This window comes from Crinia signifera, chromosome 1 (genome assembly GCF_055691185.1).
Source record: "Crinia signifera chromosome 1, ASM5569118v1, whole genome shotgun sequence".
NCBI lineage: Eukaryota > Metazoa > Chordata > Amphibia > Anura > Myobatrachidae > Crinia > Crinia signifera.
The window spans coordinates 172,146,188-172,434,545 of NC_139217.1; the positions used below are offsets into that span (position 1 = coordinate 172,146,188).

Genomic DNA, 288,358 nt, shown 5'->3' on the forward strand with positions numbered 1-288,358 from the left:
GGGAACACCTGCGTTTTCTGTGGTACTCAAATAAAATGCTGGGTTACAGACCAAAATGGTTGCAGGCAGTCAATCACCCTGCGAACAGCCAGTGATGGCTAGACATTGCTGGCTGCTTTCACATGGATGGCTTGTGCTTGCACACAGTGTACCATGCTCATGCGTGGTCATCCAGTAATTGGCAAGGCTAATTTTTGCGTGCAGGTCTGAACTGGATGTACATGTACAGGTGACACATGGAGAGTGAAGAGACAGGTGCTCTACATAGAACTATACAGTCAAAGTGAGTACTCTGGGGCGCGGGATGCAGGAGTCCGTTTAACTGATCATGGGTGAGGGGGGGGGGGGTGAGGGTGAGGGTGCCAGAGCTGGCATAACCTTATTGCGTGGAATGTAACCCCTGAGGCAATAGCATAAAAACCCTGACAAGGTGCCATGTAACCCCTGTCAACGAGCTTGTAGGTGTGTGATATAATATGTAATAGGCATTATGGTGCGTGTTATTATTATTATTTTTAATCTCTCTCTCCCACCCTGCGTTTCTCTCTCTTACCCTGCATTCCTATCTCTCACCCTGCCTCCCTCTCTCCCATCCTGCCTCCCTCTCTCCCTGTGTCCCTCTCACCCTGCGTTCCCCCTCTAACCCTGCGTCCTCTCCCACCCTGCGTCCCCCCCTCTCAGCCTGTGTCCTCTCCCAGCCTGCACCCTCTCTCACCTTGCATCCCTCTCTCAACCTACATCCTCATCCCTCTCACCCTGCACCCTCCTCTCTGCCTGCACCCTCCCCTCTCTGCCTGCATCCTCCCCTCTCCCCCTGCATCCTCTCTAAACCTACACCCCCTTCTCAGCCTGCTTGCTCGTCTCTCACCCTGCGTCTCTCTCTATCACCTTGCAACCCCCATCTCACCCAGTGCAACTGCCCCCCTCAGTCTTTCCTCCACTATGTGCCCTCCCTCTCATCCATAGTTGCCTACCCTCCTGCATTCTGCAGGAGACTCCCTGAAATAGGAGCAATCTCCCTCTCTCCCTGAAAAGTCTAGAGATCTCCCTCATTTCTTCTAACCCACCTTATGCAGCTGTTACCTTTTTGAGGACAAAAAGAAATCAGAGTTATATACAATCAAGTGGGATTTACACTTGGAATTTATTACATATGTTTCACATTTATTATCACGTATGTTGTGCTGAGAGAGAAGAAACTAAATATAATAGCAAATATTCGCAAACAAATAATCCAATATTGCAGGCAGCACTGTTATTATTAGAGACAGGATTATATGCAACAAAAAAAGCTTGAAATATGCATGCAAATATGCATGAAAAATACTTAAAATATGCATGAAAATCTTCAAAATCTTCAAAATAAAAAATACAAAATATATAGTAATTTATGGTTTTTTATTTAAATCAGCATACAATTAGTAAGCAGTATATGACCAGCAGTAAAATATATATTTATAATGCCCCCAGCAGTAAAATGGATATAATACCCCCAGCAGTAAAATGGATATAATGCCCCCAGCAGAAAAATGGATATAATGCCCCCAGCAGTAAAATGGATATAATGCCCCCAGCAGATACATTTATATAATGCCCCCAGCAGATAAATGGATATAATGCCCCAGCAGATAAAAGGATATAATGCCCCCAGCAGATAAATTGATATAATGCCCCCAGCAGATAAATTGATATCATGCCCTCAGCAGATAAATTGATATAATGCCCCCAGCAGATAAACGGATATAATGCCCCCAGCAGATAAATTGATATAATGCCCCCAGCAGATAAATGGATATAATGCCCCCAGCAGATAAAGGGATATAATGCCCCTAGCAGATAAATTGATTTAATGCCCCCAGCAGATAAATTGATATAATGCCCCCAGCAGATAAATTGATATAATGCCCCCAGCAGATAAATTGATATAATGCCCCCAGCAGATAAATTGATATAATGCCCCCAGCAGATAAATTGATATAATGCCCCCAGCAGATAAATTGATATAATACCCCCAGCAGATAAATTGATATAATGCCCCAGCAGATAAATTGATATAATGCCCCCAGCAGATAAAGGGATATAATGCCCCCAGCAGATAAATTGATATAATGCCCCCAGCAGATAAATTGATATAATGCCCCCAGCAGATAAACGGATATAATGCCCCCAGCAGATAAATGGATATAATGCCCCCAGCAGATAAAGGGATATAATGCCCCCAGCAGATAAATGGATATAATGCCCCCAGCAGATAAATGGATATAATGCCCCCAGCAGATAAAGGGATATAATGCCCCCAGCAGATAAAGGGATATAATGCCCCCAGCAGATAAATTGATATAATGCCCCCAGCAGATAAATTGATATAATGCCCCCAGCAGATAAATTGATATAATAACCCCAGCAGATAAATTGATATAATGCCCCAGCAGATAAATTGATATACAGTAATGCCCCAGCAGATAAATTGATATAATGCCCCCAGCAGTGACACAAATACTCTACTGCACTGTAAGTGCCAGTAACACTCACCGTTGGCCCACTCTCACTCTTGTGTGGTTGAGAACACTGAGAACACTAGTGTACACGGCTCCGGCTTCCAGCACCCGGCTTCCAGCACCCGCACGGCGCGCAATGCTTTCCTGCATGTCAGCAGAGGCGGGCAGCCTGTCAGCGCGGCGGGTGTGGGATGTAGCTGGAAGAGCTTACACACTGCACTGTTTAGCAGCTTATCAGCTCTTCCACCCACATCCCACCCCCCGCCGCGCTGACATGCCGCTCGCTCAATCCTTTCCTCTGATGGGCGCTTCTGTCAGCCTATCAGAGGACTCGGCTTACAGATAGCAGAAAAACGGGCAGGAAGCTAGGGTAAATGCTAGGGGAATGGAGCCGACGCTCAGCGTTCCACCGGCAAACCTGTCAAAATATGCACAATCAGGACATTTAGGTGAAATATGCAATTACTACAGAAAATCAGACAAATATGCAAATGCATATGCTAGGGTTACCACCTTTGTGTTGAGAGATTCCCGGACAGTGACTCGCCCCTTGACACCCCCCCAGCCCACCCATTGACCCGCCCCCAGCCCCGCCCCTTGACCCGCCTTATTATTATTTTTTACATTTGCTTCAAATCTATTCTTGATTTCACACACAGTAATACCACATACACGTTACGTCACACACACTGTAATGCCCATTACATGTTATGCCACACACTGATGCCCATTATATATTATGGCACACACTGTGAGGCCCATTACACGTTATGCCATGAGTGGACAATTTTTTTAAAAAACAGGGAGAAGATGGACAGTGCGCGCCGAAGGCGCGCACCAAAAATTTGCCCCATAATGCCTATTACACGTCACACATCCATATTATACCACATGCCATAGTGCCTATTACACATTATGCCAGGGCTCAACAATTTTTCCATAAAAGAAGGACAACAGTGACCGTGCGCACCAGAGGCCATGATGACCATTACAAGTTATGCCAGGGCTTAACAATTTTTTAAACCTATGGATAACACCGTAATGCTTGTTACAAGTCCCACACCCATTACATATTATACCACATGCCATGATACCCATTACATGTTATGCGACACACCGCAATGCCCAATTTATATTATGCAACATGCCATAATGCCCATTACACGTTATACCAAACACTGTAATTCCCATTCCACATTATGCCACACACTGTAATGCCCATTACATATAATACCACATGCCGTAATGCCTATTACATATTATGCCACATAAGTGCCGCTTACCTACATGCTTGCTGCTACGGGTTTCATGCTCTATGCCAGGGGTTGCATGCTCTATCAGTCAGGTCAGCAGGAGCAGAAGAGAGGGTCCCTGTTGAGGGCAAGAGGGGACCCTAGGGCCTGCTAAGGCAGGGGGGCAGCCTCAGCCACAGGCAGCCCACACAGGGCTGGAGACAGCACTGGCCTGCAATACACAGTGGTTGGGCTGGGGTGTGCAGTGGAGGGTGCCTCAGTAGTCTGTCAGACAGACACTGACTGGGACTTGGGTCTCTGGGACAGCTGGTATGGTGTCAGTGCCACTCAGTCTGGACAACAGGCCAAGCATTAAAGCAGCAGGGGGCAACTTAGGGCTCCTCAGATAGCCAGTGCCAGTGTGCCACACAGCAGCAGCCATGGGGGGGGGGGGTGTCACTTTTACTGTTATTGATGGTAGGCAGTGGAAGCACACTAGAATGGCTGGACATGCAGCATCCAGCCTGATGTCAGCCAACCTTATAATTAAAATGTCGTCGGAATCCTTGACACTGACCGTGACAACTCTCTGGCACAGCTCACTGACAATGCTCCCTGACACATCTCTCTAACATTGACACTGCTCCCTGACGCTGACTGACACTGCTCCCTGACGCTGACTGACACTGCTCCCTGACGCTGACTGACACTGCTCCCTGATGCTGACTGACACTGCTCCCTGACGCTGACTGACACTGCTCCCTGACGCTGACTGACACTGCTCCCTGACACATCTCTCTAACATTGACACTGCTCCCTGACGTTGACTGACACTGCTCCCTGACGCTGACTGACACTGCTCCCTGACGCTGACTGACACTGCTCCCTGACACATCTCTCTAACATTGACACTGCTCCCTGACGCTGACTGACACTGCTCCTTGACGCTGACTGACACTGCTCCCTGACGCTGACTGACACTGCTCCCTGACGCTGACTGACACTGCTCCCTGATGCTGACTGACACTGCTCCCTGACGCTGACTGACACTGCTCCCTGACACATCTCTCTAACATTGACACTGCTCCCTGACGCTGACTGACACTGCTCCCTGACACATCTCTCTAACATTGACACTGCTCCCTGACGCTGACTGACACTGCTCCCTGATGCTGACTGACACTGCTCCCTGACGCTGACTGACAGTGCTCCCTGACACATCTCTCTAACATTGACACTGCTCCCTGACGCTGACTGACACTGCTCCCTGACGCTGACTGACACTGCTCCCTGACGCTGACTGACACTGCTCCCTGACGTTGACTGACACTGCTACCTGACGCTGACTGACACTGCTCCCTGACGCTGACTGACACTGCTACCTGACACTGACTGACACTGCACCCTGACGCTGACTAACACTGCTACCTGACGCTGACTGACACTGCTCCCTGACGCTGACTGACACTGCTACCTGACACTGACTGACACTGCTCCCTGACGCTGACTGACACTGCTACCTGACACTGACTGACACTGCTCCCTGACGCTGACTGACACTGCTACCTGACGCTGACTGACACTGCTCCCTGACACAGCTTTCTGACACTGACACTGCTCCCTGACGCTGACTGACACTGCTACCTGACGCTGACTGACACTGCTCCCTGACACAGCTTTCTGACACTGACACTGACTGATTTAAAAAAAAAAAAAAACAGAAAACTGCTTGAAAGGTAGCGGAGGCTCGAGGTCCCAGGGATGAGGTGCTGCCCCGTCAGGAGCACTGACATGGCGCTTCTTACGCAGCAGCAGCCGCAGTTACACTTACTGTTCTGTCTCATGTAACTAGCAGCGCGTCTGCTCCCACAGGCACCACACATGTCCCGCACATCTGCCTGCTACAACGCCACCCCCGCCCGGCTATTTCAAATCTCACTGTCTAGCAGCCAATCAGGATCCACCACTCCTGATTGGCTGCTGAACCGCGAGATTTGAAATAGCCGACGAGCAGACTGTCAGACAGGTCTGCACAGCGGCTATCTCTCCCCGTGTCAACACCCGGCGCATCTCCTCACCTCGGCTCGCGCGTCGCGCTCTAGTGAGTCACTAGTAGTGGCAGCGCTGTTCCCGGACATTGTATAGTCCGGGAACGCCACCCGTCCGGATTCCGGACATCTGGCTTAATTACCGGACTGTCCGGAGTAATCCCGGACGGGTGGTAACCCTAGCATATGCAAATATGCAAATGCATATAATCCGGTAATCCGGTCTCTAATTATTATCAATACTTGCTACATTTCCCAAAGTATATAGTTACTAATGTTATCTAGAAATATCTCGCAACAAGCATTTAAACACATATATGCCCATATATGGAACTGACCCCTTGGGTGGAGCATGACACACACCCTTAAAAGGGCGCTGTGCAAAATTCTACTTGCAGTCTTGCACACTTTGGAATCCATTGCTTAGGGTGTATAATACAGGTGAGAAACCTGTAAGCTAAGATGTACAGTATTTGTCATTTATAGACTACACTAGCAGATGCAGTGTAAATGCAGATTATAGCAGAAATACTACAGAGACAGCCTTTACATCACATCAAATATACCGGAGACCTCTGACTCTGAGTGTATGACGGGGAGGGACCCGTAAGAATGAGTAGGAGTGTTGCCGGCCTCCTCTCCCCTCCCAGAGGCCATGATGATTACACACAGCCGGGGGAAGTAGCTCGGGCGCGGCTTGTGTGCTTGTGCTACACTTTCTTTCCTCCTGTCCCGGCCGCTATTGCAGACACAGACGGCTGCTGCCCTCCCGCTGGTGAGTGATACACAGAGGATGCTGCAGCCCGGGTACTTGCCATCTTCTCCCTATGATGGGGCAATAACACTGTAGTAACCGCTATATACTGTATATGGATAAGCTGTAGTGGCGGGTGGTGAGAGAGGGGCATTACCCGGTACTGTTACTGTTCTGACGAAGACTTTCATTAGATGTATATTAGGTGGTTATTGATAGCTGACAGGCAGCCAAGGTGTTCTGCAGCAGCTGTGGTGTTTTAATATCAATGTCTATTCAGAAACGAATTTTCCTGACTGATTTGCTGATGAATTCCTGCCGTCACCCCATGGATTGCATTAATGTTACAGATTACACAGATGTGGGTGTCACTTAACATCCTGTTGGCTCATTGCTAGTTACAACCCAACACTTGCATCCTTGTGACAAACTCTGGTCTCTGTAAAACAACTTTCTTTTCTGTTTCAGATGATGTACTGTATGTAAGGACCCTCCCCAGGTTTTGGCTGTCTAGAATACATGCTATGTCTTCTCCCCATAAAAGTTTTCTAGTGGAATTTGTGTGATGCTACATAAGTAAATGTCTACAAATAACAGAAACCTTAGCTTGGCATTTGGGGAGACGGGATATCCGATAGGAAAACCTTTTTCATTGCTCACGTTCCATAGTGGTGTAATCACACTTTTCAGTTTTCTCCAGAGATAACCTGCAGTGTGGGAGCACAGATATTTCTGGCATAACTTGGTGATGATCAGTTTAATTTTTATTAAACCACAGCGTGAACAGCGCTGGACAGTGGGGGATACAGAGCGCACATAAAACCTACGGGCCCTGCTTATGGGCGCTTACATTCTAGTGTGAAAAGGCAGAGCTAAGCAAAGTGACTCATACTGTAGCTGAGATTGCCTTGCCAGTTAGGGTGTAGTGCAGGGGCATTCAACATGTGGCCCTCCAGCTGCTTTGGAACTATACATCCCAGAATGCCCTTCCTCAGTTTTGCTACCATGCAGGGATGCCTAGATACACTGCAGCTTAATGGGCATACAGTATGTTGAATATTTGTGGAGTAGTGTGAAGGGCAGTGGTTCCCAAACTGTGTGCCGTGGCACCCTGCGGTGCCTCAGGAGACTTGCAGGGGTGCCCTGGGCAGGTAGTCTAGGACAAATTCAAATTATTTGTGATCAATGTAACAGGCAAAACCAGTGCTTGTGGCTGCCAATCATAACATATGTGGACAAACAGTAGCAAGTCCTGTCCCTCACAGCATTACTGACCCTAAGCATCACACATAAAAAACTATTTACTTTATTTAATATTGTTTTGGGAATTACTCAATAAGAAAACATTCAGCCTCGGGGTGCCGTGAGCATTTTTTTGATGCTCTAGGGCGCCTTGATTCAAAAAAGTTTAGGAACCACTGGGATAGGGTGTGGATCATTGGATAAACCGCAACTAGGTCGACAGGGTCATTAGGTCGACATGGGTAAGGTTGACAGTCAAAAGGTCGACATGGGGTTTTTCACTTTTTTTTGGTGTCGCATTTTGACACAGTCAACATGGACACTGAAACGTATAACTGCGTCCCCTCGCATGGCTTGCTACTTTCGCCATGCTTCGGGCACACTATTGTATTCTCCCACCACACCCTAGTGCAGGGCTGGGCAACACCGGCACTCCAGATGTTGATGAACTACACATCCCAGCATGCCTTGCATCAGTTTCAGCATGGCCACATAGCAAAACTAATGCAAAGCATCCTGGGATGTGTAGTTCACTAACATCTGGAGGGCCGGTGTTGCCCAGCCCTGCCCTAGTGGATGGTAGGGCATTAAATAATGCCTGACGGCACATGTCGGTTTAAAAAAAAAAAAAAATGAAAAACCCATGTCTACTTTCTGACTGTCAACCTTCCCCAAGGGTGGCTGGCCTGGTAGAAAGTCAGCTGATAGGCCATAGCTGCCTACAAATGTAATATACCTATACCTACCCTTAGGCAGTGGTATCTATTGAAGGTGTTGCCTATTGGGTCCAAGCTCCAGAAATATTCACTGTCCAGAGCTTAGCAAATGGGAATTGTGATAAACTCTGAAACAGCATTTTTTATGTTGCTGCCCAGAGTGAGTTCTGATTAAAGTGCGGTTATGGGGCCCATAGACCAGCAAAGTTCGGGACAATTCCCTGGTCGTCCAATGCCAGATTTTGATTGGGAAAATCCGGCATTTTAGTAATCCAACAAATTATCAGGATTGGTTTATCGGCTGGATTTTGCCATTACCCCATAAATCAACTCATCAGTGCAGCAGACAATGTGTGCATCTCTGAGGTGGTAGTGTCAGTGGCAACATCATTAAAAATACCTACTTTAATATTTTACCCCATTTTTTTTTTTTTATCATACTGTCAAATAAGAAAGGCACAAAGGACCACTTACTATGTAATGTTAGATCATTTTATGAAGAGGGGTTTTTGTGTTGCACAATTAGCAGCAGCTGGCACAGTGTAGTCACTCTCAGCGTGCCAGCGCTTGCTGAATAATAACCTCATTTAAAAGGTTTTTTAATCAATAAAAAATAGACAATATAAACCTCATTTAAAAGGTTTTTTAATCAATAAAAAATAGACAATATAAACACTATTAGTGTGTACCACAAATAATTAAGAATAAACATTGAAACACAAAAAAAAAAAAAAAAAACTATTAAAATAGAGCTGCATTTGCTATGGAGTAATACAGTTTCAATTGGATAATTGTTAGTTCTGCTGATATTACCAATCCATGTGTGCACTGGCTGATGGAGTTTGGAGAGGATGGGAAGAGATGTATGTCCCACATACTGTATATTGCCTCTGTTATACTCCTTTTTCCTGAAGCTTGATGGTATCTGAAGCTTTAGAATCCTAGAGATTTGTAATCCACTTGTGCTGGTTAACTAGCGACAGGGCAGTAGTCCCACATGCAAGGTCCAGTGAATTGTGGTTCTTTTCAGGATGAACAGCCAATGGAAGGTTATATCAGATAAAAATTGCCAGTTGATGGTATATAATAGCGCTCAACGCGTTTCCCTGGATCTAGTACTTTGGCTTCCTCAGAGTTTATGTATCCAACAAATAGTATTTGTTACCGGTATGTCTACCTCTTTATTTTCAAAGTCCATGGGCCTTAGCTAGCTGATTGAGCATTCATTCTGACATGGTGCCCTGTGACGTGTTGGTGAGGGCTAGTTCTTCTGATACAGTGAACATTGAGACTCTATTGACAACTTTATAGTAAATAGTTTCAGGTGTACACTGATGATCATTAACAAAGATATAAATGTTGCTAAGAATGGGATGTATAAAGGAAAGGTAATTATCCGATATGATGGGAAATATATTTATTAAAACGGATATAAAAAAGATAACAAACGTAGTTACCCGGGATATGGGAGTGATAACAGATGAATAAGCCCCCCCCCCCCAAAAAAAAAAATTGAAGACAGTGGATGGGATATAAATAATAGTTTTTACCAAATGGAAGTTGTTGCGGTGGGCATTTTCAGTAAAATATGCGGCGGTCCTGGGCTGGACAGCTCGGCACCGCTGCAACAGGCTTGGTCCAGTAAAGGTGAAGGATTAGTGTCCCATCTGTAGTCAATGTGTTTCGGAAGATTAGGAGTTATTCAGACTTGATGACTGGTGGGCGATTTGCAGGGACCTGCGATCAGGTAGGCACCACCCAGGCACAGTAAAAATCCACCCTGTGCAAGTCTGTGTATGACTTTTGAAAATATTGCTGATCACCAGCCAGCTGCAAATCCGTACGCAACTCACTCACCATGTAAATGATTTTTTCAGTCTGTGCAAGCTCAATACTCTGAGCCAGTTACAGGTGGATCAAGTAACAATATCGTAATTAGAAGGGAAAGTTTGATCAAGGCCGGAGCTGACCTCACACGCCCTCCCTGAAAACACTTGGGCACTCCTGCGTTTTATGACGCTTCCTGAAAAATTTTGGTTTCCACCCACAAAGGGTTTCCACCTTACAGGAGTAAGTCAGGTTTCAAGGGTATTGTGACAAAAGTAATTTTTGTTGCTGTTTGGCCTCGCACATGCGTACTACAATAAATACATGTGCAATCATTCAATAATCAATCTGTTCTGATTTAACCCTCACAGATTTACATTTTATATACTGCGGTTTTTGCTGTTGCATTTTTTGTGACTCAATGTAATTAAATTTTTATCTTTTTCATAGATTCTCGCTAAAGCAGCATGGCACTTGTATGGGTAAGTATAACTGCAAACTGAAACAGGAATGGGTACTTATGTATTATCTGGGCTCCCATGTTAAATGCACCCCATTTTTTCATACCCCTACTATCCAAATACGCATGGAGTTGATTTTATATAGTGTGGCGAGCGCAGCGAGCCACCGTGCCCGAAGCGTGGCGAGCGCATGCGGTCTCATAAGAAAAACGGGAGCCCAGATATTACATAAGTACCCAGGAATGTTCTCTTGTTCTTAGGCACATTGGCAAAATTTTGGTTTTAATGAGTGAGTCGTCCCCCCCCCCCCAGTAAATGTTTTTCTTTGTTGATTAGTCGTGCTTGAGATCTCTGTCCCTAAGGCTGTAGACACTAATTGTAAAACGGTTAGCATTACCGCACCCACAAAATACAAAATATAGGCCATGATTCAATAGTGGGTGGAAGGGGGCAAATTCAGCCCTGTTCCAATGTCTGGGGGTCCAATGTCTGGGGGTCTGCACATGTGCAAACCTCAGCAACAAATGATTTCTGTGAGTTACACACTCCTTAGGCTGTTTGTTGCAGGGAGGGAGGGGCAAACAGGAGCGGTGACGTCGCTGGACAATGGAAACACCCAGCATTTTACTTGAGGTCTCTGGTGCTCGGTAAGCAGTGGTTCAGCAAACCTGGATCAGAGCCATGGGGTCTGTTACTCGTCCACATGCAATGCTGCGAATTTCGCACGTTGCGTGTGGATAAAACGCCACCTGCCCCCTTTTGCTCGCCAACTTCCCCACGTGGCTGGAAATGGATGTTTTGCATTAACATAGTGTAATGGTTAGCATTACTGCCTTACAGAGCTGAGGTCATGGGTTTGATTCCCACCATGGCTCTAACTGTGCGATCGTTTGTGCTGGGTACACACTAGTATTGGTTTTTGAAGAGGAGCAATTTTTATTTATTTATTCTTTCTGTGGCACACCTTAAGTATATTTAATAAATAAAATCTTTTATTATAATTTTATAACAACCAAGGACATAAGTAGTGTACTCACAACTATCATATACTGTAAATTTTCTAATGTTGGATTAAATGTTTGCCAGCCAACCTAGCATATGTCATGAAAAAGATGCTGTACTTCCAAGGAATCGCGCATCACTGAGCTGATTGCATAGTAAATACTGTCCTTCAAGGGAATTGCACATCAGTAAGATGATTAGACAGATAAATGGTTATCATAAATTTATAAACAACATGTACTTAATCACAGTGCTGGATTGAGTGCTTCTCATCCAGTGTTAGATATTGCTGTGAAGTCACTAGTCATGTCTTGTAGGTAGATCGTGAATAAGTAAACTAGTTAGGCAATATATACAAGTAAAGATAATGGTATAAGCCAGTCATTGGTATAATTTTTATATTGCCAGCGAAAGAATATTTTCTGAAATATTGTGTGGTTTCAACAACTGTAGCACTGTATAGTTTCAAAAGTATGAACGCATATATCACATCATTACAGATGGTGTATTCAGTATATGTGCAGTGAGCGGGGTTTGTACGGCGAGGATGTCTTCTTTTTGGTGAGGAAAAAGTATCCTTGCCGTATTCAATGTTTGGGAAAAATACTCGCTGTCAGAGGATGGCGAGGATCCCCTTAAACGGCGAGGTTTGCTGTAAATGCAGCGAGCCTTGCCGCTTTGACCACACTCGCTGTTTCCATCTCGCCTCAGGGAACAGGCGAAGTGGAAACGTCAAGTGAAGGGGAGGTCCGTATTGCTCGCCGTCAGGATCTTGCCGACTGCATTAAATATACCTACATAGTGGCATTTTCTAAATCCTAATTGACACCGTTGCAGCCTCTATCAATAATATTTATACACAATGGGTAGATGAATTGTCTGGTAAAGTGGAAGGTGATAACGCACCAACCAATCAACTCCTACCAACCAATCAAGTCTTTCACCAATCACACCAACCTATCACCTTCCACTTTATCACTTTACCAGGCTAAATACCTCTGCACCAATGTGACCAATAATGTAGCATATCTAAAGGAAAAGCATGAAATTAAAGTTTGAATATATCTGCTGTGTGGGTGGTGGATTGCTGCTGTGCAAATATCTGAAAATGTTCAGCGAATATAAGTATGAGCACATTAACTCACCGAATCCGACAGATTTAGTACTGTAGTGAGATATAGTCAGAGAAATGTCTAAAAACTGCTATTTCACCTCATGCATCGTCCAGTGCAGAGGAGGAGTAAATTAATGAATTCGGGGTGTGGACATTGTATAAGGACACAGCAGCGGCTTCTGCTGACGGCACTGGCAGATGAGTACAATCTTGCAGTACAGCCAAGAATGGGGGGTTAAAAGGAGAAGGCTTATACTTTGAGTGTCAAGGTTAAGATCCAGTTGCTACTGAGGAATCCAGAGGTCCCACTGTGTGCACAACAGGGGCCACAGCTACCTGACTGTACCATTTTGCCCAGCTATGGCTTTTTCAAGGGTGACGGTTGGCGGGAATGCAGGGTTCAAATGCCCAGTGTGTCAAATCATAAGATATCAGTCTTGTATTAGGGGTAAAGGTTACTCACGGTGTCATATGGTGAATTTACATTTACTGCAGGTGCCATTTAGCCTACGGAAATGAACTCTTATTGAAGTTTAATATCTGCGACGTTCAGAGGAAGGAGATATATTCAAAACTGTGGTTGCTGAGATGCAAATCTTTAGGAGCATGTGATGGATAGAATCATACACTGCTCAAAAAAAAAAAAAAAAAAAAGGGAACACTACAGTAACCTAACACATCCTAGATCTGAATGAATGAAATATTATCATTAAATACTTTGTTCTTTACATAGTTGAATGTGCTGACAACAAAATCACACAAAAATGATCAATGGAAATCAAATTTATTAACCCATGGAGGTCTGAATTTGGAGTCATCCTCAAAATGAAAGTGAAAAAACACACTACAGGCTGATCCAACTTTGATGTAATGTCCTTTAAAACACGTCAAAATGAGGCTCAGTAGTGTGTGTGGGTTCCACGTGCCTGTATGACCTCCCTACAATGCCCGGGCATGCTCCTGATGAGGTGGCGGGTGGTCTCCTGAGGGATCTCCTCCCAGACCTGGACTAAAACATCACCCAACTCCTGGACAGTCTGTGGTGAAATGTGGCGTTAGTGGATGAAGCGAGACATGATGTCCCAGATGTGCTCAATTAGATTCAGGTCTGTGGAACGGGTGGGCCAGTCCATAGCATCAATGCCTTGGTCTTGCAGGAACTGCTGACACACTCCAGCCACATGAGGTCTATCATTGTCTTGCATTAGGAGGAACCCAGGGTCAACCGCACCAGCATATGGTCTCACAAGGGTTCTGAAGATCACATCTCAGTACCTAATGGCAGTCAGGCTACCTCTGGTGAGCACATGGAGGGCTGTGCGGCCCCCCAAAGAAATGCCATTATTGACCCACTACCAAACCAGTCATGCTGGAGGATGTTGCAGGCAGCAATACATTCTCCTTGGCGTATCCAGACACTGTCATGTGCTCAGTGCGAATCTGCTTTCATCTGTGAAGAGCACAGGGCGCCAGTCGCAAATTTGGCAATCTTGGTGTTCTCTGGCGAATGCCAAACTTCCTGCACGGTGTTGGGCTGTAAGCACATCCCCCACCTGTGGATATTGGGCCCTCATACCACCCTCATAAAATGTGTTTGAGTAGACACATGCACATTTGTGGCCTGCTGGAGGTCATTTTGCAGGGCTCTGGCAGTTCTCCCCCTTTTCCTCCTTGCACAAAGGCGGAGGTAGCGGTCCTGCTGCTGGGCTGTTGGCCTCCTCAACGTCTTCTGATGTACTGGCCTGTCTCATGGTAGAACCTCCATGCTCTGGACACTACGCTAACAGACACAGCTGACTTTATTGCCCACTCGCATTGATGTGCCATCCTGTATGAGTTGCACTACCTAAACCACTTGTGTGGGTTTTAGACTGTCTCATGCTACCCTAGAGTGAAAGCACCACCAGCTTTCAAAAGTGACAAAAACATCAGCCAGAAAGCATAGGAGCTGAGAAGTGGTCTGTGGTTACCACCTGCAGAACAACTCCTTTATTGGGGTGGTCTTGCAAATTGCCTATCATTTCCACCTGTTGTCTATTCCATTTGCACAACAGGATGTGAAATTGATTGTCAATCAGTGTTGCTTCCTAAGTGGACAGTTTGATTTCACAGAAGTGTGATTGACTTGGAGTTACATTGTGTTGTTTAAGTGTTCCCTTTATGGGGCCCTTCATATCTCGGAGTCCCGTCACACTTGACCTCCGCCCCTTTCGCCGGCCCTGAGAAACCTAATGTGAGTTGTTAGGCTGCTCTAAAAGCCAAGGTTCCAGATCTAAAATGTAATACAGGCTGATACAATCTAACAAAAGGTTTGCACGATATATGACCACTGCTCATAGACAATTATTCAGCCTTCCAGTTTTACAAAGGTAATAATGTCATAATACTGCAATGACCTGGAGATCACATGTGGCCTGCATCCAATGGTGATAATAAACAGAAAAAGATTGTCATTTCTCTTATGCCTGTATACAATAATAAATCTGGAAACATTGTAGGGGTTTTTCCTACCACCCTCTCAAAGTCTGAAAATAAAAAAGGTTTGTCATGCATTAATCGAGATTTCTATTCAATGGCACAGGCCGTAATTTAAATAGCCATAAGTTATGGGTTTTATGGGAATAGACCTATTCCATTGCAGTGATCCTAGCTATACTGTGTATGGATTGATGGTATTTTTTAGGGATGGGGTTTATGCCCGAATGAAGGCCGAAAACATGACTAGTGAGGACTATAGGTAACCGAATCACTTGGGGATCGTTTCTCTGGTTCAGCCATCATGTGGTTCATTTGCTATGTGGCCATGCTGAAACTGATGCAAGGCATGCTGGGATGTGTAGTTCATCAACATCTGGAGGGCCGCAATTGCCCAGCCCTGTGTTAGAGGGATGTCCTACGATCTCTCCAAGAATACACCATAGCCTATAAACTTGTTAAGGTCTTTAGGTGTCAAAAGTTTTCTATTCAGATCTCTTCCTCTAATGCCCAATTGGATTTTCTCACGGCCATATGCTCTGAGATTATGGTGTCCACCTTGATGTGTGATATAAAAATATTTGGCCACTGAAGTCAGTTTCTTCAACCTGAATATATCCTTTGCCGTATTCCTGATGTTCCCAATTGCTACAGTATGCAGTTTTTAAGAGGTCTAGCTGTCATACCCACATATATTTTACCACAGTTGCATTCAAGGCAATAAATAACTCCTGAAGTGTTGCAGATGAAGTACTGTTGTAGTTCTGATTGTACACTATATCGATGCGTGACTGTTTTTTTTTTTCTTCTCATATGTGTACAGACTTTACAAGGACAACATGGGAAGGTGGCCTTTGCCTTCGGCATGTTTTATTAAACACTTGCAACCTTTTATACAAAAATATATAAATATATACACATACATATAAATAACAGAAAATTAACTGAAACATACATAAGAATATAAACCATAAATTGCCTTGGGTACTTACATAGAGGCTTTGTACCAACATTTTTCTTATGTTAAGGGCCATACACACTGGACAGCGATGATCCCGTTTATCGCTGCGGGGAAAGCCGCTCAGTGCATACACACTGAGCGGCTTTCCCCCTGCCCGGCGCCGACGGAGGGGGGGGAGGATGGCGTTGCATAGCGGAGCGCTATGCAAAGCCACTCATCTGCTGGTATAACCTCCTGTTTTGAGCGACTTTCAGCTCAAAGTTGCCCAGTGTGTATCGGCCTTTAGTTTTACTTTCTACAGTTCATGGATATTTTTTTTTGCAAACTCTGTCCAAGGTCCTCAGTATACTTCTGTAGCTCTATTTCCACTGACTGCAGTAGTTATTACAAACCTAATGATGTTGGAGGTACCATACCACCTGTTGATCTTTAGAATGTGTTTAAGAATACTGCAGCACACGTTTGAAACTGACAGTTATTAATGAGTTCACCTGTGCACCAGCTAGGTGATGTGGAAAACGTGAGCTGTTAGTAGGATAAGTTTGACCAGCACTGGTCTAGTGTTGCAGACAATGCGCACTTCTAAGTGTCATCAGCAACCTCTTCCCTCCTCCCTGTCGCTAGCAAGAGCCATGCAGCCGAAGGCAAGTATGTATGCAATTGCAGATCCCAGATCCCATTGCCCTCAGTGTTGTGCTGAGTACACATGGGCTAATGTTGATAGTTTTTACTGGTTAAGTACAATTGGATTGTCTGACAAAATGTACAGTATGGCCGGCTTAAGTAATGGTGCTTTTGGTTACTTCATGGTCCTGTCACCTCTTTCACCGTGGTCATCTTCTAACTGCTTTTACCAATCAGAAACCACTGTTTAGGAGGTTTAAAACTGAGTGAGGAACAGCCAAGCTCTGCTACAAAGGCGAGGTTGTGGAAGACCATTTCATGTCACAAGCCATACCATGGCAAGACTGAGCACAGCAACAAGACACAAGGTACTTGTACTGCATCACCAAGGGTTCTCCCAGGCAACAATTTCAAAGAATACTGGTGTTTTTAAATTGTGCGGTTCAAGCGCTTTTGAAGAAGCTGAAAGAAACAGGCAAAGTTGGGAACTGTAGATGGAGTGGGCATCGAAAAAGACTTCAGATGAAAAACAACACATGCTTACTGCCTTTCTAAGTCAGAAGATGTCCAGCAATGCCATCAGCCCAAAACTGGCAGCAACCAGTGGTATCCAGGTACACCCATCTACTGTTTGGAGAAGTCTGTCCAGAAGTGGTCTTCATGGAAGATTTTCAGCCAAAAAGCATTATCTTTGACATGGAAGCAAGGCCAAACTATGTGCAAAAATATAGGATCTGGGGGGTAGAAAAATGGCAGCAGATGTTCTGGACAGATGAGTCAAATTTTGAAATATTTGGCTTTAAACAGGAAGCACTTTGCATAGCAAAGGGCTAGAAAGTGATAAAGTAATGAGTGTCTGCAGGCAGCAGTGAAGCATGGTGAAGGTTTATTGAAAGTTTGGGGCTGTATTTCAGCAGATAGAGTTGGAGATTTGGTCAGAATTAATGGTGTTCTTTATGCTGATAATTACAGGCAGGTACCTATTTTTTTTTAAATTCGGTAATTTTTATTGTGATTTTTTTGAATAAACAAACAGAACACCCAAGACACAGTAAACATAGGGAGTAATAGACACAGACAAATTCCTCATATACCGAAATAAAGAAACGGTGCGTATAAAACATATGATACACAGAGTGTCAATAATAATAAAAATTAGTGTTTGAAGATCACAGTAGATCAAAGGTTATTATGTGTGGAGACAATTAAATGAAGTCGTTTCATCACAGGATATAGAAATTCCCGTTACCCAAAGGCGCCATTTGGGCTCCAGGAATAGCAGGTGTATACGTATGCGTCCACAGTAAAATACCACACTAGAGTGTAGCCAAATATCAACCTTGCGACTAACGTAGTTTGGCTTGGCAATATAGCACCCATTAAGAAGGATCAGTATACTATATGTGATATTATATAGTCAAATGTCTGGTCTAGCAGGAGAAATAGAAAATTAACATAACCCATCCAAAAACCCAAAGCAAACCACCCCTATAACCTCCCACCCCCAACTAGGCGTACCTGGATCCCTGAAAACGACCCCCCAACTAACTAAACTAAAGCAAAAATCCAAAACAAACCTCCCCATAATCCCCCACCCTGTATGACCTACCCCCAACCTAGGTATACCCAGATCCCATTAACATAACCCCTACCCTCCTAACTATGTTTCTAAAAGTATTCCATCCCACCCATCTAATAAAGAGGATATTGACCGAATGGCTAGCAGGGGCAAAGAAAATAGGATACTTTTTTTGAATATAGAGGCAACTTAAGTAAACTAAACTAAGTATACACACCCCCATGCCCCCCGCAGCGAAAGACATAGAAATGTAATCGAATATAAGCTTACGTCCCTAAAAAAAAAAAAAAAAAATGAGGAGGATATCATCTGGCAAATAACAAAAAATTACGAAATATGTAGTAAACAGCAAGAGATATCTCAGGTTATAATGTGGTGTGTATTATCAATCTGGCCATTTTTCAAAACCAGGGGAAGAGAGGTTCATAGGATCCGGGTCTTCGTCAGCAGCAACTGGAAAAGTAGGATATGTTCCACCAAAGGAGTACAAGCAATTCCAGAATGGTGTCGGATACAGTTTAGGAGAGTGGGACGGTCCCAGGCAGGCATCCATAGGGTCCGGGTCTTCGTCAGCGGCAGGTGCAAAAAGTAGGATAAGTACCACAATAGGAGTACAAGCAATGCCAAGAGGATGTCTGATACATTATAGGAGAGTGGGACGATCCCGGGCGGGCATCAGTGAATATAGAGCAGTGAAGCAGAACCAGAGCCAGGATCTTGTGGTTGCATATCACGGATTTCTAGAGAAGTAGAAGTCATATAAGATGCGCTGTCACAGCGCGTGGAAATAGTGACCTCTGGTGCTTCAGCAGGTGCTGCATTATTGTAGGGAGTAGAGACCATAGCCTGCTGCAAAGTATTGAGTTGGTTGATAAGCCTATCTGTAGAAGAGGCAATAGCTTGCAGGATCCGACACAGCGCCATCTCCGTTTCGACCAAATAGTTAATTGGAGGACAAAAGGTCTGCACCAAGGTCTCAAACAGGGCAGCACACACCACACAGTAGGCAGTAGAAGTGTAATCTACAATAAAGTCGACCCTTAGCTGTAGAAAGGCGACGGATAGCACGTCACCAGGATTATGAAGGGCAACAACTTAAGGGGAAATCAGTGTCACTGGTAACACATTAGCGTAGTACAGTCCAGATGGTGTGAGACTTACAGGTTCCAGCAGGTATAGGTGAGAGGTAATCGCCAAGCCCAGCACAGGATCAGATCTATATATGTACAGCAGCTCTGGGGACAGACAAGCAGGATGGTTCCTGCCTCTCCGTGCGGCCGAGCGGCGTGCCTCGAAGGAGATAGCTCCCACTCTCTCCCGCTTATCCTCCGGAGAGTCACCGGCCGCCCCCACCCGCCTTTTCACCCAGCCAGCGGCAGCAGCGCAGTCGGGCACTGGAGCAGCACACCAAAGGCTCCCACGTGTAGTCGGAGCTGCCGGAGGATCCAAGATGGCGCCGACGCCTAAGTAGATGCGCGAGGCACAGCAGGCCCCACCGATCGGAGACTCCACAAGCCGTCGAGGAGAGCTGCGGGGAGCACAGATGGCAGAGAAGCATCTATGGAGACAGTGGGGGCATGCATACACCATCCGCAGGTCCCGGGGCAGGATATTTAAGTAGGATGTTCACGGAGCTCACGCTCCCCGCGCCCGCTCTCAGTGCCGGCCACAGGCAGGTACCTATTAATCATGTGGTACCATCAGGGAGGCATCTGATTTGGATCAAAATTATATTCTAGAGCAGGCAGGGCCCAATAAAGCCTTCCAGGGGCCCAGGGTCACTTTAGACAGAGGGGCCTCTCCTACTTGTCATTACTGTCCACAAACTGCACGGGAGTGTATTACACTGTCCAAAACAGAGTAAAGGCAGTATAAACTTGGTCAATGGGTAAGCTCAGCGCTGCATCTAATTCAAAACCCTCCCATGACAAGGCCGCTGCTGCTGTCCTCCATGGGCCTGAGAAAAATATGATGAGCTCCACCAAGCAGAGCTCAGCACAAGCCTCTCAGCCTCTGACCTCTTGTGCAAAGTCTCATGGGACTTAGTCAACTCTCAGTAATGCACTGCACACTTGTGCAGTCAGTGTGCCTTGGCTCCTGATGCTTAGCACCATTAATCATTGTCATATTGTCAGATAGGTGAAGTCCCATGCACAAAACCTTTAGCTAAAAAAAATACATGCCAAATACATTTTTAGATACATGCCAACCACAGGGGGGCCCAGGGGTACTGAGCCTCTGTGCTCCCCCTTTAATCCGGCCCTGAGAGCAGGACAACGACCCCAAACATACGGGTGGTGACATTAAGAACTGTCTACATTGTAAAGAAGAACAGGGGGTCCTTGAAGTGATAGTATGACCCCCACAGAGCCCTGATTGAGTCTGTCTGGGATTACATAAAGAGACGGAAGGATTTTAGAAAGCATTCATCGACAGAAGATCTGCGGTGAGTTCTCCAAGATGTTTGGAACAACTTCACTCCCCAGTACTGTGTGCAAGTGTACCTAGAAGAATTGATGCTGTTTTGAAGGCAAAGGGCAGTCATGCCAAATAATGATTTGATTTGATCTCTTATCTGTTCATTCACTTTGCATTTTGCTAAAAATAAACTATCAACTATTTTAAAATCATTCTTTGCAGTATTTTTCCCACACCTGTAAAACTATTGCACAGTAATGTGGACTGTAAAGTCCAGTGGGGCAGGGACCGAAGTGAATGATCAAATATTCTCTGTAAAGTGCTGCGGAATGTGTGTGCGCGCTAGATCAATAACTGATAAGAATATCAGTCTAAAATCTAAGCCCCTAAATACTTTCCCGGATGTTATATTGTCTCCTCTGCTTATTTTGGCTCTTGTATTACGGGTGGTGAAAAGTTGTGGTTTCTAATTATTTTTGTCAATATTTAATTTCTTTTTTAAATGTAACCATAAAGCACAATGGATCTCTAAACAGTAACAGGCAGTAAAAGCCTTTATAAGATTTTACTTCCCAGCTACCCTGTAATAGAACCAGGTGGGCAGGTTAATCAGATAATTGGCATTCATTGCATTTGGCGGTAGTTCTGTCCAAACACACATTGTCACCAGATAGGGATGTTAATGTTGTATGTTATTATAAACTAGCTGCAGTTACTCTGGGCTTTGAGTCAGTTAAAATTAAGTGTAAAAATGCCATTTTTATTTAGGTATTTGAACAAATATAAAACAATTGTGTGATCTGTAATGTCAGTCTTGTTCTTTTTATGTTCCAAATAAGCGGGGTTATGTTGGACAATAGATCAGTGAAGAGTATACTGTAATATTCTGGCTGACTGCCTTTGTAGGAAGATGCTGGAATGTGACAGCACTGAGAATCTTTTGTGAAAGCATTTATCAGTACTTCCTGGTACATGTTTAGGGCGGAGGGGAGTGAGGATGTGCGCTGGCTATTTTTTTTTCCGCTTCCTCTAACATTTATTCAAGATAAGAATTTCTGCTGGAAAATATGTCTGACGTTATGAATTGTTATTGTAAAGCTTTACTCTCTCCTTTTAGAATGTAAGCTCTCACAAGCAGGACCCTCTCCCTCATGTGCTTTTTCTTTTCTTACTTAAACCTTCTTTGATGGCACCAAATCCTGCAGTTTTCTGCCATGCTGATACCTATTCCAGTGTCCTCTGCTGATGCAGCGATGGTTCTGTACCCTGTACTTGTCCTCGATTTGTATTCAACTGTAAAGCCCTTTCTGAAAGATATCTTTTACTTTATCTTCTAGTGTGTGCACTAAATATTATTAATAATATGTGCTCCCATGCATCGTTAACGACCCCCTTCCTCGTCCAGCATGTTCAGGTGAGGGAGGTCCTCGTAAACACTGCCCATGCTGAAGGGCAGCATGGCCATAGCTTCCTCTACAGTAGTTTACTTCGGAGCCGGCATCGGCAAGTGTTTCTGTATTTGCCAACGCCGGCACACCACACTGGGTTCCCGCTGACATCCATATTGGCGTTGGTGGGGTCTCCTAGTCATCATTTCCTGTTTTGTTTATGTACTTTGTAATTAAGTGCTGTGGATACCTTGTGGTGCCATATAACTAGATGATGATTGATATCAGTAAACCAATATTATATTATAGCAATGATGATGCAAATCGGTGACAAGCAGCACAAGCATCTTCAGCCCCCAGCTCCACTTTCCTTTGTCAGATTTGTTTGTAACGTGTCCTGGGGCAGATTTGGAAAATAAAATGACCCTGGGTAAAATTCTGAAAGGTAGACGGGACCACATAAAATGTAGGATTGGCACACTTGTAACTAATAAGGATTAGCCTCTAACAGTCTCTCCCCCCATGACCCCAAACTGTAATGATACAGTTGTTCTGTATATACAGAACAAACAAAAGTGGTGTTAGAAGGTAGCACTCCCTACAGAGCCAGATTAAGGTCTAAAAGGGCCTGGAGCTGAAAATGATCAAGGGCCTATTATGTGCAATAATGGGGGTTGTGGCCAGCACCTAATAATGTGGGGGGCGTGGCTAGTGTTCTGGTTGGGTGGTCTGCTCATGGGTGTGTCTATGTAAATACTTTCAACTAATTATATATGCCTGGAAAAGGCAGGGGGCTGGCATAAGAAAAATGCAGGGAGATATATTGGCGGGTGCCCTCCAAAGGTGCACTCGCAGGATGCCGATGTCCTGAGATACTTGCGGGGTGAGGCGGCACTGCAGTCATAAAAAAAAATACTGAAAGCCGAAACTTGGTAGCCAACATTTTAGCACCATTTATGTGGTCACCTAAGTTTACCGCACCATATACCCCTTATACAAATCATGCAACACAATAGTAACCCCCTTATACTGTACTTGCCTCTTACACATTATGCCACATAGAATGAGCCAAAATTCACACTATGGCACACAGATTGAGTCACAATTCACGTTATGCCACACCGATTAAGGCAAAAATCACTTTGTGCCACATGGATTGAGCCAAAATACACACTACACCAGGCATATCCAAACAGTGGCCCTCCAGCTGTTGTGAAACTACACATCCCAGCATGCCTTGACATAGTTTTAGCATTCCCTAATAGCCAAACTGTGGCAATGCATGATGGGACTTGTAGTTTCACAACAGCTGGAGGGCCATAGTTTGGACATGCCTGCACTATACCAAACAGATTGATCGATAATGCACAATATGCTTCATAAATAGGGGCATTGGCGCGCATTAAAAATTTACACCATAATGTCCATTACATGTTAAGACACACACAATAATCTCCATTAAGTATTACGCCAAACACCATAATGCCTATTAAAATGTATGCTACATAAGGGTTGCTTACCTACATGCTCATTGCCAGGGGTTCCATGCTCATTGCCAGGGGTTCCATGCTCATTGCCATGTGAGAACATGCTCATTGCCATGTGGGATTACATGCTCATTGCCAAAGGGGAATACATGCTCGTGGTAACTGGGGGACAGCTGCCAGGCAGAAATGACAGCCATTGACAGCCGGGCAGAGAGCAGGGGGCTTCCCAGCTGTATTCAGAGCACTGCTTTTTGAAATAATACCCCTTTCACACCAGAAAATGCAGGGATTTACCCGGGAATATGGTCTCAGGATCATGTAGGGACATTCCTGGACTGGCCCCTTTTACACCAGCCTAGTCCCTGCATTTTCTGGTGTGAGGGGGAGAGAAAACCACCCCCGCCCCCTTTAAACAACCAGCTATATCTTCGGAACCAACTGACCCATTTACATGTAGGCTTCGAATGATTTTGGTCCTGTGAAACTGGGCCGTTTGGTTCCAGAGAAATCTGTCCTCAAACAACATGAACAGCCATGAAATTACATTTCAGAAATGAAAAAAAATTGGTTTAACCGCAATATCTCTAGAACCAATGAACCCATATGGACCATGTATCAGATTGAAGGCCCAGCGATTTGAGTTCGATTGAGATCAACCTCGAGCTTCTGTGATGCCGGAGGGGGAACTGGCAGCTGTTGGAACCGGGTGGAGCTCGAAATTAGCGGGTCCCATGTGAAGAGTGGGCCTGGAGCTATAGCTCCATCAGGCCCATTGTTAATCCGGCCCTGACTCCCTATATTACATAAATATTAATGGGAGATGAGTACACTATGGTATTTGATACTCCTACCTTATGTGGAGAGGACAACCGTTTTTTTCTGTATAGATGTATCCTCATTCATCATAAAGTGCTACAGATGCAAAAAAGGTTACCTCGGTAAACCGGGCACCTTAATGGAGGATGTAGTCAAGCAGCTAACTCAAGGAAAGGTCAGTTCCCAAACAGTGGGGCAGATGTATTAAGCCTTAACAAGATAAATCCAAGGGTGATAAGGAGAGATAAACGTCCAGCCAATCACTTGCCAACTTTCATGTTACAGCCTGTGTTTGAAAAAAGTCAGTAGGGAGCTGATTGGCTGGACGTTTATTTCTCCTTATCACCCTTGCATTTATCTCTTGTTAAGGCTGAATACATCTGCCCCATTGGTACATACAAAGAAAAGAGTAGCGCTCAGGGCCGGACTGGCCATCTGGCACTTCTGGCATATGCCAAAAGGGCCGATTGCCTTGTGGGCCTATTTTGTGCAGCCAGATTTAGCTGCATCCAGAAAAAACACTTAAAACAAACCCTGAGCCGACAGCTGCACAAAAATAGCCACGCAGCTCAAGTCACCTAGAGCAGAGCACACAGATGACCAGAAAGGGAGGGGGGAGGACGCTGAGGACGTATCACCCCCCACCCCCGTCAGTAGCCGCACATCCTGCTTCCCGCAGCAGCACCACCACCTGCAGACACCCTGTATGTGAGCAGCGGCAACCCCAGCTCCTGACACACCGCACATCTGCAGGAGCCGCACGCCCCGGAGATGCTGCTGGACGCCAGCCCGCAGTTCCCCGCCCTGGGTGTGGGCACCTTTAGCCCAGCACCACCATCGCCACCATCACACAGCGGCGCAGGTAGGGCGACCTCCTTGGAGGATAGACCCCCCCCCCCCCTCCGGCAGAGAGCTGGGCTTGGGGTGGTGCCCCATAGGGAGGCTGCTAAATATTAACACCTTGTCTGGCAGGTGGGGGAGAGGGGTGAGTGCAGGGGTACAACTATATAAGGTGGCAGGCAGTACTCTAGTGGGTATACTCTGACTGGCAGCAGGGGTGATATAGTTATATCCACTTCTATAACAGCATTGTAATTACTATTTGACACTTATTATTATTTTACTTGATTAGTCGATGGTCAAATATTTTTGTGCATACTGCTGCTGCAGAACATCTTCCAGCTGCTATATAGTCCTCTATGTTAGTTACGGTCTTCTCCAGTGGTTTATTATATAAATCGTAACTGGACAAAAATGAATTGCCGCTGTTTATTTTTATATATATATATATATATATATATATATATATATATATATATATATATATATATATATATATATATATATATATATATATATATATATATAGCATATTGTGTAATGGGCATTACGGTGTGTTCCATAATGTGTAATGGGCAGTGTAATGTCTCCTTTTTGTGATGCCAAGCCTTCTTTCCTTGAGGCCACGCCACCTTTCCGATGTGCGGCTTTGCTGCGCAAGGGTCCCTCCTACTGCAGGTGGGCATGTGTGATCAAAATGCCAGGGCCTATTTCTGGTCCCAGTCCGACCCTGGTAGCGCTAATAATCAATCTTAAACGACTGGATCAATAAAAAGTAACACTAATATAAATACATATTAATATAATGAACCTCTGTTTCTAAAAAATGGGACACTTAGAGGATACAGAATTAGTGATAAATGAATGGCTTGTTCCTATAATCAAGGCCGCTGGAAGGTATGCCGGGCCACCTCCCACGGTTAGGCCACACCCCCAAAATGTTAAGCGGGGGGGGGTGTGAAAAAACACTCTAAAGTAGAGGGTGTGTTCTTGTGTCCCCCCCTCTTGGAGAACCACAAGTTCCAGCATGCGGGGCATTAAAGGGCCCGCTGGCACTTGTAGTTCCACAGTATTATAAATAGTAAAATTACATCCAAAGCCCACACATACTGATACTTACCTATCTTGAGACCGTAGGTAGGTCCTTGGGTCCAGGGCTCTGTGGTCCAGGGGTTCACTGAAATCCATAGGGGACCTGTGGAAGGAAATTCTACTCACAGGTCTCCTCAGGCATAGATCCGTCCTCTTCTCTCCGGTACTTTGAAAAAAAAATCGAGGTACTTGTTTCCTAGCACGACCACAATCGCGGGCATCGGGTGTCATTTTTAGTGGTATACGACGCGACCGACGCGATGCCCCCGATTTTCCCATTGAAATGCATTGTAAAAAGTAAATATCACGTCGGTCGCGTCGTATGCGGCTTAAATGGTCCAGACGCGATGCCCCCGATTTCTCCATAGGGATCAATGTTAAATGCCTCAATTTACTCGCGATGCCCCGGATTTCCCATAGGAATCAATGTTAAATGGCTCAATTGACCCAAATCATCATAGGGAACAATGGTAAATGGGCCAGAAAACCCCAAAAACATCCCTGAACAGTGAAATGTCCCCCCAAAAGTAGTTGATGCCACCCCACGATCAACGCGAACCCGAAGCGTGGCGAGCGCGGCGGTACGCGTCCTCCGACCTTTTCATACCCCCACTATCCATGTCGGCGTGGAGTTGAGAATAGAATAGTGTGGCGAGCGCAGCGAGCCACCGAGCCCGAAGCTTGGCAAGCGGACGCGGATACCTTCACAGGTAAACGCGTCCCTTCGCGGCCTTCACAGGTATCCGCGTCCCCTCGCGGGGCTCGCCACGCTTCGGGCTCGGTGGCTCGCTGCGCTCGCCACACTATTCTATTCTCAACTCCACGCCGACGTGGATAGTGGGGGTATGAAAAGGTCGGAGGACGCGTACCACCGCCCCTCGCGGGCTCGCTGCGCTCGCCACGCTTCGGGTTCGCGTTGATCGTGGGGTGGCGTAAACTACTTTTGGGGGGACATTTCACTATGGAAAATCGGGGGCATCGCGGGTAAATTGATGCATTTAACATTGTTCCCTATGGGGAAATCGCGGGCATCGCGTCGGTACCATCGCACCCGATTTTTTTAGTGCATGCGATGGCCGCGATGCCCCCGATTTTTCCTCACGATGCCCACGATCATGATCGTTGTGGCCGTGCTAGGAAAAAAGTACCAAAATCGATAACCCGGCAACAGCGAACAGGAGAAGCACTGAAGTTTCATCTTCAGCGCTTCTCCTCCGAATGATTCTATTGGCCGCCTAGCGGGCAATCAGGAGCCGCAAAATTCTGTCGTATTCTATCGATGGTGTACGTATACAAATACGAATGTCCCATCAATACGAAAACTCTTATTTTTGGCATAGTCAATGACAAAAATACGAATACGGGCAAAAAAAAAATCGTATTTTCGTATGCAAATAAAGATTTTTTTCCCCACGAATTTAGCTTAGTAAATTTCCCCCTATATGTCACCACTGTGATCTTTGGTCCAGACTTGATTAATAATTACCGCAGGGTTTTTTTTTAAGCTCCAATTGAGCAGGCAGTCCTCACAAGGGTGCAGATTTAAAAGTCCAGTGGGAAGGTGGTGGAAGCAAGAGGTGGTATCCAAATCTCCTTTAATATGAAAGATTGGTATTGGCTGAGCTGGTTCAAGCTGGGATGAAAGTACTGTAGTTGTCTGAAGTACTGTAGTAATACGTCAGTAATGGATCATGTACAGATGGAGCAGGTCTTATTATTGCCACCTATGGCGATGTTTCCGACACACGCCATGGCGCATACATGTAGCGAATCGCCGTGGCGCTTCACGACGAGTGCAATATCACAGACCAACCACCAGATGTCACTTTTAAAAACCTCATTTGCGCATGCGTAAGATTTGTGCTTCAGCGCGTGCATGATGCGCAGGAATTACATGAACTTTATTATACGATGAGCACCTCTCTAATGCCGCTGGCACGAGCGTGATCCAGTCTCTTCAGCCGAGAGTGCATCATGCTGATGCGGACAGAGAGTGTCGTACATGTACTGTACGTCATGGTCGGGAGGTACTTCCCGACACATGACGTACATGAACGTCATGGCTTCTAACTGTCACTGCGTCTATAGACGCAGTGACAGTTAGGAGATGTAGCCGCACAGACGCTAATGCGTAACATCAAACACCGTACTGTAGTTCTAAAGGTTGTACGACACGGACGCTATGCGTCTCAGTATACAGTACAGTATTGTTCTAAAGGCGGTCACAATATTGGAAACTTGGTCACAATATGGTTTTGCAGCATTACATTCACAGTATTGTGCGGTAAGTTACTGATGGGTAGATTTACAGTATGAAGCGGTGATAGGGGAGGAGAAGTGGAAAATGCCGTCCAATCAGCTCCTGACTGTTAAGCTACAGGCTGGGTGTAGAATCAGTCATGGTAGTATAGTAGTCATTACACTGTACAGTTCTTGGCTGTAGTGTAGTGGTTATCTGCATGGTGTTTCACGCCGGAGACCCGTGTTCGATTACGGCGTTAAACCTTTAATATTATAGTATCAAATTTTACAGTTTTAACTAAGATATAATTATTGACAATATACTGTGTGATTAAAATATAATTATTTATATATATTATATATATTTACAGTATAGTATTACATTTTACAGTATATTGTATAAGTAATGTATTACAGTATATAAAAACTACTGATAAACTACTGATAAACTACTGTACCCACTACTCAGCGGGGGGCGCACAGAATGGGACGCTGTTCCGCACAGGACGCACGGCGCATAGGACGCACGGCGCATAGGACGCACGGCGCACACGCTATTGCAGTATACTGTAGGCGCCATTATCAGTATCGCTAGTACTGTTCCTGGACCTGTTCAGTATGTCGGACACTGGCAGAGTCAGGAGGGCAAGGCCCTTTGGCAGAGGGGAGCTCCTCACCCTGGTGGCTTGGCGGGACAGGCTCCTGGTCTCTAATCGGGAGATTGTGGAGGCCTACCAGGGGGCCCGTCAAGCCATCAGGGTGAGGTTCCATAGAGACAGGCCAGTTAGGAGCCTCCAGAGGAGATGGTCCGACCTGGTCCGTCGGGACCCTCAACTGCTGGACTCCCTCAGGCAAAGTAAGTACTGTACATACCTGTACAATGTTGAGTGCTATTGTATACAGTATTTTTTTACTTGTTGCCATGGGGGATTTTACAGTATACTGTACCTGTATTTTTTTTTAATGTGCTGATTGCTGTACAACTGTTCAGGTAGATTTTACAGAACTTGCTATTAGAATTAGAATTTAGAATTAGGGGGTGTGTCATTCTCCACCTGAAGGGTGTGTCTACAGTACTTCCATACAGTACACTACTGTACTGTACATGGAGATACTGTATTGTGTGTGGGGGGGGCGCTGACCTGGACAGAGAGGTTTTTTGGACCGGGTCTGAGAGCGCCAGAGTCAGCTGTTCAGCAGTGGTATTGATACAGATTTGGGGGGAGCAGTATTAGACAGGTCCTTCTGAGCATTGTTCCGCTCTCCAACTCCAGGGCCTGGACCCCACTTCTTACATTCCCATTCCTGCAGCCACCAGACCTGGTTTCCAGCCCATGGTTGGGGTGATGTCAACATGTTAACCCCCGGAATCCATGGCAGATCATGTACTGTACAGTAAATTCTTTGCAATGAGCATGTTAATCCCTTCCAGAGTGTGCAACACCTGGAAGACCAGGTTCATCCCATGGCAACGAGCATGTTAACCCCCTAATATGCAATGAGCATTATAGTGTGTGTAGTAATGGACATTATGGAATGTGGTAAAATACTGTACATACTGTACTGTAATACAGTAGGTACAGTATTTTGGTGTACAGTATGGCATAATGTGTAGGACTAATGAGAGAGAGATGGAGATTGCTGCTACAGTACTGTGCAGTATTTCAGGGAGTCTCCTGCTGAAGAGGGAAGGCAACTACTGTATGCTGTACAGTACATGCTTGTTGCCATGGGTGATTTCCTACAGCATTGGTTTTCATGACATACTGTACAGTACTGTACAGTAAATTGTGGGCCCTTACAAACTTTTGATATGGGGCCTACAAATACTGTATCTGCAGTAATTACAGTATGCCTTACGCACTGTATTTCTTATTTTTCCAGGTATCAGCAGGATGACGCTGCGGGAGAGACAGCACCACCACTGTAAGTACAGTACAGTATACTGTATACAGTACAGAGCGGAACATTGCATATTGACTTTCAAACATGTGGGATACTGTACAGGACCACAGCATTTCATCCCTCCTGGAATGGGTCATTTTGGCAGGTACTGTACTGTACTGTACTGTTATGTACTGCACAGTACAGTATGTACTGTAGTGTTGATACAGTACCTTAACACATTGTACTTTATAGTACAGTATGTTCGTGTTAGAGAATATACAGTACTGTACAGCACAGTAGTTTTTTTGTGTGCTTTTCCGCAGTCCCAGTGGATGTCGCAGCTCCAGAAAGCCTCCCTGCCGCCACCCAGGAGGAGAGGGCCACCTCTGCCCCCACCCAGCTGGAGGAGGAGTCTCTGAGCGCGGTTGGTAAGTATTGTACAGTATAACACCAGGGCTCTCACCATCTGTACCGGAAAAGTATTTTTGAACAGGCTCCAGCATGTACTGAGGCCCTTGTTCTTCTTCACTCTCTGACAAAATCCTTCTTGGATGGACACATTTGACATTGTGGTGTCGACATTTTGACATTCGACATTATGTCATTCGACATTATGACCGCATGCCGTACTGTGAAAGTGCGCCGTTGATATGGTCTGCTGCCCAGGGCCCACACAGACCATATCGACGGTGCTCTCTAGAGCCGCCAACCCCCCCTCCCTGTACCCCCCTCGGTACAGTACTGTGCTTACAGCGCCTGATGGCCTGAAGTCTCTCAGGATCCCTCCTGACCAGGTCACTCCAGCGCCGCTCTAAGGAGCGGATAGACCGCTGACGGCCAGTGTCCCTAAGGATAGCCCTGCGGGTCTTTCTGTAGGCCTTCATTTTCTCCTTGTTGCTGGAGAGAGTCCTGTCTCTCCAGCGCACAAGGTGCCTCAGCTCCCGGGTGCTGTACGGGCCCTCTCTGCGCTCCGCCATTGTACTGTACAATGCAGTGGTGCACAGCATACAGTACAATAAAGCACAGGTGACGCAAAATTTCGGCGCGGGGGTCCTAGACACATGACTTTCATCATGCGCCCAAAACTTTATTTAAAAGAGTTTGGAGATACTAAATCGCTAGGACATACTGTACTGTATAGTTTTATTAAATATCATTCTACAAAATACTGTACACACTGTATTCCAATAGAAAAAACCCTGAGGATGGCCCGCCAGCTCTGGAAGCACGTCTGGCACGGCCCGCCCCTTCGTGGATTCTTTGCTCTGCAGGAGATGTTGAAGTGTAATGACCTGTATTAGCCGACCCCCTCCACCCCTGGGGGGAGGGGAGGAGGCGCTTGACTTCATTACTCCTTGCAAGAGACAATACAGTATTGCAGCGTGTGAAATACTGTAGGGCTTTCTTAAACCAGTCACCCCCGGCAAACCTCGCACTGGACGCTTCAACTCATACTGTAACTCTTGGTCCTCGCGGAGGTTCAGTCGCATTAGCGGCTAAATCTCCCGAGTGTACTATCTAGATTCGGCCGCAGATGCGCCTGAACCTCCGTGAAGTCTGGTCTGTCAGGACTCGGCTTGTGAATCCTTCAGTACACATTTAGTGGTCTACGCTAGCTTTATTGATTACTGTGCATTTATAAATAAATAAATAAACATCAAAATTATCTTACAACCCCCTCCCCTCCGTAATCGAACTCTGGCCTCCTGCTTGGATTGCCGCGCAGCTAACCACTAGACTACTGTACGGTCATGTAACCCGTGGCAGGATGTGATGGCAAAACCAGTACCCCTGCAGCCTCTGAGACGCCCCCCTGGCGAGAACCCCGAGGACGGCACGGCCCGCCCCTTCGTGGATTCTTTGCTCTGCAGGAGATGTTGAAGTGTAATGACCTGTATTAGCCGACCCCCTCCACCCCTGGGGGGAGGGGAGGAGGCGCTTGACTTCATTACTCCTTGCAAGAGACAATACAGTATTGCAGCGTGTGAAATAGGGCTTTCTTAAACCAGTCACCCCCGGCAAACCTCGCACTGGACGCTTCAACTCATACTGTAACTCTTGGTCCTCGCGGAGGTTCAGTCGCATTAGCGGCTAAATCTCCCGAGTGTACTATCTAGATTCGGCCGCAGATGCGCCTGAACCTCCGTGAAGTCTGGTCTGTCAGGACTCGGCTTGTGAATCCTTCAGTACACATTTAGTGGTCTACGCTAGCTTTATTGATTACTGTGCATTTATAAATAAATAAATAAATAAATAAACATCAAAATTATCTTACAACCCCCTCCCCTCCGTAATCGAACTCGGGCCTCCTGCTTGGATTGCCGCGCAGCTAACCACTAGACTACTGTACGGTCATGTAACCCGTGGCAGGATGTGATGGCAAAACCAGTACCCCTGCAGCCTCTGAGACGCCCCCCTGGCGAGAACCCCGAGGACGGCACGGCCCGCCCCTTCGTGGATTCTTTGCTCTGCAGGAGATGTTGAAGTGTAATGACCTGTATTAGCCGACCCCCTCCACCCCTGGGGGGAGGGGAGGAGGCGCTTGACTTCATTACTCCTTGCAAGAGACAATACAGTATTGCAGCGTGTGAAATAGGGCTTTCTTAAACCAGTCACCCCCGGCAAACCTCGCACTGGACGCTTCAACTCATACTGTAACTCTTGGTCCTCGCGGAGGTTCAGTCGCATTAGCGGCTAAATCTCCCGAGTGTACTATCTAGATTCGGCCGCAGATGCGCCTGAACCTCCGTGAAGTCTGGTCTGTCAGGACTCGGCTTGTGAATCCTTCAGTACACATTTAGTGGTCTACGCTAGCTTTATTGATTACTGTGCATTTATAAATAAATAAATAAATAAACATCAAAATTATCTTACAACCCCCTCCCCTCCGTAATCGAACTCGGGCCTCCTGCTTGGATTGCCGCGCAGCTAACCACTAGACTACTGTATGGTCATGTAACCCGTGGCAGGATGTGATGGCAAAACCAGTACCCCTGCAGCCTCTGAGACGCCCCCCTGGCGAGAACCCCGAGGACGGCCCGCCAGCGTCTGATACCTGTAGTTCTTTCATGGATTGTCTGAGTTTGTCCTTTCATAGATTAGTGCTGTCATGTACTGTAGTACTGTACTTTATTTTAGCGCAAGTCGATACCGTCCAACTCTGGAAAGGCAGGAGGCACTTTGACTTCAGCGCCTCCTCCATTTGCTCACTTGTACTGTATTGTACGTTCACTAGTGTCTCATTTTAATTTACTTTACTGTACTGTACTTTATCATTTCCCACGAGCACCTCATCGTGCATGAGCGTCTAATCGCGCACGAGCTTCTCATACAGTATAGTAATACGGCGAATGGAGGAATCACTCCGACTGTATCTTGATGGAGCATTAGCCACCCAGTGGTGGCAGATTGTATTACATGGCGAGCAACCATGTAGCTTGGCGGACGCCAGCGCCATAAAAATATCGATGCGCCAGAACCTCCGCCATGGCGTCCAGGCGGCAATAATAAGGCCGGCGCTATCTGTACTGCTGACGCGTTTCGTTGTGCTAAGACAACTTTTTCAAAGGTGTACTGATGAGTTCTCAAGAGGAGACCAGAAGTTCCATGAAAACAATTGTGCAATTAGTCATCAGTTAGTGTAAAACAATATAAAATGTACAATATAATTATATATAGGAGGCAGACATACAGATAGCGCCGGCCTTATTATTGCCGCCTGGACGCCATGGCGGAGGTTCTGGCGCATCGATATTTTTATGGCGCTGGCGTCCGCCAAGCTACATGGTTGCTCGCCATGTAATACAATCTGCCACCACTGGGTGGCTAATGCTCCATCAAGATACAGTCGGAGTGATTCCTCCATTCGCCGTATTACTATACTGTATGAGAAGCTCGTGCGCGATTAGACGCTCATGCACGATGAGGTGCTCGTGGGAAATGATAAAGTACAGTAAAGTAAATTAAAATGAGACACTAGTGAACGTACAATACAGTACAAGTGAGCAAATGGAGGAGGCGCTGAAGTCAAAGTGCCTCCTGCCTTTCCAGAGTTGGACGGTATCGACTTGCGCTAAAATAAAGTACAGTACTACAGTACATGACAGCACTAATCTATGAAAGGACAAACTCAGACAATCCATGAAAGAACTACAGGTATCAGACGCTGGCGGGCCGTCCTCGGGGTTCTCGCCAGGGGGGCGTCTCAGAGGCTGCAGGGGTACTGGTTTTGCCATCACATCCTGCCACGGGTTACATGACCGTACAGTAGTCTAGTGGTTAGCTGCGCGGCAATCCAAGCAGGAGGCCCGAGTTCGATTACGGAGGGGAGGGGGTTGTAAGATAATTTTGATGTTTATTTATTTATTTATTTATAAATGCACAGTAATCAATAAAGCTAGCGTAGACCACTAAATGTGTACTGAAGGATTCACAAGCCGAGTCCTGACAGACCAGACTTCACGGAGGTTCAGGCGCATCTGCGGCCGAATCTAGATAGTACACTCGGGAGATTTAGCCGCTAATGCGACTGAACCTCCGCGAGGACCAAGAGTTACAGTATGAGTTGAAGCGTCCAGTGCGAGGTTTGCCGGGGGTGACTGGTTTAAGAAAGCCCTATTTCACACGCTGCAATACTGTATTGTCTCTTGCAAGGAGTAATGAAGTCAAGCGCCTCCTCCCCTCCCCCCAGGGGTGGAGGGGGTCGGCTAATACAGGTCATTACACTTCAACATCTCCTGCAGAGCAAAGAATCCACGAAGGGGCGGGCCGTGCCGTCCTCGGGGTTCTCGCCAGGGGGGCGTCTCAGAGGCTGCAGGGGTACTGGTTTTGCCATCACATCCTGCCACGGGTTACATGACCGTACAGTAGTCTAGTGGTTAGCTGCGCGGCAATCCAAGCAGGAGGCCCGAGTTCGATTACGGAGGGGAGGGGGTTGTAAGATAATTTTGATGTTTATTTATTTATTTATTTATTTATTTATAAATGCACAGTAATCAATAAAGCTAGCGTAGACCACTAAATGTGTACTGAAGGATTCACAAGCCGAGTCCTGACAGACCAGACTTCACGGAGGTTCAGGCGCATCTGCGGCCGAATCTAGATAGTACACTCGGGAGATTTAGCCGCTAATGCGACTGAACCTCCGCGAGGACCAAGAGTTACAGTATGAGTTGAAGCGTCCAGTGCGAGGTTTGCCGGGGGTGACTGGTTTAAGAAAGCCCTATTTCACACGCTGCAATACTGTATTGTCTCTTGCAAGGAGTAATGAAGTCAAGCGCCTCCTCCCCTCCCCCCAGGGGTGGAGGGGGTCGGCTAATACAGGTCATTACACTTCAACATCTCCTGCAGAGCAAAGAATCCACGAAGGGGCGGGCCGTGCCGTCCTCGGGGTTCTCGCCAGGGGGGCGTCTCAGAGGCTGCAGGGGTACTGGTTTTGCCATCACATCCTGCCACGGGTTACATGACCGTACAGTAGTCTAGTGGTTAGCTGCGCGGCAATCCAAGCAGGAGGCCCGAGTTCGATTACGGAGGGGAGGGGGTTGTAAGATAATTTTGATGTTTATTTATTTATTTATTTATTTATTTATAAATGCACAGTAATCAATAAAGCTAGCGTAGACCACTAAATGTGTACTGAAGGATTCACAAGCCGAGTCCTGACAGACCAGACTTCACGGAGGTTCAGGCGCATCTGCGGCCGAATCTAGATAGTACACTCGGGAGATTTAGCCGCTAATGCGACTGAACCTCCGCGAGGACCAAGAGTTACAGTATGAGTTGAAGCGTCCAGTGCGAGGTTTGCCGGGGGTGACTGGTTTAAGAAAGCCCTATTTCACACGCTGCAATACTGTATTGTCTCTTGCAAGGAGTAATGAAGTCAAGCGCCTCCTCCCCTCCCCCCAGGGGTGGAGGGGGTCGGCTAATACAGGTCATTACACTTCAACATCTCCTGCAGAGCAAAGAATCCACGAAGGGGCGGGCCGTGCCGTCCTCGGGGTTCTCGCCAGGGGGGCGTCTCAGAGGCTGCAGGGGTACTGGTTTTGCCATCACATCCTGCCACGGGTTACATGACCGTACAGTAGTCTAGTGGTTAGCTGCGCGGCAATCCAAGCAGGAGGCCCGAGTTCGATTACGGAGGGGAGGGGGTTGTAAGATAATTTTGATGTTTATTTATTTATTTATTTATTTATAAATGCACAGTAATCAATAAAGCTAGCGTAGACCACTAAATGTGTACTGAAGGATTCACAAGCCGAGTCCTGACAGACCAGACTTCACGGAGGTTCAGGCGCATCTGCGGCCGAATCTAGATAGTACACTCGGGAGATTTAGCCGCTAATGCGACTGAACCTCCGCGAGGACCAAGAGTTACAGTATGAGTTGAAGCGTCCAGTGCGAGGTTTGCCGGGGGTGACTGGTTTAAGAAAGCCCTACAGTATTTCACACGCTGCAATACTGTATTGTCTCTTGCAAGGAGTAATGAAGTCAAGCGCCTCCTCCCCTCCCCCCAGGGGTGGAGGGGGTCGGCTAATACAGGTCATTACGCTTCAACATCTCCTGCAGAGCAAAGAATCCACGAAGGGGCGGGCCGTGCCAGACGTGCTTCCAGAGCTGGCGGGCCATCCTCAGGGTTTTTTCTATTGGAATACAGTGTGTACAGTATTTTGTAGAATGATATTTAATAAAACTATACAGTACAGTATGTCCTAGCGATTTAGTATCTCCAAACTCTTTTAAATAAAGTTTTGGGCGCATGATGAAAGTCATGTGTCTAGGACCCCCGCGCCGAAATTTTGCGTCACCTGTGCTTTATTGTACTGTATGCTGTGCACCACTGCATTGTACAGTACAATGGCGGAGCGCAGAGAGGGCCCGTACAGCACCCGGGAGCTGAGGCACCTTGTGCGCTGGAGAGACAGGACTCTCTCCAGCAACAAGGAGAAAATGAAGGCCTACAGAAAGACCCGCAGGGCTATCCTTAGGGACACTGGCCGTCAGCGGTCTATCCGCTCCTTAGAGCGGCGCTGGAGTGACCTGGTCAGGAGGGATCCTGAGAGACTTCAGGCCATCAGGCGCTGTAAGCACAGTACTGTACCGAGGGGGGTACAGGGAGGGGGGGTTGGCGGCTCTAGAGAGCACCGTCGATATGGTCTGTGTGGGCCCTGGGCAGCAGACCATATCAACGGCGCACTTTCACAGTACGGCATGCGGTCATAATGTCGAATGACATAATGTCGAATGTCAAAATGTCGACACCACAATGTCAAATGTGTCCATCCAAGAAGGATTTGGTCAGAGAGTGAAGAAGAACAAGGGCCTCAGTACATGCTGGAGCCTGTTCAAAAATACTTTTCCGGTACAGATGGTGAGAGCCCTGGTGTTATACTGTACAATACTTACCAACCGCGCTCAGAGACTCCTCCTCCAGCTGGGTGGGGGCAGAGGTGGCCCTCTCCTCCTGGGTGGCGGCAGGGAGGCTTTCTGGAGCTGCGACATCCACTGGGACTGCGGAAAAGCACACAAAAAAACTACTGTGCTGTACAGTACTGTATATTCTCTAACACGAACATACTGTACTATAAAGTACAATGTGTTAAGGTACTGTATCAACACTACAGTACATACTGTACTGTGCAGTACATAACAGTACAGTACAGTACAGTACCTGCCAAAATGACCCATTCCAGGAGGGATGAAATGCTGTGGTCCTGTACAGTATCCCACATGTTTGAAAGTCAATATGCAATGTTCCGCTCTGTACTGTATACAGTATACTGTACTGTACTTACAGTGGCGGTGCTGTCTCTCCCGCAGCGTCATCCTGCTGATACCTGGAAAAATAAGAAATACAGTGCGTAAGGCATACTGTAATTACTGCAGATACAGTATTTGTAGGCCCCATATCAAAAGTTTGTAAGGGCCCACAATTTACTGTACAGTACTGTACAGTATGTCATGAAAACCAATGCTGTAGGAAATCACCCATGGCAACAAGCATGTACTGTACAGCATACAGTAGTTGCCTTCCCTCTTCAGCAGGAGACTCCCTGAAATACTGCACAGTACTGTAGCAGCAATCTCCATCTCTCTCTCATTAGTCCTACACATTATGCCATACTGTACACCAAAATACTGTACCTACTGTATTACAGTACAGTATGTACAGTATTTTACCACATTCCATAATGTCCATTACTACACACACTATAATGCTCATTGCATATTAGGGGGTTAACATGCTCGTTGCCATGGGATGAACCTGGTCTTCCAGGTGTTGCACACTCTGGAAGGGATTAACATGCTCATTGCAAAGAATTTACTGTACAGTACATGATCTGCCATGGATTCCGGGGGTTAACATGTTGACATCACCCCAACCATGGGCTGGAAACCAGGTCTGGTGGCTGCAGGAATGGGAATGTAAGAAGTGGGGTCCAGGCCCTGGAGTTGGAGAGCGGAACAATGCTCAGAAGGACCTGTCTAATACTGCTCCCCCCAAATCTGTATCAATACCACTGCTGAACAGCTGACTCTGGCGCTCTCAGACCCGGTCCAAAAAACCTCTCTGTCCAGGTCAGCGCCCCCCCCACACACAATACAGTATCTCCATGTACAGTACAGTAGTGTACTGTATGGAAGTACTGTAGACACACCCTTCAGGTGGAGAATGACACACCCCCTAATTCTAAATTCTAATTCTAATAGCAAGTTCTGTAAAATCTACCTGAACAGTTGTACAGCAATCAGCACATTAAAAAAAAATACAGGTACAGTATACTGTAAAATCCCCCATGGCAACAAGTAAAAAAATACTGTATACAATAGCACTCAACATTGTACAGGTATGTACAGTACTTACTTTGCCTGAGGGAGTCCAGCAGTTGAGGGTCCCGACGGACCAGGTCGGACCATCTCCTCTGGAGGCTCCTAACTGGCCTGTCTCTATGGAACCTCACCCTGATGGCTTGACGGGCCCCCTGGTAGGCCTCCACAATCTCCCGATTAGAGACCAGGAGCCTGTCCCGCCAAGCCACCAGGGTGAGGAGCTCCCCTCTGCCAAAGGGCCTTGCCCTCCTGACTCTGCCAGTGTCCGACATACTGAACAGGTCCAGGAACAGTACTAGCGATACTGATAATGGCGCCTACAGTATACTGCAATAGCGTGTGCGCCGTGCGTCCTATGCGCCGTGCGTCCTATGCGCCGTGCGTCCTGTGCGGAACAGCGTCCCATTCTGTGCGCCCCCCGCTGAGTAGTGGGTACAGTAGTTTATCAGTAGTTTATCAGTAGTTTTTATATACTGTAATACATTACTTATACAATATACTGTAAAATGTAATACTATACTGTAAATATATATAATATATATAAATAATTATATTTTAATCACACAGTATATTGTCAATAATTATATCTTAGTTAAAACTGTAAAATTTGATACTATAATATTAAAGGTTTAACGCCGTAATCGAACACGGGTCTCCGGCGTGAAACACCATGCAGATAACCACTACACTACAGCCAAGAACTGTACAGTGTAATGACTACTATACTACCATGACTGATTCTACACCCAGCCTGTAGCTTAACAGTCAGGAGCTGATTGGACGGCATTTTCCACTTCTCCTCCCCTATCACCGCTTCATACTGTAAATCTACCCATCAGTAACTTACCGCACAATACTGTGAATGTAATGCTGCAAAACCATATTGTGACCAAGTTTCCAATATTGTGACCGCCTTTAGAACAATACTGTACTGTATACTGAGACGCATAGCGTCCGTGTCGTACAACCTTTAGAACTACAGTACGGTGTTTGATGTTACGCATTAGCGTCTGTGCGGCTACATCTCCTAACTGTCACTGCGTCTATAGACGCAGTGACAGTTAGAAGCCATGACGTTCATGTACGTCATGTGTCGGGAAGTACCTCCCGACCATGACGTACAGTACATGTACGACACTCTCTGTCCGCATCAGCATGATGCACTCTCGGCTGAAGAGACTGGATCACGCTCGTGCCAGCGGCATTAGAGAGGTGCTCATCGTATAATAAAGTTCATGTAATTCCTGCGCATCATGCACGCGCTGAAGCACAAATCTTACGCATGCGCAAATGAGGTTTTTAAAAGTGACATCTGGTGGTTGGTCTGTGATATTGCACTCGTCGTGAAGCGCCACGGCGATTCGCTACATGTATGCGCCATGGCGTGTGTCGGAAACATCGCCATAGGTGGCAATAATAAGACCTGCTCCATCTGTATTGGATATGAAAAAAATTTGATGGTGCAATGCTGCCAGAAAAATACACGTGTCCTGTCCTTCCATACATCCATATTTGTTTTGTGTTCTCTTATATGTCAGTATGTGCCCCTCTATGTCCCTTTATTCTCATGAAGTATGATTTGTTTGCATTTTCATTAAAGTGCTCCCTGGTCTGACTTTTGTTGTTATGCTCCATCTGTATATATACAGATAGATAGATAAATAGATATACATATATATACACACACACATATATACACACATACAGATGGAGCATAACAAAAAAAGGGTGCGACATGTTTTTAAGACTGAATATTCCTGCCAGGGTAGTAATGATCTTCCACTGGAGACTGACATGTGGCCCATGCAAAGGGGACTATGTGGTGGGGGACCATCTCCGACACTTTTGGCAAGCCACTGGTACTCATACAGAACTTGATGTCTGGTTATTTATGAATTTCTAATCCACAGAATTGGTCGACATGGTCTAGTGCCACGGTTCTCAACCTTTTTTATTCTCTCCCTTACCACTTGATTATGCTTTTCATTTAGGAGTACCCCCTCCTTTCAATTTTAAATATCCACAGTACTTACAAGTGGAGTGGTATGCATGTCCTTATATTAAGGAGTAGCGTAGGAGTGGTGTGCGGTCAGGAATCCGGCCATCTGTGTCTGGCTGCTGTGTCTCTGGGTTTCCCGCTAATGCCTGTAGAATTAATGCCGCTGCTTTCCCCACCGGTGTCAGCATTGTGCATATGATCGCTGTTGTCCGAGGGCAGTGCGGGTAGCTCCCAGTGGATTGCTGGTCGGGCAAAAGCACGAGGAGATGCTGATGACTCGACTCTGCAGACAGGACTGGAAGTGACGCAACATGGTTTGTCTCCATGGCAATGAGAGACTTCTTCTTTCCACCTTCAGAAGACTTCTTCTGCTATTACCAATATTATTTTCAAGTGCCCCCAACTGGTCTGAACTGTACCTCCAGGAATACATGTACCCCAGTTTGTGAACCACTGGTCTAGTGTTTACCTAGTTTTTTACAAATTGCTGCAGAAAAGACTATTTTATGTTTACGGAACAGAACCCAATATCAGCAATTCAACCAGCTTTAATGATAAGAAACTTGTGTTGCAGTTATATATTGACACTGTCTTCCTTAAAATCCAATTGCAGATATTAAGGAAATTACTGATTTGCATCTCTTCACCAGTTAGGAAATTGTATTGTGTGGTGTGTAGTGAATAACAATCCCATTATGGATAACCGTGACATTGCTGGTTGCAGGAAAGCATTGTAACCATCAGTGAATGGTGTGTTAATTAGTACAATTAAAGCCCATCTCTATCGGAGTTGTCTAACGGCATGTTCTATATGTTCCCACAGGTTGGAAGCAGAGGGACAGTTAAAGATTCCCCAGGATTCAGTGCAGGCAGAGATGCTGATGCAGTCAGGAAAGCAATCCAAGGCGTTGGTAGGTTTATTAATCTTTTCTGCTTAATGATTTTAATTGTGCCTTATTGTTAGTTGTAGATCAATGGAATTGATGTGGCAGTGGAGTCCTTGTAGCAAGTGGGATATTTTCATCACTTGTGCCTTCCTGTACTTTACCTTCTACACTAAAGCCTGTAAGTTTATAGAGCAAGAATAAGATGGGGTTAACAATAGATTAAAGGCAAAGAGGGGAGAATATGGGGGGGGGGGGGTGGTGGCAGAGAGATCAGAAGAAGAAGAGGCGTGGGAGAGGGGGTAGTGGTAGGAAGAAGATGATTACAGAGAGAGGAGAGGCATAGGCTAGAGAAGGAGATTGGAGGAAGATGTAGGGGAAGAGATAAGAGGTCAATTCCTAGAAGGTTTGAGGTAGGAGAGGGGAAGGCAGACAAGTGCTACTGTAAGCATTTCCCATGGTCCAGGGCTAGGGCTGTAAACCTGATTCGTTGATGGTATTGTGGACACTAGTGACTGCACAGTCCACCTCTACATTACCCAGATTTATTGCACAGTGGAAGCCTTACAATTTTCCTGACAGAATTTTCATCCATTATCTTTTTATTTTAATTTTTGTTATTGTATTGTATGAAGAGGCTCAGGCAAGTGTGTAATCCACTCAGGGATATTTCATTGTATTATAATTAACCAGTAATAAGAAGCTCACATGATTTTTAAAGAAATTAAAATATAGTGAAAATCTTTCGAAAAGGTCATTCATGCCTGAAACATTGTTTTAACTGTTCTCAAAAATTGTATCCATTCTGTGCTGCTTCCAGCTGGTATGTAGCAAACTCCCTGGAGGGCCCCTGCTTTGGCATTTGTAAAAGAATGCAGAGTTCTCTAGGTGATACATAAACATTGGGAGTTGCTTCATATAAATATTGCTTTGAAATGGAACCAGCCCTGTTTGCATGGTGCACAGTTCTAACTATACTATATTCAAGCTCTGCCTTTGCTTGTCAGTCTGTGGAGTAAGAGCCTATGTTGTATGGTAATTTGCATGTAGTGTAATGCAGAAAAGTGCTTATTTTCTATGTGAGAGGTGCACATTTTATTGATTGGCCAGATAGTATTTTGAAACATTTACAGTGTAGAAATGATGCAATAATGCAAATAAACATCAATTGGTTATAAAAAAGAAAAAAAAATCTGATTCTGCCGGAATATAGGGCCTGATCACAGGGCCCTGCAAACATTTATTTAATCATTTTGTGTTTAGATAATGGGCACCTGCAAAGATTTAGCTGCCGCCCTGCCAGAGTGAAATCCAGCCCATGTGCAAGTCTGCGAATGGCACTGCAGCCTTGTGAAAATATGCACACCCATCACCATGGAATGATTGCTCCAGTGTGTGCAGTGGCTGAGTAGCTTGTGACTTGGCAGCTGTGCTCAACTGGCTAAATGGGGGTGGAGCTGATGTCACAGGGCCTCCCTGATATCTCTTGGACCTTCCTGCATATTTTAATGTCACTCCAAGGAAACCACCGGGTGCCTCCCCCAAATGCTGGCCACCTGTCAATTTTGCAGTGAGAGCTTGAGCGAATTTGCAGCCCGGTGATGAGATATGAATCAGGGAAGAAAATGTTGAAGTCATAAATGTATCTATACTGAGCAGTGTTTGCAGTGCACTAAGGCCCTTGGGTCCAGGGGCCCACACTGCACACCCTACACCCATATTTAAAAATGTACCTCTCCATCCTGTGCTGGCACTGGAGAATGGCATTTTCCCTGTGATTTGCACATATACAGGAAAGATTTGTTATCGGGAACATAGCAGGCACCTTGTTTCATTAGACTTGCACATTTGCAATAGAGGTTAGTCATTGAAAACCATGTTTCTCGAGCACTGTGTATTCACAGAGTTAAAAGTATCGCAGAGACGAGGGGCACACACGGAGTATGCACAAAGGCCCCCTCCTTTCTTAAACTGCTCCTGAGTGAAATGGTTGTATAAAGAAGTATAATAATGCAACTATATTAAATGCCACAAATAAATTATGATTAATCATAGCAATAAAAGTGCTCTATAGTTTTACAAGGAAGAATAGAAACATGCAGCTTACACTGACATGTACTACCAGGGAGCGCTGTGGTGTGCAGCACAATAATTACCACTGTTTCTTATAACAATGTAAAAATTTTTATTAAAAATAAATAAAATATCAACAATAATAATACATATATGTGCACTTCAGGTATTTCATTTTGCAATTGCAAGACAGAAACAAACAAGACTCACAACATTTAACATAAAGAGGCTTTTCTATAGCTTAATTTGCTGATATGAGGCTGGATTGGAAAGTCATTCAAAGCAACAATTTTGTGCAAGCAAAGCTTTTTATAGTTACCAGTCCCGCATAGTTGGAAGAGACAAATCTCCAAATGGTGTGTCCGGCTTAATTAGTGTCTGTGCTGTTAGGTACACAATTTACCTCTGTAGAATGAGAGGAGCTCTCCTATTTAGTACGGAGAGGAGATAAAAAAGCTCTGCATCACCAATGAGTCCAACAGCTGCTCTGATCAGTGTGGCAGCGATAATCTGCGGAGGTTGTATCTGGTTACCAGTGGTCAGCAACAAAACGCGTTTCTCCGCCTTAGGATCAGCGGCTTCCTCAGTTGTGCTGCCATCAATGTACCAACGGAACTGGGAGGAGGGAGCAAACGGGACCCAAAAAAGACCAAGGGACCACGATTTAGGGGAAAGCGGGGAGGATGGAAACTCGCTAGAAAAAAACTCAAAAAGACGGTAAAAGGGAAGGGAATATTTAATCTTTCCAAAAAAGTGCTGACGGAGGAGGAGGTCAGCCTATTGGAGAGAGGGCTGAACTTCGCTCCCGCCAGCAAACCAAATCTGTTTGACTTATTTATAGACTTAAATAGGTTTGTAAGAGGTCTTAGTCAAAAAAGATACTTCGCCATTAGAAATCAACAAACAAATTCAAATGAGAGAAAAGAGGACATGATAGAAATTGAACCCAGCGATATGTTAGCCCTAGAGATACTGGAATCTTTAAATATTGAAGGGAATAATGACAATATCCCCATCTTTGATATAAAAGAACACTCCACAGAAAAGAAAATATTCAAGAAAAAATCGGAGTTTTATCCCTTACAGTACAGAGGCCCCTTTATAGAAAGCTTCTATAAGGTCACTATGGAGCAATTTAGAGAACTATGTAACAAATCAGAGAAAGTCCCCTTGAGAGATAATTTATAAAAAAAAAAAAAAAAAAAAAAAAAAAAGAAAGGACAGCTTTGAAATTGATCTGTAAAGACACTAGCTTGACTATTAAGCAAGCGGATAAAGGGGGGGGGGGGTCGTAATTATGGAAACTACTGAATATCTTAAAGAGGCTCATAGACAATTATCAAATCCAAATTATTATAAAAAATTGTCAGGTGACCCCACCCCAAAATTCCAAAGGGAGCTGAGCCACCTATTGGATGATGGCATGGCCGTGGGGGCAATATCCAAAGAAACTCACGATTTTCTTTTTTCTTCTTATCCTATCACACCCACTTTTTATTTTCTCCCAAAAATACATAAAACACTCACAAATCCACCAGGTCGCCCGATTATCTCGGGAATAGGATCTATGACAAATAACTTGTCCTACTTTGTAGACAGTTATCTTCAAAAATATGTAAATGGATTACAGTCCCATATTAAAGACACCACGCATTTTTTGCAAAAAATAAATAAAGTAAAGTGGAAGGAGAGCTTCTATTTCATAACCAGCGATGTCGAAGCCCTGTATTCAAATATAGACCATGAATTAGGGATCCTCGCTATTGAGAAATATTTAAAAGACTATCCCGAGATATCGGGCGACCTGATCACTTTTATTTTACAGTCAATTCGTTTCATTCTAACCCACAATTATTTATATTTGATTCCACTTTTTATTTACAGTCACTGGGCACAGCTATGGGGACCAGGTTCGCCCCGAGTTTTGCTAACCTATTCATGGGTAGGTTTGAGGAGGAACATGTGTGGGGGCGTGACCTCGGGGAGAACCTGGTCCTCTATGGTAGATTTATTGACGATTTATTTTTCATTTGGGATGGGGATTACGATTCTGTCACTCACTTCACCAACAGTCTTAACAACAATTCTTTTGGTTTAAAATTCACCAGTAATTTTCACAAGGGTGGTATTAATTTCTTGGATATTGCCCTCACGGTCGAGGAAGGTCAGATACAAACCAAAACATATGTTAAGGATGTCGACCAAAATCGATACCTTAATTATCAGAGCAGCCATTTTGTCAAGTGGAAGAACAACATCCCCAAGAGCCAATTCTTGCGAATTAAGAGGAATTGCTCTACTAGCTCAGCATTCGAGGAACAGAGTGGGATTATTTACAAATCTTTTCAAGAGCAGGGATACCCTAAAAGTATTCTAAACGGGGCATTGGATACTGTAAAAGAAATGAAAAGGGAGGAGTTACTACAGGAGAAAGGTGGAGATAACGAAGGAGGAACCAACATTAAAAAACAACAGGAGAGGGGGAAAAAAACGGTGTTTGTAACAAAATATAATACCCAAGCAATGAAAATAAAAAGTATAATAAAAAAGAATTTGCACCTCCTTAGAGCTGACGAGATCTTGAATAAAGAAATAGATTTAGGCCAGACTGTAGTATTCAGAAAATCTAGGAATCTGAAGAACAAAATTGCACCCAGTTTCTATAAGAAAGAGGGAGTGGGCAACCAATCATCTTGGTTGCCTGAAAAACCTGTAGGGTACCATGTCTGTGGGGGGGTGGGAGGGGGGAGGGGGGGGTTGCTCATCATGTGTAATCTGTGAGAAGAAGACTGTGAAATTCTCTTCCTATGTCTCAGGAGAGGTTTTTTTTATCAATGAGTTCATAAATTGTAAAACAAAGTACATTATTTACCTCCTGACCTGTGGGTGCGGCTTGCAGTATGTAGGCCGCACCATTAGGAACCTCCACATTAGATTTATGGAGCATAAACGAAATATAACAAAAATGAATAAGAGCAACAGTCTGTATAGACATATGGCGGGTTGCCAACATGGAGATATCAATGGGATACGAATGATAGGGATAGAACATATCAAAAATACCCCAAGGGGTGGGGATAGATATGTCCAGTTGTGCAGAAGGGAGGCATACTGGATTTTCTGCCTTAGAACTCTGAGTCCGTTGGGCCTCAACGATAGCATTGAGCTAAATAATGTATAGAGGAGAATAAGATTGGGAGTGCGTACTCTGTCCATCTTGTTTATCTTCTGGATTACATATATATTTCTTTGGGTCCCATGATTAAATGATCTTGTATAAATTTGTGAATCTATGAAATATTAATTAGTTTTTTCGATAAAATGAAATAAAACAAAATAAAATAATATGAACCATTTATATCCTGTGGATAGACATAGAAAGAATTATTGTTATTCAGAATTATTGGTATTTATAATTTAGTTCCATATAGATTTGGGGAGAATATGGTAGTCTCTTTATTAAAGTGTAATTAATTATATGTATCCTGTGAATAGATATAGAAAATATTGTCGCCATCTAGTGGAGAGATCTGGATAAGTAAATAATCACTGTTTCTAAAACAAAATAAGAATAGTAATGAAATAGATACATGGGGACATTTAATTTAATTTATTTTATTATATATATATTATTTATTATATGTATACTTTTTTATATATATACATTTTTTTTATATATTTGTTTCTTTATATAATTATGCTTAATTTACTCTATATACGCTGGTTGGTCCGGCACTCCAAATAACGATATTAGCTGGCTCCGGTGCCCTCACTTGGGGGATAATACAGCAGACAGGGGTGCGGCACTCGGATGAGAACAATAATATGGAGACGTTTTTGACAACGTTTCAGTTTTATTTAAAAACTGTTTTCAAGTCTGACAAACATTAGTGCAATACATGAATTTATAGAGACTGACAAACATACCTCTAGTGCAGTGTTCCGTGCGCACGGGGAGAGCCCGGCACCCCGCCCGGCGTCGGCATTGAGTGATGACGTCATGCCGCTGGACGGCTCCGATACACGGAGTCATAGCAACGGGGGACGCTTACCCACCAACCTGGGAGCGGAGCATACAAAAATGTAAAAATATGGAAATGAACAGTTTGCATAATACACATTAAAATATGCTAATATGTGCTGCTTATCAGAGAAACATTAATTTACTATATATGTATATATGTTGTATGTTAAGTGTTGTTTGTGCGTGTATTGAGGCCATATTGATATGAGGCATGGAATACAAGTTCTATATAAACAGCAGGCTTTTCAGTGGAAAACAGAGCATAGAGGGAAAAAACAGCTCCCTAAATGAGGCTTGGAGCTGGATATATGGCCAGCATACTGATGAAGAGGCTTGGAATACAAAAGAAAGATGGCCGCGAGTGAGTGATGTCACGCATTACATCTAAAATGAGGCTTGGAATGCAGTCAACGATAGCCGCGAGAGACCATAAATAGATCCGCCTGAAAGCGAGGCGTGGAGCGCAAACCTGGAAGTGCGGCTGTAACAACCCCGCGAACGGGACTGCTATAAATAAGTGCATTGTACATTGATGGCAGCACAACTGAGGAAGCCGCTGATCCTAAGGCGGAGAAACGCGTTTTGTTGCTGACCACTGGTAACCAGATACAACCTCCGCAGATTATCGCTGCCACACTGATCAGAGCAGCTGTTGGACTCATTGGTGATGCAGAGCTTTTTTATCTCCTCTCCGTACTAAATAGGAGAGCTCCTCTCATTCTACAGAGGTAAATTGTGTACCTAACAGCACAGACACTAATTAAGCCGGACACACCATTTGGAGATTTGTCTCTTCCAACTATGCGGGACTGGTAACTATAAAAAGCTTTGCTTGCACAAAATTGTTGCTTTGAATGACTTTCCAATCCAGCCTCATATCAGCAAATTAAGCTATAGAAAAGCCTCTTTATGTTAAATGTTGTGAGTCTTGTTTGTTTCTGTCTTGCAATTGCAAAATGAAATACCTGAAGTGCACATATATGTATTATTATTGTTGATATTTTATTTATTTTTAATAAAAATTTTTTACATTGTTATAAGAAATAGTGGTAATTATTGTGCTGCACACCACAGCACTCCCTGGTAGTACATGTCAGTGTAAGCTGCATGTTTCTATTCTTCCTTGTTCTGCTTGAGTTACACAAACTCTGACAGGGAGCAGCAGCGGTGTGCATTGGTGTGATCTCTCAGGTGCATAAAAACCAGCGCTTCTATATAGCCCTTCTGGGCTTCCTCTCCTCTCTATAGTTTTAATTAGAAAAATTAAGCAGAATGTTGCCCTTACAGAAAGCTTGTGACCTCTCTCCACATTTTAATTTACAGCGTCTACCTTTTGATATTAAATTGAAAAGAAAAAAAAAATGGAGTCCACTTTTTTTGCAGTCAAAATCATGCGGGAGGAAAAATTATAGTAAATAAACTGGCACGCTGCTTGCCCTAAGGCTGCCAATTCCGTATGAAAGGAGACTGCAGGGTGAGGAGTAGTGTTAGAGCGCTGTGTGCGGAGAGGGTGTGCAAGTAGTGCCTGTGCCAAGTTGTTGGAAGTCCTGCTGCCTGTGACGCTGAGAAGAGACAACTATAGGAAGTGCTGTAATCATTGGACTAATTAATCTAATTGGTAAATTCCAGTTGCTTAATTAGTCATAAAGCCAGCCATACATCTACAGATCGATTGTCAGATTGGGCTGGTTGGAACAAAATCCTGGTAATGGATGAGAGCAAACAGTTGACCGTTTGCTTTGAAATGCTGGAAAACTGCCAAAAGCTGTCATTCAGATATTCCTTGAAAAAGCCACATTTAGCGGTGAAACTCGTAGGACATGGGTCCTCAAACTGCGGCCCTCCAGATGTTGTGAAACTACAAATCCCAGCATGCCTTGCCACAGTTTTAACACTCCCTTATAGCAAAACTGTGGCAAGGCATGATGGGATTTGTAGTTTCACAACATCTGGAGGGCTGCAGTTTGAGGACCCATGGCGTAGGCTCTTGCACCCTGATTGAAATTTTACTTGGACAAGTCACCCCACCATACTGAAGTGTTTGCCACTTATTCAAATCCAGCGGACATTATCCTCAGCACCACCACTACAATAGTGGCACTTTCTCTCCTCCACTCACCGCAGCTCAGAAGATATCTGGAGGAACGCCACCTCCTAAGGACCCGGTTCCAATCTATAAAGAAGTGGGAGAGGCTCTATTCCGCAAATTAATGGAAACTGCACATACACATCCACACCAATGTGGATGGACTTCCCCAGTACTGGTGGACAAAAAGGGTGACTATCCATGTGTTCGGGTCACTAAACCGAATATATTTTATTAATATATCTACCTCATCACCATTATTAATTTTATGTGTATTGTTTTCATTTTATGTCCTATATATGTTTTATTAAATTAGGTATTTTGAACATTACAATGTTGTCATACATAGCGCAGTTACCATCCTTCCTGTACTTGCCATTCAGATATTACCAGCCCAATCTGACAATCAATCTGTAGATGTATGGCCAGCTTTAGGTTGGTTGTCTAGGGGGTTTCAAAGGAAGTCTCGCCAAATTTTTTCCTGTTAAAACTTGAATTTTAGATAAAAAATAGACTTGCTTTTTAGGTGCTCAAAAACTGTCCTTATTTACTGTATGTGTATTATAGCTGTTGCAAATTTCACATATGTTTGCAATGCTGTAAGAAAAAGTTTTGTAATTATACTTATTTTTTTTGTTAATGTTTTGCCTGATATTTTGAATTCTGCAATTTCATGGATTATCAGGGCAACTACAATCACATGTTACCTGAACTAGTATCCAGAAATACCCTGATACCCCACTGCCCATAATGATCTCTGCACTGTAAATCCTCCCCTACCTTCTAATCCCTCTGCCATCACATTCCATTCTGAGAGCTGTCTGTCTGTGTGGCTGGCTGGCAGCCATACTCCATTCCACAGCAGTTTTGTGAAGGTGAAAATGATATGTAGGAGGAATGCTAAGAAAAATTACTATTTATAATAAAAAAATTGCTAAAAGGAGACTCTTCAATTTCTGATTGCTGCTGGCTTATAAATTAATTAACAAAAGTTTTTTTTAAAGATTTAAGAGATAAGAGTACATCACAACACAGCATGTGATCAAAGTTGCTGCATACTGTAATTATTTGTGCTGGGTGTATACTATATGTAGTATATTTTATGAATGACTGTACTAAACACCTTCTTCATGGTTCAATATGCTGTTAGTACTCATGTTGTACAGTTACTTTTGTTTTAATGGAGGGATTCAATTGTTCAGTAGTTTAAATGGAAAATGCTACTTTATGCTTCTAATCACAATGCATTTGTCCATGAAAATGAAGTAGTCATGGCCAGTGCAAGGCTGGGCATCCAACAATTTAATAGCTCCCATCACTAAACTGAAGCTGTTGGCCTGAGAAAACAATTCATTTCTCTCTTTTTATGTGTGTGTGCGTGTGTGTGTGTGTGTGTGTGTGTGTGTGTATGTATATGTATGTGTATATATGTATATATATATATATATATATATATATATATATATATATATATATATATATATATATATATATATATATATATACATACATACATAATTGGGAGTTTGACTCTGAATTGCGCTAAATGTTATATGCAGCACCACCAAAATCCTCCTGTTAGTGAGGAACAACAGACAAATACAACAGAAAGAGTGATTGGGGTGCGCAACCTAATACATAAAATGTACCTCCCAGTTGGTATTAAATTAAAATCAGAAATACTTTCTGGAGATCATTTCCATGTGTCCAATGTTGGGTGTATTCGCAATGATTATGCACAGTCCGTTTTAAGAGGAATAATCTTTTTATTGCACGAAATACCCGACGCGTTTCGTCACTTCGACCTCATCAAAGGTAAAACCGATATGAACAGTGATCCTAACAAGTATCCTTGCTGATCAATATGATTTTTTGTTCCACATTTTAAATAAACATCAATATGGTATTGTGGATTTAGTCAACCAGTTTGGGATAATTCTGATTGTTATGGGTAATCTTCTGAGGTATATTACCTATGTTGGTCAGGACACTCTCAAAAAAGCAACCTCCTCATCCAACATTCCATGAATCGAAGGCCTGTTAAGGCTGGCGTAGTGCAGCTCCGGAGCTGGATCTGTGGCTCAGCGCCGGTACTGGCGGGCAGCGCTTGGTGTCCCCGGGCGCGAGTCGCGGCCTAGGCTGGATCTGGACATGCTGGTGGCATCTGACATCATCTTCCAGTGCCCAGAGTACCCCCCGGGGTATAGGCCGGACGTCTGGCATCGGCGGCGTCTTGGGTCACAATCCGGTGCCGCAGGCTTCAGGCACGCCAGGACACGCTGGGACGCCGGCATAAAGTGTGGGCAACCTCTTCGGGAAGCTCCTGCATTTTGGATCAGTATGTGCTAAATGCAAGGGGTCTCGGCAGATGGGAACATCTCAGATGAATGAGCTAGTAGGCTTGCTGAAAACGGTTCTTGCAGACACCTTTGTAACCAAAGATGACTTAACAAAAATGTCCATGAAAAGATCCAGAGCTCTTTTGTCTGAGGATTCTGCAGTAGGTCCAGTTATGGGGACCGATGAAGAAATAGAAGAGGGAGAAGTTTTTCAGGAAAGGGCTGAAGTGGACTTTAACCCAGACCTACTTAATAACCTGCTTACGTTGATTAATAAATGTTTGAATATTTGACACAACATAGTTCGCCTGGCTTCCAGGGCAAATGCTACTACTGTGGTTGTCAGAAGGGCCTTATGGCTCAGGCCATGGGCGGCAGACATGCAGTCGAAAAATAAGCTAATTTCCCTGCCATTCTCTTTGGCAAACAATTGAATGATATTATTACGAAAAATTCTGGCAAAAAAAGTCAGTGTGGCTCCTGCAGGATAAAGGACAGAAAAGAGGGCAAAATGGAGTCAATCAGGGCAATTCTGCCGGACGTCAAGAAAGGAGCATTCCTGAGGACTATAGACTTAAAAGATGCCTACTTACACATACCTATATTCCAAGGGCATCAAAAATATCTAAGATTCAGAATAAACAAAACCTCCTACCAGTTCACCTCGCTGCCATTCAGACTGTCCACATAACCAAGAACTTTCACAAAAGTTTTAGTAGTGTTGATAGCCAATCTCAGACAAAGAGGAATATCAATCTGGCCATACCTGGAGGATCTGTTGGCTATGGCACAGACAGAGGGCATGGCACGACAGCACATGTGCCAGGTAATAGACTATCTAGGCCATCACGGGTGGCTGATAAATGCAAAAAAGAGCCATTTGGAACCCTCATTGGTGGTAAAATACTTAGGGGTGCTTTTAGACACACGATTACTGTCGATAAGCCTAACTCAGGAAAGAAGAGTGAAATTGAGGAACGAGATCCTAAGGCTTCCAGGGAAGAGAATAGTCTCTTCAGGAGACTGTATGAAGATATTGGGCTTCATGTCGGCAGCCCTGGATACAATACAGTGGTCAAGGTTCCACGTGAGAAACCCGCAAAATTGCTTCCTAACCCAATGGGATGGGGATGGAAAAAACATGATGCAAAGGATATACCTCTCGAAAGGGGCTGTGGCGGATCTGGAGTTGTGGTCAGACGCAAGATGACTCTGTCAAGGCAGGTCTTTTGCAGTAGGTGTGCAGACGGTGGTTACGACAGATGCCGACCAAACAGGTTGGGGCGTGGTATGCAAGGGTGCAGCTGTGCAAGGAACATGGGAGAAAGATACGGATCAGAACCACTCGAATATCAGGGAGATGCGAGCGGTATACATGGCATGTCAAGCCTTACAAGGCCAGTTATGAAAGAAAGATGTTGTCATCAGGTCAGACAACCAGGTGGTAGTAGCCTATTTGAACAAGCAAGGCGGATGATGTTGCAGGTGACAGCAGTCCTGAGATGGGCTGAGCAATGTGTACGAAGTCTGTCGGCTGTGTAAGTGGCTGGCAAAATTAATCAACAGGCAGATGCATTGAGCAGAGCCAGGATAATGCCGGGCAAATGGGAACTTTCTTCAGAGATATTTTCCGAAATCGTACAGAAATGGGGACTACCGCAGGTGGACCTCATGGTGCCAGTCTTCATCTCCAGGCACTGGGAACAAGGGGCATGGCAGGTGGATGCCTTAACAGCAACGTGGGGCACAGACTTGGCATATGTGTTCCCACCATTCCCGGTTATTTCCAGATTGTTGAGCAAAATACAAAGGGAGAGATCGATGGTAATAGCAATTTTACCATTCTGGCCGAGAAGATCTTGGTTCCCCAGGCTGATGAGGATGGTGGTGGACGGACCATGGAGCCTACCTGATCACAGCAATCTTAACCAACAAGGGAGGTACTACCAGCATCAACCGGGCAATTGGAACCTGATGGCATTGTTACTGAAACCAGAACCTTGGTAGGCTAGGAAAAAGTCAAATTCTGCCACATCTCATAGGATCTGAAAAACGTATGTGGGCTTTTGCAAGATGCATGCTAGAAACCCTAGGGCGATACCAACGATTCTTGACTTTCTACAGCCTGGGTTGGAGAAGGGTTTATCTGCTAGTACATTTAAAGTGCAGGTTTCAGCCCTTGGGGCTATGCTGGATATGAAAGTGGTGGAGGATAAATATGTACAAAGATTTGTTCAAGCCATCAAGAAGATCAGACCAGCTTTCCACAACCCATTGGCCCCGTGGGACTTTAATATGGTCCTGAATGTTTTAACGGAAGCTCCGTTTGAACCGCTGGAAGAGATTCTGGTTATGTGGCTGACCATCAAGGTGGCATTTCTAGTCGCTATCACTTCTGCCAGAAGAGATGTCAGAGATGCAAGCTCTCTGGGCTGAAGAGCTATTCCTTAATTTTTACAAAGACAAGGTAGTGTTAAGGACAAATCCCCAATTCCTGCCAAAGGTGGTCTCAAATTTCCACATGAACCAGGAGATACAGTAGTGCTACCGTCTTTCTGTGAACGCGAAGGAGGCAAAGCTTCATAACTTAGACGTGATGAGAGCCATCAAGATATACCTACAAAGAGTGGAATCATGGCGAAGAACCAAGTGGCTGTTCATGGTAACGGAGGGCAAAAATAAAGGCCTGGGAGCCATGAAAACAACCATAGCAAGGTGGATAAAGAATTGTATAATAGAGGTGTATAAGATCAGAAACCTGGAGCCACCAAAAGGGCTTAAGGCCCACTCAACTAGAGCCATGGCGACATCTTGGGCCGAAAAAGAGGCAGTCTCTAGATGAACTATGCAAAGCGGCTTGCTGGGCATCAGTGCATACATTCACTAGGCATTATAGAGTGGATGTACTGTCTTCCAAGTGATGCGAAATTCTGAAGGAAAATCCTTAGTGCCGTTTTATATTAAAAAAAAATTGAGAGCGAATGAGAAGCTTCTTCAGCTACAAGAGTCTAGCGGAAGAGATGAAAGTGAACATAACTGAGTATCCTTTTATTTATATATTACCCGCCCAGTGAAGTAACTGCTAGGGTATATGTTGGCTGCCATGGGGAGGTAAAGGAAAGTGCCGATTCTTACCTGTTAATACACTTTCCTCTACTCCATCATGGCAGCATTATTCCCAGCCCAGTTTTGGTTGCATTATGTTATGTATATATTGTTGATGGAAGCTTTAAAATTGAAAGACACAGCCTAGAGAGGGCAGTCCTTATATAGGGGAGGTGTCTTTTCTTTCTTTTCCAGATATCTACCTATTGGGAGAAAACACATACGTTTGCTGCCATGGTGGAGTAGAGGAAAGAGTATTAACAGGCAAGAATCCGCACTTTCCTTTACCTCCTAATGGCAGCCAATGTATACCCTAGCAGTTACTTCACTGGGTGGTTAATAAATAAATAAAAGTATACTCTGTTATGTTCAGAGGCCTCTTCAGCTACAAGAGTCTAGCGGAAGAGATGACTTCCGCTAGACTCTTGTAGCTGAAGAGGCTTCTCATTCTCTCTTTTTTTTTTTTTATATAGCGGCACTAAGGATTTTCCTATAGATTATTCACTAACGGGCATCGGGGTGCTTGAAGCAGTATAGTAATATATAGACATTGTAGGGGCTCTGCACACACTAAATTAACTGATAATAAATAGTGGTGATTTGGTTCATGAATTGATCAATGCATTTAAGCCTGCAGCCCCCTTCACGGGACCCCACTTTTCTGCAGGTCCTAACACTATCGCTACAATACACGTAGCTATCACATCAATGTTTGATTCCAGGCATGCTATCTGGTCTGAAGCTCACAGCACACTTTGCTTTTATAGGTGAGCAGCTACCAACACACCTGTCACTAATCATCTAGAGAAATGGTTAACATAAGCTATGGAATCTTAGTTAAAGCAGGGTGCATGAGAGAATGTGACCACAATAAGACTAATTTAAAAAATTAATCTAATAAACAATATATGCACTTAACATCGGCACTCACATTTCCTAGTTTTGGGGTGCCCTATGGCTTGTGACCACATTGTTTAAACAGACATTGTAGGGGCCCTGCACACACTAAATCAACTGATAATAAATAGTGGAGATTTGGTTCATGAATTGATCAAGGCATTTAAGCCTGCAGCCCCCTTCAATGTCTGTTTAAACAATGTGGTCACAAGCCATAGGGCACCCCAAAACTAGGAAAGGTGAGTGCCAATGTTAAGTGTATATATTGTTTATTAGATTATTTTTTTTAAATTAGTCTTATTGTGGTCACATTCTCTCATGCACCCTGCTTTAACTAAGATTCCATAGCTTATGTTAACCATTTCTCTAGATGATTAGTGACAGGTGTGTTGGTAGCTGCTCACCTCTAAAAGCAAAGTGTGCTGTGAGCTTCAGACCAGATAGCATGCCTGGAATCAAACATTGATGTGATAGCTATGTGTATTGTAGCCATTTTCAGCGATAGTGTTAAGACCTGCAGAAAAGTGGGGTCCCGTGAAGGGGGCTGCAGGCTTAAATGCATTGATCAATTCATGAACCAAATCTCCACTATTTATTATAAGTTAATTTAGTGTGTGCAGAGCCCCTACAAGGTCTGTTTAAAGAATGTGGTCACAAGCCAGGGTAGCACTTCCCATAGCTTGTATGCTCTTGTGCACTTCCTAACGATTGTGTAGTCCAATATGCAAGGATTTGTAGAGGACAGCACCCAGAGACAAAATAATTCTAAGTAAATAAAGCAGCTGGTATCAAACGTTTTCGATGCTTTATTGCATCTTCATCAGGATATCTTCATCAGGATATCTTCATCAGCATATCCTGATGAAGATGCAATAAAGGATCGAAAACGTTTGATACCAGCTGCTTTACTCTGAATTATTTTGTCTCTTGGTGCTGTCCTCTACAAATCCTTGTGTGTGTGTGTGTGTCTATATATCTGTATGTATGTATGTATGTATGTATGTATGTATGTAGGTTTATCGGGTTGGCACTCTGGTCTTAGAATAATAAAAGTTCCGGTGCCAGGTACAGTACATAATAGAACAATAGACAGCACTTACCCCCTCATGGAAAGGATGGAACCGGCACACTGATGTAGGTAAAGAAAACTTGGTTTATTTAGGAGTGCAACATTGCACAAGGTGACAGCTGCTGACCTGACAGCCGTTTCAACTGCTGGACGCAGTTTTCATCAGAGGTGAGGCACAGCAGAACAAAGCAGGTTTAAATAGCATGGCATTGCGCCAAAATCTATGCAAATGGGGTCAACCAAGCCCTCACTTCCAAAGTTCTATCGCGCCTTCAGCAGACCCAAACAGAGCAGAGAGCGGCACTCAACGGATTTGACAAAAAGATTATTTAATTTCAAGGTGGTACAGGCGGCACCATACTGGCATCATCGTCGACGTTTCAAGGCTTGTCACCTTTTCATCAGGATGCGCCCAAAGTGGATAAATATGTATGTATATGTGTTTGTGTTTGTGTGTGTGTGTGTGTGTATATGTATGTCGATCTCGGTGAAGGATATTTCTTACTAATTAAATAATTATCACGATACATCTTAACTTGTTACAGTACATTCTTATTTCTTATTTTGTTAGAGTTTACCTGTAACCCATAAACTGCTGTGAGCTTATAATACAGCATCTATGTAAAATATCTTTATTGGTATGTGCTTATACATGTAAACTATTTTCTGAGTACAATACAAACTTTTTTTTTTTTAACTTTCATCCAGGAACTGATGAAGATTCATTGATTAATATCCTGACACAACGGTCAAGTTCACAAAGACAGCTTATTGCAAAAGAATACGAGGCAGCCTGTGGCAAGGTATCAACCTGCGTTTTTACACTAGGGAAAGGTGTCCGTAATAATTGACATGGGAGTATATAATAAAAATAGATTGTATTAAGGGCCCCATGTCTCAGAAGGTCTTTCACCAATTCAACTGAATCAGCTGATTGGACACGCAGATCGTCAATCCATAGGAAAAATTCTTCAATTTAGAAATACCAAATTTTCCAGTCCCAATTCTTTTAGAGTAGGGATTAGGGAATCTTTTGAACATGTTGAATATCCCCAGTTCCCTGAGGCAGACTTTGGGGGATCAAGTTATTGCGCAATGATCCTACGAAGTTTCTGTTAGAATATTTTTTTTTTTTACACTAACAATAATGTCTGCTACAAGATGTTTGGTATATAGCTAGAGATGTCTTTTCTTATTTTGGATTGTACATTTTCTAATCGGTGGCATGATGCCATCAGTATAACCTACAATGTATTCTTGTTCTATGCTTAGGAACTTAAGGATGACTTGAAAGGTGATCTTTCTGGAAACTTTGAGCATCTTCTGGTATCGCTCACATTGCCTCCGGCTTATTTTGATGCAAAACAACTAAAGAAGGCCATGAAGGTATGTATTAGGTTGCAGACTATCTTCTGTTCTTTCATTTCCGTTTCTTTTCTCTCTTCTCTCATTGCCCAAAGTTTGAAACCTTTCCCCCTGTATATCCAAAGTATAGTTACATCTGCTCCAACAAATATTTTGATTTAACCCTTTGGAATTACCTGGACTTCTGCTCACGTTGCTTACGAAATGTGATATGATGTTCCTCTAAGTCACAATAACAGATAAACAGTCTTTTTAAACTAACAACACACAAATGACAGTACTTTTATACATTCAAATTATTGGTTGGGAAAAGCATGTGAACACCATGGCTAATCACAGCTAAAAAAAACCAGCTGATTAAATTTGTTTGGAAGGAAAACACCTCTCTTTGGGGGCTATGTAATAGGCTCCAAGATTTCAGAAGTGACATTAATTTTGCACTCTTCTCTAGATTTAAAGTTGCAATAATTTAAATAACGGGTACTTATGTATTATCTGGGCTCCCATGTTAAATGCACCCCATTTTTTCATACCCCTACTATCCAACTACGCATGGAGTTGATTTTATATAGTGTGGCGAGCGCAGCGAGCCACCGTGCCCGAAGCGTGGTGAGCGCAGCGAACCCCGCGAGGGGACGCGGTCTCATAAGAAAAACGGGAGCCCAGATATTACATAAGTACCAATAACAAAGTCACCCAAGATCATATAAATGTATGTACCTGTTTCTGACTACTCTATTACATAACCCATTTTGAGTGGGGTTGGCGGGTTGGGGAAGCCACAGCGCACAAGCATCAAAACCTCACCCCAACTGTAATATATAGTGGACGGAGCATCATTGTTTTGGAGCTGTTTTGTTGCTACAGTGCCTGTTTCGCTTGTTCTTATTGACTGAAATATTATTTTTAAAGTTTATCAAGACATTTGACTGGAGACCGTAAGGCTAGCTGTCCCCCAACTAAAGCTTAACAGGCATTTGATCACCCAACAAGACATTGACTCACAAATTTGAACAACTGAAGAAAATATTACGAGAAAGTTTCAGAATCACAGATAGTGCGCTCCCAAATCTGTTGGTGAGATAAATGGAGGTAATTCCACACCCCTCCTGGAACACAGTGGAAAATAATATTATCTCCCAACACTTTTTCGCCTCAGCCCTTCCACATGTATATTTAAACAATAAGAATGTACAAAAAACTCTTATCTTTAGATCCAATTGATCGTGCACTGTTCCTTGTTCAAATATCTCCAATGTATATCATGAGATAGAAAGATATAGAAATACCATCATAGCGTAAACAGGTTTTAATACATACAATATACAGTGACACAAGATAAAATCCTCACAAATGGGATAACATCACAATTACCATAAAACTCAGAACTTAAATTAAGAAGTTCCCAAATAAGCAAATACAGAAAAGGAATCCACTCCGGATGCGTCATAAACAGGAGAGAGAAGTCGTCAGCAAATTACCAGATGTTGTGGAGAACTAGTGATCCACTAGATTCTTAAACGGGCAAAGAGCGCGACTCGGTGCTGGTCCTGGACTCCTGCAGCAAGTCTCCAGGCAGCGTCACCTCCTTACTTCTGCATCAAAGGTGGGTTCCTTCCTGTCCTCTTAGTGGTGGGCCGACGCGTTTCGACCACGTCCGTGGTCTTTATCAAGGCTTTGAATAGCCTTGAACACTTCAAAGCCTTGATAAAGACCACGGAGGTGATACTTCAGAAGGTTCCTTAATCCTTCACCCAACCAACATGCATTCACAAAAATGGAGTATATAACCTATCCAGCACTTATGAGAGGGTCCACGGCCTGTAATTATTCCATCCCGTGGGTCGTCATGTCATGTAAATACAAGATATGCATCTCGTGGTGTAGTACAACATAAAGGATTTAATTGGCATAGAACACAACATATAAAAACATTTAATAGAACAATGTCAGTGGCAAAGCAGGTAATTACCAGAAAGAGAGAACTGCAGGGTACAGTTCAAAATGAGTACAGTTCACCTGGGTGGAGCCTGCATTGTTTAGAAGCTGACAGAGTTGGACTGTTACCAGGCCAGGGAACACACCATCTTGCGAAGGTAGAATGGGTTACCGGGATCCATATCCCTTGATACATGCTCATGTTAAACTGTACCCTGCAGTTCTCTTTCTGGTAATTACCTGCTTTGACACTGACATTATTGTATTAAATGTTTTTATATGTTGTGTTCTATGCCAATTAAATTGTTTATGTTGTACTACACCACGAGATGCATATCTTGTATTTACATGTCATGATGTAATAATTACAGCACGTGGACCCTCTCATACGAGCCGGAAAGGTTATATACTCCATTCTTGTGAATGCAAGCCTTCTGCAGTAGTCCAGTCCAGTCCTGACCTTTTACTGACTGAGATGCTGCGGCATGACCTGAAGAAAGTGTTTTATACCAGTCATCAAAATATTGTTGGACCACTTGTACGGAGAATCTTCCTTTGGTCTGATTTGGAGCTAAAGGAAAAATTAGGTTGATGTTATTCCTGCCAAAGGACCAGTTAATAAATCCATATTTTTTCCATGGTAGATGGTATTTTCATAAAAACTTAAAACATAATCCTATATAATAAAAGGCGAATGCTGCTCCTTGCCTCTATGGGAGGAATTCAAGTGTTTTGATCGCTGCCAGACACTAGACAGTGCCTAACTGAGCAATTCAAGTGTTTGAGCACACACACAGCTGACATTATTGTTATACTAGCTGACCCACCCGGCGTTGCCCGGGAAAACCTTGGTTTTTTTTTTATTTCCAATATTGCTGAAAAATGTCATTTTACAGAATGCTGTGCCAAAGACCTAAGATTGTAATTTGTTAAAGATTCCACCATAATGTTAGAATCTGTTTGCATTGATACTCAATGACGGCAATAAAATCAGGTGTGGTGGTGTTGTTTGAAACACAATGCTCCTGAGTTGATAACTTGTATGTGTTGATGAATTCCATATCCACTCCTGAGATTTAGCACCTATGACATACCCTCCAACATCTGAGGGTCAGAAATCGGTACAAAATCAGAAAGGGACGTGGCCACACCTCCATTTCTATACTTTCAATGGTACAGTTTCTAGGGTGTGTAATGAAAGGCGTTGAGTCCGTGGAGACTGGGGTGGTCGTTACTTACCGCGCCATAATTAATTAAAAATTCACGGCTCCCTGCCACTGCCTGCACCAGTCTCTGAGGTCTGGGGATCTGTAAAGCACATGCACCGGGCATCTCTACCAAACAGTGGGGCAGCCCCTGAGTGTGGGAGCAGGTCCGCGGGCCTGGCCACATGACCTCATGACGCGGCGCACGCTACCCGCACCACTGCAATGCACCACTGGGAACGGGTGCAATGGGCCAAATTCTTTCCTACACCCGCCAGGCCAATCCACCGATCCAGTCATCGCAATCATAAATGGGTGCATTGATAAGGTTTGGAGTGTAAGAAGCTGTAGAATAAGACTGAGATAAAGATTTGCCAAGTGTACACTTTACTCAATAAATCATTAAAAAAATATAAGTGTACACCCAATACAATCAAGAAATTAAAGTAGGATTAAAAAATAAGTTCTGATTCAAACTGATAATTTTTTGAATGGGGGTGGGTTGCGAAACAAATCTATAGGTGGGGGGTATGGATATTGTGGGCATAATTGGTGTTTGGTACACCTAAAGGGGGTCCTCAATTGATGGGATTTTCACTACAGTATCACGGTCACAGTGTAACCATAGGGGGATTCCCAATTGGGGTCCAGGTGGTCTTTTAGGAAACCTTTAAAATCCCATAGGTCTCTTCTCCTTGAGCCTACGGTCTCCCTCAATGATAGTCAATCACTGAGGGAGACCGTAGGCTCCAGGAGAAGAGACCAACGGGATTGTAAAGGGGTCCCTAAAAGACCACCTAAACCCCAATTGGAAATCCCCCTACAGTGACACTGTAGTGAAAATTTCTCATCAACTGGGGACCCCCTGTAGGTGTACCAAACACCAATTATGCCCACAATATTCATACCCCCTCGACCTATAGATTTGTTTTGCAACCCACCCCCTTCCAAACAATTATCTGTTTGAATCAGAATTTATTTTTTAATCCTCTTTCATTTCTTGATTGTACTTCTATGTACACATATTTATTGAGTAAATTGTACACTATAACGTGATCAATCTTAATCTGTCTTATTCTTCAACTTCTTACACTCATAACATTCAAACAAATACATGCAGCGCTCATGTCCATCGACCAAACATTATCTATGAAGCAAAAGAGTCTGGGAAACCCTTAAGGCAGAGCAGTGCCTAACATCAAACTGGCTAACAGGGTGAGTGCAGTGTACCCACTTTGTATTGATCAACGGGTGCATTGGTCAGGACAAAGATTTCTCCGTACAACTGGCCGGGGAGCGCAGAGACGGATATGGGAAAAAAAGAAAAAACGGTACATTAGGTAGTTTTTATTTGCTGTTAAATAATTGGCAAATTCTTTTTTTATGTGTTTGTGTGTGTGTTGTACTGTTTTTGTGTGTGTTGTGTTGTTTGTATCTGTCCAATGAGTAAGTGTGTGAGGTGGGCTATGTATATACAGTATGTGTATGTGTGTGTTGTGCCTTTGTGTACCTGTGCAGTGTTTAAGTGTGTGTTTTGTATGTTATACTGTTTTTTGGGGTGTGTGTGGTGAATGTGGGTGTGAGTTGTGCTGTTAGAGGTATGTTATGTGTGTGTGTTGTGTGTATCTGCCCAATGTGTAAGTGCGTAAGGTGTACTACGTATAAATGTGTGTGTGTAGTGTGCTGTGTGTATCTGTGCAATGTTTGTTTGTGTGTTCTGTGTATTGTACTTTTTTTGGATGCGTGTTGTAGTGAATGTGGGTGTGTGTTGTACCGTGAGTGGTGTGTGTAGTGTGTGTTGTGTTATCTGCCGAATGTGAGGTGCGCTACACATATATGTGTGTGTAGTGTGCTGTGCGTATCCTGGCAATGTTTAAGTGTGTGTGTTCTGTGTGTTTCTATATCTGCACAATGTTTAAGTGTGTGTGTTCTGTGTGTGTTGTACTGTTTGGGGTGTGTGTTGTAGTGTATATGGGTTTGTGTTGTACTGCATGTGGTGTGTTATGTGTGTTTTGTTGTGTGTGTCTGTCCAATGTGTAAGTGTATGTTGTGTGCTATGTGTGCATATGTGGTGTACTGTGTGTGCGTGATATGTGGTTTATGTTGTATATACTCAATTATTCCTAATTGTTTAAAGCCATCATCATAATGTTAGAATGTGCCATTCATACTCAATGACAACAATGAAATCAGGTGTGGAGTTGTTCCTTCGCCAACGGTTTCTCAGATCGTCAATATTTTCCCCAGATCATCAATGAAGGCAAATTAAATCTTGGTGTTTTTTTTAATTTCTAAGTGAAATTTCCAAAAAACGTCTTCGAGGTGCAAGCCCCTGGGTCCAGAGGTATCTTGACGCTGAATTTGGTGGCTCTGAGTGCCACGGTGTGTCTGCAATGCGACAGACACACACACGCACACACACTCTTCAACTTATTATATAGATTACTGTATGTCACTTTGAGGGACTGGTAACTAGTTGTTTTAGAAGTGTGTTAATAAACAAACTGAAATGTACCAAGCTTTAAAAGGAATAGAGTGGCGAGTGATAACCAGCGGATCAGTTCCTAACTGCCATCTTTCAACCCAGTTGGTAGCATGCCAGTCGGGGGCTGGTTGTTTATCACTCACCACTTTATCACATTGTGAAACTTGGTGAATCTGGCCCTCTGTGACTTAGATAAACATCAGATAACATACTGTAAGACCAATTTATGCAATTTCAAGGGGTTCACATAGTTAAGGTAAGTCATAATAATAGCAACAGTAACAATTGTTCCATGCATAATTAAATCATTTACAGTATTTAATATATAAATACACTTGTTTGTATATATCATGTTGTTTGTTATATAACAAGGCATGTCCTTTAACTGACATTGATTTATTTTATTCCCAAGGGCACAGGGACATCTGAAAATATTTTAATAGAAATTTTAGCATCAAGAACCAGCAAACAAATGAAAGAAGTAGGGGATGCTTACTACACAGGTAGATATTTAAAATCTAAAATACAGGTTGCCTTATGAAAAAAAATGATCTTAAAACTAATGTAAGGGTGTTTAAAATTTCACTTACATTTACTGTGAAGCTGATTACAAAATATATAATATATTGTTGTTTGTTCAGCACTCTTGTTGAAGATGTAGCGCACCTTGGTGTCTTCTCAGTCAATTGTATGGTGCAAATATCCTGAGACCTATGGCAGGGTCCACATGAAGAAGGCGGCACTCAGCAGGCTTAGCTATTTAAACCATCTTTATAGTGTGCAGTAATTCATACATACAGCGTGTCATAGGTCGACATTTCAAGACTGGTATAGTCTTTTCATCAGGACGTGAGCTGAAAAGTGCAATAGTGCTGTGCAGAAGAAGAGGAAGGTTTTGCACAGCACTATTGCACTATATATATATATATATATATATATATATATATATATATATATATATATATATATATATAATTTCATTTGGGGGTCGAGCTTTCTTTCAGCCACAGATTTCTATGGATTCTATGCAATTTCCAGAACAGTTTGTGAGTCCCTCACTCTAGAATCCTTCAAAAAGACTCAATATTTCCTCAAGTATTGTTTATGAAAAGCTTTTATGTATAGGTAGTCTCTCCCATATCCGGAGATCTCTTATCCGAAATATTCCAAAAACCGTGTGTTTTTTTTTTTAGAATATTTCAGATAATTTTTTGTTTTCTTTTCCTCTGACCCTTTTTTTCATGCTTACCGAGTACACCGATGTCCACGGAGGCCTTCAGGATCTTCTTCAGCTGTCACAGGAGTGCATTGCGTGGGCGCACCAGTGATGTCACCGGCGCACCTGCAAACTCGCGCAATGCACCACTGGGATTGCTAAAGAAGATCCTGAAGTCCGCTGTGGAACCAGGTAAGTATGTAAGAAATAATCCAAAAACCATAAAAATCCCTTATCCAATATGCTCATGGTCCTGAGCATTTCGGATAAGGTATATTCAACCTGTACTTTATGGTTCCTGTACTGTATTACATGTATTCTATCTGTTAAGCGCCTTGAGTATTTTTGGAAAAAGAGCGCTATATAGATAAAAATATTATTATACACACACATACCATATACATTAGTTAATTACATTAGAAAAACACCACTCAGACTCCACCAGGGCTCACCAATGCATTAATTCATTGTAAATAAAGACATTCTGTATTGACCAACAGGTCAGATACCTTTTTTCTCCTTTTGTCTGAAATACTATTGGAACAGATCCTAACCCTGTCAGCTGTTTCGGTGTGTAAACTTAAACCTTGCGTTTCCCCTTGTACATCTGACCATGCCCTATCCCAATTATACCAGCTTCTCCTTGACAGCTCTGATGCACACAGGTGTCTCAGCTATACAGTATGTTGGAGGTGTTCATCTCATGTTGGCTCCCCATTCCACATTTGTTGGCACTGGGTCGCAGTTCTCAAACTCTCAGCTAAAATTTTAGGTGAGGCAGTTCTCCTCGATCCCAGTTTTGGGCTTTTTCACATATCTTCTTTCCCCATTGCAAACTACTGTATAAGAAGTCCCTTTTAAAACCTCTAAATAATGCTTCAAAAAACATACCGATATGCTGGACCATGTGATTTTAAGGGTTTTTTACAGGAATCTCCACCTGACCACTCCCACCTGTTGACTCTATCTTTAGCCTCCTTTTTGGGGCCCTGTGCTCAGACAGCCACCCACAGGCTTTGGGATTGGGACTCTGCTGGTACTGGGATCACTGTTTCTCCTTTCTGTATGTGGCTATATTACTTCGTTCATCTCCCAGTACTGGTTCTTCTATTCTTCTCTTGTTCCCTTCATTCACTATCCTTTTCCCCTCTGTATTTCTGCTTTCACTTTTGATTCTGTTCTCTTTTCCTATGACTTTTGTACCTTGTATTTTGTGTTTTTGCAAATGTACTATTGATAGGTCTTTGTAGATATAACTTAATAAAAATAATTTGCATTCAATGACACGGTAATCATAATTATTTGTAAATGTATCCAGTCTTTGAAAAGGATATTGTGCCTTATGCTCATTTATTTGAAGTAAATTAGTATGTCTTAGGCTGCACAAACACCAGAAGTTTTGGATCCTTTTCTTTAAATGTAATGTACATCATACATAACTATCAATATGTTGCCTTCTCTTCTAGTGTATGGGAAAAGTCTGGGTGACAACATCAGTTCAGAGACCTCAGGTGACTTCAGAAAAGCCTTGCTGTTCTTGGCTAATGTAAGGCTTTGTTTGAACACATATTTGTTTGACATATTTTATGTTGTATACTAATATTTGCTTTATTTTTATATGGCAGCCGGATTGTAGGAATATAACCAGTAATTGGCCAGTGGTATTTCTTCTGCCCAATTATAACGAAGTTATAGAGGGGTCCAAACCTAGGTATTGCCTTTGCCTAAAGCCAGGAGCCACCAAGAGCAAATTCACTCTTTGATCTTCTATTTGGGAGATCTCTGCAAATGCATTCAGTTCTGGTGCAATGTTAGCTTACGGCATGGTTCTCTAAGCGGACAATTTATCATAGTATATTTGCAGCAATATCCCCGAAAACACCTGTTTTTGGGGGTTAGCCACAAATATCAAGTAACACCTGAATTTAAGAAGGAGGAATTGCAGCAGGTATCGCTAAGTGGGTAAGATCCCCGTTAGATATGCAATCCATTATAAGTGGGCCCCTGACTCAGATAAAACTACATGGGGGAGAGCTCCGTATTTACATGAGGAGAGTTACTGTCCAAAAGAGGACAACATTTCAGAAACTAGTTATGCCTGTTGTACTTTTTTGGGGCTAAATGAGTAGGAACAGTATTACGCTAGTAGCTAGAAAACTGAGATTGAAGTAGGAAAACATTATTGACTAGGTGCTGCTCTTTCTAAACTATTTTTTTTGTGTTATGTGTGCGTGAGGGGTATATTTATTTTGTAGAGAAAAAAAATCATTCACAACTGTACCATGTGTTCTGTGTGTTTTATATTAGATTGCATCTAGTTCAAAGGAATGTAATACGTTAAAACACAGTGGGCGGTATTCAATGTGAATACCGGCGACGTGCAGCGAATCCTGTTTAGGATTCGCTGCACATTCGCCACTGCTCGCTGCGTTCCGGAGCCTCGCCGGCTCCGGTATTCAACAAGTCAGGGGCTCGCTGCCCCTGACTGGTGAATTTGAGCTCCTGCGGCAGACGCCGCAGGGAGCCTGAGGACGGTGGCAGGCAGGGAGATGGAAGTATCCCTGCCTGCCCCAGAACGTTTGTGGGGGGGAGGTGAGCTCCCCCGGTGCCAGGCAGCACAGGCTGCCCCCCGGGGGTGCCAGCAGGGGACCGGGCATATTCAATACACCCGATCATGAATATGTAATGATCGGGTGAAGTGAATATATGAATATCTAATGAGTGGCTTGGCTCCGGCCCCCTGCTGGCTGGTCTGTGTACAGCACATGAATAAAAATAGCATGCCCCTCCTCAGAATAAAATTCCAGATTTTGTGACACCAATTGTAAAAAACAAAACACTTTATTTTAAAAGTTCACCTTCCACTTCACCATAAAAAGATAGCGATTGCTACTCGGTGAATCATGGCGAAAAAAACCTTGAAATGTATTCGCCATCTGGTCATTGAATAGGGTGATTCACCGTTTTAGTCAGAAATTCGCCTTACAGCACAAAATCGCCATAAAAACCTGGCGAATCAGCCTCATTGAATACCGCCCAGTGTGATTTGAACTAGATGCCATGTGATCTAGTGCAGTGGTTCATAACCTCGGTCCTCCAGTACCCCCAACAGTGCATGTTTTCCAGGTCTCCACACAGAATCCCAAGTGACATAATTTGCTCCACCTGTGAATCGTTTGAAATGTGTCAGTGAGTAATGAGTGCACCTGTGCACCTGTGCACCTGCTGGGCGACCTAGAAAACGTGAACTGTTGGGGGGGGGACTACTTGAGGACCAAGGTTGAGAACCACTGATCTAGTACAATACTTTTTGTACATTGCGATATGAAGTGCATGAGAGCAAAAACCGCACTGTGTATGGGCTTAACAGCACCTTTTCCATTTGCCCTTTGCTACCATATTTTGCAATTCATTTTTTCTTTCTCCTCAGAAATGTGGGCGTAGATTTAGGTATTGAATATGTTATTAAAGACCAGACTGCAATGATGATTAGTGTGAATTTCAAAATACATTTAGTGAATTCTGTGCTAAATTTGTCATGGTAGATGGATTATGCGGCCTTTAGCATTGCTTACAAAAACACAATCAATCTCCATATACTTAATCTATAAAAATTGATTCTCTTTTATTTTTTTCCTGCAGGCCAGACGTGATGAAAGCTCAAAAGTGGATGAACATCTTGCTAAAAAGGATGCAGAGGTAAATGAAGCTAGACATAGTTCCCCTGCAGCTCTGAGGCATTGACATGTGATAATGATATATACAGCCTGCTCTCCTCACTTAGCATGCTAATCGCCTGTCACTGATTCCTCTCATAATAATCCTATTTATCAAACGTTAGTCTGATACAGGGGGACTAATATTAGGAAACACATATTTATATCTATTATAGTAACCAAGCAAACATGTACACGTATATTATATACTAGTAAACCCGCTCAAAGCAAATGCTTCGAAAGCTAGTCTGCTACAGATGGGTCACGGTCCATCTTTGCTGGGGATGGCGCTGGCGTCGCCAGCCGCCATCCCCCGCCAGCGCCATGGCGATCGTGAGAAGGGGGCGCGCGCGCACGCCCCCTTCCGACGGCGCTTCCAAACGTTTCCCCGGGTCCCCGCCGGCTTGCCGGCGGTAACCCGGGGTCCCCGCCGCCTGCCCGCATCCCCCCTAACCCCCCCCTAACCCCGTCCGTCTCCCTGAGGCGGAGACGGACAGGGTTTCCGCCACGCTAGCGACGGAGACTGAGACGCGCGTGCGCGTGAGACGCACGCGCGTCTCAGTCTCCTCGCTGGCGAGGCTGCTGGCGGGTCGCCAGCGCGTACGTTCTGGCGACCCGCCAGCAAGGATGTACAATGACCCATCTGTACCTTGAGATTGCCTTTGTGTTTATGCATGTGTGAAAGAGAAAGAAATGTAGTTTCACTCGCTGCCAGTAGATGGCAGTGTTTTGGAGGCACACAATCAGACACCAGACATTTGCATAGATGATCGGGCAGTGTTTTAACATAGGATGAACTATCTCTCCACCTTCTATCCAGTGTAACACATGTAATACAAACTGAGGATTGAAACTGATCAAACAATGGTCAGGAAGCAGCAAGCTTTAATATGTGGCCAAACCTCCAAAAAGAACGACTGCTGGGTCATAAACCCTGATGTCCTATCATCGCAAAGGACAGCAAGAGATGTCCTTTAGGATCCTCTTCAAGCATATGGGATTACTAATGCATGTATCTGGCATGACTGAATGGGGCAGTGCAGTGGGCAGGAGTTAAACCCTGCATGTGACTTACCTACCAGTACTCATAAAACAGGGTGCAACCCAGCAGTGCAAGCCCCATAGGTGGGGTTGCAGTGCAATCCAAAATTCAGTTAAGAGAGCCGTACCGGTACCAGTGAGTTCTGAACAGCGATGTTTGGCAGTGTTTGGGCTGGCAGATTATGTGGCTCTCTATTTAGTATTTGGATTGCACTGCAGCCACCACCTCTAGATACATCATATGGGCCCTGTCACTGCCTAGCTGACACACCCCCGTGTATCTGCACTAGTTGTGCTACTAATACATTAATGAAGTTATGCAACTTTTACATTGGAAAAAAAAAGTTACTGTTATAAACATCTTTTATTTTAATATAGATTTTGTACAATGCTGGGGAGAAAAAATGGGGGACGGATGAAGACAAATTTATTGAAGTCCTTTGTTTGAGAAGTTTTCCACAGCTTAGGCTAAGTATGCCATATTTTTCTTACTTAAAAATACATATGGTTTCAAATGTAGTGCGCGAATGTTAAATTCTGGGTTGTAGTACACTTTATTAACTCCATTTTTTTATTAACATCTTTGTAGTGCCCCATCGTCCATATTGTGATCATTTTGTCAGTTGGGCCCAGGTAGAACAGCTATAATCCACCTTCACTGTGATTTCCATGATAGCTTTTTTTTTGCTATCTTGGGTAACTGGACACCATGCTCTCACCCTGTTTTGGGTGCAGTTAAGTCTATTATGCTTATGACCTTATATCATGATAGACCAGCAATTTTTCCTTGCATTGAAGTCTGGAGTTACATCTTTGGTACTTGTGTAGTTTCACGGCGCCACCGCGCGCACAGTCTGTGTTTGAAACTTGGCAGCTTGCCAGACTCTGTGTTTAACTCTGCGCGTGCCGCTCTAGCTGTTCTCAGCGCAGCACGTGGCTGCTTTACATATGTAATCTACGTTATCAGCATAGCGCTGGGCAGCAGCAGCGCGCGCTGCCCAGCGCTGACAGGTCACTGTGGTACTTGTAGTTCCAAAGTGAAATAGATAGTCCTGCACACCGCTGACAACGGGGGCATGTAAACTGGACACCCCGGCACCCCGCTAACGTACGGAGATTCTAAACTAGACACCCCGGCACACGCTAAAATTTAGACGCTAAAGCGTCTAAATCCAGACTCCCTGCACCCGGCACACACTAAAATTTAGACGCTAAAGCGTCTAAATCCAGACTCCATGGAAACCGATAAGAAGGGGGCATCTAAATTTAGACGCTAAAGCGTCTGAATTTAGTTGGATCTATGTGTGCACTGTGCAAAACACTCTTAAACCTGTTCGCAATGACACTAGTCGACGTAACAGCTGTCGACCTTGTTAATTCCACTATCCACGCCACCCCGAAGCGTGGCAAGCGGATGCGGTACGCGTCCGACCGACCTTTTCATACCCCCACTATCCACGTTGGCGTGGAGTTGAATTTATAAAGTGTGGCGAGCGCAGCGAGCCACCGTGCCCGAAGCGTGACGAGCGGACGCGTATACCTGTGAAGTATCTGGGGGGCTCGGCACGCTTCGGGCTCGGTGGCTCGCAGCGCTCGCCACACTTTATAAAATCAACTCCACGCCAACGTGGATAGTGGGGGTATGAAAAGGTCGGTCGGACGCGTACCGCGTGCGCTCGCCACGCTTCGGGGTTACGTCGACTAGTGTCATTGTGAACAGGTTTAAGAGTGTTTTGCAAAGTGCACCCCTAGATCCAACTAAATTCAGACGCTTTAGCGTCTAAATTTAGATGCCCCCTTCTTATCGGTTTCCAGGGAGTCTGGATTTAGACGCTTTAGCGTCTAAATGTTAGCGTGTGCCGGGGTGTCTAGTTTAGAAGCCCTGTACGTTAGCGGTGTGCCGGGGTGTCCAGTTTACTTGCCCCCGTTGTCAGCGGTGTGCAGGACTGTCTATTTCCTGTCAGCTAAAAAAAGAGAAGGATAGTAGCGCTAAACAGTATTTTGATAAAAATTACAGGGTTTATTACACACAGAATTAAAAGATTGCACAACAACAATAATAGACATATGCAAAGGATTTGGCACCTATTTAGCTACTTGGTAGGGTGGTCCATTCCTAGTACACCGCCATAGGTGTTTTCCAGATAAATGTCCGGAGGTAAGGTAGGTATATATTTACCGCAGGGAAGTGTCCAATTGAAGATAATTGATCCTTGGCAAGGAAAGCAGTAACTGCAGGAGACTTCAGATGGTTTGTATGGAGTTCCCAAATATTATTGCGGAGCAAGATGTAAGCAAAGTAAGCTCCGGTGGCGGCTGGTCTGGGCCAGGTGGTGATGGTAGTAGCAATGTGGATGCCAAAATGCCTTATCCTGACGCGTTTCGCTGTCTAAAAGTACAGCTTTATCAGAGGAAACATTTCCTGTCAGCGCTGGGCAGCGCGCGCTGCTGCTGCCCAGCGCTACGCTGATAACGTAGATTACATATGTAAAGCAGGCACGCGCTGCGCTGAGAACAGCTAGAGCGGCACGCGCACAGAGTCTGGCAAGCTGCCAAGTTTCAAACAGACTGTGCGCGTGGTGACGCCGTGAAACTGCACAAGTACCACATCTTTTTATAGGAAATGAGGCACATGATACAGATCCTGAAGATGTCCTGTAGACAGTGGTCTTACTAAGTATGGGCTCTTCTATAGGACTTATCCTTGACAAGCATTGATCCTAGTTCACCTAGTCAGATTTGTGCTCCTAGACCTGATTTGGCTCTTGGTCCAGTGATGACTGACTGCCCTTTTATATCTCCTACTATAATGCAGCCCCCCCCCCCCCCCCCCCCTGTTCAGTGCCGAATTTCCCATTAGGCACTTGGATGCATGTGATAGTACTGTCAGCCTGAAATGTACCAGTAACTGCAAAATGTTTCCACTGTACTGCACCAGGTTCCATCTTGAATTGAGTGTAAATACAGTAGATAGGACATGCAGATACTGCCCCTGTAAGTTGTCCTACTTAGCAAATCATCAAATGAGGGCTTATAACTAATCAATAAAAAATTAGGCAGGAGGGCGGACATTCTTTTTGTGCCTACGGGCGCCCTCACCCCTAAATCCGTCCCTGCCCTTGTTACTTTACTTTAATTACTTTAATTTCATGTCTGAAACATTCCATAACCATCGTTCTCTTTGGGAATGTGTTTCTGTTGTTGTTATATTCCTTCAAATGTATATTATTTTCTTTTTATTATGGACTTTTATTATTGTATTATTTTCAGTAACTCAGTTCTATACTAAAATGAACAGATCCTTAAAAAAAATACATTGTTTTGCAGGACCTTTTAAAAAAAAAAAAAAAAAAAAAAACTAATAAAATGATGTGGTCTATCTGTGTATGTATAAATAGACCACACACCCATACTTTGTGGTCATATGCGATCAATGGCGTCTTGATCAACAATTATGTGGTCAACCACTCATGGTAAAATGCATCTAGATAGACGCCTAAAGATAGATCTAACGGAAGATAGATGCAAGTGTAAGGTTGAAGGAAACGTGATCGACGGTCACAAGGTTGACATGAGTTTTCTAGTTTTTTTTTGCTTTAGACTGACTTGGTTCATACTATACTATCCAAGTGGGCATAGAGTTAGATTATAATAGTGTGCCTGAAGCATGGTGAGCAAAGCGTTACACTAATTGATGGTACATGTCGACCGGTATCAGCATTGACACTAATGTGAAATACTCATGTAGACCTTTTGTTTGTCGACCCTCTGACCATATCGACCTTTTAAGTGTCGACTTTTTTGAGCCTGCCCACCCATTGCTTGTTGACTTTTATTGTTGTCCTACTGACTGTCTATCTAGACCAGGGGTAGCCAACTCCAGTCCTTGAGAGCTACCAACAATTATCTCTACCTGTGGATCTTTGTAATTTGCCAGTGAGTAAAGGGTGCACCTGCTAAGTGGTCTGGAAAACATGAACTCTTGGTAGCTCTCAAGGACTGGAGTTGGCTACCCCAGATCTAGACACGGTAGATCTATCAATCCATCACCGGTTATTGTTACTGTAATGCAGTGGTCAAGGAACTCGATCCTCATTACCCCACACAGTGCATGTTTTGCTGGTAACCCAGCAGGTGCACAGGTGTACTAATTACTCAGACACATTTTATAAGGTCCGCAGGTGGAGTTAATTATTTCACTTGTGGTTCTGTGAGGAGACCTGCAAAACATGCACTGTGTGGGGTAATGAGGACCGAGTTCCCTGACCACTGCTGTAGCGGGACTACTTGTTAAATGAATACAGGCTTTAGGCCAGGGCTGGGCAACACCGGCCCTTCAGATGTTGATGAACTACACATCCCAGGATGCTTTGCATTAGTTTTGCTATGTGGCCATGCTGAAACTGATGCAAGGCATGCTGGGATGTATAGTTCATAAACATCTGGAGGGCCGGTGTTGCCCAGCCCTGCTTTAGGCAATACATGCTGAGTGGCATTCTGCATTTACTTAGTTTAATGGGTTGTCTTGGTAAATAATAAACCCTCTTTTCTTAGTCTATTTTCACTCATTTAAATGTATGGATTGAATAGTGGGAGATGCATTATTGAAAAAAAAATGTAGCAAAGAAATTGATAAAGGATACATGTAAGGAACAATAGAACCAATTCAAAAAGTGCTGATTTTGTGAAAGAAAACAAAGCAGGAAACATAAGTCTTTAGGTGGCATAGTAAGGTGAAAACTGTAATATTTTCATTCAAGCCAATGCTTGCTTTTGTATCTGCAGCGTTTGATCACTACAAAACCATCTGCAATAAAAACATAGAAGAGAGCATAGAAGGGGAAATCTCTGGTCACCTGGAGGACTTGCTGATTGCCATAGGTAAGACTTTAGATGTAAAGGAAGAAAAACCTGGCCGGCATAATTGCATAAATGCAGGCATTGAGAAACCAGAGACCACCTAATGCAGTACTGCTGAATTATAGGGACAGATGTAATAGCCGCCAAGTTTGAATTTGGAGGTTTTATTTAAAGGGGCAATCCTTTACAAAGCAAAACCATGCTTTGTAAATGATTGCCCCTTTGAAAAAAAAACAACAACTCAATTTGGCCAGCATCCCGCACAGCCACCAAACTCAGAGGCTATTACTGTATGTCTGGGCCATAGAATGGTTGGATGAAGATGTTGTGGCATAGTAAATAGACTACAACACCTAAAATAACACTGTTAATATTTTTTCTATTTCGTGGATTAAAGTTTTCTGTCCAATTTTGAAGTCAGTTTTTGGCAAATTCTTGTCAGTTTCATCTAAGCATAACACCTTCATCCACTCTGCAGTTACATTTAGATTGGATAAAAACACACCACCTTATTGTTTGGAGATTTTCTTTTACATAGTGTAATTTTCTTACTTACAGTAATATCAGCATAAATAATACTAAATGAATCTGGTATAGCGTATTCTCTCACCAATAGCACAATCTGTACATAGTCAGCCTCTCATGCGTATTGCAGTGGTGCAATAGATAAAGCCGTATCTGCAATGGGTAGAGCAGTTCTGAAGATCCTGTATAAAATAAGGTCACCTAGATTTGGGGCTAGTGCTATGAATACAGGACCCATATCCTAATGGGGGAATGACATTTTTCCCCATTGCAAATTACAAAAAAGAAAGCCGATCTCTACATGAGATGGGCATCCACTTACATTTTTCTGTGCACTACCCAGGGCCAGATTAAACCTTCTGATTGCCCAGGGCACTTAACAGAGGGACGCCCTGCCCCTCTTGTCAGCACCCCCCCCCCCCATGGTATGGTCGTACACACTATGGTTGTACCTATTCTCCCTACACATAAGGAAGCAGCGCAGGTCCTTCCTGCAATCCAGGAATTTTAGCCATACCAATTCCAAAAAAATTAAATAAAAATATTCACAGTGCTACAAAGCACTGTGAAGGGGGATACGGACTACTCTGGTATCTAAAATAAACATAACCTAATTCTCAAATAGATATTTTACAAACCAATTAAACATCTTTACTTTTACAATTGTGGACTGGTGAAACCATCTTCTGAGCGCACCTCTACACCTTCCCTCTTTATATATATATATATATATATATATATATATATATATATATATATATAGCAAAGTCCAATAGACCGGCACCCTCCTCAACACAGCAACTGCCGCGGTGCTTCCAGCAATAATAACTTACAGCAACTCCAGATGCGAGCACCCACGGTCTTAGAAATAACGGCAACCACAGACAAGGTATCTGCAAGCTTTCGGGCCTTTATTAGCCCTTCGTCAGGCAACACAAGATATATATATATATAATCTCATCCCCCTATGCGCGCCCCCCACCATTGATTCCGGCTGATACCTTTCATATATGTCCCTTTTTTCTCCTTCATACTTCATGGCAGCCATTACATTGGGTTTATCCCCCTCTCTCTCCCAATTAGACAGGTAGTTTTTTTCTCCCCTAGGATCCAGCTCCTCCTCTTCCTCTGCTATATAACTGAGCACCTCCCCTTACACCATAGTCTTTTTTCCTGTCTCCTCTATCTGTAAGCAGGTAGTTAGATTAGTGTAGTAAAGAGTATGGTTTAAGGACCTGGCAGCGAGGGGTGGCGGTGCCTTACCCTATATGTGTGATCCGGAGCCGGTGGCATGGGTCTGTGCTCACTTGATGGGTTGGCGGAGCCTATAACCCGGTGTCAAGAAGGAGGTATGTGGACTCACCTAGAGCCTTAGGGCGGGAGCCATGGCGCAGTTAGGGTGAGTCCAGAGCACTAGGAGAGGTGTGCAGCGGCGTCAGCGTGTTCTCCCAGGACGGGCGTCTGTTTCCGGGTATGGCGAAGTCCTGAGACAAGGAGAGCGGACGCCGGAGGGAGTGATGCGAGCTTCCGGCGCGCGGTCTGCGTTGCATGGGCAGACCGCGTGCGTTCCAGTGACAGGAAGCTTATGGCGCTTCCTTATTCAGCGTCCTATGTGGTAGGCGCCGGGGAGGACGTGACGCATATGCGACGCGTCAGCACGCGGCCTGCGTTCCATTGCGGGTCGCGTGCGTTCCACAAGGTGGCCGGTGTAACAGGCGCTCCTGCTTCTTTCTGCGTGGGTACTTCTGTGGACAAACTCTGCTGCAGTATGGAAGCCTCTCCTAATGTGAATACACCGCTGCCCAGGTAAGTCCTCAGTGAGGACTGGTTATGGTCTGCTTTTTATGCTGGTTAGTCAGTTAGTTAGTCCATCTTTTCTTCTGTTTTAGTGTGCCTGTTGTGGCAAAAAAGAAGACAGCAAAAAAGAGATTGGATAAGATTTGCCCTGAGTGTGACAAGTCATTTGTTGGAGAGGATGTATTGTGCAAAGGTTGTCTTCAGAAGAAGGAAACTGCTTCAGTGTCTAGCCAGATCTCAGAACTGTGGATGGAGAAGAATTTTGTCTCTAAGAAGGAATACTCTGGCAATAAGAGGTCTAGGTCTCAGACCAGTTTAGATGTGGACGATGATGTTGGATCAGTAGGGGCCGGTTCTGATGACGGTACAGGTGGTTCCACGGCCGAATCTGGAGAAGTGATTGAAGACGAGCGTTTGTTTGATTTAGGTCTAGTAGAGGTGGTGTTGAAAAACCTATATAAGACCTTGAATTATAAACAACCGGTTAAAACGGAGTTGGACACTCTTTTTGAAGACAGGTCAAGGAAAGGCAGGTGCTTTCCGGTCCACAAGGTGGTCAAGGACATACTGATAAAAGAGTGGAATAATGTGGACAAACGTGTGGGGTCCTTTAAAAGGGTTGAGAAAATGTTTCCCTTGGAAGATGAGGATTTTTTTAAATGGAGCAATGTGCCCAAAATTGATGCATCTGTGTCTGAGGTTACTACCCGCACGACTATTCCGTTAGAGGACGGTGCTTCTCTAAAGGACCCTATGGAAAAGAGGATGGAGAGTGCTCTGAAACGTTTGCATATATCTACCTCTGTGTCCATGAAGGCAGGCGTAGCCATAGCCTCTCTGTCACGAGCATTACGCATATGGTGTGCGGCACTGCAGGATGATATGCAGGATAAAACCTCCCGAGATCATATGAGCAAGAGCCTGGCTCAGATACAAATGGCCATAGATTATGTCTGTGAGGCATCGCTAGACATGTTGGATTTTTCAGCCAAGTCTTTGACTTCGGGAGTAGTAGCCAGAAGGGCGCTCTGGCTGAAGTCATGGTCGGCGGATTCACACTCCAAAAATAAACTGGCTACACTTCCGTATGAGGGGGCTTTTCTCTTTGGGAGTAAGCTTGACCAAATGATTCAGAGGATGTCGGGGGGTAAATCGGTCAGGTTACCCCAGGACAGGAGGGGTAGATTTAATGCCTACTCCAACAGGCAATCATTTAGACAGGCCAGGTCATATAGACCAGGCAGGCCTTTTCGTGAAAAATATGCGTCAGGTACGTCACGGGCGTTTTTTCGCCAGTACATTAAAAAGAGAGGCGAAAGCTCTGGTACAACCCAGAAGCAGTGACGCCAGAGGCGACATGGAGCGGATTCCAGTAGCAGGAAGACTGTTGGAATTTGCTCACGTCTGGGAGCAGAACGTCTCGGACAAATGGGTCCTAGAGATAGTATCTCAAGGATACCGGTTAGAATTTCTGTTAAAGCCGAAATGGGCAAAGTTTTTAAGTTCCAATCTTCCCCTATCAGAAACGGAAAAAGAGGTGTTGAAATTAAGCGTGCAGGATCTGATCGACACAAATGCAGTCGAAGAAGTTCCGTTAAAAGAAAGAGGACTGGGGTACTACTCCCGGTTGTTTGTTATAAACAAGGCCTCAGGCGGGTTCAGAACCATCCTCGACTTGAGGAGTCTGAACGAGCGTCTAAGAAAAAAGAAGTTTCATATAGAAACAACCAAGTCAATCTTGATGGGAATCAGGAAGGGCGATTATCTGGTGGCAATCGACCTGAAGGATGCGTACTTTCATATTCCCATCTTTCCGGCCGACAGAAAGTATCTAAGGTTTGCCATAAAAGAAAGACATTTCCAGTTTACATGCCTGCCATTCGGGCTAACCTCATCACCCCGGGTCTTCACGAAGGTTCTGGTGGTGTTAATAGAAAGCCTAAGAAGGAAAAAAGTGATGGTGTGGGCATATCTAGACGACATCCTGATAGCAGCGCAGTCCGAAGAAGAGAGTGTACTAGCAAGAGACTACACCATCGAGTTTCTTCAAAGACACGGCTGGATGATCAACTGGGAAAAAAGTCGTCTCACTCCGTCAAGAAAGATTCAATTCTTAGGCATCCTGGTAGACACCGTCTCTTTCCAAATAGCGCTCTCAGAGAAAAGGTGCGAGAAAGTCCAGCAGCTGATTTCTCTTATTCACAGCGAACCCCGCGTGCCCTTAAGAACAGCAATGAGCTTGCTCGGTATGATGGCTTCAGCAGTAGAAGTTACGCCTTGGGCAAGATGGAGAATGAGGCCACTGCAATGGTTTCTCCTGAGGTTCTCACGAGATCATACGCCACTAGATCAAGCAATAAGGATTCCAAACGCAGTAAAGGTCTCCCTGAATTGGTGGGGATACGATCTGTTAAGAGAAAGAAGGTGGTCCCTCCAAAGTCCGTCATTCGTGGTGAGAACTACAGATGCCAGCGCCTCAGGCTGGGGGGCGCATGGGATAGGAAGATCGTGCCAAGGACGGTGGCCAATGCAAGAAAAAAACTGGTCCTCAAACCACAGAGAGTTGAGGGCAGTGTGGCAAGCGATAAAATTCTTCGCGGACGAGATAAAGGGGTCACATGTGCGGGTGTTCTCAGACAATGTCACGACAGTCTCTTACATCAACTGTCAAGGAGGCACAAGAAGTCGGGTGTTGTTGGAGGAAGTAGAGAACATAATGTCGTGGGCCGAAGTAAATCTTCTGTCTATTACAGCCTTGCACATTCCAGGAGAAGAAAATCAAGCTGCAGACTTCTTGAGTCGCAATACATTAATTCCAGGCGAATGGGAACTAAAGCAGTCAGTCTTCCAGCTCATAGTAGAAAACTTCGGCATGCCAGAGATCGACCTAATGGCAACATCGGTCAACAAAAAGGTTCCCCGGTTCTTCTCACGGTACCCAGCACGCGGGTCGTGCGGAGTCGACGCCCTATCTCAGGAGTGGAGCTATTCCCTGGCCTATGTGTTCCCACCATTTTCTCTCATCCACAGAGTGTTATGGAAAATCAGGTCGGAGAGATGTCAGGTGTTGATAGTTCTTCCATATTGGGCCAGAAGGGCTTGGTTCCCGATGCTAGAGAGCATGGCGGTAGCCGGACCTCTGTTTCTGCCAGTATCGTCAGACCTTCTGTCTCAGGGACCAATCAAATGCCAAGACCCGCAGAACTTGTCGTTGACGGTGTGGAAATTGAGAGGCAGCAACTAAGGGAGAAGCACCTATCCCCAGAAGTGATAGAAATACTTCTTCAGGCTAGAAAAAAGGTTTCGTCAGCCATCTATTACAGAGTCTGGAGGATATTTGCTAAATGGTCTAAAGGCAAATTTCAGTTTCCAAATGCATCCATCTCTCATGTTCTACAGTTTTTGTGTGACGGTTTCAACAAGGGCGTAGCAGTTTCTACCCTGAAAGTGCACATCTCAGCATTAAGTGTATTGTTAGACCAGAGGCTGGCAGATCATACCCTAGTAAAAAGGTTCTGTCAGGCCATCAAGAGGATCCGGCCAAGGATTCGCTCTTTGGTTCCTCAATGGGATCTTAACTTGGTGCTAAACGGACTTATGGAGGCTCCATTTGAGCCGTTGGACAGAACAAACCTTACGTTTTTGACATGGAAAGTGGCGTTCCTGGTAGCGATCACTTCAGCCAGACGGGTTAGTGAGCTCCAGGCGCTGTGCATTCAGGAGCAATATCTGAAGATATTCCCGGATAAAGTAGTTTTGAAGACTAAAGATTCTTTTTTGCCAAAAGTGGTGTCATTTTTTCATTTAAATCAAGAAATTATATTACCTTGTTTTTTTCCCAATCCTTCAAGTAAAAAGGAAGAGAATTTGCATTCATTAGATGTGGTCAGAGCCATTAGAATTTATTTGGATAGATCTGCTTCATTCAGACAGACAGAGAACTTGTTTGTGATTCCGCAAGGTGCGAAGAAGGGATTCGTTCCAGCGAAACAGACAATTTCACGATGGCTTAAAGAAGTTATTTCCTTTACCTACAAGAAAGTAGGACGTCCAGTCCCGGAGGGTATCAAGGCACACTCAACAAGGGCAATGGCGGTTTCATGGGCGAGAGAGGCGAACGTATCGGCCAGAGAGATATGTCAAGCGGCTACTTGGAAGTCTCTGCATACGTTTTCCAAGCATTATGCCCTGGATGTGGCAGGGGCACGTTTTGGAAGCGAAGTCCTGAGACAAGCGTTAGCTTGAGGTATTGTATATCCCGCCCTACTGCTTTGGTACATCCCAATGTAATGGCTGCCATGAAGTATGAAGGAGAAAGCAAGGATTATACTCACGATAATACCTTTTCTTCGGAATACTTCATGGCAGCCCATATTTTTTTAGCCCTCCCTGTTTCTGTTTTTTCCCTAGGATCGGGTCGGAGACATTCAAAAGACTATGGTGTAAGGGGAGGTGCTCAGTTATATAGCAGAGGAAGAGGAGGAGCTGGATCCTAGGGGAGAAAAAAACTACCTGTCTAATTGGGAGAGAGAGGGGGATAAACCCAATGTAATGGCTGCCATGAAGTATTCCGAAGAAAAGGTATTATCGTGAGTATAATCCTTGCTTTTGTTTTCAGAAATATGTTTTGTGTTTTTTTTGGCAGGGGTTCTGTGACCATTAGCCTATTAAGCCATAAATAGCAATGCGGTCACTACCAATTTATTCCATTTCTGTTTATGCTGCCTTGTGAATTCTATGAATATTGTGATCTTTTATTAAGTAACCATTGTACACAGTCAATGTAATCTAATAATAGTGGGTAATAGAAGGATATGCGTGACTAGTTTTATGTGTATTTTATAAGGGGGTTAATGGTGTAGATGTGTAAAGAATTTTCAGAGTAGTACAGTGTAAAGGTAAAAAATGAATCTTTATTAAAGATACTATGTGTGAGCCAGACTCTGTTAAAGGGGGGGGGGGGGGGGGGGGTGGCGGTGGTAAGGCCTCATTACCCTAGGGGTAATGGGTTACCTTGTTAGGTATAAATGGTTTTTCTGTACACCTAAATGGGGTCCCCAATGTGTGGGAATCTTCCTGCACAAGTGTCGCCAGGGGAGAATTCCCAATGGGTTTTCAGAAAGTCTATCCTAGACTTCTTTAACTACCGTGGGTCCTGAGCCCAGGACCTACGGCCTCTCCTGGAGATTTGTGTGGGAATTAGAAAGTCTGAGTGTGACAGTCTGGCCTGGTGGAGTGTGCAGAGAGGTGCCTCTAGGACGGCTTCAGGAGATTCCTGCAGGAACCCCCTTACAATCACATAGGTGGGACACCTATGCCCTCTCTGCTGCTTCACTTTGTTCAATGTCCGTAGTGTGCCTCACAGGTTACTGCTTAGCGGCGTCCCGCATCGCAGTGTGTGTGCATTGTCACTCACAGTTTGTTGGGGCGTCTGTGGTAGCCGAGACCCGGAAGTCACGCACACACAGAAGGAGCAAGGAGAGCTCCGGGACCCACTCACAGTTTGTTGGGGGTCTGTGGTAGATGTCCGGCTGGGGTTTCTCCGTTTGGAGTGGGTCCCGGAGCTCTCCTTGCTCCTTCTGTGTGTGCGTGACTTCCGGGTCTCGGCTACCACAGACGCCCCAACAAACTGTGAGTGACAATGCACACACACTGCGATGCGGGACGCCGCTAGCAGTAACCTGTGAGGCACACTATTGACATTGAACAAAGTGAAGCAGCAGAGAGGGCATAGGTGTCCCACCTATGTGATTGTAAGGGGGTTCCTGCAGGAATTGCCTGAAGCCGTCCTAGAGGCACCTCTCTGCACACTCCACCAGGCCAGACTGTCACACTCAGACTTTCTACTTCCCACACAAATCGCCAGGAGAGGCCGTAGGTCCTGGGCTCAGGACCTACGGTAGCTAAAGAAGTCTAGGATAGACTTTCTGAAAACCCATTGGGAATTCTCCCCTGGCGACACTTGTGCAGGAAGATTCCCACACATTGGGGACCCCATTTAGGTATACAGAAACACCATTTATACCTAAAAAGATAACACATTACCCCTAGGGTAATAAGGCCTTACCATTGCCCAGAACCACCGCCCCCCCCCCCCCCCCTTCCCTTTAACAGAGTCTGGCTCACACATAGTATCTTTAATAAAGATTGATTTTTTACCTTTACACTGTACTACTCTGAAAATTCTTTACACATCTACACCATAAACCCCCTTCAACATCAGCAGGATAGCGCTTTCCCATTCCAAACTTTTTTACTATAACCAACAAGGGACCGGGATATCCTTAGGGAAAAGCAGCACCTGAGTTTAGTTTAGGACATCACACAGGCAGAGCGCAGTGTTTATAAATACTTTATGTGTATTTTATACCAAATGCACCATTTTCTCTTTCTTGCAGTGAAATGTGCAAGGAATACGCCTGCTTTCTTTGCTGAAAGGTTACAAAAAGCCATTAAGGTACTAAGTGATTTATTGTAACTGGTTTATTTTGATTAGCTGTAGCTACATGAGCCTGATTTAGTGACATATTTTTGGCTAATATCTAACATGTCCAACATACAATTATAAGAATTGTATTTATAATAAATTAGATACTGTATATCCATCTTTTTTGGCCTGACACACAGTTATGCACCACATCAAGACCTCTATATTGTCCTACACTACTGCTGTACATAACAGGCATTCTGACCCAATAGAGTTATAAACTGCCTTTGGAACGCATAACTATAATCTCTATTTACTACAGTATAAAGAGTGCAGCCCCCTAATCCAGGACACTACATTATCATACTTTAGGAAACTCAATCGAAGAACAACATTAGTGTCTTCACAAGCAAGCAGAGATTCCAGCTCAGATGGACATACAAGATTCTGCAAATATGTAATAAATAGACCTAGCCTCTCAATATATTTATACTCCATCTGCCTGGTGTGAAAGGAGACTCTGGCTACACCAATCTCTTATATATTTAGAAAAAGGATAAGGACATGCAGTTTACACTATCATGTACTTTCAGGGGGCGCAGTGGTGTGCAGCACAATAATGAACAGTATTTTTTATATCAATATAAAAAATTTATTTAAAACAATAAAAAACACAATAATAATAATACATATATGTGCACTTCAGAAATTTTTCATTGCAATTGCATAACAGACATACATGACATACAACATTTAACACAGAGGCTTTTTCAGGCATATTTGGCTGGTATGAGGCTGGATGAATTGAGAGTCATTAGAGGCATCAATTGATTACTTTGTTTAAGCAAGGCTTTATATTTACCAGTCCCGCACAATTGTGAGAGATGAATCTCAAAGATGGTGTGTCCGGCTCAATTAGTGTCCATATTCTTGGATACACTGTTTCCTCTGCATAATTAGAGGTGCTCTCCTGCTGAGTATGGAGAAGTGATGAGGGCTCTGCAACACCAATATGTACAGCGGCTGCTCTGGCTTGTAGTAGCAGCGATGAATTGCGGTATCTGGATCAGGTAATCAGTGGTCAGCAACAAAACGCGTTTCTCCGCCTTGTTATCAGCGGCTTCCTCAGTTGTGCTGACATTAATATCTGATGCGCTATTTATAGCAGTCCCGTTCGCGGGGGTTGTTTTAGCCGCACTTCCGGGTTTGCGCTCCACGACTCGCTTTCAGATGGGCATATTTATGGTCTCTCGCGGCCATCTTTAAATGTATTCCAAGCCTCGTTTTCAGTTAACACATATCATCAGTCTCTCGCGGCCATCTTTATTTTATATTCCAAGCCTCATTTTCAATATACTGGCCGTCTATGTATCCAGCTCCAAGCCTCACTTTGGGAGCTGTTTTTTTCTCTCTCTTTTTGTTTCCACTTAGAAGCCTGCTATTTAAGTGATGCCGATATCCTGTGCCTCATATACCAGTGTAGCCTCAACATATACAACATAAGACAACATTTAACATATAACGACAACATACATTTATAGTATTATTTATACATGATTTATGAAAAAATATTCTTTATATTTTTGTTTTGCTTATAGACAGTGATATATTTCTTTATAGTGATTCAGGTTCCCCCCACTAGGTGGCGATGATCCATACTACGTCCATCCACAGGATACAGATAATTCATTTATAGCAAATTTGTAAACTGTAATCCCCATAAATTCTTATAGGTCAATAATTAATCATTCAATCTATATAATTTATCTACTTGTTGCATAATTAATTTAATTTGATTTCAATTAATTCAATCCACACAGGACACAAAGAATATAATTCATTGAATTAAAAAAATGCACAGAACGAGAACCTATGGTGTCTATCTCTCCTATACATTGTTCAATTCAATGCTGTCATTGAGGCCCAACGGATTCAAAGTTCTGAGGCAAAAAATCCAGTATGCCTCCCTCCTGCATAGCTGGACATACCTATCTCCCCCCCTTGGAGTGTTTTTGATATGCTCTATACCTATCATGCGAATCCCATTTAGATCCCCACGTTGGCAACCCGCCATATGTCTATACAAACTGTTGCTCTTGTTCATTTTTGTTATATTACGCTTATGCTCCATAAATCTGATATGAAGATTTCTAATGGTGCGGCCCACATACTGCAGGTTTACAGTTTATAGTTATTAAACTGTACTGGTTTTACAGTTTATAATTCATTAATATTAAATACTTCTCCCGAGACATATGAAGAGAATTTTATGGTATTTTTTTTCACAAATTGCGCATGAGGAACAGCCCCCCCCCTCCCCCCCTCCGCATACATGGAACCCTACAGGTTTTTCGGGCAACCATGATGATGGGTTACCCAATCCTTCCTTCCTATAGAAACTCGGTGCTATTTTGTTCTTCAAATTCTTAGATTTACGGAATACTACAGTCTGGCCTATATCTACTACTTTATTCAAGATCTCATCGGCTTTTAGAAGATATAAGTTCTTTTTTACTATATTTTTTATTTTCATTGCTTGGGTATTATATTTTGTTACAAATACCGTTCTTTTCCCCCTTTCCTGATGTCTTTTTGTTGTTATTCCTCCTTTCCTCTCTCCTTCTTTATCCTGCAGTAGCTCCTCCCTTTTCATCTCTTTTACTGTTTCTAGTGCTCCATTCAGAATTTCTTTGGGGTATCCCTGTTCTTGAAACGATTTGTAAATTGCACTGCTCTGTTCTTCAAAAGCTATATTAGTAGAGCAATTTCTCTTTATTCGCAGGAATTGACTTTTAGGGATGTTGTTCTTCCACTTATTATAGTGGCTACTTTGATAATTGAGGTATCGATTTTGATCAACATCTTTTACATAGGTTTTTGTTTGTATCTGGCCTTCCTCGACCGTGAGGGCAATATCCCAAATTTTTTTTCACCCTTGTGAAAATTACTAGTGAATTTTAAACCAAAAGAATTATTGTTTAGACTGTTGGTAAAGTGAATAACAGAATCGTGATCCCCATCCCAAATAAAGAATAAATCATCAATAAATCTACCATAGAGGACCAGGTTCTCCCCGAGATCGCGCCCCCATACATGTTCCTCCTCAAACCTACCCATAAATAGGTTAGCGAAACTCGGGGCGAACCTGGTCCCCATGGCTGTGCCCAGTGACTGTAAATAAAATATGGAATCAAAAATAAAATAATTGTGAGTTAAAATAAACCGAATTGACTGTAACCGTGCCCCTGTCCCGTTCTCGTTTTGCTCACCTGGAGCTCGGCAGTCGGGATTCAATGTCCTGGCCGCCGAGCGGCGAGAAGGGGGCGTGGCCGTGAGTTGATGAAGAAAATAGACGAGCTCCGGCCGGGAGCTCGCCTATTTCCGGGTTTTCTCTGTCGGGCTTGTTCTGCGCAAAACCCCTGTTCAGTGTTGTCGGGGAAGACAGCATTGAATAGGGCCCCGCAGCCATCTTCCCCGTCGGGAGATGGCTGCGGGTGAACAACAAAGATTGAATACCCCTCATAACCATTTGTAAGAGTAGCATGTTCAGAGTGTGGTATTGATTGAAAGATTGATACAATTTTACCACCTTACATGTACAATCATACAAAGTCCAACAAGGGCACTATACACAGTTTCTTTATATAGGGATAATTGGACACAAGGAGAATCTGATTGAGGCAGATATTTTATAGTGTATATATGTAAATATAGATTGGTGTAAATACTTTGTCTGTTTTTTGTTACTTTCTTTGACCATTGATTAGACCCTTATCACTTATCTAAGTGACACCCACAATATCAATGGTGTACGATTGATGGGGTATATGATGGTCATCTTTTGCAAGAAATTTGACAGAGGCGGGGTATTAATTATACCAGTATGTACTCTGTAGAAAATATTTTCGCAGGAAATGTGTATAAAAGCACACAGCAGTGTTAGTTTATAAAAATCATTATTTATTTTCTCACAATTTTGTATAGTAATATACATATAATTTATGCACAAGCAGACAAAATCATAAAAATACAAATTCCTTAGAGTGCACCCCACCCGAGTTTCTTTCTCTCCCCCCGTGTCCTACATCATAAAGAACAAAGAGGGAATCAGACTTGCGCAAAGAATTCGTCCTGTCCACATAGATGCGCAGAGCGCGTAAATCCAGGGAGCTGGAATCCCTTGCCAACAATGGGTTGGTTGACGTGGAACGCAGATACCACCTTCTATAGTTCTCCTCCTGAAAGCCCAGGTAAGGGGAATGGCAGGAAGAACATGGAGTTCAGAAAACCTTCTGACCGAAGCGCAAATCCACCGACTAATGGCTCAAACGTATACAACTGAAGGAAGGTTAGAACCAAGGACTAATCCCATGGTTTCGTTGGAGCCATAAGTGGTGGCAGAAGTCATAAGACACCATTCAGAAACGTTTGGACTTCATGAAGTAGAGCCTGATGTCGGTAAAAGAAGACTAACAGGTCCGAAACCTGGACCTTCAGCAAAGCCGACCTAAGCCCTGCTGAAAACTCAGCTTGAAGAAAGCATAAAAGTCGAGACACAAACAGAGCCGTAGGTAGCCTGTGCTTCTCACTCCAGGAGACATAGGATTTCCAGATCCTATGGTAATTGGCTGAAGTAACTGCCTTCCTTTCCCTAAGCATGGTAGGGCTGACTGATGTTGGTATATGCGGCTTACTCAGCAATGTAAATTCAACAGCCACGCCATCAAACAAAGAAGCTGTAAGTCGGTGTAAATTAATGGACCCTGTTGTAACAGGTACTCCCTTACAGGAAGATGCCAGGGGTCATCCACCAGAAGGAGACGCAGTACCAGTAATGCGAGTAGCTGTGGCTGGTCAATGATGCGGAGGCACCGGTGGCTGGGTCAGAGAGGCACAATGCAGGCAGTGACAACCTGACCCTCCCCAGGGGTTCCCACACCGCGTGCAGACAGTTGGCTTTCTCTGTCTGCATTTCATTGTAAAATGTAAATGTACATAAAGAAAAGTATTAAATACTTAGTTGCCTTATGAGACCAAGCCCATGGATCAGAGTCCTCTGGGCATTTTTCAAAGACTGAGGTCTGGGAGTGGGATATAGGAGATGCCTACCACATTGATGATAGCAGTCGGCACTTTAAAATTCTTACACGCTATCCCAATGTATGAAGACTGCAGTGTCCCCTGGTGGATGAAGGAGAAATTACGAATGCATCGTAAAGCCAATGCTTTTGCTTATCCTGCAGTTTAGATGGCACATACGAGAGCATATGGGATCTATGTACTAAGCCTTTTGAGAGAGATAAAGTGGATGAAGAAAGAGTACCAGCCAACCAGCTCCTGTCATTTCTCAAACGCTGCCTGTCACATGGTGCTTAGACACGGATTTGCTGCTGCTTTATCTCCATCCACTTTGTCTTCAAGGATAAATACAGAATTGTTAATAGACATAACATATTTTTAAGGACTTCTGTTAGTTGCATTTAGTTATAATGTGATATCTGTCTTTTTAACCATTGTTATCTTCTATGTACTGTATTGTGAAGTCTAATAAAACACTATTTGCTATCCTCATTGCACAGTGTACATGTCTGCTGATAGCCTGTGGCAGTTTCTAAAACTCTTAAAGCATGTAGCTGGGTTATTGTGTCTGTGATTAGCTGTGCTTTGATGTGAAGAGCAGCCCTAAATGTGTTCTGCAAATTGAGTGCTACTGTATTCCCATTTATTTGTTAAAATGTAAAGGCATTCTCTTTTATCTATTGCGGGGTTCTAATTCCCTCCACCTAGCACCTTCCAGACTGTGATTATGCAATTTTATACAACTGTAAGCATCCGTCACACCACCCCCTGTGCATACTGTATGACTAGATATACACACACTACCACACATGAGGACAAGTGCATTATTACTTTGTTGTGTCTTATTTTGTTTTGTTTCAAAACTAAATGTGTGTGTGGGGTTACATTACAGGGTGCTGGCACAGATGAATACACTCTGACAAGAATTATGGTCTCCAGATCAGAAATTGATATTCTGGATATCCGAGCAGAGTATAAGAAGCTTGCTGGGGAATCCTTGTATTCAGCAATCAAGGCAAGTGCCCACCAAGATTTTCTTTCTGGTATATTCAATGTTAATGCAAATATCAATGGTTCCAAAGCTTTTTTAAATCACTGAACACTATAGTATCAGCATTTTAATTACATAACCCTTAGGATAAAACTTTTATTAATACAGTTAAAAAATATAAAATTAAGTAAACCGTGCCTAACTGTCATCCTTACACACCTTTACATATTTCTGATTGCCATCAACTGGTCTGAAACACCTTTCTTATCAATTAATTAGTTCAACATTGGCTATGGCAAAGAGGAACCATTTTGAGAGCAATTCCTCCAGCATTGAGAGTTGGAAAAGGTAAACATTTTAACCCTGAGGTCCGCGCCACAAAAAAAGCAAAGGAAATTTTTTTTTCTTTGTATTTGTATTTTTTATTCACAACCAACAACAATCAATAGTTTTTTAAAATGAGACCCCACAGTTTTTGAGATATAGGCCTCTACCAAACGGTTGAGAAATCTGTTTATAATAAACTTTTATTTTTGGTGCGGACCTCAAAGGGTTAAGCATACCTCCCAAAATGACCCTCTCTAGGAGGTACACAATTCTCTGTTCCTGGACTTCCCTCTTAATTTGCGATTACCATCACATGACACACCTTTCTGAGCAATTAACCTGTTTAAAACAGGTGATGGTAATACTAAATTAAAAAAAGTCCAGAAACAGAGCATTGTGTCCCTCCTGGAGAGGGTCATGTTGGGAGTTATGGCTTAACCCCTTCAGTGGCACTCCCGAGAATTTTCCGGGTAGGGCCGCAGGGCGTAGACTGACACTGCCTGTGCTCCCTCCTGCTGGGCTCCTTCAGCAGCTGCCTCGCTCGGCCTCCTTCCCCCGACTGTGTGCAGCATGACCTTCAGAAGTCACGCCGCACACAGCTGGGTTGCCGGGGGGCAGGGCCAGGCAACGGCTCATGGAGTGCTCAGCGGCGCTGTCCGGACCCAGGAGATGCAGTGAGGGTTTTTTAAGAGTGTGTTCCCCAGAAAAACCCACCACTGGGTTAATGCCTATCTGGAATTAGAGACCATATTTTAGACTTTTACCTTAATCAAAGTGAAAATCAAGCTACATCCCTGCTTACTCCTTCACACAATCTTCAATAGAAGAGATGTCCGATCGTTCCCATGCAAGAGATTAGCATCAGGAAAGGAGGGCCTTGATGACCTATTTCTGCTGACAATGGGGGTTATTCTAGTCCATTCTTTCTGACAAAATCCTTTTTAGATGGACAAAACCATGTGCACTGCGGGTGGGACAGATGTAACTTGTGCAGAGAGAATTAGATTTGGGTGGGGTTTTTCTTCAAAGTGAGATCTATATTGCAGTGTAAAATCATGCAGTCAGTATTATCCCTGCACAGAAACAAAATAACTCACCCAAATCTAATTCTCTCTGCACATGTTACATCTGCCCCCCTGCAGTGCACATGGTTTTTTCCATCTAAGAAGGATTTTGTCAGAAAGAGTGAACTAGAATAAACCCCAATATGTGATCGTTGCACACCTTCACAACATTTTTCTGACCCCTTTCCCAAACCGTGGAACCGTACCTTTTGCTAAAGGTAGCAGCATCTCTGTCCTCGCAGGAAGATAATTAGGGTATGTGGTTCACAGATGCCTGCCTAAAGTTTACCAACTATTCCAAATACACTAAGATTGGATAGTATTACAGGCCATTACTTTCGGGGAAAAGCCTGCTCTTCATTAAAACAGTATCAAATAGAAAGATGTCCCTAGCCAAACACACTTATTAGCAATAAGTTAGAGTTCATTTATAAAGAAAGAAGGTATTTTCCTGTAACCTGACACTTGTCAATTATAAATTTTCTAGCAAGGCCGCTGGAAGCAAATGCTTTGAAAGCTAGTCTGCAACCTTGAGATTACTTCTGTGTTTGTGCATGTGTGAGAGATGTAGTTTCGGAGACACACAAACAGACACTAGACATATTCTATATATAGATGATAATGTTCTTGGCATTTTATGAATTGGTTTTCTTTTCTTTCCTGCAGTCTGATACATCAGGGGACTATGAAGCAGCCCTGCTAAAACTCTGTGGAGGTGATGACTAAAGGAAGTAATGTGGTAGTTAACATCACATTTTTATACTGTTTTGGTTGCTGCTAAAAGTGAATGCAGTAACTGCATAACAGCTGCTAATAAAAATATATGAACATTAGATATTTGTTGCTGGTCTGCCTTTTTTAGTTAGTGTAGTGCAATGTCGTAATTCCTCGGTAATTACCTTTTATAGCGTATGCTACAGTGAGTGAACCATTACTTGCAAGAATAATAAGGTGGTGCAGAAATGGAATAAAATTGTCAGAGCCATATATTATACTTTCTTGGGGACAAAAATGTGGCCTTACTGGCAAAAGCAGGTAAATGGTGCTCGCTGCAGTTTGCCTCAATGAAACATCATTATTAAAAATGTTAAAACCTAAAAGTTAAAGATCTATGTATTGCCCATAATCTCCTTGATGTCCCCCCACTCACACTTAAGTTGAAACTCATTTGCCAAAAAAAATGTCAATTATATATTATTTTTTTACTTCATTGTTTGAACATTAAGTGTCCTTTTGTTAAAAGAATCGGCTAACTTGTTATCAAGGGGTGACTGATTATTCGCAGTATGGTTTTCATAATTGCTACCTTCATATTAGACAAATAGGTGCTTCTGTATTCTGAAGAAAAAAAAACTGATCAGGCCCAGGTCTATGAACTGACATTGAAAACAATCACTTGATAAAGTCAAGTAAGTTTCTATTAAAAATGGTATTTTAAGATCTGATGGGTACCGGAGATGTCATGCTAAGTGCCCCAAATTTGGGGGGGGGGTGGTGGTGTGTGTGTGTGTGTGTGTGTGTGTGTGTGAGGGGCGTGTCTTTTCAAATGTTTGCCACCTGTTTCGCAAATGGCACTTTTCTCATTGCAGCCATTAGTTTGGTTGGGTTTAGCTACTTTCACTTTGTAAAACTTTTTCCATTGATCATGGCATGCAAATTAAATTGAGCCTTTATGACCCTTAAATGTATTACATAGACTGTATTATGATGACTAACATTGGGATTTGAATGACAACTATTTGAATGTTTAAAAATACTGTGATACTCTAGCAACTGCCAGAAAGTGTTCAAACGATCAATTGGAACAGATTGCAATGTTAGTAATGACCACAGCTGTGCACCAGCTAGGTGATTTTGGAAAATATGGTCCATTGGTAGAGCTCAAGGACTGGTTTGGTCAGTCCTGAATTAGGGCCTCAATCTTCTACTTTTACTGGAGTCATAAATGGGATACAAGAAACATGCAATGGGTCAAAAAGGGTTAAACTATTCTGGTCATCCATAAGGGGACAGGCAATAACACTGGATATACAGTAGGTGGCTGAGCTAGACACCAAATAGTTAATATCTTCTAGAAGAGCAGACTAAGGGGGGTATCCAATGTTGGGCTGGCCCAACAGCCGTGACCCTTTCCCATTCTCGGTCTGCTCGACTGGGAATTTGCAGGCAGGATTCAATGTCCCGCCTGCCCCGGATCGAGGTGGCAGCATAGCCGGGAGCTCATAAATTCCCAGCAGAATGAGCCCGACTGCTTGTGAAGGCAAGCTCGTTCTGCAGAGATCCCCTGTTCAATGCTGTCTGGGAAGACAGCATTGAATAGGGCTCCGCAGCCATCTCCCTCATCAGGAATGGTTGTGGGAGGATTGACTATCCCCCTAAATCTTCCATATACCCCACCACCTGCCCAAACACCCAGTTTTGTCTGGTGCCTGCACAGAACAGGGCACTGTTTCCAGGGGCTACTCTTAAGCAGCTTCAATTTTATTTTCTTTCATTTCCCAAGGATGATGCAATGGAATAAAGGAGGCTTTAATACAAGGAACCCAGTGTAAAAATGTTTAGAAAGCAGGCGAGTTTAGTTTTAACTAGATTTACTTGGTTGCAAAACAGGATCTTATTGGCTGTCACATGTTTTGAATAGCCAATACGATTCTGCTTTGAGAAATTAGTAAATCCAGATAAAACCAAATTCACATCTCTACTAAATAGGTGTGGAAAAAGGAATAAAAATACAGGTACTTATGTAGTATCTGGGCGTCCGATTTTGTGATTGTATGCCTTACCTTATAAGGCATACAATCAGATGCGATGCGATTTTGCATAGGATTCAATTTTAAGAAGGTCCTGTTCATTTCCCCACTATCCAAGTGGGCATAGAGGTGATTTTATATAGCGTGGCGAGCACAGCGAGCCCGAAGCGTGGCGAGCGAACGCATATTTCTTAAAGTATTCTGTGTCCCCTCGCGGGGCTCGCTATGCTTCGGGCTCGCCACAGGTTTATATCCAATTCCGTGCAAACTTGGATAGTGGAGAAAGGAAAAGGACCCCTTTTTCCCATTGAATTCTATGTTAAAATGGACTCAGACCATTTTAACATTGAATCCTATGGAAAAATCTTGACCATCGCATACGATTTGGTCGCATGCGATGCGATTTCTAAATCGGACGCCCAGATACTACATAAGTACCAAAATACAGCTTGTTAATAATTTGCTTTCCACTGCTTCCTACATGTGCTGGCATATGCCAGTCCAGTCCCTGTTTTCCACATTTTGTAACTACTTTTATATTATATAAAGTGAGAAAATGCATCACAATAAATCCTCTTATAATTGCAATTCTCAAAGGATTACTCCTTCTGAAATCGGTTACATATTCTGGATTCAAGTGATATATTTATGCCACCTGCCATTTCTATTAATTAGAAGAAAAGATCATTAACCTGCTCTTATTGTATCATTATAGAAAAGGAGTACATCAACATTTGTTAAAATAAAAACTACATTCAAAATGTTAAAATTAGCTTCAAGTATCATAGAAAACTAAATTTTGTTTATTTTGCAGTGTAGTATACACACAATGAAATATCTTCCTAAAACAAATTAATTGCACAATGAATCTGCTGCGCTATATAAGAAACTAAATAAATAAGCTAAAAATATTCCTCTGCAAGTGGCCTGGTAAGAACTGTACAAACGAACATCCTCTCATCCTGGTCTATCTGACACTCATCATTTTAGCCCATAAACCTGTAGTTGGTTGTAATAGTAAATAAAATGCTTGTGTAGACTAATGCATACATATACTTTAGTAATCTTTATACTATACTAAACTTCAAATTAGTTTTCAAACTTGGACAGATTTCAACCTGAAATATCTATTTACCTTGGGTAAGCAATTACCCCTACTACAAGTTCTCAAGTGCAATGTTCTTCATGGAGGAAAACATACTGTACTGTATGCCAGTGTTTACTAATCTTGATGACAGAAAAAGAAAAAAAAAAAATACTTGAATTTCTTCCAGTACTTGCATTTTCTGTAAAATCTCTTGTGAACAGAATTGCTTAGCAGAAAATATTGCATTGCGTTTAATCAGGTTTACAGAAATATTGTGTTTATTACCTACTGAATTTTGGCAGAAAACCAGATGAGGAATAGATAAGGGCTACAAAACAGTAGAGACAAGAAACCATTGGAGAGGCAGGTAGCTGATGGAGTGGTTTTTACTTTTTGCAGAACAGCATAGCCCGACTACTGATGTGGAAGGTGGTGCGCAAAGTGAGTTCCTTTGCTAGAGTGGAGTTTTTAACATCTATACAAAACATGAGAATCACTGATTATACAAAAGTTGTAAGAATCAAACTTTTTGCAAAGAGACAATAATATATATGATATTCCAAGGAAAATGTATCCTCAAGCTAAAAATGCAGATATTTTACTGGGCAAATAAAAGCTTTATATTAATTTTTCACAAGTCCCAAATACCGTGTATACCTACCTGTATTTACACCACAGACGTGCTTTTCTGTGAAAATCAAAGCTCCCATCTAATTTGCTTAAGATAGAGTAGTATCACAGTATAAGCCTTGGGGAACATTATCATGCAAATTCTCACATTTGTTTTATTTATTGCACAACTAATTATACCACTGTATAACATCCACATAATTCAATATGTACCCTCAACTGCTGGTGACCTTGTGGCAACTTCTGTACAGCTGTGCAGCACAGATGATATCGCATGTAGTACAATGCAAAATCATGGAGGACATAAAAGTGATTGGTCCGTTGTTTATTGAATCTTCCCGACATGTACCTACAATCTCGTATGGTAGGATAAGGTAAAACGCCCAGACCACCGGCAAGCATCCCGGTTGTATAAATATGCACCCAGTCTTACAGAGTGGTATAGAGAAACAGTGTCAGCTAGTTTACATTATCATCATCAAAACAATTCTTCACCTGTATGAGCAGAAGAATCCACTTTAAGTAATATTAAATTTGTTTTTAGCTCAATTTGCAAAAAAAAAAAAAGAATTCACCAGAATGAGACAAAAAATGTGTTATGTGAAATGACCAGAGTGAATAAGTTCTAACAAGTTATCCAGCCATAGGTAAAAAAGCAGTTTACAACATATGATGGTGGTGGAAGCCAGTGCAAAACTTAACCCTTTCTATAGGTTCAGACCACAATCCTCATGCTAGTATTAGTAACTACTGCCTTCAGTGAAAATTACTGGCAATAAAACTCTATTATTATTGACCCATTGTGTTTGCAAGTCTATTGGAAACGGGACTTATCAAAAGATTATTACTGCAAAATTGTAGGCCTTTAAACAAAAAATACTGTATATAGATATTTAAAGCCTTTACTCATCTTTGCCAAATACATTTTATTGGAGTGCTTCTCTATCTTGACAAACTTTCAAAACCTAATTAGAGATGTAAAGCAGAGGTGAATCATGGGATACATGACAAAATATGCCTTTTGCGCAACAAAACTTAGTTAAAAAAATTATGCAACAGGAGGGGGGGAGGGATTTGAAGCAATTCTTCCTATACAAAAAAAACAAACCCACAAGATCATGAAAAAATTTCTACAATAAAACATTGAAAATTCAAATTTTTGTGCAAAATAAATTAATGAACAAAGCATAGTACACTTTCCTGTTATAAGTCCATTGTTCCCTACGCCATACATCTTAAGATTTCTTGTCCAATTTGGCTGATAATTGACCATTTTGCGCCAAAATGCCATAAAACTGACAAAAAAGGTAATTCAAACAAATCAGATGGATTTACCCAATTTATCAGATTGACCACTTCTATCGGTTTTTCAGTGTTTAGGAGACAATTAGAAATGGTAATTGCACCATATATAACCAGATTTTCATTCCAAACAGCCAGACTGGACAACAAATCTTTAGGTGTATGGCCAGCTTAAGATAGATGGCAAATGTGAGAAATATAACCTGTTCTTAAATAAGGACCAAAAAATCGGTCTTGCTAGACCCATAAAACATAACTTGATATGTATGTAATTGGTGTGTATAAGAAAATAGTAGAGACTGCAGATTTCTTTAATATCAAACCAGTCACATTATATATTAGATATGTTTATATGTGTTACCCATCTATTAGTAGCTATCCTGCAACAGTTTAATATTTTTATAGTTCTTCACCCTTTAAGTGCCAACATCTGAGAGAGATGCAGCGACGTAACTATAGCACCGCAGCCACCGCGGGGGGGCGCTGTGCATGTGGGGGCGCCGGTGCTATAGTTACACCCCCCCCCCCATCTTACCTATCTCGCTGGTCCCGGCGGCTCCGTTCTTCTGATGAGGACCACCGCAAAATGGCCGCCGCCATATAGCACATTGTTCTCTGAAACTGTCTGCTGTATGGGGGCGGCCATTTTGTGGTGGTCCTCAGCAGAAGAACGACGGAGCCGCCGGGACCAGCGCGATAGGTAAGGCTGCAGGGGATTGGGGGGGTTTGCATGGGCGGCGGGGGATTGGGGGTGTGCGGGGGGGGGGGGCGCCCAAAACTTAGTTACGCCACTGGAGAGATGCGTAAAAATATCTGCAAAATATCAGCTAAAAAGCAAACGTCTCACATTTGTTATATAAATCCAAATAAATAATGTGTAAAAAAAGATTATATTTCCTTAATAAAGTAAACATTACAGGTCATAAGAATTAAAATGGTTTGCTTGCCAATTTTCACACCAATTTTGACAAATTCACTTGGCACTCGACGGGTTAAATATATAAAATACAAAGTTAAGAATACAAAAAAAAATATGTAGATAAGACCCAGTAAATAGATAAGACCCAGTATTAAAAAAGTCAATTAAGTCTTAAATTCCAATTAACATAAACACAAGCAGAAGTGCTTGCATTTAATATATGTTATAGTTTCATTTTGTGTCCATCTCTTAAACTGGCCATACACCTTAACCCCTTCCTGACAGAGCCAGTTTTTGCGTTCCTGACAGAGCCCTTTTTTTCAAATCTGACATGTATCACTTAAGTGGGGATAACTTTTTTTTGCTTTTACTTATCCCAGTGATTTTGAGATTGTTTTTTCGTGACACATTGTACTTCAAATTAGTGGTAAATTTGGGTCGATACAGTCTGTGTTTTTTTGTGAAAAATACCAAAATGTCGTAAAAAAATGGAAAATTTAGCAATTTGCAAAATGTTAAATTTTCTGCTTGTGAGACAAATAATCATACTACTCAAAATAGTTAATAACTAACATAGACCATATGTCTACTTTGTTTCCATCATTATTTCAACTTCCTTTTAATTTTTTTGGACACTAGGAGGCTTACAATATGAATAGCAAATTCTCAAATTTTCAAGAAAATTTCAAACACTGATTTTTTTAGGGACCAGTTCAGTTCTGATGTGACTTTGAGGGACTTGTATGTGAGACACCCCCATAAATGATACCATTTCAAAAACTGCACCCCTCACAGTATTCAAAACAGCATTTTGGAAGTTTGTTAACCCTTTAGGTGTTTCACAGGAATTAAAACAAAGTGTAGGTGAAATTTCAAAATTTCATTTTTTTTGCAGATTTGCAATTTTAATACATTTTTCTAAGGAACACAGTACATTTTACTAGAGAAATGTGACTAAAAATTGATTCCCCCAATTCTTTTGTTTTCATAAATATCCTATATGTGGCCCTAGTGTGCACGTTGACCAAACCACAGGCTTCATAATAGAAGGAGCACCTACTTGATTTTGGAGCCTCCTTTTTATGTGATTATTTTTTTAGGCACCATGTAGGTTTCTAGGCACCATAAGATGCTAAAATTTAGGAACCCCCCCCACAAGTGACCCCATTTTGCAAACTACACCCCTCAGGGAATTCATCTAGGGGTATAGTGTACATTTCAAACCCCCAGGGGTTTCACCAATTGTGGTACAACTGGGCAGTGAAAATGAAAAATTACATTTTTTACACAAAAATGCAGTTCTGGCTCAAAATTTTTCATTTTCAGAAGGTATGAAGGAGAAAAAGCACCCCAAAATCTGTGCCCCAATTTCTCCCGAGTACGGTAATGCCTCACATGTGACCAAAAAATACCATTTGGGTGCATGGCAGGACTCAGAAAGGAAGGAGTGATTTTTGGATTTTGCAGCTCAGATTCTGGTGGAATGTTGGTGGGTGCTATGTTGCATTAGCAAGACCCCCAAAGCACCAATACAGTGGAACCCCCCCACAAGTGACCCCATTTTGCAAACTACACCCCTCAGGGAATTTATCTAGGGGTATAGTGTACATTTCAAACCCCCAGGGGTTTCACCAATTTTGATACAACTGGGCAGTGAAAATGAAAAATTACATTTTTTTACACAAAAATGCAGTTCTGGCTCAAAATTTTTCATTTTCAGAAGGTATGAAGAAGAAAAAGCACCCCAAAATCTGTGCCCCAATTTCTCCCGAGTACGGCAATGCCTCATGTGTGACCAAAAAGTGGCAGGACTCAGAAGGGAAGGAGTGATATTTGGATTTTGCAGCACAAATTCTGGTGGAATGTTGGTGGGTGCTATGTCGCATTAGCAAGACCCCCAAAGCACCAATACAGTGGAACCACCCCACAAGTGACCCCATTTTGCAAACTACACCCCTCAGGGAATTCATCTAGGGGTATAGTGTACATTTCAAACCCCCAGGGGTTTCACCAATTGTGGTACAACTGGGCAGTGAAAATGAAAAATTACATTTTTTACACAAAAATGCAGTTCTGGCTCAAAATTTTTCATTTTCAGAAGGTATGAAGGAGAAAAAGCACCCCAAAATCTGTGCCCCAATTTCTCCCGAGTACGGCAATGCCTCACATGTGACCAAAAAATACCAGTTGGGTGCATGGCAGGACTCAGAAGGGAAGGAGTGATTTTTGGATTTTGCGGCTCTGATTCTGGTGAAATGAATGGTGGGTGCTATGTGGCATTAGCAAGACCCCCGAAGCACGGTGAAATTATGAACCTAATAATCCATAGATGTGTGGTATAATTTAAAACACTCCTTTATACATAGGCCGGGTTTGTCGGGGCAAGTGTCACACTGGAAAATAGTTTGCTTTCTTATTCCCTTTTTATAGCAAACTTTGCACCTTTTTTGTGTCCTGCCCTTTTTTCCAGTGGAGGGGATTTCATCAGGAAAATGCTGCCCTGGTACAATACGGGGGCCAGTACTAGAAGTACTGGGGCCCTCTGCCTGCTGGTTCCCAAATATTAGGCCCTTTATGACTTCCTCTTGAAAGTGCATAAATGTCCCCCTCTGGCCGGTAGAACGGAATAGCACGTAAGCGTTATACAGTGCCATCTGGATGATCTACACGGCCAGCTTCTTGTACCAGATTTTTGTTTTCCGCAGGGCACTGTACGGCTTCAGTACCTGATCTGAAAGATCCACTCCGCCCATGTACCTATTGTAATCCAGGATACAATTAGGTTTTGAGGTGTGGGTACTGGTACCTCGTACAGGGACGGAGGTGGTACTGTCTCCGTGAATTGTTGTCAGTATAAGGACATCCCTCTTGTCCTTATATTTGACCAACAACATATTTTCGGTGCATATTCCCCTGCTTTCACCCCTTCTCATTACTTGGGCAATGTGCGTTTTTGGGAGGCCTCTTTGGTTCTTGCGCACAGTACCGCAAGCTGCTGTACCTCTTGAACCAAGGGCCCTAAACAGGGGGATGCTAGTGTAAAAGTTATCCACATAGAGGTGATAACCTTTATCCAGGAAGGGGTGCACTAAATCCCAGACAATTTTTCCACTAACACCTACGAGGGAGGGGGGGCATTCTGGCCGTTCAATTCTTGAATCCTTCCCTTCATATACCCTAAACCTGTGAGTGTACCCTGAGGTGCTTTCACACAGCTTATACATTTTTATGCCATACCTTGCCCTCTTACTGGGAAGGTACTGGCGGAATTTAACCCTTCCTTTAAAATGTATAACGGACTCGTCTATGCAAATGAATTTATCTGGGATGTACATCTCTTCAAATTTGGCACTGAAATGATCAATGACCGGCCTGACTTTGAATAGCCGGTCAAAGGTGGGATCATCTCTGGGTGGGCACTGTGCATTATCGTTGTAATGCAAAAATTTAAGGATCGTCTCAAATCGAGCCCGGGGCATGGCCATACGGTAAAATGGGGTGCTGTACAGAACATCTGTACTCCAATATTGCCTAATTTCTGGCTTTTTTACTATGCCCATATGAAACACCAGACCCCAAAACGTCATCATCTCTACTGCATCTACAGGGGTCCACCTAGCAAATGATGACGTGGGGTTTTGAGCAATAAACTGCTGGGCATATAAATTAGTTTGGTCCACCATTAAATTTATAAAATCATCAGAGAAAAATAATTTGAAAAAGTCAATTTCTCTGAGACCTGTGGAATCAAATTGGATTCCTGGCATGGCCAAAAACTCAGGAACCTGGGGCTCAAAATTGTCTGGTGGTGGGGACCATACGAGATCAATTATTGGGGGGTGGGTCTCAGCTGCTCTACGGGGGCGTCTTTGAGGGGGTCCCTCATCACCAGAGGAGGAAGAGGAGCTTAAGACGAATCCTTCAAATTCCCCGCTTGCATCACTGGCTGTGTCAGAGTCAGAGGCAAGCATGGCTTATGCCTCCTCCGCTGAATACATTCTTCTGGATGACTGGGATGACATTTGGGATGACATTTTTATTTTTGTGTTACTGGTAGTGAAATGTTTCATCACGTGTATAGTGTAGGGGGGGTACAAACTTTATTTCAACCTGGGGGGTATGTAGTGTGTAGTGTGTATGTAGTGCAGAAAAAAAAAATACTTTATACAAAAAAAAAAATTGAAGGGGTTAAAAAAAAAAAATTGAAGGGGTTAAAAAAAAAAAAAAAACGTCCTGCGCCAAAAATTGAGCACAGATGTTGGTCAGTAACGTCCGTCACTGAACAGCGCTCAAAGGCAACAGGAATTTGATAAAAAATAAATAAATAAATAAATAGATCAACCCTGTGCCGAAAAAGATGATCAGTGATGTACGTCACTGATCAGCGCACAGTGGCCACAGGACACCCACAAAATCACAGTGTGTGTAAAAAAAAAATTAAAAAAAGACCCCACAGCACCCACAAAAAAAAAAAAGGTGATCAGTGATGCAACACTGATTACCAGTGAGGGGCAGCAGGTGCACAACCTTTGGTGCAACTGACAGTGCAACTGGCAGCAACTGACAGGTATATATATAAAAAAAAAACCTCTGCACCCCCAAAAAGTTGCTGATCACCTCAGATATAGTGATCAGCACAAAAGGCGGGGGCAGCAGACACAAAATTTAGCACTCTCTATCACTCTCTGTCACTATCTCTCTCTATCTCTCACTATCTATCACTCTATGACACTGCAGCAGCAGCACTGACAGGTATATATATATATATTAAAAAAAACCTGCGCCCCCAAAAAGTTGCTGATCAGTTAATTTATACTGATCAGCACAAAAGGGGGGCAGCAGTCAGTTATATAAAAAATATATAGCACAATCTGTCACTATCTCTCTCTATCTATAACTATATCACACTGCAGCAGCACAAAATATAGCACTCTCTGACACTATCTCTCTCTATCTCTCTCTATCTAACGCTATTACACTGCAGCAGCACAAGTTCACAACACAGGAAGTCACAAGTAGTAACAGGATCCAGGAAGCATCCAGCACACTACAAGCAGTGATGAAGCAGTGATCAGGTAAGTATTTTGCTCGGTTCAGGTCAGTAAATGGCGGCAGCTGGGCACGGTGACCGCACTGCACGCAATTCCAGACCGGAATGGCGTCTGCAGTGCAGTCACCGTTAGTTTAAATCCCCCTCCTTGGCTGTGATTGGTCCGTCGGTCCGACGAACCAATCACGGCCTTTGGGGGCGGGCGGGGTGAGGTGGGGTGACACCAGTGTCACCCTTACACCCCACGGTGATTGGTACTGTACTTTACAGCACCAATCACCTCCGATCGCGTGTCACCGGCGAACGTTATTCGCCGGTGACACAGAAAACGCTGTGAATGGCTGTTCACACTGAACAGCCAATCACAGCGATCGCCGACGGGGGGGCGGCATCGCAGCCCCCCCTGGGCATGCAGGGACATGTCTGCTGTCAGGGACAGTTACAAGCCATGACGTACATTTACGCCATGTGTCGGGAAGTACTTCCCGACCATGACGTAAATGTACGTCAAATGTCGGGAAGGGGTTAGGATAATGGTGGATTATCCAATTACCCGTTAAAACATCTGGAGCTAATTAGATGGCCCTAAACGAGCGTATTACTGGCAATCGCAGGTTTTAGGATATTGGCCTATATGCCAAACCATAACATTTTTGGTTATATGCATGGGAGAAAATTAAAAATTAAAAATCAACCATTTGCTAAACACTGGAAAAGTGCTAAAAACAATTTGATACGTTCTGTTTAATTTAATCAATGTGTCCATTTTCCCAGCTTTTTGGAGCAAATTACTGATAATCATTCACTCTCATTACCAGATATTTCTTCCGAGCAGCAAACTGGTTGGACAGACAATTTTAAGGTGCATGGCCAGCTTTAGTAAATAAGAATACAACAAACGGGGCAGTCGATTCAAGAAAGAAAAGAAGGATTCTGAGACCATATGAAGAGATGTGGAAAGCAAAGCAGGCACACACAACTCTTCAAACGTGTCCATCCATAAGCCGGCACTCAAACACACAGGTGTACAATTATACATATATTTGAAATTGATCTTGGAGCAAGATTCTAAAAGTACAAATACAGGAATAGCCTGTTTTCACATGTATTCTATTTGTGCAGTGGCTTTTAAGTGAAGCCAATGGAAACACTTTGCAAACACAGGTCAACACTACAGTAAGTACATGCTTGGTCTTGAGCATTTTAATTAGTGAACAAATAATGTAGTGGTACACAAAAGTAGCACATTTAATTTAAAGTACGGCAAACTAGCGTTTAAATGCACTATTAAATGCATGTATTGCACTGCACTCTGATTAGATGCACATTGTGGGAGTGTGTAAAATATAAAGATGATTCTCAAGACTCACAACTTTTTCACCCTTATTACACTGCAAATCTGTCAAGTCCTATATGTACACACACATTTGCATTCCATAGAATACATTATGATCAGACAGGTCTTAGTGGAAGAGAAATATAGAAGCTTTATGATTACATTTTGAACATATCTTATTCGAAATGATAGTCTATCAGTCCAACATACGGAGGCCAATAAATTGAATTGCACCATGTGACCTGTATGTGCATCACACCTTGGTAACAAAATACATTCATATATTTATCCATGTGTATATAAATATATTCACATTTAAGAAAAAAAGCAAAACAGCAAAAGCTAAAGAAATATTTAATCTGAAATACAAGTTCATTCTAGAAGCTATGTATTTGCCAATCTCGTACCAACAGATCCTACAATTTGAAATATGGCAAGGACATAAATGCATTTTATTTGGCAATCCCAAAGCATATATAAACATTTACAATGATTAAGTAGGTTTATAAACACAGTGGCTAGATTCATATTTTATGTTGCCACTGTCTTGTAGTCGTACCAAAAAAAAATAATAATACTGTTTAACAAAATTATAAATAAATTGGAGTGGGGGGAGGGTAGAGAGGCTAACAACTGATAAATGTAGAAAAATAAAAAAAAGACAAAAAAAAAGTTAAGAATTCTGTACTCCAGTATATGGGAGGGAGAGGTGGAGGGAATATGCCACTCCTTCCCTAATAAACATTGGAAATTAGAGGCCCCTGAGAATATAAATGCAGGCATTTGTCTATTTAATTTGGATAAATTAGGACTTGTGCTACACATACAATAAAAAGGCACATCAATGCAGGCAGTGTTATATCGTACGCAAAACCTTACACTACGTATAGTGTCTGGTAAGAAAAGAAAAAACAGCTTTTCATAATCCACCCATCTCCTCGCAACATACAAAAAAAACACATAGCTTAAGGCTTCTGTCTCAACTCTTTAACAGTTAAAAGAATTAAGATAAATTAGTAATAATTTGCATAACACTTAAACAGTAATTCAGGATGGAACTGAATGCACTTTTCAATGCATACTCCCAACTGTGAAACTTGTATCAGGTTTAAACAGTTAGCTGTACAGAAATATACATAGTGCCAAAGTGACCAGGCATGTGGACCTCTCTACTTGGTGACATTGGTTGAATGTTACAGACTTTGAAGCGATCCTTGGAGAACACATTACAATCTACATAAGATTCATAAAAAGGACTAAATAAATCTACAAGAAACTACACACTTTACAAAGGAATCAGACACATTTTATATACTTAAATCTCTCTGCGCACAGAAGAAAAAAAATAAGATAAAAAAAGTACAGTTAAGTTCAAGTCTAGAAAATGGTGTGCAAGTTATTCAGTTGCATTCATGCTACAATAAATTATGACACTTTCCAGTGCATTAATAGCTCAAATCAGTGGTGTCCTGAAGGGGCCTGCACTTCACTGCATGGCAGCATGGGGGCAGAGCCTTGCAGCACTACCCAGTTTAGACTGGATCGGCTATGGTCTTGGATGTGCCCACATAACATTTTAGTACCATGGGGAGGGAACAATCACTCGCTATCTGTCTCAAATTCAGTGTCGGACCATTCCACAGAGGCAAGAAGACCTTTTCTTTGTGCGTATTCGATAATTGCCATGTAACAAAAGTAATATTGATCCCATGTTTGAATGCTGAAAGCACGCTGAGTTCTCATTCTCTTCACTGTTTGTAGTACATCCACGGTCCCAATGTTTTCCAGCCTGGACAGGCAGATGTCCAAAGTACAAAATGTACCTTGTAGAAAAACACAGAAAACATTAAGCAAGGAACTATAACAACAACTTGTGTATTATGTCAGATAGTGCCCTAGAACATCTTATCTGCAAGTAAAATACATTTCTACGTTTTATATAGTGAGTAACTATCACAGCAACACAAGATGAAAATCGTTCAAATCACAAAAACTTTGTTATAAGACATATATTCAGATTAGGAGCCTGCGTAGTGTTTTTATGCTGAACGCGAAGGCCTTCAAACTTAAAAATGACCTTCTCGGGGGCGTGGCCTAGCGACCTAACGAGGCAGACGCGCTAAACCGAAGCTCCTGCCCTAACTACCCCGAAAACACACTTATCCCCCCCAACTCTCAACCTTGACCACCCTACCCTCACCCCATCTCCTTACCCTCGTGCCCCGAACGCCCCTGACCTTTTTCCGCGGAGCCGGGGAGCTCTTTTCAGGGCTCCTGCGGGTTGCGGCCTGGTCGTGGGGTCGGGACCGGGACCTCGAGTTCCCTGGAACGATCCTCCGGAGGTCACCGAGGAGCCGCAGAAAGAACTCTCTACCACGACGAGCGGCGGGACCGGGATCTCCCCCCGCACGTCACCCGCCCGAGCAGGTACATCAAAGGACCAGGAGCTCTCCCCGCCGCCTCCGACGCGCCGTGGTCCCGGACTCCACCGGCGCGAGTGACGCCCCGCTAACCCATCACCCGCCGCACACCCTGCAGGTAACTAGCCGGCGGGAACTCAGTAGGGCGGCAAGTGACAGCTGACGAGCGCCCGGAGGCTCGCGATGCGCCTGAGGGGTCCCGGCCACTATACCACCACCGCCATCTTGGATGGGGCACAGCCCCCAGATAGGCACACATCAAGGTCCCTAGACCTACCTAAGTTAACCCTCACACCAGCGCAGCCCCATCAACCATACCTGCAACCACTTCCCCATCCACCAGCTCTGCTCACCAGAAAGTCTGGGCAGCAGCAGTGGTGCCCACTTCCTCTGGTGGGTGACCCCTGTCCTGCTCTGGTGCAGGCTAAACTCCACCACCTCACCTGGTGCCGACCGGTGGGTTAAACAAAGAAAAAGAAAAAAAAAAAAAAAGAGCCCACGCTGGTTGGAACTGACATCCTGCCTAGCAAGTCTGGCAGCAGTCAGCCTCTCACCGCCTGCCCAACATCCTGCACCGCATAACAATCTGCGACGCCCAAACTGGGCTGTGCTCAGTCCCTTCTGAAACCCGTTCCCCCTCCACGGTTACAGCTGGCCTTTGCGCTGGGTGGGGACCCTCACTCTACAGGAGTTTCCATCCAGCTCCTTCCCAAACTAGCAGTGCTGAGGTGCTCAGCTGACTCTCCCTGCAATAGGGGGACGCTTCCCACCATCACATATACTCCTGCTGCTCCAGATGTCTGCCTTGCACCGGCCCGAGATACAATGGCGTACTCCACTCTGATGTGATTCTACGCTTCAACATGTCACCGCCCATGTGACCCTCAACCGCATACCTATTGCTCTATCCTAATAATCTAGTGCGTGTAGTCCTGACCAACACCGTCTCCAACCCCAATTGCAAAAAAAAAAAAAAAAAAAGAGAAATAAATATATATATATAAAAAAGAAAAAAAAAAAATTAAAAAAAAAAGAGAATCGAAAAATAAAAAGGGGAAAAAAAAATATATATATAGGCTTGAGATGGCCCCTAAGAAAGCCAAGGGGGTCCCCACTCCCCGAGTCTCCTTCCCTGCACAAAGGGCCACGCAGGCCCAGGGGACATCCCCGAGCACCTCCATGGCAGTGCTGGCAGCCGATACCCCTGTGCACGGCCCAGGCCTATCCTTCTCAACAGCAGGCGTCGAATGCGCCCCTGACACCCCGCTCACAGCTGGACTACTATGTCAAATACTGTCTACCTTCAAATCGGACCTGACTAGAGACCTAACAACTGCGATCCGTGAAGTCAAAACCGACTTGATTGCTGTGGGGAACCGAACAGATCATCTCGAGAGAAAAATGGAGGAACTGGTGGCATCCCATAATGACCTCCTCTCCTCCCATGACCAACAACAGGCTGAAATCGAAGCAGTTCAAAACAAGATGGCCGACCTCGAGGATCGATCCAGGAGGAACAACTTAAAATCAGAGGGATCCCAGACTCGGTATCCAACCCTGAACTGGAGGGTTATGTCATCGCGCTGTTCCGAAAACTACTACCCTCCGTGGAAGACAGAGACCTCTTAATTGACCGTATCCACCGGCTCCCAAGACCCCGACAAATCTCCTCTGCCCTTCCCAGAGATACCCTCCTACGTGTACACTTTTTCACTATCAAGGAGCGAATCCTGAGGGCCGCAAGATCAGCTGGAGAAGCAAATACCTTGGGAGGCCTACAGATTTTTCCAGACCTCTCCGCTGTGACACTTGCCAAAAGAAGAGCGTTAGTCCCGATAACAGCAGCCCTTCGAGCCAACGACATTCCCTACCGTTGGGGTTTCCCCGTGAAGCTTTTGATTACCCACGAAGACTCCACGCACACCATCTCGTCCCTTGACGCAGGAACCGCACTCCTTTCAGAATGGGACATCACAGTAAAGCACCCACCCTCCTCTAAACAGGCCCCTGCTCCAAGAACAGAATGGGTGGACACTTGAGAGACTATTCCGCTGCCCTCTTCGTGGCATAGGACCCATAAGTCCCGTTCCTGGTCATCTTCTCTCCGTACCCCGAAGTTTGACCCCGTGGCTAAGTATCACAGCCGTTAGTTCCTTAGTCTTACTGTTTGTTTAAATATTCCATGCTCTTTGCCTTGCTTTTAAGATAACACTGTTTTATGTTAGCTGGGATGTTTGATAGATACGTTGATAGTCTATATTGTTCTTCAATTTTCGCACAGGTTTTGCAGATATGTGTTTTAGTTAGTAATTCCTGTGTGGTCTACATGGGCGGTGGCGCTAGGCCACCTTTAAACCCCCGCCTTCTCCTATACTACTGCACTTGTTCCCCCTTCCTTCTACCTGCAGTAGTCATGTCGGTCCGATATAATGGACCGTTTTGGTTTGTTCTTTTCCCTCTCCCTGTCAACCTTTCCTTCTCTTTCCCTCTAAGTCAAAACCCCCTCCCACCCACTAGACTCTGTCTTGTACCCCATAGTATACGCACCTTATATACCAGGTTAACACGCCACTATATGTGGACCACTACACCCATCATCCTATCCGTGTGGCACTATGGCGACTAAGATTTTATCTTTAAATGTTAAGGGATTGAACTCCCCCAATAAACGTAAACTTGCCCTCACCTTTTTCCATAAACAGAGAGGAGACGTGATCGCCCTACAGGAGACTCACTTCAATTCTGTCAACCCCCCTACCTTTAGAGACAATAGATATCCTCTAGGTTTTTTCGCCAATGGTCAGTCTAAGCATAATGGTGTTGCCATCCTTTTCAGCAATAAAGTGACTTTTACCCAACACTCTCTCACTGCAGATAAGAACGGGCGCTATTTGATTCTGACTGGACAGCTAGATGACAAACTTGTTACCCTAGTCTCAGTGTATGCCCCTAACTCCAATCAGATTCCCTTTTTGCGTAAATTACTTATTTTAATTCGCAAAATTGCCAAGGGGTCACTGCTGATAATGGGAGATTTCAACTTAGTATTAAACCCTTATCTCGACAAATCTTCCAAATCTTCCACATCTCGACTCCCTCCCACTTCAGGCCCTTCCTTGGCGTTCCGAAATATGTTGACAGAATTTGACCTATACGACATCTGGAGAACACACAATCCATCGGGCCGAGAATACACCTTCTTTTCAAACGTTCACAACTCATATTCCAGAATTGACATGCTCCTGTGTGACAAATGGACTCTACAACATTCCAAGGACATAGATATCCTCCCCATCACCTGGTCCGACCATGCCCCGATCCTGTGGAAATGGTCGTTAAACAACTTCCACATGCCGCCTAGACCCTGGCGTTTAGCTCCCCATCTTCTAACCGACCCGCTGCCCAATAAAATTATATCTGACAGCATCTCCTCGTACTTTACCAACAACACCCCCCAAGACACATCTATATTCACACATTGGTGTGCCTTTAAGGCGGTTACCAGGGGTGCCGCTATTCAGGCCGGGGCTGCCCTCAAGAAACAAAATACCCAAAGACAAACCGACTTAGAAAACAAAATCAAAGACTTAGACTGTAGAAACCAATCTTCCCCTTCAGCTGCCCTAAGGAAAGAGCTTTCCGAAACTCGCAGTCAATTGCAGAAAATGCTCTTGGCCCGAACTCAAATAGCCTTGAACAGACTCCGTACAAAATTCTACTTATCAGGGAATAAGTCTGGGAAAATGTTAGCACGCAAACTGAGAATGCAATATGCTAAAAATAGAATTAAACTCATACACTCCCCCTCAAAGGAGAAACTTCTGAACCCAAAGGATATTTCTAACCAGTTTGCTAAATACTACTCACAGCTATATAACCTATTCCTAGACCCAGACTCCCCCCAACCCTCCAACGCCACCATCTCCTCCTTTTTAGATGGAGTTAACTTGCCTTCCCTGACCAATGAGCAATTAGAAGTCCTTAACGCCCCTTGGTCCCAATCTGAAGTGGACGCCGCTATCAGATCCCTACCCAGAGGTAAAGCCCCGGGACCTGACGGATTCATCAATAACTTTTACACTACTTACCGTGAAACCCTCACGCCCTACTTGACTAATCTTTTCAACACCATCACCTCTATGGGATCTTTCCCTAAAGAAATGCTAGAAGCACAAATAATAACCATTCCCAAACCGGGGAAGGACCCGGCCCACTGCCAGAATTACCGTCGGATAGCCCTGTTAAACGGCGACACTAAATTGTTTGCAAAACTCATAGCCACCAGAATTAAAAACTATCTCCCCATGCTTGTACACCCGGACCAGACGGGGTTTGTCCCGGGGAGACAATCCTCTGACAACACCCGTCGAGTGTTCAACTTGATTGACTCCCTTATGGATGATCAGGGCCTTCTGCTGCTGTCCTTAGATGCGGAGAAGGCCTTTGATCGCTTAAACTGGGAATATATGCAGGCCGTCCTCTCAAAATTTGGATTTCAGAATCAGATTATGTCATCTATTCTGGCATTATATAGTACCCCCTCGGCCCGGGTGTTCAGTAATGGCTTTCTCTCGGACCAGTTTCCCATATCCAATGGAACGAGACAGGGTTGCCCCCTCTCACCGTTGATATTTGTACTATCTATCGAACCCCTCGCCTCCAGAATACGGGCCGACCCTGATTTCCCTGGACTCCGATCTGGCCCTTCTTCACACAAACTGAGCCTCTTTGCAGATGACATTTTACTTTTCGTCTCTGACCCCCTGCGTACTTTACCCCACCTTCACAATATTCTTGATAGTTTCAGCAAAGCCTCATACTACAGATTAAACACCACAAAAACAGACGCCCTACCCATTAATTTAGCGGACTCATACTCAACCCTATCTTCTAAATTTCCATATAATTGGCAGAAAATATCTATACGCTACCTGGGCATAAACATCCCATCAGATACTAGGAAAGTCTTTGAAGTTAACTTACCTCCCCTCCTTAGCTCACTGGTAACCCTCACTAAATCCTGGCTTGCGTTTGACATATCTTGGATGGGACGCATGGCTGCCTTTAAAATGTCCCTCCTACCCAAACTCATGTATCTCTTCCGCACGATCCCCTATACTTTCCCCAAGAAAGAGCTCGCCGCATGCAACTCAATTATGCTCAAATACATTTGGCCCTCAGGTCCCCCCAAACTAGCTCGGTCTAGAATGACTCTCCCTAGAGCCAAAGGTGGAATGACCCTCCCAGACCTGACACTATACCATGAAGCCTGTAAACTAGCCCAGCTAAAATCTTTCTTCGAACCACAATCAGAATCTAGGTGGGTAGACCTTGAGAAATCGCATGCCCCGACTCCAATAGACGACCTACTTAGATTGCCCAAACAGCTCCGCCCGGATCCCTCCTCGCTTCTCCCAACTACTAAGGCTTCCATCTCAACCTGGGACTCCCTGAACTCTAGACTCCCACATCCCATATCTCAACTCCCACTAATTTCATTAAAATCAATTTCAAAACTAATACCCAATCTACACCTGGCTGGATGGATTACTTTAGGTATAACTAAGTTGGGAGACATCTTGGAAGGCCAGTGCGTTCTCCCCTTCTCTACTCTCCAGCAGAGATTCTCTCTTCCTAAATCCGAACTACTGCATTACTTTCAAATCTGTCATTGGTGGAATACTGCCCCTACTCTCACTAATACACCTGGTTGACTCACGTATCTACTCCCGCCTTAACCTACCAAACACCAAAGGGGATGTTACATTTTGGTACAAATTATTGCAAGACATTCCGAATCCCCCTAAATCAAATGCACAGACTAAGTGGGAAGCTGACCTGGGTATAGCCCTGTCAGATGCTCAATGGAGCAAAATTTTTCTTTCTTCCTATACCATGTCAAAGTGTATGAACCATACCGAGATGCACATTAAGCTGATATACAGATTATACTTAACCCCAACTAGACTAAACTCCTTCTGGACCTCATGTCCCAAATTTTGCTGGAGACAATGTGGTAACATAGGCCATATATATCACATATTCTGGTCCTGCCCCCTCCTTACCGTGTTTTGGAAGGAAGTATTTGACTTAGCAAATCAGGTCCTAGATACAGCACTAATGCCCGCTCCTCAAATAGCTTTATTCAATATCTTCCCTGACATGGTTGCACCCAATAAACGCTATGTTCTAGGCCACATATTCATTGCGGCTCGCGCAGCCCTGGCCCAGTGTTGGAAACAACCCACCCCTCCCCCACTTTCAAAAGTGATCCAGAAACTCAATTTTAACTACACCATGGAAACGCAATATTCCTCTGACTCCAGCACTACACCTTCTTCCATAACTCGCTGGTCACCATGGCATGTATATATCACTGTTGGAGTGGGTACATCATTTGCTCCCAAATCACCCCAAAGCGACCCCCTTCAATTTAGTCTTAACGAGACGCAGGACGTATCTACAAACTCTCCATGATCCCTTATTCCCTTTACTGGGACCTACTTGTGTTTATTGCAATAGTGTTACTTACCTAACTACCCCGTTAAAATTGTTTAGACCTGATAGATCTAATCTACATCATTACTATGGTCGATATTTTACCTGTTGTACCTGTTTAGGTTTACTAAATTCTCAATATATGCTGTTGACGATAATTACTGTCTATGTATGTACAGAGTCTATGTATCCAGCACCCCCCCTGTATCCCCCCCCCCTCCTTTCCCCCCCTTTTCTGCTTTGTGTAACCCCCCCACCTAAAATTTAAATATTTCTCAATAAAATATTGATGTTAAAAAAAAAAAAATGACCTTCTCAATCAATCTAGCACAGGTCTTGAACCAACAAGGAGAAAACCATCCATGCAGTGGTGGGGAATAGAACTACTCATAAATGCTGATTTTTTTTTTTTTTTTTCAACAAACATTTTTGAACATGTTTAGAATCACTTTTGGCAGTAACTTGGAAGCAAATTATGGAAGGGTTTATGATGATACTATTACAAAGATAATATTGGTAGCAGTTTAATGCCACTTTTTGATTGCTGCACCTTTTGAGAATATGCCACTTAATAATGGAATAAAGAGTTTAGTTTACTAGAGCTCTACAAAGCAAAAATAGTTCACAAGCTACTTATTCTAGTATTGCCACCTTCACTGATTAAAAAGAACAAACCACTGTGGGTAGTTATAATTGATTCGGGACCCAGCATAACAGCAGAGCATGGTACAAAGTATAAATGTTTAGTACTTAGCACATGTGCCGGCCCCCTATTGTGCTTCTGTACTACGCAGGCAGACTGTCCATGCAATTGCCTCAGTTTTCAAAATGGAGGCGTGATTGTGGGGGACAGATAAGGCCAGGATCTTCAGTACACTGAGATTTCCTGTCCTCTTGGTAGGACATGTGGTAGCCGGTTTGCTGAACCCTATGGTTCACATAGCGCCATAGGTGATTTAGTGATGTGTCCAAGAATTTGAAGCTTCCATGTAGCTTCCAGAAGCAATAGTAACTCTGTTCAAATCTGAATCAGGCCCAAAATGAGATGGTAACTCCCAACAAAGGCTACATAAGATATGTCCTCATACAACTAACCACAATAGGCTAGACGACACGAAACACCTAGCGTTAGTGAACCACCAGGTCTTCTGCAACTGTGCTAGCGCCAGGCATCTCTTTAACCAAAAACAAGTCTTCAAAGCAAAACAATGTTACTAGGACGCACTAGAAAACTCTGCTGATTATTATGCGACACATGTGACCTAGTCTATATATGAAGCACAACGGCACTTGGCATGGAAAAAATCCACTGCCTTGTAGCACGTTATCAGAGACAGTCGCACACAGTTATAAAAGTGTTGCAAATCACATCAATGAGCAGTGTGTCCTGGTGGCTTCCTAGTTGTATCGTCTTGCAAATAAGACGCCTTTTGTAGACATTAGCACAACTGTAGCAATGATGTATGAGAACAAACAATGATAAGAACGATGATAATTATAAACCTGTACTCATTGCCATTTAAATTGCCAAGTTCATCTAAATGGCCATGAAGGTAAAAATAATTTTACAAAATTACAGATCAAAAAGAGTTTCATTTATTGTGCTTAATTAGCATTGTGCAGCAGTGTACTTTTGAATGGGGAATCGTGGTCAGTGTGACGTGCAATCATTTTTACATTCATTTAATTGGGAAAATAATGTAAAAAGTAATATCTTACTGGTTTTTTTTGCAGATGCATGTTTGAAAAAATAAAACTGCTACCACACTTGTAATGTATATCAAGCACATCCATGAAATGAAAACAATGATGTTTTCATGTATTTGATACATCATACTGCAACTTCCATAGTATATTGCACCTTACCCCCATTACCAAACTGATATTATTTGATAAAATTTGGTATGTCAAGGCAGAACAGACTGAAATTTGGACAAGTTGCTCCAGCTTATACCCCTTTCACACCTCCACAAAAACCCGGGTCAACGGCGGTGTAAATGGGTCACCCCTTGTCCCTTTACACGGGACTTCTACCCAGGTCCTGACCTGGGTTGAACACGGCTAGGTCCTGGATAGAGGGCAGTGTAAACGGCTCCTATTTACATCAATGGGGGAAGTCCAACCTCTGGACCGCAGGTTGCACACACAGCCTCTGCTGCTGTCTGTTGTACTCTGCAGGCAGAAGTGGCGGCAGGAGGGAGGTGAATGGATGCCTGTGTGCGGCATCCATTCACCTTGCGGACGGGGGCTGGAGGCAGCCCAGCAGCTTATCTTGGTTTCTGGGCTTGCCCCCAGAGCGGCGATCGGCGGTCCCAGCGGGAGTGATCGCGGTCCCGGCACTTGGAGATGATGTCATATCCAAGCACCGCCTCCGTCTACACAGTGGGTAGGCACCGCAGTGTAAATAGTGAAACCCCAGATCCGACCTGGCTTGGATCCCTGTTCCAAATGCCAGGTCGGATCCGGGATTTTTGGTGTAAAAGGTGTGCAAGTCTTATTATTTTGTCCAGTTATGTACCTTGACTTGACATTTTAATGCTATATAAACATTTACAAATTTAGAAACCAGTCAATGAGAAAGGAAGCTTAGTACTTCAGACAATATACGTTGCCTATCTTCTTAGGCGCATCCTAGGAACACAAGAGTACTTGATACCATGTACACAAACACTGCCATGAAAGCCATGCACACTGAAGTACTATATGTGGTCACCACCTCAAACCTATCTTACTCTTCTATCCTTACAGTGGGGCAAAAAAGTATTTGGACAGCCACCGGTTGTGCAAGTTGATCCACTTTAAAGATGAGAGAGGTCTGTCATTTCCATCATAGGTACACTTCTACTGTGAGAGATAGAATGTGGAAGGAAAAAACCCCAAGAAATCACATTGTATGATTTTTAAACAATTTATTTGAATATTCTTGTGGAAAGTTTTTAAACAATTTATTTGAATATTCTTGTGGAAAGTTAATCTTTGGACACTTACCAACCAGCAAGATTTCTGGCTCTCAGAAGCTCTTCTATCCTCCACTGTATTAATGGCATTTGTTTGAACTGGTTATCTGTTTGTGGGTGTGGACAGGTGTCTTTTATAGTCAGACTACAACCTCTTCACCATGGCCAAGACCAGAGAGCTGTCTAAGGACACCAGGGACAAAAATTGTAGAGCTGCACAAGTCTGGGATAAGCTACTCAACAATATGCAAGCAGCTTGGTGAGAAGATATCAACTGCTGGTGCAATTATTTAAAAAAAATGGAAGAAATACAAGATCACTGACAATCTCCCTTGACCTGGGGCTCAATGCAAGATCTCACAATGATCTTGACAACAGTGAGGAATCAGCCCAGAACTACACAGGGGAACCTGGTCAATGGACTCGAGAGCTGGGACCACAGTCACAAAGGTTACCATTAGTAACACACTACGTAATCATTGATTCAAATCCTGCAGCATCCAAAAGGACCCCCTACTTAAGGCAGCACATGTCTAGGGCCCATCTAAAGTTTGCAAGTGACCATCTTGATGATACATAGGACGATTGGGAGAATGTCATGTGGTCAGTTTAGAGCAAAAGAGAACTTTTTGGAATAAACTCCACTTGCCGTGTTTGGAGGGGGAAGAATGATGAGTGGCATCCCAAAAACACTATACCCACTGTGAAGCATGGGGGTGGAAACATCATGCTTTGGGGCTGCTTTCTGCAAAGGGGTCAGGACAACTGATCTGTATTAAGGAGGAGATGAATGGAGTCATGCATCGTGAGATTTTGGCCAAAAAACTCCTCTCAATAAGAGCATTGAAGATGGAATGTGTCTGGGTCCTTCAACAGGACAATGACCCCAACCACCACCCGGGAAAGTAAGGAGTGGCTCCGTAAGAAGCATTTCAAGGTCCTGGAGTGGCCTAGCCAGTCTCCAGGCCTCAACCCAATAAAATAAATCTGTGGAGGGAGAGAAAGTCCGTATTGCCTGGCGACAGCCCTAAAACATAACAGTTCTAGAGAAGATCTGCCTGGAAGAGTGGGCCAAAATACCTGCTACAATGTGTGCAAACCTCATCAAGAACTACAGGAAATGTTTGACCTCTGTAATTACCAGCCGATGTTATATTACATAGTATTATGTTTAACTTTTTGGGTACTTATGTATTATCTGGACTCCCATGTTAAATGCACCCCATTTTTTCATACCCCTACTATCCAACGACGCATGGAGTTGATTTTATATAGTGTGGCGAGCGCAGCGAGCCACCGTGCCCGAAGCGTGGCGAGCGGACGCGGTCTCATAAGAAAAACGGGAGCCCAGATATTACATAAGTACCACTTTTTGATTGTCCAAATATTTATTTTCCGCAAGAATATAGAAAAAAAATGTTTAAAAATCAAACAATGATTTCCTGTTTTTTTTCTCTCCACATTCTGTCTCTCACAGTTGAAGTGTACCTATGATGGAAATTACAGTTCTCGCTTTTTTTTCTTTTGAAGTGGGTCAACTTGCACAATCGAGGCTGTCCAAATACTTTTTTGCCCCACTGTATGTCAAATATGTAATCTATATCTTCCTTGCAGAATTCCTCAACATGAGCTGGGGCAATGCATATTTACCTGTTCTCCCAATGCCTGCACTGCAGTGAATCACTATCGGTGGACCTGCAGGATGTCCAGCCCACTCTGATCCCAATGCTTGGACAGCCATTGCCTGATGCTGCTTTACTTGGGATCTGAAGTCCAACATGGCGGAAGCAGATTTAGGTACACCAAAGTCCGGCCAGCTCATGTACTGATAGTGAGCCACACTTCGACTTTCATTGGTCTAGGAAAATAACAGCTGTAAACTTGTGGGAAATCATATTTAACAGTCAACAGCATCTATGCACATTCTAGGATGGAAACTTGTTCTTGCTCCATATTAACAGTTGTCACCAGCATAAATGAGATCATCCATGTACTTAAATGAAGAAAGGCGCCTTTTCATCTTCTTGGAGAATGCAAATATCAAGAACTGGACTACTACACATTTTTCTTTAAAGATTTAGGGGTCCATTTACTATTAAATATTTGTGGCTAATTACCCCAAAACACCCATTAGGGGGGTTAGCCGTAAATATTAAGTACCCCGGATGTATCACAGAGGGACCATAGCAGGAATATGTGATCCCTCCTCCCCACCAGCAGCCGCACCCTCACAGGTTTCTATGGGGGATGGAATGCTCTCTTATTTATAAAAATCTGGCAGCATCACAGTGGGTCCCCAGGGGGCCCTTCTGGAGCCCCTCCCCAGTCCCTGTCCCATACATTGGCCTGAAAGGATTGCATATTGCAATGTGATCCTGGACGGTAGATTCCACCTAGATCGCATTACATATGCTATCCAATAGTAAATGGGCCTTTAAGTGCTGAATTTAATAAGCCCTATAAAGTTATGAGGGGTGAAAAAGGGTGGTAGCCACGGGCTTTATTGCCTAAGGGCGCATAGACATGGGGCGATTTTAGACTGGTTTAAAATCTTTCAGTGATTACGGACAATATATGCCACAGCCCCCGTTGGCTTGTTCATATGGGGCTTTAGTAAAAGCATGGGAGCTGTATTTGACTTAATATTCTCTTTAACCCTTTGAGTGACTATCTCGGTGAGAGATGTGCAAAATATCCGCTAAAAATGCCAGCATATAAATTCAAATAAAAAATGTTGTATTAAAAAAAAAAAAAAAAAAAAAAAAAGATTTCATTCCCTATATAAAAAGGTAAACATTACAGGTCATTATGGTGAATAAAAATGTTTGCTTGGCAATTTTCACAAATTCACTTGGCACTTAAATGTATAATACTATATACGCTTTATGGTATACAAGTATGTCCACATATCTATACTCCGTGCGTTACAAGTGACATGTGAGCTCTGTTTGACTAACGCAGAGGGCCTTGGTTTTTTATTGGACGCACAAGCAATTATGCTGATTGAAATGATATGCAGCTTGTCTATATTCTGTGTGTGACTGAGTGGATCTGCGTACTAAGTGGTATGTTACAGTGTTTAAATGGACAGTGTCTTCACTCTACAGTGCCACAGTCGCACTAACAGAAAAAGTCTCTTTTCAGCGTTACAAGTCACACCGTGGCATGACTAGAAGGATTGTTTAATGTTCAAGGAGACTAGATGTATGTGAACACATCTGTAGGATCACAATAGTAGTAATAATACTGGGAACAAAATGATTTACTTGATAGAATCACAACAAACCCCACGGTGGATACCCAGAAGTCAAGCTATTTACAGAGTTAGCATTTTAAAACATTTACCAAGCAATGTTGCTTCTGTACATGCAAATCCAAGTGACAGGCTAACATGTCAAATATTGTGTATGAGAAAGAATGGATTATATACCTCTTTATTATATAGATCCAAGTGAGTTAGCTTGAAGTCTTGGAAAAGATCTATGTGAATGTTCCTTATAATAAAGTGTCCAGAATCTTCACTTCTCCCGACTTCAAGGGGCCAATATTGTCCACATTTTATTCGCCCTCTTTCAATCACTCTTGGTATAAAAAAAAAGAATAAAAATAGTTAATAAAACTATATAAAAAAGACCCACCTGTTCAAAAAAAGATTGCTATTTTTACAACTTCGGTAAAAAATAAAAAGCCTCTACACGGAGATCAAGCTGCTACACTTGGCCTAAAAGGCATGTGACTAGGCACACACACACACACACACACACACACACACACCTCAAAGAAACATACATACAGTACATCTGTACAGAGACTAATGGTGTGTACACACGGTGAGATTCCTTTGCTATCCGACCTGCTATGCAATCTTTGCTAACTCATGTTTACAGTATCCGGACTGATCATAGACAGACTCATGATAGACAGTCATATGGTCGACCGGGTCAAAAGGTAGACAGTCAAAAGGTTTACAGGGTTTAAAGGTCGACACACAATAGGTCGACTGGGTCTAATGGTCGACATGAAAAAAGGTAGACATGGCATTTTTTACAAAATTTTCAGCCGACATGTGCGACAGGCGGTATTTTATGCCCTACCATCCACTAGGGCAAGGAGGGAGAAAAAAAATAGTGTGCCGAGCGCAGCGAGGCACCAAGCCCGAAGCATGGCGAGTGCAGCGAGCCATGAGAGGGGACGCGGTACACTTAGACCAGGCATGTCCAAACTATGGCCCTTCAGCTGGGACTTGTAGTTTCACAACAGCTGGAGGGCCATAGTTTGGAAATGCCTGGCTTAGACCGTGTCCATGTTGACCTATGTCGACATAGACACCCTAAAAACATTAAAACATCATGTCGACCCTTTTCCATGTCGACCTTTTGGCCATGTTGATGCTTTTCATGTCGACTCTTAGACTCTGTCAACCTTGTGACTGTCTACCATTAGTGGTCGACCATATGACTGTATCATGTGTCATGGTGTGTACACACGGTACAATTCAGCATGAGATTTTGACTATATAGTCAAAATCGCATGCAGATCGCACAGGTTTTTTACCTTACGATCCCGATGCACGCTTCTGTGGCAGCACAAGTCAGAACCCAGATAGATAGGGCAGCAATGACTATATAGTGCAGATAGCATGAATTGTATGTAAAAGGGACATGAGCTAGCAAAGATTGTATAGCAAATCGAATAGCAAAGGAATCTCACCGTGTGTACACACCATCAGTCTGTTTTATACCAAAACCGCAATTTACATACAATTCATACAAACTACATTAGAGTTGCACTATACAGTCCTTGCTGCCCTGTCTGGATTTGTGCTGTCCCGGGAGCGCGCATCGGGATCGCAAGGTAAAAAACCTGTGCGATCTGTATGCGATCCTGATGTGATTTTGACTATATAATCTCATGCGTGTGTACACAGCATTAGTCTGTACAAAAAGTGCTACAATATAGAAGCCACAGCTTTTTTCCCAAAAAATTCTGTAGAGACTTTTTTTACACACAGGTATACAAATTTCATATCAAATTAATCAGCAAAGCCTCCTTGTGCATCCCAGCCACTTTGCATTGTGATGAAGACACATTTTTAGGGGGGGATGCAGTTACAATCCCTGCGGTCGGAATTCCGGTGTTCAAAATCCCGAAGCCGGAATCCCGACCGCCGAAATCCCGAAACTTTCTCCATCTATGGGTGTCCACGACACCGGGCTCGCTGTGTGGTGAGCACAGCGAGCCTGCAAGGGGGTGGGGGCTGACACTATCCACATCCCCCCTGGTTGGGATTATGGCGGTCTGGATTCAGGCATCGGGATCTTGAAAGCCGGGATTCCGACCGCCGGGATTTAGTGCCAATCCCTTTTGGGGGACTAAAAATAAATATCTATAATCTATATCTTCCATGAGTGAGCCACTAGGTCCTGTGCAACTATGCATGGATTTATTGAGGCTCGATCAGTGGCTCCCAAACATTTTTGAATCAAGGCACCCTAGAGCAGTGGTGTCAAACTCATGGCACGACAGCTGTTGTGGAACTACACATCCCAGAATGCCCTGCCACAGTTTTAGCAATCCATTATATAAAATCTGTGGTAGCCGGAGGGCCATGAGTTTGACACCACTGCCCTAGAGTATCAGATTATTATTCAGGGCACTCCTAGGCCAAAAGTTTGTTACAGAGAATTAAAAAAATTAAATAAATTGAATAAGTTAAATGATCTCCCATCTCGGCAACTCCGCTCTGTTCAAGATCTGCGTCTCTCTTCTGCACAGATCACTAGCTCCCATTCACTTACATTGGGCTGCTCCCACCCTATGGAATGCCCTTCTACGCACAATAAGACTCTCCACTAGCCTTCAAACTTTCAAGCGTTCCCTGAAAACTCACCTCTTCAGGCAAGCCTATCATATTTAAGTTCCATATGCATAACCAGGGCCGGCTTTACCATTAGGCAGCTTTAGGCAACTGTCTAGGACGTCAGGATCTAGGGGGGCGCATCAAGTCTGCATATCAAAAAATCAAGGATGTCTATGCTTTGTTGCACTTAATGCAGGTGTCTGCTGTGGAACTTCTAAGACTTCACCTCCATACTTTCCCTTGAGGCATACTGTAGTTCTCTACTTTGTTGCCCACTTCTACTTGTACTGTAATGTGGATGGCAACTGGGTATTGGTCGCAGTATCGGGTTGGGGGGACAGTAGGGTGAAGTTTTGCCTAGGGTGCGGATAAGCCTTACACCAGCCCTGTGCATAACCCTCTGAGGCACTTATGTATCTTACTTATCACTGTCTACAATTGTAAAGTGCAACAGAATCTGCTGCACTATATAAGAAACTAAGTAAATAAATAATAAAATAAGTTGCGCTTAAAAGTCATCCCTAGGTCCAGTTATGTGGTGAAGAACATGATTCACTTCTGTTTACCCACATATTTTATAACTGAAAGCCACAAGCACTGATTTTGCCCATTACATTAACCATAAATAATCTGAATTGGTCCTGGACCACCATCCTGAGGCACATCAGGAGCCACTGGGCTAGATGAATGAGGACACATCTGTATCTGTCTCTAGAAGGTGTGGGCAACCTTTAAATATATTTAAAATGTGTTTTAAGTACTCCAGGAGAGTGTACAACTATAGTGTTTGACATTATCATAAAATAGCAACTACATTTCAATCTGACAGAAAATTCGGGTCTCCCATTAATTTTGGCCTTCAAATTGGTACTAACACCAATAATTATGAAAGAAATCTAGCAGCTTTTTCGTATATGTCTCACATGTTGGGGTTGTGTTATGACACAATTACTCCTCACTAATTAGGTACCAGACAGATATCAGACTAAAGGGTACATATAGGGCAGTATTCAATGATTTCTGTGAGCTGTGACCCCATAGTCAGGCAGAGGCGGAATATCTTCTGCCAGTTTGCTCCTTTACATCAGCTCGCCTGGCGGAATATATTCAGAATGCTATTTTGGTGGAATATCAAACAGGCATTCCGCCTGACTGATAGCACCCTGCCCACCACTCTCACAGGCCGGGCAGCGGCGCTGACAGCAGTGGTAATCAGCAGGGACCTGGCTAGCAGTGACTATTGATGAGCAGGTCCCTGCTTTGGTGCTGCTGGGGATAGTGGTGCTGGCAGCAGCATAAGTAATGAGCTGAGACCCACTCATTCCTATTCACAGAGAGCTGGGTCATTAGCTGTCAACACCCCTGGAGGCCCCCTCCCCGTGCAGTGTCAGCGCCGCTGATCGCCTGGTGAGAATAAATGACCTTGAATAGACAAAAAAAAATCAATTAAACTTTTTATTTTTTTTGGGTGGAAAATATGGTTGGTGGTGGTTATTTTTTATCTCAGACTTGACTTTTAAAGCACAAGATCTATATGGCTTGAGCCCTTTATAAAAAAAAATAAAAAAAAACCACACAACTAGTATAAATTAATTGTGAATAGTTACCTTGTCGTCATCACAATTATTAAGACTTTCTGTTCCCACACCATCCGCCAGAAATCATCAAATGTTTTTGGCAAGGGTCCTAGTTAAAATAAAAAAAAAGCAAGCAAATAAATGGATTTGGCAAGAGATGATGCCGCGCTGAGCTTCAGCTGAGTTACTGGCTTTAGTATTTAGGCTACATTGTTATTTGTTTTTCAGTAAACTAGTGAGCAATAGTTGTTTCCGCTTAGCCTTTCACATCCATTTTTTTTTTGTTCTGGTTTCAAACCTATAAAAGAATCCTAAACTGAGAAACTGGTTTGGTACTTATGTAATATCTGGACTCCCGTTTTTCTTATGAGACCGCGTCCCCTCGCGGGGCTCGCTGCGCTCACCACGCTTCGGGCACGGTGGCTCGCTGCGCTCGCCACACTATATAAAATCAACTCCATGCGTAGTTGGATAGTAGGGGTATGAAAAAATGGGGTGCATTTAACCTGGGAGTCCAGATAATACATAAGTACCACTGGTTTGTACAATATGTAAATTGGGCCTAATGGGATGTATATGATCATTGAGCAATATGCGGTGTTTTGCTTTTGTTCTCCATTTGTCCTGCTACCCTTTCCACAAGTTATGATTCCCAATAGATGCTCATGTGTACAGTAAACTAAGCAAATATTGGTAAAAACATGAAAAACCCTAAAAATATGCGAGAATCATTTGTGTCAGTCAACCTATTGACTGTCTACCTAGAACTACAATGTCAATCATCCCGATAAGCCTGCTTTAGCAATAATGTCATTGAATATTTTGCTTCCATCACTGTTCTAAGAAAACCGATCCCCCTCCTCCCCCAATTTGAGGTCATTATGATGAGTGTTTTCCTCATTCACAGTACAAAATACCCAAATGCATGTTCTCACGTATCAATTTCATACCAAATTACAAGCTGGGGGGGGGGGGAGAGATCTTGATCTAATAGGACACCACAGTGCAAATAATAGTGCATTTTATGTGATGTTCAAAACTTCCAATTTGGACAAGCCTTCATTCAGGTTTTACTGCGGATGCAGACATAGTGAAATCCTACCTTGTGTAGCAATATAGGCATATTTCCTTTTATATCCATCCATAAAACTGGCATTAACATAGTCTGTGGTCTAGAAAAGTACAAAATTTAAGAAGTTTAATGCTACAAATATGGACAAAACCTTTCATCTTATTTTCTGCAACAAAATGTCACCATGCACATAGCATTGGGTAAATCCACACCAAATAAACCTGCTTTACAGTTAACAAAAAATACAACTGTCTCTCACAGTTAAATAAATGGCAATCATTTACATTGGTGTTAACATTAATTAATATAGATGTAATTAATTTGCTCTTAGGGCCTTAAGGGCCCCAAACACAGATATTTGTGCCAGAGATTCATATTGGGAGATCCAGCATGAGAGATTTCAAATCTCTCACAGAAAGTGTTTTCAGGGGAATAAAAAAAAAGTCTTCAAATTTAAATAATGGGTTGCAATAAAGCCTGGGAAGTGTCATCTTAATTTGTCTATTAGAAAAATAAATAATGTAAAAAAAAATGAAATGGGGTCCCCCCCATGAGCATGACCAGCCCTGGGCTATCTGAGCCAGTCCTGATTTCTCAAATACAAGGAGAAAAATTAAATAAAGGTCCCTCTATATTCAAGAAACCAGCACATCCTGGGTCCCAAAATACAGGGGACAAAAGGCGAAGGGGTTCCCCCTGTATTTTGGAAACCAGCATCAGGCTTAAATAGCCATCAGGGTAATGAAACAGCAGGGGGGTCACTTATTATATAAGGTCCCGCGGCCAAAGCATTACCTCTGTGGCTGATCAGCCCAGGCCGGGTCCCGGGGGAGTGGGGATCAACCTAATAAATGGGCCCCCCTCCTCCAGGGTGCCACTGGCACAGAATGAAGCCCGAGGCTATCCCTGGCACCCCAGGGCAGTGGGCGCCAGGCCGATAATAAAATCATTGGTGGCCAGTGGCCTTATAAATAAAACGTTGGTGTTTAATCATTGGTGGCTAGTGGCCCCCACAAAATAACAGTTAACTTAAAATTGTTGGTGGCACAGTGGGGACAAAAAAAAAAACACTTTTTTTTTCCAGAGTCCTGCGTCGTGTCCTCTCAGCTTCCACCGAGTGAAGAGGGCGTGCATGGCGGAGCGGGTGCAGGAGGCATCTGCCTTAAGGTCCGCATCAGCGGGGCTTCTGGGTGTCGTCAGCAGGGCTTCATGGTGGTGTTTCTGAGTCTTCAGTCGCTCAGAAGGCCCTGCTCATTCCCGCACCACACACAAATTAATTATCTGGCGTGGCCATTCTGAATCTTGGGCAGATTCAGAATGGCAGGGTCGCGCAATTAAATCACTGTGTGGGCAGCACACACTGATTTACAGTACATGCGGTTTCAGGAATTTTCTGAGTGATTTATTAAAATCTCTCAGAAATGCATAAATGTCGCCCAGTGTGTGGGGCCCTCTAGACACGGAGAGATTTGTGCCAGAGATTCATAATGGGAGATACAGCATGAGAGATTTTAAATCTCTCACAGAAAATGTTTAGGCGACTTCAGGGGAATAAAAAAAAGTATTCAAATTTAAATAATGGGTTGGAATAAAGCCTGGAGGAGTGTCATCTTCTTTGTCTATGTCTATGATAATAATGTAAAAAATGGCATGAGGTCCCACCCATGTGCATGACCAGCCCTGGGCTCTCTGAGCCAGTCCTGGTTTCTCGAATACCAGGGAAAAATAAAAATAAAGTCCCCCTATATTCAAAAAAACAGCACCGGCTTTTGGACATACCTTTTAGCATTACCCACCCTAACTAGTCAGCCAAGGATGGGAGTTTTTGGGGAGGTGGGAATTAAACTAGTGTGGAAACACCCGCAACTGAATACACAGGAATAAAAAAAAACATCCCAGGACTAAACTGAATACTGCCCTTACACTGCATCAAAAAGGAACATCAGGCATCAATCACTTCAAACAAATCTGTACCACGCAATGTTTGCCAGATGAATTCTAAAAACTAGCATTGAGCTGAAAATAATAATGGAAAAGAGATTACTCTATAAAGAGCCATTTCAAAATTATACATTATATTAAAACTCTGAATATAAGTTCCAGAAAACCTGTATTCAACTGTTGAATGGTACAGAGAACTTTTCAATATGCAGAAACTAACGGTTATTAGACGGAACAGTCCTTTTCGGTATACGTTTTACATATAATAATGAGACACAACATATTGAGTTTACCCTCGAGAGGATTCAGATAAAGCAAAACCACTCATACTAGGCTTCAAATACAAATCGTGTCTCTAACAAAACACGCGGCAGTGCAAAGAAGAGTATTTTCTTATCCCAAGGTTAATGTCCAGTTAATAGATTGTAAATATAGATAGAATAGTGATAAATGAAAAATCTGATCAGTGACAACCATCACATGGATAATATAAGATGATATTACGGATAAAATAACGTGCAAACAATGGGGCAGATGTATTATAGCAGCGCTTATCGCGCCGCTATAAAATACTTCCTGCTTCGCCTCATTAGCGAGGAGAAGCAGGAGGGGAGACCGACAAGATGTATTAACTCCCCCCTCCGGCGATGTCCCCTCCTGGAGATAGTGCATCAGTTTACACTGATGCGCTGTCTCCTGTCCCCCGGCCGGCTGCACTGGGCATGCGCGGGATCTCGCTACTCACGCGAGATCCCCAGCGCAGCCCACAGCTGACAGCAGGGACAGCGCTGTCCCTGCTGTTTAGATAGGGCTTCGCCAGCCTGATGCTGGTGAAGCCAAAAACGAAAAAAAAAAGCGATGCTGACCGTTCATACATTCGGCCTGCTATGGGGCAGATGTATGAAGGGTCGTTATGGGGTGAAGGGGTATCATCGCACGTTATGTGCACTGATACCGCTTCTCCCCCATGTATGAAGCAGTCCCTGCTGTCAGCTGTGGGCTGCGCTGAGGATCTCGCGTGAGTAGCGAGATCCCGCGCATGCCCAGTGCAGCCGGCCGGGGGACAGGAGACAGCGCATCACTGATGCGATATCTCCAGGAGGGGACATCGCCGGAGGGGGGAGTTAGCGCTCCCCCGCTTCGGCAGACAAGATGTTAATACATCTTGTCGGTCTCCCCTCCTGCTTCTCCTCGCTAATGAGGCGAAGCAGGAAGTATTATAGCGGCGAGATAAGTGCCGCTATAATACATCTGCCCCATTGTGAGTAATTGTATTTAACATGCATTCTGGTTAATATAATTAGCTATATCTATAAAGATATTTATAATTTCATATCGGGTTCTCGTGTTTCATGCATCTTAATTGTGTATATAAGAAGACACAGAAGCTGTAGAAGGTGTAAATATTACTTAACTGTCAGACCATCTAGCAGGAGGCAAGTATCAAACAATTAAGGGGATATTAAAGATTCTTTATGATCAATGTGATATTTTAATCTCCTCTTATACATTACAAACATGGACATTCTAATTAGAAGTCATATAGTAATGAAGATGGACAATGGGAAATTCATGGACTTCCTAAACGCATGTTCTCCATAATCCATTTACGAACACGTGTGGATCGGGAGCAAGTACAAGGAGCTGCAGATTTTACTGCTTCTATATAACAGGATGCCTCTGCAGCCTTTAAGCAAGATGTCTTTCGAATCAAAGCGCAACTTCAGCATGCAGACGTGTTCTTGTATCTTGCTCCATCTTGTGGCCAGCTAGCTTAATTCATTTTTGTTTCAGAAATAGATTTCAGTGTGGTATCCTCATTTCTTAAAACAAAAAACGGGGAAGTAGGATTATCTATATGCACCCCTTCTTTGAGATGCAAATCATGGGAGCAGATGGCCCTTCCAACCAAGTGAAGAATGTGCCTTTCAATGGTAATCAATATGTTCAATACATCAAAGGAAGATTATGACAAACGCTGTCAGTACAAGCTTGTAAAAGTATCAAGAGGACTTACGGCCCACACTGGGCGACGTTCTGCTGAAAGACGCTCAGTTTACCCGTTTGAGCGACTTTCAGATTGAAAGGGGCAGCAATGAGTGGCATAGTGGATGGTTTTCCATAGCGTCCTGCTATAGGAAAGTCATCCACCCAGGGGGGAAAAAAAAAAATCGCTAAAAAACGGGAGAAAAATGCATGTTGACCTTTTGACTGTAGACTGTCTGTCTCATCGATGACCTAATGCTTGTGTCGACATTTTGACCCTATCAACCTTCGTCATGTCAACCTAAGCCCTGTGAACTCGATGCACGTCAACCTTAAGTGTCGACCTAATGGCCGTATACCGCTCAACTACTCACCCTCAAGAATTTTCTTAAGGGATCCACCAATAATGCCCCATCAGTACTTCATTTTCAGAAATCCCACTTAAGATTGCTTGATGCTTACCTCATCTATGCCAACAAGACCCAGCTTGACCCTGGACTGGTCCAAGCACAGAACATCACTATATCTATTCTTTGCTTGATTGTAAGGCTTCCTGTGGAAGGAGAATACACAATGAAAACAAAATACTGTAGGCAGTAATAGATTAGAGGAAGATGCACTAAACTTTCTATACAGGACAGGTAAAGACGACCAATCAGCTTTAGCTATCATGTAAAAGAACATATACGCAATGAAAAAAAAAAAAAAAACAGTTCCTCGCCACTTGCCCTATTTAGAAGGTTTAATACTGCTCACTGTAGATCCCATATGACTCCTCCAATATCACTGGGACTAGAACCTTATTCCATGTGGCTCTGCCAATATCACTGGGACTAGACATATCCACAGTATGCAATAAAATTATATGTTAAAAAAGACCGAATACATATGGCTAAAGTGGAGACACAACATCTGACGACAGCCTTCTAGGCAGATTTGTTCATGTCTACTAAAAAAAAAAAAAGATCAATCCATTATCATCCCAATAAATATTATACTGTGCGGCTATATTTGGTTTCCCATTTACAAGTGATTAGATAAAGTTATTGGTAACTACATGGGGTTGGCATTAATGAAGTGAACAGATATTTTTAGCAGAGTGAAAAATAGACCGGTTTCTCATATGGTCTTTTTAAATAAACACCCTGCAGTTATCTGAGGATCGGCAGTGAACAGAAGCCCCTTGGGAGCTATGACCTTTTCTGACCATATACCCTATGAAGAGCACTGTGCATGTGTCTGGTTCTTTGTTATGAACAATTTAGCACAAACATACGAGGCCAATTTGCAGAGCATTCACTTGGCCAGGCTCCATGTACAGCAATAGATCACAATGCATGCTATGCAAATCTAAGTAAAACAAATGCACTTGTATACTGTAATCGGCTTTTGAAGATTATGGTTTATGCACCCAATATATTTAAAATAATCATTATTATTATATTTATTATTATTATTATTATTATTATTAGGAGACTGCCTCATGTCACAGTTCTTATGACCTACCAAAACTTGCAAAGCAGGAAAATGGTCTGAAATCAGTAACATGCAAATTACAATGCAGGCTGATGCGCACAGTGTGTATATCCCCTTTCACCCATTTTCATAGTTTTCAGTGACATTTTGGTTTCTCTCCAGAGTAAAGACAACATTTCTGTACACGAACATATAACATAAGCCACTAATACATAAAAAATGACTCAAAGTTAACCTTATCGCTTCACAAAATCCACTGCAAAGAGATTCCAAATAAACTTGGAAAGGTTTTGGATTGAATGTGCAGGGAGCTTGCCTTTACAAATAAAATATCAATCCCACTGAATGACACATGAAATCATAAACATCTACAGCAGGGATGGGGAACCTTTGGCCCTCCTGAACTACACATCCCAGCATGCGCTGCTACAGTTTTGCTATTTGGCCATGCTAAAACTTTATATGTAGTTCAACAACAGCTGGAGAGCCAAAGGTTCCCCATCCCAGATCTACAGGGACATGGACTCTGATAGGCGCTCATTCCTGTCATTTGAACCACTAATGCTAAAACTTTACTACTGGATTCAGACCAGTAAGCTTACCACAAATGTGTGGTAACTGAACCACACATGTGAAAGCAGATGTAAAACAGGCAGAGATCCCTCAGATCAGTGGTTCCCAAACTGTGTGCCTAGGCTCCCTGGGGTGCCTCGGGACATTTGCAGGGGTGCCATGGGTTGGTGGTGCAGGACCAATTGTAGTAGTGCACGCAGGGGGGGTTTCTGAGTACCCAGAAACCCCCCTGAGGAGTCTATGGGCCCTAGGCTGAAAGCTGAGGATCCCCTCTTTCCATAGGTACAAGAATTTTACAAATCGGCTCTTGGGAACCGGAGATATCTGACTTCAAAGCAGTGGTCCCCATCCAAGGCTGTTAATTGCTCTTCCCAGTCAGATATTTCAGGTTCTGTCTGATTTAGAGTTTTTCTGAGGGTATATTCCAAAAGCTGGGACTTTCCCCCTATGAAGGATACTAGTAGCTTGTCTCTACTGTTCCCAGAACCAGAGATATCAGCCTTCCAGCAGCTGGTTACTGCTCCAGCTCCACACACCTGGTATGTAGTTTTATATACTTGTTGGCAGATTGCTCTGATTGCTCTGATACCCTAGTCCCCAATACAATTTGGTAGGTGGTATTCTCTAGTTTTTTAATTCCATTAAAATCTTAGAAATATATTTCTGGGAACTGGAGATATCTGCAGTCAAGCAAGCTGTCCTCCCACCAGAAAATTATGAATAATAAGCCCACTCCACTATACATATAAAATATCCTCTACCACCCTGGAAGTTATGTATCAGAGCCCCTTCATTCAGCCCAATGCCCCCATCTCCCACCATCTGTGCAGTAAAGAGGTAATTAGTGGAAATTACTGATCCAGGCCCTACATGCTGAGTGGTTGATATAATACCCCCTACCACCCGCGGGACATCAAACCCTCCCCCACCCCTACCATTGCTATGCCCAGGGGTCTACACTGCTGTTGACGCCCCTGTATGTATATATATGTATGTATGTATGTATGTATGTATGTATGTATGTATGTATGTATGTATGTGTGTGTGAAAATTATATATATATATATATATATATATATATATATATATATATATATATATATATATATATATATATATATATATATATATATATATATTATTATTTATATACATTTGGTCTATCTATAATACTGGGTCACTTAAGTGTCCATCTCCGTCCCTCTGGAAACCCCCTTCTGAAAATCCTCGTTTGCCCCTAAATTCAAACTATTTACGATCAATTATTTATGGACAAAACCAGTGCTGGTGGCTGCCAATCATAAAATATGTGTACAATCAGAAGCAAATCCTGCTCTTTACCACATAACTGAACCTAATAATCACATATAAACACAATCTATTTAATTTTACATATTTTTGGGGGGCCTAGGGGTGCCGTGGAAGAATTCTGATACTCTAGGGTGCCGTGATTTGAAAAAGATTGGGAACCCCTGCCTCAGATCCTTCTTCTGAAAAATATGTAGTAAACCAAACTTCTTTGTTACATATGATACCTTTCACAAGACTTTTCTGAACAAAAATGAAGGGACAGCAGCAAACTTCTGTTGCAGTCCCTCCCTTCATACATATAGTTAATTCTTGCATTATTGATACAAACATAGCTGTTTTTGGTGATTTCTGCAAACAATGTTGTAAATGTCCTTTAATATTTTTACAGTTTTGTGTCTAAAGGGTCTCATTCAGAAGCCGGGGTGATACTCTGATTCCATGGACCACATGCGCCTATCACTGGGCAGCAATGATTAGTGATCCATTGGGGGATTGGGGTTATGAAGCGTGCTAACTCCCGATTCCATGATCCCCACTGGGATGGGTGGATCAGGATTTCTACACGATTAATATCCCAGATTCTCCAGCGCAACAATGATGGGATCAGTACGAGTACCACTAGTGTATGGGCACCATTAAATTATTAACAACGCCTCTAATGCCCCATGCACATGGGGTGACAGAATCTTCATGCTGGATGATGTGTGCTGAGCGATTTGTGCAGGGTTTGCCTATGCTTATAGGCAAAACCCTGCATACTATGTAGGGTCTTTATCTGTGGGTGACGGTGAATAGCGCCATCACTATATGGTGTACGCAAGGAGCGATTTATGCTTCATTTTTAAGCGATTTGGTCAGATCGCTTAGAAATGGAGATTAACATTGCCCCGTGTATATGCCCTTCAATACTAATAAAATAGTTTTTAGCTAGAAAATAGTAAGAATATTTATATATGGAAGATATTCTAATAAATACATATGTTCTTGCTGTTGCATGTAAATACATGTATATAAATCCCAGCATTACATGCAACATAAAATATTCTAACTTACTTTGACACATCGAAAGTACCAACTGGTGGCTCCTTCCTAATTTCTTCATATTCTTGATAAATACCCCTCTTTTTCATCCTCTTGACATGTTGAACCAAACCAAGTACCGTCATACCTCCTTCTTCAGGCATGTGTATGGATAGCTCCATGTCTGCAGGCAGTGGTCGAGCTTTCTGGGGTAAAGGCGGGATGGAAGGATTATCAGCAGGTTGTTTATACAATGGAGTGTCAGGAGGAGTCTCTGACTGAGGAGGTGGCCTCCTGCAATTTGTATTTGCAGCAGAGCTCTTGTCACAACAATCGTAGTTTCCACCAACAGCAGAACCATTCCAGTGCACACAGCCACTTACCCTGTGTGCCTCTGCATAATTCTTAGTCCTGTTCTCATGGTAATGATTGTGCATAAGTCTGGTATTATCAGTCACATTCTGCTGGGTGCAATTAGAATTTAGCCTATCACTCACAGGGTTTTGCTCAGGTGTGTATATAACAAAGAGATGGTCCATGCAGTCCCCATTTTCTTGTCCTTGTCTAGAATTGACACATGCCTGAATCCATGCAACATGGCTGATTTTTGATGTACCTCCCAAATGCTCTGGTAAAGATTCCTTCGGTATATGGTTAACCAACTCATGAGCTCTCACTGTGCGCACCTGTGGTAGAAATATTAAAAAAAAAAAAACATTAGAAGGAAAAAAATTAAAAAAAAAAACACCACAAAAGAAATGCACAGTTTGAATATTCTTCTCAAAAGTTTTGTTATGCTGTCATTTGGTGGTTCAAATTAAATACCCCATATATTTGAAAATTGGCCATTCAACAAGTTAGATTTCCCCAATTTACCAATACCAACCAAAAAATTACCAAATTTGGACATTTTAAATATGCAGAATTTTACAGACTCCCTACAGATCACCAATCATTTTTGTTTGGTGAATCGAGGAATTTGAGAAATTTGTGGTAGATGTCTGGCCCACGTTAGTCACTACAATGTTCCTAATTAGCAATCAAATGTCATTTGGGCTCGGGCATGACTGCCATTCAAAGTAAAAAATGTAAGGTAAATTGTAGACAGCTAGTGAGCACTCCTACAACAAACCTTACAAGATGTAAACACTGGGGGAGAAGATTACTAAACAGAGGTGAATAACAGAAACAAGTACCGAGGTTGCAAATAAAATTTGTGAACACGCAGCAGGTGACTTATTGGTCATATTACACTGCATGGATAGACTGAATGTAACAGGAGCAGCAAGAGTGTTGCAGGAGCCCGTAACACACTTTCTTGCTTAGCTGGTGCACCAGCTTACTCCTGATAGATTAAAAAGAAGTGATCTTTAGATGGAAATACCTTTTATTGGCTAGGTCCCTTGAAGCAGTTTACTCCCCAATGAGAAAAATAATAAATCCTCCTACAAAAGGTCACACAAATGATGAACCATCATTCTTTTGAAAAGGGTGTCGTAACACAAGCAACATATTATGAGCACACTGAGCACATTAACACATTGTGCATTTTCGCAGTTCACGTTAACTAAAAAGGACTACTATCTGCATTAGCTGGTGTCTCCATTTGCTGTAATGGTTCCAGGACACTTTCTTGCAAGAGTGAGAGCCTACTTTATTTCCCAGAATACATCACACACATGCAAATGTGAAATTCACAGTGAAGAAACAGCACCCCTAAAATAGATACAGAGGATCAGAGGAGAGGCGAGTGACTGTTACAACCATAGAGGACCTATGTGCAGCTTTTATATTTTAAAATTAATAAAAGCCAAAAAAGGATGAAGACTTGAAAATAGAACAATGCAAAAAATTAAAAATTCAGACAGACAATTTATATAAAATAGCTAAGTGTTCAGAAAACAAATGCCTGATTTTAGTGTTAGTCATGTTACAATAGGAAGCACTTTTGACATAAGTAAAATAATATACAATACCCGCTCTCGAAGCTTTTCTCTGACGAAAAGACGCAAAACAGCAAATGGGGCTCGAAACCAAAGTGGTGAAGATACAATGAAGACACATTTTAACCGCGCAGGAAAAGCACCCTGGATAGAAAAATGGAAGGTTACAGTAATCATGTATGTATTGGGACATCCTTTATACCTTGAACAGTGAGAGCTCAACACTCTGTAACTTCACCTCGTCATAAACCAGTCTTTCAAGCAAGACGGATATACTTTGCAGTTAATTTAATAATATACTAGGCAGGCACAATGCAATGTGAATCATTTACATTTTCCTATGAAATCATAAGGTCTGGATTTTTTTCTAATTGGCTATCATTGCCCTTAGGCTGAATTTAACAGCTAGTGTGACCAACTGCACCACCTTCTCTGAAAAGCAGATGTAAAATAAGGTCAACAACTAGTCACAATTACATCTCTCTGCATAAAACAAACACACACACACACACACACACACATATATATATCTATCAAGGAGACATAAGAATACAACAGTTACTACGGGTTGAGTATCCCTTATCCACACACCAGAAGAATTTTGGATAACGGATTATTCCTTATTTCAGAATATTTTTATATTTCAGTAATGTATCTTGAGGTATCTTGCATTTATGTTGTATAAACACAAACACACACATTTTATTTGTGCATAAAACAAGGTTTCAAAACATGAAAAAAAGCGTGTGTACAATTTCAGATCCTGAGATTGAATGGCAAGCAATCATTGTCTTGCACATATATAGTGGCAGTAACATATCATGTCCCCAGTAGTGCTTTTGGCTACTTTCTGGAACGTATGGTTTTTGGAATAATTTAGATATTTGGATAAGGGATACTCAACCTTTATTGCAATTTCCTATCAACCAAACACCTTTTGGGGAAATACAGACCAATTTGCATATGGACAGCTTTGCCAAATCCAATGTACATCGAGATTTTCATAAGCATGAAAAACAAGTTCTCAGTAATGCACAAGACACGCGCATTACTGATAACTTGTTATACACATGGTCAGTGTTCCACTGTATAAAAAAAGGTAAATGGCTTTCCTATAGTAATCACCCCACTTGTCCAGTAAACACACCAGGTTATATTAACAAATTGACCAACATTTATATAGTATGATGTTCCAAATACTGGAACAATACTAATCAGAGGAGATTTTCATTCGCACGAGTAGGTGCACATGTGTGATGATGGGGGAGAGCATTTACAAAATCCAGACAGTTACTAGTAGCAGTTTCCACACCAACTGCATATAAAAGTTTAGCACTGTATTTACATTTGAGATGTAACCAAAAGCAATAGGAGATGTTCTGCAAGTCCTATTCCAAACCTTGCTGCTTGAATTACAGAAGTTTCCAGGCACACTTCTGCTGCCCAAGAAACATTCTGCTCAATCACCATATGCCCATAGTTCTATGTAGAGAAAGAAGTCTGGTAATAAATAGAGAAATTGAGCAAAAAGATCTACATGACTCAGGATACAGTATATGAAATCCTCACAGTCAGGACGCTGGCAGCCAAAAGGGGTTCGGGATGACTTGACGACGTTTGGGATCCCGACAGAAAGTATACTGACACCGGTATGCCTACAGGGGGAGGGGCATGCAAGAAAGCCTTGCGGGCTCGTTGCACTTGACACCGCAGGCTTGGTGACTCACCACAGGTTCTATTTTCACTTTATGGGGGTTGTGGACCTAACTATAGACCCTATTGGTCAGGATCCCGACTGTCGGGCAGTTGAACAGTCGGTATTTCGGCATCAGCATTGTTACCACCGGTATCCCGGCTGTCAGCGAGTCATCCTGCACCCGGCAAAATACTGGCCCCCAGCATCCGGATATGGAGAATCCAATGGTTAAAGCATCTTAAACCCTCCTATTCAGCCCCGAGCCTGCTGCTCCCAGTTAGTGCCTACACCTAAACACCACACCACACAATAAGCCTTCAGTGTACATTTTTTACAGCCTGCTTAAAATGTGAATTCAAATAAGAAACTATAAGCAGTTTACAGCATGGGAAATACTATAGGAATTTACTCTTAAATTCCGCTATGTACACACAGAAAAACAATACTAGTTAAGCATAAGGTAATTTTGCAGTTACTAGACTAGCAATATCCCGGCGCTATGCAATAATAAAATAAAAACATAAATAAATAATAAATAAAAAAACGACATACCTTTAAAAGGTTTAATATCTTAACACACAATTCATAATCAAAATTTCCATAAGTGGAATTAATCATGTCATAAATGAATATAAGTCCATTTCGCTGAGTCTCCACCCTATAAAACCAAAAACAAACATTTAAAAAAATAAAATGCAGCAAATAATATTTACAAAACAAACCAACTGTAGGCGTGCAAATATTTTACAGATTGTTATTTGGAATAACTTATTGAGTGTACATTATTAGCCATTCAACCAGAGCAATGATGCAAAGGCTCAATAAAAAAAAAGAACCTTCCAGTAAATGTTAAGAGCATTCACTATACCAGCTGTATCTATACTCAAACCATAGAAGGATCTATGCATGAAGCATTGAGATGTTGAATCAGTGGAGAAGTCGCAGATGGCAACCAATCAGCTGCTATTTATACATTTGTCTTCCCTGAATTCCCTCCAAATTCGTAACAGGTCTCCCTCTGCACATCGGCATTATATCTCCTATGACAATGTGGCACAAATAAGATTTCTGTGCAGACATGTCGCTGTTGTAACTGAACCAAGGGTGTAACTACCATAGTTGTTAAGGGTGCCACTGCTATGGGGCCCTGCGCTGAGGGGGGCCCATCTTTACTGTGTAAGTAATATGTTTTACATACATGTATCACCATCAGTTGGTAAATGGGGGGCCCTTACAGACATTTGCTATGGGGCCTACTGACATCTAGTTACGCCCCTGAATCGAACAGTGCATTATGGTGGGATACATACAGATCATCGCGGCCAGAATACAGATGTCTGTATCCCAATAGGGGGGGGGGGGAATCAAGATAGGGGTTAGGTAAGTACACTTACATCACCCACAAGCCCTAAAACAACCCCATCTCCATTGCAGCCTAACCTCACTGGTTAGTGTCTAACCGTAAAACTCACAAGCCCAGCCCCCCTAATGTCTAAACCTAACCCCTCCCATTTGGCATCCTGGAAGTTGGGTATCCAGTGCCGGTCCCCTGATGGTGCTTGGAGTGCCAATGGTGATATTGTGAACACCCGCATTTCCAATGCTGGGATGACAAAAGCATCCTCTTATGGTATGTGTTTGGCACACATTGTTGAATGGTATGTGTGTGTGCGAGGAAAACAAGGGAACACTGTTGGAACTTTACTATTAATGCAAAAGGTACAATTAGGACAGAGGGGTAGATGTATGAAGTAGTGATAAGGGAGGAGAAGTGATAAAGTGCCTGGTACTTTATCACTGGCCAATCGGCGCCTGACCGTTAAGTTACAGGCTGGGTTTAAAAGGGACAGTTAGGAGCTGACTGGCCGGTGATAAAGTACAAGGCACGTTATCACTTCTCGTTCTTTATAACTGCTTCATACATCTACCCCAGAGTTCTTGTCGGTGTCTGTTCATTTGCATTTAAACTGCTATGCCAATAACTACATACACCCGGACAGCTAATTTGTCATACTTAAATTATTATAGTTAATAATCATCATCATCAGGTGGATTATCTTGTTGGGTGGTGGTTGATGACTAGCATGGCTTCTGTCATCAGAGAGCGTGTCACCAACACCAGCACAGGGAGATTTTTTTTTTTTTATAGTAAGGTAAAATAAATTGTTGGGATAAATCAGAATACATTTAAAAACACATTACATTTATTTTTGTACTGCCTACAATGAATTCTATTAATTTAATTTTGTATTGTTACTAGTGTTAAAAGAAATAGGTGAGAGGCCATTAAATATGAAGAAAATAAACATGACCATTATTTAAATCTTCCAAAGCTATAGCAGAGGTTACATGGTGACATAGGCAGGCTTAAAGGGAAAAGGATTCCCATTGCTGTGTTGTGCAAAATACATTTTAAGAAAAAACAAACCATTTGTTAGCGGTGCCTTAAAGGAGAGCTTTTCAGTAACAATACTCAATTACCCACAGTGCAATGTTGATTTAGCTTTTAAGGTGCACACACAATAGTCTATTTTGAGCTAAAAAATAGCTCTCTGATCTCAAAGTACCTCAAAATGGGAAAAGTCGACTAGTGTGTATGGGCAGGCGGTGAGCGCTGAGGCGTGCTCCCGCATCATCACCGGCCACTGGCCTGTTTTACATGCTGATTGAACCACTTTCCATAGTCTTCAACTATGGAAAGTGGTTCACCCCATGAAAATTGCTGAGCCGGGGGAACATTTATTGGGCAGCAATTTCCATTACATCATTCGGCGCACACACACACTGGGTAAAAATGCGCCGTGTGTATGCACCTCTAGAGTTATGCCGGCCATACATCAGACCAACTTTCCTCCAACTTGTTGGTTGGATGAAATAAAAATCTGGTATTGGATGGGAGCAAATGGAATCTGTAATTCTGTAATTTGCTCCCAAAATCTGGAAACTGACAGAAAAGGATGTTCAGGCAAGGTACTGCAGCTGAATCTGTTTGAGTTAAACAATTTGACAATGTTTTTTGTACATTTTTCTGGGTTTGTAAAAAAAATTGGTGACTGTAATTTGCTCCCATACAGTAACAGATTATCAGTCCAACCAACTATTTGGATGGTTGGATGAAAGTTGGTCTAGTGTATGGCCAGCATTAGCAATACTTTTACATCGCTACATCCAGGAGCCTCTTCCAACAAGCCAAAGGACAAAATATATCAGCAGCTAAATAGAAGGACAGTAACCTAGACATCAGCACAAACCAGCCCATGGAGCCCACAATGCAGTATACTGTAGGTCACATCCTCCAGCGAGGGTGTTGACAACCCTATTAACCTAAGCAGCAGACACCGCCCATAAATAAGATTTTGAATAATATAAGTAAGCATGAAAACTTACAACATTTAAAAAAACAAACACACATATTACTAAGTATTAAGGAATGATAAGAATTAAAACTGAATGAAAAAAGCACCTCCCCTGATGGACAAAAATGTTGGCACATTCTGGGCCAATGAGAACAACATTCTTTTCTCTGAAATATCCGTATTGCAAATCAAAAATAGCTGAAACTGCACTATGGTGTGTGTGTGGAAATAACTTGTTTCATAAAATAGATAGATAAAGATCCCATTGTCCGTGTTTCACACTGCTACGATTCAGAGTATCTTATGCTCATTGGAAGGAAATGTTTTAAGTGATCACGCATCAATAAATTACCTCTCAATGGCTTTATCTAGCTGGTAGATAATAGCCTGTAGCACCGCCTTATGCGTGGTAACATCCGACCGATGAAGTCTAGCAGTAAACAGAGCTAAGGCTGCTCCATTTGCATCTCTTCCAGGCTGTAATTGAGAAGTGTAAACACTGCCATAATGATACACTGGGAATAAAATAAAACAAATATTCCAACCTTCTACAGTGGAAATGTCATTTTACAGAGTGCTCAACACTATTACATAGCAATAATACCGTGCAAAAGCTTTAGCTGTTTAAGAGCCCTAACTGCACTGTCATGCAGTGTTATATAGATACAGACATACATACAGTACACAATATTTATAATAAGGGGAACATTTTCCTGGAAATTGCTACCTTGAATCTGATTGATTGCCCTGGGCAACATCACCTATTCATTTTTCAAATATTTTTATTTGGTCTTCAATAAAAAAAAAAAAAAAGAAAACATAGTATAGTGACAAACACTGTAAAGAAGCAAACAATTCAGGTGATGCATCATGTAAGTTTAGTAATGGGTAATGTGTATATATAAAATAAACAAATATAATAGGGTGCTGCCTACAACCTCTTACTCCAAATAAGTTAAGCTACTTTAGCCTCTCTGGCTTGCTTTTTTACTTTTAGTATAACCTTGTGGTACATGTATATTTCTTGCTTATATATCTTTTGTTTATTTCCCTATCTTAAACTAAAATAACTTTATTTTATTACTTTTACATAGTTAAATACAGGTTGAGTATCCCTTATCCAAAATGCTTGGGACCAGAATTTTGGATAACGAATTATTCTGTATTTTAGAATATTTTTATCAATTATATATCTTGAGGTATCTTCCATGTATGTTGTATAAACACATCAACCAAATGAAACACACAAATATATTTTATTTGTGCATAAAACAAGGTTTCAAAACATGAAACAAAGTTTACTAGTGTACTATCTTAGATACTGAATTTGAATGCTACACAATCATTTTCTTGCACATATTTAGTGCCAGGTACTCAGTCCTCATTAGTACTCTTACAGATGTCCCCAGTAGTGCTTTTAGCAAAAAAAAAAAAACTTTTTATTTTATTTCCTGAAATGTAAAGGTTTTCAGAATAATTTGGATAACGATATTTGGATAAGGAATACTCAACATGTATCTTGTTTTCTAATATAACATAGTTTTCCATGTGTGGCACATTAGTCGCTAAACTCCTATTCTTTCTTCCTATACCTCTACCTTGACTGTAATACTTAGGGGGTAGCTGACTCCATATCCTTTTACCGATTTCTACATCAACCCCAAACCGAGCATATACCAGTGGATACTAATAGCCCACCAACAAAAAAGCCCATTTATGGACTTTGGAAGTAAATTCCTTGCAAGTGGCGCACATTGTTTTAATATTTATATTTATGTTGGGGGTGTGGGTTGTTAGGTCTACAACAACTAGGTCAACAGGCATTGGGTCGACACCACTAAGTAGACAGGCAGCAAAGTCGACATGGGTCAAGGTTGAAAGGACATTAGGCCGACACAAGCATTAGGTCGACCTGGGCAAGGTCGACAGTCATAGGGATTTTCACTGTTTTTTTACCCGAATGTCAACATGGGACACAGTTTGAAGTGCACCACATGCCCTGGCGGGGCATGGTGTCTCGCTACACTATTTTATTCTCCCACCACATCCTAGTGGATGGTAGGGCAGGAAATAACGCCTGTCGGCACATGTCAGCTAAAAAACTGTGAAAAATCCCATGTTGACCTTGTTGCCTGTCGGCCTAGTGGTGTCTAGTTTCTGTAGACCTAATGACTGTATAATTCATTCATACACATACATACAAAACTTTACGCAAAAGCATTTCCAAAAATTACATTAAAAAAGCATAAGGTACTGTAGTTGTCAACTTCTTATATTCTAAAAACATTGTTAATTATGCAGGTTTGGCAGTAAGAGTTGTTAACCCTTTTGGTGCCAACATCTGTGTGAGATGTTGAAAATATAAAATAGAAATGTTTTGTAAGAAAAACTAAAATATATATATTTATTTATTAAGGCGTCACTCAGACAGTGAATTTAATAAACAGGCAACGTGCGCCACTCAACTAAGCCGCTCATTGCTGTGTGACGGCAGAAGCCCAGTGAGAGTGGGCTGAGACACAGCGGGGGAGCGCCATCGGCACGTCGGGCATGCTGGACGGGAGAAGGAGGAGGCACACACTGTTTTTAAGGTATTTTTACACGGTTTGCGGTTTTATTTTCACTTGTTGTGGCTTGAGAAAGAGGCGCAGCCCTGAAACTTTGCCAGTTTATTAAATCCATGTTTGTTTTTTCACCTATCAAACTGTCTCAGAGTGCCGCCTTAATATATCCTATACACATGAGCTGACCTCTGGCAGACTCCAGGAGAGCACCTGAGCAAGTATTACACCCAAGGCAATTTAGACACACACACACACACACACACACACACATAGACAATAAATATGGATACGGCGACTAATTGTATAATTCATATATATTAAAAAATAGACTGGATAAATAAATTTAAGATGTATACATGAAAATAGATTAAAAAAAGGGGGATAACATTTATTTAGACAATATAAAAAAATATATAATTTTTTTTGAGCAGAATAGTTTTAAAAACAATTAAAATCGAGGTAGAAAACAATGTATCAAAAAAAAAAAACCCCATAAAAAACATGAATGAGAAAGGAGAGATAAAGCTATATGCTTATTTTATATGGTAGGCTTATTTTGATGAACACAATCTTCTCCACATTTTGCGGAAGCAACCTCCTACTATTAATATAGCGCATATAATATATATATATATATATATATATATATATATATATATATATATATATATATATATATATATATATATATATATATATATATATTATATGCGCTGTATTAATAGTAGGAGGTTGCTCACGCAAAATGTGGAGAAGATTGTGTTCATTGAAATGAATGATCAATTCTTCAATGAAGACCAGCAATTGACTACAGAGACTACAGAGGGACCTGAGATTGTGGGGTCCAGCGGGGACGAATTGATAAGCTATGAGGATGAGGAAGTACACACTGAAGGGGATAAGGAATCGAAGGATGAAGACGACATCTCACCTCTGTAGAGCAGTTTTGTACAGGGAGAGCTGAATTTTTTTTTGTGGGGGCCCCAAAAAAACAAACATTTCAGCAACAGACGTGTGTCACACCCATTGACAGGGGTCATTGTAAAATTGTTTGGTAAAAATTGTGTAGCAGCACTTGATAAAATAATTTTAGTAAACACTATATACCAAATGGACTGATTTTACAAATCTAAAGACAATTTATTAGACATGAATATGACCAATACTGATGAAAAAAATGAAAAATACAACCTATAATAATACAAGATAAAAAAATGCATATGCTAGTGCACTGAACTATATCTAAAAATGTCCTGCACAATTCCTTGTACAAGAATGGATACTGTTGGTTCCTAGTAAGCCCTTGGTATTAATCCAAAAAGTAAAGATGGCTATTATATCACTGTCCACCATGAATATTGTCCCGCACATGTGTTTGCCTTTTGGGCAGGTGTTTCAAGCTGGTCTGGGAAAGGTCCAGTCCACCATGGAGGATAGCTGGCGGTGTTGAGGCCGGGTGGGTAGGGCTCCTGGGTGTAGATGGAGAAAGGAGCAACTAGGGCTGGTTTGGATCAGTCCAAAAGCGTGGAAAGTAAAATGACTTGTAATAACCAGGATTGTGTAAGGATATAGGGACTTCTGACGCGTATGGCCGTGTCAAACGGCTATATCAAAGTTGGCATCAGAGAAATCTACCAGCCTGACTGCATTATGACAACTGAAGCTTACTGGCGGGAGAGATAATAGTATGGGGCTGTTTTTGAGTGTTTGGGCTAGGCCCTTTACCTCCAGTAAAGGGAATCTTAATGTCCACACACACACACACACACACACACACACACACACACACTTATATAAATTTATAAGCATTTTTATCTATAGAACCTTTTTATATATATATTTTTATGGAAAAGCCATTCGGACAATGCTATTTCTATTTTGAGGTACTAAATTCAAGAAACAGACGGGGGTATGCAATGTGCCACCGCTATTTCCGATGTGGGAAGCTGTCGGGCCCGTTCTGCCAATAACGGCCGTGGATTGTCATTATCAGGACTGCAGATCGACAATCCACGGGCGTTCGAGGCCACGCCCCCTTTGTGCCCATCGGCAGACGGGATATTGAATCCCGTATGTCGTTATGCGGTCGATATGACCGCAAACGGGCCAGGATCACGGCTGTCGGCGGGGATCGACAGCCATGATCCAAGATTGCATACCCCCCCCCCCCCCCCCAGAATATCCAAAAAGATCATCGCCTCACAAGCCAAGCAAGACATGTGGGAGAGGGCATTGCCACAACTTTCGCTGTTCGATGACGACATCTGCCGGATGAACTTCCGGCAAAGTGGTGGGCGGGAACCAGGAACTCCTACTGGTATGGCGGAACGCTATGTGTGACTGTTGTGGGACATGGAGGAGGATGATGTTAGCCACTATAAGCTCTATTGTAGAGAATATATGTTGACTTTTTGCGTCTTCTCCGATCATGATCACCTTCGGGGGGGATTACCGGAACCGGAAGGGACGTATGAGACTGACCAGCATAAAACCCTGACGCATGGAGCATAATCTCTATAGGCCCTGAGGAAGAAACACACCTTGTTTTGAAACATGTTGGCCCTACAGAGATTCAGAATTGTTAACATGAAGACTAAGGTAAACTCGTGACCTTTTTTGTGGTATTGCTGGTTATCCGGATTTGCTGGCTTTTCTGCTTGGAGGCACACCGAGTTGTTAGAACCTATTCTTTATTTTTGCCATTTTAGCTTTCTTATATATTGGTACTTTAGAAAAAGATCCTGCCCAGGGGAAGGAAAAAAAATGATGATTTCTACTACATAAGACTACGTGAGTACTGGTATGACCAGTTTACATGAAAGATGTTTCTCTGACTGATTACCGGGAGATGTAGACACGTTAATATACAAGAAGGGAGAGATAAAATAAACTTTTATAGATGTCATAAAGCATTTGCCCATTCTTAAGTTCTGGTATGATGTTGTTCCTGGATTAAAGACGTCTAGAAATAATTCCTTCACCATGTGTTAAAGTGATTTGGGACACAGACATTGGAGATAAGAAGAGTGTATATTTATGATCCACACAATTCCATAGAGTAGTGCCACAAGAAATGCAATACATTTTACCACAATGCTATGCTTCCAACTTTGTGGCAAGTCACAGGCACAATTTGGGGTAGCATTGGATTGCATACTTAGTGCAAAGCTTACTGAGTGACAGGTCCAATGTCAACTCACCAAATCACCATAATGTATGGGGCTTTAACTTTCATATTTTGAAATTATATTTACTATAATAAAAAAAATTACACATTGAACTCCTTCTGTTATTCAAAAACAAAATTAAAAAAACCCCACACAAACCGAAAATATTTTCTAGGACCCGATTATACTCACCAAAACCGTAAATTTACCACTCAGTAGCTCAGAGCGTAAAGGCTCTTCATCTGGATTTATATTGTAGATCCCTTCTTTAAGTCTTGTGTTCTGTAAATAATAAAATGAAGAAATAGTCCATCACTTTTTTTTTTCTTAATCTAAACTAGATATTTTAAGAGTAATAAAGTAGCAACAATGATCAGCTGTACACGGGCAAATAGGGAATCCTAGGATGGCTCCAATTCAAAACTCATGGTTAAGCGCGGAAGGACTAGAGCGGGAAATAATGTATAGTCTTCTTACACCTACCATCAACAACCAATTCCCTGTCACATAAGGACTTTTGAATTTCGTTGCACATTAATTGGAAAAGCTGCATTAGCTATGCAATTGGTGCTCTATATGCACAGGGCAAAATCCCACAATTCTGTCCTCCAATAAAAAAAATCTTGGGGCAGGTATACCAGGAACACTGTTTCTTACAAAGTCCTGCTGTCTTGTTGGAGTGGACCTACAGTAAGGATTTCCTTAAAATAACTAAACGGCAAAATGTCCGTTTTAAAAAAAGTATAGTTTTTCCCTTCCCACTTGATTACAGACAATTGCTGTTCCTGAACTAACAGTTCTAATAATTCAGTTGCAGTGGCTACACTGGCCCTGACTCTATATGAATGAACCCATAAACACTCTGTTCAATTCTGCAAAACCGGTCTGCCAGCAGTCACTCACTGCCTACTTGTTTAGTTGGAGAAGCACATCCTTCCTAACATGGCAGCCAGCTGCATAGGAAAAAAGGCCTCATGGATATATTTGGATAATTTGGCATGAAAAAAAGCTGTACCGCTGCAAAAAGCTGTAGCACTTCATATACAGAATTCAGACTTTATTTGCACACAGATAGAAGAATCAAATTGATTAGTGTAATCTATCAAAGCAGTTTTACCATTTAAGCCAGGTATACACCAAAACAATGTGTTCCCGACTGACAACAGATTTTGCATACACTAAAATGATTTAATAAAAATGACAGCAGTGGCGGGGAGGCGCTTGGAAGGTGAGGGCACCGGGGGGGCTTGCGGGGCTATTGTTACCCGCTGCGTCTGCCCACGGGACCTTTCGCCGGCTCTCCGTATCCATGCTCCGTCTGCAATAAAAAATGTGAAACACAGAAAATGACTGCCCCCTTAATGTAGACCGTTTTTGAGGATGCTAGAGGAGGCCTCCTCTAGCATCCTTAAAAACGGTCTGCTGTACGGGGCCAGCCATTTTCTGAGTGACATGTTTTTTATGACAGCAGGAGCCAGGAGAGCAGGGAGACTGAGAGCTGCAGCGCAGACTGATTCACCGGCGGAAGGTCCCGGGGCAGACGCAGGGGCACTACGTGGAGGGGTTGTGCAAAAGAGTTGTGGCGGGGGGAAAGATTTTTTCATAGTTACGCCACTGAATGACAGGATGATCTCTCTTTCCATCCTGCATTAAACTGTAGAGGGTTACATGCAATATCTTCTAATTGGCTGCAGCACACGGCAAACCAGAAGATATTTTATGGGACCAGCGGAGAGCAATCAGACATACTCCATGCACAATATGTTGTTCAGATTTGAGCAGAAATTACATATTGTGTCAAAAAACATAGTTTTTGCTAGACTATTACATATGAAAATGGCATTGCCAATATAGTTCTGCCATAGCTAAAGCAGGGTGCACACTGGAGGGATGTCGGCGCAATGTGTCAGATCTAGCAGAACCGTAACAACATATTCGCTGGATCATGTGTATGCCTGATTTGCGGATACAATATTTCGCTCTGACCTTTATTACATCCCCCAATGTGTATCAAGCTTAAGGAAGAATACGTTTACTTACTCTGTATGCTTGAAATAAATCAATTGCTCTAAATACATCAAACTTCCGAGCCATTAAAAACTTCACAGCAGTGTTTGGAGGCACTGTAACCATTTGTGGTTGTTCCCGGTTCTTCAACTCGGCAAGAAATTCCTCAATTGCCTGTCAAAACAAGAAAATAAAGGTAATTCATTCATTCTCTTAAAATGTTCTTTCCTTTTTTATTTAAACTATTGCTTATTTTTTAGTGAACTATTGAGTGTTTAAGTTAAGCCAAAGGATTAGTAAGATACAGGGTATAATACAGAGTACACAACACAGAGTATACAAATAAAAAAAAAAATAAAAAAAAGTAAAAAAATAAAAAAAATAGACAATGAACAGACTGAACCATAAATCTTGCAATAACAGTCAATGCAGCAAAATAACCGTTAATTGCTCATGTAAGTACAGGTCATTCAATGAACAACTATTCTGTTCCTCTTACAAAAGGATTAAGGCCCCCATACATTAGTCCGACTTGAAAAAAAAGGGATTTTTGTAAGAACTTACCGTTCGAATCCCTTTCTCTGATATGGTCCTGGTGACACAGCTCAACACTGGGATGTAGGAGGGTCCGAAGGAGCCAGGCACCTATCCTAAAGTTTTAGAGGGTAGGCTCCTCCCCTACTGCATCCCTGGACTCTTCAGTTCATCTTTCAAAGCCACTGGAATACATTAACTCAGTACAAACGCCTGCACATATTATATGCACATTTTATAACAGAAAACTGTTAACTTTTAACCATTTTAACATGAACATCATGAAACTTCTGGCATACTTACTGAGCGTAAGGGAGGGATCGCTGTGTCACCAGGACCATATCAGAGAAAGGGATTCGAACGGTAAGTTCTTACAAAAATCCCTTTTTCTCTTTCAATGGTCCTGGTGACACAGCTCAACACTGGGACGTTCCAGAGCCGGTCCTTTGGGAGGGTACGCTCAGGTCTGCAGCTCTCAGCACTGCTCGCCCGAATGATGCGTCCTCCGACGCGAACTCATGGAATCTATAGAATTTGGCAAATGTGTGAACAGATGACCAAGTGGCAGCTCTGCAAACCTGCTCAGCTGTGGCCCCATGTCGAACCGCCCAAGAGGTGGCAACTGACCTGGTGGTATGCGCATTTATTTTGGCCGGTACTGGTCTACCCACTTTGGTGTATGCAAAGGCTATCACAGAACGCAACCACCTAGCAATAGTCTGCTTAGATGCAGGCCAACCAATTTTGTGTACGTCATACAATACCAACAATGTGTCAGTCTTCCTGACACTCTTCACTCTGTCCACATATATGCGTAAGGCACGCACAACATCCAAAGTTCTCAACTTGTCCCTTTTCTTAGAACCCTCTGGGGGTTGAAACACAGGTAGAACTATCTCCTGATTTAAATGGAAGGTAGATACCACCTTCGGTAAAAACTGAGGCACTGTTCTTAAAACAGCCCTGTCATCATGAAAAATTAAGAAGGGAGATTTACATGACAAAGCTCCCAATTCTGAAACTCTTTTAGCAGATGCTACTGCTAACAAAAACACTAGCTTCCACGTGAGAAACTTAAAGTCAGCCGACCTTAAAGGTTCAAAAGGTGCCTTTTGAAGGCATTCCAAAACCAGTGATAGATCCCAAGGTGCTACTGGTTGCTTGTATGGAGGTTTCAACCTGGATACTCCTTGTAAAAAGGTTTGAATCTCCGGCAAAATGGCTATCTTTTTCTGGAAATAGATGGACAAGGCCGAAATCTGCACCTTCAGTGACTGAAGGCTTAGGCCCGATGAAAAACCATCTTGTAAGAATTCCATCATTCTTGATAGCTTAAAATGAGATGTATGAGCCTTTCTTCTCTCACACCATCGAATGTAAGTCTTCCAGACTCTATAATAATTTGCCGAAGATACAGCTTTTCTGGCTTTTATCATAGTCTGTACTACTGCCTCAGAAAACCCTTTTCTTTTCAAAATGGTGGTTTCAATAGCAAGGCCGTCAAAATCAATCGATCTGAATCCAGGTGATTGAATGGGCCTTGTCTTAGAAGGTCTGGTCTCAGAGGTAGACGCCATGAGTCCACAGACAACCTCTGAAGCCTCGAGTACCAGGATCTCCTTGGCCAATCTGGGGCCACTAAGATCACTGGAACCTTCTGCCCCTGTATTTTCTTCAGAAGTCTCGGTAACATTGGTACTGGTGGGAATGCATAAAGGAGATCTCCCTGCCAGTGAATAGTCATGGCATCCACTGCCTCCGCTAGTGGATCCCTTGTTCTGGCATAGAACCTGGGCACTTGACGGTTGATCCTGGATGCCATCAGGTCCACATCCGGAGTTCCCCACATCGAAGTGATTTGGTGAAACACCTGAGGGTGTAAGCTCCATTCCCCTTCCTTGAGCTCCTCCCTGCTCAGGAAGTCGGCTTCTATATTCTCTATTCCTGGGATGAATATAGCCGATACAGCTGGAACATTCTGTTCCGCCCATAGGAAGATTCTGGATACCTCCCACATGGCCAATCTGCTGCGTGTACCTCCCTGGTGATTCAGATACGCCACAGCTGTGGCATTGTCGGTCTGAATCCTCAAAGGGAGGTTCTGTAACCTGTCTCCCGCCAAGGAAATGACTTTCCAGACAGCTCTCAGCTCCAAGATGTTGATTGGTAACGCTGATTCCTCTGCCGTCCACAGGCCCTGAAGCCTGAGATCCAGGACTATTGCCCCCCAGCCCCTGAGACTGGCGTCGGTAGTTACTATCAACCAGTCCCAGGTCTGTAATGACCGACCCCACTGAAGGGAATCTACTTCTGTCCACCATTTCAAGGATTCTCGGGTGTCCGAAGACAGCACTATCAACTCGGATTTCATGGTCAAAGTCAAAGTGTTTCCTGACCAAGCTGACAAAATGTTCCATTGGAACCTCCGAGAGTGGAACCTGGCAAATTGAAGCGTCTCGAATGACGCCACCATCTTCCCCAGGAGCTTGAGGCACCTCCATACTGAAATGCTCTGAGCCCTGAGAATCTCCTGGACTAGGGTGACCAGATCCCTGGCCTTTACCTCCGGGAGGAATACCCGATGAAGATGGGTGTCCAGTATGACTCCCAAGAATTGGAGCCTTTGTGACGGTACCAACTGAGATTTTTGCAAATTTAAAATCCAGCCGTGAGCCTGCAAAAAACTGATGGCCTCTGTCAAGTGACTCTGCAGCATGGCCGCCATTACTGACATTATCTTTGTGAATACCCTTGGCGCGGTTGCTAGCCCAAAGGGTAACGCCCGGAATTGTAAATGCAGGTCTCCTATGGCAAACCTCAACAAGGTCTGATGCTCCGGGTGTATAGGAACGTGCAAATATGCGTCCTGGACATCCATGGACGCCAAAAATTCTCCCTGGTCCAGACTCAGGAGTACTGACCGTAGAGACTCCATTTTGAAATGGTCTACCCATAAATGTACATTTAGAGACTTCAAATTTAGTATTGGTCTGAAAGACCCGTCTGGTTTGGGCACCAGGAACAGCGTGGAGTAAAAGCCTTTCTTCCACTCTGTCTTGGGGACTAGTGTAACCACCCCTTTTTTCAAAAGGGAGTGCGCTGCTCTCACAAGAGCTGTACGCAGCCGTGCCTCCTTTGGTAAGGATGTGGGAATGAACCTCTTCGGAGGTGGCCCTCTGAAAGGGATTTTGTAACCCTGTGTTATGATGTCTAGCACCCAGGCATCCTGGCCTAGAGAAGCCCAAGCGTCCCTGAAGAGTGTGAGACGCCCGCCCACTTTTGTCACTGTCGGGCAAAGCCCCTGACAGTCATGCAGAGGGTTTATCCTCTCCTTTATTGGCAGGCTTCTTGTGAAAAGAGCCAAATTTTGACTTTTGTGTCTTGCCTCTAGAGGGCTGAAACCTTCCCCTGAAAGACTGTCCTCGAAAGGACGCACCACCTCTAGGGGAGGGCCGAAAGGACGGCTTAAAAGCAGAAAATCTGGACGTCTGCTTTGCTGAGGAGGCCGGCAGGAATGTACTTTTGCCGCCTGTGGCCTGTTTTATAATCTCCTCTAATTCGGTACCAAAGAGTACCTTTCCTTTGAAGGCTAATGTTTCCAGAGCCTTCTTGGACTCATTGTCTGCTTCCCAGGCTTTAAGCCAAAGCACTCTCCTGGCATTAATGGAGACTGTGGACACTCTGGTTGCCATTTTAATAGCTTCCTCCTCTGCTTCAACTGCATACTCTGCTGCTGCCTTAATCTTTTCTGCAAGCAGTAATGCACCCGGGTCAGCCTGCAGCATGGTGCATAATTCACCAGCCCACTCTATCATGGCCTTAGAGACCCAGGCTGAAGCAATAAGGGGTCGTAAGGTAAACCCCACCCCTTCAAAGATAGCCCTGAGGTTTCCCTCCAGCTTTTTATCCACAGAATCTTTAAAAGCTGCACCGCCTTGTACTGGTAATACAGTAGCCTTGGACAAACGTGCCACTGAAGCGTCCACAACTGGGACCCTTTCCCAGAGCTCCGCATGAGACTCTGGCATGGGGTACAGATTAAGGAATCGTTTTGGCATCTGAAGCCTCTTATCAGGAGTTTTCCAAGCCCCTTCTAACAATTCCTGTAACCCCTCATCTGAAGGAAAAGTAACAGCCTCCTTCCGCTGTCGCTTAAAAACACCTTTAACAGGAGTCTTATCCTCCACAGTCAGCTTTAAAGCCTGCTTCACAGCTACAATGAGATCCTCTATACCAGCAGCAGAGTTCTCTTCCAAATCATCACCCTGATCCCAGGGGATGTCAGTATACTCTCCTTCCTCTTCATCTACCACAGTAGTTAAAGCATAAGACCTTCTAGGGGTCCCTGCCACATCATCCATTTTGTCCAGCATTTCACTGAACCTGTTAATCCCTTTTGCAGTATCCTGCATCACCTGGATAAGTGCAGGATCTGCCTGGGTAAGAGGCAAGGAGCCAGACGACTGCTGAGATGATGGCATAGGTCTCTGTGATTCTACCAGCCCATCACTCTGCCTGTCCAAAAGCTGCACCAAAGCGTTTACTGACCTGCCTAGGGCCCTGGCCCACGCAGGTTCCATCTGCTCTGCCCTATGGGGATCACTGCCCATGGGTCTCACATCAGCGCAAGTAATACATAAGCCCCCCTTGGCCATCTGCTCAGGGACAAACTTTTGTGTGCAAACATTGCACGCGCTCAGTGCATTAAGGGCTCCCTCCCCCAAAACCACAGCCTGATGCTCAGACATGATGCAAGTGATAAATGTATATCTATCAGTATACACAGTGCAAACAATGTACAAGCGTTTATACAGAGGCAATGCACCCAATCACTTATCTGTCTGTTGGTTTCAACTGCGGGGAAGCGATGCCCAGGAAATCCAAGTCACTCTGCCAGGATCAGTAAGCCAGCTCAGCTCCGCTGCAAGCGTTCTGAAAGGCGCCAAAGTCAGAGTGAAGGAAGAGACCACAGGTCCCTGCTGCTGCGGGGTCCGTGACCTTTTGGCGCCAACCACCCCCAGCAAGCCGCTCCTTAGGTAGGATTTCCTAGTTCCAGTGTCTCCCCCTCAAATGGGGATCACTTGGAACATGCCTGTCACAACGCTGCTGTCCTCTCATCTAGGAGCTCAGCGTGTAAGCTCCGCATAAAATGGCCGCCGCCATCACGGAGCGCCTGTCCCCCATGATCCCCACCTAAACGTGGAGCCGGTTTCAGGGTACTCCGGAGCCCAGGCAGCCTTTTAGAAAAGGCTATAAGCGCTGCACAGGGGGACCAGACAGTGTCTCCCCTGTGCACAGTGAGCTGACAGGACGCGCTTCTGTCAGCTCCTGCTGCGCAAGCAGTGTGAGGATTCACTATGAGAATCCTCACACTGTGCCTACCTAGCTAGGGTAAAAGTTAATAAAATAATAAAAATCCCCTAACTACTCTAATTCTTCGGCTGCTCCTGCAGCCCTTTAGAATAGCACCCACTTCAGTGGGCACCTAACACGAACTGAAGAGTCCAGGGATGCAGTAGGGGAGGAGCCTACCCTCTAAAACTTTAGGATAGGTGCCTGGCTCCTTCGGACCCTCCTACATCCCAGTGTTGAGCTGTGTCACCAGGACCATTGAAAGAGAAAAAGCCCATACTATGAATGGGCAGCCTGTGATTGGCTGAGCGCTCTCTCAGCCAATCACAGGCTGCCCATTCATTGTATGGGCTTTTTTTCCCAGCGCTGACAGCTCCCGGCTCCCCCTGCCCGCCTCCTTCGCCGGGGTCCCCCGCCCCCCTGCCCAGCTTCACATAAGATTTAGCATATCTTATGTGCAGCCGGTCTGACCTCCCGACTCTAACTGTTGCGCACTAACCGGTCTAAACCTGCTATTTGGCCCAATTTCACTGCCCGATCCATCTGAATCGGGTGAAATCGGGACCAAATCGGATAGTGTATGGGGCCTTAATAATACAAGGTTAATTTTCTTGTGATTACAAACGGCTCATTTAGGTTGACAGTGTCTAGGTCGATCCCAAAAGGTAGACACGCTTAAGGTACATATCTACCTTTTGCTGACACATGGAAAGGTCGCCTTGAAAATAGTCAACATGCTGTTTTAGTTTTTAGGATTTTGGGTGTCAATTTTTATCTTGTAGCACATGGACCCTCAAATTAGTAAACAGCTTCGCACACAGTGCTTCGGAAGAGGTACCATGCCTTAATTTGCTCGGGAAACAAATCACTGTTACCAATCACGGTCCACGTGAATTATAAACTATGAAAAAGTTAAATGTAAAACAATATAAAATATTTTTGCAAAAAAGTGCGGATACCCTAGAAACATTTCCATTTCCAAAGAAGGAATATAAAAATCACAGTATATTGGTACAAAAGAATACCCAGTACGTATAAAATACTAATAAATATGCCAGTGTGCATGCCACACCTCCAATGGGCTAGAAAAAAAAAATAATTAGATAAAGAATTCAAGTACAATGTTGATTATAATCCACATGCCAAAGGCACAAACACTCCCACTATCTTTGCCATTTTGCAAATGGAAAAAAATGTGAAAAAAAAAAAAATGCAAGCAATGGATAATAAACAATGATTATCATTGTATTTATATAGTGCACTTTGCTCAACAGAACTCAAGGTGTTTAACAGGAAGCGTATGCAAGAACACAAAATCCATTTATCAGGGTCATTTGGGTGCCCAAGAGAGTAATGTGGATTATTTCAATAAGCAGACACAGAGAGACAGATGAGAGCTGTCAATAGCTATAGGAAGTCAGTTTTAAATTGTAAAAGCCTGAATGTGGCAGAAAAATCAATATCAAAAGGTTCACTATTTCTTTCCATTACTATGTGAAACACAGTGAAACAGCAGATTTTGGTGGAAAATAAAGCATATTTCATTATGCCCACAAGTATAGGAGATATTTCTTATGCAGTTCTTGGGACTCTGGGTTTTCAGGGCAGATACTTAGGGCACAATACATGCATACAGCAATCTGCACATGTAAAGATCAATACATATTGATCTTTAATTTGAGCACTGCTCGATCTTCCTGTGTTCCTCCACAAAAATCTGGGGTATTATTACAACTTTAACAGGAAATGAATGATGACTGAAACTACAAAATATTTATCCATTATATACACCTAGAACAGGATACATACACAAGCCTGGCTGTGTATGTAACAAAGGAAAAGGTTCCAGATATATAAATTGAACAGGACATATCAAAGCTGGTGAAGATGCAAATATGCAGAAAAGTGTTGTAATCCAAAGATTCTGTTATTTAACAGGCAAGTTTAATACAATTTGTACTATACCCAAGTGCCTGCTACGCACCACAACACCACCTGTTTCCCAGTTACCTGTGCTTTGTTACATGTTCTAAATGTCCTCTTATAACATGCAAGTCACAAAGGAATACTACTAGCCACACTACATTTTAAGTGTACCACTTAAGGTAATAAAAATAATATGCAGTCGAACTTTTTCTAGACATGCTGTATCTGACAGTAATGTTTAAAATATTGGGATATTGGAGCCTGTAACTGAAGATATGATATGATAATACGTCACAGTAGCTAAACAGGCAATTGTCTACGGCAGTGGTTCCCAAACTGTGTGCCGTGGCTCCCTGGGGTGCCTCGGGACACTTACAGGGGTGCCACGGGTTGGTGGTCCAGGACCAATTCAAATTATTTATGATCAATTATTTGTGGACAAAACCAGTGCTGGTGGCTGCCAATCATAAACTATGTACAATCAGAAGCAAATCCTGCCCTTTACCACATAACTGAACCTAAGAAACACATATAAACACAATCTACTTCATTTTATATATTTTTGGGGGGGCCTAGGGGTGCCGTGGAAAAATTCTGCTACCATAGGGTGCCGTGATTCTAAAAAGATTGGGAACCCCTGGTCTACGGACACTTCTACCATATCCTAATCATCAGCGTCGTCTTGTGGACATTGGAATATTGCTGTGTATAACCTTTAGTCCACATTAATTCTTCTATAGTACTGAATGTCAACTCATTTGGACTTTTCTGGTTATACATGGCTCAAAGATTTTTACTCAGATCAACATCGACCTGGCAGGGAACCACACACACACACACACACACACACACACACACGTATTTACTGTGACTTCATGTGCTTGTTATTGGTTCCCATCTTATCACCTTGACCATTGTACTGCATTGCATATACATATAATTTTTCGACATTAAAAGGACTAAACCTTACTGGAAAGTTCTACTGTAGACATACTAATACAAAAGCCTTCTAAACGCATTATGACTTGATGGGCTGGTTCATTTAACTTACATTTGATGTACAGAGTGCATGCTCATGTTTTGTTTTTTTAAGTTACTATTTCAGATTAACGTCCCCAGTTTTAACAGGTTTAAAGGCTAAGGCTGATATCCTATTAGCAGTGGTAATTTACCGCTACTAATAGGATTTCCAGGGACTCTCCTATTAGCCCTGATAACCAACACTGAACAGGGATTATGCTTCGGGTACCCCACCATAAGCATAATCTGCGAAACGCAGACTGAGCCACCATTCCATGTGTTATTGCGCCATCATTTTTCAGGCAACAAAAAAAAAAAAACAACCTTAAAAATTGGATAGACTTTAAATAGCCCATTTAATGCGCATGTTGCAAGGAAAGAGCAACAGATTATACTTACGATAATGCCCATTCTTCGGAGTACTTCATGGCAGCCATAACATTGGATTGATTCCTCTATCTAGGGAAAAAACATAGACAGGGAGGGCTAAAAAATATGGGCTGCCATGAAGTACTCCGAAGAAAAGGCATTATTGTAAGTATAATCCGTTGCTTTCTTCTTCCTACTTCATGGCAGCCATTACATTGGGATGTACCAAAGCAGTAGGGAGAGTTATACAATACCTCAAGTCAAAGCTTGTCTCAATACTTCACTTCCAAACCGAGCCTCGGAAACATCCAGAGCATAATGTTTGGAGAAGGTGTGCAGAGATGACCAAGTGGCCGCCTGGCATATCTCTTTAGCCGAAACTTTTGCCTCTCGCGCCCATGAAACTGCCATTGCCCTAGTTGAGTGTGCTTTAATACCTTCTGGGACCACACGTCCTACTTTCTTGTAGGTAAATTAAATTATTTCCTTAAACCATCTTGCAATGGTTTGTTTTGACGGAACAAATCCCTTATTTGCTCCTTGTGGAATCACAAATAAAGCTTCAGTCTGCCTAAAAATGGCAGACCTTTCCAGATAAATTTTAACGGCCCTGACAACATCTAGAGTATGCAAGTTCTCCTCCTTTTTGTTTGAAGGAGTCGGTCAGAAACAAGGTAACAGAATCTCTTGATTTAAATGAAATGAGGATACTACTTTGGGTAGAAATGACAGCTTGGTCTTAAGAACCACTCTATCCGGGAAGATCTTCAGATATTGATCCTTCATGCACAAGGCCTGCAGTTCACCCACTCTTCTGGCTGACGTAATTGCTATCAGGAAGGCCATTTTCCATGTTAGAAACTTCAGACTGACTATCCAATGGCTCAAAAGGAACCAACATTAAACCATTTAAAACTAAATTAAGGTCCCACTGAGGAACCATAGACCGAATCCTCGGTCAAATTCTTTTAATAGCCTGGCAAAACCTCTTTACCAGAATATGTTCCGCAAGTTTTCTATCTAGTAATGCACTCAGCTGAAATATGTATATTTAGCGTGGATACTGCCAACCCTTTGTTGAAACCATCACAAAGGAATTGTAACACATGCGATATATTTGCTCGTAAAACAAGAGAATTAACTGTTGGACCTTCTCGCACCTCTTTTCGGACAACGATATCTGGAAGGAAAAAAAAGATGGAAGGTAGCGCTGAAACCAATGAGGAATTTTTAAATAAAAAATATATGTTTAATGGTACACATACAATAATAATTCATATAATAAAAAATGATCATGTGGGTAAAAATCATGTGCACTCTGCCCTTGAAGCCAACTGGCAAGGAATTTTTTGGGGGGGATCCGCTCCTATTTGTGCCGCCCAGATGATAACAAGAAAAGGACCAGTCAGATCACAGATAATTGTGCGCTTCCAAAGATGAATTGAGGTATGTATATATTTACCGGTATGGTACACCAAAGATTTCCTCTGGGAGAGCTTTATATCCTTTTAGGATTGCATGTCAGCTGTGTCATCCCTTGTTGTAGAGGTGTGATGTAAGAAGTTCACTGTGAGACTAGATGCTGTAAATACACGGTCCACTGGTAGAGGCGACTGGTTGGATCCCAAAAGTGCGGATGCATTGGGTGGCAGTTAGGGTCAGGTGAATGGAGCAGTCTGACGCATTTTGCTGTCACCAAATGACAGCTTTTTCAAAGGTATACCTTTGAAAAAGCTGTCTGACTCGCTTTCTGACTGCCGAAATTAAGAGGTTGTCCAAGTATACCAGATAGTCGCTCCTTCTGAGCCTCATCAGGAAAGACTTGGTAGGAACTTTCTTATTCGGTCGTTCAGACCTCTTAAATCTAGTATGGTCCTGAAACCCCCAGAAATGTTGCTTACAATGAACAGACAGGAATAAAAACCTAATCCCTTTTCTGTATCTGGGACATTCTCAATTGCCTCCGAGTCAATTAGCCCCTTTAAACTTAATTGTAGAGCCTCTCTTTCTATCCTCGAAAGAGAAAGCTTGGAATTTAATTTTTTTGCCATTCTTGGCTTTGAAAGAAATTCCAGCCGGTACCCCATGGTAGAGCACCCATTTGTCCCAGATGTGAGCAAATTTTAACAGTCTTCCTGCCACTGGGACTTGTTCCACGGGATATGCACTGTCAATGATTTTGACCAGATCCAGAATTTTCACCTCTTTTTGATAGATTGGCGAAAAATGCCCTGGCTGTACCCGAAGCGTACCTCTCTCAAAATGAAATATATATATATATATCAAAGTCCTTTAGAGAGTCCAGGAGGGACGCACAAAGAAACAGGCGGCACTCAATCAGCTGTAGGAAAAGTATGCAATTTTTATATATATATTGTATCAGAAATATACAAGCATTGCCGACGTCTCAAAGCCGGTGCGGCTTTTATCTTCAGGGCTTGTGCTGCATGAAGGTGCAAATAGTGCTGTCCTTCACAACTCGAAAAATAAGACAGGACAGCAGGCAAATATGGTGCCAACGTTTCAAAGCCCGCAGGCTTTTTTTTATCAAGACTCTGTTCACCTCACTTTAGGAAGGCACCAGATTCTCTCTGACATTGGGTGGATACCCAACATCAAACAGGAGTGCCACCCCAAGGATCTTATGTGTGTGTGTGGTGGGGGGGGGGGCAGTAGTGACCCATGTGTGTAGGGACTGGTTGTGACTCCTGTGTGTGTGGGGCTGGTAGCAAGCCCTGTGTGTGTAGGCTGGTAATAAGCTTGCCGATACTCCCGCATTTTGCGGAGGCTTGTTTTACCAGCCAATTCCCCAATGCCCCACAAAGCCCACCTAATACCCCGGTATACTAAATCGACATCTAGAAATTCGGACCACGCAGTGCGGGTCCAGCCGTGATGGGAGCACAATCATGTTTTAACCATGCACATGATGGGAGCTATGGAATCCCCCTGAAATCAGTTTACAAAAGTAGGCAAGTATGTCCTGCAGCTTTCCTTGTTCCTCTATACAAACAACTGTAATAACTGTATTTGTATTGAAGATGCCATCTCCATTTCATTCATTCTTTTAGTGAACAATTAGGCTGCATGATTTTCTAGTCATGCAGTATAAATGAGAGGTGTGTTTGGCTGGACAATCTTCCTGAATTGGCTTGTAAGGTAACTGGCATTGCTACTCAGACATGCTATAGCCATTATCCAGTGATCTCATGCTCTATTGCTTCCTGTCTGACTTCCCTTCTTCCTGCTCCTCACACATATAGTCCCTGGCCTCACTTAATTACACAAGTAAAGAGGCCAAACCTGCACTAATCCTGCACTAATCAGAACACAGTCACACAGAATTTAACAAATACTGCATACTTGGTTAGTAAATCTCGTGTGTGTGTGTGTGTGTGTGTGTGTGTGTGTGTGTGTGTGTGTGTGTGTGTGTGTGTGTGTGTGTGTGTGTGTGTGTGTGTGTGTGTGTGTGTGTGTGTTTATTTTAGAAGAACTCATCCAATAAGATATTTTATACAATACATTTTTCAAACTGCCACATTTGAAAACTGCCACATTTTGAAAAAGCAATAGGAAAACATCTGAGACACAGATACAGGGAACTCTCTCAAAGTAGGTATTAGGATATTTTGACAAAGCTGTTCTGACCGTGAATATAAAATATACATACTCGAGTATAAGCCTACTTTTTCAGAACATTTTTTATGCTTAAAAAGCCCCCCTCGGCTTATACTCGAGAGAGGGTCCCACTTGAGTCAATAAGTTTTCCCAGTTTTTTGTTATTAAAATTAGGTGCCTCGGCTTATATTCGGGTCGACTTATACTCGAGTATATACGGTAGTTTCTTTACATGGCACCACAAAAGTTCTGCAGTGCCTAAAATGTACACAAGGTAGGCAAAAAAAACAACAACTGTGACTAAGGGTGTTATTCAATCCTCTGTCATGACTGTCAGGCTGGCTCGACAGCCTTAACCCTGTCCTGTTCTCGGCCGGCTCGACTGGCAATCCACCTATCGAATGCCGAAAACTGGGCGTGGCCACAAGATACAGACTTGGATCGTCGAGCTGAGGCCGGGAGCGCAACAATTCATGGCCGTTCTCAGCAGAACGGGCCCGACTGCCGAGATCCCTGTTCAATGCTGTCGGGAATAGCGGCGGGAGATTCGCCAGCTTTAGGGGGGTATTCATACACCAGTGCAATTTGTCACTTTACATCTGATTCTGACAGATCGTGATAATAAATTGGGTGGAAAAGTCGCATGTGTTTGACATTAGATTTGATGCGTGGTCCCATGTACGTTGGATCGGAGAACGTACCTACATGCAGGTCCCACCTCCAACTGTGACAGCCTCACGCATGCGATTTTGCCAACAGAAAGGCTGCAACTTCTCCCCTCAGAGAAGTTGCAGTAAAGTAATGTTTGGGAGCCCAATGTAGGTCAAGTACCTGGTATATAAACATTGCTGTATCAGGGGAAGTGACAATGAAATAAGTATCAGAGTGAGAGAAACAAAGGGTTATGTACCGTCGTAAGAATTATGGAATAGAAGATAGTCTAATTAAGCAAAAGAAAAGCACATGAGGAGAAAGGGCAGAGGAGAAAGGGCAGTGGCGTAACAATGGAGGGTGCAGGGGGTGCAACTGCTATGGGGCCCTTTGGCTTGGGGGGCCTTGGGGGCCCAGCAGGCACTCCCCTGCACCCTCTTTTTTTTTTTTTTTAATTATCACTGTGCCGCCGCAGTAATTTTAGTGGGAGGGAGGGATGGAGGCCAGGATGAGTCTCAGAAGGAAAGGCAGTCTGCATAGAGCACCACACTAGAGGGCGCTGCAGCTGCCATTCACAACTGCCGGGCACTCGCTGAGAATATGTGACCAGCGGCAGTGGTGCCCGGCAGCTCCTTGCAGTGCAGCTTCTTCTGCTGTGCGCGGAGGGAGGGTGAGTCAGCGCTCCTCCTCAGCACCTTTTACCAAGTAGCGCAGCATGGGCTCAGATGGCCGCTGGCTGCACATACTGTACTTGGAGCAGTGACCACAAACAGGTAACCAAGTGTCAGCCTGCAACCCTCCCTCACCCCCGCTTGTGACAGCCTATATGCCCCCTTCCTCCACCTTCCTGCCCCTGCAAGTGAAAGCCTTCCACCTGCTCTGTCTTGTGCCTGCGGACCCTTCCCACCTGCGGGTGATACTAGTCTACCCCCCTTCTCCCAACTGTGCCACCACCTCCTCCCCTGCTCCCTTCTATGCCTGCGGACCCCTGCCCCCCACCCCTACAAGTGACATTCTACCACCATGCTCCCTCCTGTGTAACCACCCCCTCCCATGCCCCTGCAGGTTACAGCCTATTATAGTGACAATGGTGGTGGTGGTGGGGGGGGGTGGGGCTATAAACCTTTTGCTATGGGGCCCACAAGGTTTTAGTTATGCCCCTGAGGAAGGGGCCTGCTCGTGAGAGCTTACATTCTGAAGGGAAGGGCAGACAGACAGGGGTGACACAGATGGAGTAGAAATAAGCATGGATGTGAGGGTTAATATGAGATGGCTGACTAATAAAGATGTGGGCCTTGAGAGAGATTGAAGTTTTGTAGAGGTTGAGCCTTTCAGAGGGAAGAGGCACTAAGGACAGGTTGGAACGAGTGGAAGCCATCAGTTGGCGGTAGAAGTGTAAAGGGAAATAAAATCAGATATGTAAATGGAGAGGAATGTGTGAGGGCTTTGCGAGTGCTAGATGCTTGAATTAGATTATGAAGGGGAGCCAGTTTAGGGCTTGTAAAAGGGAGGTGGATACAGTATGTTTGGAGAGGAAGATCAATTGAGCAGCAGCATTGTGAATAGATTGTAGTGAACAAAGACCGTAAAACAGAGAGCTAGAATGGAGGACCATACAGTATTCCAATTTGGAGAGGACTAGTGAGTGGACGAGGGTCATCGTAGCTTCCTGGGTTATAAAGGGTCTGGATCCTGGAAATATTTTTTAGATGGAAACAGCAGGGCTGTAATAGGTACTGAATGTGTGTTTGAGTTTATTCTTGATTCCTTAACTCTCCTTCAAAATCTGCATACTTGGGGGCTAGAGGGGATAGTTGTGCAGTAAATAGAAAATTAAATTGTCGGAGGCGAGCTATGTGGGAGAGTGGGAAGAGGATCAACTCAGTCTTAAGCTGGTCATACATGCACAAATTCAATGGATCGTACGATCGATTGTGGACACATTGGGCCTCTAGTTCACTCTTAGAGGCACATTCCTTCTCAGAAGGACAAAACCATGTGCACTGCAGGTGGGGCAGATATAACATGTGCAGATAGAATTAGATTTGCCTGGGGATTTCTTCAAAGTGAGATCTATATTGCAGTGTAGAAATAAAGCAGTCAGTATTTTCCCTGCACAGAAACAAAATAACTCACCCAAATCTCCTATCTGCACATTTTACATCTGCCCCCTCTGCAGTGCACATGGTTTTGTCCTTCTGAGAAGGAATGTGCCTCTAAGAGTGAACTAGAATAAGGCCCATTGTGTGCACATTGTGAGATATTTCAGTACGATGATGATACGATGCGCAGTCCCTCAGTCCGAGAGGTCGCTTCACTGATCATATGTGCTGCACATACAATCAGTCGAGAAGGCTTGCGGTCTTCATGCAGATCTTACGTGTTTTACGCACATACGATCTAGGGTATACGGTCAGTAGGACGACAAGAGGAAGGTCGACTGTCATTAGGTAGACCACTGACGGTCGACATGCATGAAGATTGACATGAGATTAGGTTGACAGGGTCATTAGGGCGACATGCATAAGGTCGACCCTACGATCCATACGAACTATATAAGATCTGCATCATATGAAAGTCATTCAAGGTATGGTCAGCTATAGATATTTGAGGTTTAAAATTACGCTGGGGCAACTTGAAAGAGGTCAAGCAAAGAAAGGTAGATAATACTGGAAGTTAAAAGAGCTAATGAGGACAATTAGGGTGGCTGTGGCAGCATAGTCTCACTATCCTCATTCTCAAAAATATATTGCACAGTCTTGACTCTCACAGGGTTCTCCATATCATCCTCTGGTTTATTTAGGGCGAGATGTACTAAGCGATAAAATGGAGATTGATAAACCACCAATCAGCTCCTACCTGTCAGTTTTCAAATACAACTTGTAACATGGCAGTTAGGATCTGATTTGCTGGTGGCATAGCACTCTACATGTCATCACTTTTCAAGCTTAGTACATCTGGCTCTTAAAGAATATGAATTACTTTGATTCCTACAGCTCTTTGTTACATAATGGTAATAAGGATACGGGGTGGTTTTACATCAGGGGACTTGTCCTTTTTTTCTGTAGTATTGCACCATCTTTGGGATTAAATGCATATAATTAGAACATGCTAAGTTCCTTCCCAGTGTTAGGGGGGTATTCAATCTCCTGCCCATATTCCCGACAGGGGAAATAGCAGTGGGCCCTATTCAATGCTGTCTTCCCCGACAGCATTGAACAGGGATCTCGGCAGAATGGGTCCGACTTTAGAAGCAGTCGGGCCCATTCTGCCGAGAACGGCCGTGGATTGTAGAGCTCCTAGCCGCAGCTCGATGATCCACGGCCACATCCCTTTTTCAACATTCAGTAGGTGGGACATTGAATCCAGCCTGCCGATTTCACGACGAGCCGGCCGACAACAGGACAGGGTCACGGGTGAATATCCCCCTTAATCTGAGGCCATGCTTCCAGAAGCATGACTGCAAAGTACCACAGACATTGAAAGAAAAATTAATTACTAACAATCATGATCATGAAATACCATCAGGGAGGAATCTGACTGGCTCCACATTTATTCTGCAGCAGGACAACTACCCTAAACATAAAGCCTAGTTTACTAAAAATTATCTTTAGTGTAAAGAAAAAAGGAGTCCTGCAAATGCTCATATGGCCCCCACAGAGCCCTAAGGACGGATGTAATGCCGTTCAAGTCTGGTGGTCATGCAGGATGCCGGCCAAATGCAAAAGTATTTTTTAAAGGGGCAGTCATTTACAAGGCATGGTCTTGCCTTTTAAAAGATTGCCCCTATAAGAAAAAAAAAAAAAAAAATCAGAGTTCGGCTAGCATCTTGCACAACCGCTGGACTCAGACTGCATTACATACGGTCCCTGATCTCATCATCATCAAGTCTGTCTGGAATTAAATGGAGACAGAAGGATATAAGCAAGCCTACATCCACAGACGATCTGTGGTTAGTACTGCAAGAACAACCTTCCTGTAGCGTTCCTTCAAAAACTGTGTGCAAGTGTACCTAGAAGAATTGATGATGTTTAGAAGGCAAAGGGTTATTATAATACCAAATTTTGATTTGCATTTTTGTTCTGTTCATTCACTTTGTATTTTGTTAATTATTAATGCATCTGGTTTCGAAAGCATACATACGTAAAACTTTTGCACAGCATTGTGGATCACTATTAAGACCACATTTTTGTACCTGTTTTTGAGCACTTCAGTTTAAATTTAAATGTTGGCAATCCATTAATAAAAATCGAGTGAAGGGTTCTATTATACAAAAGGGTCCAAAATGTTATTTGTATTTTTTTTTTACAGTAGAGCAGAGTTCATATTTATATGGACATTTCAACCTGCCCCACCCTAATTGATGGCTGTCCCATATCTCTAGCCGTTGTGCCTCCGTTTTTCATGTCTTATCTGCACTACCCTTAATATGTTTAATTCCTCATTTCCTATACTTGTTACCTACCTTATTCCTTCATTACTTCCCATGTACTTGTGTCATTTCCTTCACCACCATCAATTTTACCCTTCTTTGTTCTCGGGCCTTTCCAACTTGACCTCATCCTTTGCCTGCTGCATTGTATTCTGTGTACAAACCTTCCCCCTTGGTCAGTTCTGGCTTGTCTCACACTCACAGGTTCCCAACTTTAATTCCAAGCCTAGCCTCAGGTATCCGGATGGCATGAAGGGGTAGATTTATTAACCTCGGTGAAGTGATAAAATGTCTGGTCTTTATCACCAGCGAATCAGCTCCTACCTTTGATTTTTCAGTACCAGACACATTATCACTTCACCAAGCTTAATATCTAGGTCTACATGTTAAAGGCAAGTGCATGAAAAGGTTGCCATGAGTTTTCCGGGGATTTCTTTTGGGGGTTTTTCAGCGTTTGACCTTTTTCATATTCATAACCAGGATTTTGCCTGGGCTTTGAAAACAGTTGGGAAATAAGTATCCCATTGTACTACTACTAATTGGAACATACTTTAATTGTCACAAGGCAATTTTTTCCCATTCCTTCCCTTTAAGGCCCAGAATACGACCCACAGAAGAACAAGACTTTAAACATAAAATGGATTAACTGGTTATGTAATGAAATCTCATTTATTCTACTTGTATAGCATATTCAGTTATATGAACATTTTAAATTATATTACACTGTTGAAACTATGTATTAGTTGAAGGTGTGATAGTTCCATAACAAGGGATTCCTATAACTAGTACAGAAGAAACATATTTAGATCATTCTGCAGTATATATCTTAAGTCATTTGACTTACTTGATCAATCTAATTCTAACAGATTGCAGTATTACATGGCCCAAATGGTCATCTCTATTTAATCAACATTAATTCTTAAATATCATTGGTAAGTCAGCCAGAAACTGGAAAAGCCAGCGGATCTTCCATTAGACAGTCAATCCTCAATCCCTTTTCCTCTCATTTCTTGCTAAACACATACTCCAATACATAATTACTCTTACTAGTGTTTAAGGAACAGAATTATATTAAATCGAAAGAAGAAAAAAATCTAGTTGTAAAAACACATGCCATGTAATAGAAAAATACCACAAGGTCTAACACACAGATGTACATAGCCTGGTACACTTACAGATACCTACTGTTACAGTGCCCTCCTAAATGGTTAATTCCAATGTTGCTTACAAAAGGTTGCAGTGCACAGATGGGGGGGGGGGGAGCAGTTTAAAGACAATTATACCTTTTAGTATATATTAATTTTAATCAGACTAATACCCACAGACACACAACTAGAATGGCTCATGATGGACCCACAGACAGTAGAAACCTTATGCGGCGGTACCTATGAAAAATGAGCACATTATATAGTGAGACAAATCCAACGAGTCTGAGAGTCAGTTTAGTCGCCTATCAGGTGCTTCCTTCAAAAGCAACCACCCCGAAATGGGAAGGACAGCTGTCTTAGAGAGCTTTGACACAGAGGAATCGGTTAGAGGTGTCGTTTCCCATTTCACCCTTGACTTGCCAAAAAGGGATAGGAAATCTTAAACCGTCTGGACAACTGCAGAGGTTGCTCTAGTTCCGCTGAATCCGGGTAGATAACGATGGTTTTCATGGAACGGCCAAAGGAGACTGGTTCTGGATCAGAAACATTAAGAGTGAGCCGAGCTGCCCGAATCAGGGCCTCCACGCCCTGCACACCCTCTTCTAATGGCTTGACGGTATCATCCTGAAATTCTCCTTCGTCAGGAAGATCGCCCGGATCCTCATCAAAGGAATAAGTCTGTAGTACTAAGGGGAGACCCACTGCGGCTTGCAAGAGGATATAACCGACCAGACCTGGGAATCAACTGACTATCAAATCTCTGGCCAAGGAAGGGTCAGCAGAACTCAGACGAGAGTTGGGAATGCAAAATCTCCCTGTCGCTGCGGGACACTGCAAGCTCAGGTGCCAGAGTGGATAATACATTTACTTCCTTGCTCTTATTTCCATATTTTCCATTGATAATGGTTTTCCTATTATAAATCCTACTGAGCGCCCTCTGATCACTTTAATTTCGTTTTGATCCCAAAACACACTGGTAAAGCCCTCCGTATTCAAAAGAGTAGAAGGTGGGTCAAGAATGTTAACAATTTTCACACAGGGACACACCTTTAATGTGTTGTGTGAATTTACACCATTTACAGGTAAGGCTGGGAGGCTTTTGAACTAGTACCCTTCGCGGCCATGTTAAAAACAATACAAATGACTACAACACACAAAAACACTCCTTTCATACCCAGATATACAGTAAGGGGAAAGGAGGAGAGGAGCCCGCTATTTCCCGAATTATAGCTTACCGTGTAAAAAAAAAAAAAAAACAGGGAAACCCGAGGGTATCCCCCACCACTCACCCAGTGCAGTTACTCACTTTTCTGAGGAGTGGAAGTGCTCCGACTGTCCTGTGCCATCAGTCTTATGGAGGCACAGCCAGGAATGGAGAAGCACTGCACGCATGGAGGACACCAGAGGAAGAGGAGGAAGGTGCTCCTCCCCTTCTGTCCTCCCGCTGCAATGCGTGCTGAGAAAGCGGTGCAGGAGCTGACAGGCCGCTTCTCCCTGCTGTACCAGTGCACAACGCTGGCCCAGTCATCACCTGGCACCAAACCGCTGTACCTTCAGCAGATGACGCAATCATGAACCTGTAACACCGGCTGTGGTGGGTCCCAGACACGCTGGTGGCCAGGGTCAGAAGCAAATACCACGCCACTCTGACCCTCTGAAGGGGGTCTCACGGTGCAGGCAGTCAGCAGGGTCCAGTGACTGTCTGTGCTGCACTGAAAAACAAAACTGAGCCCCTTAAATGCAAGGAGACCCAGACCCAGAGATCAGACTCCTCTGGGCACGTACAGTGAGCTGGGGAACCAATGTCTTGTTTTACTTACTCAGTATTAACCCCTCCCTTGCATGCACCTGAATGGTATTACTGAACTAATTTGAGCATCTACCACTATCTGTATGTATGTTGTGAGAGGCAGAGAGGAGCTTGTATTAGGAGTAGATGCAGGTCCTGATATGCCACATGGAGTAGTCTGGGGTTGCTCCAAGGTAGGTAGCTCTTCATTCAGATATATCAAGTAAGGAGCGCCATTATCATGTGGCTCCTTGCTGGTTAATCGTAGACCCAATTTAGGGTTGTGGGGTGCAGTGCCCCTGGACCGGTTGGGCTGGGTGGCTTCAGTGCGGCATGCCCTTACATTCTATTAACACTTTTCCCTCACTAACACCATCTCTCTCATTTTAATTACAGCTGTGGAGGGACCCCGACACGCCGGTGGCCAGGGTCAGAAGCAAACACCACGCCACCCTGACCCTCTGAAGGGGGTCTCACGGTGCATGTAGTTAGCCGGGTACCAGTGACTGCCTGTGCTGCACTGAAAAACAAAACTGAGCCCCTTAAATGCAATGAGACCCAGAGATCAGACTCCTCCTGACACTTTATTAAGACTGAAGTTATAGGGGGGGGAGCCATAGACTCCAAGACACCACTTTATCCCCAGCGTAGTAACATTATAAAGAATAGGGATCTATGGTTATTTGTTTTTTTCAGCTCATTTCCAGCAGCATTACCAACCAACTGTACCAAGAACAAAACTCTGTATGTGAATGCTATGTACCTACTGTATGTTCAAGTATCAACAGTTTTATGTTGGTGTACAAGTATAGTTAGTATGCAGTATGAATGGAATAAATGTAGAAAGGACAAATTGCTTCTGAAAGCACTGTCTTTATTTTTGCTGGCACAATAAGGACTTGGCTCTCACAAAAAAAAAAAGAAAAAAGAAGACTAGGTCAAGGGCTGTTCCATATGTTTTTTTTTGCTTTTAAATGCTGAAATCTGAGGAAACAGCACTACAGAGACGAATACATCTTTAGCATGGCACATATACATCTGCTGTCCTCCTACACTGCTAACTGAGGAAAGGGGCTACAACCAATAGCAACTAGGTTTTCTATGGTGTGCTAGAAGGGAAAAGAAAAGATAATTGGTTGCTATGGGTTACAACAACTTAACAATTCTAACAGGAATTTTGCCAGTACAGATTATAGGGGATGCATTCAATTTCCCGGCGGTAGGAATCCTAGCGTTCAGAATCGCAAAACTTTCTCCCTCCGTGGGTGTTCACGACACCCATAGAGGGAGAATAAATTAGCGTGCCGAGCGTAGCAAGGCACCGGGCCCACTGCGTGGCGAGCGCAGCGAGCCCGCAAGGGGGGGCGCTACACGTTCCCTCCCATGTCGGGTTTTCGGCAGTCGGGATTTTGAACGCCGGGATTCCATACCGAATCAGATTATAAGCAATTTAAAACTCTACATTAGGAAATTATACTTAAAAAGGATACTTCTGTATCTAATGCATGTTTAAATACATTTACAATACAAATAAAATTAAGTTCATAGGTTTGGATGGTTTGTTCTTGAACTACTGGCATGCTTCCACCGTTCACAGTAATATTTTGTAGTATTCAGCCCTTACATGACCCAGGCCACTTGGTATCAGATTTGTTGTTTTCCAGGGATTTTCAAATGAATACCACACAGGTTGTAGAAAGGGATTATTGATCCCCAAATTATAGCATTTGTCTCAAGTGCCAGATTCATGCAAACCTGCAAAAAGCCTGGTGAAAAGTACACCTATATGAGGGTAAACTTACTAAGATGGGAGTTCTATTGAAGTTGGGATGTTGCCTATAGATATAAATCAGATTCTACTTATTTCTTTAGCACCATCTAGAAGATAATAGAAACAATCTGATGGGTTGCTTTGGACAACATCCCATCCTCAATAGAACTCTCATCTTATACCCCATTCACACCACAAAAATTACCGGGTTAAAGCTTTTCAACTGGGTAATTTGCTGGGAAACCAGGGTTTTTTGGTGGTGTGAAAGGGTCAACACGGATCTTAAATCCCAGCACCCCGACCCTGCTCTTGACCAGGGTTGGAGTACCGGGATTTAAGACCCGTGTTTTGCAGCAAATTACCGGGTTAAAAAGCTTTAACCCGGTAGTTTGCGGGTGGTGTGAATGGGGTCCTGCTGCACCCGGCAAAATTACCCGGCACTTAAAAATGCTGGGTAATTGCCAGGTGGCTGGTGTGAAAGGGGTAATAGTACATTTACTGGTTGTCCATTTCTGAATTTTAGATCTGCTCTGTTTGCCATCTGTTTGTAAAGCAAAGGATAAACTACAGTGGAGAACATTTTTGAAGAATACCTGAGAGCAAACCAAAGAACTAAAAGGAGATAATAATCTGAAGAGAAATTGTTCTAGTGAGAGCCCTGAGCTGAATACACCCTACACCAAACAGACCTGTTGGTGAACCAGCAGTCACAACAACAGAGCAGCCAATTCAGGTAAGTATACACTCGTATTTATCTGCAGCGAGATGCGTCTGTTAGAAAACCCAGCATTTGAATTTACAACCCCCCCCCCCCCCCCATTAATTTCCTTTCTCCAAATCCATAGGGGGCACTGCAGTCACTATGCTGGGGTATAGAGTGTGTCTTGGAGGAGTTGGCATTTTCGGAGGTCTCGACAGGGGCACCGAACGAGTAGAATGAGCCGAGACCCTGGATGGCGGCACCCTTGAAAAATGAGCATAAGCTTGTTTAATAATCAAACAAATCCAACGGGCCAGAGTCTCCTTGGACGCCGTACAGCCTCTTTTAACCGCGTCAAAGAATAAATAGAGAATCTAACTTCCAATAGTCTTTAGACCGTTCTACACAAGTTTGTAAGGCACGAACGACATCCAAAGCAGCTAATCCCCTGTTCAACCACTATTGGCGGGTTGATATGGAATGCCGAAACAACCTTTGGGAGATAATCCAACTGTGTCCACAGTTCTGCCCTATCCTTAAGAAAAACCAGATATGGAGATCGGCACGAAAGCGCACTAAGGTCCGAGACCTTCCTGGCTGAGGCCAGTGCCAACAACATTACCATCTTCCAAGTCAAAATATATAATTCTATAGACTCCAATGGTTCAAACACATCCGACTTTTAAGATAGTCCAGATTTAAGGAAATATCCCAAGGCTCCACTGGGGCCCAAACCGTTGGTTGAAGCCGAATACTGCTTTCAAATCGAAAACCTGCTTAGACCCGGTATTTGAAAGGTTTCTTGAAACGGGTCGGAGCAAGTTAAACCCCTTTCACATCACCAGCTGTAACCAGTATATTACCGACTCATTACTGGGTTTGTACCTTTCACACTGAACCCGTTTCACCCATAGAAAACAGCGGATGTCATCTGTAATGGACTTTTATGGCTCACATTTTTTAATTATAGCTAAAAATTAAGCCTGTTTGCGGATGATTATGTACTGGACCAATTACAAATGCCTTTAGTTATATATTAGAGAATCCTTTGCAGTGTCAGTGATTTGTCTGGCAATGTCTGTCTGTCTCCCTCCACTCCTCATCAGTCCATCTTGCTACAGTATAACTGTATGTTCTGTAGTGTAGTAATATGCCAGCAATGCTTCCCCACTACTTCATATGCTATTTCTCTTGTTTCCTGTTTCAGAATAGTGTCATCAGGCAGGGAGACAGCCTATAACCTCCTTTTGCAGAGTAATGTGTCCAAAATACCGGGTCTGAGGTTTTAACACTGCAAATGGATTGGTTTTCAAACATACGTTTTGGACTAGATTGCATCGCAACTATGTCAAAATGCATGCAATGTGCTAAAGCAGCATGCATTTTGAATTAGATGCGATCTAGACTAAAAAGTACGTGCCGCACATACTTTTTGCATGCATCACCTTGCTAGCCCAAATTGTTTGTGGGCACCTTAAATCTAAAGTATGTCTAAAGTGCAGAATCAAAGCGAATTGAACCTGTAACTTACTCAGACTTTAAAACCTGGGGCTATTCCATTCTCAAGGCCTCCGTACACTATGCAATTCACCTGCAATTTGGGATATTTTCCTGCCACTGCGGCGATCAATGCCAGGAAGATAAAAACAAAGAAATTCCAGGTGCATGACATCAGGTCCGATGCCCGTTCCCGTACGCATCACATAGGAGCCTGCAAGTCACACCGGCTGCAGAAGTGACCCCTGTCGGGAAATATCTGCACATATTAAATACCCCCAATGACGCACAGTGATCCTCTGGGAATGATTTGCAGAGGCACAGTAACAGAGCTTAGTGCCAGTACTGTAAAACATTTAACTAGAACCTAGCCTTAAGGTGCATATACACTAGACTTTTTTTTTTAATAACCAATGTTATAAAAATCGCTGGCCGATAAATTGCTCAGTGCATACATACTGTATGATCTTACCCGGCCCAGTGAGTTTCACGGGTTGGGTGGGGGAAACCATTTTCCAGAGTAGGACACTATAGAAAGTGGTTCAATCATCCTATACAGAGTGATGTCAGGCAATGATGCGGGAGCACGCATGAGAAATCACCGCCTGCTTATTCACAGTAGTCGATTTTGAGCTTAAAGTAGCTCAAAAAGGGAAATGTGAGCTACTTGAGCTCAAAATCGCTTAGGGTGTATGGGCCTATAGCGATGGATTATGGGCAGGCTGAACTCTGCGAGTCCTGGCCCTAAGCCCTTTGGGACCCTAGGCAGTCATCTAGGTTGGCTTGCAGAAAATGTGGGCCTGCTTACTCTGCCCATTAAAACAATTGTATGTATGATAAACAATGAAAAAAATTTAAAGAAAATCATGATAATGTTTTAAATTTGAAGAATGACTGAATTAAAGTAGTGTTCATGGGTCAATTGTAACGTTGATCCTTACTATGTCTATGCATGTAACAGTAGAGATATAGATATATATCTATATATATATATCTATATCTATATATCTATATCTATATATCTATATATATATATATATATACATACATACATACATATACATACATATATACACACACATACATACATACATACATACATACATACACACACACACACACGTTCACGGGGTGTTCCTTAAAATGCGGAATCTAAAGGCAAACACCTTTTATGATATCTAATTTGTGTCCCTGAATATGATTGGTAATGTTCACAATTTGTTATGTTATATTATTGTGTTTATGTGTAATGTTGTACCTATGGATGAGTTGTAGGACACATTTATTTTACTTCAAGAAAAAAAAAAAGTAAAAGGGTGGGGGAGAAAAATAAATAAATAAGAATTACATTTATTTTTAATGAACTCAAAAAGATTCACTGTTTTACTCCTAGTGTTGAAAAATAATCCTAAATCTAAAAAGTATTTGAAATACAATGACAATCTTCAAAGCGGTCATTTGCAACAGGGCTCCTACACAGAGCAGTCTTGCAGCATTGTATGGATTTTACTCTGCCAAGTCAAGGATCACGGTTGGTACATGGGCCAAAGATTACCTCCCACATAGCATTTTGTGAGAAATAAAGAAATAATGGGGGAAGATTTTCAAAAACATTTTTTCTGCAGTATTTGTGTCTCATGAATGCAAGGTCATGCTGGCACTTCTAAAGTGCCTGCACTTGCAGGTGTGCTGGCACTTGTAGTTCTAAAAGCACCATGTGTCCTTACACTCTAAGCATTATAGAAATTCCTGGGACCTGTAGTTCACACAAAAGCTATAATTACCCTTCAGCCAACAGGTGTTCGGGAAATGCTCTCAGTGCCAAACTTCTGAAGCATTAAACTTGTGAAGTCACGAAAGGGGATGCTGGCAGAAGTGCCAGGATGTTCACAGCAGCACCAACACTGCCCACTTGGGCTGGTTTCTGTCAGGCAGCTAACTTATACCCCTTTTCCACTAGCAAATTCTACCTGGGATTTTGTGCGGGGACGTGCACGGACCTGGGTTTTTAGTACTGTGAACGGGTCCTTGGAAAAAAAAAATTTTTTATCCTGGCAGCTACCAGGGTCGGACACAGGAATGACACGTGTCTGAGTGCTGTGTAAACGCACATTACCCGGGTTTTTATATCCGGGTAACGCTCAGAGGCTGTTTATTGGTTCTTCGGGGGCACCTGATGGAAAAAAAAGCCATTTCTTGTTTACATTCATTGGTTTTTACAAAGCTTACACAGGTTTATTGGAAATGGCTCGGACATGGGTATAACAAGGGTCTATGGGCCTTATTCTAGTTCACTCTTTCTGACAAAATCTTTCTTACATGGACAAAACCATGGGCACTGCAGGTGGGGCAGATGTAACTTGCGCAGAGAGAATTAGATTTGGGTGGGGTTTTACTTCAAAGTGAGATCTATATTGCAGTGTAAAAATAAAACAGCCATTATTTACCCTGCACAGAAACAAAATAACTCACCCAAATCTAATTCTCTCTGCACATTTTACATCTGCCCCCCTGCAGTGCACATGGTTTTGTCCACTTAAGAAGGATTTTGTCAGAAAGAGTGAACTAGAATAAGGCCCTTTGTGTAGTGTAAAAGGTGTTTAAACCTGTGTCTGACACAGGTAAGATCTGTGTTCAACACGGGATTCAGATTAAAAAGGGGTATTACTCACTCCATTCATCAGCTTGTTTTAGTCAATTTTTAACTGAGTTATTATACCCAGCACTTTAATGCTCTTCAAATTAATAAAAATAAAAATCTGCATGGCAACTTGTGGTGACTCATGTTTGAAATGTCAAAATTTTTGCAATTTATCTTCTATTACATATAGCAATTTCCAGCTCGACAGTAAGCAGAGGCTATTAAATTCCACCCTGTGGAGGAGGGGGGTTTAAACCTGTATTAGAACATTTTTTTTAAATAAGGATCATATATAGAAACCAATGAACTGTTCAACATAAATTAATTTACTGCCTTTTCATTTTAATGTCCTGCAAATGTCACAGCAGCATTGCCAAGAAATGGAACAATTTATAATATTTAAACTTCAAGGTTGAATAGGCAATTAAAACACGCCTACATGCAGAGTATTCCTAATATTAGGTACCCTGTGATGATGCATGCATCAGTGTGACGAATGTTGCAAACACCTACAGTAGGCAAAAGGTACCACAAGCCACACTGTCACATATAAATCAATGATATTGCGGTTTCAACTAGAGCATTTCCAAAAGCCATCAATATCTCATCATGCAACACTCACACACAAAAACCTTCAACAATCCATACATTGTAAAGTGCAAGCAGAAAGGTCAATTCAATATCTACTGACCAAAGAAAGAAAGATAGGACTAGCTTAGGTGACTAAAACAGAGATACATTTTAATAATATAAGCCCACCAGACTGGGAGGGGTCACCAAAGAAAATGGCAAAGTTAAAAATAACAGATCAATCACTTCCAGGGAATGAGAAATACAATACTGTGCAATCAATAGAGGAGATATACTCGTGTGTGTGCACACTGCTGCTGCTGCTCCATTAGGTGTGTACGTGTGTTAACTAAAAAGAATACATACATATATAATATCATGCTTACAGAAAGTCATAAGAAGGAACCCTGCTCTCCCAATAAACATTGTGTAAGTTGCATAGCACTGGGGTGTATGGCTGTGCACAGGCAGCCTTGCAGAACGGACGCGCATCTCCCTATGCAATCTCATATATACATATAGGCACTTAAAGGACTTCACAGTCTCCCCGTCCTGCCTCACCCGTTCCTCTTGGGCCGTTAGCTGTTTCTCCGCCATCTTGCTTCGCGGCTCCGGTTCTCCGGCACATCCGGGCTCCTCCCGTGGCCCCGAGGTCGGTGCAGTGACTGCGTGAACTGCGGCTCCTGCTGTGTTCCCTCCGGCCCTGTAGCTCAGCAGCAGCACACCGAGCACTAAAGCGACGTCACAGCGACCGCCGCGCCGCTTTCCAGCCTCTCGCCTCTCCTCCTCCCTTTGGACCAGGAGAGAGGCGAGGCCGTGACGAGGTGCTAGGGATGGAGCTGCCCACGGAGCAAGGGAGGGGCCGCCGCGGCCATCTTTGATCCGGGAAGACGAATTCCTGGTCTGAGTATGCAGCGGCAGCGCCGCAGGACGGAGCCTGTTGCATTTCTTTTCTGCTACATGGGGGATATTTTGCACCGTGAAGCTACACACTGTAGATCTTGTGGTTACTGTCGCGTAATCGCCGGCTGTGTTTGCTATGTGTTTACGCATCGGCAATACACATGTAACCAGTATATATGGTATATAGAACACAGCGCAGTATATATATGGTAATTAGTACAATAAATTGTGATACTTTCTCAGCTTTGCGGCCACAGCTTATGCTACGGAATTTACATAGTGTAACCAGCACCACCCTGGGTCCACACCACCCACCTGTGTCCACGCCACAAGTAAAGTTGTGGCGAGTGAAGCGGAGCGAGACACCAAGCCCGTAGCGTGGTAAGCGAATCGAGCCCGCGAGGGGACAATGGTGCTTTCCTGAAAGCGGCTAGCATAACAGGCGTCAGCTGGGGCCGCAAAAGTTGGGGAAGTACCTAAATAGTATTTATACTATGTATGCATTATATATATGGTACAAAGCACAGTATATGATATACAGTATATGGTGTAAATACAAGATGCCATACAAAGCATATCATATGTGTGTGTCTATTTATAACCTGTCCACAGCAAACCTCAATATTTGTGCTGCAACTGAGGGCGGGATGTATCAACATTCATCGCCGCCCTTCGCACGGCAGCCGCCGCGATGCTACCGCATATGTACTAACATATGCGGCCAGCATCGGGCTGCGGTAACGGAGACCCCCGCGATACCTGTGATGTGGGCTGCGGGGGTCTCCGTCACCTCCCGGCGGCTGCCAGCGACCCCCTGCGTCTCCTCCTCCCCCCTGAAGCCGGATGTCCTCCCGGCTGTGACACCAGGGGGAGGAGGAGGTTAAAGGAGGGGGGGGCGGCGCGCGGGCGGCGAAAGAAGCCCATAGGCTGGCCAGCGAAAACGGGGCGAACCGGTGATGATACATAGGAAAATGTGGTAAAACGGGGGGTTTACCGCATTTTCCCTTTAGTACATCCCGCCCTGTGGGTTTGGTACGGTATTCTGATGCTTAGAAGACCGTCACCAGCATCTCGACAGCCAGGATATGATCATTTTTAAAGTAAGTATTTTAACCTTTCCCCTTCCCCCCTTCAGCCACCTCCTAAAGGTGCCCATACTCTAGTGTGATTTGAGTAGTTCATCCAATTCAGAAGGCTTGGTCTAATAAATCAGATGGAAAATGTCAAATTACATGGGTTTCACCTCCAAGCTGATACACAGATCTATTGGATCCCGCAGTCAATGCCGGTGCAAGGGTGTTCAGCGCCCTCTTTCAAACTATCAATTTGCGCCCTCCCAAACTTTACAAAGAGACAGTGCACAACAAAAGGAAGACATGTGGTTTCATACGGAAGGGCCATGGCCACACATTAGTATTCCCATTCCAAATTACACCACACAGTAGCACAACAGAACCAGTGCCGTAATTAGCCATTTTGGTACCCTGTGCCAGAAAGGGAATTGGTGATTGCCCCACCATCACAGTCAAAACAGTGCACTGAAGGTGCGTGGCTTCATGGCCTTATAAAAGTACTAATGCCCATAACACATTATATCACACACAGTAATGCCCATCATGTATTATGCCACACATAATGATGCCCTTGCACAATATGCAGCAAACCGCAAGGCTTCATGGCCATATAAAAGTACTAGTGCCCATAACACATTATGGTATTTGTGTAGTTTCACGGCGGCAGCCTAAGCTACGTTGTCAGCGTAGCCCATGCATCCTCTGTTGAGCCCATGCATCCTCTGCCCGTTGCCCTTGCTGGGATTGCATGCGATATAGTCTATGCAAGAGGACTGCATATTATATATCGTATGTAACCCTGCTGTCCGGGAAGCTGCCAGGCAGCTCAAGGGGGATCCTATGCGACTTCTCCCCTCTGAGAAGTTGCATAGTGTATGGGAATCTTAACCCTATCCTTCCCCTGTTGCATGATGACGTTTTCAACCGCACATCCCAGTGCCAGCTGCATGTCACATTGTTTCTGTTGCCAACCACACTGCATTGATTTTGTTGCCAGCCACACCTTGCATTGATCCTATAGTGGTCCACACACAGTACTAATCCCATTACCATCCATATTCTATAGACAGTCTCACAATCCCATTACCATCCATACCCTGGGCTAATCCCATTGCCTGCCACTCATTGTATTCATCCCATTTGCTGGCACACACTGCACACATCCTGTTAATAGACATACTCTGCACGTCTCCATTTGTTATACATAGCATGACTTATTTTTCTTGCCACATATTGCATTTATCTTGTCCCCATGACACATTGCAATGCCATACATTGCTCTGATCTTGAAGAACTCTGTTCCTGTTGCTAGTTATATGTATATTGTATTGCACTGATCCTATTACCATTCACAATCTTGAATGTGCTGATTCAATTGTCAATCATAATATATTCTATCACAGCCATATTCTGCAGTTAACCATTCCCATACACCCATGGTATTTACCTTGCTGCCAGCAATTCATCACACTTCTCTCACTGTCAGTCACATATTGTTTTGATTCCCTTTGCACTGTTTGTTTCCCAGAGTGCACTCATCTCATTGTCACATGCACGCTGAACCCAACCCGTCCCCATTGCTATTCCATTCCCATACCATACAAGTTCTATAGACAGTCTCGCAATTCATTGTTTCCATCCCTATCTCTAATGTCATTGGTTACCAGTCCCTCCAGTGTTCCCATCGCAAGACTGACACTGCACTAATCAAAATGCCAATTCTTTAACATAAACACTGCATTGCCCACATTCATTCATACCAGGTATGTCCAAACTGTGGCCCTCCAGCTGTTGTGAAACTACTGTACACATCCAAGCATGCCTTGCCACAGTTTTAGCATTCCCTAATAGCAAAACTGTGGCAAGGCATGATGGGACTTGTAGTTTTACAACAGCTGGAGGACCATACGTATATATCATGCCTGATATATACTGTTAGCACTGTCTGTCACAAACTTAATTTAAATAAGCTTAATATATATTACTAGGTGTATATGACTGAAGTTACACTTTATTTCAACTTTTGGCTTCATTTTATTTTATTTGGAAGATTAAATTTATTTCCAAATGTACTGACCCTGGCTGACCCTCTGGAAACTTCTTCACTGAATCCAACCAGGTGGAGCCACTGTGTTAGAGAAGGCATCATGGTCATGGTCTCATACTTTCCAATGCACAAGTGGAGAAACCAAGCTGAAACATTGTAAGATGTTCTCCAGGTTATTAAAACAAATCTCTGTCACTGTTTTACGACATCCTTTCACTGTAAGGAAGAGAAAGTCATGAATCATAACCCATGTCAGGTAAAAAGTGAACACAGGATTTCCTCATACATCACATTCTCCTGTTTAAAACAAGTGCCTGGAAAAGGCCATTCAAACAGGCAGCAACTTATATGTGGTGGCAGTGCCAGATTAAGCCTTCGGGGGGCCCGGGGCACTTTAGACAGGGGGGCCCCCTTGCACTTGTCATTACTGGCCGCAAACTGCATGGGGGAATATTACACTGTCAAAACACAGAGTAAAGGCAGTATAAACTTGGTCAATGGGTAACTTCAGGGGATATATATATATATATATATATACATACACATACATACATACATACATACATACCACATGAAAAGCCTGTGTTTGTCCCTCTGCACCTTACTCTGTAGGAGACCTCACAGTCCCAGTGCTGACTCTGATTAAAAACCCTCCCATGACTAGGCTGCTGCTGCTGTTCTCCATGGGCCTGAGAAGCATGTAATGAGCTCCAAAAATCAGAGCTCAGCACTAACGTCTCAGCCTCTACCCTCTGGTGCAAAGTGTCATGTGACTTAGTCAACTCCCAGTAATGCACTGCACACTTGGCTCCCAATGCTCAGCACCATTAATCATTGTCACATTGGCAGATAGGTGAAGCTGCAGCACTACCCCACTCCCATGCACAAAACCTTTAGTTAAAAATAAAAATATATATATTTTTTTTAAATACATGCCAACCACAGGGGGCCCCTAGCTAGAGGGGGGCCCAGGGGCACTGACCCCTTGTGCCTCCATTATAATCCGGCCCTGTGTGGTGGTGAGAAGAGGGGGGGTTATTCTAGTCCATTCTTTCTGACAAAATCCTTCTTAGATGGACAAAACCATGTGCACTGCGGGTGGGGCAGATGTAACTTGTGCAGAGAGAATTAGATTTGGGTGGGGTTTTACTTCAAAGTGAGATCTACAGATGAGTCAGGTCCCATCCTTGCTGGCGGGTCGCCAGAACGTCTGCGCTGGCGACCCGCCAGCAGCCACGCCAGCGAATGCACTGAGACGCGCGTGCGTCTCACGCGCACGCGCGTCTCAGTCTCCGTCGCCAGCGCGACGGAAACCCTGTCCGTCTCCGCCTCAGGGAGACGGACAGGGTTAGGGGGGGATGCGGGCAGGCGGCGGGGACCCCGGGTTACCGCCGGCAAGCCGGCGGGGACCCGGGGGAACGGATGGAAGCGCCGTCGGAAGGGGACGCGCGCGCCTCTCGTGCGCGCGCGTCCCCTTCTCACCATCGCCATGGCGCTGGTGGGGGATGGCGGCTGGCAACGCCAGCGCCATCCCCTGCCAAGATGGGACAAGACCCATCTGTATATTGCAGTGTAAAAATAAAGCAGCCAGTATTTACCCTGCAAAGAAACAAAATAATTCTCTCTGCACATGTTACATCTGTCCCCCTGCAGTGCACATGGTTTTGTTCATCTAAGAAGGATTTTGTCAGAAAGAATGAACTAGAATAAACCCCAGGTTGTAGATAATTACAAAGTACTAGAAAGCCCATTTGAAGCAAAAGCTTAGAAAGCTAGTCTGTTACCTTTTGTGTGTGTGCATGTGTGAAAAAGAGATGTAGTTTCACTCTCTGCCAGCAGATGGCAGAGTTTCAGAGACTCATGTACATAGCTGATGTGTTGTGTATCGTATTGTGTAGATCTGGGGTAGCCAACCCTAGTCCTCGAGAGCTACCAACAGTGCATGTTTTGCAGGTCTCCTCACAGAATCACAAGTGAGCTAATTAGCTCCATCTGTGTATCTTTTAAAATGTGTCAGTGATTAATGAGTGCAGCTGTGCAGCAGCTAGGTTGTCTGGAAAATGTGAACTGTTGGTAGCTCTCGAGGGCTAGGGTTGGCTACCACTGGTGTAGATAGTCACAGAGTATGCAGTGTGCAAATCAAAGGCAATTTATATCACACGGTGGTCAATTCAGTTTTCCTGCAGGTCGCCCTGCATGGGTGCACTAATATAGGCAGGTATTCAATGGTTGTACTGGGGGGAGGCAGCGAATCCTGTGTAGGATTCACTGCACTTTCGCCCCAATTCTCCCTGTAGGGAGACTCGCTGGGCAGCCTCCTGTCCGCCCTATTCAACTCGCCAGGGGCTCCCTGCCCCTGGCGGCGAATTTTACCCCCCCCCCCCCCCGGCGAATGCCACCGGGGGAGCTGGGGGATGGCTGCAGGCAGGGAGATGGAAGCCTCCGTGCCTGCGCCGGACACTGTGGGGGTGAAGGTGGGCTGTGGGGGACACAGGGAGAGCCCCCCAGAGCTGGCAGGGGGCTGTGCTAGGGAGCCGCTACACACTGGTCCCGATCGTGCATATGTAATGATCGGGATCAGTGTGCAGTGAATATATGAATATTAATGAGCGGCTCCCGGCTCGGCCCCCTGCTGGTGAATGTGTAAAAAAATATATATATTGTTTAAAAAAATATATATATTAAAATATATTCATGTGCTGCAAGCACATGAATAAAAATGGCATGCCCCTTCACAGAAAAAAAATCTGATTTTTTTGACACCAAAATAAAAATAAAAAACGCTTTATTTTCAAAGAACACATTCCAGTTCACCAAAAAAAGATGACGAATGTAAAATGGAGAATCTGGGGGAAAATCACTGGAGAAAGCAGTTCTCCACTTCAGCATTGAATACACTCTCGGCAAATTCCACTAAAAAACCCCATTGAAAACTACTGGCGAATCGCGGAGAATCACAAACAGAGAATCGCCAGACATTCGCTCTTCATTTGCAGGGAATTGTGACCATGGAATAGGGCGAATTGTTTTTTCTGAGAGAAAATTTGCTGTAAACCCGGCGAATTGCCTGATTCCCCAGAAAATATGGAGAATCAGAGGCATGGAATACTGGCCATAATGTGAAATAATCAGATACACAATATACAAATGAAGCAGGTAGTCAAATAACAATAATCAATATTCAATAATTAATCAAATTGTTCAGATGAGAAGAATATAGTAAATGTCACAGCAACATTACTTGATACAGTGTTTTATAATACAGTTCACAGCACATACTTTGTGATAATCTACACCCTGTATGGAGAATTATTCCACAAAATAACAAAGCAAGACACACCAAGACAATATAACGCCTATGGGTCATTAGCGCTGTTCACCAAGCCCTGATACCTATTAACCCTAGGAGAACAAACCTTGTCCTAACCAGCAGCATACTCAGATACAACGATTACGACCTAACTGCACAGGTTACCCTATATTGTTTATACACTAATTACAAAGGAAAGGGCCATTTTAACTTAAAACATATTGGCCCTTATTCTGATCCGTTCGGTCCTCCGTGCATTCGCACGGAGGACCGATGTTGTGCGTCTGCGCATGCACGTTTCTGGTTCGCCGGGTGCACACACACTACATGCAAGGGGCGGAGAAGGGCGGGGGGCGCCGGGCAGCCCCATTACCATATGGGAACGCCCAGTGTTTCGTGGGTGTTCCAATGAGAACGCTGGGCGTTCTCATGGTAATGAGACCGTGATGCGGGTGCAGGAGGCAGGCAGCTGACATTACCAGATGTCAGCTGCCTGCCCATATCCGTTCCAGTGTGCACGCATATGTAAGTGACTTGAAAGTCACTTTTATATGCATGCACATTCCACATTCGCAAGGCGGGGTATGGTGGAATCAACCAGAATAACCCTTGCGAATCAACCAGAATAACCCCAACTGTATTCTTAAACATCCCAAAAAATCGGACAGTGTACTTAAATGTACATTAATCCATAGCAACCAGTTATTTTTTACTTAACTAGTAGCCTACCGAGTAGGGCAAAGAGCTTACTTGCCACCAAAGACAAATTTGCCAAAATCACTTCTATAGAGCAAGTCTGTTCACAATTCCCACGTTTACTGAATATTTTGAGTTCAAAATAGAACCCATTGCAAAATGGATAGCATACAATAAGGAGACTGTTTCCTGGTGGCTAGCATACAAAGATCAAATGAGTAGTGCACAATACAAAATCTGCTGCCCTCTTTGCAAAGCCAAATTACCTGATAACTAGAGTATAATACAATCAGATAGCCTAGTGCTTCTACTGAGTCACACAGTTGATACTTATTGGCTTGTAGCAGCTCGGTTTTATCTCCACCAAACCCAGTTTGAAAACATTGATAGTTTTAAAGGTGCCCACACACTAGAACGATTTTTTTGGCCGATTGGACGATTTCCGATAAATCGGCCGATATATCGACCAATGTTTACCGATAATCGGTCTAAAATCGACCGATTTAGGTCCGATGCGCGCTCCCGTGGAACTTTTGCTAAATCTTCTGATCTTGGGGCAGATGTATTAAGCCTTAACAAGAGATAAATGAAAGGGTGATAATTGAGAGATAAACGTCCAGCCAATCAGCTCCTTGCTGACTTTTTTCAAACACAGCCTGTAACATGGCAGTTAGCAGGTGATTGGCTGGACGTTTATCTCTCCTTATCACCCTTGCATTTATCTCTTGTTAAGGCTTAATACATCTGCCCCATTACGTGCTGCATGAAAGATCAGAAGATATAACAAAAGATCCATAGGAACGCACACGGGATCTTAAGAAAAATCTTTGGTAAAGATGTGCGCTTGCCTGAAATCTTTTGTCCAGGACGGACAAAGATTTCAAGGCTAATTTATGTGCACATCTTACGATCGCAGATCTTTCTAGTGTTAATATAGAATATGTTAAGTTACAGTAGCTAAATTTTGGGAATTTATATATGCAGAACCAAGATAGCAAATACCCATTTGGTATTTTTTCAAAAAAAGCTGTTCTTAATTTATTAGAGCAAATTATATATACTCTTAAGTTTTAAGCATCTACTCAGATTTTACTTGCTATGTTTGCCAACAGCTGCTCTAACAAAGATTGTAGATGGCTTTCAATGGATTTCATAACCTTTTTTTTGGATCACCTTAGAGCAGGAGTCTTCAACCTGTGGCCCGCTGACTTGTAGTGAGTGGCCCGCTGCTTGCTGCCAGCCCTGTAAAAAAAAAAATCCTTCCGCATTAGTACACTCTGCTGTGGGACATGGCGGAAGTTAGATGTGCAGTGTGTGGGGGGGGGACACCATGCGCGGACATGCGCATTGTATATTTATGGATGCCGCGTACCCGGCCCGCCTCCGTCCATTCACTGTGTTAAGCGGGAGTGACAGCCGAGAGGGGTTTGGGGGGGCTGTCTGCAATGTGGTGCTGTCTATGGGGGAGGGGCGGGTAGTTCAATGTGGTGCTGACTATGGGGAGGGAGCTGGCTAGCTGCTGCAATGTGGTGCTGACTATGGGAGGGGGGGGGGGCTACCTGGCTGTGTGGTGCTGACTATGGGAGGGCTGGCAGGCTGTGCAATGCGGTGCTGACTATGGGGGGGGGGCAATACTGGGGCATTTTGTGAGGGACACTACTGATGGCAATTTATGAGGGACACTACTGGTGGCATTTTGTGAGTGGCACTGCTGGGGGCATCTTATGTATAAGCAGGAGTATTGGCGGCATTATATTGCAATGGGCATCATGGTGTGAGGCATAATGTGCAATTGGCATCATGTTGTGTGGATTAATGTGTAATGGGCATCACAGTGTGTGGCATAATGTGTAATGGCCATCATGGTGTGTGGCATAATGTGTAATGGGCATTACGGTGTGTGGCATAATGTGTAATAGGCATCACAGTGTGTGGCATAATATGTAATGGGCATTACGGATAATTGTTCTACTGTGGAATAATTGTTCTACTGTGGGACTACAAGTCCCAGCGGGCCCTTTATTGCCCCATATGCTGGGATTTGTGGTTCTCCATGTCCCTGCATGCGGTGCAGGCTTGCTGGGACTCATAGTTCCACAGCAATACACAATAGTTTTTCTATTTTTTTACACAATAATCAGCTCGTTGCCCACCGCACAGGGGCATCGAGGACAGCCCCGGGCTTCAGCATGGGCAGGTTCTGGAGGGGGGGACCCCTTCTTTGGGGGGTTTCCCAGGACCCCTGCCCATGCTGACCGGCCAGAGGGATGAATGCTTTGGCCGGGGGGACTATAAAAAGTCTCCCCCTGGCTGTGGCAATACCTACTAATTTTGTTCCCCGTACTTTGGGAACCAGGAGCAGCCCTGGAGCTGGTTTTATAAAGTCCTGGGGACCCCTATTTGCTTTGCCCTATGATTTTATGAAACCAGGACCGGCTCTTTGAGCCCGGGGCTGGTTATGCTAAGGAGGGGGGACCCCACGATTTTTTTTTTTTAATACAAATCGCACATGTCTGAAAATGTGCTGATTTTCATGACTGAAAATCGCACTATATTGCGCTTTTTTGCCGTGAATTCCCATCTCATTAAATATGCAGTTTTGAAGGGAAAATGGCAAATTAAAAAAGTGCGATGTGCGGCGATACGGTGCGATTTGAAAAAGTGCAAAAAAATCACATCCCATTAAATGTCACCGTAATGTCAATACATTTATGTTTCTATGTGGCATTTGTATTTCCCTTTATATTGAAATGATGACTTCAGTAAAAAACATTTTGAGAAAAAAAAAAATATGGACATTCGCACAAATTCGTTCACTCGGAATGGGGTGAATTGAACCAGCCAACGAGATCCAAACTGTAATTTTCACAACACAGCCTGTGATGTGACAGTTAGGGGGTGATTGGATGGTTGTTTATCACTGCAATTGATTACTTTTTTAAGCTTAGGAGAGAAAGAAGGATGTGTGTGTGTGTGTGTGTGTGTGTGTGCGTGTGTGTGTGGTGGTTGTGGTGGTGAAACATGGTCCACCTAAGAGGATACGATTGAAGGGTCTTGTAAAAAGAACAGGAAAAAAAGAACAGCGCCAGTCCTGAGATATAAAATAATTTTTACTTAAAGATATAAAGAGTACATTTATAGCAATCGCCGTCCGGTACAATATAAAATAAAAATTACATCAAAATATTATTAAAAAGTAATAATACTATAGATTAGTGATTAGTAGAGACAGGATTATATGCAACATAAAAAGCTTGAAATATGCATGCAAATATGCATGAAAAATAATTAAAATATGCATGAAAAGTGTTAAAATATGCTACATTAAATAATAAAAAAAATTCATTTTTAACTTATTTATTTAAAAATCAGCATACAATCGGTTGTAAATAAACCTCAAAAATAGGCCCAGAGCATCTGCAGATGTCTAGTGCTGTACATAGGATTTTTTTTCTTCCTGGCTGCTACAGCATACTGCAGCGTCTAAACCTCTTCTTGCATCAACTGCATGGACCCTCATCTCCAGCACCGATGGATCAAATGTCAGCATAGCGTGTGAGGTTGGCGCAGTGGAAGGCTTCCTCCCTGCGCCGCATTACTGACTGTGACACCGCATTTCCTCCGCGCCGCGTGATGTCACAACCCTTCCGCCGGTCTCCTCTGCTGCAGAAATCTGTCTCTTTGTGTAAAGTCCCAGGCCAGGGGCAGGCAAAAGTTCAGGAGCTTCGTAATGGCATCCGCCCGACTGACTTTTATCAACATGGATTAGCAGTCTAGAGCAGTGTCAGACATAGCGTACATCCAAGGTTCCCCACAGTGCGCAGATATTGCCCCAGCCTGCACACTCTACCACTACCTGGCCAGCAGCAGCAGGGAAAAGCAGTGCTGTGACTCACGGGTGGAAAGGGGGCAGGGCCTAAAACATGCACCATCACTAGATTTTAGGTAAAATATGCAATAACCAGTGAGAATGGGCAAAATATGCAAATGCATATGCAAATATGCAAATGCATATAATCCTGTCTCTAGTGATTAGCTTCCATTAATATGGTAAAGAGGCAATTAGAATTAGTATATCTCTCTCGCAGCTGTTAGTTGGTTAGTTTAAACATTATTTGCATGCTAAAAAAGGTGTGTAGTTATTAACCAATATTTGCCAGTTCAGTGTGGATTAAGGTAAAGTGCAGGTAGTACGTTCAGCTGAACTCAGGCTCGACGTCCTCGCTCCCTTTATAACAATGTCCTCAGTCTCACCATGGTGACCCGGCTGCTGGTGCTTTCCCAAAGAGTGCAGCCCTTCAGAGTTCTCCCACGGAACAAATTGTAAATGGTGGGCGGCAGTGAGGTCGGTGCAGATGGCTGGGGTATCAATCGGCCGTGGCTTCCTCAGAAAGGTGTGTGGTGTGAATTGATGGGTACTCTTTACCTAGCACGGCGCCCACGATTTTGATCGTGGGCATCGCAGGTAAAAAAATCGCGGGCATCGCGGGCATTGAATGCACTAAAAATCGGGTGCGACGCGACCGACGCGATGCCCGCGATTTCCCATAGGGAACAATGTTAAATGTCTCAATTGACCCGATTTTCCTGTTCAATGCCTCAATTGACCCGATTTTTCCATAGGAAACAATGTTAAATGGCCCACAGAGGCCAAATAGCCACCCTGAAGTGTGAAATGGCCCCCACAATTGTTAACGCCACCCCACAATCAACGTCAACCCGAAGCGTGGCGAGCGGCGGCGGTACGCATCCTACGACCTTTTCATACCCCCACTATCCACGTCGGCATGGAGTTGAGAATATAATAGTGTGGCGAGCGCAGCGAGCCCTAAGCGTGGCGAGCGCAGCGAGCCCCGCGAGGGGACGCGGATACCTTCACAGGTAAACGCGTCCCTTTGCGGGCTTCACAGGTATCCGCGTCCCCTCGCCTTGCTTCGGGCTCGCTGCGCTCGCCACACTATTCTATTCTCAACTCCACGCCGACGTGGATAGTGGGGGTATGAAAAGGTCGTAGGACGCGTACCGCCGCCCCTCGCCACGCTTCGGGTTGACGTTGATCGTGGGGTGGCGTTAACAATTGTGGGGGCCATTTCACACTTCAGGGTGCCTATTTGGCCTCTGTGGGCCATTTAACATTGTTTCCTATGGAAAAATCGGGTCAATTGAGGCATTGAACAGGAAAATCGGGTCATTTGAGACATTTAACATTGTTCCCTATGGGAAATCGCTAGGGTTACCACCTTTGTGTTGAGCGATTCCCAGACAGTGACCCACCCCTTGACACACCCACAGCCCATCCATTGACCCGCCCCCAGCCCCGCCCCTTAACCCGCCTTATGGTTGATGTTTTTTTACATTTGCTTCAAATCTATTCTTGATTTTGCACATGGTAATGCCATTTAGACGTTGTGTCACACACTGTAATGCCTATTAAACATTATGCCACACACTGATGCCCATTATAAATTATGGCACACACCGTGATGCCCATTACACGTTATGCCATGAGTGGACAATTGAAAAAAAATAGGGACGAAATGGACAGTGCGCGTCGAAGGTGCGCACCAAAAATTTACACCGTAATGCCTATTACACGTCACACATCCATATTATGCCACATGCCATAGTGCCTATTACACATTATGCCAGGGCTCAACAATTTTTGACAGGCGCGCACCAAAAACACACCAGAGTGCCTATTATACGTCCCACACAACCATTATATAAGTATACTACATGCCCATTACACATTATGCCACACACTCTAATGCCCATTACAAGTTATCCCAAACACAACATAATGCCCATTACATATAGCACACACCGTAATGGCTATTATATATTATGCCATATAAATACTGCCTACCTCCATGTTAATTGCTTGGGGTTTCTTGCTCGATGCCAGGGCCTTCTTGCTCGATACCAGGGCCTTCATACGATGCAACGGGAGAGTGCAAATGCCTTTTGCCAAGGTGGAGGGCAAATGCTCATTGACAAGGGTGAGGGCAAATGCCTGTTGCCACAGTGGAGGGCAAGTGTTGGTTGCCAAGGGGGATGGCAAATGCCAGTGACCACAGTAGTACATTTAGAGTAGCTGCTGTGCTGGGGCTGGCTGGGCTTGGGAGATTGGCTGGGGGCCTGGGCACATTGATTTTGCCCAGCAGGTGACCTGGACGCTGGGCACACAGAAGGGAACTACCTGGAATTCTGGACTGGTGAGAGTGGGACAGCCGGTGCTGGCTGGCCCTGGGAGATTGGCTGGGGGCCTGGGCACAGTGACACCACCCAGTAAGTGCCCTGGGCCGCTGAGTACACAGAAGGGAACTACCTGGAGTCCTGGACTGGTGACAGAGGAACAGCCGGTGCTGGCTGGGCCTGGGAGATTGGCTGGGGGCCTGGGACAGGGCACAGTGACGTCACATCGCCCAGCAGGTGACCTGGGCCTCTGAGTGCACAGGACTCTCACTAGAGTCCTGGACTGTCTGGTGGGTGAGTGACAGTGGGACAGATAATGATTGGGACTCGGAGGGACCCCGGGCCCACACACAGGCAACCGTACTGTAGGTTTGTGAGCTGCAGGCAGCCTGCGGTTGTCTAAGTACTGCTGGCCTGGGCTGGCCTGGCTCTCTGCCTGCCCGGCCATGGACTCTGGACAGACAGACTGAACTGATCAGATCACAGACTCAGTAGTCTGTCACAACATACATAACTGTGCCCACAGCCCACCCCACCCCACTGCCAAACTTACAGTATACTGAACTGAATAATGTATTATTACTACTGATCCTGTGCCCACAGCCCGCTGCCTGCCCACCCCACTGACGAACTTACAGTGCTGCCGAATAATACTACTGATGCGGATGCATCATCATGCCGCCCACATCGCTGAGCGTTCACCACCGCCGGCGCGTCCGAGTCGGCAGCCGCACTCTCACGTCTCACTGAGTGGGCGGGTGTCACGCGGCAGCACCACAGCCGCTGCCCGCAGGAGGAGCTGGGGAGGAGTCAGACAACACGTCACACAGTGACACACAAACTGTGTCCCGCCTCCCTCCTCCGGCCGCGGCGGAGTGACTGTGTGTCACTCAAGATGAATAACTACAGTGCCGCCCCGCAGTGTAATCGGCGGTGCCGGCACCGTGGCCGGGCGAGAGGGGGATATCAATTCCCGGACTATGTATAGTCCGGGACAGCCACCCTTCCGGACTCCGGACGCCGGTGTCAATTACCGGACTGTCCGGAGTAATCCCGGACGGGTGGTAACCCTAGAAATCGCGGGCATAGCGTCGGTCGCGTCGCACCCGATTTTTTAGTGCATTCAATGCCCGCGATGGCCGCCGTGCTAAGTAAAGAGTACCAATTGATGCTACATCTTTTTTTTTTCAATACTGTTTTTATTGAAGTCGAGCAAAAGCATCCATTATAAATGTTGTGGACATGTATTAAGTAGATCATTCAAAAATAACAGTGCAACAGAGACAAATGGGGTGAGATGTACTAAGCCTTGAAAAGTGATAAAATGGAGAGTGATACCCAGCCAAGCAGTTCCAAACTGTAATTTTCACAACACAGCCTGTGATGTGACATTTAGGAGCTGATCGGCTGGTTGTTTATCACTCTGCATTTTATGACTTTTTTAAAAAGTGCGATTTAGTGCGATAATGTGTGAATTTTCGGCATGAAAATGTGCGAATTTGAGGTAATGTGCGATTTTGTGTTTGTAAAAAAAAAAAAAAAATTTGCATGGGGTCCCCCCTCCTGAGCATAACTAGCCCCGGGCTCATTGAGCCAGACCTGGTTCCAAAAATACGGGAGACAAAAAGCGTAGGGGTCTCCCGTATTTCTGAAACCAGCCCCGGACTCTTGTACCGGTCCTGGTTCCAAAAATACGAGGGACAAAAAATCTGGGGGTCCCCCGTATTTTGAAACCAGCACCGGGCTCCAAAAGCTACAAGTCCCAGCCTGCGGGGCATTAATGGGACGCTGGGACTTGTAGTCCACCTGTAAAAAGAATGTTAAAAGAAAACACACACACAGAGGAGTATAACTTTATTACTTACACACAACTACACACCTCACTTTTACACCCACATACTTACCGATCCAGCGCTGGTCTGTCTGCAGCAGAGCCGGTCAGCCTGCACTGTCAGCGGGCTGAACCGGCTTTCTCCTGTGCAGATAATAGCCTGTGTCGCACTGACTCCCCTATGCTTTTTGTCCCCGTATTTTTGGAACTAGGTCCGGCTCAATGAGCCCAGGGCTAATATGCTCAGGAGGGGGGACCCCACACAAATTTTTTTCCCCAAAAAAACACTTTAACACATTTTTTACCACAGGACAATGCACAGATCTCAATGATCTGTGCAGGGTTCTGGCCAACTCGCATATCAGAACCTGGTCTGATTTTTTTGGCAAATTTAAGACACATTTCCCACATTTACATCTCATTAAATATGCAAATTGTATACTTTTCAATGGGAAAACATCTGGATGCGAGTACCGACACGAGTTAAAACTTTTAGAAAGTGCGATTTAGCGGCAAAATCTGCGATTTTTGCCTTTTTCCGCATCTCATTAAATATGCGAAAACGGGATTTCGCCCGTTTTTCGTGAAAATTTTGAAAAAAAACCCACAAATCGACTCCTATTTAATGTCACCCAATGTATTTGTTTTTTTATATCAGTATTCAAGGTATCAATAAAACTTTCCCAAATTGCAAAAAAAAAAAAATATATGCTTTATTTTCCTTGTCAAGAAAATATTCTATACAATTCATTTTAATAAAATAAAATAACTTGTATTTGAACTTAGTTAATAAAGGGGGAGTAATATGAATCCGCTGTTGTAGAATACATTTTTTTTTAGCCACCGACGAAAGAATGAAGCTGTGTACACACGGGGCGATATTAAGCACATATAGCTGGCAATATGGTCACTGAGTGACGATATTACCAGTGATTTGTATGTGCTGTGGGCGATAAATCCCAGAGTGTACACTTCGGTGTTTAGCCCATAATGGTCGCTGATCACAGGAGCTTGCTCCTGCGACCAGCTATTTCCCCCGGCTTCTCTCCCGGCAGTCTCCTTTTTATCAGCGACCATGTCTGGTTGCTGATGAAAATGGGACACTGAGCAATATATTGGACCGCTTAAGTAATAACTGGACGATATCCTAATACCGCCCATTCAGGTATCAATCAAGTCATTAAATTTAATACATTTTTGAGTTGCTGATCATTTTTTTCCTCTATTTTCTCTGTATACAGAAGCATAACCTAGCTTCCAAGTACACACATTTTGAATATGTTCCAATCTTACTCTGAGGTACCAAAAAGGCTTGATTTTATTTTAAATGCATCGGTACTTATGTAGTAACTGGGCTGCCGATTTTGAAATCGGGTCCATCGCATCGCATCGCACCCGACCAAATCGCATGCGATGCGATGCGATGCGATGCGATGGACCCGATTTTTCCATAGGATTCAATGTTAAAATGGACTGAGTCCATTTCAACATGGAATTCAATGGGAAAAGGGGTCCTTTTCATACCCCTACTATCCAAGTGGGCATGGAGTTGGATATAAACCTGTGGCGAGCGTAGCGAGCCACCGAGCCCGAAGCGTGGCGAGCGTAGCGAGCCCCGCGAGGGGACACAGAATACCGTCCCCTCGCGGGGCTCGCTTCGCTCGCCACGCTTCGGGCTCGGTGGCTCGCTACGCTCGCCACAGGTTTATATCCAACTCCATGCCCACTTGGATAGTAGGGGTATGAAAAGGACCCCTTTTTCCCATTGAATTCCATGTTAAAATGGACTCAGTCCATTTTAACATTGAATCCTATGGGAAAATCGGGTCATCGCATCGCATCGTATCGCATCGTATGCGATGCGATGCGATATCGCATCGCATCGCATCTGATTGTATGCCTTAACTTAAGGCATACAATCAAAAAATCGGCAGCCCAGATACTACATAAGTACCAATGCATCTACTATACACATAAAAAAATTTGAAAACTGCAATATGCTTAGATTGATAGACCATGCTAGCATACGTATGCCTTTTAGTCCGATAGTTAGTGTAAGGGCTGTTTCACACAGTACGGTTCCTGCCGCACGGTGAAATCCCGTACGGCCAGGGAGCCGTGCCGCACTCAGCAGTTGTGAATGGACACTATTGTGTCCATTCACACGGGACGGCCACGGCCCGGCCGCACGGCTGCAGCCGGATCCCCCCACTGGAAGGGACGGCTGCCGGGCTGTGGCCATCCCTGCCATTATAAAATTCTGAGTGCGGCGCGGCTCCCTGACCGTACGGGATTTCACCGTGCGGCAGGAACCGTACTGTGTGAAACAGCCCTAACAATGTCCAAAAATTCTCACAGAATAGAAAACTTTCATTACTAGCTTGACATGGAAAGTAGATGTACTCATAGGCGAATCTAGAATAATGGTAATGGGTGGTCCCAGATGTAGACACAATAGCAGGGGAACCTTTGCGCGGCGTAGCTGCGTGGCAAAAAGGGGGCATGGCCTCATGGGAAGGAGGCGTGGCATCACAAAAAGGGGTGTTGTATTACACTTTAGACCATACACAGTAATGCCCATTACACATTTTAGCAAACTCCGTAATACCCATTACACATAAAGCCACACGCCGTAATGCCAATTACACATAAGGCCACACACTATAATGCCCATTACACATTGTGCCACACATCATGATGCCCATTACATACTATATAACAAACCGTAATGCCCATTACATATTTGCCACATAAGTGCTGCTTACCTACGTGCTCATTGCTAGGGGGTTCTTGCTTGATGGCACCATAGTACCCATTACACATGATGCCGCACATGATTAAAGGGGGGGCGGGCTGAGGTGAAAGCATGGAGAAGAATTGGAGCGGAAACTGCAGGGGTGACAGTCATTGACAGCTGGGCAGAGAGCAGGGGGCTTCCCGGCTGTATTCAGAGCACTGCAGGTCACGGCTGTTTGAAATAATACCCCTTTCACAATAGAAAATGCAGGGATTTTCCCGGGAATATGGTCCCAGGATCATGCAGGGACATTCCCAGGCTGACCCCTTATACACCAGCCTAGTCCCTTCATTTTCTGGTATGAGGGGGAGAGACAACCACTCCCCTCTCCCTACCCCCCTTTAACCAACCAGCTATATCTTCGTAACCAACTGACCCATTTACATGAGACCAGTATCATATTAAAGAACTTTTGAGTTGGCTTTGAATGATTTTGGTCCCGTGAAACTGGGCTGTTTGGTTCCAGAGAAATCTGCCCTCAAAAACATAAATAGTCATGAAATTACATTTAAGAAATGAAAAAAAAAAAAAAAAACGGTTTAACCTCAATATCCCTGGAACCAATTAACCCATATGGATCCAGCCTGATATCAGATTGAAGGCCCAGCGATTTGGGTTCGACTGAGATCAACCTCGAGCTTCAGTGATGCCGAAGGGACAGCCGTTGAACTGGGTGGGGGTCGGAATTAGCGGGTCCCATGTTATCCTATAGGGAAAACGTTCCAGCTTTGCCTGGCCATATCTCCGGTTCCCAGAGGGCTAGAGACACGGGGCTATGCTCGTTGGAAAGCCCCTTCCCTCAGCTACAAAATGGGCTAATGGGTGGTCCTGTGCACCCCTGGACCACCCCCTAGATTCGCCTATGGATGTACTCAGTGCTATTTTTCAGCAGGAACTCAAGCCCTTATTCTGGTTGATGCGGGCGGACTGCCGTACGTATGGTCCATATGAGCAAATACCGCATTCTTTCGGGCGAGCGAGAGTCTGCCCAGCAATTGGTCTGCTAATGTGAAAATTGGTAGAATCCAACTTCAAAGGGAAATAGAGCTGTGTAAATATTTTTTTTGAATTGTATGTTTGTGTTGCAGTGAAAAAGTTGACACATGTCGACTCCTATGAATTGTGTATCATGTTTTCCTAACATTAAAAGCATTAAGGGTGTAGATCAGGCATTCCCAACCACGGTCCTCAAGGCACACCAACAGTACAGGTTTTGTAGATATCCAGGCTTGAGCACAGTTGACTTAATTAGTATCTCATGGATTCTGATTAAACCATCTGTGCTGAAGCCTGGATATCACTAAAACCTGCACTGTTGGTGTGCCTTGAGGACCGTGGTTGGGAATGTCTGGTGTAGATGGTTAAAAATTTACTAAATGGACACATTGAAACATGTGTATTTGGATTAATACAACATATAAATAAACATACCTTGAAATGGTGAGAAGTGTAGAAAGAGAACCTTGAAATGTATTTCAGTGCTGTGAATGGCTTACAGGTACTGAAACTAGTTATTTCACTAAATAGGCTGCAGCATTGGATAATATTGCAGTCAGGTGTATTCAGTTGTATTTGGCAATAATTAGCAGTCCCGGGGCGTCCGTACTCAGACGGAAACTCTTAAGAGTGGTATTGAGCACTCTTTGGCGTCCAACTGTTTTGGGCCAAAAATGCACTGTGCACTCGCCAAGTTAGGCGGTTGTCCCTCCGTGCAGTTTTAGTGCACACCCCCGTGTACGCCCAGGTATACGGCCCAGTTTTGCCCACTTTTCTGGACTCTCCCTGAAAAACGCCCACTGTGACCGTGCGCTTGCGGATAGAATTTTTTGCTCGGTGTGCTGTCGCCGCACATGCGCATTGCGAATGGTACGCATGAGCAGTTGAAAGAAAAAACTCTGTACCGTGCGAACGCGGTACGACCGAACCAACCAGAATAACCTCCTCAGCTCTCTAATTAAATATGACATCATCAGGAACTAACAATGTACTTTCCAGAAGATGTTTTATTTTAAAGTCACCTGTAAGTGCCTTTGTTTCTAAATACAATATATACATCTATCTCTCCCTCCCTCTCTTTATTATATACATTATTTTTTATTTAATTGATCTGCGCCGAGTTTTTTGGGGCATTTCTCTATTTATCTTCCCTCAAGGAGTTACTGGGATGAGGATACAGGTAGCCAAAGACATTGCAACATAAATTATGTCATCGCAGACCTGCACCATGGCATTGCATGGAAGAGGTGTTCCATGATGACAATTCTCAGAGAACAATGGCATACCTCCCAACATGCGAGATACGGAATATATTGTGTTCTACCTGGTATGTGTAAGCGGTGCTGCTAATCCTGGGGTCTGTCCAAATGGACCCCTGGGGATTACTACTGCGTGGGTATGGATAGCGCACTCAGGGTGGGTGTGGTGTGAGGTACAAAAAGAAATTGAAGTGAAGGAAAAGTGAAGGGGGGAAGATACGGGAAAAAAGAGGAGGGGAATAAAAGTAATTACCAATAATGATGTCCTTAAACGTATGTGTGATTAATCTATTGCTCTGAGGCAGTGGGGTGAGTTAAAGTTCTGATCTAGATGCCGCCACTCCACGAGGGGGGGGGGGGGGTTTGTCCCTGATCCGTGGTGTGTGGGGGCAACAGTTTGTGCCTGGATGTCTGGTCCAGGTGAACTCTAACTGTACCTGTATGGAGCCCTCACGGGAATCAGGGTGACAACAGGTCCCCTTTATACCATAAGTCTTTATGTGGACTTATGTCTCCTGGTGAGGTGTGCAGTCGGGTGTTAGTTGTATGATTCCTGCACCGATGTGTGCAGGTGGAGTCCTGGAAAAGGGAAAAGAGTTGTGCAAGTGGCGGTGTCCCGCACCTTGCCTCTTATCCTGTTCCTGTATGATGTCTGGCGCCATGCAGTACTCTTGTGTCTGTTTGCAGGGAGGCGCAGCGGTGCTGGACGTGTCGCCGGATGGTCGTCCCAGCCGGGACTCACTCCAGGGTGGATACGGCAACGCAAGCGGTGGGAAATGTGGTGGGCTGGAGAATGTTCAGTCCACCACTAGCAGTGTGCCCGGCTCCACCGACCCAGCATCCGGACCTTCACTTCCGGGTAGCGGTGATCGCAAAATGCCACTGGTCCCGGAGTGACGTCACAGGGGGTCAGTGCGCTCACTCTGCAGTGAGGAGACGATGCCTTGTCCGTGGTGGACAATTGTGGTGCTGGTTCCAACGTGTTTCGGCTTATAGGTCTTTGTCAAGGATGATTTGCAAAGGTGGGCAGTTTTTCTAGGGAGGGTCATTTTTCTATAGGTATTATGGGGGTTATTCTAGTTCACTCTTTCTGACAAATTCCTTCTTAGATGGACAAAAGCAGGTGCACTGCAGGTGGGGCAGATGTTACTTGTGCAGAGAGTCAGATTTGTGTGGGGTTTTACTTCAAAGTGAGATCTATAATGCAGTGTAAAAATAAAGCAGCCAGTATTTACCTTGCACAGAAACAAAATAACTCACCCAAATCTAATTCTCTCTGCACATTTTACATCTGCCCCACTAGCAGTGCACATGGTCCTATGTGAGGAATCTCTCAAATGCAGGAGTTTCCACTATTACAAATGCTGATCATGTATGTGCAAGAGAGTTCTAGGGAGGGATCTTACGGATCCCTCTCCTGGTACTTATAGTGGACAGCAGGCTCCAAAAGCTAAGCTCTAGTATGCAGCTTAGTAAATTTTGCAATAATGGCTACTACTATTGCAGTCCCCTGTATATACATTCAGGGCATACTTAGCAGCCTGCATACTGAACATTAATTGATGAGTAGGCCCCTAAGAATGTCTACTGATAGTGGAAATGCTGAGCTATCACTGAGTTTCAGATGAAAACAATATTACCTGGTTATATGCCATGTAAGTGTTGTACCATTTTTAATGAAATATTTGTTATGGATGTTATTTAATTTTATGTAGGCAAAGCAATTAATATGGCCAATCACACACAATAATACACTCAAAATATAGAAACTAGAAATACAAAGGGGGAGGGATTCACTAACATGGGAGTTCTATTTCACATGGGATGTTGCTATAGGCAACCAATCAGAATCAACTTATTTATTTAGCACCTTCTAGAAAATAATAGATGGTATCTGATTGGATGCCCATTGCAAAATCCCATGTGAAATAGATCTCCCATCTTAGTAAATTTCCCCTAAAGTGTTTTACCTGTAGACTACAAAATATATTTAGTAGTGTACAATTATTGAAGGAAGAGCTTAACAAGAAAAAGGATTCGATTTTTCTTCATGCTGATACTGTAGCTGTAAAATGATAGTTTGTATATACGGTCACAAGAATTTGACAGTCATTTTTTTTTTTAAACAATGCTTTACATGGCCACAGAGCTTATTAAAATTGTTAATAGACTTACATTAAGATATGGGACTTACAGGATATGCACCGTTCATGGAGAAATAGCTTTAGTGTGCTTTAACTTAGACTTGAACTTCTATAGTGATGTCATTTCATTGGCCATAAGAGTGCATGTGTCATCAAAGACGTGCATTCATCTCATACTCTCTAACTCTGGGGAAGAAAGAAATATCTGTTAGATTATGTGCAAGGTTACAACACAAGTCTCTTTTCTATGTTTTGTAAGCTGCGACCACAAAGAGGACCTTGTTTGTATTTAAATACTATGTTTAATACTATTGTAATAAGCTTGGCAGTACATCCGCAACTTGGTTTTTAAGTCAAATTGGATTCTTTAGAAAATATGAGGCCTGAAAATGTGATAACATTGCCTGGAGAGCAAGACCAACAAAATAATAAAATTACATTATGAACCCAATTAAAATTATGCAGCTACTTAAACTAATTATAATGCTATAAAGACTTTCAATGTAGTCTTTATATACTTTATGATTGCATTGGTTTTGACAAGAATGTTCTGTGATTATATCTAGCTCATTAACAATTTTTGTATTTTCAGGCTTTTTATGCATAAATTGGTACTTATGTAATATCTGGGCTCCCATTTTTCTTATGAGACCGCTTCCCCTCGCCACGCTTCGGGCACCGTGGCTCGCTGCGCTCGCCACACTATATAAAATCAACTCCATGCGTAGTTGGATAGTAGAGGTATGAAAAAATGGGGTGCATGTAACATGGGAGCCCAGATAATACATAAGTACCCATAAATTATAGGACATAGTTAACTTTTACTTGTGGTTATTGCAGTATCACAGAAATACATGGGACACTTCCCCGCACAATGTGTAATTATAGCTGGATCTCCTGCTGTTCATGGTGGCTCCGGACAAGAAAAATCATTGATGCCACTTTTGCAAATCATTTCAAGCTCTCTTCTATATGAAATTCAACACGTATGCAGGGGCGGATTGGAATGGAAAACCAGCAGTCTGAATGGGATTGGGTCTGTTGAAGAGATGATCAAAGGGTCTGTTTCTAGGTTGGACTTCCTTGCATCTGTTGCTGCAGTTGTGTGTTTGCAACTTTATTCTCAAGCCTGTCAACGCTGCTGTGTTCCCAGCTGTTACTTGAAACTAGGTGGCTTTTTGAGGAGGAATGACATGCAGCAACTTGAGATGACTGTAGCACAAGGAAGCAGTGGGGACAAAGTGTTGACTGTAAACCAGGGACAAGGGCTCAGAGTCTAACCCGCCGGTGGTCTTTACCAGGGAACCATGCAAGGGGCTTTTGTCTTTGCTGCGTCCAATGAGCAGGCCGCGCCCCCCTGCCCTGGTCCTCTGTGTACTGCTACCAATGAGCTGGTATGCTGGGGATAAAGGATCCTCGGGGAGAGGTATACTGGATGACTTTAGAATGAAGATGGTATCAGTGTAGTGGTGACAGTCTGGAAACCGAGGATGGTATTAGGCCTGGAAGCCTTTGAACACTGGAGATGTGTTGCCTGGGAGCCAATAGAGATGTGACCTGGGAGTCGATGATGACGTGGCCTGGGAGTCAATGGTGATGCGGCTTAGGAAGCGAGGATGATGTGGCTTAGGAGCTGATGATGATGTGGTTTAGGAGCCGATGGTGATGTGGCTTAGGAGCCGATGATGATGCGGCTTAGGAGCCGAGGATGATGCGGCTTTATAGCTGATGCCGATGCAGCTTAGGAGCCATGGGTAATGCGGCTTAGGCCTTATGCCTACTAGCAGAGACCTGAAACACACAAGTACTACTTGGGAGCTGATGGTGGTAAACAGCAGAATGTCTGGCAGGTGGAGATAACGAGGAAGTTTGCTAGCAGCAGCACAGGTATCACTGGGAGAAATAGCCTGAGCGCCTGGGAGCCTTGGACACTGAAGTATCACAGGGAACAGACAAGTTGTTCAAGGCGATTTCAAAGTGCTGTGGGCCAGATTATATCCCCCCTGCCTGTCTGTGATTGGCTGCAAGTCGCAGCATCATTTAACCTGCGAAGTACCTGTGCACACCTTGAGCATGTGATCGAGTGCACAGGTCAGAGGTCAGGGTTATAAGCTAGCACATTGGAGCAAAACTGTCAGCTGACCAAGGTGTAATGGTGGCACCCATGCAATGGGGAATCGGCGTGGAAGCTCGTGGGACACCGGCCAGGCCCATGGAGACCGCAGGAGACTTCCCGCCATGGACTACACCCGAGGACAGAGCCACTTGCAGATCTGTGCTGTGAAGCACACCAGTGTGAGGGTAAGGGTGGGCACCGAACACCGTTTTGGCTTGGATGGATTTTCTTGATGGAATGGGGAAATCAAGCGAGGGGCGTGCACATTGTCAGCATCTATCTAACCTCTCCTCAGTACCATATCCTTTCCAGTCAATGAGATACTGGGATACTGGATATGACCGTATCTGTGACGAGACTTTAGAATCTTGTTGACTTCGAACTCCACTCCATGGTTAGTATGGACTCTGGGGAGCACAGGAGACAACTTTTGGAATCAGTTAAGAATTAATGGTCGTAGCAAGGAAACATGGAACTAATTCGGGATTTTCAGGTAAGTTGTTAGTTTTATTTTATAGGCTACTGGATTTATTCTTTGCTCTACGGAGAACAGAACAATAAACCTGGGGGCAAATTTCATTGAAGGAACACGTAAATTCAAGTTACGTGTGGACAGCCATACTTTATCTCCGGGGTTAAGACTTGGGACAGCACGTTGGCTTCAATCAGCAAAAAATGTATCAATGAAACAGAAAGCGATAAGAAAGTTTCCAGTGGCAGTGCGCTAAGAAGCTGCCTTGTGGTGGGTATCGATCTAAAATGGTGACCCCCAACACCATTGAAAAGACAAATAGCAAACAACAAAATAAGAAAGTCCCCTCCACTGGCGCTTCAGATAAAATAATACGTCCCTCCTCTAAAAGGTACGGCCCTCTTCTTCAAATATATAGGGATAAGACAGTACACACATGTTAAATTCCGTACGCCCCTCTTAATGTGGCTACGATCCTCTTCTCCGCCTCAATATACAGACAGTGTTTCCATAGACTGCGGGATTCCCTGTACCTCCTCTCAAGATGATCACATTCGAAAGGTGGTGTCATATTAGGACACGGGTCCCCCAAAAAATAAATAAATTGCATATAGTGTACAACAATTTATTACAATAAAGAAAACGGTTACAATACAGGATAGGCAAAATGGGTGAATGTCCTGTTACCCTAGGTGGTGGAGGAACATGGAACAGATCCAGTCCTCAACCTCGCAAGAAACAAACGGTGATGCTGGATCTCACCGCTGGCCAGATATCAGGTCCAAAATCATCCTAGAGAACACAATCCAGAGTCCAGGCTTCAAGCGCTTTCTACCTCCACTGAGGTCTTTTTCAAGAAGGATATGTATGGGTATTACTGTTCTTCAGGTGTCAATCGTGACCTGCCTATCTGCAAATGCTCTTTACTAACTGGAGACATGGAACAAGTTACAGCCATGGAAGAAACTCTGGAGTACACTTTTCTTTGTTTCTCAAGCATGCTCTGATGGAGGCGGAGATCAATCTTCACACATAGGGAAATTAATTAATCTAGTCACTCAGGGAGGTCGTGAGCTGCAAGCTCACCCTTAATTCTGTTGGATACGCTCAACCAGAATGCTGCTGTCAGGACATCATTATTCCACTGAAATTCAGAAGGAAGGCTTGGAATTGGATCACATATTGTCCCATGGACTGGGGTCCTTGCTTGACTCACAGATTATCAGTTGCGGCTGAAGAAGAATGGCTGGGTTAATCAAATATCTGACGGAAGGTCTGAATAAAGTGTATCATAATTTGCCAGCAAGGGGTCAGATTTTTCCCGCAGGGGTGACACCCAGTTGAGATCCGATCCAGTGAGTAGAGAGTTTATATAAGCTATATTGATTTTAGCCGTGGTGAAGTTGTGAGGTAGTAACTCAAATTGAATCTCACACTGGTTGATGAACCCTGTGCAGGTCTTGGGATTACCATCATACTTGCTGGGTACTGGGAGTAAAAGATGAGAGCCCTGCTGTCGATGATTGCTGTCAGCATGGCAGGACCCCTGTCTTAGCAGCTGCAGATAATAGCAGCCCCTGGGGAAGTGTACATGTACCTCCCCCCAAGCCTGCCCCCCCCCCCATGTACCTGGGTTGTCCCTGCTGTTGAAAAACGGATGTTGCGATGTTCTGATGGTCGCGATGTTCCCAACCAATGTTTGAAAAATATATATATTTACAATTATTAACAAAAAATATGTTAATGGTGGGGCCCCCACACATTTGTTGCCCAGGGCCCCCACCGGCCTTAATCCAGCCCTGGTATCCATTCTGGTTAAAACATCTTGAAAAGCCACTGTCCCACACTTTGGCCGAGTCCATCGGCCTTGATCAATCTGTCAACGCTGCTGAGTTCTGTGTTCCCAGCAAAACTGGAGGTGGGAATGTTCAAGGGAAACAATATACAAGTCTAGTAAAAAGGCTGAAAATTGAAAACAATATCTGGAGTAGATGAAACCTGTGCAGGCCTATAAAGATTATGTAATGCCTTAATAAATGTGGTTGATGTGAGTTTGCTAAAACATTTGAAGCTGCAATCATGCTTTGTGCATCTGTAGATGCCACCATCGCTTGCACAATTAAAATTTTCACCATGTTGGATGCCAACAATACTTCTGAGTATGACCTCCAATGTGTGCAATTCTATGTCTCTATATGCAACCACTTTCAGCAACACTTCCTTACTATGCTTTATCTGAGTTTGATTGGCCAACCCCCTTTAACATCCAACACTTTTTTTTTTTTTTTTTTTTAATGTTTTTATTGGATTTTTTATTTCAGTAGCAATACACATTACAGTTCATTTGTATTGTCAGATATATCATATTATTATATTATATTTAAAAATAAAACAGTTTTTTATTTATACAATATAAAACTCACATAAATAAAGTTTGTATAACTAATATACATATATAATTATAAGTATGGAAAAATAAGAAGAAAATAAATACACAATACAGGATATTAACTGAGTTGTATAAGAGGATCAGATAAAAATATTTTAGTTTCATACACAAGTAATTTTTTTTAGTGAGATGCCTAAAGTTTCAATAAAAGATTCCTAAATAAAAAGCAACAGATTATACTTACGATAGTGCCTTTTTCTTCGGAATACTTCATGGCAGTATTACATTGGGTTCATCCCACTCTCTCTCCCAATTAGACAGGTAGTTTTTTTCCCCAGGATCTAGCTCCTCCTTTTCCTCTCCCTATATAGCTGAACACCTCCCCATCATCCAAAGTCTTTTGAATGTCTCCGCCCAGATCCTAGGGAAAAAACACAGACAGAGGTAAAAAAATATGGGCTACCATGAAGTATTCAGAAGAAAAAGGCATTATCGAAAGTATAATCCGTTGCTTTCTTAATACATCATGGAAGCCATTACATTGGGATGTACCAAAGCAGTAGGGAGGGTTATACAGTACCTCAAGCCAAAGCTTGCCTCAACACTTAGAATAGAATAGAATACTTTTATTTGTTATTAACAATACACTACGATCAATGCACTGTCAACAAAATTTTCATACAAGTACCTACACAAAAGAACATTAAAAGAACAATTCCCATTTCATTTCTTTTCATTTAGCATGCGAACAGCAGTTGGAAAAAAGCTGTTTAGCATGCGCTTTGTACGTGCCGGGACACTACGGAACTGTTTTTTCGATGGCAAAACACTTCACTTCCAAACTGGGACTCGGCAACATCCAGAGCATAATGGCCCTTATTCTGATTGACGCGGACTTTACCGCATTCTTACGGATCGCGTCTTTTCGGCGTCTGCGCATGCGTGGAGAACGCAACGCGCATGTGCCACGCCTTGACTCCGTACCAGTTCGGCCAAATCCCGTACAAAACTGTTCCCCGCAATCAGTCGGGAAATATGGGCGTATTATGGGCGTCATGCGGAATGTCACATGGGCGTAGTTTCAAAGTGGGCAAAACGGGGCGGAAACATGGGCGGACACGGGGGAGTACACTTATGTTGGGGGGCGTACATTCGGATAGCACTCCGAATGCACGCGATCAAAAGGGGAAGAAATGTGCGGTGTCCACAAGTGTACTATTGCTTTGCGGACACCACTCGTTCATGCGGTAGGCGAACGTACGCCTAATGACTACAAGCATTAACACCTGAACCCAATAGAATCTAACTCCTTTACTCATTACTCACTAATAGGCCGCTTGTCAGTGCTTTAATTGAAACCATTGCTGCTTCAAGGAACCCTTACTAAACACCCACATATCCTGTACTTGTCAGACACTTTAAAACTGCTAACAATGGACATGACAGAATATTAATACTAGCAATACACATGTGTATTCGACATGTACTCATGAAACCACACATTTTTGGGTAAAGTAAAAAAATTTATTTCTATACATGTCACAGTCAATGCCACTGTGATGCAATGACCAAAAAATACAAAATCAAAAAAATAAACAACATGGCAGGAATGTAGCAAAATAAATAATAATACAAAACAAATATAATTGCACACAGATGGACTCCAGCACCTCCTATGTGCCACTGCACATGCAGCCAGTGGGAAATGAGGATGCTGCTGGCCCTTCTACAGCAGGGCAACCTGCACCTGACCATTCTACAGCAGGGCAACCTACACCTGGCCCTTCTGCAGCAGGCCAACCTGCAGCTGGCTCATATGCACCATCAGCAGAATCATTTGGAACACAACTGGGGACTTCACAAGATAGTACCATGGCCATCACTTAAAGTACAGCTGACAGTAATGGCAGGCAAAAGAGGGCAACAGGGGAACCAAAAAGGACATATGAAGCAAGGGCTCATCTGGTTACCCTCAGCACGTGATTGGACACAAGAAGCTGACACACACAGCACAATGGAAGATTTGGGACCACATAACGGTGGAGATTAATGCAGCCACAAGTTCATTTGCGACCACGTTTGGCCTTGGTAGGCTCCTTGGCCTGTGCAGCAGCTCTTCGGGGACGGCCAGATGCTGGGGCAGGTGGAGCAGATGATGTTGAGGGGTTGGCTGGTCTACCCCTCCTGCCAGCAGGGAGTGTTGCCGGTGGTAATGCACCAGAAACGGATGACATTAGGACCCTGTTGCTGGTAACCATCTCCACCATAAGCTCATTATGGTGGAGGAGGAGATCATTTTGGCGGGTGGCTTGCTCGGCCAGCACCTGAGCACTTGCAGCCATGGCCTGATGTGACTGAGCCATGGCCTGCATGCTCGCAGCGATGGCCTGCTGGGTGCTGACCAAGCTCGCCAGGATCTCCTCGGTCCTATGCATCCGTTCTGATGCCAAGTCTCCCTGCTGGTTGATGTCCCCAAGCATCTGGGCCAAGGCGGCCAAATCGGCTTGGGCCGATGGCTGCTGCTGCACAGGCCTACCGCTGGGGCCAGGTGGCACGGACTCCTCCACCTCCTGAGCAGAGTCGTCACCAAGCGGTGGGGTGTCTGTGGAAAAAGATAAACACAATTAGGAGACATTCTAAGATAATTACTTGCACAAGTTTATGGCATGACCAATATTTACCTTCCAGCAAAGACGCAAACACTTCAGCTGGGGCCTCGCTATCCATCGTGCTCACCCCCCTGATCTCCTCAACTGATATACAGCTCTCGGCCATCAACTCCAGGGGGGTGAGCTCTAGCCCTGATGGCATGGGCCCGGCCCCAGATGTCTGGCTGTGTTCCCACCGCTTGGTCATCTTCCTCTTCAGGTTGGTTTTGAAGTCCTGCCACCTGCAATGTAAGTTGACATATTAATACATGTCACTCCAGATGTTAGCTGTTGCAGCCATTGCTCTGTGCTACATATTACGACATGTGATTAATGTCCAAAAGATAATATTATATGCAACTATGATATCCACCGTTACAATACACATTCACAATCACCCTACTCTAACTCTCACCGAAATAACATGGCAATAATGTATGTGTATCGTAACAACCTCACGGGCCATTTGCTAAATCCATCTAAGCATCAATTCAATCATTACTTGGCTATTACTGGGCACATGTATGACAAAACAACTTGCCTCTTCTTCACATGGTCCGTCTCACGAACTTGTGGCGCTACTTCATTAATCTCTGCCGTTATCTGTTCCCAAATCTTCCATCTGCGTGTGTGTGTCAGCTTCTCCGATGGACACTCAATCCAATCACGTGCTCGGGGAACCAGGATGGCAAGCTCCTGTGCTTCATATGCCTTATTTTTTTTGGGTGGTTCCTCTGTTGCCCTGGCTCTCCCCTTGCCACGTCCTTGGCCACGCCCCCTGTCACGTGTCGCTGCACTTGAAGTGCTGGCCATGGTACTACCTTGTGAAGTCCCCGGTTGTGTTCCAATCAATTCTGCTGATGGTGCATATGAGCCAGCTGCAGGTTGGCCTGCTGCAGAAGGGCCAGGTGTAGGTTGCCCTGCTGTAGAATGGTCAGGTGCAGGTTGCCCTGCTGTAGAAGGTCCAGCAGCCTCCTCATTACCCACTGGCCGCATGTGCAGTGGCACATAGGTGGTGCTGGAGTCCATCTGGTCAAATAGTTGCTGCAGATCTGGGTCCACCTCTGGTTGTGATCCAGACATGTTAGCAACAACATGGTCACCTTCTAATACACCTTTATATACTGTTTGTGTAGCCTGTTTGGCGGACATCAGCGGCAGCTGCGTTCCGTGCGTGAGCGTACGTCGCTGTTTTTTCGCGCCGCATACGGTGGCGGAAATTCCATTGTGTAAAACCTGGCGAAAGTTCCACATGAAATACTGGGCACCAATGCTAACATTGCATAGAATCTTCTGATACACCTGTGACTATTGCACAATACACATGCTATTTGCTAGCATGACATGACATTTGATTCATGACTACTGTGGTATTGTGGCGTTTGATTGCAAGCTAAAAGTAGCCCAATCCCTTAGATAATCCAGGCCACAAGTCATGCAATACTCATCTCTACTGTTATAGACCACACATGTGAGAGCCCTATAAATAGTGACTTGCTGCTGGAATCATTTGTCTCCAGATCTGGACTTGTCAGGGTCTAAGGTAAGCTCTTCCATGCTCCTTGTAGATATGATATCCATTAACAATGTAAGTGTATGAATGTATGCACAATTGCCTCACTGACTACAGATTGTTGGGCCAGCAAAGTGCGTGTAGCATTATTGCAACATGTCACATGTTCACTATTTCACTCACAGGTCTTAAACCTGTGTGGGTTTCACAGGTCTTAAACCTGTGTGGGTTCATCTATTGCAGGACAACATGTCCCAGCAATAGATGAAATGTCTCATAGTACATGATGTCGGCAAAAAATGCTGACACCTTTATCTGTGTGTTTAGGACGGTGTGTATTGAGTTCATATTATTGTTACATCATTATAGAGTCAAATGGATCTGCGGGATTTCACGGGGCGGCCATCTATTGTACGTATTGAAGCCTACAAATCTAGTTGTAGTCGGATATGGCCATTATGTGCATAGGTGCATCAGTATTTATGTTCATTTCTTTATAGGTTGCTGAAGCAATGATGCGCTACATGGAGAGGAGGCTAAGGGCACTTGCGGCTCTCCCCACTCGTCGCCCAAGGAGGCCAGGACGTGCTAGAATCTATCGCACACGGGTGACTCTGTTTGCTATGCCCGATGATGAGGTACTTACTAGGTACCGGTTACCGCCACATGTAATTCTGGATCTGCTCACGTTAATTGAGAGCGATCTGGAACCTCTACACGGGATCACGACAGCAATTCCGCCTCACACACAGCTGCTGGCGGTGTTGCATTTCTGCGCCTCAGGATCATTCCAACAAGTAGTGGCAGTACTTGCTGGAATATCTCAGCCGGCCTTCTGCCGAATCCTGAGGCGTGTGACGTCGGCCATGTTTAGGCGCAAGGGGCACTTCATGGCCATGACATTTGCCACCGAGACCCTGCGCAGAAGCCAGCAGGCCTTCCATCAAATTGCTGGCTTCCCTAATGTGATAGGGGCTGTGGATGGCACCCATGTACCATTTGTGCCTCCATCTCGAAGTGAGAAGATATATAGGAACCGCAAATTGTTCCACTCACTGAACGTGATGGTGGTATGTGGCCCATCCATGGAAATTCTCTCCTTCAACTCGAAGTTTCCCGGAAGTGCCCATGACTCTCATGTTATCCGACAAACCGGGATTTGGCAAAGACTACAAGAGCTGGAAGGCCGTGATGCGTGGGTTCTGGGTGACTCCGGTTACCCATGTACGCCCTGGCTACTTACGCCGTACAGCTCCCCAGCAGCGGGCCCACAGGAGGCATTCAATCGGGCGCATGTTGCCACCAGGCAAGTGGTGGAGCGCTCAATTGGCCTTTTAAAGGGACGATTTAGAGTGCTCCACCGCACTGGTGGTGACTTACAGTATGCGCCTGAAATGGTGTCGAGGATCGTGGGCCTGTGTGTATGTTTTCATAACATTGCTGTGCGGCGTGAGATACCCTTTGATGAGTGGGAGGTACCATCTGAGCCGCAAGATCCGCCCATGCGCCCATCCCGCGCCCCTGAATGCCGGAGGGGATACCAGCTGCGGGACTCTGTGGCGCAAAGATACTTCAGGTACATTTTATCGAGTTGACAGAACACACCAATTGTAGTCAAAATCAGCCCTTCAAATAAGTACAGTGTGTTAGTTGTCAGTGTTACAAAACTAAAATTAGCCAGCCTGCCCTCCTAATGGCAAAGAAATAGGAGATATTTATCATATGTGCTTAGTTTTGGGGGAAGTTCAATATAGGTGCTAATTATTATACCTTGTACAAGGGATCTTATGTGTTTGTTATATCTTCATTATTGTAGTTGATACTATCCCTGATGACTGGTGAGTACATTGATTTATTCTCTAATGTGTTGGGGATTTTTTCCTGTGTTGATGTATGATTTGTTTGCAGATATATATATATATATATATATATATATATATGATATTTGAATTTATTCACATGTTTCAACATTTCAAGGAGCAGGCAGGCAGGCAGGCAGGCAGGCAGGCAGGCAGGGCTGGTGTATAATGCTGGTCTCAGGATACCTGCAAGTATGTGTATGTGTCTTTGACACATAAATGTACGCATACACATAGATGCATAGAGTAAGTAATGCTAACTACAGCTATGCGTTGCTAAGCTATAGCACGCGTTGCTTGGCGGAGCCAGGCGTCATTGGATTTGCTAAGTGCATACACACTGTGTTTTATATATATCAGATTTGTTCATTGCCATACATCAGCACTACTGTTTTTAAGGCATGCGAATTTGTCACCATTTGTGTTGGCGCAGAGACGCTGTTCATGTAAAGATGAACAATAAAGTTATTAACACAAATAACTGTGATCAACCAATGCCACCACCTGATTGGTTGATAGATGCCATTGTTAACATGGCGGAGACACGAAGGGCAGACCCCTTTACACATGCGGAGCTGAGGGTTCTGGTCTCCGTCATGGAGACAAGGCTGGGCCGTGCGGGGCCCTTTATAACTAACCGCCATAAGCGGAGGGCATATGCTGCGGCAGGGCGCCGTATTTACGCCCGCACTCGGGTGCGGAGGTCCCTCGGGCAGCTCGAGAGGCGGTGGTCGGACCTCCGCAGGCGCCAGCCCCAGCTATTGCAGCAAATCAGGGGCGAAATTGCTGAATGTGAGTATTTTAGCTATGAAATTTCGCAATTACAACATAGCATATATAAACAATAACATGTGTCTCATGATAAGTGGGTGTCCATGGGTTTAAAAGTCCATAGACTGTTATGTGTGCTACTTCCTGGTTAACATGCAGTCATGTGGCTTTTATATGTAATGACATAGCATTGAGGATTCTGATGCATACAATGTGCCAGATCTAATATGTGTTACACATTGATAAATGCCAGGGTTGTAATGTTTGAACAAATTACTAACAATCACATAATAATTTAAATGTCTCATTTTTGAGTCCATTAACAGTAAGGAGCTACTTGCCTGCATCGTTTGCCATCATTATCACCCTTCCATGTATGTCTTGTTATGGATTAATACATGTGCCCCAATGACCCGACATTGACCATGATTTTTTTTTCTACCACACAGCACGAGCCCGAGGCCGACAGGCCCGTGAAGAGGCCGAGGCAGCCCTGGACCAGGAGGAGGCCCAACACCCAGAGGAGGAGGTGGCGGCAAGGGTGGAGGAGGAGGAAGTGGAGGAGGAGGAGATGGTGGAGGAGATGGTGGAGGAGGTGGTGGAGGAGGAGGAGGTGCCTGAGGAGGTGGTGGTGGAGGAGGTGGAAGAGGAGGAGGTGTTGGTGGCGGAGGAGGAGGTGGAGGAGGAGGTGGTGGTGGTGGAGGAGGAGGTGGAGGAGGAGGAGGTGGAGGAGGAGGTGGAGGAGGAGGAGGAGGAGGTGGAGGAGGAGGTGCTTGTGGTGGAGGAGGTGGACGTGGTGATGGTGGCAGAGGAGCTGGCGGAGGAGGGGGCTGAGGAGGCCACGGTTGCCCCAGAGGAGTCAGATTCAGAGGGGGAGGAGGCGTGCCAAGCCCCGGAGTCCCAGCAGATCGGTATGTTTACATAATGCATCATTCATGAAGTAGTTGTACTGGTATTTGTTATGTAGCACTGGTGATTAAAAATTGTGTTCCAATACTATTCATATAGACCCCAAAGTGGGTAGCTACAGATACAGGTACGGGTTAGATGGGGTGTCCAAGGCATCCCTTTAATCCAGGACACCTCTCAATTACACAGGTTTGTGGGATGGGTTGGAGCTCCATTTTGAATGCCACATAACCGTTGTAGTTAAACAGGATCCTGGAGTAAAGGGATGAGTGGATCATTTGTGGATTAAATTCACCTGCTGCAATCGTAGATTATGACCCATCAAATAGTGGAATCTATATTGTTGGTGAATGTTATTTATAAACTCTAGGATGTATGCTATAAATGGAGTATGGCCCGGCCTACCTTGGAATGGAGTCAGAAGTTGCCAGTGTCCCAGGAGCCTCCTCTACCTAAACACCCCCTGTAGTTCAGATTGTTTTTTTGCCCTCACAGAATTGTAGGTTGGTTTAGACAGAATTATGATTTTGAGGATGTGTACTGTGCATTCCTGACATTTGCATAACTCCCATGCCACGAACCATCACTGAACTTAGACTGAGCAGATTGTGACAAGTTCTTATTGACGGAGGCCATGACATGCTTGTCATTGGTTAGTCATGGGTGGGTTGTGACTGAGAAGAAACACTATGACTGTTATGTCTTCTGCAGAGTAAAGGGTAGAGGCAAAAAAAGACAGTATGTAGTAAATAAGTTTGCATGTATGTATTATGTATGTGTCATATCTATTTATCTATGTGTGTCTCTATCTCTCTACATAGATAGATATATATATATATATATATATATATATATATACACACACACATGTCACCTAGCATTTGTGCAATTTATGTCGCAGTATGTGAAATGTATGCATGAATAACATGACTAATTTTTGCCCCTTTGACATGCCCACAGATGACACCACACCGGCAGATGAGGGGGTGCGTGGGGCCCTCCTGCGGGCGGAGCACCACTTGAGGCTCCTGCTAGCCGACCTGCAGGACCTCAAAGATCTGCTTATTTAATTTATGTTTTGATATTTTTTTATTTATATGTTAATTGTTTTTTCTAATAAATTCTTTATGCAAGTTCACAGTTGTTGGTTTTCTTTGCACATTAAACAGTATATGTGTAGATTGTTTATAATCTTTTACACAGGGTCTAATACAAACCATTGCACTTAAATTGCTGTAAGGGTTAATGTGTGCAATGCATGTGTTAGGCATGCTTGTAAGGATATATTGGCATCTAATTGATTCCAATTCCAAATAAGCAGTTTTTTATGAGGATAGGTAATTGAATAAGTGGGTCATGTGATGTCTTGCAGAAGATACTTAATAGTGGGTTGTTTGGCGTAAATACTCCGCTTACGTGCGGTAGCACCGCTTGGCTCCCGTTCGGATGCGGTATTCCCGAGCATACTCTGTAATACTCTGTAATACCGTGCCGAATCGGAGTGTTTCTCCCGCACACGCATGGTTTGTATGTCGTCCGTAAACACGCCCTGTTCTTAAAGAGTGAGTCCGTCCGAATGCGGAGGACACGTGGGCGTTTCTACGGACGATGGCCGCATGCGGCAAAACACCGTAGCGTGCGGACCGCTCCGTAAGAATGCGGGAATATCCGCACCGATCAGAATAAGGGCCAATGTTTGGAGAAGGTGTGCAGAGATGACCAAGTGGCTGTCTGGCATATCCCCTTGGCTGAAACTTTCGCCTCTTTTGCCCACGAAACTGCCATTGCCCTTGTTGAGTGTGCTTTAATGCCTTCTGGAACCACTAAATAGTTTGTTTCGGTGGAAACTTTGCTCCTTGTGGAATAACAAATGAAGCTTCCATCTGTCTAAAACTGGCCAACCTATCCAAATAAATTTTTATGGCCTTGATGACATCCAGGGTATGTAAGTTCTCTTCCTTCTTGTTCAAAGGATTCGGGCAAAACCACGGCAACACAATCTCTTGATTCAAATGGAACGACGAGAGTACTTTGAGCAGAAAAGATTACTTGGTCATAAGTACCACTCTGTCTGGAAATATCTTCTGATATTGATCTTTTATGCACAAGGCCTGCAGCTCACCCATTCTTCTGGTCGAGGACACTGCCACCAGGAAGACCACCTTCCAAGTCAGGAATTTCAAATTAACTGTATCCAACGGCTCAAAAGGAGCCAACATTAATATATTTAAAACTAAATTAAGGTCCCATTGAGGAACCATAGACCTAATCCTTAGTCGAATTATTTTATTAGCCTGGCAAAATCTCTTTACCAGACTATGCTCTGCAAGCCTTCTGTCCAGTAACGCACTCAAGGCCGAAATATGAACCTTCAGTGTGGATACTGCTAACCCTTTGTTGAATCCATCACAAAGGAATTGTAACACGTGTGATATATTTGCTTTAGGAAAACAATAACTTGTCCTTGGACCACTTCGCAATTGTCTTCCATATTCTGTAGTAGATATTCAATTAAACCTTCTTCCTGGCTTGAAGAAGTACTTCAACAACTTCAGGGGACAAATTCTTACTCTTTAACTGTTGCCTCTCAATAAACAAGCTGTCAAACACAACTTCTGAGGCTCCTGACAATTGACAGGACCCTGACTGAGGAGATCCACTGATACTGGCAGGAACAACTGATCCGCTATTGCCATACTCTCCACCATAGGGAACCAAGCCCTTCTGGGCCAGTACGGTAACACAATTATAACTTGTGTCCTCTCTGTCCTCATCTTCCATAACACTCTGTGGATGAAAGAAAATGGAGGGAAGACATAGGCTGGGGAGAATATCCGCCTTTGAGATAGGGCGTCCACTCCGCACGACCCCCGTGTCGGGTATATGGAAAAGAATTGAGGGAGCTTTCTGTTGGCTGATGATGCCATAAGACCTATTTCTGGCTGACCGAAGTGATTTATTATCAGCTGAAAAACTGACTCCTTCTACTCCCACTCTCCTGGCACCACCTGCGACTCAGGAAGTCTGCCACTTGATTGCTTTCCCCTGGCACATGCAATGCTGATATCGATTGAAGATTTCCTTCGGCCCATGTCATGATACTTTGTACTTCTTCTACCAACACTTGACTCCACGTCCCTCCATGCCGATATATATATTTCAGCTCCCTGTGATTGGATGACAAAGCCGCCTCTTGAGATGACCATAGCCCTTGACAGGTCTTACCTAGGCCATGTGCCCCCCAGCCTATGGCACTGGCATCTGTGGTGATCACCTCGTATCTGGGACTTTCCAGCGACAATTTTCATGCCCTTAAGCGCTCGCTTTCCCACCATATCAGAGAACATCTTATATCCGCAATTTTTATTCTTCGATCCAGAGCGACTTGCCTCTTCGTGTAGCCCAAGAGGAACCACTGCATCGGTCTCCTCCTCCACCTTGCCCAGGGGATGACATCCATCGCAGAGGCCATCATGCCTAGCAAACGCATCGCTGTCCTTAATGACACCCGGGTGTTCTCTTGAATTACGGAAATTAGCTGTTGGATTTTCTTGCATCTCTTCTCGGACGATATCTGGAAGGACACTGTTTCTATCAATATTCATAAAAACTGAATGTTTTGTGCAGGAATAAGCTGACTCTTCTCCCAGTTCACCAGCCACCCGTGGTCTTGAAGAAATTGTATGGCATAATCTCTTGCTGCCATAACCTCGCTTTCTGAGTGGGCTGAAATCAAGAAATCGTCCAAGTATGCCCATATCATGATCCTTTCTTAATTTTTCTATTAACACCACGAAGACCTTCATAAAAACACGTGGAGACGAGGTGAGGCGGAACGGCAGGCAAGTGAATTGGTAGTGCCCTTCTCCTATGTGAACTTTAGGTACTTCCTATCGCAGAGTGCGATGGGAATATGAAAGTAAGCATCTTTCAAGTCGATTGATACTAAATAATCGTTCCTTCTGAGACCCATCAGGATAGACTTGGTAGTCTTTATGTTAAATTTTATTTTTCTTATTCTGTCGTTCAGACCTCTTAAATCCAGTATGGTTCTGAAACCTCCAGAAATTTTTCTTATAATGAAGAGATAGGAGTAAAACCCCAGCCTTTTTTTTCTGCATATGGGACTTCCTCAACTGCTCCAGAGTCGATTAGTCCCTTTAAACTTAATTTTAGAGCTTCCCTTTCTGTCCTCAAAAGAGGAAGCTTGGAACTTAAAAATGTTGCCATTCTTGTCCTTGAAAGACCCTTCAGTCGGTACCCCGTGGCAACCAATGCTAGCACCCATCTGTCTTGAATGGTTTGTTCCCAGGTGTGACCAAACTTTAACAGTCTTCCTGCCACTGGGGCCTGCTCCACAGGATATGCATTGTCACTGCTTTTGACCAGTTCCGGAATTTTCGCCTCTCTTCTTGACAGATTGGCGAAAAACGCTTTGGATATACATGAAGCGTACCTCTCATGAAATGACCTACCAGGCCTATATGCTCTGGCTTGTCTGAATGACTGTCTGGCCAAATAAGCGGGAAACCTTCCCCTTCTGTCTTGTGGCAATCTTATGGATTTGCCCCCCAACATTCTCTGGATCATCTGATCCAACTTGCTCCCGAAAAGAAAATCCCCTTCATATGGGAGAGTGGCCAATTAAGTTTTGGAGTGAGAATCAGCAGCCCACGATTTCAACCACAGGGCTCTTCTGGCTACAACACCTGATGTTAGTGATTTAGCCAAAAAGTCCAGCACATCTAAGGAAGCCTCGCAAATATAGTCCACGGCTAACTGGACTTGAGTCCGATTTTTACTGATCTGTTCACGCAAAGTCTTATCTTGCAAATCTTCTTGCAATGATGTGCACCAAATTCTGAGTGCTCTGGAAAGAGAGGCTATGGCTACTCCCGACTCCACAGACACTGAGCTGGAAATATGTAACCTTTTTAAAGCATTCTCCATTTTCTTATCCATTGCGTCCTTTAAGGAAGCCCCATCCTCTAAGGGAATAGTCGTTCACGTAGTAACCTCCGACACTGCAACATCAATCTTAGGGATGCTACACCACTTTACAAAGTCCACAACGACCCCACTCTCTTATCTGCATTCAGCCACTCCTTAGACAGTATATCCTTGACCACTTTGTGTACAAGGAAACACCTGCCTTTCCTAGATCTGTCCTCAAACATGGCATCAATCTCAGATTTAACTGGTTGCTTGTAGTTAAGAGTTTTATACACATTTTTTAACACCATTTCCACCAATTCAAGGTTAAATAACCGTTTATCTTCCAGAACTTCGCCTTATTCTGCACTGGAATCACAAGATTCTTTATCCGAATAAACCTCTCCATATCCACACTCCTCATCCCTATCCAAGCTGGTCTGAGACCTAGACCATTTGGTACTCAAAAACTCATCTTTGGTCACAAAAATTTTCTTCATCCAGCTCATTCACTCAGAAATTTGGGACAACACACTGGGGCTTTCCCCTTTCCTAGTGCAATCCGGACACAAAACCTCTTCTCCTACAAACAATGTATCACATGCAGGACAACTCTTGGCATTCTTTTTTTAAAGGCTTTCTTCTTAGGTGCTGAGGGCACACTAAAAAAGAGAAAAGAATACACTAACTAACTATCCATTCTATGAGAAAAATGATAATAACCAGTCCTCCAAGAGGACTTACCTGGGCAGCGGTACTACTGCTTTTGCAGAGGCATCCTCCATGATAGGAATGATGAGACAGCAGCACTTCTGGCTTTTGGAACGCACGTGGCCTGCTCCTGGAGCGCAGGCCGTGCTCGAAGTGCGCCCGCTGGAAATGAACACACCTCACTTCCGGCACCGGCTCCCGTGGTCGCAGCTAGAAGACGCTGCTGCATACAGTGACCACTCCAGACCTGCTGCCTCTATGCCTCCCCATGACTCCGGAGCTCCGGCTGCCTTGCCCCCACCGCTGAAGGACACCCGCCGGATAGACCGCCTGGCCATAGCAAGGGTAAGACACCGCCAGCCCTGCCATAACCACACACACCAGGTCAGAACAAATAGGGTAAGGCATACCAGCCCTCTACCCATGGAAAGTCCATGCCACCAGCCCGGACCATATAAAAAAAGGGGTTAAGGCACCGCCAGCCCCCTGTGCTGCCCAGGATCCAGTAGCATAACCTGCTCACTGGATATATAAAATAACAAACACTAACCTAACCACCTGTTTACAGACAGAGGAGACAGGAAAAATACTATGATGTTGGGGAGGTGTTCAGCTATATAGGGAGAGGAAGAAATTACCTGTCTACCTGGGCGCTAGCCTGGTGACCTATCACCAATACATCGATGACATATTATTTTTGTGGAAGGGGGACTCAGGATCCCTTGATATATTTTGTGAAAAGCTTAATGATAATGAGATCAATATTCAGCTTTCCTTTCAAATTAGCTGCACAGAAGTACATTTTTGGGATCTTCTTATCTATGTTGATGATGGACAGCTGAAAACCAGAAACTATGAAAAACCTACGGACAGTAATTCATTCATAGACTCTAAAAGTAATCATCATGCGAATTGGTTAAAGAGTATACCAACCGGTCAATTTAACCGGATTAGCCGTAATTGTACTGATTTAGAAGTATTTCAAATACATGCAGATAAATTGAGTAAACAATTCATCGAGAAAGGATACAATCACGGGATGGTCCATAAAGCAAGAGAGATGGGCTCCCAGGCAATAAAACAAAGAGGAGCCATAGTAGCTGATAAAGTTTCCGGCACACAGAAAGACATCGGGGTTTGCTTTGTGACAAAATTTACTAGTCAGTCAAAACAGATTGAACAGATATTTAAGAAGCATTGGGGTCTACTTAGAAATGACCCAATATTGAACAAATATGTAAAAGAGAGACCCACTTTTATCTACCGCAAGGCTCAGAATCGTAAAACAAACTAGTCATGAGTGCTATCAATACTCCCAACCCATTGAGCTATATAAAGTCAAAAGGCTTCTACCGATACGGCACATGCAGTATGTGCCGGGCATGTAAAGGAACTATGAAGGTAGTACACCAATATAAATCAGTGCATAATGATGAGATGCACGATATTGAAGGCTTCATTACATGCAATACAAAATTCGGTATTTATGTATTATCTGGGCTGCCGATTTTTTGATTGTATGCCTTAACTTAAGGCATGCAATCAGATGCGATGCGATGCGATATCGCATCGCATACGACCATATCGCATGCGATGCGATGCGATGACCCGATTTTTCCATAGGATTCAATGTTAAAATGGACTGAGTCCATTTTAACATGGAATTCAATGGGAAAAAGGGGTCCTTTTCATACCCCTACTATCCAAGTGGGCATGGAGTTGGATATAAACCTGTGGCGAGCGTAGCAAACCACCGAGCGGTATTCTGTGTCCGCTCGCCACGCTTCGGGCTCGGTGGCTCGCTTCGCTCGCCACAGGTTTATATCCAACTCCATGCCCACTTGGATATTAGGGGTATGAAAAGGACCCCTTTTCCCATTGAATTCCATGTTAAAATGGACTCAGTCCATTTTAACATTGAATCCTATGGAAAAATCGGGTCCATCGCATCGCATGCGATATGGTCGGATGCGATGCGATGGACCCGATTTCAAAATCGGCAGCCCAGTTAGTATATAAGTACCCTGTCACGGCCGCGGTTAGGACGCGCCGCTCACCTGTTCATCTCCGGCGGCGGGGCCTGCGGGCCATCCGTCTGGGTGCAGGACGGGGAGCACGGCGTCTAGGTCTTCCGACCGCGACCATCCTTCTGGGGCCTGCGGCACACGCGTCCAGCATGAGAGCTAACCAAAGTTGTTTGTCTCCAGTCCGGTCGCCGCCATGTTGTTGTAGCCAGCCAATGGTTCAGAACCCCAGTTCAGCTCCTCCAATCAAGATCTGCCCTGGGGTATAAAGCAGAGCCCTCTGGGGCATACAAGCGCCAGTGCTTTGTTGTCAATCCCTGTGGAAGAAGCTTCAGCCTGTGCTCCTGCCCTTGCCCTGTGATATCTTTCATCCCTGTCTTCGTTACCTGCAGTTCAACACCTGATACCTGGATACCTGCGTTTGCATTCTGCTCCCAGCCCTTACAGAGTCACACCTGTTTCCTGGACTTTGCAATTGCATCCTGCCTCCAGCCCTTTCAGGTTTGCTACAGTGTCTCAAAGCCTCTACACCTGTTGCCAGTCCTGCGTGTCTGTTGACACATCTACACTCCTGCTGTCGACCAGCTGCACCTGTTGCCAGCCCTGCGTGTCTGTTGACACATCTACACTCCTGCTGTCGACCAGCTATACCTGTTGCCAGCCCTGCGTGTCTGTTGACACATCTACACGCCTGCTGTCGACCAGCTACACCTGTTGCCAGCCCTGCGTGTCTGTTGACACATCTACACTCCTGCTGTCGACCAGCTACACCTGTTGCCAGCCCTGCGTGTCTGTTGACACATCTACACTCCAGCTGTGGATCCGCTGCCCTTGTCGTCAGTTCTGCGTGTCGGTTGACACATCATCACGTCTACCTGTGGTCCAAGTTGCATCGACTGCCAGTCTTCCGTGCCTGCTGACGCCTCATCATCCTGCTGTCTGCCTCCGCACCTACTGCCAGTCTTCCGTGCCTGCTGACGCCTCGCTATCCTGCTATCAGCACTTCCAGCTACTGCCAGCCCTCCGTGCCCGCTGACGTTTCTCCATCCTGCCGTCTGCATCAGCACCTGCTGTCAAGTCCTCGGATGTCGCTGACTTCCGGCTTCCGCTGCCCACTGCCGTCAGCTCCCACAGCTAGCCATTGTGTTTCCCTGTGAACTAACAGAGACTCTGGGATCACTCCCATCATTCTGGACTTTCAGTTGTTGCCCAGGTACTTCACTGGGTTCCCCGATCTACAGTTTCATATATGGTCTTGCCTTCTCTTATTGGTGCTACAATAAAGAGTTATATTAAACCTGCTATTCTCCAGTCTCCTTCAAGCCACAAACACCCAGCCTCCAGGCCTCAGACAGATCCACGAGGTACCCCTAGCGTGACATACCCAAAATTCTGTGTCTATTTGTTAGAATGTACTTGCAAGAAACAGTATATAGGAAAGACCATAAGACAACTGAAAGTCAGATTAGCTGAGCATTGCAGTAATATCGGGAAAGCGTTGGAATCCCATAATGTATTGTTACATTTTAAGAAAATACATGAGGCAGTTTGAAACATATGGTGAATTTTTGTGGCATAAAAGTTGTTCCGGACAATTGGAGAGTACTGTAAATAGAGACAAAAGATTATCCCAATTGGAAATGCGCACCATTTACACCGTAAAAACTATTGAGCCCTGCGGTCTAAATGTGGGATTCAAGCTTAAATGTTTTTTATGAGATAATAATTGCGGGAAATGGTCCTAATTGATTTTATTCAACTTTTATCTCAATTGATTTTTATTTTTATTTAAGTTTTAATCCTATGTTGTGCTATGGAAACATGTTGGCTTAACGTTTTTCTTTTATTTTTGTTGAATGTTATTATTACAATCATCACGGAGGTCCAGTCCTGTAAATCATCATCCTTTGAACCATTGGAACTATGTATATGTGAGGCGGTATGGGGACTATAAAGATGAGCGGCCGAGATGTGCGGCTCAACCGCCAGAATTATCTGCGTTACATAATCCAGAAGTCCGGTGATGCAATATTGGACCTGGAGCTGTGTCTGAAGGACCGGAAGTCCAGTGACGGGCTTCCTTGATAGGATGTGGATTTAAAAGATGCCGTCCACAATCATTGACACCTGACGGTTTTAGAATTGAAAGAGAAAACCCGGAGTTTGGAACGAGACATTATTGATATGTAGATGCGGTATTAGTATTGATTTACATAATGTAAAGAAAACGGCTGTATATTTAATATGTTTTTAACATTGTTGTATAATTGATGTATGTTAATCTGACCAATTTTGACTAAATTGTATCAGTATTTGGGGTGGTGTGATTCCTGCGTGTTTTATGTAAAGCTGATTTAGCATGCCTATAGGAAACCGGTATAAAAACCGGGTAGAGACACTCAGCCTCCACACCTTGAAAAAGGGCTCATTTGTAGCCCGAATCCCATTGGTGGGAGGAGGCAACACCTGGCAAGCTTGTGGAATCCTGAGCTGCGAGTCATCTTCAGCTTTTTGGGGGACCCTTCCATCCGGATAGGGAGGTAACCCAGACCACCGCAAGCTCCAGATGTCTTTCCCTGTTTTGGACTTTTTACTTGATTTATTATTACAGGACTATTATTATTGTGGGGGAGCGATCCAGTGAAAGAAACCTTTAAAGGAACATAGGGCCATGACCCTTGGTGAGTTTACATTTCAACGGTCACCCGCTGTGGGACCGTGGTTGGTTTATTTTCCATCTGCATGCTGTATTATAGAAGACTTAACCCCTTCCTGACAGAGCCAGTTTTTGCGTTCCTGACAGAGCCATTTTTTTCAAATCTGACATGTTTCACTTAAGTGGGGATAACTTTTTTTTGCTTTTACTTATCCCAGTGATTTTGAGATTGTTTTCTCGTGACACATTGTACTTCAAGTTAGTGGTAAATTTGGGTCGATACAGTCTGTGTTTTTTTGTGAAAAATACCAAAATGTCGTGAAAAAATGGAAAATTTTGCAATTTGCAAAATGTCACATTTTCTGCTTGTGAGACAAATAAACATACCACTCAAAATAGTTAATAACTAACAAAGACCATATGTCTACTTTATGTTGCAATCATTATTTCAACCTCCTTTTCATTTTTTTGGACACTAGGAGGCTTCAAATATGAATAGCAAATTCTCAAATTTTCAAGAAAATTTCAAACTCTGATTTTTTTAGGGACCAGGTCAGTTATGATGTGACTTTGAGTGACTTGTATGTGAGACACCCCCATAAATGATGCCATTTCAAAAACTGCACCCCTCACAGTATTCAAAACAGCATTTTGGAAGTTTGTTAACCTTTTAGGTGTTTCACAGGAATTAAAAGAAAGTGTAGGTGAAATTTCAAAATTTCATTTTTTTTGCAGATTTGCAATTTTAATACATTTTTCTAAGGAACACAGTAGATTTTACTAGAGAAATGTGACTAAAAATTGATTCCCCCAATTCTTTGTTTTCATAAATATCCTATATGTGGCCCTAGTGTGCACGGTGACCAAACCACAGGCTTCATAATAGAAGGAGCACCTACTTGATTTTGGAGCCTCCTTTTTATGAGATTATTTTTTAGGCACAATGTAGGTTTCTAGGCACCATAAGATGCTAAAAGTTAGGTACCCCCCCACAAGTGACCCCATTTTGCAAACTACACCCTTCAGGGATTCATCTAGGGGTATAGTGTACATTTCAAACCCCCAGGGGTTTCACCAATTGTGGTACAACTGGGCAGTGAAAATGAAAAAAATTAATTTTTCATTTTCACAGCTCAGTTGTATCAAAATTGGTGAAACCCCGGGGGGTTTGAAATGTACACTATACCCCTTGTTGAATTCCCTGAAGGGTGTAGTTTGCAAAATGGGGTCACTTGTGGGGGGGTTCCACTGTATGGGTGTTTCGGGGGTCATTCAACCAGAATCTGTGCTGCAAAATCCAAAAATCACTCCTTAGTAGTAGTAGTAGTAGTACGTTTATTTATAAGGCGCCGCAAAGTGTCCGCAGCGCCGTACATAGCAAACAAAAAAAACAAATTACAAGGTAACGTACAGGGTGTGTTGAAAGATACAGTATAAATAGGGGTATAGCTGGTCGAACTAAAATCAGCATCAGTTCAGAAGTAGGTGGCAAAATTGTCAAGGAGACTGAAGATGAAGTAGAGGAAGGGAAGAACAGGACAGGTGAGGTAATGAGGTAGGGTGAGTACGTGAGGAAGGAGGGCCCTGCTCATAAGAGTTAACATACTAAAAATAGGTGGGTGGACGAACGAAATACAATAGGATAAGTAGGAACGGAGGGGAACGGAGGCAGGATAGGAGGATCAAAAGAGGTTAGGAGGAGGGATAGGCTAGTCGAAAAAAGTGGGTTTTGAGGGAGCGCTTGAAGGAGGTAAGGGAATCAGATAGCCTGATGGGTGGCGGGAGGTTGTTCCAGTGCAGGGGGGCAGCGCGAGAGAAATCTTGGACACGGGAGTGGGAGGAGGTAATTAGGTGAGAGGTCAGTCGGCGGTCAGCGATGGAGCGAAGAGGACGGGAGGGAGTGTGGATAGAGATCAGTGAAGAGAGGTAGGGAGCTGTGGAGGAGGAGAGAGCCTTGTAGGTGGTGGTGAGGAGTTTAAAGAGAACTCTGAAAGGAATGGGGAGCCAGTGAAGAGATAAACAGAGGGGGGAGGCGGAGGTAGAGCGGCGGGAGAGGAAGATGAGCCTAGCAGCAGTGTTAAGAATGGATTGGAGAGGTGCGAGGCGGGTGAGAGGTAGCCCAGAGAGAAGGATGTTGCAGTAGTCAAGGCGGGAGATGACAAGAGAGTGAATGAGAATTTTGGTCGCGTCAGTGGAGAGGAATGGTCTGATGCGTGAGATGTTGCGTAGGTGAAAGCGGCAAGACTGTGAGAGAGCACGAATGTGGGGGGTGAAAGAGAGGGAGGAGTCAATGATGACACCGAGGCAGCGCGTTTGGTCGGTGGAGGTGATCTCGGTTTCCCCAATGCTGATGGAGATAGTGGGAGAAGAGGGGATGTTCGGGGGATGGAAGATTAGAAGTTCAGTTTTAGCCATGTTTAGTTTCAGGAAGCGTTGGGTCATCCAGGCTGAGATGGCCGTGAGGCATTCGGAGACCTTGGACAGGAGTGATGGGGATAAGTCGGGGGAGGAGAGATAGATTAGGGTATCATCAGCATAAAGGTGGTAATGAAAACCATAGGAGCTGATGAGGGTGCCCAGAGAGGTGGTGTAGAGGGAGAAGAGGAGAGGGCCAAGGACTGACCCTTGGGGAACACCGACTGGCTGGGGGGTAGTAGGAGAGGAGGAGCTCGGAGTGGAGACAGAGAAGGAGCGATCGGAGAGGTATGAGGTGAACCAGGAGAAGACCGTGCCAGTGATGCCAAAGGAGCGGAGGGTGTTGAGCAGGAGAGGGTGGTCAACAGTGTCAAAGGCAGCCGACAGATCAAGCTGGATGAGGATAGAGAAGAGGCCTTTGGATTTAGCCGATAGTAGATCGTTAGTGACTTTGGTCAGGGCAGTTTCAGTGGAATGTAAAGGGCGGAACCCGGATTGGAGGGGGTCTAGAATGGAGTTAGCAGTAAGGTGGCTTAGGAGACGATTATAGGTCAGACGTTCTAGGAGCTTGGAGGCAAAAGGGAGGAGGGAGATGGGCCTGTAGTTGGATGGAGAGTTGGGGTCCAGATTTGTTTTTTTGAGAATTGGGGAGACAAGAGCGTGTTTGAAGGAGGAAGGGAAGATCCCAGAGGATAGGGAAAGATTAAAGAGGTGAGCCAGGTGAGAGCAGACTGATGGACTGAGACGACGGATAATTTTGGAGGGGATAGGATCGAGCGGGCAGGTGGAGGGAGAAGCGGATTGAAGGATAGAGTGGACTTCAGCAGCAGTGGTGGGGTAAAATGAGGACAGGGGTTGGAAGGAGGGGAGTGGAGATGTAGGAGGGGAGGAGGGAGAGGGTGAGGTCATGGCAGCAGTGATGGCAGTCCTGAGAGAGGAGATTTTGGTTGAAAAGTAGGTAGCAAAATCAGCGGCTACGATGGAGGACGGAAGAGCTGGAGGAGGGGGGGAGAGCAAGGAGTTGAAGGTGGCGAAGAGCCTGCGGGGATTGGATGATTGGGAAAGGATGAGGGACTTAAAGTAGGATTCCTTGGCCAGAGCAAGGGCAGAGCTGAAGGAGGAAAGAATGAATTTGAAATGGAGATAATCCGCAAGGGAGCGTGATTTCTTCCAGAAGCGCTCAGCAGTGAGAAATTGGGGCACAGATTTTGGGGTGCTTTGTCTCCTTCATTCCTTGTGAAAATAAAAAATTTTGAGCCAGATCTGCATTTTTGTGTAAAAAAATGTAATTTTTTACAGAAAAATGCAGTTCTGGCTCAAAATTTTTTATTTTCACAAGGAATGAAGGAGACAAAGCACCCCAAAATCTGTGCCCCAATTTCTCCCGAGTACGGCAATGCCTCACGTGTGACCAAAAAATACCAGTTGGGTGCATGGCAGGACTCAGAAGGGAAGGAGTGATTTTTGGTGGTGGAATGAATGGTGGGTGCTATGTCGCATTAGCAAGACCCCCGAAGCACCAATACAGTGGATCCCCCCCACAAGTGACCCCATTTTAGTCACCAGCTTTGGGAGGGGGGCTGGCGCTGCGGCTGGCGGGGGGGTGGGAGGGGTGCTGGCGCTGCGGCAGCCGGGTGGGTGGGAGGGAGGGGGGCTGCCGGGTGGGAGGGGGGGGGGGGGGCTGGCGATCGGTGGTAATCGGTGCGGTATATACACACACACACACACACATATATATATATATATGTGTGTATATATATATATTTACTGCAGAGCATTACATCTATTGTGTGGGATTGATTTGTACTTCTAGGTAATACACTGAACATCTCCTCTGTACTGCAGAGCATTACATCTATTGTGTGGGATTGATTTGTACTTCTAGGTAATACACTGAACATCTCCTCTGTACTGCAGAGCATTACATCTATTGTGTGGGATTGATTTGTACTTCTAGGTAATACACTGAACATCTCCTCTGTACTGCAGAGCATTACATCTATTGTGTGGGATTGATTTGTACTTCTAGGTAATACACTGAACATCTCCTCTGTACTGCAGAGCATTACATCTATTGTGTGGGATTGATTTGTACTTCTAGGTAATACACTGAACATCTCCTCTGTGTACTTTACAACAGTACCTAGCATGTGTGTAGGGAGGAATTTATTTTTATTCTAGGTGATATATAGAATCCTGGAATGCTAGTTTTGTTTTTCTAAGCCACTTTTATTGCTATGTGTTGTAGGGGGTGGGGACTAAACGAGTGGATTCCAATTATTGGGAATTGGGAACTCATGCATTGTTAGAGTAGTTAAGTAGTCATTGCATACGGCTGTGGCCGGATAGGCTGTGGGCCGATTTTATCTGTGGGCCTAGATTGAAGTGGGCCGTTATTAAAGTGGGAAAACTGATTCATAACTACAGCGTTATACCAGCGTTAAACCGAAGTGAAACTGAAGGACAAAACAACAACGGAGAAAACCAAAGTCTACTTTGAGTGAGTTAAATACATTCACACTACTCCGGCCTGCTTGATCTGGCAATTCAACCATAACATCAGCATTTTACATTTGCAAACAACTTTTACTATCACTGTTAAAGCTTGTACTTGCACTGTCTGTTTGGAAAATGACCAGCTGTACCTCTAATGACCTCACTTCTCCTGCTCTTCCATTGATAGTAGGTGTCCTCTTTCTCTATACATCCTCTCTGGGTGAGCTTATGTGCTCACTCAACTTCCACTATCACATCTATGCTGATAACAGTGAAATCTACCTCTCCTCTCATGATCTCTCTCCCTCTATCCTCACTCATATCTCTAACTGTCTCTCTGCTGTCTACTCTTGGATGACCCAGCGCTTTTTTAAACTTAAAATATCAAAGACTAAGCTGTCATCTTCCCACCCTCCTGCATAAAACCTGACCATCGCTTATCCTTACCTACTGTTTATGCTCACTTCTTTACCTTCTGTGTCACCCCTGTCTGTCTATCCCTCCCCTTTAGAATGTAAGCTCTCACGAGCAGGGCCCTCTCTCCTCATGTGCCTTTCTTAGAATATATTAACCTCTGCCACCCTGATGATTGCTTCAGTGTCCCCTCTGTCCCCTGATGCAACTATCTATATTAACCATGTACTTGTCCTAAACTGTCTTGTACTGTAATTAGGTATGTGTTTTTGATTATAACTATGCTCTGTAAAGCGCTGCGGAATCTGTGTGCGCTATATAAGAAACTGTTAATAAATAATAAATATATATATATATGTGTGTGTATATATATATATATATATATATATATAAATATATTTTTTCAGTGCATATATTTAATTTTTAACTTTTTCTGCAGCTTGATGCTGCTGCTGCTGCTGCGGGGGGGAGGGGGGAGGAGGGCAGCGCTGCGTGCGCTCCAGACGCTCCGGGGGAGCCGGGGGAGCTGCTGCTGCTGCCGGGTGAGTGCCCGGCGGGTTCGAGGGGGGGCTGCACATCGGTGGTGATCGGTGCTGTACTTGACAGCACCGATCACCACCGATCCCTGTGTTACCGAGCGGCTTAGCCGCCGGTAACACAGGAAACGCTGTGAATGGCTGTTCAGATTTGAACAGCCAATCACAGCGATCGCCGACCGGGGGGGGGCACCCCTGCCCCCCCTGGGCGGTGAGGGGGGATGTCTGCTGTCAGGGACAGCAGACATCACCTAACTGTCACTGCGTCTCTAGACGCAGTGACAGTTAGAAGTCATGACGTACATGTACGTCAAATGTCGGGAAGTACTTCCCGACCATGACGTACATGTACGTCAAATGTCGGGAAGGGGTTAAAGAAACCATTATGTGCATATAGGGCACTTGCCACAGGTCAGTTATTAGTGCCTTAGGGGGACATTTACCAAAATGGATTCGTAGAAAAAAGGTGTATTCGTAGGGAGAAATACACCTTTTTTTATGAATTTGTATTTTCGGGATTTACAATCCCAAAAATACAACAATTCGTAGTCCTAAAGATGGAACATTCGTATTTGTATTTACAAATACGAATGTCTACACCATCGATAGAATACGACAGAAATCACCATTCAAAAGAATGGTGGTTTCTGATTTACTAAGCAGCCGTACTGATAATACGGCTGCTTAGTGGTGTAAAACACCCACGCAAATACGACAGGAAAATAGAACACCATTTTCATGTCGTATTTGCGTTTTAGCCTGCACGGATCAGTCAGATCCGTGCAGGCTGCAGTGTAAAAAAATAGAAAAATTAAATAAATAAATAAAAAAACCGGCATGGGGTCCCCCCCACAGCCGAAACCAGCACCAGGCTGACAGAGGCTGGAGCCGGTAGTTAAAAATCAGGGAACCCGACAAATAGGGGTTCCCTGATTTTTAACAACCAGCCCCAGGCTCCTGCTCTGGGGCTGGTTCCCAAAATATGGGGGACAAAATGACTAGGGGTCCCCCGTATTTTAAGAACCAGCCCCAGGCAAAACCAGCCAGCAGGGTAATGCCACAGCCGGGGGGAGACTTTTTATGCAAGTCCCCCCGGCCAAAGCATTAACCCTACCGACCAGTCAGCCTGGCCAGGGGCCCTGGGGGAGTGGGGACCCCCCCAATAAAGGGGTCTCCCCTCCAGGACTTACCTGACCAGGCTGAAGCCTGGTGCTGTCCTCGATGCCCCTGGGCGGTGGGCATCGAGCTGATAGCGGTTTAAAAAATAGAACAAACTATTGTTTTTTACTGTGGCACTACAAGTGCCAGCAAGCCTCCCCAGCAAGCTGGGACTTGGAGAACCACAAGTCCCAGCCTGCTGGGCATTAAAGGGCCCGCTGGGTCTTGTAGTGCCACAGTAAAAAAAAATAGTTAAATAAAACACACTGACACCCATTTTAAATAAAAGTTTAATACACACATTACATACATACTAATACTTACCTTTCTTGATCCCGTAGGTAGCCCTGGTCCTGATGTCCTGTGTCGTCCTCCAGGTCCATGTCGGCTGTCTGCGTCGTCCTCCAGGTCCATGTCGACGGTCCGTGTCGTCCTCCAGGTCCATGGCGGTGTCCGGGTCCGAAGAAATCCATGTTGGAGCTGTGGAAGGAAATCCTACTCACCTGGTCCTGCGCTGAAGAAGTCTTCTCTTGATCCGACGTAATCCAGGTAATCTTCACAGCTGTCGGTGCTCCCCGCAGTCTCCGCTGTCTCTGCATCGCGCTGAGGAGAGATGCTGAGAAGTTTCATATTCGGCGCCTCTCCTCAGACTGAATTCTATTGGCCGCCTAGCAGAGACAGCGGAGACTGCGGGGAGCGCCGACAGCTGTGAAGATTACCTGGATTACGTCGGATCAAGAGAAGACTTCTTCAGCGCAGGACCAGGTGAGTAGGATTTCCTTCCACAGCTCCAACATGGATTTCTTCGGACCCGGACACCGCCATGGACCTGGAGGACGACACGGACCGTCGACATGGACCTGGAGGACGACGCAGACAGCCGACATGGACCTGGAGGACGACACAGGACATCAGGACCAGGGCTACCTATGGGATCAAGAAAGTTAAGTATTAGTATGTAAGTAATGTGTGTATTAAACTTTTATTTAAAATGGGTGTCAGTGTGTTTTATTTAACTATTTTTTTTACTGTGGCACTACAAGACCCAGCGGGCCCTTTAATGCCCAGCAGGCTGGGACTTGTGGTTCTCCAAGTCCCAGCTTGCTGGGGAGGCTTGCTGGCACTTGTAGTGCCACAGTAAAAAACAATAGTTTGTTCTATTTTTTACACCGCTATCAGCTCGATGCCCACCGCCCAGGGGCATCGAGGACAGCACCAGGCTTCAGCCTGGTCAGGTAAGTCCTGGAGGGGGGGACCCTTTTATTGGGGGGGTCCCCACTCCCCCAGGGCCCCTGGCCAGGCTGACTGGTCGGTAGGGTTAATGCTTTGGCCGGGGGGACTTGCATAAAAAGTCTCCCCCCGGCTGTGGCATTACCCTGCTGGCTGGTTTTGCCTGGGGCTGGTTCTTAAAATACGGGGGACCCCTAGTCATTTTGTCCCCCGTATTTTGGGAACCAGCCCCAGAGCAGGAGCCTGGGGCTGGTTGTTAAAAATCAGGGAACCCCTATTTGTCGGGTTCCCTGATTTTTAATTACCGGCTCCAGCCTCTGTCAGCCTGGTGCTGGTTTCGGCTGTGGGGGGGAACCCACGCCGTTTTTTTTTTTATTTATTTATTTATTTAATTTTTTTTACACCTTGCAGCCTGCACGGATCTGACTGATCCGTGCAGACTGCCTACAAATAATTCGTATTAGCAGCCGTATATACGGCTGCTAATACGAATTCCTACGACATCGGAGGGTTACAAAGCAGTCGTATCTGACTGCTTTGTAACTGATCCTCCGGAACACGACTTTGCATACGACTTAAACAGTCGTATGCAGTCGTAGGGAAAATACCAATACGAAAAACTAGGTTTTTCATATTGGTAAATTTCCCCCTTAGTGAGAACAACTAGATGGAAGGAGTGCAAGTTGCCGTGAAGTCCAGTGTTGAGTTTGAGTGCAGCCAATTTGGCTACAGACTGATTTCATATAGTGGGGATACAGCACCTATGATCACCGATTTTTTACTGTGTTGTGTTATAAGATTTGAGGAGTCTTGTGGATGATCAAGGGCTGCAGTATTTTAGGCGCAGTCATTATTCTTTGACTTGTTTCTATTTGTGCTTATCCCTACCAGATGCATATCCCTAACCATACAGCTCCCCACAGCCTAACCTTAATCCCCAAAGTGCCTAAACCTACTAGAAGGGTGCCAAATTTGTGAATTTCTGCTCGTAAGCTGATCTTCTATTTATCAAGTGCCGTGACAAACTTTCTGTTTATATAAGTCTTCCTGTGCAACTCATCATTTCCCTATATTCTGATTTAAAAATCTTCATTAAATAGAAACAGATTGGGATTGTTAATTTAATTACTGGTCATCAACATTAACCGATTAACTAACAAATGTTTTTCCCAAATACTGTGACAAAAATGTATTTATATATTTTTTTTAAGTTTCAATGGACCCTTACTATGTATTGGTTGGCTCTATCGCCTCCTCAGTCACCCACAAATGTGTTTTGATAAGTTGAAGCATGTATGTGTCTGTGTATGGGGCTCCAACATCTAACTTGCCTCCAGGCAGCTTTAATGTAGTTACGCCTCTGCATGGGAGACAATGGGGCAGATGTATTAAGCCTTAACAAGAGATAAATGCAAGGGTGATAAGGAGAGATAATCATCCAGCCAATCAGCTCCTTACTGACTTTTTTTTTAAACACAGGCTGTAACATGGCAGTTAGCAGGTGATTGGCTGGACGTTTATCTCTCCTTATCACCCTTGGATTTATCTCTTGTTAAAGCTTAATACATCTGCCCCAATATATCTAGTTATGCCCTTGAAATTGCTGATTGCAATATTGTTTAAATTAGAGTGGAGGCCATTATAATCTTACATAAAATGAACAGGGACAATGTAATGTGGCACAATATGTTGTGGAGGCACTATAGATTGGCATAATATAGTTGAAATAGTTGCTATGGGGCCCACAAAGCATATAGAGCCCAATTCAGATGTGATCTCACAATTTCACTTTTCAGGTGATTATCAATCACATGCATATGTGCCGCAAAGCACTGGCCATTCACAAAATGATTGACAGGAAATAGGTGTCTGGGGGTGGTGAGCAGCCATTTAGTGGGAATGCTAAGAAAAACATAGCCATGCCAGAAAAAAACACTAGTCGTGTTGCCTTTTAGGAAGGGTGTGTGATGTCAGCAAGAGGCCAGATATGCCTGTTTTCATCGCAGCCCCTGCTGCTCTGGCTGCTCTGAGCCTGCGATGACTTATGCACAGTGTAAAAATAATTTGATGGAGACAGACAAATGGTCTGGACATATTAGACAGCAAGCACATTAATTCGCAAGGTGGGATTTCACTCTAGCTGGGTGGTGTCTGCCTCAACACTGGCCGCTGCAAATTTGCGGCTGTGCAATCGGGTCTGAATTACCCCCATAGTCACAGTTGTGACTATGGCAGAAGTCCAGCAGGGGCTGTAGTCCATATAGTCCATATAGACCAGCAGTGGCTGTAGACCATATAGTACTGGGAGCCAGGGGCATCAATTAATCCCAGTTGCCGACTGCAAGTTGGCATCTGGTGTCCCTCTTTAAAAAAGTGGAAACACACACACGCGTGCACACACACATGCACACACACACACATATATATATATATATATATATATATATATATATATATATATAGGCCACTGTAGGTCAATCTATCACATTTTAGATATGGTCATGCCAAGCGATTAATATTGCCACCATAACAGGATATTAAGTAAATATTGGCTACTGTTATTAAAATCATACATTCATATTTTCTTTCTGATTAAATAATTCACATTAGGCCCTTAATATAAATTACTTTTGCTCCAATAACTTAGAATGTATTGTAGTCTCCCTCATATAAATATTTTCTTTTTATTGTGTGTTCTGACAAAGTTGAAGGACAGACTCCTGCATCCTTAAGTTCTGTATCATTAGTGAAAATGCCCCTGATGAATTTTTATATAGCTGACTGGGGGATTGGATGCGGTCAGTAAAATGACAGATAACGATTTGTACACGGGTCCTCCCATAGATCTCTATTTGGCTTTGTTGAGAATTATTTTAACATACAATTATTTTTTCTACAATGTCAAGTTTTTTCGCCAACTGAGCGGCTGTGCAATGGGATCGCCCGTGGCACCGGCATACGCAAAATATATGTTTGATGTCGAGAATACCGCTTTCTTTACTAGAGATCTAAGGGACAGGATCCTGTGTTACAAACGTTATATTGATGACGTGCTTATTATATGGAGAGGTGACCCTAGTGACCTCATTGACCGGATTACAAAATTCAATGCCTCTGATTGTCCTATTAAATTTACTTACCAACTTAGTCTTGAACAAATCCCATTTCTTGATGTATTGATTAGAATTAGTGAGAATCAGATTAATACTACTATTTATTCTAAACCGACAGATCGGAATACTGTGTTACAAGCTAGCAGTTTCCATCCATCCAGCACTGTCTCTGGACTCCCCTATTCGCAGTTCTTGAGAACGAAGAGAATTGTGAGTGATGAGAGGGAATTGGAAACTGTGCTGGACAATATGACAAAAAATTTTTTGGAAAGGGGATATTCAGATGATATCCTTAAAGGAGCAAGACTTAAAGTGAACAATGTATCAAGACAGGAGGCATTGAAACGTTCAACTAAAAAAACTAAAACAGATACTTTACATTGGGTACAACACTACAGTGTTGCACAAAAAACAATACAAAAATGTACCAGGGACCTGTGGCCTGTGATACAAACAGACAGAGACCTGAAATCCCTTAAACATACTAAAATAATGACTAGTTACAAAAGAGGTAAAAACTTGAGGGATTTGGTAATGAAATCAGATGTGACCCCCCTGATGCAATATAACCCTACTATTCAGAGTAAGAGTCCGGGCTGTTATAAATGCACAGGGTGCATGACATGTAGTCACATGATTGCCACTAAATGGTTCTTTCATTCACACACAGGTAAAAAGTTTAACATTAGTCATGTGTTAAGTTGCAACAGTTCATTCGTTGTGTACATGGTTAAATGTCCTTGTGGTCTTTGCTATATTGGCAAGACCATGAGGACATTTAAAGAAAGAATGGCTATACATCGCCACTCTATAAGAGCTGCCTTGAAAGAAAAAACTTCGGATCAGCCATTGGCACGGCACTTTGTGTCTGCCAATCATAATCTAGCAAATTTCAGGCATATTATTATTGACCATGTTCCCCCTAACAACCGCAGGGGAGATAGAAACAAATTGCTGTTGCAACTGGAATCCAAATGGATTTTTTTACTTGACACTGTAAAACCAAAAGGGTTAAACGATCAACTCAATTGGAACATATTTCTTTAATAATAGTGTGTGATGATCGATCTCAGTATGTAATTGTATTTGTGCATTGTACTGTATGTAGAAAATATTCCGTTTAAATTGCTCAGTTTTTTATATGTATTTACTTCTATTTTACTTATATCTGGTGATTGTGATATGTCCTCACGTATTAGATTATTAGAGTGCTCATTTCCTTGACAACCGGGAGGCAGGATGCGGCTTGATGACGTAGGGTAGAGTCCCCGCGAGCTGCTACTGGCCGTCCTGTGATTGTTGAAACGCCCACATGCACGTGGTGTAGGTATTTAAGGTGAGCTTTTGTACATACCTGTTATCTTCTGTGTATGCTGCCTGACGAAGGGAAATAAATTCCCGAAAGCTTGCAAAAACAAGGCTTGTGTCTATTTCTTCAAAACCGCCGGGTGCCGCTCGTTGGAGTCTGCCTGTATTATTTATCGAGCTTGGACACCGCGATAGCTGTTTGCTGATTACGAGGAGGGTGCCGGTCGTTTGGATTTGTATATAGCTGACTGCAAATATTTTACAGTTAATAGCATCAGATCAAGGTAACAGATATTTTTCAAGTATATCATTTATTTTTTTACAAAAAATCATCCATTATTTGAATGGGAGTAATTTGGATTATTTCAATCTTAAGGGATGCAGGGGGTTATTCTAGTCTATTTTAGTTTGCAAGGGGGACCCATGTTTTCATAATGTGCATGCGCATTTCTGCGCATGTGCATACACTTGGTGCGTGTGGGCACGGCAAACTGCTAGTTAACTGTCCTGTACTCACCCACCAGTATGGGCAGGGGGTGTGGGGCAGCGGTGAGGGGACACACCCATGGGAACGCTTAGTGTTTCATGGGTGTTCCCATGAAAATGCTGGGCATTCCCATGGAAATTAGGCAGTGACTTGGCTGCCGGGGGCAGGCAGCTGACATCACCGGATGTCAGCTGCCCACCCTGTTCCTGTACAGGGAACATGCAAAACTAAAACATATGAGAGTGTCTTAGGTTTGCTTATATGTTCCAAATTAGGGCAGTATTCAATGTACATAATCGCGGTGTGCAGCGAATCCTGTTTAAGATTCGCTGCACTGTCGCCGTGTACTGGAGCCACGCAGTCCCCCTGCTATCCCCCTATTCAACGTCGCAGGGGCTCACTGCCCCTGACGGCGAATGTGAACCCCTGCGCCGGACGCCGCAGGGAGCCGGAGAACAGCGGCAGGCAGGGAGATGTAAGTCTCCCTGCCTGCCCCAGAACTTATGTGGGGGGGGGGCTCCCCGGGAGCCAGGCAGCACGGGCTGCCCCCCCCGGGAGAGCCAGCAGGGGACTGGGTATTCACTGCACCCGATCGTGCATATGTAATGATCGGTAGCAGTGAATATATGAATATCTAATGAGCGGCTCTCGGCTCCCGGCCCCCTGCTGGCTGCTATGTGTAAAAAAAATATATTTTTTTAAATTAAATATATATTCATGTGCTATAAGCACATGAATAAAAATAGCATGCCCCTTCTCAGAATAAAATTCCTGATTTTTTGACACCAAATATAAAACAAAGACAACTTTATTTTAAAAGTTCACTTTCCACTTCACCATGAAAAGATGGCGATTTGCTACACGGCAACTCACGGCGAAAATCACTTAGAAAGACGGCGAGAAGTGCACGTTGAATAGGGTGATTCACTTTCTGACCCAGAAAATAACCTTCCAACGCGAAAATAGCACAAATTTGCCGTGAAACAGGGCGAATTATCCTCATTGAATACTGCCCTTAGTAGATGGTCGGCGACTATCGAATGATTTCGTCCCCGCACCCAAAGCAGCGAATGGATGTTTATGCAAAACATGGAACTTGACGAGCAAGGTAGGGGCGGGTGGTGTTAAAACCACACACAGCACTGCAAAATTTGTATTGTGAACTAGAATAACCTCCATAGTCTATTAAAATTATAAAATACTCCATTAATGTTGACATTTAAAAAAAAAAATATTTTGTGGAAACATTTGCTTCCTTAGCAACAGACCATCTTAGCATAGCATATGACATCTTCAGAAAATGACACCAATCTCCAGAAATCAATCAATGAACCACATCCTAAAGCCTTCCGGAGCATATTAGTGTTTATATTTGTTTTATGGTGCTGAAAGCAAATAAAATACCACTATCAGATAAAAATAAAAAAGTAAAGCAAGATCTCAGGGTAGAATACTCTACACAAGGATCCCTAAATATAACAGTAGGAGACAAATATAAAATTATACCAGCTCTATAGACATCAAAATATACAAATGTTTCTGGCTGCTCGAAATTTTTTGTACCATTTCCTATTGGGCATCAAGCTAAATATATATTCACCATCTAGGAGGTAAGATAAAGAAAAAATTGTGCTACTGTAAGACCAAGATGAAAAAATAGGTGCAACAGGCCCAAGTGTTGGAAAAAGATGTAAGGCATTAGCCAAAGCAGTTGTAGTTGCATATAATTAATTTTTATTTTGGCATTTTATCCTTGTGTTACTTCTAAAGCAGCCGGTTAACATCCCCCCTGCCACGCGCCGGTTAACATCCCCCTCCCAGGGCTAACAACCCCCCCGTCCCGTGCAGCCGGTACCTCCTGCGACGCGTTGAGGATCCCGGCAGTATGGACGGATGTATTGCACTTGTAAAAAAAAGTGTCTTTCGGAAAATGGCTGCCCAATAGGAAAACCTGTTTAAAAAAACTGTCTTTCGTATGGGGGCAGCCATTTTCCGAAAGGGGGGGGCTGCACGGGGGGGGGTCCTTAACCCCTTCCCGCCGCAGCCTGTTTTTGCCTTCCTGACAGAGCCCTTTTTTTCAAATCTGACATGTATCACTTAAGTGGGGATAACTTTTTTATGCTATTACTTATCCCAGTGATTTTGAGATTGTTTTCTCGTGACACATTGTACTTCAAGTTAGTGGTAAATTTGGGTCGATACAGTCTGTGTTTTTTTGTGAAAAATACCAAAATGTCGTAAAAAAAATGAAAATTTTGCAATTTGCAAAATGTTAAATTTTCTGCTTGTGAGACAAATAATCATACCACTCAAAATAGTTAATAACTAACATAGACCATATGTCTACTTTATGTTGCCATCATTATTTCAACCTCCTTTTAATTTTTTTGGACACTAGGAGGCTTAAAATATGAATAGCAAATTCTCAAATTTTCAAGAAAATTTCAAACACTGATTTTTTTAGGGACCAGTTCAGTTCTGATGTGACTTTGAGGGACTTGTATGTGAGACACCCCCATAAATGATGCCATTTCAAAAACTGCACCCCTCACAGTATTCAAAACAGCATTTTGGAAGTTTGTTAACCTTTTAGGTGTTTCACAGGAATTAAAACAAAGTGTAGGTGAAATTTCAAAATTTCATTTTTTTGCAGATTTTCAATTTTAATACATTTTTCTAAGGAACACAGTACATTTTACTAGAGAAATGTGACTAAAAATTGATTCCCCCAATTCTTTTGTTTTCATAAATATCCTATATGTGGCCCTAGTGTGCACGTTGACCAAACCACAGGCTTCATAATAGAAGGAGCACCTACTTGATTTTGGAGCCTCCTTTTTATGAGATTATTTTTTAGGCACCATGTAGGTTTCTAGGCACAATAAGATGCTAAAAGTTAGGAACCCCCCCACAAGTGACCCCATTTTGCAAACTACACCCCTCAGGGAATTCATCTAGGGGTATAATGTACATTTCAAACCCCCAGGGGTTTCACCAATTGTGGTACAACTGGGCAGTGAAAATGAAAAATTAAATTTTTTACACAAAAATGCAGTTCTGGCTCAAAATTTTTCATTTTCACAAGGAATGAAGGAGACAAAGCACCCCAAAATCTGTGCCCCAATTTCTCCCGAGTACGGCAATGCCTCACATGTGACCAAAAAATACCATTTGGGTGCATGGCAGGACTCAGAAGGGAAGGAGTGATTTTTGTATTTTGCAGCTCAGATTCTGGTGGAATTTTGGTGGGTGCTATGTCGCATTAGCAAGACCCCCAAAGCACCAATACAGTGGAAGCCCCCCACAAGTGACCCCATTTTGCAAACTACACCCCTCAGGGAATTCATCTAGGGGTATAGTGTACATTTCAAACCCCCAGGGGTTTCACCAATTTTGATACAACTGGGCTGTGCAAATGAAAAATTACATTTTTTTACAAAAAAATGCAGTTCTGGCTCAAAATTTTTCATGTTCATAAGGTATGAAGGAGAAAAAGCACCCCAAAATCTGTGCACCAATTTCTCCCGAGTATGGCAATGCCTCACATGTGACCAAAAAATACCATTTGGGTGCATGGCAGGACTCAGAAGGGAAGGAGTGATTTTTGTATTTTGCAGCTCAGATTCTGGTGGAATTTTGGTGGGTGCTATGTCGCATTAGCAAGACCCCCGAAGCACCAATACAGTGGAAGCCCCCCACAAGTGACCCCATTTTGCAAACTACACCCCTCAGGGAATTCATCTAGGGGTATAATGTACATTTCAAACCCCCCGGGGTTTCACCAATTGTGGTACAACTGGGCAGTGAAAATGAAAAATTAAATTTTTTACACAAAAATGCAGTTCTGGCTCAAAATTTTTCATTTTCACAAGGAATGAAGGAGACAAAGCACCCCAAAATCTGTGCCCCAATTTCTCCCGAGTACGGCAATGCCTCATATGTGACCAAAAAATACCATTTGGGTGCATGGCAGGACTCAGAAGGGAAGGAGTGATTTTTGTATTTTGCAGCTCAGATTCTGGTGGAATTTTGGTGGGTGCTATGTTGCATTAGCAAGACCCCCAAAGCACCAATACAGTGGAACCCCCCCACAAGTGACCCCATTTTGCAAACTACACCCCTCAGGGAATTCATCTAGGGGTATAGTGTACATTTCAAACCCCCAGGGGTTTCACCAATTTTGATACAACTGGGCTGTGCAAATGAAAAATTACATTTTTTTACACAAAAATGCAGTTCTGGCTCAAAATTTTTCATTTTCATAAGGTATGAAGGAGAAAAAGCACCCCAAAATCTGTGCCCCAATTTCTCCCGAGTACGGCAATGCCTCACATGTGACCAAAAAATACCAGTTGGGTGCATGGCAGGACTCAGAAGGAAAGGAGTGATTTTTGGATTTTGCGGCTCAGATTCTGGTGGAATGAATGGTGGGTGCTATGTGGCATTAGCAAGACCCCCGAAGCACGGTGAAATGATGAACCTAATAATCCATAGATGTGTGGTATATTTTAAAACACTCCTTTATACATAGGCCGGGTTTGTCGGGGCAAGTGTCACACTGGAAAATAGTTTGCTTTCTTATTCCCTTTTTATAGCAAACTTTGCACCTTTTTTGTGTCCTGCCCTTTTTTCCAGTGGAGGGGATTTCATCAGGAAAATGCTGCCCTGGTACAATACGGGGGCCAGTACTAGAAGTACTGGGGCCCTCTGCCTGCTGGTTCCCAAATATTAGGCCCTTTATGACTTCCTCTTGAAAGTGCATAAATGTCCCCCTCTGACTGGTAGAACGGAATAGCACGTAAGCGTTATACAGTGCCATCTGGATGATATACACGGCCAGCTTCTTGTACCAGATTTTTGTTTTCCGCAGGGCACTGTACGGCTTCAGTACCTGATCTGAAAGATCCACTCCGCCCATGTACTTATTGTAATCCAGGATACAATTAGGTTTTGAGGTGTGGGTACTGGTACCTCGTACAGGGACGGAGGTGGTACTGTCTCCGTGAATTGTTGTCAGTATAAGGACATCCCTCTTGTCCTTATATTTGACCAACAACATATTTTCGGTGGATTGTGCCCTGCTTTCACCCCTTCTCATTACTTGGGCAATGTGCGTTTTTGGGAGGCCTCTTTGGTTCTTGCGCACAGTACCGCAAGCTGCTGTACCTCTTGAACCAAGGGCCTTAAACAGGGGGATGCTAGTGTAAAAGTTATCCACATAGAGGTGATAACCTTTATCCAGGAAGGGGTGCACTAAATCCCAGACAATTTTTCCACTAACACCTACGAGGGAGGGGGGGCATTCTGGCGGTTCAATTCTTGAATCCTTCCCTTCATATACCCTAAACCTGTGGGTGTACCCTGAGGTGCTTTCACACAGCTTATACATTTTTATGCCATACCTTGCCCTCTTATTGGGAAGGTACTGGCGGAATTTAACCCTTCCTTTAAAATGTATAAGGGACTCGTCTATGCAAATGAATTTATCTGGGATGTACATCTCTGCAAATTTGGCACTGAAATAATCAATGACCGGCCTGACTTTGAATAGCCGGTCAAAGGTGGGATCATCTCTGGGTGGGCACTGTGCATTATCGTTGTAATGCAAAAATTTAAGGATTAACTCAAAACGAGTCCGGGTCATGGCCATACGGTAAAGTGGGGTGCTGTACAGAACATCTGTACTCCAATATTGCCTAATTTCTGGCTTTTTTACTATGCCCATATGAAACACCAGACCCCAAAACGTCATCATCTCTACTGCATCTACAGGGGTCCACCTAGCAAATGATGACGTGGGGTTTTGAGCAATAAACTGCTGGGCATATAAATTAGTTTGGTCCACCATTAAATTTATAAAATCATCAGAGAAAAATAATTTGAAAAAGTCAATTTCTCTGAGACCTGTGGAATCAAATTGGATTCCTGGGATGGCCAAAAACTCAGGAACCTGGGGCTCAAAATTGTCTGGTGGTGGGGTCCATACGAGATCAATTATTGGGGGGGGGGGGTCTCAGCTGCTCTACGGGGGCGTCTTTGAGGGGGTCCCTCATCACTAGAGGAGGAAGAGGAGCTTAAGATGAATCCTTCAAATTCCCCGCTTGCATCACTGGCTGTGTCAGAGTCAGAGGCAAGCATGGCATATGCGTCCTCCGCTGAATACATTCTTCTGGATGACTGGGATGACATTTGGGATGACATTTGGGATGCCATTTTTATTTTTGTGTTTCTGGTAGTGAAATGTTTCAACACGTGTATAGTGTAGGGGGGGTACAAACTTTATTTCAACCCGGGGGGGTATGTAGTGTGTAGTGTGTATGTAGTGCAAAAAAAAAAAAAAAAAAAAAAAAAGGTCCTGCGCCAAAAATTGAGCACAGATGTTGGTCAGTAACGTCCGTCACTGAACAGCGCTCAAAGGCAACAGGAATTTGATCAAAAAAAAAAAATAGATCAACCCTGTGCCGAAAAAGCTGATCAGTGATGTACGTCACACAGTGGCCACAGGACACCCACAAAATCACAGTGTGTGTAAAAAAAAAATTAAAAAAAGACCCCACAGCAGCAGGTGCACAACCTTTGGTGCAACTGACAGTGCAACTGGCAGCAACTGACAGGTATATATATAAAAAAAAAAAAACCTGCACCCCCAAAAAGTTGCTGATCAGCACAGATATACTGATCAGCACAAAAGGGGGGGGCAGCAGACACAAAATATAGCACTCTCTATCACTCTCTGTCACTATCTCTCTCTATCTCTCTATCTCTCACTATCTATCACTCTATGACACTGCAGCAGCAGCACTGACAGGTATATATATAAAAAAAAAACTCTGCACCCCCAAAAAGTTGCTGATCAGCACAGATATACTGATCAGCACAAAAGGGGGGGCAGCAGACACAAAATATAGCACTCTCTATCACTCTCTGTCACTATCTCTCTATCTCTCACTATCTATCACTCTATGACACTGCAGCAGCAGCACTGACAGGTATATATATAAAAAAAAAACTCTGCACCCCCAAAAAGTTGCTGATCAGTTAATTTATACTGATCAGCACAAAAGGGGGGGGCAGCAGCCAGTTGCACACGCAGCACAGCTGTATATATATAAAAAAAAAACCAGCACCCCCAAAAAGTTGCTGATCAGCACAGATATACTGATCAGCACAACAGGGGGGGGGGGGGGGGGCAGCAGACACAAAATATAGCACTCTCTGTCACTATCTCTCTCTATCTCTCTCTATCTCTCTATCTATAACTCTATCACACTGCAGCAGCACAACACAGGAAGTCACAAGAAGTCACAAGATCCAGGAAGCATCCAGCACGCTACAAGCAGTGATCAGGTTAGTATTTGCAAGGATCAGGTCAGTATATCACGGCAGATAGGCACGGTGACCGCACTGCACGCAATTCCAGACCGGAATGGCGTCTGCAGTGCAGTCACCGTTAGTTTAAATCACCCTCCATGGCTGTGATTGGTCCGTCGGTCCGACGAACCAATCACGGCCTTTGGGGGCGGGTTTAGTGACACCAGTGTCACCCTTACACCGCACTGACTTTGACCCTGTATTTGGAAAGCTTCCAAAAACGAGTCTGCCAGTGTCAAAAAAACGGCACTTGAACGGTAATATACCGTTTAAGAGATGCAGTGTGAAAGTGGTTTTACCTGGCAGACCCGTTTTTGGAAACGTTTTCAAATACAGGGTCAAAGCCAGTTATGCGGTCTGAAAGCAGCATAAATGGCTCTGAAACGGTATTTAGTCATTAGCAGGTCACAGAGGGTGATAGGATATCTCCCTTGTGACCTCGCCAGGCACAGGCAGGAAGTAAAGAGCAGAGAGGAGACTTTTTTTAACCCAGTGCATACTGTGCAGGTGTTGGGATCATTTGGTCAACAGTCCTTAGGTCGACACTGTTGGGTCAACAGGCTGGAAGGTCGACAGGTGTCTAGGTCAACATGGCAGAAGGTCGACATGAGTCTAGGTCAACAGGGTTCTAGGTCGACATGGGGTAAGGTCGACAAGGGTTTAGGTCGACACATTCGTTAGGTCGACATGGGTTTTTGCACTGTTTTTTGAGCCGACATGTGCCGACAGGCGGTATTTCATGCCCTACCATCCACTAGGGCATGGTGGGAGAATAAAATAGTGTGCCGAGCGCAGCGAGGCACCGTGTCTGAAGCATTGCGAGCGAATCGAGCGGCTGCAGTTCACTTCCAACATGTCGACTGTGTCGACATTCGGGTAAAAAAACAGCGTAAAACCCCATGTCGACCTAACCCATGTCGACCTAACGCATGTGTCGACCTAAACCCATGTTGACTTTGTCCCATGTTGACCTAGACCTAGCAGGATCCTACACGTTTCTGAGCTGTTTTCCCTGCAGTCTGAACAGCTCAGAAACGGTATTTGCTACAAATGATAACCACATATGAACCCCGCCCACAAGCAGGAAAAAAAACACTTAAAATTACATTGTATGGCTTTCTATGGGTGAAACGGGTTGAATCTGAAGGTACAAAAATGGTATTGAAACCTTTACAACATGCAATATGAAAGGGGTTTAACTGGCTTTTGACCCATTTAAAAAAAACGTTTATAAAAACGAGTTGAAAGCAGGTTTTTGCAATGTGAAATCAGCTTTAGTGGTTTGTAACTGGGATCTCCAGGACTCTCCCATCGACACCAGGATATACAGTATAGACACAACCCTAGCTAACCTACACCAATCTAATTGGCCCCTCCCATCCCTCCCAATAATAAAAAAAGGGAATAAAAGTAAAAGAAAGGATAACACACATGGACTGACTGGGGCAATGACTTTAGAATCTAAATATAGAAAAAAGGAGAACAGACCGAGACTATCTAAAGAATGTAATAAACAATACATAGTATTTTCACTTTGATTGAACGTTAAACTAGATCATTATAGAACTAGAGTAACAAACACAGGACCTGAAATTATTAGTCCGGCCACGACTCTGTAAACATCAGAGACAAATTTAGGACAGTTTCTACCTTCGCACAAACCCCAGGATATACACATGAAAGATGAAGACACCGGGACATCTCAACTGGGGCCACGACAGGAATCCAAAAAGGCACAACCAAATTCTGGATACCGGCAATAAAGAATGAGCCAGAGAGACAGCGCGCACTGGGCCAGAGATCCCGCCGCACCAGACGTCCACAATGGACATGGAGCAGCCCACAATGGACATGGAGCAGCCCACAATGGACAGCGGAGGCACGGGGTGAGCATGAGCAGATCAGGTATGCCTGCGACCCCTCTTTCAGGATTTTTAGCTGGATAATTAGCAGAGCATCACACCCTGCAGCCTCCTATGTACTCAGCCAAGCCACGCCCCCCATAAAAAATATAATATTAATAAAATAGGTAAGTTTACACACTTTAATTATACTATAATAAAAGTAAGGAAAAAAAGGAGGGTTTGAGCAGTGCTGGGCTTCACTGAGAGAATCACAATTATAAAATGATTTAAACAATTTACTGTGTACACAGATGACAGACAAAATATAAAAACAACAATATAAATAAAATCAATAAAATGGGTAAAGGTTGCAACCAATTAATCCTGCATATTTGAGTGGAAAAGGAGAATTTCTCCACAAGGAATCTGATCTCCAAAGAGGCCTTTAGAGTCTCCAATCACTTATTGGTATGTATAGTTCATCACAATACTTGAAGTGAAGGACAAAAAATAGTTCTGGCATATTACCCAGCTTTTAGATGTAGGTTACCCTGGTCAGCCAATGTGCAGTCCATCTTGAATGGTCCACAGTATGCAAATAGCACTTCGCTGGCAAGAGTGGAGAGGGTCCTGTGCTGTTGATAAAGTGCCGGTCCAGAACCAAGATGAAGAGATGGCTTAACACGTTTCAGCGCCCAAATGGCACCTTCCTCAGGAGCAGTGTGAGGAAGGTGCCATTTGGGCGCCGCAACGCATTGAGCTAAGTAGATACTGTAGTTGGTAGTTCTCCTTTAAATCTTGAGTTAGGTATATAGCCAATAGGGTGCAAGAGGGGAGGAGTTTAGATACTGAAAGTGCAAGGGATTATGTTAGAAGTCCTTTTTGTGCAGTTTTCCCTCCCTCCCATCCTTGTGATTTTATGTGTATGTAAAGAACAATCGCTTGTTTAGATGTTTAGTTTTAAGAACTTAATGGGTGCTTTCTCCTGACATTGCGATATGTCCTGGACGGGAGATGGGTTACAGTGCCAGGCATGTCCAACGTTGGCCCTCCAGATGTTGTGAAACTACACATCCATTACCTCCAACATTTCCAATGAAAAAATCGGTACAGGCCAGGGGGTGTGGCCATATATAGAGGCGTGGCCATTTGTAAAGGGGTGTGGCCATGACCCTTTTATTTAACATTACACATCACACTTAAAAATACATCCCGGGCTGGCTGTCCCTACCTAGAACAGTCCCGTCGGCTGTGTCCGGCCGGAAGAACACAGGTTCCATTACTCCCCGCTGTCAGTTTCTCCATGCTGCGGCAGATCAGGCCGCACGTTGGTGACGTCACGCTGGTCATTCTCTGATCCCGGCAGCAGCGGCTTGTGCTTTGGTGGATGGGGGGGGGGGGGGGGGGGGCGGTGTGGGGAGGGGAGAGGACTACAAATTCAGTCACTGGCTCCCCACAGCCGTGACGTCCCACAACAGGAGTCTCTGAGCAGGGGGAGGCGGGCCTGCCATGTCCCACCGCCGTTCACCCTGGGAGATGTAGTCCTGGCCGGCTGCTCTCCCACGCTCCCTGGGAAGCAGCCGGCGATGTTATGAACTACATCTCCCAGAGTTAGCCAGAAAATCGGTACAATTCGTTTTAGCCGGTATAGACTGTTAAAAAACGGTACTGTACCGGCTAAAACGGTACAGTTGGAGGGTATGCACATCCCAGCATACTTTGCAATAGTTTTAGCATTCTCTAATAGCAAAACTGTGGCAAAGCATGCTGGGATGTGTAGTTTCACAACATCTGGAGGGCCAACGTTGGACATGCCTGGGTTACACCATCTGAACGGGTGGGTTGCCAGATGGAGAGTTGATCAAATGGCTGTTTAGTGCTGCCACCATTTATAATCTTAAATTAAAATAGTTAAATTTGTCAGTTCATATTTGAAAGGCCAGCATTGTTTGAGTTTTTCTTAATTAGTTTTAGGTTTGTTACAGTATTAAGTATTTTTAAAGTGTTAAGCACAAAATTGAAGAATGCAAACATAATTATCCCGTGCAGTGATGATGGACATATTGCTGTAAAGGTGTATTATGCTTACAAAGTGAACACGCTTTGCAGCAATACAGCGGTTACCTTTTACAAGATTTAGAAGCCCCACAGGATCCTACGTGAGCGCTGCAGGATGGCTGCTTATGTCTAGCCTACATAGAGGAGAGAACCATGTCAGTCACTCCACAGTGCACCCGGCCCCCCTCACGCCAGCGGCTGCTGCTGTCTGGGGTAAGCGGCCGCAACCCCTACATGCCCAGTCTCAGCCCCACCCACCCCATGGGCTGTGTGAGCGGTCGCGTGGTCAGGGCCGCGGCGGTTGCTAGGCGACTGTACACAATCCGGGGAGCAGAGGAAAGTTTTCATGCAACTTTCCTGCCCAGTGGAAGTGTAAGTCCCGTCATATATGCTTACTACATATGGATTTATGCTTTCAATCATTGTACATATCTACCTAATATATTTATTTGGAGAACGTTGTACTATACTTCATTTATTCAGACTCTGGCCAGAACAGTGATTTGTATCTGTATGTTGGGAAGGGAACGGGGTTGCTATGCTGTTATTGCGTCGTATGTATTTACTGCATTGCATTCAAACGTGTAAATTATTGAAGTTTACAAACGTGAATACACACTAGTGATTTTTGTTACATGCTAAAATGTAATGTGCGATGTTTATCAAGTGCTTATGGTTTATTTGTGTCAGTGTCACTGTGACATTCACTTGGTGACAGTGACACTGCCAGTCATCAGAGTATTATGTGATAGTGCAGTGGTCAGGGAACTCGGTCCTCATTTACCCACACAGTGCATGTTTTGCTGGTAACCCAGCAGGTGCACAGGTGTACTAATTACTCACAGACACATTTTATAAGGTCCACAGGTGGAGTTAATTATTTCACTTGTGATTCTGTGAGACCTGCAAAACATGCACTGCGTGGGGCAATGAGGGCCGAGTTCCCTGACCACTGTGATAGTGTTAAGCCCTTTACCACAAGTGTATTGTGTATATGCTGCTAGTTACACATGTTGTTTAATAGCAAATAGTGCACAGTAATGTCGTTATACCTTTGCAAGAGATTGGTTTCTGACCACATCTGGAGCAGACTTTTTGGCCCATTTATCAACCAATATTTGTGGCTTTTTGAATAATAACACATATTTACCGTGGTTAGCCACCAATATTAAGTATCACCAGAATGTATATAGGAGGGACTGCAGGATATAAATGAAACATCCATTTATACTGTAGGTTTATATGGGGATGTTACCAATATTAAAACCCCCACCTACCTGCAAATCTTCAGATTGCAGTAGCCAGTTGTAGCCTATGGGCTACAGATCTGCGCTGTAGTTCCATAAGTGTTCCCCACGAATCCTCTACCGCACAGGTCTTCAACCTGTGGCCCTCCAGATGTTGTGGAACTACATGTCCCAGCATGCCCTGAGGTTTTTTGGCATGCTCTTATAGGAAAAAAATGTTGCAATGCATATTGGAACATGTAGTTTCACAACATCTGGAGGGCCACAGGTTGAAGACCCATGCTCTACCGGATATGGCCACTGTGCATAGCGGTCAGCATGACAACTTACGTGCACCACACTTGGCACATTGGTGGTGTCTAAAAGATACACCAGGCAGTATTTCAGCATCTTAAATGATGCTTAAAGTGGGTGTCTCAGTCCTTGCACTCATACATACAGATGTACACCATGAAAGGGATATGTGATTGCCACCTCTGAATTGGCCCCTATGGGGTAAATTTACTAAGATGGGAGTTCTATTGAAGATGTGATGTTGCCCATAGCAACCTATCAGATTCTACTTCTTTTTTATTTATTTAGCTTTAGCACCTTCTAGAAGATAAAAAAAAATCTGATAGGTTGCTATGGGCAACATCCTATCTTCAATAGAACTCCACTTTTAGTATATTTACCCCTATGTGTTTTACATTGTGTAAAGTTGTACCAGTACCATATAGAATATTGAGCAGTAATGTAGATTTGTGGTATTTAATGCATTTGGTATGTCATTGAATTTTTCCACCATAATCATGCGAGACTGGAAGATTGGAATGGCATATAAATAAAGAATACAAATGTTATTTAATGGTAGATTTAGTAAAATCTTAGGTACTTGTGTATTTTGGCGGCGCCCCCGATGTCCATCGCGCAATGTTTTAATCGCATCGCATGCCATGCACCCGATGGCATGCGATGCGACGCGATTTTTGCCCCTATGCGATAAAACATTGGATAAGCACCCTAAAGGGTGCTTTTAAGCACCCAAATGGGTGCTTACAATGTTAAATGCACCCCCACGCCACCCCCCCCCACACTATAAACGTGAACCCGAAGCGTGGCGAGCGCAGCGGTACGCGTCCTACGACCTTTTCATACCTCCACTATCCACGTCGGCGTGGAGTTGAGAATAGAAAGTGTGGTGAGCGCAGCGAGCCACCGAGCCCGAAGCGTGGCGAGCGGACGTGGATGCCTTCACAGGTATCCGCGTCCCTTCGCGGGCTTCAGAGGTTTCCGCATCCCCTTGTGGGGCTCGCTGCGCTCGCCACGCTTCGGGCTCGGTGGCTCGCTGCGCTCGCCACACTTTCTATTCTCAACTTCACGCCGACGTGGATAGTGGGGGTATGAAAAGGTCGGAGGACGCGTACCGACGCCCCTCGCGGGCTCGCTGAGCTCGCCGCGCTTCGGGTTCACATTTATAGTGGGGGGGTGGCGTGGGGGTGCATTTAACATTGTATAAGCACCCATTAGGGTGCTTATACAATGTTTAATCGCATCACATTGTATGGCATTGTATGCCATATACAATGTCATACAATTTTTAAATTGTATGACATTGTACAATATTGCGCAATATCGCATCGCATACCATCGCATGCCTTATGGTATGCGATGCGATGGGCGCCGGCAAAATACACAAGTACCGAATCTTATAAAACAGACAAATGAAGGTGTTGCCCATAAGAACCAATCAGATACATCTATCATTTTCTTAAGGCCCCCATACACTTTTTGGCATGTTTTCATCCGATCCAACAGATCAGGCCGACAGATCGGATAAAAACTTGCCAATTTGGATGTGTTTTGACATCTGATCCAATGCGCAGCCCCGTGCGCATCGGATCCAGAGATCATAAGGGCAGGACATATGTGAAAAGACAGCATACTATGTATCGCATGCGATCCTGCGCCTGGCATGGGGGATTGATAGTCAAACACTTAGGTGCAGTACAGAAATGATAGAATTTGATTCAATGCTATGGACACCACAACCAGCCCTGTTTATACTTTTATATTCATACATTTCCACGGCTTCTCTTAAATGGAGATGTGACACCCAGGGCCGGACTGGGACCAGAAAACTGCAGAAGGCGTGACCCTTGTGCGGTGAAGCCGCGCAGCGAAAAGGGGGCGTGACCTCACAGAAAGGAGCCGTGGCATCGAAAAAAGGAGCATTACACATTATGGAACACACCGTAATGCCCATTACACTTAATGGAACACACCGTTATGCCCATTACGCATTGGCGCACACTGTATTGCCCAATACATATTATGCCACACAAGTAATGCCCATAAGACACAATAAAGCTCCACCTCTGTCAGAGCATTTGTATAACCTCTGGGGGATATAGAATAATTTAAACTCCTAGATATTGTAGCCGCTGGACTCCAAGGTAGCTGTTCAGGAGGCTAGTTAGAATTACACTCTCATACCTCCAAATGATCCGGCAGCGGCGAGACACACAGTGACTGACGGGCAGCAAGGCGGGCACAGGTGCGGCCGTGGCGAGTCATGAAAAATGCCGTGCTGCGGGCGGGTGGCACATAATGTGTGCCATAGCGTCATGGCTTCAATATGCTAATGATGGGGGGGGGGGGCAGTGTGATATTTACATCCTCCTTCTTCACCCAGCCAGTGACTGGCTGGCAGTCTGACTCTACCTCTGCCCCTCTAATCCTCACTGCTGGGTGAGTACCATGGCAGCTGCTACTGTCCTGGGGCTGATCAGCTGGCTTCCCCTACATTGCACAGTGCAGACAGTGGGACTCTGGGAGAGCAGGTGGGTCTGCATGACATCATGTGGTAGTTGCACAGTGAACCTTTAAGAATGTTTGGACATCCAGGAATTCTTTATGGGGCCCCTTGAGTTCCACTGGGCCCTAGGCGGGTGTCTAGTTTGCATTGTGGGAAATCCACTTCTACATTCACTCCTCGCTCAGTGCCCATTAACTTACCCACTTGCAGCACCCATTAACTCATTCAACTCAGGAATAACTTAATCAATTTATTTTGACCCCAACTCTCATTAACCAGTTTCCCTCAATGATCTATTAATTAATAAATAAATCAATCAATCATTCAGCTCTCATTAATCTATTGTTCTCCAATAATCAATTAACCAGTTTACCTTCATAGCACCCATAACACGTTCATCCTCACTATCAGTACCTTGTTACCTCCCCAACATCCAGCCGCCAAAAACTTCCCTCAGCAATATTAACTTTCCCCCACTCATTAGCCCATTCCTCTCCAGGAATCCATTAATCAGATCATCCTCCCAGCCATGTGAGCACTGATTAATCATTTCACCAACCCATCATCAGCCGGTAACTCCCTGGGCCCTATAAAGCCCAGCACACAGCATCATATGCTGGTCTGGGGAGAGCTGCTTCTTTCTCTCCCTGGCTGATGTGCAACTGCTCTAGGTATGGTGAGAGGTGTGGACCCGGGTCCCTTCAACAAGCATGTGGAACCCCCCTGGTTCCATGCAGCGAAGCTAGTGCAGTTTGCATCCTTAATTATCCCCTGTAGATCACCTTATATTTGAACATTTGTTCTGCTTTATATCTCTGTATCAGATCACAATGTCAGCCAACGTTTCGCCAGGATCTGTACGCATCTCACCTCCATCACACATAAATGAGGTTCTAACAAATGAACCAATGGACTGGGAACGGAGTCGTGATTTGAGCAAATTAAAGGACAGAATAATCTCATTGGCTCCAAAACAAATGCTGCCGAACCCAGATGCCCTAGTATTTACCCATGACACAAGAGCACGGGCAAACACAAAGAAGAGACAGCATGCTATTAAATTGGAACCCCTGGTAAGTCAATTTATAAACATCTGTATTTAAAAAAATATATATTAGCTTATGAACAGACAAATATGATTTTTTTTTTGTGAAATCTGGTCCCAATATTACATTATCTAATGTTAGAAATGATTCATTCTTATAAAATGTACACAGCAGGTATATACCTATGTTATATACCTATGTCACTGGTACAGTTATGTCCATTAAAAGAACCTTAGGGCTATCATGTTCTTTTAGACAGAATCCAAACATTAGCTATAAAATGTCACCATAATCTTTCTAAAGACATTAGTATTCACATCCTAAACTTATAATAAATTATCAATTTTTGGTACTGTACTGATTTTTTATTTATTTTTATCATAAAACCACAATGTACACTTGTACAGTGTATCATCTAATCCCATATTTTCCATTGTTTTCAATTACTTAGTTAAATCATCAGAGACAAAAATCAGTCATGGAAAATCTCTTCCAGGCTACATTGCACAGAATTTTATTTCCTCTGCATAACCCCCTCTGCTAAAAAAAAAAAGGTCAAAATAAGAAGTCATCATTATGAAGGCTGCAAAGGCAACATTTGTGGACTGCAATATACAAAGCAACAAACTCATTAGTTAAAATACACATTTGGATTTACAAAACCTGCAAAACGAGGTTAAACTGCTACATAAGGCTGTAGAAGGACCATTCTAAGTCCAGTATTGTGACATCTGGTATCACACAAGTTCAGTATGTCCAAAGCACTGATACCACAATAGGCCTGTAGTAGCAGATCCCACCTGTATGTCAGAGTGCAGACATGTGTCTGCTTCTATTATCTTAATAGAGGTCTGAGAAAATAAATACATAAATAACTAGTAGCTGGAAAACATGGACAATTTCCATATTTTCTTCTGTTTCATGGATTGTGACTATTGCAAAGCACTGAGAGAGTGTCCACTGCTGCCCTGCTTTGGGATTACTGTGCTGTATAATTGTATCCTATCAAAGGCAGAGCATCTTGTATGGACTACTATTGCAGCTGTACCAAACTGTACAGGCTACTGCAGGTCGGGTCCCCCTTATCCGTGTATTCCAAAAACAGAAATATTTCATAAACTGGTGTTTTTCAGAAATTTTCAGGAATTAATCTCTGGTCCCAGGGGTGCATTGCACGAGTGCACGGACGCACCAGTTATTAGAAAAATCCCTTATCCAAAATGCTCGTGGTCCCGAGCATTTGGGATAAAGGATACTCTACCAGCACACAATTAGCATATTCATTTACAGGGCTGCAGTGGGGCCTGGGACTGCGAACATAAGCAGGGCCCACCCCTTCCCATTCTCAAACTGTCTGCATGCCTAATGAGACCTGTGTCTGCAGCACTGACCACACTACTCAACCTCTATACTGTTTATGGGAAATGTGAACTTTGTTTAAATGGACTCCCATCCTGGGCCTCCTTACTGTCTGCACCCGTGAGTGGAGTCCCCACAGTCCCTCCCTGATGGCTGCCCCTGTTTGTTTAATGTTTGTTACCTTTCAAAGGAATTAGCACAGTTATTGAAATAATATGGCTTTTGTAAAAAGATTTGGAAACCATTCAATTATGTTTTTTGCTCCTTTAAAGCCTGTATTGAAAGTGTATCAGGATCACCATCACCCTGAATACATATATCAGAAGAACAGGGAAGATCTTATAAGTCGAGGTGTTCCTTTACGCCCAGTGTCTGCAGAGAAGAGACTGCAAGCCATCTCATCCCCTGCAAGACTTCCTGATCTTCCAGATGGCTTGAAAGAAAAACAGGTGGGATAAAGCAAAACTGTTGCAATGTTGATATTTCTTCAATATTGTATTTGGCTAGCATTTTTTGTTACAGCACCAAACATTGACCTTCTGGTGTTTGCATAATGTATGTGTACATTTCCTACAACATATGTTCATCCAGACATGTTTCTGTTTTTATCACATTTTAGTTACGGCTGGGCTCTGGTACTATGTCCCCTACACCACCCAAACAGCTGAGGACGTCTCTTTCAAGGCCTAGTCTGAGTAAAATCATTCCTTTTCCTCAATCTTTTGTGTTTGAGACCGCAGAAGACGTCATCAGGGCTAATATTAAAGATCCTCTACAAATCATCAATATAATACTAGAAAACAAAAATGTAGGCTTCCTTTACATGACTCCTGCTGTTTCCAAGTCTTCAATTGAATATGACCCATATAACCTAAGGTATGTGCTTGAAACATTAATAAATATATTATTAGCTTAATTAATTGGGCTCTGCCCTATACGGCAACATAAGCATTCAGTGCTATTGCTGTAGCAATACATCACTGTCATAAGACTAAACTATTTTGTTCACCTAGGAAGGCGTTATCAATCTCCAGCCAGCCCACTAGAATATTGCTGAAGGGGAATGTTACCTTTATATTATATTACTAGTAAGCCCACTCGAAGCAAAAGCTTTGAACGCTAGTCTGCTATCTTCTGTGTTTGTGCATGTGTGAGAAAGAGATGTAGTTTCACTCTCTGCCAGCAGATGGCAGTGTTTCAGAGACTCACGGACACTAGTCATATATATATATATATATATATATATATATATATATGAAATAGGAGCGTAGAGGGCGTTAATACAAGCACCAGCTCCTTCAAGTAATTAGTTTAGGTGAATAATGATACAATGATATACAATTTGATAACATTTATTAAAAATGAAAAGACATCCGTTTGATTCCAATTCAATTGATGGATAACCGCAAGGACAGAACCCAACGCATTTAGTCTCCGAAGAGACTTCCTTAGGGGTATACAAGATGAGCGGTATGTCGATCTAATAGATTCTTTAAAATTCATGAAAAAATTTGGTGTCTCTATAGAGATCCGATATGGAAGAGCATCGATAGTGGCACTTGAAAAAAAGAGGGGGATTTGAACCAACGTCCAATTGAACCTAGTGTGTCTCCAGCTTCTAATCAGAAGAGGAAACTTATATATATATATATATATATATATATATGGTTGGATAGGTTCTTAAATAAGATCACCTGTGCATATGGAGGAGACGCCTACCACACCGGACCGCCTGGCGGCTCCTGATGACGTCATCTGCATACTCACTCCAATTATTGTACCTATCACCAAACTAAAATAAACATATATAATAATAAAAAACAGTGTTTGGTATAATTAATACAAATATAACAATTATAAAGTGCTAAAAGTTAAAGTGGAATGCATAATTAGGCTGAATAGGCATGATGTCAGAATAAATATAAATTTCAAAAGGCTGCAAAAGTTTTTTTTAATTTTCGCTTTTCTATTGCTAGATAAATGAAATAAAAATAATATACTTCTAAACAATGTTGGAATTATTCATTGTGAATTCAGTCTAAGGTTAATTGAAGAAATTAGCGCAGAATTCTCACTGTTCTAAATTGTCTAATTAGAGGTGTTTACACTAACACTTCCTTTTAATTCTGCAGCTCAAATAAATTAATTTATTTTTTAATTAAATAATCATTAGATAACCAAACTTTTTTTCACCTACATTAGCGCCCGCCCCTCTAGAGAAATCTAGTGTCCTTTGCAAAAGATAAATGCTCATTTAAGCCTCTGGGGGCAATTACATCAAGACTATGAATCTATTCCATTTCCCTTTTTAATAATAATCGTCCTCGGTCGTCACCTCGCATGGGTCTGGCGACTTGATAGATCATACGATATCTCAAACTTGTTAGTGGATGATTCATCTCATAGAAATGGCGGGCAACTGGCTGGTCACTGCGCTTATTGATAAGCGCAGCCTAAATGGTAGAACGCTGCCCAGCCATTCTATCTTTAAATTTACACTGGGTCTTGCCAATATATGTAAGTCCGCAAGGACATATGATTTGATAAATCACCTGCATGCTGTTACAAGTAAGATGTTGCTTAATTAACATTCCCTTGCCTGAATGTGGGTGATTGAAACTGTCACCAGCTAACATATATTGGCACGTAACACATGAACATTTGAAGCATCCAGGTCTTTTAGATAAAAAATGACCTTCTAATTTATTGAGTGATGTCAGATTTAGCAGAAGTAGATCTCGCAGGTTCAGACCACGAGAGTAGCATAGCATAATGTTTGTCTCAGTAAAAGGTAATTGTTTATCAGATTTAATAATTGCCCATTGTGTTTTAATGACTGTTTGAATTTCTTTAGATTTTATCATAAATTTGTTGACCCATGGTAAACGAGAATTAGAAACTGAGATGTTATGCGGTTTACTTGACAGCAGGGTATCTCGATTTAAATCGAGTACTCTGATTTTAGTATTATTCAAAAATGTACGATCGTAACCACGGGCAACAAAACGGTCTATAAAATCATTAAGCTGTTTTTCGGCCATGTCAGCATCATAATTAATTCACCTTATGGGCCCCATACATCAGCAATCACATTTAATGGATTTCCAGATCCAGGGATTTTTTGGCCAGATAAATGGTTTCTACAATCTATTTGACTTGCCCACACATTACAGATTTATTTCAGTGATCGGTAGATTTTTCCCATCTAAAGATTGCATCTTCATATCTGGAAAGTGCCCATACTGTACATCACCTCAATCGATTGTCATTTCAGATGTTTCTTCTTTTCATAATGTAAATAGAAGAAGAAGACAAAAAGGGAATGCCCATACATATAAAAAACAACCGCAGATAATACCAGATTATTAAACATGTTTAAAAATCTGATTCAGCAATCGATTGGCCATCCCGATCAATTTTTGATCGGGATCGCCAAAAGGGGTAGCCCACACGTTAAAGATTAATTGTGACAATCATCTCCAGATCTGAAGATTGTCACAATTAATTGCTGATGTATTGGGCCCATTACTCTGATCATCTGGGATTAGGGTAATCCCATTTTAAGGGGTACCGGATGACAACTGTTAACATGTAGACCTGTATTACGGTAAGTGGGCTTATAATACACAGATGTACTGAACATGGCATCTTTTTTGCTGACTACAAGTCAAGAAAATCTATGCTGTTTTTGTCCATGCAGATGGTAAATTTAACTGGACATTGTGTAGAATTATGATGATCAATAAGTTCTCTAAACTCTGTTTCTGTCCCTGTCCAAGTCAAGAACAGATCCTTGTATATGACGATATATAGGCTCTGGAACTATTCTGTTCAAAAAAGACCTTCTGTTCAAAGTAAAACATATAGATATTTGCTAGTGCTGGTGCTACTGAAGAGCCCATAGATCATCCTTTGCACTGCAAATAGAACTTGCGGTACTTATGTAATATCTGGACTCCCGGTTTTCTTATGAGATCGTGTCCCCTCGCGGGGCTCGCCACGCTTCGGGCAGTGTGGCTCGCTGCGCTCGCCACACTATATAAAATCAACTCCATGCGTAGTTGGATAGTAGGGCTATGAAAAAATGGGGTGCATTTAACATGGGAGTCCAGATAATACATAAGTACCGAATTTGCTGTTAAACATGAAGAAATTTTTAGTTAAAATAAATTCTAGAAGCATAATGAAGAAATCAATATATTGCATATCAAAGAGACCACTTTAAATTAAAAAGTTATTCACAGACATACATCCTTCTACATGAGGAATCACAGTATATAGACTAACTACGTCGGCACAAATTAACCACGTATCTTCTGTAACAGATTTAATGTTACTTAGGTGCCTCAAAAACGAGGTAGTATCTAATAAAAAGTTCTTGTGCTTCTGCACCAGAGGTTGTTACACTGAGTCTAGATAAATGTAGGTAGGTTGAAGCAATGATCCCCTTGATGATGTAATAGGGCGTCCAGGTTTATGCCTTTATATACTTTCGGAAGTGTATAAAACACTGGCATAACAGGAAATTCCGGACATAAGGCTTTAGATAAATCATCAGAAATTACATCCATATCAACTCCATGATTTAACAGATTCAATAACTCCTATTTGTACACTGATGTCGGGTCTCTCTTAAATAGACGATATGTGCAGGAATCATTCAACTGCCACATAGCTTCACTGATGTATTCTGTGCGATCCTGCAACACAATCGCCCCACCTTTGTCCGCATGTCGCACGATCACATCAGTGTTACTGGATAATGCTTTTAGAGCTGTTCTTTCAGCCACGGTAAGATTGGGGTGATTTTCAGCCGGTTTTTTAACTATTTCTGAAACTTCTTGGTCAATGCGGCGAATGAACGTTTTAAGACTCGAGTTATTTGATACAGGATCGAAATTTGGTCTTGGTTATAGTTTTTTCAATTTAGGTGGTATGTCAGTATCACCCGATGGTTTATTGGTAACGTCCGTGCCAGCAACAGAAGAGGACTTTTTATCAAAAAATTTGGTACTTGTTTCCTAGCACGGCGCCCGTCGTGGGTCATCGCATACCTTAACTTAAAGTATGCGATGGACGTGATGGACCCGATTTTCTGTCTATTTTGAGCCTTTATTGCCCGCAATGAGAAAATTGCGTTGATCGTGTCCATCGCATGCCATTATAATGGCATGCGATGCGACCGACGCGATCAACGCGATTTTACATAGGGATCAGTGTTAAATTAGCTGTCAATGATAAAATCGCATTGATCGCGTCCATCACATGCCATTTTAATGGCATGCGATGCGACCAACGCGATTAACGCGATTTTGCATAGGGTACAATGTTAAATGGCCCAATGGACCCGATTTTTTTATTGTATACCCACCCTTATGGGTAATTTATATGTGAAATGCCCTCCCATTGTTAACGCCGCCCCACTATTGACGCCAACCCGAAGCGTGGCGAGCGCAGCGACCCCGCGAGAGGCGGCGGTACGCGTCCTCCGATCTTTTCATACCCCCACTATCCACATCGGCGTGGAGTTGATTTTATAAAGTGTGGCGAGCGGACGCGTAATACCAGTGAAGTAATGCGCATCCCCTCGCTGGGCTCGCTGCGCTCGCCACGTTTCGGGCTCGTGGCTCGCTGCGCTCGATGCCGTCGTGGATAGTGGGGGTATGAAAAGGTTGGAGGACGCGTACCGCCGCCCCTCACGGGCTCGCTGCGCTTGCCACGCTTCGGGCTGGCGTCAATAGTGGGGTGGCGTTAACAATTTGACCCATGTGGGGGGGGGGGGGGGTATGCAATGAAAATTGGGGTCTAGGGTGTATTTTACATTGGTCCCAATGTAAAATTGGGTCTCAGGGACCATTTTACATTGATTCCAATGTAAAAATTGCATCGATCGCGTTGATCGTATCGCATGCGATTTGGTTGCATGTGATGCGATAGACGTGATTTTTTGGGTCCCGATGCCTGCAATTAAAATTAAAACGCGATTTTACATAGGGTACAATGTTAAATGGCCCAATGGACCCGATTTTTTTATTGTATACTTACCCTTATTGGTAATTTATATGTGAAATGTCCCCCCCCCCCTCCCATTGTTAACGCCGCCCCACGAGGGGACGCGTAATACCAGTGAAGTAATGCGTGTCCCCTCGCGGGGCTCGCTGCGCTCGATGCCGACGTGGATAGTGGGGGTATGAAAAGGTCGGAGGATGTGTACCGCCGCCCCTCACGGGCTCGCTGCGCTCACAACGCTTCGGGTTGGCGTCAGTAGTGGGGTGGCGTTAACAATGGGGGGCAATTGACCCATGTGTAGGGGGGGGGGTATGCAATGAAAATTGGGGTCTAGGGTGTATTTTACATTGGTCCCAATGTAAAATTGGGTCTCAGAGACCATTTTACATTGATTCCAATGTAAAAATTGCATTGATCGCGTCGATCGCATCGCATGCGATTTGGTTGCATGCAATGCGATCGACGCGATTTTTTGGGTCCCGATGCCTGCAATTAAAATCGCTGGCACCGTGCTAGGAAACAAGTACCAAAAATTATTTTAAGCTCAAATTTCTGTGGAGATGATATTTTTCCACCAGCCAAGTGAACTCATCAAATTGGCACCTAGGTACGAACGAAAGTCCCTTTGATAATAATTGTATCTCAGATGGACTAAGTTCATATGATGACAAATTGATAATTACTTCTGTTTGTTTCTTAGTACCGGTGGTTTTCTTGCTTTGTCTTTTACATTGGCCTCCCCGTCTTGTCCGGCCGCAGAGGCTTTGGGTACTTTGATCTTGTTTTTACCCCTAAAGGGGCTGTTCGGCGGGATGGGACATCAGTCTCACTTCTAGTACTGGTTGGATCAATTAAAGAATCAGTATCAAATTATTATGGCGATTTTGTTAGCGGAAAAATGGTCTAAGTTGTTGTCCATAATTTCTGCCACCTGACAACCATTGGTACACTTTGTGCTGATCGTAGTCATTGGTCACTTTGTTTAAGTTTTCTTTTTTAAATTGTAGTAGTTCACTTTTATACGTAGTTAATTGTCCATTAAGTTTACTCATCCAATCTTCCTCTGGGTCATTAGTCAGAGATGCTTGATATTTGGACTCCAACTCAGTAATTGTTTCTTTGGTTGTAGCACATTCTTTTATAGCTTGCTCAATTACTTATAACATCACGTCAAAAGAGCATTTGTTTAAAATGCCAACCCACTTCTTGCAAAAAAGTGGATCACAACGTCCTATGGTAGGACAATTTTTCATCCTAAAGCCCCTCGGGATCATTTTTGAGCAATAGTAGTCACTGAAACAGACACTGTGCAGCTGGAAACCAATTTCACGGTTTTTAAAAATATATATATATATATATATATATATATATATATACACACAAAAACCCTCCACTGGGGAGGAGAGAAAGCAGCACACCACTGATAAAGGTTACATTTTTGTATTTTGGTATTATTGCATTTAAAAAAAAGGATAGATTTCAGGCACATGGCAACATATTGACAATCAAAAAAGTAAGGTCCAGGACAAACTTATCATTGGTACTGTAGATCATATCTGTAAGGCAAAGATCATATATCCTGTGACCAATCATGCAGCCTCATGCAGCCCCCATGAGCCCGACAGCCTGTTTCGGTGGATCAACCACCTTTGTCAAGAGCTAAAGGGTGTCTGTTACTTTGCCATTTAAATAGAGCCCGTACAACCGCCAAAATTAGTCAAACACAATTTACCTGCATAATAGCAACTCACTGTAGTGTCAATGGAACGCAAGGAAGTACCACTTGGAACGCACCAAGACTTCCTGTCCCAAAACTTGTAAACCTTAGCCGCTTACATCTCTACTAGCCCGATGGCATAACAGCATAGAAGATCCAATACTGTGGGTGCCGCCGTCACGAGCTACAGGCAGTGATCCTAGCGTTCAGCACACCTTCGGTGTACTTCGCGCTGTCACCCGCCGGCTCAGTGAATGGCGCATCACTTACGGTCTGTTTTAAAATGCAATAATACCAAAATACAAAAATTGAACCTTTATCAGTGGTGTGCTGCTTTCTCTCCTCCCCAGTGGAGGGTTGTTGTATGCAATTGTTTATGTGACCAGCAACCAACATATACTGATTTGAACAGTGTGTGGTTTTTCTCTGTTCAATATATATATATATATATATATATAAAACTATGTACATGTGTAAAACTAGCTCCTGTGCGCAGGGCCGACGAGAGGTGGGGGGAAGTGGGTACAATTTACCCGGGCCCTTGCCTGTCAGACACTTTTTTTTGCTGTTGGCAGTAGTCTAGTTTGCAGGAAGGAGGGTGCCAGGTAGCAGCAATGTAGTGTGCAGTTAAGGGGGGTGCAGGGTAACAGCGGTGTAGAGTGCATGAAGGGGTGTGCTAGGTAGAAGTGGTGTAGTGTGCATAAATGGGGGTACAGGTTAGCAGCAGTGTATTGTGCAGGAAAAGGGGTGCAGGGCAACAGCAGTTTATGTGTTTGAGGGTTGTAGGGCATGATGAGGAGGTGTAGGATAGCGGAAGTAGTGTAGTGTGCATGGAGGGGTTTGCAGGGTAGTGAAGGTAGTGTAGTGTCTGCGGGTAGTTAGGAGCAGAGCAGCAGCAATGTAATGTGCGGGGAGGGGTACAGGGTAGCGTCAATATTTCTGAGGGTGCAGGCTAGTGGTGGTAGTGAAGTATGTGCAGGGAGGTGGGTGCAGGGTATTGGTAGTGTAGTATGTACCGTGCACGAGGCAGCAGAGCGTGCCCCCAAAATGCTGTAGTCACACCCCCTCCAGGGGGGCTCTGGGAAGTTGTTGTACTGGGGCCCAGGATTTCTCTTGGTGGCCCTGATTAACACTATAGCTGGTCTAACTACATATTTTTTTATATGCCCACAATAATGTTAGCTGAAAAGTGATAATATATAGGGTCATATGTAATAGGGCTTCAGTTTGCTGGAGGTTCAAAATGTTGACCGATATTAGCCATTTTTTTTTAAAGTGCCAATCATTTACAAGGCAAAATTATCCTGGCTTTACCTTTTAACCCCTTCCCGACATTTGACGTATATATACGTCATGGCCGGGATGTACTTCCCGACACATGTATATATATGTCATGACTTTAAACTGTCACCGCGTCTATAGACGCGGTGACAGTTTAAACATGTCTGCTGTCCCTGACAGCAGACATGTCCCAGCATGCCCAGGGGGGGCGGCGATGCCTCCCCCCCGTCGGCGATCGCTGCAATTGGCTGTTCAATGTGAACAGCCAATCGCAGTGTTTTCCTGTGTTACCGGCGAATCAGACGCTCGGTAACACAGGGATCAATCACCGCCGGGTGTGAGGGGGTGTGAGGGGGTCACCGGTGGTCACCGGTGATGACCACACCTCACCCCACCTGCCCCCAAGGCTGTGATTGGTCCGTCGGACCGACGGACCAATCACAGCCATGGCGCGTGATTTAAACTAACGGTGACTGCGCTGCAGACGCCATTCCGGTCTGGAATTGCGTGCAGAGCGGTCACCGTGCCAATCTGTCGTGATATACTGACCTGATCCTTGCCTGATACTTACCTGATCACCGCTGGTAGCGTGCTGCCAGCAGCTGGATGCTTCCTGGATCTTGTGCTTCCTGTGTGCTGCTGCTGCAGTGTCATAGAGTGACAGATAGTGACAGATAGTGAGAGATAGTGACAGATAGTGAGAGATAGTGACAGAGAGTGATAGAGAGTGCTATATTTTGTGTCTGCTGCCCCCCCTTTTGTGCTGATCAGTATATCTGTGCTGATCAGCAACTTTTTGGGGGTGCAGGTTTTTTTTTTTTTATATATATACCTGTCAGTTGCACCAAAGGTTGTGCTGCCTGTGCAACTGACTGCTGCCCCCCTGCTGCCCCCCCTTTTGTGCTGATCAGTATAAATTAACTGATCAGCAACTTTTTGGGGGTGCAGGTTTTTTTTTTTTTTATATATATACCTGTCAGTTGCTGTCAGTTGCACTGTCAGTTGCACCAAAGGTTGTGCACCTGCTGCCCCTCACTGGTAATCAGTGTCGCATCACTGATCACCTTTATATTTTTTTTTCTTTTGAGGGTGCTGTGGGGTCTTTTTTTAATTTTTTTTTACACACACTGTGATTTTGTGGGTGTCCTGTGGCCACTGTGCGCTGATCAGTGACGTACATCACTGATCAGCATTTTCGGCACAGGTTTGATCTATTTTTTTTTTTTTTGGGATCAAATTCCTGTTGCCTTTGAGCGCTGTTCAGTGACGGACGTTACTGACCAACATCTGTGCTCAATTTTTGGCGCAGGACCTTTTTTTTTTTTTTTTTTTAACCCCTTCAAGGTTGTACCAAAAGCTGCCTTGAAGTTGCTGAGTGACGTACATCACAGATCAGCATTTTTGCCACAGGGTTGATCTAATTTTTTTTTTTTTATTGGGATCAAATTCCTGTATAAAGTATTTTTTTTTCTGCACTACATACACACTACACACTACATACCCCCCGTGTTGAAATAAAGTTTGTACCCCCCCTACACTATACACGTGTTGAAACATTACACTTACAGAAACACAAAAATAAAAATGGCATCCCAAATGTCATCCCAAATGTCATCCCAGTCATCCAAAAGAATGTATTCAGCAGAGGAGGCATATGCCATGCTTGCCTCTGACTCTGACACAGCCAGTGATGCAAGCGGGGAATTTGAAGGATTCGTCTTAACCTCATCTTCCTCCTCTAGTGATTAGGGACCCCCTCAAAGACGCCCCCGTAGAGCAGCTGAGACCCCCCCCCCAAATGATTGATCCCGTATGGACCCCACCACCAGACAATTTTGAGCCCCAGGTTCCTGAGTTTTTGGCCATCCCAGGAATCCAATTTAATTCAACAGGTCTCAGAGAAATTGACTTTTTCAAATTATTTTTCTCTGATGATTTTATAAATTTAATGGTGGACCAAAGTAATTTATATGCCCAGCAGTTTATTGCTCAAAACCCCACGTCATCATTTGCTAGGTGGACCCCTGTAGATGCAGTAGAGATGATGACGTTTTGGGGTCTGGTGTTACATATGGGCATAGTAAAAAAGCCAGAAATTAGGCAATATTGGAGTACAGATGTTCTGTACAGCACCCCACTTCATCGTATGGCCATGACCCGGACTCGTTTTGAGACGATCCTTAAATTTTTGCATTACAACGATAATGCACAGTGCCCACCCAGAGATGATCCCACCTTTGACCGGCTATTCAAAGTCAGGCCGGTCATTGATCATTTCAGTGCCAAATTTGCAGAGATGTACATCCCTGAAAAATGTATTTGTATCGACGAGTCCCTTATACATTTTAAAGGAAGGGTTAAATTCCGCCAGTACCTTCCCAGTAAGAGGGCAAGGTATGGCATAAAAATGTATAAACTGTGTGAAAGCACCTCAGGGTACACCCACAGGTTTAGGGTATATGAAGGGAAGGATTCAAGAATTGAACCGCCAGAATGCCCGCCCTCCCTCGTAGGTGTTAGTGGAAAAATTGTCTGGGATTTAGTGCACCCCTTCCTGGATAAAGGTTATCACCTCTATGTGGATAACTTTTACACTAGCATCCCCCTAGGTTCAAGAGGTACAGCAGCTTGTGGTACTGTGCGCAAGAACCAAAGAGGCCTCCCAAAAACGCACATTGCCCAAGTACTGAGAAGGGGTGAAAGCAGGGCACAATCCACCGAAAATATGTTGTTGGTCAAATATAAGGACAAGAGGGATGTCCTTATACTGACAACAATTCATGGAGACAGTACCACCTCCGTCCCTGTACGAGGTACCAGTACCCACACCTCAAAACCTAATTGTATCCTAGATTACAATAAGTACATGGGCGGAGTGGATCTTTCAGATCAGGTACTGAAGCCGTACAGTGCCCTGCGGAAAACAAAAATCTGGTACAAGAAGCTGGCCGTGTATATCATCCAGATGGCACTGTATAACGCTTACGTGCTATTCCGTTCTACCAGCCAGAGGGGGACATTTATGCACTTTCAAGAGGAAGTCATAAAGGGCCTAATATTTGGGAACCAGCAGGCAGAGGGCCCCAGTACTTCTAGTACTGGCCCCCGTATTGTACCAGGGCAGCATTTTCCTAACGAAATCCCCTCCACTGCAAAAAAGGGCAGGACACAAAAAAGGTGCAAAGTTTGCTATAAAAAGGGAATAAGAAAGGATACTATTTTCCACTGTGAAACTTGTCCCGACAAACCCGGCCTATGTATAAAGGAGTGTTTTAAAATATACCACACATCTATGGATTATTAGGTTCATCATTTCACCGTGCTTCGGGGGTCCTGCTAATGCCACATAGCACCCACCATTCATTCCACCAGAATCTGAGCTGCAAAATCCAAAAATCACTCCTTCCCTTCTGAGTCCTGCCATGCACCCAGCTGGTATTTTTTGGTCACATATGAGGCATTGCCATTCTCGGGAGAAATTGGGGCACAGATTTTGGGGTGCTTTTTCTCCTTCATTCCTTGTGAAAATGAAAAATTTTGAGCCAGAACTGCATTTTTGTGTAAAAAATTTAATTTTTCATTTTCACTGCCCAGTTGTACCACAATTGGTGAAACCCCTGGGGGTTTGAAATGTACACTATACCCCTCGTTGAATTCCCTGAGGGGTGTAGTTTGCAAAATGGGGTCACTTGTGGGGGGGTTCCACTGTATTGGTGCTTCGGGGGTCTTGCTAATGCGACATAGCACCCACCATTCATTCCACCAGAATCTGTGCTGCAAAATCCAAATATCACTCCTTCCCTTATGAGTCCTGCCATTTTTTGGTCACATATGAGGCATTGCCGTACTCGGGAGAAATTGGGGCACAGATTTTGTGGTGCTTTGTCTCCTTCATTCCTTGTGAAAATGAAAAATTTTGAGCCAGAACTGCATTTTTGTGTAAAAAATTTAATTTTTCATTTTCACTGCCCAGTTGTACCACAATTGGTGAAACCCCTGGGGGTTTGAAATGTACACTATACCCCTAGTTCAATTCCCTGAGGGGTGTAGTTTGCAAAATGGGGTCACTTGTGGGGGGGTTCCACTGTATTGGTGCTTCGGGGGTCTTGCTAATGCGACATAGCACCCACCAACATTCCACCAGAATCTGTGCTGCAAAATCCAAATATCACTCCTTCCCTTCTGAGTCCTGCCATGCACCCAAATGGTATTTTTTGGTCACATGTGAGGCATTGCCGTACTCGGGAGAAATTGGGGCACAGATTTTGGGGTGCTTTGTCTCCTTCATTCCTTGTGAAAATGAAAAATTTTGAGCCAGAACTGCATTTTTGTGTAAAAAATTAAATTTTTCATTTTCACTGCCCAGTTGTACCACAATTGGTGAAACCCCTGGGGGTTTAAAATGTACACTATACCCCTAGTTGAATTCCCTGAGGGGTGTAGTTTGCAAAATGGGGTCACTTGTGGGGGGGGTTCCACTGTATTGGTGCTTCGGGGGTCTTGCTAATGCTACATAGCACCCACCAACATTCCACCAGAATCTGTGCTGCAAAATCCAAATATCACTCCTTCCCTTCTGAGTCCTGCCATGCACCCAAATGGTATTTTTTGGTCACATGTGAGGCATTGCCGTACTCGGGAGAAATTGGGGCACAGATTTTGGGGTGCTTTGTCTCCTTCATTCCTTGTGAAAATGAAAAATTTTGAGCCAGAACTGCATTTTTGTGTAAAAAATTAAATTTTTCATTTGCACAGCCCAGTTGTATCAAAATTGGTGAAACCCCTGGGGGTTTGAAATGTACACTATACCCCTAGTTGAATTCCCTGAGGGGTGTAGTTTGCAAAATGGGGTCACTTGTGGGGGGGTTCCACTGTATTGGTGCTTCGGGGGTCTTGCTAATGCGACATAGCACCCACCAACATTCCACCAAAATCTGTGCTGCAAAATCCAAATATCATTCCTTCCCTTCTGAGTCCTGCCATGCACCCAAATGGTATTTTTTGGTCACATGTGAGGCATTGCCGTACTCGGGAGAAATTGGGGCACAGATTTTGGGGTGCTTTGTCTCCTTCATTCCTTGTGAAAATGAAAAATTTTGAGCCAGAACTGCATTTTTGTGTAAAAAATTAAATTTTTCATTTTTACTGCCCAGTTGTACCACAATTGGTGAAACCCCTGGGGGTTTGAAATGTACACTATACCCCTAGATGAATTCCCTGAGGGGTGTAGTTTGCAAAATGGGGTCACTTGTGGGGGGTTCCTAACTTTTAGCATCTTATGGTGCCTAGAAACCTACATGGTGCCTAAAAAATAATCTCATAAAAAGGAGGCTCCAAAATCAAGTAGGTGCTCCTTCTATTATGAAGCCTGTGGTTTGGTCAACGTGCACACTAGGGCCACATATAGGATATTTATGAAAACAAAAGAATTGGGGGAATCAATTTTTAGTCACATTTCTCTAGTAAAATCTACTGTGTTCCTTAGAAAAATGTATTAAAATTGAAAATCTGCAAAAAAAATGAAATTTTGAAATTTCACCTACACTTTGTTTTAATTCCTGTGAAACACCTAAAGGGTTAACAAACTTCCAAAATGCTGTTTTGAATACTGTGAGGGGTGCAGTTTTTGAAATGGCATCATTTATGGGGGTGTCTCACATACAAGTCCCTCAAAGTCACATCAGAACTGAACTGGTCCCTAAAAAAATCAGTGTTTGAAATTTTTTTGAAAATTTGAGAATTTGCTATTCATATTTTAAGCCTCCTAGTAATTAAAAGGTGGTTGAAATAATGATGGAAACATAAAGTATACATATGGTCTATGTTAGTTATTAACTATTTTGAGTGGTATGATTATTTGTCTCACAAGCAGAAAATTAAACATTTTTCAAATTGCAAAATTTTCAATTTTTTTACGACATTTTGGTATTTTTCACAAAAAAACACAGACTGTATCGACCAAAATTTACCACTAACTTGAAGTACAATGTGTCACGAGAAAACAATCTCAAAATCACTGGGATAAGTAAAAGCAAAAAAAAGTTATCCCCACTTAAGTGATACATGTCAGATTTGAAAAAAAGGGCTCTGTCAGGAAGGCAAAAACAGGCTGCGGCGGGAAGGGGTTAAATTATTGCCACTATTACAAAAGGTCTACGATCGGCCAGCATTGTGCACCTCGACACTATTTCATGAGCCCCTATGTGTACTCTAGGTATATATAAAACAAATTACATTTATGTAATCAATTGTTTATGTTATAGATTACTATGAATGCACTCCATACACTGTAGTTTTAAGTATTGTTTTGAGGTGGAAAACATGATGTTGGGTTTCGCATTATTATGTAGTTTGGAGGTCTTGTTAATTGCAAGCTCTGGAATGAGAGCTTTTTTCTTTGATGAAGGCAGCCATTTCTTCATAAATAACTGTAACTTGTTTTCACCATTCCAACAGGGTATTAATCATGATATAAAGGGAAAGATGCAGTGGCGTAACTACCTAATTTGCGCCCCCCCGACGCAAATTTTTGGGCACCCTCTCTCCCCCTCCCCTCAGTGCCCCCCCCCCGCTGCTGTCTCTGCCGGTACCTGCCTGCCGTGCCCGGTGCCGTCACGGTCCCATCTCTCCCAGCGCTGGCTAGTGGCTCCTGCTGCTATAATGAAAAGTCTCTTAGAAAATGGCTGCCCCCATACTGCAGATAGAAAACTGTCTGCAGTATGGGGGCAGCCATTTTCTAAGTGTATATTTTCATTATAGCAGCAGGAGCCACTAGCCAGCGCTGGGAGAGATGGGACCGTGACGGGACCGGGCACGGCAGGCAGGTACTGGCAGAGACAGCAGCGGGTAACTATGGCCCCGCAGCCCCCCAGCGCCCAAACTTTCTCTGAGCCTCCCCGTCACCGCGGGGGCTGCGGAGCTATAGTTACGCCACTGGAAAGATGTATTGTCCGTGAGAACTCAAGTATAGGATCATTGGTACTCTTTACCTAGAAGGGCGCCCATCGTGGTGATCGCGGGCATCGCGGGCAGTACATTAACGGCCGCGACGCGATGCCCGCGATCACCGCGATTTCCCATAGGGTTCAATGTTAAATTTAGTGCTGACCGCGATTTTCCATTCAATGCTTCAATGGCCGCGATTTGGCCATAGGAATCAATGTTAAATGGGCTACAGAGCCCAAATAGGCACAATTAACCCTTAAATGTCCCCCCAAATTTGTAACGCCACCCCACGATCCACGCCAACCCGAAGCGTGGCGAGCGCAGCGAGCCCGCGAGGGGCGGCGGTACGCGTCCTCCGACCTTTTCATGCCCTACTATCCACGTCGGCGTGGAGTTGAGAATAGAATAGTGTGGCGAGCGCAGCGAGCCACCGAGCCCGAAGCGTGGCGAGCGCAGCGATCCCCGCGAGGGGACGCGGATACCTTCACAGTTATACGCGTCCCCTCGCGGGCTTCACAGGTGTCCGTGGCCACCTCGCCACACTATTCTATTCTCAACTCCACGCCGACGTGGATAGTAGGGCATGAAAAGGTCGGAGGACGCGTACCGCCGCCCCTCGCGGGCTCGCTGCGCTCGCCACGCTTCGGGTTGGCGTGGATCGTGGGGTGGCGTTAAAAATTTGGGGGGACATTTAAGGGTTAATTGTGCCTATTTGGGCTCTGTAGCCCATTTAACATTGATTCCTATGGTAAAATCGCGGGCATTGAGGCATTTTACATGAAAATCGCGGTCAATCAGCCTTTTTAACATTGTTCCCTATGGGAAAATCGCGGTCATCGCGGGCAGCCGATTTTTATGTACCCGCGATTTACCCGCGATGCCCGCGATTTTTTACCCCCGACGCCCGCGATTCCAATCGCTGGCGCCCTTCTAGGTAAAGAGTACCGGATCATTTGGATCCAATAAACGTATATACACTCTTCATGACATCATCAGAAAACATGTGACAAACTTACGTTGCCCAAATTGCAGAGCAATCTTGCTGAAATGTGTCATAGATTAAACTTCAGTGCCGACTATATGAATGATGAGTGATGTTGCTTCATTGTCAGACTCATTCCGAAAAATATGTCAGGACACTTTAAGAATTGACGTCTGACTTTATGTGAGCTAGTTGCAGCCACTGGTCTTCCTGATACCCACTATTGGTGTAAATAACTACACAGAATAATTTCGCCAGCAATATTTAAATTGTTATTGGCAGTGTACTTACAATTTACTATACCTGGGCATAGGTTGTAGAGCTGTAGCTACTATGGGAAATCTTCCATATGACCACAGTGCCAGAACCAATTACATGCTTAAAAAAGTTTTCTTTGGTTATTGAAATATTAACGTAATCCAACCAAATACATCCATTCTATATAATTAAAGGCTAATGCTGCGTCTCGCTTATATGGGGGGAATTCAAGTGTTTTGCACACCTTTGGCTACTAGATGCGCCTGACAGAGCAATTCAAATGTTACTTCATTCAATCATGCACAGCTGCCAGTGCTGACATTACGGTCATGTTGTTCTGTCATTTTGAAGGGCTGGTAACTACTTACATATAAGTGAAATAACATTATTGGGGAAATTTACTAAGATATGAGGTATATTTCACATGGAATGTTGCTATACTTTGTATTTTCTTAGCACCTAGAACATAACATATAGTACCTGATTGCCCATAGCAACACCCCATGTGAAATATTAGTAAATTTCCCAACATGTGTATTTCTTATACTGTAGGGCTTCCTCTCAAAATTTAACAATCAAATACTATCAACACATAATATTTAAAAAGACACAAATATATACAAAATATAAAAATGTGTTATTTATACTAAATAAGTACTTAATATTAAATAAGTTTCCCATTTGTGCCATAATTCAAATTCGTCCATTTAAAATATATTTTACTATGAATTGTTTTTATATTTAGAATTGTAAACCATAAAAGTATCAACAAAAGTGACTACTACACCATAAGTGACAGAGGAGTCACCCATATACGTAATGGAGAGGTTCTATTCCTGGAACTGGAGCGCTGGAAGCAGGAATATCTGTACCACAGAGCACTGAAGCAAATTCCTACTTTTGCCCTCTTCCGAAAGTGGAAAGCTTTTACTGTATGGAGAAAAAATGTGCGTGCCAAGAAAATCAGTGAATGTCGCAAGGGCCTTCAGGAGAATCTGTTTATTGTTAACTCGGTACGTATCTAACATTGGCTAATTATCTAATCTAACTCTAACCTCAGTCATTTATGTAGTCCGTAACGAGTTTGTCTTTACAGTGTTTTTTTCTTTTATTCCAGTCCGATAAGGAAGTATGCTTACTTTTTTCATATATATATATATATATATATATATATGTGTGTACAATGGATAAAGAGGCGTCGACTATTGTTTTTAAAAATATTCTGCAGATGGAGAAAAAAATGGTCGGTGAATGAGATTGGGTAAATAAATATGAAAATAATTTATTTATGAAACTACAGTAAATGAATAATAAAAATAAATTTATATAGATAGACCTTAAAAGAAAAGAAAAATATATTTTTTAAAAATTCTTATAAACACAATTAAAATGTGGACATGAATAAAGTGATTAAGTGCTTATCTTAAAAAGAAGATTCTGGAGGCTAGGAACACCCAACGCGTTTCATCCTGTCTGACTTCATCATGAAAAAAGAATTCTTAGTGTCCCATGCGCTCAGGCAATAGGTGTAAGTAGTAAACTTACACTGATATCAACAGAAAAGTCCACAACCATAGGATGGATCCTGATATGTCCAGGAAACTACGTTGTTCACTCCACTGTTCAATTGGAAACCTTATGAAAAGAGATGAGACATCGTGCAACACCTTTTTTATAAAAGGGGGGTACAATTTGTTCAAGGATGCACTCACAAAGATAGGGTTATATAACGCATATAGTCACCAGCCGGTGATAAATGATGGGGGGGATCTCACCCAACCACAGATGGATAACCAGACAAAATGCCAAATGCAACCGGAAATGTGTCCTGATATGTCCAGGAAACTGCGTTGTTCACTCCACTGTGCAATTTGGAACCCTTATGAAAAGAGACGACACATCGTGCAACACCTTTTTTGTAAAGGGGGGTACAATTTATTTAAGGATGCACTCACAAGGATAGGGTTACATAAAGCATAGAATCACCAGCCGGTGATAAATGATGGGGGGATCTCACCCAACCACAGATGGATAACCAGACGAAATGCCAGATATAACCGGAAATAGTCGTGGTCAGCGGGTCAGAGATGTTCTCCCAAATTGCGTGTTCTTTCCTCCAGCCAGGGGTACGGTTTGCTCAATGCATTTCAGACCAAAGGGTCTGCAGAATATTTTTAAAAACATTTCCTTGTTCGAGTAATATACCAATACTCTTTTTCTTAAAGACTGGCTAACGCCCTTTATGAGGGAATATTGTTTTTTCAAAATTAAGTAATTGTCAAATCAGAACACACAAGTGGCGCCCCTCATCCAATTTTTTCATATATATATATATATATATATATATATATATATATATATATATAATCAGTTTGAACCCTAAGGCCAAATAAGCAGCACAATGATTAACATGTCCGTATTACGGTTTTTGTTTCTCCAGTCTTTGTGTCCTGCTCTCCTTAATATACAAGAAATGTGCTTCCGAATCAGTGACATGGGCCTGTGCCGCATTGAGAAAGGCTACACCTACTCTTTGAAGGAATTCATAGACAATCAATTTAAACAGCTAGATGAGGTATAGTATACCATATAAAAACGTCTCATTCATTACTCATAGGAATTGCATGGTAAGGTATTCTGACGGGATACATTTATTAATCAAGATAAGGTAATAAAATATGTATGATGAAGCTAATTGTACTGCCATGGTGACACATTAATAATGTGCATTGGTGCTGTACTGTTGTGCAGGTTGTGATATCACTAATAAAAGAGAGATAAGCATGTTCAGAAAGACCACACTACCAATCCACATAGCGTTCTTTATGGATTTTGCCTTACCTGGCTTATAGCCGATAGTTACTTGTTGGTTCTGCTGGTCTCATGTATTAGCAAATGATGTTTAGTTCTCACATATCCAGTCAGATTGCAGAAATCCAACTAGATTATCATACTGTGGGCCAGATGAACTAAGCTTCAAAAGTGATAAAATGGAGGGTGATAACCAGCCAGCCAATCAGCTACGACCTGCCATGTCACAGACTGTGTTTAAAAAATGTCAGGCAGGAGCTGATTGATTGGTTGGTTGTTCACCACTCTCCATTTTATCACTTTTGAAGCTTAGTGTATCTGGTCCTGTATTTGTTACCTCTAACTGTGTACAATATTCATTATAAACACAACACAGAATAAAGACCACAGAGGGTTTTTGTTCTCTATGAGGCCGCTTTAACAGAAAATGTATGACAGGCTATGATTGTGCCACTCATTGCAGCCACCATGTAGCACCATAGCATGATGTCTGAGTATACTTCAGCAACCCCTTGGTACATGTGACATCATGACATCACACAGGAAGCACCAGGTGATTTTTCAGGGAGCAAGAAGGTAGTCCGGCTCCTGTAGCTTTCCTCACAATGGGGTTCCACGCCATGGACCCTGCAACATAAAACAGTGTAGCTGGGTGCAATCAGGGTAGTGACTTTGCCACACCCCCATGACCTTGTGTCTTGGTTGGTGGCAACAATCACACACCCTTCCTTATGATTACTGCCTGATTTTAGGCATGTGTCTAGGGGCTCTACTGTACTTGTTGGGGGCATCCAACCAACTCTTCTGCATTAAGATACTAATTAGGCTGCCAGCCTGATAGGATCCCCAGGAGGCTGGTTGATTCCTTGTTTTGTCTTTAAGCAAACACACACTATCAGCTGCAGTGTGCTGTCAGAGTCAGTAGTTGAAGGAATGCATGCAAGCAGAATTGTGTGCATGTACAATGTGTGGGAGTGGCCTGGCGTGAGCTGAGAACGGGCAATAACCAGATTATGTGACAGGTGGAGCCGTGTCTTGCTGACACCTCCAATGTCTCTGGTCCCTTGACACACATACTGGCTGTTTTGTTCATCTGCACCGGAGATTGGAGAAAATATATCAATCTTTGTTAACCAGGATAAATATGTGAATAGGTAGTAGCTGGAAGCCCCCTAGGCATGTAAAGGAAAATTATTGCTGGACATGGTAGCCGATAGTCACATGAGCTTAATATTACATGCTCATTGCATAGAGTATATGAGCTGAGGAAACAGTGGTTGTAAAGAGTCACAGCAACTGAGAAATGCGCAATAACGTAGAGTCACAGGATATGCAGGTCAGAAGCAAGGTTTGTAGCTAATTCAGCAGGAGGTGTAATCTTCTTGCCATGGTTCATAGGAATAATACAAGTACAAGCCTTTCCTGCTTTAGACACTGAAATACTGATTGGTGCATTGTTACAAGCTTGCAGCAGCCCCATGCTAGGTGCACATTTTCCATCAGAATATATCCTTTAATGTGAGCAATCGAATATGTGTCTTCTTAACATTCCAATAACACACCCATAAGGCAGTACATCACTTACGGATAGACACCTCAAAGTCACTTCCAAATACACTTGTTGCAGTACATTTCAGAGATTGCATTTCTCGTCTGCTAATGCAACTCTGTACCCATAACACCACAGGAATGCAACTTTATAGTGACTAAGATGAAGCGCAGTTGAAAAACATTGACCATTTGTGTGACAGCATTGCGTCCAACTCACAATAATGCCCCTGGTGTGAGTTTGGTTCGGCAATCAACACAGTCCAATAGTACACAGGGTTTTATTTACTAAGATGTGAGTTCTACAGAAAATAGGATGTTGCTATGGGCAATCAATCATAATGTACTAATTTATTTAGCACCTTCTAGAAGATAATAGATCAAATATGATTAGTTGCCCATAGCAACATCCCATCATAAATAGAACTCCCATCTTAGTAGATAAATCCCACAAAGTCCATTTAACCCCTTCCCGACATTTGACGTATATATACGTCATGGCCGGGATGTACTTCCCGACACATGACGTATATATACGTCATGACTTTAAACTGTCCCCGCGTCTATAGACGCGGTGACAGTTTAAACATGTCTGCTGTCCCTGACAGCAGACATGTCCCTGCATGCCCAGGGGGGGCTGCGATGCCGCCCCCCCGTCGGCGATCGCTGTGATTGGCTGTTCAGTGTGAACAGCCATTCACAGCGTTTTCCTGTGTTACCGGCGAATCAGACGCTCGGTAACACAGGTGTCAATCACCGCCGGGCGTCAGGGGGCATGAGGGGGTCATCGGTGACGACGACACCTCACCCCACCTGCCCCCAAGGCTGTGATTGGCTCGTCGGACCGACGAGCCAATCACAGCCAAGGCGCGCCATTTAAACTAACGGTGACTGCGCTGCAGACGCCATTCCGGTCTGGAATTGCGTGCAGAGCGGTCACCGACCAATCTGTCGTGATATACATACCTGATCCTTGCCTGATACTTACCTGATCACCGCTGATCACCGCTGGTAGCGTGCTGCCAGCAGCTGGATGCTTCCTGGATCTTGTGACTTCCTGTGTCCTGCTGCTGCAGTGTCATAGAGTCCAAGATAGTGATAGATAGTGAGAGATAGTGACAGAGAGTGACAGAGAGTGATAGAGAGTGATATATTTTGTGTCTGCTGCGCCCCCTTTTGTGCTGATCACTATATCTGAGCTGATCAGCAACTTTTTGGGGGTGCAGAGGTTTTTTTTTTTATATATACCTGTCAGTTGCACCAAAGGTTGTGCTGCCTTTGCAACTGACTGCTGCCCCCCCCTGCTGCCCCCCCCCCCCCCTTTTGTGCTGATTAGTTTAAATTAATTAATCAGCAACTTTTTGGGGGTCCAGGGTTTTTTTTTTTTATATATATATATACCTGTCAGTCTCACCAAAGGTTGTGCTGCGTGTGCAACTGACTGCTGCCCCCCCCTGCTGCCCCCCCCATTTGTGCTGATTAGTTTAAATTAATTAATCAGCAACTTTTTGGGGGTCCAGGTTTTTTTTTTATATATATACCCTGTCAGGTTGCACACAGTTGTGTGCCTGCTGCCCCTCACTGCTAATCAGTGTTCACTGATCACTGCATCACTGATCTGCAGTTTTTTTTTTTTGGAGTGTAGTGGGGTTTTGTTTTTACACCCACGTTGCTTTTGTGGGTGTCCTGTGGCCGCTGAGCGCTGATCAGTGACGTACAATCACTGAACAGCATTTTTGGCACAGGGTTGATTGAATTTTTTTTCTGCAGTTTTTTTAAATTGTTTTTTTTTTTTTTTTGAGAGTGCTGTGGTATATTTTTTTAAATTGTTTTTACACCCACGTTGCTTTTGTGGGTGTCCTGTGGCCGCTGATCAGTGACGTACATCACTGAACAACATTTTTGGCACAGGGTTGATATAATTTTTTTTCTGCAGTTTTTTTAAATTGTTTTTTTTTTTACACCCACGTTGCTTTTGTGGGTGTCCTGTTGCCTTTGAGCGCTGTTCAGTGACGGTCGTTACTGACCAACATCTGTGCTCAATTTTTGGCGCAGGACCTTTTTTTTTAACCCCTTCAATTTTTATTTTTTTTAACCCCTTCAATTTTTATTTTTTTTAACCCCTTCAATCTTTTTTTTTATTATTGGGATCAAATTCCTGTATAAAGTATTTTTTTTTCTGCACTACATACACACTACACACTACATTCCACCCGTGTTGAAATAAAGTTTGTACCCCCCCTACACTATACACGTGTTGAAACATTACACTTACAGAAACACAAAAATAAAAATGGCATCCCAAATGTCATCTCAAATGTCATCCCAGTCCTCCAGAAGAATGTATTCAGCGGAGGAGGCATATGCCATGCTTGCCTCTGACTCTGACACAGCCAGTGAGGCAAGCGGGGAATTTGAAGGATTCGTCTTAAGCTCCTCTTCCTCCTCTGGTGATGAGGGACCCCCTCAAAGACGCCCCCGTCGAGCAGCTGAGACCCCCCCCCAAATGATTGATCCCGTATGGACCCCACCACCAGACAATTTTGAGCCCCAGGTTCCTGAGTTTTTGGCCATCCCAGGAATCCAATTTGATAGTACAGGTCTCAGAGAAATTGACTTTTTCAAATTATTTTTCTCTGATGATTTTATAAATTTAATGGTGGACCAAAGTAATTTATATGCCCAGCAGTTTATTGCTCAAAACCCCACATCATCATTTGCTAGGTGGACCCCTGTAGATGCAGTAGAGATGATGACGTTTTGGGGTCTGGTGTTACATATGGGCATAGTAAAAAAGCCAGAAATTAGGCAATATTGGAGTACAGATGTTCTGTACAGCACCCCATTTTACCGTATGGCCATGACTCAGACTCGTTTTGAAGCAATCCTTAAATTTATACATTACACCGATAATGCACAGTGCCCACCCAGAGATGATCCCACCTTTGACCGGCTATTCAAAGTCAGGCCGGTCATTGATCATTTCAGTGCCAAATTTGCAGAGATGTACATCCCTGACAGATTTATTTGTATCGACGAGTCCCTTATACATTTTAAAGGAAGGGTTAAATTCCGCCAGTACCTTCCCAGTAAGAGGGCAAGGTATGGCATAAAAATGTATAAACTGTGTGAAAGCACCTCAGGGTACACCCACAGGTTTAGGGTTTATGAAGGGAAGGATTCAAGAATTGAACCGCCAGAATGCCCCCCCTCCCTCGTAGGTGTTAGTGGAAAAATTGTCTGGGATTTAGTGCACCCCTTCCTGGATAAAGGTTATCAACTCTATGTGGATAACTTTTACACTAGCATCCCCCTGTTTAAGGCCCTTGGTTCAAGAGGTACAGCAGCTTGCGGTACTGTGCGCAAGAACCAAAGAGGCCTCCCAAAAACGCACATTGCCCAAGTACTGAGAAGGGGTGAAAGCAGGGGAATATGCACCGAAAATATGTTGTTGGTCAAATATAAGGACAAGAGGGATGTCCTTATACTGACAACAATTCATGGAGACAGTACCACCTCCGTCCCTGTACGAGGTACCAGTACCCACACCTCAAAACCTAATTGTATCCTAGATTACAATAGGTACATGGGCGGAGTGGATCTTTCAGATCAGGTACTGAAGCCGTACAGTGCCCTGCGGAAAACAAAAATCTGGTACAAGAAGCTGGCCGTGTATATCATCCAGATGGCACTGTATAACGCTTACAAGCTATTCCATTCTACCAGCCAGAGGGGGACATTTATGCACTTTCAAGAGGAAGTCATAAAGGGCCTAATATTTGGGAACCAGCAGGCAGAGGGCCCCAGTACTTCTAGTACTGGCCCCCGTATTGTACCAGGGCAGCATTTTCCAAACGAAATCCCCTCCACTGCAAGAAAGGGCAGGACACAAAAAAGGTGCAAAGTTTGCTATAAAAAGGGAATAAGAAAGGATACTATTTTCCACTGTGAAACTTGCCCCGACAAACCCGGCCTATGTATAAAGGAGTGTTTTAAAATATACCACACATCTATGGATTATTAGGTTCATCATTTCACCGTGCTTCGGGGGTCTTGCTAATGCCACATAGCACCCACCATTCATTCCACCAGAATCTGAGCTGCAAAATCCAAAAATCACTCCTTCCCTTCTGAGTCCTGCCATGCACCCAACTGGTATTTTTTGGTCACATATGAGGCATTGCCATACTCGGGAGAAATTGGGGCATAGATTTTCGGGTGCTTTTTCTCCTTCATACCTTATGAAAATGAAAAATTTTGAGCCAGAACTGTATTTTTGTGTAAAAAAATGTAATTTTTCATTTTCACTGCCCAGTTGTATCAAAATTGGTGAAACCCCTGGGGGTTTGAAATGTACACTATACCCCTAGATGAATTCCCTGAGGGGTGTAGTTTGCAAAATGGGGTCACTTGTGGGGGGGTTCCACTGTATTGGTGCTTCGGGGGTCTTGCTAATGCGACATAGCACCCACCAACATTCCACCAGAATCTGTGCTGCAAAATCCAAATATCACTCCTTCCCTTCTGAGTCCTGCCATTTTTTGGTCACACATGAGGCATTGCCGTACTCGGGAGAAATTGGGGCACAGATTTTGGGGTGCTTTGTCTCCTTCATTCCTTGTGAAAATGAAAAATTTTGAGCCAGAACTGCATTTTTGTGTAAAAAAATGTAATTTTTCATTTTCACTGCCCAGTTGTATCAAAATTGGTGAAACCCCTGGGGGTTTGAAATGTACACTATACCCCTAGATGAATTCCCTGAGGGGTGTAGTTTGCAAAATGGGGTCACTTGTGGGGGGTTTCACTGTATTGGTGCTTCGGGGGTCTTGCTAATGCGACATAGCACCCACCAACATTCCAACAGAATCTGTGCTGCAAAATCCAAATATCACTCCTTCCCTTCTGAGTCCTGCCATTTTTTGGTCACACATGAGGCATTGCCGTACTCGGGAGAAATTGGGGCACAGATTTTGGGGTGCTTTGTCTCCTTCATTCCTTGTGAAAATGAAAAATTTTGAGCCAGAACTGCATTTTTGTGTAAAAAGTTTAATTTTTCATTTTCACTGCCCAGTTGTACCACAATTGGTGAAACCCCTGGGGGTTTGAAATGTACACTATAGCCCTAGATGAATTCCCTGAGGGGTGTAGTTTGCAAAATGGGGTCCCTTGTGGGGGGGTTCCACTGTATTGGTGCTTCGGGGGTCTTGCTAATGCGACATAGCACCCACCAACATTCCACCAGAATCTGAGCTGCAAAATCCAAAAATCACTCCTTCCCTTCTGAGTCCTGCCATGCACCCAAATGGTATTTTTTGGTCACATGTGAGGCATTGCCGTACTCGGGAGAAATTGGGGCACAGATTTTGGGGTGCTTTGTCTCCTTCATTCCTTGTGAAAATGAAAAATTTTGAGCCAGAACTGCATTTTTGTGTAAAAAATTTAATTTTTCATTTGCACAGCCCAGTTGTATCAAAATTGATGAAACCCCTGGGGGTTTGAAATGTACACTATACCCCTAGATGAATTCCCTGAGGGGTGTAGTTTGCAAAATGGGGTCCCTTGTGGGGGGGTTCAACTGTATTGGTGCTTCGGGGGTCTTGCTAATGCGACATAGCACCCACCAACATTCCACCAGAATCTGAGCTGCAAAATCCAAAAATCACTCCTTCCCTTCTGAGTCCTGCCATGCACCCAAATGGTATTTTTTGGTCACATATGAGGCATTGCCATACTCGGGAGAAATTGGGGCACAGATTTTGGGGTGCTTTGTCTCCTTCATTCCTTGTGAAAATGAAAAATTTTGAGCCAGAACTGCATTTTTGTGTAAAAAATGTAATTTTTCATTTGCACAGCCCAGTTGTATCAAAATTGGTGAAACCCCTGGGGGTTTGAAATGTACACTATACCCCTAGATGAATTCCCTGAGGGGTGTAGTTTGCAAAATGGGGTCACTTGTGGGGGGGTTCCACTGTATTGGTGCTTCGGGGGTCTTGCTAATGCGACATAGCACCCACCAACATTCCACCAGAATCTGAGCTGCAAAATCCAAATATCACTCCTTCCCTTCTGAGTCCTGCCATGCACCCAAATGGTATTTTTTGGTCACATGTGAGGCATTGCCGTACTCGGGAGAAATTGGGGCACAAATTTTGGGGTGCTTTGTCTCCTTCATTCCTTGTGAAAATGAAAAATTTTGAGCCAGAACTGCATTTTTGTGTAAAAAATGTAATTTTTAATTTTCACTGCCCAGTTGTACCACAATTGGTGAAACCCCTGGGGGTTTGAAATGTACACTATACCCCTAGATGAATTCCCTGAGGGGTGTAGTTTGCAAAATGGGGTCACTTGTGGGGGGGTTCCACTGTATTGGTGCTTCGGGGGTCTTGCTAATGCGACATAGCACCCACCAACATTCCACCAGAATCTGTGCTGCAAAATCCAAAAATCACTCCTTCCCTTCTGAGTCCTGCCATGCACCCAAATGGTATTTTTTGGTCACATGTGAGGCATTGCCGTACTCGGGAGAAATTGGGGCACAGATTTTGGGGTGCTTTGTCTCCTTCATTCCTTGTGAAAATGAAAAATTTTGAGCCAGAACTGCATTTTTGTGTAAAAAATGTAATTTTTCATTTGCACAGCCCAGTTGTATCAAAATTGGTGAAACCCCTGGGGGTTTGAAATGTACACTATACCCCTAGATGAATTCCCTGAGGGGTGTAGTTTGCAAAATGGGGTCACTTGTGGGGGGGTTCCACTGTATTGGTGCTTCGGGGGTCTTGCTAATGCGACATAGCACCCACCAACTTTCCACCAGAATCTGTGCTGCAAAATCCAAAAATCACTCCTTCCCTTCTGAGTCCTGCCATGCACCCAAATGGTATTTTTTGGTCACATGTGAGGCATTGCCGTACTCGGGAGAAATTGGGGCACAGATTTTGGGGTGCTTTGTCTCCTTCATTCCTTGTGAAAATGAAAAATTTTGAGCCAGAACTGCATTTTTGTGTAAAAAATGTAATTTTTCATTTGCACAGCCCAGTTGTATCAAAATTGGTGAAACCCCTGGGGGTTTGAAATGTACACTATACCCCTAGATGAATTCCCTGAGGGGTGTAGTTTGCAAAATGGGGTCACTTGTGGGGGGGTTCCACTGTATTGGTGCTTCGGGGGTCTTGCTAATGCGACATAGCACACACCAACATTCCACCAGAATCTGAGCTGCAAAATCCAAAAATCACTCCTTCCCTTCTGAGTCCTGCCATGCACCCAAATGGTATTTTTTGGTCACATGTGAGGCATTGCCGTACTCGGGAGAAATTGGGGCACAAATTTTGGGGTGCTTTGTCTCCTTCATTCCTTGTGAAAATGAAAAATTTTGAGCCAGAACTGCATTTTTGTGTAAAAAATGTAATTTTTCATTTTCACTGCCCAGTTGTACCACAATTGGAGAAACCCCTGGGGGTTTGAAATGTACACTATACCCCTAGATGAATTCCCTGAGGGGTGTAGTTTGCAAAATGGGGTCACTTGTGGGGGGGTTCCTAACTTTTAGCATCTTATGGTGCCTAGAAACCTACATGGTGCCTAAAAAATAATCTCAGAAAAAGGAGGCTCCAAAATCAAGTAGGTGCTCCTTCTATTATGAAGCCTGTGGTTTGGTCAACGTGCACACTAGGGCCACATATAGGATATTTATGAAAACAAAAGAATTGGGGGAATCAATTTTTAGTCACATTTCTCTAGTAAAATCTACTGTGTTCCTTAGAAAAATGTATTAAAATTGCAAATCTGCAAAAAAAATGAAATTATGAAATTTCACCTACACTTTGTTTTAATTCCTGTGAAACACCTAAAGGGTTAACAAACTTCCAAAATGCTGTTTTGAATACTGTGAGGGGTGCAGTTTTTGAAATGGCATCATTTGTGGGGGTGTCTCACATACAAGTCCCTCAAAGTCACATCAGAACTGAACTGGTCCCTAAAAAAATCAGTGTTTGAAATTTTCTTGAAAATTTGCTATTCATATTTTAAGCCTCCTAGTGTCCAAAAAAATTAAAAGGAGGTTGAAATAATGATGGAAACATAAAGTAGACATATGGTCTATGTTAGTTATTAACTATTTTGAGTGGTATGATTATTTGTCTCACAAGCAGAAAATTTAACATTTTGAAAATCGCTAAATTTTCCATTTTTTTACGACATTTTGGTATTTTTCACAAAAAAACACAGACTGTATCGACCAAAATTTACCACTAACTTGAAGTACAATGTGTCACGAGAAAACAATCTCAAAATCACTGGGATAAGTAAAAGCAAAAAAAAGTTATACCCACTTAAGTGATACATGTCAGATTTGAAAAAAATGGCTCTGTCAGGAAGGCAAAAACTGGCTGCGTCAGGAAGGGGTTAATTTGATCTGAGTGTCTTCTTTTAATCTTATTTTTTACTTTGCACAAAAATATAGTGATAGTGATATTACTGTACAAATATTCCTAAATGGATACATTTAGTAAGGAAGTATTCATTAAAAATACAGTATAAATATAAATATATATATATATATATATATATATATATATATATCAAAAAAAGGGGGGGTTGTGTCCCTATCCTGCGCCTATAGGTGAGCAGCACTTCTCTAAAGGCTCCGCCGCTATTGGGAGACTGGTGTGTAGGATAGAGAGAAGAAGGTGTAGAGGTGCGCTCAGAAGGTGATATCACCAATCAACAATTGTAAAAATACAAAATTTATTTCGTACAGTAAAACGATTTAAAATACATTTATGAATGGTTTACAGAAATAGTTGATGAATCGTTGTACTTCATAATGATTCCAAACAATGGTGTAGAATGAGCATGCGAAATAACCCTACGCGTTTCGTCCACTAGGGACTTCCTCAGGGGTAGTACACCAAGATCTATGGAATCTTTATATATTAACATACAAGTACATAGAAGCAAACTCTTTACGAGTTTTATAAGGAAGGTGTGGTCACCGTGGTGAGTCAGAAGACCCTGTAGTGCTTCCACTATAACAAATAACGGTATCAGAATAAAAAGGCGAAATGGCACACCTCTCCGACTGATGTCAATTTCAGATATATAGTTGATTCCGAATCAGCTATCGCAGTATGGACAAGCAGTATCGTCCATACTGCGATAGCTGATTCGGCATTGGCACTGATGGAGAAATAAAGAATCTTTGAATTCACAAAAAGTGGTGAGTGCTCTGGATTGCTTTTACTTATATATATATATATATATATATATATATATATATATATATATATATATATATATAGCTTTTCAAGGCCAATTTCTTCTGCCTCAGGTTGCAAACCGTTTATCTGAGTTCCGTGATTTAGCTAAGGAAGTTGTCAGGGGTGCGACTCGAACAGCTTTGTTGGAAGCTGACTTTACACCAGATGACTACCTGGATGACTCAGAAAACCCAGGCAAGTAATATTACAAGTACATTACTATGTTTGTGTCTCATTTATTTTAACAGATCCTATTATGAATAATTGTATATTGCTATTGTTAATAGTCCTTTATAGTTCTCAACTAGGTGGACCCAGTGCTTTGCGTGGGGTTTGTGTTGTTTGGGTTTCTTTCTCTCTCTCTCTCTCGCTCTCTATGGGTGAAATTTAATAGGATGAGAGATTCAGAAAGTGAGAGATCTAGTCAAAATTCTTCAGTTTTCTTAAAGCGGCAATCACTTACTCTTCAAAATCAAACTGGTTTTGCCAGGGGTGTAAGGAGGGCGAAGCCAGCAGAGCACAAGCTCTGGGCGCCGAAAGGTTACAGGGCACCGTAGCTGTGCACCACTGGCTACCCCACCCTGCTTGCCCGCTCCCCCCTGCCCACTCGTTTCCAGCTGCTAGATTCTTCCCCTCTGGCGACTCCGGGTCGGGACTGCAGACGCTATATAACTTGGAGGAGGAAGAGAGTTAGGGCCGGCTACCTCCTGTGCGGCGTGTGTGCGAGTCTCTGCTGGCTGCGCGACCCAGTGGATGTACTGAGCTGCGGGGTATGCTTGTGGGATATGTACCTGGGACCCCCCGATGCAAACTCCCGCAGGCTAACGATCATCACCATTGTCTGTACATGTACAGACGACGGAACACATTTTTTATCAAGAGCCATGCTGCAGAATGTCATGTTTACCATCGATGGCAAAAGTGCAACTAACCATCGACGGTTTATAACTATGCAATGGATGACCATCAATGTTTTTACATGTCTATAGTCATCCATTGTCTCAGACCTGTTTTGCTAGGCTGCGTAAGTTCGCAGCTTAGCAAACAGGTAAACGCCGCCCATCCATACGCCCCCCCTGCCGCGCAAATCCCCTCGCTAACACATCCTTTCACATGCGGTGCACTAGTGAAAAATCATTCAATGGTCGCTCACCATCAAATGATTTTACCTACATTCATAATGAAAAGTCGGCCTGGACTGACTGACCAAATTTAGGTCTATTTACCATAGGTAGAACAGACCTAAATCGGTGGCACACTGTGCAGGAAGAGGCTGCGACTGCCTAGAAGCTCCCTGAGCCTTGGGCAAGCCTCCCCAGTGTGATGAGAAGAGGGTGTAACACAGTTATGCCCCCAGAACAATATACACAAGGGGTCGTGGCATCACGGGCGATAATCACACTGGGTTACACCAACCCTAGTGATGCCATTGGCTACATACAACTATTTCACTGGATATAGGGCTTGTTTATAAGCCTTGAAGCCAGTATAAACTATCATTGATCTATGCTGCCATAATGTCCCAGAGGAGAGACTAGCTACCTGGAGAAACAGAAATACAGTACATTACCAGCACAATGTGGCAATTACACTTTAGTGCAGTGGTTCCAAAATACAGTTCTCAAGGCACCCTAACAGATCAGATTTAAAGAAAGCATTCTTGTTTATAGATGGTATACTGTAATGAAACTGACTGAGTTACTAATTAAGTCACCTGTGTTTTAGGGATGGCCATCGTTGCCTTTGCCATCGATGTTTGCCATAGATGTCAAAAGTGCAACTCACCATCGATGGTTTATAACTATTCAATGGATGACATCCATGTTTTTACATATCGATAGTCATCCATTGTCTTTGACTGATTGGCCTGTGGGCCAATCAGGATATGGGTGTATGGTTTCACAGGTGTCCTGGGCGGAGCTATGCTCAGTGTCCCAGGAAAAAGCAAAACAAAAATATTCGTTTAAGCTTGACATCGATGGTGGGAAACAATCTGGTTCTCCTCCATCGATGTCAAAACTATTTAACATCAGCCATAAAGCATCACTGTTTTCTAAACATCAACGGTCAATGGCCATCCCTACTGTGTTTTGCATGGATTACTTTAAAACCTAGACTGTGTTTGGCAATGTCTTCTTTAATTTATGCCTGTGCGGGGCCCAAGGGATAGGTTGACTCGTGAACATATGTCCCCAGTAAATCCAATTTAATGAAAAACAATGAATGTTTAATTAAAAAATGGGAAAAAAAATGCAGCAAAATAAGAATGCTTTTAAAAATTGAAGTGTTGGCTTGGCCTTGTTCCCAAATCAAAGATATGGCTTCCATGATGGCCACTTCTGGCCAGAATGGGTGTACCTGGGACCCAGCACTGGTTTCTGCCAGTTCTGAGCTGATGGACATCTTTCAACTATGCAGCATTTTTCCACACAAGCCTAAAACTTCTACACAGCACTGTATATACATGCACACATTCATTCTCTCATACTTATTAGTATGTACTACAGTATGTTCTGAATGCTATGTATGCTCAAATTCTATTTTTTGTATTAAAACCCAATAAATATAAATCCAGGACCTGCGGTGTCTGATGTGCTGGGTCTGTCTCATTTCGATGGAAATTTTTTTGGAGAATCCTCTGATAAAATGACTTACACAGAACAGGCCAACAAGAGGTCACACTGCAGACGGCTCACATGGTCAGTATACATATGTTTATGTTAATACCTAATTGATTTTATTTTACAGCTGTTGTCCTCCGCCTATCCAATGGTAGAGCATACTGTATGTTGTTTTTTTTTTATATTATTAAAATATTTTATTTTACATTTTTGTTCTGTATATTATACTGAATCATAATAAGTGCCATAAAATACTTGACTACTAAATATATGACAGAAATGATGTCCTGAGTTAACAGTAAATAAAAGGTCCTATGTAAAATACAAAATAACTATATTGCACAAGAACATGTTTGTGACAATTGGTCTAAATCAGCATGTATCGTTAAGTTGAGAAAAAGCAGTTGCTGCGATCTAATAGTTGCAAATGATTAAGGGAGTATGCAATGTGCTGCCACTATTTCCGACGTGGCAAATAGCGGCTGCTCCCTATTCAATGCTGTCTTTAGCGACAGCATTGATGCGGGATCCCGACTTTAGAAGCTCTCGGCCCCGTTCTGCCGATATCGACTGTGAATTGTCACGATCCCGGCCTCAGACCGCCAATCCACATCCGTTTTCGCGGCCACGCCTCCTTTGCCCCAAGCGGCAGGCGGGACATTGAATCCCACCTGTCGTTCTGCGGTCAATCAGAATGCAAATGGTCCAGTATCACGGCTGTCGGCGGGGATCGACATCCGTGATCCCAGATTGCATACCCCCCTAAGAAAGAAAAAATGCCCTGGGACAGTCAGAGGTATCCACAATTCTGCTAAAGCAACAGGGCGGAAGTGGTCTTAACTGATGTTAAAGACCCACCCGAAAAACTCCTGGGCACTTCTGTGTTTGGACAAACACACCCACAAAACACCATGTTTCCTCCAATAAACGCTGGTTCCTGTCAATCAAATTTTGATTACATTGAAGAAGAATGCAAACGCAGAATAATTAGCAAACTGAGGGTGTGCATGCGCAGTGTTGTGTGGTGAGTTATTGTGCATGGAAAAGGCAAAACCAAGTAATGCATATTACTGCCTTACTGCCGATCCCTTTTTTTAAATGTATTTTTTTTTAATTTTCTTCTAAAATAATGTTGGTTTAAGCATCCTTTATATTTGATAGAATGACACAGACATCATGTTATGGGGCAGAAGTATTAAGCCTTAACAAGAGATAAATTCAAGTGTGATAAAGGGAGATAAAC

General features: G+C 43.6%; 3 protein-coding genes and 1 long non-coding RNA gene across 5 annotated transcripts in view; 2 read left to right on the top strand and 2 right to left on the bottom strand.

Annotated features, from left to right (window-relative positions):
* The first annotated feature begins 6,411 nt into the window (after positions 1–6,411).
* On the top strand, positions 6,412–92,873 carry ANXA3 (annexin A3). Its single transcript, XM_083177116.1, has 13 exons — positions 6,412–6,553; positions 10,768–10,799; positions 42,351–42,438; positions 58,713–58,807; positions 59,277–59,390; positions 65,410–65,500; positions 67,680–67,759; positions 69,856–69,912; positions 71,349–71,442; positions 75,756–75,851; positions 84,551–84,609; positions 90,551–90,673; positions 92,707–92,873. Exons 2-13 carry the CDS (start codon positions 10,785–10,787, stop codon positions 92,764–92,766), a joined length of 972 nt encoding a protein of 323 aa, XP_083033242.1. The 5' UTR covers positions 6,412–6,553; positions 10,768–10,784; the 3' UTR covers positions 92,767–92,873.
* Positions 92,874–105,451: 12,578 nt separating this feature from the next.
* Positions 105,452–177,385, bottom strand: LOC146064060 (tyrosine-protein phosphatase non-receptor type 9-like). The gene is made up of 13 exons (XM_083177130.1): positions 177,118–177,385; positions 148,572–148,712; positions 146,724–146,813; positions 141,153–141,277; positions 137,997–138,102; positions 135,782–135,892; positions 133,839–134,491; positions 129,888–129,978; positions 125,529–125,598; positions 124,457–124,535; positions 120,420–120,570; positions 118,640–118,847; positions 105,452–106,937 (listed from the first exon to the last, which is right to left on the bottom strand). Exons 1-13 carry the CDS (start codon positions 177,151–177,153, stop codon positions 106,714–106,716), a joined length of 2,085 nt encoding a protein of 694 aa, XP_083033256.1. The 5' UTR covers positions 177,154–177,385; the 3' UTR covers positions 105,452–106,713.
* Positions 177,386–180,615: 3,230 nt separating this feature from the next.
* Positions 180,616–247,480, bottom strand: LOC146064077 (uncharacterized). 2 transcript variants are annotated; one of them, XR_014471742.1, is made up of 5 exons: positions 247,304–247,480; positions 205,029–205,205; positions 199,858–199,993; positions 185,759–185,827; positions 180,616–180,795 (listed from the first exon to the last, which is right to left on the bottom strand). It is a non-coding gene; the product is annotated as an uncharacterized LOC146064077 (long non-coding RNA). The 2 variants fall into 2 exon arrangements; XR_014471744.1 differs by lacking the exon at positions 247,304–247,480 and adding an exon at positions 245,708–245,812.
* DNAH6 (dynein axonemal heavy chain 6) overlaps positions 247,363–288,358 on the top strand; it is a 270,855-nt gene continuing 229,859 nt past the window's right edge. Inside the window, 8 exon segments of the mRNA XM_083177142.1 lie at positions 247,363–247,609; positions 252,106–252,354; positions 253,959–254,135; positions 254,306–254,562; positions 271,624–271,891; positions 273,319–273,453; positions 284,566–284,689; positions 287,070–287,193. Coding sequence (XP_083033268.1) covers positions 247,391–247,609; positions 252,106–252,354; positions 253,959–254,135; positions 254,306–254,562; positions 271,624–271,891; positions 273,319–273,453; positions 284,566–284,689; positions 287,070–287,193 — 1,553 coding nt within the window. The 5' untranslated portion in view covers positions 247,363–247,390.

Excerpts from the sequence above, each read along its gene's own strand:
- ANXA3 (XM_083177116.1), top strand. Across the intron at positions 58,808-59,276 it reads ACGAGGCAGCCTGTGGCAAG|GAACTTAAGGATGACTTGAA; the intron begins GTATCAACCTGC and ends TTCTATGCTTAG. Across the intron at positions 67,760-69,855 it reads CCTTGCTGTTCTTGGCTAAT|GCCAGACGTGATGAAAGCTC; the intron begins GTAAGGCTTTGT and ends TTTTTCCTGCAG.
- LOC146064060 (XM_083177130.1), bottom strand. The coding sequence starts at position 177,153 with ATGGCGGAGAAACAGCTAACGGCCCAAGAGGAACGG. Across the intron at positions 134,492-135,781 it reads GAGAAAAGCTTCGAGAGCGG|GTGCGCACAGTGAGAGCTCA; the intron begins GTATTGTATATT and ends TTTCTACCACAG. Across the intron at positions 120,571-124,456 it reads ATAATTGTGATGACGACAAG|AGTGATTGAAAGAGGGCGAA; the intron begins GTAACTATTCAC and ends TTTTATACCAAG.